Source organism: Pygocentrus nattereri, chromosome 4 (genome assembly GCF_015220715.1).
Source record: "Pygocentrus nattereri isolate fPygNat1 chromosome 4, fPygNat1.pri, whole genome shotgun sequence".
Classification (NCBI taxonomy): Eukaryota; Metazoa; Chordata; class Actinopteri; order Characiformes; family Serrasalmidae; genus Pygocentrus; species Pygocentrus nattereri.
Genome location: NC_051214.1, coordinates 38114434 through 38400097, shown reverse-complemented (window position 1 = coordinate 38400097; position 285664 = coordinate 38114434). Strand labels below are relative to the sequence as shown.

Genomic DNA, 285664 nt, shown 5'->3' with positions numbered 1-285664 from the left:
ATTAAAGGGTTGTTTGTATCATGAAAGGGTTCTTCAGATTGATGGAAAATGTGTATGAATGTGCTATAGACAGTTCTATATGGAACCATTTTGAAAAGTGTTCTATATAGCACCCAAAAGGGTTCTTCTATTGTTACAATATTAAGATTGTAACAATATAAGAACCCCTTTGGGTGCTATATGGAACCATTTTCAAAAAGATTCTGTATAAAATCTTATACAGCACATCTGTTTACTGAGTAAATTGGCCAATCACAGCCAGATATGTTAATTATTAAATGCAGTATCATCAGATTCTTATAACTGATTAGTAACAACCTGATGGCAGATTTGTAACATAAACCATAATCGTTGCTTTATGATGCCATTTATAATGGCTGACTGATGACATTTGTCACTTTCCACACTTTCCGTGTGGCCAGAAGGGTGACCATTCTTCACTTCAGGGTGACACTGACCACCAAGTGTCACCCTGTGGCTATGCCTCTGGCTAAGAGTTGTAGAGAAATCAGCACTACAATATGTTAAAATGTATAATATTTTAAAACTATAGCACTCAATTTGCTATGCTCAAATAATTTATCTAGCATGATAATCTGTTACACATGACAGCTTCATCATTTTCTATTCCAGCTAAAAAGGTTGCACAGTTGGCAAAGAAAAGCAATTCACAATTTTATCCAAAGCCTATACCCAGACAAAGTATTTAGTCATAAAATGTGTGTATTTTATGTTAAGACATCTCAAAATCTTTACATTACAAAGCTTGGCTTGCTACTTAGCTCTCTGAAGGTAACCTAGTTGAAGGCATGTGCTATCTGATTGAAAAATTCACTGCTTGTCACCCCCTCCTCATCTTATGTTGTGAGTGCAACATACAGTAGGTGTGATGCACTTCTGGGTCAAAGTTGGCAAGGTCACTTTAAAAATGATTGGATCATTAAAATGATCAAGGAATATACACTATTACTGATATATATGGTGCTCTCCGTACAATTCTCTGAATAACACATTAAACATTAAACAAATATGTAAATATGTCTTTGTGGTAAGGAGTTGTCAGTATGTTTAAGTGACAGATTTTTGGGGGTTGTATGGGTTGTCATATAGATTTTTTCCCAGTTGCGAAAACTTGGAATTTCAGCTTTTTGTTTGAAAGAACAATCCCAGTACAACTTGCATGAGGCACAGCACTTCCTCTGCCCTTCTTTCTCCTGCCCTTTAAAGCCCTTGCAGCTGTTGCTTGGACCAAGGCAGGTCCTGCAAAAGGTCACTCAAACTTAGAAGGCTATAGTATTCCTTGGGAATAGCTATAAATACCTAATGCTCAGCACCTGCTAGGATAAAGTGTTACTCTCACTGCTATGCCTGCAGAGGGCAGAAGAGAGTTTTTAATATCTGTAGAAATTACTGTGATGGTGGCAAGAATAATTTAAATATTTATTAGTGAATTATATATGTAATAATAGGGCATAAGCAATCTCATAATGCCATTCTGTAACTTTCTTGTGGAATAAATATATATCTTATAATGATGTTAGTATGTTCCTACATAAGGCTCAGTTTGTGAGCAGTAATGTGGAATATCCCTTGAATGAAATTAAAAATCATATATAAAGAAATTAAATAAATGCTTATTAATCAATTAATACTTAATTCAAATGATAATAATAATAAATAATAAGTTCCCAATTTTTTTGCTTTACAGAAATATTACTAATTTGGCTTCCCTGGCCCTCTGATAGCTTAAACCTGAATCATAATGACTATAAAGACTTACTTTATTATTTTTTTTGCTAACACTTTATGATAATAAGGTAATAAGGTAATAAGTAACTAATCAGGAACTAAGCAGGAATGAATGTGTAGTGCTGAATTCAATGTAGTGCAACACTTCAGTAACTACTCTTAACTACCAAAGACTACTAGTTAACTATTCAGTAGGTAATACTGAACTAATTATTAGGGTAGTTCACTATTAACTAAGCAACAACCACTGAGTCTAATAGAGAATTGCTTAGTAACTAAGGTTTCTTAGAATAACTACTCATAAATTACACATCAATTTAACATTAATTGCTCAATAGCTGAGTCTTGCAAGATTCCTGTTGAACTATTAACTGGTGTAGTGTATTCCAAGACTTCTAAAAGTAGTGAAATTCACTACAGAGTGTGCAGTCTCTATATTATAATGGATTATATTCTCCATTTCTATTCACAGAAACAGGTATCCTGAAGGTGATTACACGAGTGAATACTCCGTAGACAGCCACAGTGTGGCAGTACTGATCCACAAATGAGAAAAATGGTCTTACCATGAAACAACATAGTCTGAATTATCAGAACAGCTTTTCACAGAAATATAAAACAAAACAATTTATAGAGAATGCTGCAGATAAAAGCGTTTTCCTCTCAAACCTGAGGCATTTGCTACAATATTTAGTGAATAGCCTGTAGGACTGTGCTGCAGAGGATCTATATTGTGGCTCTGAACTGCATTTCGTTTCCCCTCACTCTCCAAAAATCTACTTTTCCTCTCAATGCATCATAGGCCTGAGTCTACCCCCTGTCAGTAGAGTTTGTGGGATGGGCCATGCCACAAAAATCTATTCTCCCTCTCTCTCCCTCATCTCTTATCCAGTCTAGCTCAGGCAGTAGTGTGGATAAATGGCTTTCGAGAGGCCGACAAAGAACATCCATTATACAGCAGCCTGTGGCTAGAAAGGGGAGGGTTTCATCACCATTTGTTTAGCACAGAGTCTTGAGTGGACAAATAAAAAGTGCTGGCCAAAAGCAGCAGGAGCACTGCAGGGCTTTCGATCACAGTCCTGCGCAGGATGACACTATAAAGCTGTTTTCGGGCGGCTTGGCTGGCAGTGTGAGCTTTGGCCTTGTGAGTGTGTGACTCTGCTCTTTCACTCAAAGCCTCTGTGCTGTCATTTAAGGACAAACTCCAGTACTGTATTTTCCACTAGCAACGTGCACAGAGCATACACTGCAAAAACTGATATCTGGGTCAGTGAAACTAGCTTAAATTTCATCTGCCTAACATACAGCACTGTCAGAAATGACCCTTCATTTCTTTAATTTTAAATCAAAACAACCTCTAAGTACACATTATTCATTTTTCAGCATGAGAAAAAAAGGGCTGGTCAGTTCGTTTTTCTGAGAACACCAGCAGCATATTTGTCTCATATTCTTTTTTTCTATTTCCTTTGTCTATTTCAGACCCATAGCATTGCATCGTCTTCTCACAGTGGAAGGATGGACAGAAACACCTGTGGATTTTTTCAATTCTGAAGCAAGAGTTCACTTAAAACTTTCATCTCTCAAAGATGAAAGCTTTAAGGGCCGTTTATCTAATGGGGACAGTTTTGGTGGTCCACTAGGTCTTGCACAGTTGTTAGGAGTCCCATTTTCTCAGTATTTTTAATAAGTGTTTGATCTCCACTTTTTAAACTCCTGTTTCTTCACTTACTTACCTTTGACATTTCCTTTCCTTATACAAGTGGATTATCTTATATCTAAGCTCTTCATAAATATCTCCAGAAAAATGAATAACTCACATTTAATTACTGTTTTGAGTGAAGTTTAAATCATTTAAAGGTGGTCTCTGACTTTTGGACAGTAATATATGTCATTGAACATTTCTAAATTTCTATTATGCGCTACTGTGTAACTAACTAAAGTCAACTTCCTCGAATGTGCAAACATTTTTAGCCGTGTATGGCTTGCAGATAACCATCATTCAAACTTTGAGTGCACTTGAGGTTTCTTGCAGCACGACTTGCTGCGCTTTACTTGTGACGGTGTGATGGTGCACTGCTGCAGTGTGCATAAAGCATGATGTTCATGTGTGTCAATCACATTCGACCCCTCTGATCTCAGAGGGAAGCTCAAAGTCATAAGCTCTGATGGACACCAGAAAGGGGGTACAGTGTCTTGACTGAACAATATACAAAGGATAAAATCAACCTAATTAAACCAAAACAAGAAGCTGCAGAGGCCATGGTGTGCACACAGGGCTTTTTTTCCTGGTTGGAAATGTCAAATGCATGCATGCATAAGTAAGCAAAGAAACTTCTAAAAGGTTGAAACGGAATCAGTAGCTGTACTGAAAAATATCATTGATTCATTATGGGAAGAAAAACATAAGGCAAAAGATGAACTTGTAAAAAGTGCATGAAAGGGCAATTTTAGTACATCTTACTACTGTACTCTCAAGATTTATGATACTTATGATAGTACCACAAATGAGTAGCTCTTAATTCTGCAGAGTTTTTAAGCAAATGAGGATGAAGTAGAAAGGGGAAGAGAACAGTAAGGTCACCATGTGTAGAGGTGCAACATTCAGGACAAGAACTGAGTCACATCACAATGTTCACGCTTTAATTTAATTTGCAGTAATTGAACCTGCATCTAAGACATCACTTAGATCAGTTAGTGCTCTTCTTTCACACGTCGATATCCACCACTCACTGGAAGGTCACTTTGACATAAGCTTTTTTTGCAGGCCTATTTTTTTTTCTAGTTTGTTCTTTTCTTGTTGTAGTTTGTTCTTAAGACACGCAGTATAAATCTTCTAAAGACATTAGTGCAGTTTGATCAACCAAATTAACTGGAAATATACCAACTGTGCAATCAACTGTATCAGAAATGCTCATTTGCCACTTTATTGGAAATACTTACCTTGTACCTCAACTCACTGGATACTTTATTGGAACACCTACATTGTACCTCAACTCACTGACCACTTTATTCGAAATACCTACCTTGTAGTTCAACTCGCTGGCCACTTTACTGAAAACACCCACCTTGTAGTTCAACTCACTGGTCACTTTATTGGAAACACCTACATTGTACCTCAACTCACTGGACACTTTATTGGAAACACCTACCTTGTACCTCAACTCACTGGTCACTTTATCGTAAACACCTACCTTGCAATTCAACTCACTGGCCACTTTATTGGAACAACTACCTTGTACCTCAACTCACTGGCCACTTGAAAACACCTACCTTGTACTTCCATGCATCAGACATATCAAATTATGCTATTCATCATTGGTCAATTCATGATCACAGGACCACTGTCTGGGTGCTGATTGAGAGACCATTCTCAGCACATCAGTAACACTGACATGATAATGGCATAGTAGTATGTGTGGCACTGATATGAATGTATTAGGCACAGTGGTCTTGCTAGGGTTTCAGCAAATATCAGTGTCACTGCTATACATGTTGAGAATGCCCAAAAATATCCATTCAAGAACAGGTCTATGGTTGGAAGCTAACCATTGGTGAAGGTAGACACCCAAACACAATAACTGCACATTAACAGATAGTCTGCAGTTGTTGACTGTTCACTAGCAAGATGAAGCCACGAAGTAGAGGTTTCTAATAAAATTGCCTATGAATGTACACTATGTACCCAGAAGTTTGTTGACACCTGCTCGACAGTCCAATATTGGTGGGCTTTATGCTTCTCAAGCTGATGCTTGGCATTGGACATGCTGAACTTAGGCTCATGTGCAGGCCCTTAAAATAGCTGAATTAATCAATAAGAAGGAATAGCTAGATACTTTTGGAAATGTGGAGTATATTGTGCTGCAAAATGTGGTCATGTCTATTCACTTCTCCAGCATCTGTTCCTATCCACAAAAACATCAGTTTCGATAAGTAGGTACAACCATTTCTGTCTCTTTTTCATGTCCATCACGCAATCAGCAATTTCCCAGAGTCCAGGAGCTCTCCCCAAGCAGTGGCCAACCAGCCCTCAGGAACCCTGAGGCATCTCATGTTGTTGTTCAGTCAGACCTACAAAACATTTCAGGCTTGATGATGACTGACACACCGAATCAGCAAAGTTTGAATGAGCATGACTTTTGAAACCACTCCAGGCTTGGGAAGTGCTTCACTGCAGTCATAAAAAGGCTACTGTAGGTTTGGCTTGCAAAGACACACATAGTGCTATCTCTGTAGGTGGCAAAAGCCAGATGCCAGCTTTACTTCAGAGCCCTGACTCTGCACATTAGCCTAAGGCTTATGTAATCACCATCTTTCTCAAAGTCTTTTGCCTTTCTCTGCAGAATACAGAGACAAAGAGGCACCTGAGAGCAGCATGCTGGAAATCTACCCACGTTTCATTTACATTGAATAGCTTCTATATTCTACATTCCTACATTTCTATTTTCATTACATTAATTGGTACTATTTATCCTTATACCATATCTAATGTTCAGAATTAACAGTGCATGGCAGGCAGATAATATTGCCTTTTATTTTTATTTTATTTATTTTGTTTATTTGTTTATTCATGTTTATGTCAGTGGTGGCTATACTGACGTTTGTGCCTGACCATTTTGATTACTGGGTCTAGGTTAAATAGTCCTGGGCAAGACTTTATCTGCAGGCAAAATCTCCATTTACCATATGCCCATTTCAAAACTGTAAAGCTCATGTTTTCTACATGACTTGATAAGGACACATAAGTAAAATACTTGATTAAATGTTCAGGAGCAGACAAATCATCTGAAGGCACAGTTAAGGGTATAATGAGTTCAATACACAATTGTAAAATCAGAAGAATTAACTTTCAGAGTGATACACTGAAATTTAAAGGGTCAATATTTATTGAATATTAACATTATTCCTGTATTTTTTTACCCTGTGATCGGTTCGTAAGGTTTGTATGGGTGTATTTACCAAAAAAGGCCATAATTCATTTTTACAGGATGAATTTCCTACCTATTTTTATCTCTATGTATGTAAATGACCCATGTTCTGATTGGCTGACCAGTTTCAAAAAGCATTCAAAAGGAGTCTTGGTTGAAACCCTCCTTATAACTTCAGTGTGAATGGGTAGGGCTAAACTGCTAGGCTGAATAGGCAGATACGTTGAAATGTGATGGTTTTGGTGACATCATAAAAAACTGAACCTGAAAGAATCAAATCAAATCAAATCAAATATTTTTACCAAATATGCATTGTATGGACAGGGGAGAAATGGGGTTTTCCATTATATGGAAGCAACTTTGCTAACTATTGCTGCATTGTATGGACAGGGGAGAAATGGGGTTTTCCATTATATGGAAGCAACTTTGCTAACTATTGCTGATACATCCATTGACCTTCTGTGAGGGTCTGTTATCTTTCATCAAAACCACTGTAAATGATCAAAACTAGGCCTCAGGGTGCATCCTATCAGAGTAAAAGTGGGTGGGGAGGGAGCAGTGATTATGCTGTGTCTGCACCCTGGCTCAAATTGTTAGACTTTTATTCGAATTCTAGGGTCTGAGGTTTATTTTATTAGTAGGCTGGTGCTGCACGCATTAGGAAAGCTCTGTTTGAGAACTTTTATATATCTGAATGAAGCCAATTTGCAGAGGATCAAGAGATTTTGTAACACAAAAAAATATTGAAAATCTAACTGAAACTGGACCTCTTATAAAAACTGAACTTGTATAAACTTTGAAAATATATGTTTTTATATCCCTAGAAGAAGGAAAATCACTTATAAAATTCTTCAAAACACCCATAATGAGCATCTGCATCACACAGAAAGCAGTTTAGTCCAGCAACTACCAAGCACTCCTTTAGCAGCTAACTATTTTATTATTTGGGACAAAGATCCAGCCTAAATAACTTTTCAAAGTCAAGTTGTTACTTTCATTTGGAATAATATTTCATAACTGTTAATAACTGTTTTGGCCCCACTTTCAGATTAGGTCTATAACATGGCATTAAAACAAAGCTGAAGATGGGAAAAGGAACAAGGAACAGATAGGGCTATGAACACTATGAACACTAGCCATGTTTGGTGCACCCAGACATACACACATAAAATATGTACAACTATTTACATGTACATTTACAAATATTTACACAAAAATCATGCTAGAAATTTCTACTACTGCTCTGGGAGAGACAAATGAAGGCTAGAGTAGAGTCCTACATAGTGCATAGTTTCTTAGTGCATGAGTGTTCTGGTGGCTGGTTTTAACAAAATACCTGAAAAGCTCTTGTGTGTCTTGTGTTCCTTTAGACCAGCTAACTGTTTTATAGTGCCACATGCAACAGACCCAATAATGCCTTAGTCTAAAGATGAGGGCATAACATATGGGGACCAAATTTATTTTACATTTGTTTTTTAGCTTTAATCATGAGCATTTTATGAAATTGTTAGGAGGCCATTATAAAATGTAATTACATAATTGCATTGTTATGTACATAGATTTACACAATCTATTACATTGATATATGTTTTACATTCTCTATCAACAGTACAAAATAAGACTGCTTTCAAGTTTAGAATCTGCACTTTCAAGAGAATTTCTTGGCTTGTAATGAGCTAAATGTGATCAGTAATGAATACTGGATTGCACTGTTTTGTTATCACCAGTGATAACTGCAGCTTCTGAGGGTTAAGAATAAATATTGGTAACATCTTAAGCTGTCATATGTAGCAGGAGTTTTCAGGTGTGTTCACACCACCAGGAGGACCATGCAAATCACCACCAACTGTACTGCCGGATGATGCTAATCAGTAGCACAATCCATCCTGCCAGACGCACCTGGCATCGGAACTGCACACAGGCCTGCTGCTTTTTATCTTCCCCTAAACAAAACAACCCTTCTCACAGCCGTCGTGTCACCACAGTGTGTGCTCTTCACATTTAGAAGTCAAGCAAAATGAGAATACCTTACTGACAGGTTCTCATCTGTGATTCTGGCGACCCCCCACTCTTTATATTTTAGTGTTTTCCTTCTCCCAACACACTTGTTTCAACTACTTACCAGGCTATCCCTTTGTTAAAGTGGGTGTGCTGATGCAGAAAAAACACAAAACATATGTGGTGAAAAGTACAAAAGACATCTTAAACAGGTGAAGCAATCATAATTGGGTATAAAGGAAGCATCCACTCGGTAGATGTTTGTTGGACTTTACCCTCATTGGTGGTATTGTGTGGTTGAGGAAGTCATAGCTAGTGGATGGAATTGGCTATAACTATTTTGGGAGAAAATTGGAAAAAGTAAAAAAAAAACAAAAAAAAAACAAACAACACTATTTGTGGGCTCTACAACTATCTCAGTATTGGTGATTATTAGGCTAAAACAGTTTGTCGCTTTATTTACAAATGAAAGTAAAGACTGTGCAATGCACGATGCATGCAAAACCTATGAATACTCTGAGCTTGAGATCATCTGAAATGGACTGATGTGCTGTGGAAACGTGCTGTGGTCTGACTTGTCAACCTTTTAGATTGTTTATTGAAAAATGTTGTTCACCACAGAAGAAAATGGTCGTCCAAATTGTTACTAGTGTAAAGTTCATGCCCACAGAATGAATAACTTGTACATCTGTGAAGGCACCATCAATACTGAAAGGTATACACACATTTGGCAGAAACATATCGTTGCTGTCAGAAGAAAACCTTGTATCTCCGTTTTTGGCATTTTTCAGTTTTTGACATAATTTGAAAATATCTGTTACGTTTTACATTGTTTGTGAATTTTGTGATGAAAGGCCTAAAAGAAATTACCCAAAATGATATGGGAAAAATTCTGGTTCCACTGAAGTATGTTTTTCCTTCTCCTGTAAAGTTACTATTTTGGAGATACAAGGTTTTCTTCCGACAGCAGCGATATGCTGCCTTCTACACAATGTCATTTTCAGGGATGTTTGGTTATTTCAATATAACAACATCAAGCCACGTTCTGCATGTGTTCTTTCGGCAGGGCTGCGTAGTAACGTAAACAGAAAGTGTGAGCGCTGGACTGGACTGGCTGGAATTCAGAACAGCAATTCAGAACTACAACAATGACATCAGCATATGGTTGTACAGCTAAAGACTTGTATAACATAAGAATGGCAAAAAATCCACATATCAAACAGGATCAATTGATTGTTGATTGTTTTCCAATTATTCAACTATTGTTGAACACACACTTTCTGGGCCGGGGGGGTGGGGGTGTTGTAGCCTATCCTAGTGGTCAATGGGTGGAAGGATTGGAAAGAATGTATACTTATAAAAATAAAACCAAAAAATATGACTAAATAAATAGATAAATAACTAAGTAAGTAAGTAAATAAATAAATAAATAAATAAACCAATCAAGTACTTAAGCTAACCCATCAAATGTCATATTTTTGCACTGATTTCAGTTAAATGCAGCTTAAATAGAATTTCCTATTTTTATTTGCATTTCGCATACTGTCCTAGCCTTTTTGAAACTGAGATCTGTGAACAGTAAGCCAAAAACCTCTTGTTTGCATACACACGTTGTTGTTGTTTGGATCTTCAATAAGGTCACTGATGGTATAGAATGAGTGTGGCTTGTGACCTCTGTTGGTCCAAGCACGTGGCCCATGCTGGATCAGAAGGAATACCCTGTCAGCTTTGATGCAGCACTGAGATGTTGCCTGTCAGATCCATACTAAAGGGCTGGTGGACTGACTCACTAACCTCAGTTGATAGCTCTCAACATCCTTCTTGCCTCTCACAGGAAATATAAACAAGGGCAAGAACTCCTGTCCTATGAATACATTCAGAGTTGTAATGTGTCATAGCGTCCTGTAATGTTGTGTAATGTAGTCATCATGCAGTCATCATGTAATCTTGGCTATGTTCTTCCAAATGAGGTTCTGATATTAGTACACTCTCTGGGGAAAATAAAGCTGATTGTGCTACGTTTATTTTTATGAGGTTTATAGTAAAAAACCTGGCAATGGCATTTATATGAAAGTGACAAGTCACGAGAAATGGAAGGGAAAGCTAAGGTCGTAGTTGTCACAACCTCAGATGCTCTATCCAGACATACAGTAAACTTACATTTATTGCAATGTTAAGCTGGCTGCACCTACATTTTGTTACTTATGTTGTGATTGGCTGTACACAGGTACATATGCAGGCACGTCCATGCACCAGGTTTGTATACAGTCTGTATGTTGGAGTGAGATATAGTCAATACATTGAAATGGTCTGTGAATTTCACCAAATCAGATGTTTAAAATTAGTAGGAGTTTTCCTTAAAGAATTAAGTAGCTGGTAAATGAGATATCCTTGCTTATTTTCCAATGCACTTCCAACCACTTTGATCCATGCAGATATGTTGTTGCAGACCCATTTTTGGTTGGTCCAACCCATACACATCACACAAAAAAACAATCATGACCAAACAAACAGAAAAGACTGGATCCTAATATTTAGGTGTTAATTTGATCTTTTGATTGGTTGTTTTTACATGTAAGTCAAACAGCCTTTTCCTGTCAAAGTGATTCCTGGCCATGTTATGCGATAAAACCCATCAAATAAACTCAGAAAAGCACTGTGGAAAAACTATGGGTTCACACCCAACCTTCATTTTTATGCAACTTTGGGGCCTTCACTTCCACAGTCATCTGTTTTTAAGCAGCATAACCTATTCATCATATTCAGGTGATTGCTCTCTTTAATCACGCAGGTCCAGCCTGGTATCAAGAATGGCTGGGCTTATGATGCAACCGTCTCTTCAAAGGGAGTTTAACCTTACAGACAACCTCACTCAAACAAGCTGCAGATTCAAATATGTTGTTGAAAGCTTAAAAAAAGAACTTATTAGTGTAGACAAAAGAACAAAGGCCCAAGCGCTAATGATATCACAGGAGCTAAATAATATATCAAACCCTGATCAAACTAACAAAAAGACGGGATCCTAATGTTGAGATGTTAATTCGATCTTTTGATGTCTGATGATCAGTTCTGAAGGGAAAGGGCAAAAGGGGAAATGGGTTTTGCTTTTCTGGTGAAATTGCACTGAGAAACAGTTGAGACTCAGCATGATGAAAAAGAATCACCTGATTACACATAACACGAGTCACCAAATGACTAATCTACCACAAAGTGGGACTAAACAGGCCTCAAGGTTAAATAAAAGTTTAGGTTAAGATTTTTCAAATTTCTTTCTTTATTTGCCAGATATATGTGCTCAGGTGCAAAGGTGAGATAAAAAACAAGGCAGTAGATTTTCATTAGTGCTACACAATGGCCTTGTTCAGACTTCTAGCCCAAATCCAATTTTTGTATATCTAGTTTGAGTCCAGATTGATTTTTGATAGTCTGGACAGCAAGAAACCACATTGCAAATCAGATCCAAACACATTTGGAGGTGGCTTGAAATGTGATTCCAATCAGATTTGTACAGATGCGTCTCAGACGGGACACTCTGGATGCTCAAATCAGATTTCATTACATCCTTTGCATCACTTGCAATATGACAAATAATAACAGTGTCAAATCCAGAGTTAAATGCTGGGATTCAAGAAGAGCACCAAAGATTCATGCTCATGCTGGAGAATTTTGAAGAGTTTAGAGGGCAAGATGATGCATCTCCATCTCTCCTGTGTCCATGTTGGAAATCTGCATCACCAGTGTAGCTACATAGTCACTCATGCTTTCGTTATTACCACAGCTATCCATGGAAATAGGTTGGTAATGTCTGGACACACAAATCTGATCAGGTCATTTGCACAAAAGCACAAACAACAGTTGGCTCAAGAGCAGGGCCAGATTAACACTTCCTGAGGCCCGGGGCTAATTACCAGGATGAGGCCCTTCATATGATGTTCTGACGCATGACCTCACACAAACCCACTGACACATCAGCGTACACAGTACCAATCTATGACAGACTACCGTTTAAAGTGAACTGGTATTATGATTTCAATTCAATTCACTTCAATTCAATTCATTTCAATTCAAGGGTAGCTTTAATATCATTACTGAATCGTTACTGAATAGTTTGCAAAAAAAACAAAACACATTTCCAGTAGATGGGGAGTAAGACAACCATTCTCTTGCCACCTTCTCTCCATTTCTGAGCGAGCGACTGAACAATGTTTTGCTCAGACATCGCTTCTGATTTTTATAGCTCCTTTCAGAAGCCGAAAAATCGGCATCTTTATGTTGACATTGTGTGGGTGCTTCAATTCCCTTTCCGACCCAATAGCTTCGCATCTCCTCATTAACTTCTCCCCAGCATGCAATATCTGTTGATATATCTATTTTCGCCCCTGCCTCAGAATCAACAGGCTCATCTGCTACATTACCCACTGGTTCTTCTCCATCACTTGTTTCCTCAGAGATTGTAGCACTATTGCTAGCAGACTGGCTAGTTGGGCTGGTTAGTTGGCTAGCGGTGGTTGGCTGCTGTCCATCACTGACAGTTGCCTCTTTGCTGGTGGTAGCTGCTACAGCAGGCTGACTACTCCACATGTTGGTTAATTTGGGTGTTTTCTGTAATAATTCTGTCGCTCTTTCCTTTTTTATTGATTGTAATTTTCGTTTTTTTGCTCCGCTCTCGTGTTTCCTTTGGCCCGACATTTTCGCTTGTTTCGTTTTTTTTTTTTCTATTAATTTTTGTCATTTGACATTCAGCGACCGGAGGCCCCCCTAGTGGCGAGGCCCGGGACTGCAGCCCTTTCAGCCCATTCTTTTAATCCGGCCCTGCTCAAGAGATCTGATTTGAGAAACAAATCGGATTTGCCTGCAGTCTGAACGTAGCCAAAGATGTAGTCAGAAGAAAATAAATACAAGAACTTTAGTCACACTTGGACACAATCACAGAGGTGTGGCCTAACCATCAACAAATGACAAATGAGAGACAATGAGAAAAAAGAGTAAGTGGGTGGCTGGGCAAAGCAGGAGAATACGGTATTTGAGATACAGGTGAGAAGAGAACAGGAATAGAAAAGGAAGAGAAAGAGAAAAACATATTGGCTACATTCACATTACAAGCCTCAGCACTCAGTTCCAATGCTGTGCTTAGATCTGATTTTTCTGACCTAATGGTTTATAGTCATATGGGTCAAGTGACACATATCTTTCATGTGAATGAATCTCAATCAAAAACAGGACGTGAATGAACAATGTGTATCATCATCAAACCATCAAACTAACTAGCAGAGTAAGCCGTAACAGCTCATTATTAGAATAAGACAAAGCTCTAACTGGTAATGTTCAGTGTTGCTGCAATGTTACATAGCCATTGTTCTATGTATGGAACCACTGGCAGTATGGTCTCAGTTCAGTCCTTTAGGCATCCATACTGGAAAATATATGACCGGGATCTACAGCATGATAAAGACCCAAAGCACACTGCTGAGAAGATCAAGACATGCTTATTAAACAAAAAAGCTGCTGGTGTTCTCAGAGCAATGGACTGGCCACCCCAGAGTCCAGACTTCAAGAACACTAATATGTTTGGGAATAGTTGGACAGTGAGAAGCAGAAAATGCAACTTCTAAGACTGAACTTTGGAGGTGTTTAGAAATATATATCTGCAAAGTAGAAAAACTGAAAGCAAGTCTTCTGAAAAGAATGCAAGCTATAATAAAGGTAATGGGTGAAATTGTTGTTGAGGCTTCTGTGATTTTCTGCCAAATATATGTTTTCTGTTTTTTTTAACTAAAAAATGAATAACTTGTACTTATTGGATGGATGTTCAATAAAAGAAAAGGTGGTCTCGGACTTTTGCACAGTACTGGACATGAACCTTAAAAACATTTCGTAAAACATTTTCTTTTGGTATCTAACCCTAACTTAGTGCCTACTGTGTTGCCTATGATGAAGTATATAAATTATAGTAATTAGAGGTATATTTGCTCTACAATGCATATTTGGTCTGTTTTATGTCCATGAATGTATGTTATATGGCAATACCTAATGCCATGAACATGTCATTATAGCTACGGATTCATATTCTTAACAGATATGCAAAATAACAGAAATTTGGATTATGTTTATCTGCAGCTATTGGTTATTAACAAAGACCCAACACATTCCAAAATGTGCAGTCTCACACAGTATAGGACATGACTTTTGAAAGTTAACTCATTAAACTCTGGCGAATTTCCTTACCAAGAGAGTACCTGGACCCACAAGTTTATGGCCTACCACATATAAACACTGACTTGAGGTCATAGCTTTTGTTTAGCTACAGAGATCCCCTTAATATCAGCCATTTAGTAAACTATCCAATTCTGGCCATGGGTGTTACTATAATGTGAGAAAAATAGCATTTAATGGGAATGGCAGGTCAACATTCTTGAGAAGCAAGAGCACTTTCATGCCATTAGAGGTCTATGGTTTATTTCAGCCTGTGCAACAGAAAGAGCCAACTTGTTGACACAAAAATGAGGCTGACTGTTGTTTGATGCTTAGGCTTACTACAAGTAGAGGACACTGGCGTATGGCCATGGAGAAGGCTAAAGATAGGCCTGCAACACAAACCTGTTGTAAAAGGCCTGCTGAGTGTGTTCCTTCTTTATTATAATGCTAAAAGCACTAGAAGTTCACTTATGTCCTGTTATCTGTGGAGTGGTGTCAACTATCTCTCCCTGGAGCCAATGAAAGATGTTTTTTTTCATGGCACTTGAAGCTATTCTCAGCTTAGATGTCTTTTAAAAGTGACCTTGAGGCTAAGAAAAGAGCTACAGTTGTGCGTAGGACAGCATCATTAAAGTGTTGCGAAGAAAAGGTCCACAGAGCCACTAATTACAGTTCTAGCACAGTGCGCTAATGCAGGCTATAGATAATTGAGCTTTTGTTAAGGGGGGGCTTAAACATGGTTAAATTATATGGTTAAAGAGTGAATGAAACACCAAATTAGTATATACTGCCTTCAACAGAGTAAAAACACCAGTGTTCACTGAATTCCAGAGTTAAATCAACTGCTACAGGGTCTGAATTACTAGGGGTGGGAATAACTCAAGGTTCTGAGATATGATAGTTTCATGATACTTGTGCCAAAATATGATTCTATCGTATTTTTTTTTATTTGAAATGTGTGCTATGCTAAGTATTCCAATATGATTTATGTTTATTACCTGTGGTTGCAAATTAATCTTTCTCTGTTGTATCTAATGATGCTTACAGTTTGTTTATCATGTAAACCTTTAAATAGAAACAAAATAGAAGTGTAAAAGACAAAGCAATATTTTAAAAATGTGGATTCTCTTATTCTGAGTTTATAGTGTTGTGAATGCAGAGTTAGGAGTCTAACCCAATGAACTTTACTGGTGCCACCTTGTGGACTAACAATAATTTTGACATCTTGTCTACCATTGGTCTTAGTTTGGGTTATAATGATCACATTAATAAACAAATTACACAATAAAATATCAATACTTGGACCTCTGTGTCTTATTATTTTTTCACCTAAAACATTGCAGTGCTACATTGTATAAAACGTTTCTCCCAGCATCATGATTTACCTTACACGACTTTAGAAGACAATTTCACAAAACCAGGAGTAGGAAATGTATCTAGATGGGATCACATTTTGATTTGTACTTCATCTAAACTGGTATTTTTTTATGTCTTGTACCAGAAGCTTCAGCCCTGTGCTTTTGAAATCAAAAGTAAGTTTTAATGTCAGGATTTATTTATGAACCCCCTTTTAAGCCCAGCAGACTTCATTCATATAATCTAATAATAACCCAGTGATGTGTCTCACTTCAAGTGTTTTTACTGAGTAAAACGTTTCAGGATGTGGACAGCCATAAGGATTGAGGGGTCAAGGCAGGGATGTCAAACTCAACCACGAGGTCCATATAAAAAAAATTGCCAGAAAATGCCCTTCTTTATCTCTGCCACTTTCCTTTACTTGCCTGTGCTGTCAATCCAGCAAACCTCTCATGTCTGATGCACATATTTTTTTATTTTTTCATTACACACACACCCTCTCCTAATAGGAAGTGAATAGGTATTTGAGCCTGCTTTGAAAACCCCAGTCCACTGTTCACCTTTCATTTGGTATTTTTCTTAGCTAACAAGGTGTTTTTCAGCTAGATAAGTGTTTATGTTGGCAGTACAACTGCTGAACTGGAACTAGTGTATTGGGTGACATGACTGGTGTTCTTGAATTGTGTAACTGCTGTTCCATAGATTGATGTTGGGGGGGAAGGATGTTGCAGTGCATTCTGGGGATTGTGGTGCACCATTATACAGACTAACATTAATACAGAATTAAAATAATTTTTCAGGGGGCATGGCATTGGAGTTTAAGGTGACTCCACATTCACTACGATGGATAAAAAGACAGATCACTATTGTAAGTGTTTGGGTCTGGCACAAAGAACAGTTCATTGGCCAAGCCTCTGTGTACTATGGTGAGGATCCAAGTCCAACAAACTGTTAATTACAAAATAATTAATGATAAACTTAAGTTACTTTGAGGAGCAGAAAATGATCATTGTATCAAATTATTATGTTACACAATGCAATGTTTCTCCTCATAAACATAATAAGACCATTTTGGCCAAGGTAGCGCTCTCTCTGCAGAAACTGTGGGACACCTTGCTGGATTAGTGTTGCAGCAGCTGGCCACTGAGGAACCTTCCATCCAGGATCGATTTCCTGATGAGGCAAAGGCCTTAAATCACTGTTCTATGGCTCTGCTGACTCCACTTTACTCCTCAACCTGGAGGGAAAAAGGCCAGCGAGAAACGAATGGCTGTCACAACACCATCTATCAACCACCATCCAGCTCAGGACACTGTCTCCCCGTGCTGCCCTCGGACAACACCGGCCCCGGTGCTTCAAGCTGAGTTATATCCAATGGCTCGCCACATAGTGTGACACACCATTACATCACTGAGTAATGGAAAGACCATGTCAGCTTACAGAGATGTTTGGCAGTGTCTTATTAGAGCTGACACGCAGTTATGCTACTGTGTATAATTCACCTACGTCTCAGACACAGTAAGAGCAAATGGAAATGACAGACCCAGAACACATACTGCTTGTTTTGTCTTTAACGCCACGCTTGTGATATATTCCCTTCAAATGCCAGAAAACATTTACATAGAGCTCATAATTCTGGGATCTCCTTACATCCCATGAATCTGGTCCACAGCGACAAAGATGAATATACAAAAAGTAACGTTTTCAAATTAACAGCTCCTTTCTTTCTTGTCTCTTTTTCCCCTTCACTGAAGTGTGAAGAATCATTCTTCTAACCAAAAGAGTTGCCTGCATTGCAATTTTTTTATCACCAACTGTGTTCTGGCATGCTATGAAATTGCCTAATTTTTCACTGCAAACAGACAAGAGAGATGGCTTTGTAGCAGTCTTCCACGGCTGACCAATTCAAATCAGAGATGCAAATGATTGCAAATGTAATTATTTGCCATTCGTGTAGCACTGCAAAGGAGTCTCCATTTCCCCTGCTCATCAGGAAATGAATGAGGCAACATCTTTTCTTCAAATTGAACTGAAAATGAATAGTTTTTATCTCCTGTGACACAAAAGGCTTCAAGCCTTTCTGTTGTATCAACTCAGCGAAATGAAAATGGCCACCGAAACTGGTGACTTCAACACAATATAATCTTACCCTGCCAATCACTGGCAGATCATCAAGAAAGTAACAGGGCTTTAAAAGCAAGGAAGAAGTTCAGTTGTTTTACTGACAAATGTAAGACAAGAAACAGATTGAGGCTATCTTTTACATTGAAATGCAGAGATAAAGCCTGTTAATTGTCCTGAGGGTACATTTTAAGACCGTACTGCACTAGACATTATGTCACATTACACCATGGAGTCAGCAGTAAGACAGGGCTGATTGGGATCAGCTGTGGTGCCTCATGCTTTAAAGCAGCAGAGCACTGTGAAGTGCACAGTGTTCCTCCCTTGACGCTTCCAAGACACTAAAGATCTTGAAGGATAATGCCTATTAAAGTCATCGCGCATAACTCACAGAGCTCTCTTGTGTTTCTTTTGGAACAACATCAGTGACGTCATGTCCACTGAGGAGACACTAAGTCTACATTTATGTTTAACTACTGCAAAACTGGAGCTAACTTCGTCAGAAGCAGACTTGCACAACAATGGGGTTCAAAGTTCCTCATAACACTGCAAATAATATAAGTGGTACAGTTCATCACTTCAGGGTAGCAAGAAAATGCTTACAACAATCCAAGAGGAACAGATAAGGAGTTTCAAGAGAGATAAGAAAGAGCCTGAAAAGGCCAAGAGAAATAAAGGCACTCAGCAAGAGTTGATCTTGATTGAACAGCAGCCTAATGGGCCAGGTTCTATCAGACGAATGATCAGACAGATCTACCTTAATGTACACAGAGTCATCCATCGCTCTCCTAAACTAGATTACAGCGCTCTTTAAGGTCCGTCAGCAGGCTGGGAGAACATCGGTGCAGACCATGCAGGACTTCCTGGCATCAAGCAGCTGGATCAGCTCTTGTCAGAATATAACCCCCACCAACAGCAGCACTCTGGCCTTTTCTAATCTACTCTGCAATGCTCCAAGTCTCAGCTAATGAAATGGCATCGACCTGGCCTCCTGCCTATTTGCTAAAGGCAGCTCCTTTCTTTGATTCCCATTGGCTGTGATTTACGAGCTGCTTTGAAAAGTGTAAAGTCACTCGTTCTGAAAAAAAAAAAGAACATTTTGAGTAGCAGAAATTAATTTAGATTTCCATAACTTGGCACATGGCATGCTAGTCTTATTATTTATGAACTGTTTCTTTTTCACTAGCTAGTTCCTGTTGCGTAGTTGTATGTGTTGATTTAGCCTATTTCAGACAATTATGATAGGGTGTATTAATAGTTTTAGTTTAGTTTTTATTTAGTTTAGTTCAGTATTATGATATATTATATCATATATTATATGATATATTATGGTATTTGATAAGGATAGAATAAAATTAATACAACAGTAGAGTGGGCTTGGCTCAGCTCCAGCTTTTCTTAAAGATGGCCAAAGACAGAAGAGATCCACTTCTAACTTTTCATTCACACAGTTAAAAACATGAAAACTATTTCTCATTAAGTATATTTTGTTTAAGTTAGTTTTCTGGTTGACATTATTGTTTTGATTTAGATTTGATGTTTTCAAAAATAGTATTTTTTATTTTTATTACAGTTAATAGGAACCTTTTTTACTGCTAGTTTTCATTTTAGTAATAGTTTTAGCTAACTATAATAAGCCTGTCTAAAACTAGATGGTTTGATCTTCTTTAAGTAACTAGCTAGCATGCAATCACTCATGTTGTGTGAATCTATAGCTATAACAGTGAATTTTGAATAAAATTCTCTGAGAACAATTGAAGGAGTGTGGTTTATAACCCAGGCCATTGATCTCAGGGCATACATGTTTTTTTACTAAGAAATGTAAACTTTCATCATTTTTTAAATAAAACCCTCTTTTTTTTTAATTTTATGACTTTTTGTTGCAGTTCTCTAAGCTATTATAGGTATAATAACAATTACATCTTTAAAACAAATATCAAAAAGCACCAGTGCAGGCCAGCCTTAAAAATCACAGACTAGACTTTAATATTCGTTTCACCTTATAAGTAATTGGATGACATGTTTTGCTATTCTGCACATTGGATTTAAACTGAAACTATAACAATGAGATTACAGTGGAGAAAGTCAGTTTTATTCAACCTTATAGGAATAGCAGCCCTTTTTGATACCACAAGAAAGCATAAACAACTGGACACATTAATATAAACTGTAAAATTACTGTTTAGCACTTCTGTTTGAAACTTATACAAATAATGACTGTGTAACAATCCCATAGCCCATTATGAAATATGGGGTATTTTCCCTGGTCGTGCTCTGTCAGATCTGTTATGTAGCCATTTACAAAGTCTGATTGTTTGTACTTTTTGCCTATGGTCTTCATGATCTCTGGAGTTGTTTACAAGTGGTGAGCCTGCCAGTAACCCATTGTTTCTTGACTATATTACCAGCGTATTAACTTTGATTATTCCAGCTGATTTTGATGTAATGCTCTGGCTGTGTCTTCATGCAAATACAATCATACCTATAATCAGCTCTACACCTTCCATGAGCCGTCTTGTCCATGAACAAATGATGCAAAAAGCCCAGCCAACTAAAAAAACACTAAGCAGCCAATTGTCCAGTTATTAATGGTCTGTGGTTCCTTTAGAATTCATTTAATATAGATCTAACTTCCCTCAATCTGACATTTTGACTTCCTTAACTGCATACACATTGATTCATTTCAAATCTAATCTAGAGACAAAACCATAAACAAGTCCACATCATACATTTCATGCTATACCAAACATAGTGAAATCACAGATATAGCAAAGAAAACCTAATGGTAACTTGGTTCTCTATAGGTTAATTATTTCAGAAGTTAATGAATTGACAATGATTAATGCTTCCAAAGAACCAATTTAGGCTTGAGGCTCAAGTCAATAATTGTAGTGTTTACTGTCTGAGTAAATTAATTTCTCCACCAGAAGGTTGTAAAGTCAGGCTCTGGGTGACCACTGCAATTGAGAAGAGGCACCAAATCCCAGAGACACAGCCAGGTGTTGGCAGCTACAGTCTCAGTACGTAAAACGAGGGCTATAAATTAAGATTCAATTTATTTGTGAGGGGATTTATGGCTGTGGTGATCTAATGGAGCAACCTCATCCAGGATTATCACATCAGAGAGCACTTCTGCCTAATTAAATTAAAATAAGGAGTGGATTTTCTGCAACGCAGTAAAACTTGAGCCATCACCATAAGCCACAGCCTGGCAAAGAACGAGACGGAAAGTCTGGAATCTGTGATAGATCTTTCTGGGCAGACCAGAGCCATTCATTTTACTACTGAGTAGAAGAAGCAACAACAGCAGCACTGACTTCCATCCAGAACTGTTACAATACCACTGATATAGATATGAACAATACAATATAATGATGTTAAATGGCTTAATCTACTTGTGAAATTTTCTTTAACGGTTTAGATGGAAATAAATGATATGACAGATACATTTGATGTGGGTGTATATCGCTGCTGTCAGAAGAAAACCTTGTATCTCCAAAATAGCAACTTTACAGAAGAAGGAAAAAACATACTTTACTTTCAATGTAAGTCAATGGAACCAGAATTTTTGTCATTTTGGGTCATTTCTTTTAGGCCATTCATCATAAACTTTTCAAACAATATAAAGAGTAACAGATAATCAAATTATGTCAAAAACTGAAAAATGCCAGAAATGGAGATACAAGGTTTTCTTCCGAAAGCAACGATATGCTCTTATATAGATGGACTAAAATGGCCAGACAGGCCCACTTTTCAAGATCAGTGCAACATCAAAATAAAAGCAATATAACAATTCATGGTCTAGCTTCACCTGAACATGTATACTCCACTTTCAAAATCCTCTTGCTGTTTTAAGGAATAAATCTGTCGCTCAGCGTTGAGCTTTGAGTTCAGGGTCGTTCACTTGATTGTAGAAGTGAAATGAGCTTCATTGCAATGTCTATGATTTGTAGTTTTTACTATATGTTGTGAGAAAAAATTCTATGTTTATTTAGAAAATTGCAGCTGGTAACACAGATAAGGACTTTAATTTGAATTATGAACATAATTTACAGATAAACAAACATAAATATAAAAATATAAATATAAGCACAGAAAGTGCAAAGACAAATGATATACTGCAGAAATAATATCCTGCAAATAAGTTAATCATTCTTAGAATGAAGGCAGAAAACTATTTAAAAACAGTTAAGTATTCACACCTTACATATGTACAAGGGTCATGTTATGATCAATGCCAAAATCCAAGGCATTAATATAGAGAGTACTAAGCTGAATAAACACTGCGTCCACTCACTGTCCACATCCTCTAGTCCTTCCTCAGTGGTCACAGGATGCTGCCTACAGGATGCTGCTGGCTGGATATTTTTGGTTGGTGGACTATTCTCATTCCAGCAGGAACACTGAGGTGTTTAAAAACACCAGCAGCCCTGCTGTGCCTGATCGACTCAGACCAGCACAACAAACACTAACACATCACCACCAGGTCAGTGTTACTGCAGTGCTGAGAATGATCCACCACCCAAATAGTACCTGCTTTGTTAGGGTCCATAGGGATCCTGACCCCTGAAGAACAGGGTAAAAGGGGGCTAATGAAATATGCAGGGAATGTAAATGTCTGTAATTGTAGAACTACGAAGTGCACCTATATAGTAAGTGGATCTGATAAAATGGACATTGCCTGATTGGTGTATACAAAATAATCATTCACAGGGTATTTTGTTTTGGGAGCTGGCTGTTCCAAACCCTAACCTCTAACTTTCTACTTGTGGAAATAATACTTACATTAAAAAAACGTCAATGTCATTTTGTAAACGGATGATTTGATTCACTTTAAAGTGAAACTGAAAGATGTAAATGTGTCATAAGTATTGATGAGGTTTTGTTTGTGTTATGATTGTTCTATTAGTGACAAAATGGAATGGCTCATAATTTATTCTAATGAATTAAACATAATTAAGATTTAGGGTCACTCAAACCAAAACGATTTGAGTCGAAAGTCCAAGTCAGTTTAAAGTTCGAAATGTGTTTTCATTCCTGACTTCGAACCGATTTGTTCTATATATGTATATAAGAGTCAGTGAGCATAGTAAACTGTGGAATATATGTGGAAAATATCCCTGCAGATTTCTTTATAATATCTGAAAAGAATGACAACGGTCATAAAGACAATAAATTACTGTAAGAAGACTATATATATATATATATATATATATATATATATATACACTGCTCAAAAAAATAAAGGAAACACTTAAACAATATACAATATAACTCCAAGTAAATGAAACTTCTGTGAAATCAAACTGTCCACTTAGGATGCAACACTGAGTGACAATCAATTTCACAGCTGTTGTGCAAATAGAAAAGACAACAGGTGGAAATTATTGGCAATTAGCAAGACACACTCAATAAAGGAGTGTTTCTGCAGGTGGGGACCACAAACCAGTTCTCAGTACCAATGCTTTCTGGCTGATGTTTTGGTCACTTTTGAATGTTGGTGGTGCTTTCACACTCGTGGTAGCATGAGACGGACTCTACAACCCACACAAGTGGCTCAGGTAGTGCAGCTCATTCAGGATGGCACATCAATGCGAGCTGTGGCAAGAAGGTTTGCTGTGTCTGTCAGCATAGTGTCCAGAGGCTGGAGGCACTACCAGGAGACAGGCCAGTACACCAGGAGACGTGGAGGAGGCCGTAGGAGGGCAACAACCCAGCAGCAGGACCGCTACTTCCGCCTTTGTGCAAGGAGGAACAGGAGAAGCACTACCAGAGCCCTGCAAAATGACCTCCAGCAGGCCACAAATGTGCATGTGTCTGCACAAACGGTTAGAAACCGACTCCATGAGGATGGTATGAGAGCCCGACGTCCACAGGTTGGCATTTGCCAGAGAACACCAGGATTGGCAAATTCGCCACTGGCGCCCTGTGCTCTTCACAGATGAAAGCAGGTTCACACTGTGCACATGTGACAGACCTGACAGAGTCTGCAGACGCCGTCGAGAGCGATCTGCTGCCTGCAACATCCTTCAGCATGACCGGTTTGGCAGTGGGTCAGTAATGGTGTGGGGTGGCATTTCTTTGGAGGGCTGCACAGCTCTCCATGTGCTCGCCAGAGGTAGCCTGACTGCCATTAGGTACCGAGATGAGATCCTCAGACCCCTTGTGAGAACATATGCTGGTGCGGTTGGCCCTGGGTTCCTCCTAATGAAGGACAATGCTAGACCTCATGTGGCTGGAGTGTGTCAGCAGTTCCTGCAAGATGAAAGCATTGAAGCTATGGACTGGCCCGCCCGTTCCCCAGACCCGAATCCGATTGAGCACATCTGGGACATCATGTCTCGCTCCATCCACCAACGCCACGTTGCACCACAGTCTGTCCAGGAGTTGGCGGATGCTTTAGTCCAGGTCTGGCAGGAGATCCCTCAGGAGACCATCCACCACCTCATCAGGAGCATGCCCAGGCGTTGTAGGGAGATCATACAGGCACGTGGAGGCCACACACAATACTGAGCCTCATTTTGACTTGTTTTAAGGACATTACATCAATGTTGGATCGGCCTGTAGTGTGTTTTTCCACTTTAATTTTGTGTGTGACTCCAAATCCAGGCCTCCATTGGTTAATTCAGATCTAGGATGTGTTATTTGAGTGTTCCCTTTATTTTTTTGAGCAGTGTATTATATATATATATATATATATATATATATATATATATACATATATATATATATACATATATATACATATATGTATATATATGTATATATATATATATATATATATATATATATATATATATACATATATATATATATATATATATATATATATATATATATATATATAGGTCCATAAGTATTTGCGCCACCATACTGGATTTTAAATAAAACAGTCAAGATGTGATTCATGGGGTTTTACAAAAATATTGCATTAACAGTTTATTAGCATTTACAGGCATTTCTTGCACAGTCCCTCAATTTCATGGGTTCAAAAGTATTTTGACAGCTGACTCGTAAGCAGTACCATGGCCAAATGTGGCCTGTTAAGTCTTGAATATGCACATGGAAACTCTCAATGCGTGGTCCAGAGAGGTGTCAATGCAAGTGAAGGAGTCCACCACTAGGCTAAAAAACAAAACAAAACAAACTTATCAGAGGAATGGCAGAAACTTTAGGAGTGGCCAAATCAACAATTTTGTACAGTTTTTGGTACAAAATAAGGATTGCACTGGTGAGTTCAGCAACACCAAAAGGTCTGGAAGATCAGGGAAGACAACTAAAGGGGATGATGATTGTCACGATTGGCCCCTCCCAGTCCTATCCATGTGCTCGTGTTGTTTACTTCCCAGTCCTGTGCATGTGCTTCTGTTTTGGTTTTCAGTCCTGCCCTCATGTTTCATGGCTCCACCCCTAATTGTTTCCACCTGTTTCCCACCTGTCCCTCATTGTCCTGGTTTGTATTTAAACCCTGTGTTTGCCCCTTGTGTTGGCTGGTCTTCGTTTGTGTGGTTTGTTGGCTGTACTGTTTGAAGTGTATGTATTGTTTGAAGAGTTTTGCTTATTTCTGGTCTGTTTGGAGTTCTGTGTTCATTTTGACATGTCCGTCCCTCCAGCTCTCCGTATTGGCCATTTGAACCTGGACTGTCTTAACCCTTAATTTGGTTTTGCCCATAATAAATGTCACTTGTCTCCGCATGTGTCTGTCTCCTGATCGCTCCACGTTACAATGATAAACACTTCATGACATCTAGTCAAGCCAAGGACACTCCAGAGGAGGTTGGTGTATCATTGTCAAAGTCTACGTTCAAGAGACACCTTCATGAATGTTATTACAGGGGATTTACCTCAAAGATGCAAAACACTGGAAACACTCAAGAACAGAAAGGTAAGATTGGACATTTAGAAATTAGACAATTAGAAAATGTCCAAAACGCCTAACAAGTTCAGGAACGAAATTCTTTGGACAGATGAAAACAAAATGAAATTGTAGCAGAATGATGGAAAGAGAAGATTATGGAGAAAGAAATGAAGAGTTCATGATCTGAAGCATACCACATCATCTGTCAAACGTGGTGGAGGTAGTGTCAGTGTGAGCATGTATGGCTGCCAGTGGAACTGGGTCACTGGTGTTTGTTAATAACGTAACTGCTGATAGATGTAGCCAGATGAATTCTCAAGTGTATTAAGCTACACTTTCTGCTCAGATTCAGTCAAATGCTATAAAATTGAACATCGTATCACAGTATACTGATGGATAGTGACCAAAAAATCCAGTGAAAGCAACCCAAGAGCTTCTTCAGACAAAAACATGGAATGTTCCTAAACAGCCAAGACAGTCTCTGACCTCAGCCCAAATCATTACACTGAAGACAAAACTGAAGGCAGAAAGCTCCAAAAACAAGCAGCAACTGAATGCGGCTGCAGTAAAGGCCTGGCAAAGCATCACAAGAGAGGAAACTCAGCATTTGGTGATGTCCATGAGCTCCAGACTTCAGGATTTGCATCCAAGTATTAAAAATAATCCTTGTATTTATGATCGTGTTAGTTTGTCTAAGAAAAATGGATGGACTCTGTAAAAAATTGCTGTAATTCCTAAATGGTTAAGGCAATATTTGTGTTAAACCCCATGAATTAAAGCTGAAAGTCTGCACTTCAACCGCATCTTGACTGCTTTATTTCAAATCCATTAAGGTTGTGTCCAAATACTTATGGATCTGACTGGATAGATATATAGATAAATAGATATATGTATAGACATAGATATAGATACAGTCTATCTTACTGCACTGGCAATGATCTCCTAATGCAAAAGATTAGATATGTTGCCTGCATTTCAGATGCTTCACTTGCCAAGATATATTTTCCATAGTGACTGCTGCTGTACTAACACTGGGAGGTGTGTATGCACAGTAATTAGACATGGTGCCCCCCTCCTTCTCTCCCACGTGCTCCAACTCTCTCCGTCTCCACTCTTCACGTTCAACTCTCTCTGCACGCTCGCGCGAAAAAACGCAATAAGGATTCCCAACCGGGCAGCTGTACAAGAGTCTTCACCGGACACCGCCGTGGTCCAGACGTTTTCCTCACCCCTCCCTGAGTAGGAACAGCCTCAGCTCTCTCCAGAAGAGGGGGGACAACACTGGGAGACAACATCGATCGCGCCAATGGCTGACCTCTCAGAACATCATCCCTGTTTCTGCACGTGTCCGTTCAGCTCAGGTGGTGCTCCAGAAGTAAGGAAGAGAGGAAAGCTCCAGTCTGCGGTTTAGGGTGAAGCCCTCGTGCGTCGCCCAGTCTTCTCTCGCGCGTAGCTCCAGCTCTGTATCAGCCTTTCAGAGCGTCGATAGATAACTTTTTTTTCCCGCGTCGCGCCGGTGAAACCGTCCAGTCCCATATGCTTCTCACAAGAGATGAAGCCTGATCGAGGGGCTACAACGCCTCGGTCTCGCGGACTGGAGAAGTTTGGGTCCAGCCTGCAGCGCAACACAGCGCGAGAGCATCATCTCCAACTTTAAGCCCCGGCACGCGGAGCTCCTCTTCGGATCCCACACTGTTCTGGGCTCTTCATGCCACCCACCAATGAGCTAACTGGGCAGGAATGTTCAGAGGACCACGCTGCGAGACGCTCGAGGGCAAAGTCGCCGTTCAGCGCGAGAGGCTGGATTATTAAACCGTTCCACAGCAGAGAGTTGTCCGCGCCTCGCGCTCGTGTGCTCGCCAGGTGGACTGTGAAGACACAGGAGGAATGTTTGTTCCAAATTTGCCGTCGACCACTTTGGGGGTTCTGCCTTTTTTGCTTAACCACTGCTTTCTGTCGCTGTTCCTGCCATTGTTACAGGTAGGTTGCTGGAACTGGGCACTGGGGGTCATTAGGGCTACTACACCAGGGATGTGCACGTCATTTGAACATGGGGTTTAAAAATGGTCTTAATGCCACTGTGAAAGAAGATACAGATGTGTTCCTTTAGATGTGCGTGGGATTGGTGAAGCATATTCTACATCAATTGCATTTGATGTAGAGTTTTTTAAATGATCAGCTTAGAATAATATAATCTACATTCTGGAAACTAGAGAGAATGACTAACTTGTTCTGGAAGTCCAAAGTAACTTCTGAGCACTCACTAGCAGTGGATCCTACATAGTTAACGTTCTTCGGGCTTCAAATATAAGGGTGCAAATATCATGGTTATTTGGAGTGATGCCAGAGAAAACCTAAAGAACCTCTCAGCTGAGTGGTTTCAATTGAGTGTTTTTAAGGACACATCTATTGAAAGCTTCTTTAGGGAACCAAAAGTGGTTCTTCTATGCCATGGCTAGGGCTCAATCTCACCAGGATGTGAACCTTTACATAGCTGGTTATGTACATTATATAGCATGGAATATCACTTTCCTGAAGGGCAGAGTCCAGAGGCTACATCACCTGTGTAAGCTTTTGCTGGCAACTGGCATAAACCTACATAAACATTTAGAAAGGCTTATTCCAATAAGTGCTGTTGTAAAAGCTGCTTCTGTCCATTATGATGTTATCTCACCTCAACAAGTGACAAAAAAACCGACACTTGTTTGAATAAGCCTAAATGTCTATAGAGCCTAATGTTAGTTGCTATGAAAGGCTTATGTAGCCTTATGAATGCTGGCCTTTAGTAAAGTGTTACTGGGCATACATCTCTCAGTTAAGGGTGTAATAATGCATTGTGATATTAAGAAATTTTGATTCAAAACTGTAAAGATGTGAAAATGCATCAGGGAAAGTGGATATATTCTGTCAATTATGTCATCTAATGCAAACGATCACCACCAATCAACAGCTCACTCCAGTGCTTGGCCTACATTCCAGCTCATGTCATTACTAAGTAGTGCAACAACATAATTATAATCACCATTTTCTCCACTTCTTACATTGAGAGACTCCTGAATCATGAACCCTGTAAAGTGAACTGAACCGTGGGCTGACTGTATTGTTAGACCCCTAGTAATAGCACCCTACTACTAGTAGTATTTGCTGATATGGGTCACTTGATGTGCAAAGACGAGACTCAGTGTCCTCACCCATTGTTGCATGCGGCAGCAAAGCTTACAGGGCATTAGCGAACGGGATTCCTGCTTGGTCTATCAGAAGGAAGGAGAGTCAGGCTTTGCTCCACACAACTCCCACTCCTCTGGGAAGCTGAGGGGCCGAGGTGTGTGTGGGAGCACTCTTGGAAAGACCTTAGCCTCCACACACCCTTCATTCTCCTCCTAGTGGGAGGGAGCTCCTATTAAACGAGTGTGTGAAGAGACCAGGCCTTTATGAAAATGAAGTGTGCTGTGTTGCTCTGTCATATTTACAGTGATGCTAGTAACTGGGGAACTCCTGGTTAAATATTGTACAGCTCACTTTCATTATGAGGTTTGATGTGTTCCAGTGATTAGGAAATAGGTTAGCAAGTTTAGTGTTCAAATTATTAATCTTAAAGGGGAATTCACTATTTTTTCACAATTTTTGCATACTAAACAGTGGTTTAGTGACTAATGTATGCATCATACTTGTAGCATCGCAGTTAAATGTATTCCATTTTATTTAAATATATTCAGGTTAATGCTGTTGTAACAAAATCTCCAAAATGGTACCTTGTGAGGTTGTAAATTAGGATATTTTGATATGACAGTAGATTGACTAAGTTTGCACAAAATTCCTTTAAAAATGTTAATCAATGAAAAAGGTTTTTTGTTCTGTGCATCAGTTCAATACATCGCTGCCATAAGAACAAAACCCTGTATCTCTGTTTTTGTCAGTGCCTGTTGCCTTTTCCGTTGGTGAATGGACCAACGGAAACAATCAAAATGAAAAGTTTAAAAAAAGGTACATTGACTTACATTTAACCTGTGCAGGGTGTATCCTGCCTTCCACCCAGTGACCGCTGGGATAGGCTCCAGCACCCCCTCGCGACCCTGAGGGAGAAGCGGCTTAGAAGATGTGTGTGTGTGTGTGTGTGTGTGTGTGTGTGTGTGTGTGTGTGTGTGTGTGTGTGTGTGTGTGTGTGTGTGTGTGTGTGTGTGAGACTTACATTTAAAGTAAAGTATGTTTTTTCCTTCTCCTGTAAAGTTTTCAATTTGGAGATACAAGATTTTGTTCTGACAGCAGCAATATGCTGTTCTAGGTCACCTATGTTGCAGAAGTAGTGGTTTACTTGCTCTATTTAGGAGGAACTGATAAAAACACAATGGAAAGGGAATACTGGCGACTGGAGACTTATCTTGATGAATCCTGACACTGTGCTCTCCTCTCGTCTCCAGCATGCCCAGGGAGAACTCCAGAAGTCGTGCTCTCGGAGCCCAGCAGCACCAATTGAAGACATCTGCCAGCTGCCGTGCCAGTGCAGACGCTACCCACCCTTACCACCCCCACCCCCTCCACCACCACCACCCAGACTGCTCACTCCCACTGGTAAGAATCTTGCCCTTAGTGCTGTGTTGCTGCTGTACATGCAAATTCATATCAGATCGTTACTAATGTAGTACAGGACTGAAGAGGAGAAGCTATTTTGTCGGTTGTAATTTGTTCCTGGAGCAGCGTAACCACAGGCCGTAGTTTGGAAATGAGCAGATGTATTGATGTCTCACCTTGATAGTGTTCCTTTCAAGAAAAACATTAAATCAGAGCTGCTCGAACAAGAGCTAAGACCAGAACACAAGTGGGTTACATGAGAACAATAGCTAGACTCTCAGTCATAATTACATGAAGTACCAGAGGGGATAATCATAAGGCCATGGGGATCTGGATGTAGCCAGTTTTATCTCTTGAATGTTTTTTTGGGGTTGTTCAAAACAGGAAATAATAACTGTAATTTTACTGTAGTGGTGAAAGCTTTTGGTGTGTAATAAAGATGCAAAATTCTTATTAATGCTTGCAGTGTTCATTTGTTTTCAACTGGTCTTAAGCACACACTGTAGGCATTAATTCAGCACTATGGCTGTTAACTCAGTGCTATGGGGTGGTAAACTGCAGGTGTTAATTTAATGCTGTAGGTGTTGATTCAACATTGTAGGTATTAATTCAATGCTGTACATGTTCATTTAGTATTGAATGTGGTGATCCAGTACTGGAGATATTAATTCAACATTGAACGTGTTAGTTAACACTGTAGGTGTTAGTTCAGTACTGAACATGGAAATCCAGTACTGGAGGTGTTAATTCAACACTATAGGTGTTCATTCAGTACTGAATGGGAAAGTCCAGCACTGGGGTGTTAATTCAGTACTAAATGTGGTAATCCAGTAGTGGAGGTGTTAAGTCAGCACTTTAGGTATGAATTCAACACTGTATGTGTTATTTCAGTACTAAATGGGGTAGTCCAGCACTGGGGTGTTAATTCAACACTGAATGTGGAAATCCAGAATTGGAGTTGTTAATTCATTGCTGTAGGTATTCAACATTGAATGTGTTAATTCAACACCGTAGGTATGAATTCAACACTGTAGGTGTTATTTCAGTACTAAATGGGGTAGTCCAGCACTGGGGTGTTAATTCAACACTGAATGTGGAAATCCAGAATTGGAGTTGTTAATTCATTGCTGTAGGTATTCAACATTGAATGTGTTAATTCAACACCGTAGGTATGAATTCAACACTGTAGGTGTTCATTCAGTACTGAATGTGGTAATCCAGCACTTGAGGTGTTAATTCAGCATTGTAGGTGTTAATCCAATTTTGAAGGTGTTATTTCAGTACTGAACATTGTAATGCTGCAGTGTCTGTGTTAATTCAACATTACAGGTGTTAATTCAACATTTCAGATGTTCAGTACATACTATAGGTGTTAATTCAGCACGGTAGATTTTAATTACGTAGTGTAGATGTTAAATCAGTGCAGTAAGTGTTAATATAAGCATGTAGTAGTTAATTAATACTATAGGTGTTAATCAAAACTGTTGGTGTTAAATCAACTCTGGAGATTTTGCTTATGTGTCTCACATGCAGTGCTGCCGAGTCAGAGGTTCAGGACTATTCGGTGCACACCGCAGTGCTGAAATTAAAAGTCAGCACCTGCTGGTAATACATCTGCTCTTCTGCTACATTCTGGCTTTGCGCTGAAACTGGAGAGCCCCAAAGTATTTCCTCCTGAAGCGTTTTCTTTTAGGACCCTAGCCAGCGTCACTCAGTTTAAGCTGTTCAGCTGTGTGCACCAAAATGATAACCATGACTATGTCCCAAAACAGTAAATAACAACTCAGTGAGACAATGTTCTGTTATGTTGTCATGGTTTTGTCTGTCTATGTGTGGGTGTTGGGGGGCAGATTTACATCTGTGCAAAAAATTAAGCGTGTTGAAGTTTTCCCAGTTTTCTGTCACCTTCAAAAGCTCAAAAAGTAATATTTTCCCAGAGGGCCTTCATTAGGGCTTTACAGACATATCTGTGAAATGTGTTTGTGCCATATCTCTCAGCTTGCCCTGCAGAAAGCCACTGTGTAAAACAAAGAGAGCATGAAACATGTTCATTAAACTGTAATCAAGTTTAGTGTTCATTTATTCAGGCTTCTATGCTGTTGTGCTGAAGGTTGAATCACAAGGTAGTCTGGTAGATTGGCCCTGCCAAATGTTTCCTCACACTTACTTCTTTCTGAGCAATGAAGGCCACAAAGCCCAATCAGTTCATTACAGGAGGTGGATATTTTAAGTCATCAGAGGGTGCCTGTAAGGCACTGGATCAATATGGCTTGGGCAAGAAAAAGGACTATAATCAATCTCCCTTCCGACAGTTTTACAGTTTTAGAGCTTCAGTAAACATGAGTGATTGCCCCATAGAAACAAAAACAAGCTTGAGTGAAGAGGCCTGAGATTTATAACAGCTAATAATATTAATGTGCATTTGAAAGCTTTTAACCCTTTCCTTCCCTCTCACGCTTTCTCTCTGACTGAATCATCTCTCTCTCACTGACAAACAGTCAGCAGATGGAAACGAATGTGAAATAAGCAAATTCTAGTACTGGGTCCGCTTATCTATATATGGATAATTATAGAAAACTGCCATAAAACTGGCGATTACAGATCTTTTTTTGTGCATGTGCACTTTGCTCTCCAGTCAATGATCTAGTCCTGGTTTTCATTCAATGTGCTGTCCTGTGAGGCATGACTAGCATGACTCAAAGTTGCACTGTGTAATGGTCCATTGTGCTAAAATGCAAAACACTACTTACATGCTACAAAGCACCCTAAAGCACCCAGCAAATTATGTAAGTTTTGTTGTCTACCAGTATAATCGCTAAAACTAAAAATCAATGTAATGTTGCACCAGTTCCAGAATATCAGTTTAGGACATAAATTGCCAAGTACCTTGACTAACTTGCATGAATATTTGTCTGATGTTGTTACACTTTTATGTATGATAGGAAGTGCTGCATAGGCATTATCTAGTGAAGACATTTCAGGGACTTCTTCACCTTTAAAGAAAGGCCTATTGATTTCTGTCATCACCATCCACTGTAGTAATTGTAATGCTAGTTGATGAGTTAGACATTTGCGAGGTTTATTTGAAAAAGGATGGATACAAAAAACAGGGTTAACACCAGGACAGATCAAAATCCAGTAGAGAAAAACAATACATGGGAGCAGGTGAAATCATAGTCATAAACAAGTGAGGGTCAAAACCAAGATATTAATTAACATGTAAACAAAGACAATAGAGGATAATCTGAAAAACGAAAAAAACAGGAACAAAGCTAGGTCATACGGGATAAGCAGTAAACAAGAAGACGGGCATTACTTCAGAAAGTAACAGTGAAAGGAAGAGAGTTCTACAGATGACTCAGATGACTTCAGGTGACTTGGATCTGCTAGTACCCTGGTGACTGGTGGACGGTGTCACATTACATACTGAGGGATCTTGGGAGTTGGGGTTCGTAGTGAGATGGGAGTCTGACTGAAAACCAGGAAGCGTGGCAGTAATGTTCTGATTTTATTGTTAAGCATGGTTGAAAATAAAAAGATCAATTTCCAACAGAAATCTATTCAGTGAGCTGAACTGGTGGCCTAATTTGTCACATTAACCACTAACATAATTAGGAACTAACCGTTTGTATTTTGATTTATAATGAGTGTGATTCCATGAGGACCCTACTGGAACTCCTAGATATGTCACTGAGTATGAATACGACTGTTAGCCTAACCAGATTTTCAGTCAAATGTTAGAAATGGAAAACAGCAGCAGCTCTATGCCAGAGCTCTTTACTAAACAGACACTGTCAAATGGCTACAAGAGAAAAAAAACATATATATATATATATATATATATATATGTTTATAATATATATAATATAATATAAAATGTCTTTTACAAGCCCCAAATAAACATATAATGTCTTTTTCAAGCTTCAAATGTGTGTGTAATCTAAAACAGCCAAAAAGATTTACTGTTAATTGGTGTTATCTTATTGCAAACATGCTGCTAGAATCCCAAAGGGGCTTTAGCACAAATTAGCGTTATCGTAGAGGTGTTTTTCTGAGTTTGTGATCGAGTTTTGACATCTGTGGCCCGAACTGAAGGCCTCGCTGTGATAGGCATTGTTCACCGCTGGCATTACCATTAACTTTTAAGCCCTTTGATAAGAAAGTAGGTGGTAAGCTTTGCCTTTAGGGCCGAATTGGCTTTAGAATTACCTCCACAAAAATATTCATGAAGAAGTTGTGCTTAATGAGGACTCCCACACCTGTTATTACTGGGGGAATGATAAAAGGTTTAAAATGAGGAATACACAGTGGAGAGGAACAGAAAAGACGTTTAACTGCAGAGAGCAGGACAATTAGCATTAGCACAGCTGTCCTAAAAGAGGGGGATTAAAACAGAAGTTTCATTTTGGCTGCCCTTAGTTTGAACGTCCAAAGTGAAGTGTGGCATAGCTGGGTGAGCAGAGAGAATGTGCTTCACTGTGTGTGACCTTGTTGTGGACTGAAACTCTCTCAGCAACGCCCCCATCACCATCCCTAATAGACAAACCTCGCAAAGCTGAAAGGCAGCGCTGTATCACAGCGTACAGAACCATGAAACAATGAAAAAGGCCGTATGTGCTGTATATGCATCATCGTTCATTTCCACCCATCATGGCCAGAGACCAAAATGAGAAGGCTTTTTGGAAGCTAGTACTAACATATCATAATTTTCTACTGGCAAATTTTCATTAATCACATCTAAACATTCACATAGTGCTGATTTAGCCCTGAATATTACCAAAGTGCTCTCATATTTTATCGCAAGATTAATCTGCCTATTTTTAGCGGAACGGCTGAGGATGTAGATGAGGGGAAGTAGATTAGGCGGAATTGCTCCCAGGCTCTTGGGGAAGAACACGTTCCTTTAAGCCCAAAAAAGGGCATGTGTGGCAGGCTGCACACATGGCTAACTCTGCTAACTCAATAGAGGTGCTCTCAGTATGTGTGGCTTAGGACAGCCAACCTTGCCCTGTGTTATGTTAAATCAAGAGAGCCCTGGATGGGCATAATCCCTGGCTTTCTTGTGAGACCCTGATGTATTATGATATTTGCTCATTTTCTTGTTAGCAGGGACAATAGACATCTCTTCAAATCCAGCATTCTTTTGAATTAGCTATGCCTAGTGGAGAGCTAGCCATAAATAGAGAAGAATATATTTAGATGTCTTCATTTGCTTAGATCAAAGATTTGTTTTGTCTGTCTGATCAGAAATTTTTCTAAAAACAACTCGTTTCATCATTACATCAAGATGAAAATAGTGACAACATATCATTGTTACTTTAATGTTATTGGGCTCCTTTAGCTGAGCAAATTTTTTATCCACTGCCACCTTCATTATTTGACTGAATGTTAAAATATGAAATTTGTACATATAAACAGCAGAATGACACACCAAGCTTTGATATGACTAGTGCTTCGCTTTTCCTGTCAACCTCTGTCCCCCAGAGGCCTGTCGGCTCGACTCCCCCTCCTGTCAGTCAAACTCGCCCCCCTCCTCCAAAATCCAGAGGGCTATTTTGTATTGCAAGTGTATGAGCCTGTTTATGCTAATTCGAAGCATGTCAACATTAATTATGGGTTTCTACATCGTGGCGAGTAATTACTCGTGGCCAATGCAAAAACACATCGTGATGCGTTAACAAAGTGAAACGTATTTGTGTCCAGCCTCACCATCTCATCTCGCAGGCTGTCAGGTGATGCTGCTGTTGGATCTGAAAATACATTTCTGGGATATGCGTGAGCCTTTCTGACGTGATCTCTCTGCAGAAGCCATGACTAATTGTAGATAATTCCTATCTGTATCTCACTTTCAGATTATTCCATTATTCATAGAAGTTAGATAGTGTTACCTGAGCGCTGAGAAAATTGCCATAACAGGAGTGAAAAATTGCCTCACAGTATGGGCAGATAATGGTACATGCAAACAAGCCTAGTTCTGAGGAGTATGTTAGTGCATTACATAATGCCATAAGTGACAGAACATTTGTAGTCAAGGATTTGGAAGTGAAAGAATGGCCTACATTACTCACCATAGCTAAACTGTCCAAATGTGCCTACAACACTGAGGTGTATGTTCTGTGTTGATATCGTTTGATTGTCTTTTTACATTATTATGATTTGTGATATTTTGCATTATATCCCTGAGCATGAACATGAAAACGGTTAAGGAGAAACTAGTTTAGCATTTCCAGATTTAAATGAATTGCTTATGTGATGCATACTGTTAGTAGTGAGTGGTATGGCGAAAAATGTATATTACGGCATAATTAAAATTTTTGGCCGTTTCAGAATGCTTGACTCAAAGGCAATGGCAGCTGATCTTCACAGCTAGCTTCTGTTCCCCTGCAAGTTCGTGGCATTGTCCGGTCTGGTCCCCGCTTCTTGTCATTACAACTTCATCTCACAAGACAAATGTCTTGAGAACTTCCACAAAGCAGAAGTTGACGTCTTATTCAAAATTCCTGTTTCACCTTAAATGGTGCAGCAGTTAAATGTAGTCACACATACAACTGCCAGAATGTAACCACTGCTCCATTTAAGCCTGTACTTAAAATTCAAGCAAAAAGCCGTCAATGAGAAGCCACCTTCAGTGCTCTAGAAATTCAGAAGTGAAACAACATGTTAAACAATTTATGTTAGAAAGTAATAATAACGTAAGTTTATCTACATGTTGTTCAGTTTTATTTTTATTATTTTGCACAATAAAAATGTGATATTTATTTTGGTTCTTAAGTATAGTTCTTATTAAAAAGTAAAGGGATGTCACAGGATAATAAGCTACTGTTAACCTATACATTTACATTTACAGCATTTAGCAGACGCTCTTATCCAGAGCGACTTACAAGAAGTGCTTTGTCAATCTAGAGAAAGTATCTTTGCTAGCTACCAATAGCTTAGAGAAAAGACAGTCCTGAGCTCAGATACTGCTAGAAACAAAATGTCACTGCGGACACCGAGAGAAAAAGGAACAGAGTTGAACGCAGAACTCTGTGCCATTCAATGCAATACAATTACAATAAAATACACTGCTCAAAAAAATAAAGGGAACACTCAAATAACACATCCTAGATCTGAATGAATGAAATATTCTCATTGAATACTTTGTTCTGTACAAAGTTGAATGTGCTGATAACAAAATCACACAAAAATCTTTATTAGAAATAAATCTTTATTACAAATTTATTAACCAATGGAGGCCTGGATTTGGAGTCTCACACAAAATTAAAGTGGAAAAACACACTACAGGCTGATCCAACTTTGATGTGATGTCCTTTAAACAAGTCTAAATGAGGCTCAGTATTGTGTGTGACCTCCACATGCCTGTATGACCTCCCTACAACGCCTGGGCATGCTCCTGATGAGGTGGTGGATGGTCTCCTGAGGGATCTCCTCCCAGACCTGGACTAAAGCATCTGCCAACTCCTGGACAGTCTGTAGTGCAACGTGGCGTTGGTGGATGGAGCAAGACATGATGTCCCAGATGTGCTTAATCGGATTCAGGTCTGGGGAATGGGCGGGCCAGTTCATAGCTTCAATGCCTTCATCTTGCAGGAACTGCTGACACACTCCAGCCACATGAGGTCTAGCATTGTCCTGAATTAGGAGGAACCCAGGGCCAACGGCACCAGCATATGTTCTCACAAGGCGTCTGAGGATCTCATCTCGGTACCTAATGGCAGTCAGGCTACCTCTGGCGAGCACATGGAGAAATGCCACCCCACACCTTTACTGACCCACGGCCAAACTGGTCATGCTGAAGGATGTTGCAGGCAGCAGATCGCTCTCCACGGCGTCTCCAGACTCTCTCACGTCTGTCACATGTGCTGAGTGTGAACCTGTTTTCATCTGTGAAGAGCACAGGGCGCCAGTGGTGAATTTGCCCATCCTGGTGTTCTCTGGCAAATGCTAAGCGTCCTGTACGGTGTTGGGCTGTGAGCACAACCCCCATCTGTGGACGTCGGACCCTCATACCATCCTCATGGAGTCGGTTTCTAACCGTTTGTGCAGACACATGCACATCCTGCTGGAGGTCATTTTGCAGGGCTCTGGTAGTGCTTCTCCTGTTCCTCCTTGCACAAAGGCGGAAGTAGCGGTCCTGCTGCTGGGTTGTTGCCCTCCTACGGCCTCCTCCACGTCTCCTGGTGTACTGGCCTGTCTCCTGGTAGTGCCTCCAGCCTCTGGACACTATGCTGACAGACACAGAAAACCTTCTTGCCACAGCTCGCAATGATGTGCCATCCTGGATGAGCTGCACTACCTGAGCCACTTGTGTGGGTTGTAGAGTCCGTCTCATGCTACCACGAGTGTGAAAGCACCACCAACATTCAAAAGTGACCAAAACATCAGCCAGAAAGCATAGGTACTGAGAAGTGGTCTGTGGTCCCCACCTGCAGAAACACTCCTTTATTGAGTGTGTCTTGGTAATCGCCAATAATTTCCGCCTGTTGTCTATTCCATTTGCACAACAGCATGAGAAATTGATTGTCAATCAATGTTGCTTCCTAAGTGGACAGTTTGATTTCACAGAAGTTTAATTTACTTGGAGTAAATGAATGACTACAATACACAGTGTAATACAATAAAATATAAGTGCAGCTTATAATTCAGTGCTCATTTAAGTGCTGTGTAAAGAGATGAGTCTCCAGTCTACGTTTGAAGACAGCAAGAGGTTTTGCTGTTCGGACAGCCAGTGGGAGTTCATTCAGCAACCTGGGTGCCAGTACAGAGAACTTTCTCGACACTTGTCTTCCATGCGCCTTGAAGGATGGCAGGTCAAGCCGAGCTGTACTCAAAGCTCGAAGGGCTCATGGTACGGTTCGAGATTTCACCATTGCCATCAAGTAGGTAGGGGCTGGTACATTTTTGGCTTTGTAGGCAAGCATTAGGGTTTTAAATCTGATGCATGCAGGTACAGGAAGCCAGTGAAGGGAGCGCAGCAATGGGGTGATGTGGCTGAACTTGGGCAGATTGAAGATGAGCCGTGCTGCCGCATTCTGGATGAGTTGCAGAGGCTTGATGGCCTGCATGGGAAGACCAGCCAAGAGTGAGTTGCAGTAGTCAAGCCTTGATATGACAAGAGACTGCACTAGCACCTGGGCGGCCTCTTGGGTGAGGAAGGGTCGGATCCTTCGGATGTTGTGCAGAAACCTGCATGACCGAGGTTCGAGATATGAGTTGAGAACGATAACTGGCCATCCAGACACACACCAAGACTTCTTGCCTCTACAGATGGAACAATCAGGGAATTCTCGAATGAGATGGCAAGATCATGATGAGGACCTGTAGTTGCAGGGATGAATATCAGCTCAGTCTTGCTGGGATTGAGCTTCAGGTGATGAGCTGCCATCCATGAAGATATGTCAGACAGGCATGCCGCGATGCGACTGGAAACCGACTGGAAAGAGGGTGAGAAAGAAAACATTAGCTGAGTGTCATCAGCATAACAGTGATAATAGAAGCCATGAGAAGATATTACATCACCAATAGAGCTAGTGTAAAGGACTGAGCCTTGTGGGACACCAGTGGAGAGCCTGCATGGAGAGGATGTGAACCCTCTCCATGTTACCTGATAAGAGCGATCCTCCAGATAGGACTTGAACCACTTCCACGCATAGCCAGTGATTCCAAGGTTGGTGAGGATGTCCAGAAGGATCGTATGGTTGACTGTGTCAAAACCATACCTATAAAAGCATTTAAAATGTTTTCTTTGAAATAAAATATATAATGTAGCATCAGACACAAGCACTGCAAGGCCATTAGAGCTTTGGGGTGTGGCTAAGCAAAGTGGCTCTTGGAATGTGCCTATAATCCTGGTTAAAAGTTTAGTTTGTCATGACTGCTGTTGTTGCTGGGTAGTTTAGTTTGCACTCACTGATGTCATGAACCCACGTTAGGCACTGTTATAAAGTCTTATAACTGGGGTTCAAAAACACAAAAAATTATAACAGCACTGTTATGACTTTTTATGCTGTTCTGTATTCAGGAAATAAATGCATTCTTCTTTTACCTTCTGGGGTCGATGAACACCCTGGCATGTCAAGTTAGATGTTTTTTTGGTGTTTCTATGAATACCTTTGCGATAATACAACAATATGGTTCAAACATTTCCTGAATCTGTAGAGTCGCCCTTTCCATTCCATCATATAATGAGATCGCACGTCACTCACATTCAGAGTTATCAGCCAATAAAAACAATTTGAGACACACTTCATCTGCCTCTTGCCTGTAATTGGTGGATCCATGTGTCCATCTACACTATATTGCCAAAAGTATACACTTACCCATCCAAATCATTGAATTCAGATGTTCCTATCACTTCCATGGCCACAGGTGTATAAAGCCAAGCACGTAGGCATGTAGACTGCTTCTGCAAACATTAGTGAAAGAATGTGTCGCTCTCAGGAGCTCAGTGAATTCCAGCATGGTACCGTGATAGGATGCCATGTGTACAGCAAGTCCAGTGGTGAAATTTCCTTGCTACTAATTATTCCACAATCAGTGGTATTATAACAAAGTGGAAGCAATTGGGAACGACAGCAACTCAGCCACAAAGTGGTAGGCCATGTAAAATGAGGGGCATAGTGCACAGAGGTCGGCAACTCTGCAGAGTCAATCGCTACAGACCTCAAAACTTCATGTGGCTTTCAGATTAGCTCAAGAACAGTGTAGAGAGCTTCATCGAATGGGTTTCCATGGCCAAGCAGCTGCATCCAAGCCTTATATCACCAAGTGCAACGCAAAGCGTCGAATTCAGTGGTGTAAAGTGCCGCCACTTGACTCTAGAGCCGTGGAGACTAGAGTGACAAATCACACTTCTCTGTCTGGCAATCTGATGGATGACTCTGAGTTTGGTGGTTGCCAAGAGAACGCTAATTGTCTGACTGCATTGTTCCATGTGTAAAGTTTGGTGGAAGGGGGGTTATGATGTGGGGTTGTTTTTCAGGAGTTGGGCTCGGCCCCTTAGTTCCAGTGAAAGAAACTCTTAATGATTCAGCATACCAAAAGATTTTGGACAATTTCATGCTCCCAACTTTGTCTGAACAGTTTGGAGAGGGCCCCTTCCTGTTCCAACATGACTGTGCACAAAGGCCCATAAAGACATGGATGAGTGAGTTTGGTGTGGAAGGCCTGCACAGAGTCCTGACCTCAACCCAATAAAACACCTTTGGTATGAATTAGCACCGAGACTGCAAGCCAGGCCTTCTCATCCAACATCAGTGTCTGACCTCATCAATGCACTTCTGGAAGAATGTTGAAAAATTCTCATAAACACACTCCTAAACCTTGTGGAAAGCCTTCCCAGAAGAGTTGAAGCTGTTATAGCTGCAAAGGGTGGGCCCATATCATATTAAACCCTATGGATTAAGAATGGGATGTCACTCAAGTTCATATGTGTGTGAAGGCAGACGAGCGAATACTTTTGGCAATATAGTTTATATTTTGCATGAAACTGACCAATGGACACTCAGGAAATCCCTATAGACTTACTCATAATGTCAAATGGTATGCAAAATGTTTACAGCCAGGTAATATAGGCAGAGTCATATAGAAAAACAGTAACCTGCAGCAGGCTATTGACATGTTTATAAGAGGTGTAGAGGACGATTCTTATAGTAGTGCAGCATGTGCAGTTCAGTTCACAAACATGATGTTTAAGATGTACATTGTACATATGTTAATATTTTCTAATTTTCCTGCTACTCCTCTTGCTAAACTGCAAGCATAAATAGTTTCTGATCTGAATTATTTACTGTAGCTGCTGTGGAGTTTTATCTGATTCAGAAGTAGGTCTAATCTTGTGATTTCTAGTGCATGGTGATCATATCATTTGTGAATTTGATATGGTTATTATGTGTTGCTGTGCAGTCATAAAAGAGAGAACAGTTTGAGCCTGAGGCAGCTGCCTTGAAGGCACCAATATTTAGGCTCAATGTAATTTAAACCGCATATTTACTGTTCAGATAACTGATAACGTCTAAATAATGACCAAAAAGGACTAGAAAATCTAGGACCCACCTGTTCGTGTATGTGATTTTTTACTTGTCTTCAAAGTGGATACCATCAGTGTTTGTGGTGGTTAAATGTTTCTACTGAAAAAGAATAAAAGTCAGATAACACATAAGTACATTTGTTTATTGGTATAAGAGACAGACTTTGGGATCTTACCTGTTTTATAATCTGAAAGGACATTTCAGTGGTAAAACTGGACAGGGGTCTGTCTAAATATCTAATAGTAAAAACATGTAGTTAGAAGATCTTACAAGTTAATATACATTTTGGACCATATTCAACTCATTAAACTCTTTATGATTCTGTGGTGTACTTAAAAAATGTTTTTTAATATGTTTGTCCAGAGTGACTGACCAAAGACTTTTGCTATCTAATGGCTAATGTAGTTCCTTTTAAATGAACTGTACTCAGTTCTGCTGAAGTAAACCTGGACGGGAAGCAACTGTAAATAGCTTCAGTGCTTTTGTGTTCACAATGTAAGCGAACATTGAGGGGACTCTGGTCCTGTTTAACAGTAATGATATCTCAGAGCACCTACTGTTCACATCACAACTCCTGTAGACCTCAGACCACACCTGGATAACTCCGAATTGTTGGTAACATGGTTTAAAATCTGACTTTCTGAAACCAGGGTAAAACACAAAAAAACAGGCTATAACATTGTGTGTGTTATCTCATAGAAACTTATGAGAAACATCATTTGAATATTTCTTGACTATAGACCTGTAGACTTGCCCATTGTATCTATAACACTCTCAAATGGCAGTCTAGCAGCAAACATAATCTTGTGGAAATTCACTTACCATTAGGCCACCAGCATTTCCGCAAACCAGTCAAATGGAGCAGTGCAGTGATACATTTACTACAACTGAATGTCCATACATTTTTCATTAATTTTCATAAAATAAGATAATTGCCAAATGTACTATAGGTCAACTGCATGCATGTGGTTTGACAAATCAGTTCATAACATGCCTAGTTTATTTAGAAAAATCTGCATAAAGTTATTGCTTTTAGAGAGAGATGGGGGCGGCCTGTTAGTTATCTCTGCTATGCACTGTACTGCAGGCTTTACGTGTCGCATGGGTCTTCCCCTTCTACTTATTCTACTTCACATTAGGTTTAGCTTGAGTGTGTAACCAACAATAAATGCAGACGTGCGTTGGAACTTCAACTAACTTCAGTGTGACGATCTAAAGCGACTAGTCTTTACCGTACAGCAGCTAGCTGTAACCTGGAACTTTAAAAAGTAGAGATAATTTCACTGATCTTGACAGCCGGGAAACAGGATCAGAAAAAAAAGGTAACAAGTAATATTATAATAATATGTACATATAATGTTTTATTCACTTTTCATATTAAAACATTGAGGTATAATAGTACCTTTAAAAGTTAATTAATTAGTTAAAATTAACTTAATTAAGTTAAAATAAGTTAAAATTAACTCAATTAGTCTATGGTTCAGGAGAAAATCCCCACTGTTAGTTCTGCTGCTTGGAACTAGATGCCTGTGTGGGACAAGATTCCATAGTTCTCCAGCTATCACAGAAAATCTGCACCTGATGTCCCACCTGCAACATAAATATTTAGTCCTGCCTCCATACATAGACCCAGATAGTGGGTTATCATCTGCAGTAGTCACAAATAAAATGACTGCCACATGTCAGACTTACCTTTATTGTCATGTATTCAACTTTATTAAGAGCACTTTCCACAGTTCTGGCCATATGACTATCTAAAGGCTCTGCTGTTTCTGTAGCCTACATGAATTCAGTTTACGTGTTCTTCACAATTGGTTGCTTCATTATTATTTAGAATGAGTTTATTAATTTTAGTTATTTTCCTGTTCCTGCCTGCAATAGGCAGGATAATCACCTGCTCTCATTGCTCACACATTACCAAATATAATATTGTTGTAAAATGTAAACAAGTTTTTGTGAACTTCTCATTCAGTCTCCAGTCCATACAGTCCAGATATGTAAACAAAGCTATAAAAAACCCTTCTGAATAAATTGCTTCTGCGATGTCATCATAAAACAAATCATTTACATATACCTATCTATTCAGACTACAGCAGATTAGTTCTGTCCATTCATACTGATGTTATAAGCTGCATTTCAGTCCAGACTGTTTTTTGAATGAGGGACAATACAGAGCAGCTAATTAGAGTAAAGCACATGTTAGTCTTAAAGGCACAGTAGCAATAGCAGCCTGTTTAGTTGTAGGGGAAAAAGAGAGGTTGGAATGGGTTGTGTAAAACTGATTGATACATAAACCTACATCAATGTGAAAAGTAGTCTTCAGAGGAAGAATGAATTAAATGCAAGAAAAATGTATATATAAGCCCTTTAGCTTCACTGGAACAAGTCACCTATTCAAATTACTCAGTAGCATCTGTTACTGGAATGCAGTTAACCTTGAAGCCACTTTTCAGTCCTGGATTTTGAAATGACTGGTACTTAAGTGAATTGATGTAACTGATTGACCACCTGGTGTCAAACCTACTAGTGATTACAAAAAACGAGTAACAGTTTTAGTTCTTTGAATAACCTTTCAATTAAGTTTTTGATTTCCATTGAAAGGTTCTTTAGGGAACCAAAAGTGTTTTTTGGCCACCGTCTTGCTCCAAAGAACCTCTTTGGCAGCTCTATTTTTGAGAGTGCACTCCTCTGAAAGTTTCTAGATTGATGTAAAGTCAGGGGATTTCATGGTTCTGAGGTCTGTAACCCCTACATAAATACTCCAGACACACTCACCTTCCCTTTGCCAATTTATTGTCCAGCTGATATGCTGACGGGCCACAGATCGATCCCCTGTGCTCCAGCCTGGCTTATCTGAGAGGACATTAGTAATAGAGGAGCATTAGCAGATTGACAGTTATTGGCTGAGAGCCATGCAATTGCTCAGGGCAGTCCGAGGCAGGTTAAGGTGACAGGACAGTTGAGTCCGAAACCTTAAACAGACCAAACGCTCTTGAGTCTCTATAAAACTGCGAGTTATGTTCTGCTGATTATTTCTTTTTAGTTGTGGGTTAATTATAGATGGTGGACATTAATATTTTTTATGATGCAGTGCTTTGGATTTAGTTTGAACATTCTCTGAGAACAATGGCATTGACTTTGCATGTGTAAAAATATGCATAGTTGGCCACAAAATGTGTAACATTATCTGGAGCTTAACTTGTAAAGAAGCCATTTACTCTTTAAAAAACGTGTCGCAAAGAGTTTTTGAGCAGTTTCCCTTTCGCTGCCTGCTGATATAAGTCATACTCTACATCACTAGCTACTACTGGATGGCAGCAGTTACTCTAAAGGATTTGCTGACACACATTTCTGGTCGTACTCGCCCTATATATTGATGTTGTTGTGCATTTATTTATATCTCAGTGAATATCAAAGTTATAAGCAAAGTTACTCCAGCATTTTTTTAGCACATGGTATGAGCCTTTTTACCATGGTTCATTCCATCTGCTCATCAAGTGTAAATGGATTTTTTCTTATTGGACCTTTAATTAATGTGGGTTTTAGGAAGTGAGCCAGGGACTTCATCCATCACCCCCACCACAGCGACCAGCTTTAAACACCTCCGCCGTTTTTGCAGTAATCTTTGTTGTACCTTGCTCTCTGTGCTACGGTATGATGGAGTGATGTGATGGAGTGGTTTTCTGCCTCGGTATGACTAACAGTAGTAGGCTGGGGGAGGCTGCACTGCCTGCAGGCTCTGCGCTGCCCTTTGCTCCGCTGCACACTGTCGTGAGCGTGGATGAGCCACCCACAGGGATGGGAGCCCACAAGCATTCCCTTCATCTGCCAGCACAGCACCTCGTTCTGTAGCCAAGCAGAGGGAAGACCCTCTCTTACCTGTGTTTGTGATCCAGCACTGGCAGTCTGGAACTCAGATAGTACCTTATATCCCTCCAAAGGAGTGGAGGGTAACGAGGTATTGAGTGAGTGATTGAGAGAGTGAATGAGTCCTTGGCTCACTGTGACTCAGAAAATGGAACAGAAAGCAGAACACTTGGGGATGAGCTTCCTGCCTAATTTTACAACACTTTTGTCTGTTAAATATACTGTAAGAAAAGTATTTTCACTGTCAAAAACTATAAAATGTAATGGTCTATACTTGTTTTTTAAAAAAAAGATTAAATGCATGTAAATAAACCATGCATACTATACATAGTATGTTCTTAATTGACAAATAGAATGTAAATTCACAAAGACAAATGATTAACTTTATTTCACACATTTGAGTTTATTTTAATACTTGTTATTTTTTATTATTATTTATTATGGTTACATGCTGCATGTCAGATTAACTAGACATAGAGAAACTGATGATATACAGTGAATTTGTAAGAATTTTACAGATTTTACCATTATTGATAAAACATACTTTTAGTGTTAGTTAACACTAAAACACTGGTTTTGTCTGTCAACCCTGCTGCCAGACGTTTTACCCTTTTTTAAATTTTTTAACAGTATAGTTAATTGCTGGACATGTTACACAAACTGGACATGTTAAAATGGAATGTAAATGAACCTACCATCTGATTGGGAGGCTAAGCACAGACTTCACTGGCTTCAGCTGTTTTAACCTTGCAGCTAGCTGAAGTAACATTGCAGCCTACTTGACTAGTTTCTGTACTGTTGCTGTTACTCTTAGAGTCACTCTTAGAGATTTGCTGACAACATTTTGTTGATCATAATTGCCATGTATATCAAATTTACAACAAAAACAGAAAATGCAGCAATATTCAGCCTCGAGCTATGTCCTTAAAGTTTAGCTACTCAGTGAAGGAGACAAAGAGACAAATGCTTAGATAGCTAACAACATTAAAAGATCTGTAGCTGGTGACCTTCTGCTTAGCCTATCAATCAGACGTTTATTTCTAATATTGTTAGATAGCCTAGATTACCCTAATATTGTTATTAACCTAATATTGGCTAAATTGACAAAAAATTAATTGTGCAGAATTAAGTTTAGCTGTTTTTTTTTTCTTTTTGCCCAAATCTCTTAAAGCTTCCTCAACCTCACAACAATATCTGTGAAAGATAGTATTTCTAGGTGGAGCATGGGTTGCTCAGATGAGCATACATCAACTTTTAGAGTTCATCTCCATACATCTAATACAATATTTTAACAGCACTGCAGTTCATTTTGGTTTTCATAGCTGCTCTGTTGCCTGCTCAGTTGATGTGTGCCGTTTGGTAATGGTTATGTGTCTTATAACATTTGCTGCTCCCTCTCTGAGCCAAGCAGTGACCAGCAGAAGATGCATTAAACAGCTGTTCAGTGAGTCCAGCTGCAGCAGCTTCCTTCACGAGCTGTGTTCTTATAGTTTTTTTCAGGTTAGATTTATTTATAGACCCTGCTTATTTAGAATCCGCTTAGAGTTAAACAGAGTTAAACTGCAAATAATGTACTCCCCATGTGTTGTCTGTCACTTAACTATGCACTACTGAGTAAACCTTGTAGATGATGTCAGTCAGAAAAAAGAAAACTGTTGGCAGATTTTAGAGCTCTGTATACATCCTCATGTGATATTGAGACACAAGTCATGTTCCTAGTAAATTATTTCAATGTAGTTTTAGCAAATTCAGTTTAGGTATGGACTGGTTACATATATTCATGAATTTTAACTTTTGTTGGTGAAAATAATATTTTACTTCCAGTGCTTCTGTTAAAAAACACATATTCCTTATGTAAATCATGATGGGATGAATCAGTTTTAAATGAAAATGAGTATATATCAAAATACTTTTAAAAAATGTATTTATATTCAAGAGATGTCCTGATTTCTTTATTGGTTAACTACATCATTTTAATTGTCCTTAAAGTCAACCTGAAATCAAAAGGGACTTTGTTACCTTTGTTTACCTATTCATGTTCCTATTCATATTAACCTCTATCGAGTGACCACAAATAAATCTTCCATCAAAATGTAATGACTTTCGCCAGCATCTAAAACGTTTTCTTATTCTTGGCCTCCCAGAACCAAAAATAATATTTACCAGTTTTGGGATGCTCAGTGTATGTTTGTTAGGTGGTGACTGAAAGGAGGACACTTAATAAACTCACTGCTATCTTGAACAACACATCACACCCCCTCCATTACCTACTGGTCAGACAGCAGAGCATCATCAGCAACAGACTCACTCAGCTCCACTGTAGTAAGGAACGGTACAGGAGATCTTTTGTACAAACAGTTTCGCACTCTACAACACCTTGTTACTGTGATGGGACATTACTATATACTGAGCCACTGACAGGACAGGCCCGTTGGGCATCAGCTGGACACTACATTACATCTCTCCACTCATATTACTATGCACTGCGACTTTGATTATACATTTAGTCATATTTCATATTGCACTTTGTGTACTTGTCCACAACTGTTAACAAAGGTTACAGTACATAGTCCCTTGTTCATTCATTGAAGGGAACATGCACCACTGCATTGTCAATTGCATAGTATTTATGCAATTCTTATTTTTGTACTGCAAAAATGTTTTTATTGTTTTTAGTATATTTTTGGTTTATTTTATTCTATTATTTATCTTTACTTTCTATTTATGCATCTGTAAATACTATAAAACAATGCCTTGCTCCTGTTCATTTTGCTCTTGTTTTACTGTGCTTTGTACTGCTGCAATAGTAGAATTTCTCTCTGGGACTAATAAAGTGATCGATCTCTCTATCTGTCTATCTGCGATCCTCTCCATGGTCTAAAATCAATGCTTTTTTTGCTAAATGCTAGAGAAGTGCTTAGAATTGGACTTCAATTAAAATATTTTTTAAAAAGCTGAGACTTGGAGCTGCTTGCCTAGTGTTCCAGCCTCTTAGAGATTTTATTTATTGGATGAAGTTGTCTCAAAGCAGGTCCGTTGTTTGTTTTGATACCTGGCAGGCTGTCAGTCCTCTCATTTTGAAATCAGTTTTGGCTAGGCAATCCAGAGCTATATAACTCCATTAAACTGGAAAGCAGGTATAAAAATAGCCTAATCTAATAGGCCTGGCTCTCCAGCTGCCATCATGGTATCTCTGATATGCCTGCTGCTTCTTAATCACAGAAAGAAGACTTCAAATCTACCTTCCATTATTTTAGTTTACACATTATAGATAACTCCCATTAAGCTCACATAAGCAATGTTTTGAAAGGTAGGGTCAATAATCTTTATTCAAAATCACTGTGTTTATCTGTTGGATGTTGTCTTTTCCACCAGTTGATATACACAATAACACAAAGTCTTCAACTTGGAATTACAAAAAGGAATTATCTGGCCTCCTAGCCTCTCCAAGCTGAGCTACTAAAATATCTCTAAAACCATGTATCTGCATCTTTTTTATTGAATATCTATTTTACTGATAAATACATTACATATCAGAACCTCTTTTGGCTGCCTACAGATGTATGTTTGAAAAAGAAATATGTGAGTGTGAAAAACATTTAAATTGAAGGTAGAAGTAAACAAAGAATTAGTGTAAAGGTTCTAAAACTAATTTAAGGTTTCTTCCTAGAACCTCTATGTTGTGCAACAGATCTGTAGATTCTTCACATTCTCTACAGACATGCTTCTTCAAAGAGGTTTTTAGGCAACCAAAAGAAGTTCTTCAGTGCCATTGCACAAAGAACCCTTTTTGAAATCTTTATTTTTTAAATAATACCTTTTTTCTATTTTGGTACTCTTTTGAAGTGCTTGAACAGTGCAGCAGGAGTCAAACATTCAACCATTCTGAATGGTCTTGCATTATGAAAGAATAATCTTGTCATATTCTCAATTATTTCATCACAATCCATTATGCATATTTTCAGTTAAACTTTGAATGTTAGTTAATGAAAAAAGATTTTAGATCTTTTGTCATATAATGTAAGGTGCAGCTGACATTTTTAATTGTGTAAAATAAAATTGTATAAATGGCAAAATTGGAAAGGTTCTGTCTTGATAGTGACAGCATCTTTTAGTTAGTAATCATCTTTTTTATCAGTTCATCTCCTCTCTTTGTGCGTCTTAATCAGCTGCCCCATCACTGTACTGCACCACCAGTATCAGAGGGTGAAGGCTTGCCCCCTGCTAATTAACATAAATCAAGTAATAAATAAATAATTCAAATACAATGCGTCTTTGAGATCCAAGACGTAATGATTGTGATCTGTTTATTCAGACCACTTTCAGAGGTGATCAGGGACACATAGGACCACATAACATTTACAGTGTGAATCTTCAGCAGGACCAGAAGGACCACCTAAATCAACTGCATCAGCCCAGCACAGACGAAAGCAGCTGCATAGCTTAATTTTTCACCTCCTCTACCATTTGTTTACGCTTTGCATTAGCTGTTTATGTGGTGTAAACCTTTAGCCCTTTGCCTTAAATAAACACAGATTCATGATACATTTTGTCTGATAAGAAACGCAGCAAGAGACTGATGTGATAAAAGTGAGTGGTACCCTGCCTCCAGTCCTGAGATCTGATCATTGGAGATACATGGAATTGTCGGTGTGAACAGGGTCTAAGATACTCAGCTTCCTATCAGCTAATATCAGCTAGCAAAATAAAAAATCAAGCCGTCCCAAAACTGCAACTGCTTTACAACTCAATCCCAAAGCATTTGTAGTTTTTGTCACTGTAGGATGGAAGAAAGCATGTTTGCAGCAGACATAATTTTGGCCAGAGTGTCTTTTCAACTGTTGGAGTCTGTTTAAGTTCAGGCTGTTAAAATGATACCAGTCAGTATTATTTATTATCAGAATTTTTAGCTCCTTAAAAGTGGTATTGGTCACAAAATTTTTAATATAGGTCACGCCCAAATACTTACAAAACATTTGTCCTCATAATAATGAAAAATGTTTAAAAATATATAGAAATGGTCCCTCATGGTTGACTTTCACAAACCCAGGCCTTTTCAGAAATAAAAGATGCATTTTTTACCATTCCCACTCCTCAGTGGTTGTGAAGGATGCGATGTTGAAGCATGCATGGTTATGATTCCCTCTGAAACATCTTTCCTGTTTCCTCACTCACACATTTTTCCTTCTCTAGAGATACACGAGGGCCCAATTACTGAGTTCACTCGAGCCAGACGCTTCTCAGTCCCAGAGGGCGTCTTCTGAGGCAGCCATGTTGTGTGTATGTGTTGTGTTTTTTTTTTTTTTTGGTGACAGTAGAGTGTGTGCTGGCCCAGCTGAGGCTGAGGAGTCTTGTGAGGACAACCCTCGTCTCCCAGGCTGCCGCCATACTCATTAATGAACATCATCCACTTCACTCCTCTCTCTGGGTCATCGGCCAGAGATAACATACGCTCGAGTCAGCCCTCATAAACCTACCGCCAGCAAGAGCCGTATGCAGGCAGTCAGACACTGTTCATGGCGATGGGCTCTTCTCCGCAGTCTTTTCATGCTAAAGAGAGGCTAGGCATGACATAGGTCCAAAATGAAGTCAAATTAGTCCAAAGTTATGATTTGATAATGGAATAATGCTGGCATCATCAATTTTACCCATAGATGAGCACATTTATTTCTGCTTTAGCTGTATTTTAGTAAGATTTTTCACTTTGATTCTGAAACCAAGTGTATTGCAGATTTGAATACCAAAGCAGAACTACAGCAAAGCAATAAAACACCTGTCATCAAACCTGGTGATCTGAACACAGCGTTTATTCGTCTGATCAAAGAAAATAGTTCAGATTCTTACAATTACCCTCTGATTAGTATATGAAAGGTTCAGTGCTTTTTTAAGTGCTGCAACATGGCAGACAGTTCAACAATTTAATCAACTTAAGAGCTTTTGTTGGTGGTTTTTAGGAGCATAAAGTACTGTGCAGAAGTCAAAGACCGCACTTCATTTGTCTTTCCAGTAATAACAGCCTTTAAGTACAAGTTTTCAGGAGATATATTCAGAGAACATTAGATATATAATAACTAATTAAATAAAACAAAAACAATAAAACATAAAAAGTAATAAAAAATAATAAACCAATGCTATTACAATTATTTCAGCTCCCCCCCGCGACCCAGAAGGATAAGCGGTTTAGAAGATGAGTGTGTGTGTGTGTGTGTGTGTGTGTGTGTGTGTGTGTGCGTGTGTGTGTGTGTGTGTGTGTGTGTGTGTGTGTGTTATTACAATTATTATTATTAGAAGTATTATTACAAATGAATACTAAAAAACATAAAAAATACATAAGAAAAAATAAAATAATATTTAAAAACAGGAATTTTGTGACGGGGAGCAAGGAGGCGGATGCACATGCTGAGATAAGCGAGATTTATTAAGGGCAAATCCAAAATCAGGGTCGAGATAGTCCAGGGTCAATGAGCCAACACGGATAGATCGGGGACCAGACATGACATAAACCAGAATCAAACAAACAACACCAGTACAACCAACACAGCATACAAGACCAACAACACAGACAGAGATTCAAACAAAGACCAGTAACCAGACCGTGGAAAACACAGGGCTTAAATACATAAGGGTAACAAGGCACAGGTGCGAACACAGGTGGAGACAAAACAAGTAGAATACCAAAGCAAATGCACATGGACAGGACTGGGAGGGGCTAATCGTGACAAATTTCTGAAACTGGAATTCCAAAAATGACCTTCTTGATGGTGCTGCTGCTGCAGCATAAACTTAAACTATGTAATGAACCATTGCTCCACCTGTTTTTCCCACTTTGTATTCTAATAATTTATTCTAATGCTGTTTGTCGACCAGAGGAGGACGGATTCCCCTTTTGAGTCTTGGTTCCTCTCAAGGTTTCTTCTTGCTCTTAGGGAGTTTTTCCATTTTGTTGCACCCATTAAAAACGGCAGTCCGACTCTGTTACTGACCTACATTGCACCTTTTTGGTGTTTTTCCTCCTCTAATACACCCAATTCAAAGGGGGGCCGTTCTTGTTAATTAGCTGAATATTTGGATTAGATGTGTTAGAGTGGGGAAAACATCAAAATATGCGGGACAGTAGCGCCCCAAGAGCAGGACTGATACCCACTGCCAATGTGACTATACCATCTATTAAACCTGAACATTTCCTGTTTGTTTTCCTCTTATTAATTACAATGCTAATACAAAAGTCTTTGATCAATAAGAGAGTCGGCTAATTTCCTCATGCATGTGTTTAGGTTTAATCAGCTGTAACAGCAAAATTTGTAAATATCGATCAGGATGATAAATGGCAATGCTGAGTATATGAATTTGCTGATGTGCAAAAGAGGACTAATTCAGTGATTAATATTCCTGCGCTGTGGGATAATGTCTTGGGAATACTCATGGAATGTGGGTTAATCACTGTCAAACTAAAAACAGCCTGCATGGGTTGCACTTGTTTTCACACTACAGTTTCAGTGTCATTTGGGACATGCTGACCTGCTTCTGGGTAAAGCACTGCCGGAATTCCCCAAACTTAAAAAGCAAAGGTTTGTTTACATTTAAATCAGCTAATCTCCTAATGGGACTAATGGCTTGTTTAAAAAAATTGATTTTGATTTTAAAAATGTCAGATTATGAGACAGTTATGAGTTGTTCATTACTGAAAAGAGGTGTAAGCAGACTGGGAATCAGGATGCACTTGTGAGTTTCTTTTATTGATATTCAGTTCAACAGCAGTGGCCTGTCTCACAAAGCAGGATTTCTAGTCTAGCCATCTAATTTTAAATACATTTCAATTTAATCCTGGATTCGCAGTCACAATGGTGGATCACTTTTTACTGGAAAACATTAGCATGGCAAATTATGCTGTACACCTAACCTAATCACTTGGATCATAAACAGCAGGGCCAGGCTTCTGACCAATCAGGGGCAGCCATCTGAGGAAGGTGGACCGCTCCAGTTCTTTTTTGGGTCACTTGGGATGTTTCAGTCATGTGAAAAGTATAGCTTTTCAGTGGTGGAAACTAGTACAAACATTAATATAAGAGTTTTTTTAACCATTGTAAATGCTTTAGTCAGGTGCCTAAGCACATTGCTTAAAACCATTTATCTTGGCAATGTGTTTTTGCTTGTAAAATCACCATGTACTGTTGCAATAGATGCAAACAAACATAAAATACAGTAAAAAGTGACAAGAAATTCCTATTTAAAAAAAGCTGCTATCTAGTTAGTCGCTAGAATGAAATCTCCTAATTTCTCCAGATTTCATTCCATCACCAGAACAACTGATTTAAGATAAGAAATCATTGATTAGTCAAACCACACACTGGATGAAAACTACAAATAATCAAGGTTGGGATGTAATGGAATGCAATATAGGAAATATATTCGAGAATACAGAAAATAAGTATCTGTACTCAGTCCAAGTTTGTAAAGGCAGTATTCAGAATTCAGAGGTTATCTTTTACCTTTTTGGAAGAATAATTTGACTTTACTTACCCACTAAATTTTAAATTTACACCATATAAACACCACTTATGTTTATTAACTGTGTTATAGTCAGCACACAGCATGTAAAGACAAAAAAACTTCTATATAAACACTGACGTTCCTGCTAAAGCTTGAGTAGACTGATAAATAAATCTGACAAACCTGGTTTTAGTCTCTGTTCTGAGCACTTTTGAGGGATGTTGGAATTGAACAGTGGCATCATCTGGCCTGGGCTTCCAGGGCTATAGCCCCAAATATTTTTTAACCAATCCCAAATCATCATGTTTTGTCCCAGCTCATCCATTTTATTCAGGAGTGCATTTACACACTTCTTAATCTCTGGTGCTATTGTAACACATATACTATAACATAACTATACTATAACAAAAGAACAGGACTCAGTTTCCCTTGCCCAGATCAGGGTTACTGTGGCCTGGGGGAGGGGCTTCTTGGCAAGCACCTGGTGGCCAGGCCTTTACCCATGGGTCCTGGCCAGGCTCACCCCGAAAGAGTTACATGGGACCACTCTCCCATGGACCCACCACCCGTGGGAGAGGCGCTTATGGGGGTCCGGTGCAATGTGGATTGGGTGGCAGCCGAAGACAGGGGCCTTGGCATTCCGATCCTCGGCTATTGAAACTGGCTCTTGGAATGTAGAATGTGACCTCTCTGGCAGGGAAAGAGCCCGAGCTAGTGTATGAGGCTGAGAGATACCAACTAGATACAGTTGGGCTCACCTCAACACATGACAGGGGCTCTGGAACAGACTCTCTTGAGAGGGGTTGGACTTTATTCCCTTCTGGAGTTGTCCTTGGTGAGAGGCATCGGGCAGGAGTGGGCTTACTCATAGCTCCCTGGCTCAGCGCCTGTACGTTGGGGTTTTCTCAGGTAGACGAGTGGGTTATTTCCCTGCGCCTTCAGGTCAGGGAACAGGCTTTGACTGTTGTCTGTGCTTATGCACCAAACAGCAGTTCGGAGTACCTGGCCTTCTTGGAAACCCTAGAGGGAGTACTGGAAAGTGCCCCCTGTGGGGACTCCATAGTCTTACTGGGTGACTTCAACGCTCACGTGGGCAATGACAGTGAGACCTGGAAGGGTGTGATTAGGAGGAACGGCCTCCCCGATCTGAAACCAAGGGGTGTTTTGTTATTGGAGTTCTGTGCTTGCCACAGTCTGTCCATAACAAACACCATGTTCGAACACAAAGGTGTGCATAAGTGTACATGGCATCAGGACACCTTAGGCCACAGTTTGTTGATCGACTTCGTAGTTGTGTCATCGGATTTGCGACCATGTGTTTTGGACACCTGAGTGAAGAGAGGAGCGGAGATGTCAACCACCTAGTCCAACTGGTGAGTTGGATCAGATGGCGGGTGAAAATACCGGACAGACCTGGCAGACCCAAACGAGTTGTGAGGGTTTGTTGGGAACATCTGGCAGAGGAACCTACCAGAAAGATCTTCAGCTCCCACATCCGACAAATCTTTGACCGCATACCGAGGGAGGCTGGTGACATTGAGTCTGAGTGGGCCCTGTTCTGTGCCTCCATTGTTGCTGCAGTGGATCGGAGCTGTGGCCGCAAGGTCATTGGTGCCTGTCGTGGCAGCAATCTCTGAACCTGCTGGTGGACACCTCGGGTAAAGGAAGCCATCAAGCTGAAGAAAGAGTCGTATCGGGCCTGGTTGGCTTGTGGGACTCTGGAGGCAATAGATGGGTACCAAAGGGCCAAGCGGGCCGCAGCTTCGGTGATTGCTGAGGCAAAAACTCAGGTGTGGGAGGAGTTTGGTGAGGCCATGGAGAAAGACTATTGACAGGCAAATCGTCAGACGCCTCAGGAGAGGAAAGCGGTTCCCGACCAACACTGTATACAGTGGGGCTGGGGGGCTGCTGACTTCGACTGGGGACGTCATTGGACTGTGGAAGGAATACTTCAAGGATCTTCTCAATCCCACCAACGATCCTTCCCCAGAGGATGCAGAGCTTGGAGATCCGAGCAAGGGTCTGTCCATCACTCGGGCGAGGTAGCCAAGGTGGTTGGAAAACTCCTTGGTGGCTGAGCACCGGGGCTGGATGAGATCCGCCCAGAATTCCTGAGGGCTCTGGATGTTGTACGGCTGTCTTGGCTGACACGCCTCTGCAGCATCACGTGGACATCTGGGACGGTCCCCCTGGCAGACCGGGGTGGTGGTCCGGCTTTTTAAGAAAGGGAACCGGAGAGCGTGTTCCAACTACCAGGGGATCACACTTCTCAGCCTACCTGGTAAGGTCTATGCAGGGGTACTGGAGAAGAGAGTCCAACCGATAGTTGAATCTCAGCTACAAGAGGAACAATGCGGGTGTCGCCCAGGTCATGGAATGCTGGACCAGCTTTTTATCTTCACCAGGATTCTGGAGACTGCGTGGGAGTTCACCCAACCAGTCTACATGTGTTTTGTGGATTTGGAGAAGGCATTCGACCATGTCCCTCGGGGGATCCTGTGGGGAGTGCTCTAGGAGTATGGTGTGAGTGGCTTGTTGTTAGGGGCCATTCAGTCCCTGTACAAAAGGAGTAGGAGCTTGGTTCGTATAGCTGGCAGTAAGTCGGATTATCATCCAGTCAGGGTTGGACTCCACCAGAGCTGTCCGTTGTCACCGATTCTGTTCATAACTTTTATGGACACAATTTCTCGGAACAGCCAAGCGGCGGAGGGTGTCCAGTATGGTGGCCTCAGGATTTCACGTCTGCTTTTTGCGGATGATGTGGTCCTGTTGGCACCATCAGGCCGGGACTTCCAGCTCTCTCTGGACCAGTTTGCAGCCGAGTGTGAAGCGGCTGGGATGAAAATCAGCACCTCGAAATCTGAGACCATGGTCCTCAGTCGGAAAAAGGTGGAATGCTCTGTCCAGGTCGGGAGTGAATTTTTGCCCCAAACGGAGGAGTTTAAATATCTTGGGCCGAAATGAGCTTTCTCCGCAGAGTCGCCGGGCTCTCCCTTAGAGATAGGGTGAGAAGATCTGCGATTCGGGAGCGACCCCGGGGAAGACCCAGGACATGTTGGATGGATTATCTCTCTTGACTGTCTTGGGAACGCCTCGGTATCCCTCCGGAAGAGCTGGAGGAGGTGGCAGAGGAGAGGGAGGCCTGGGCCTCTTTGCTTAGACTGCTGCCCCCGCGACCTGGACCCGGATAAGCGGTTGAGGATGGATGGATGGATGGATGGATACTATAACATTCCTGGAGAGAGAGAGAGAGAGAGAGAGAGAGAGAGAGAGAGAGAGAGAGAGAGAGAGAAATTGTATTATTGTATTAATATTGTTAATAATATTTTTTTCTAATAATATAAGTGCTTAATACCCAGATAAATAGATTTTAAATTAAATTTTAAAATGATGTATACAACTTTTGTTCAGTGTGATTACATGGAAGTGTAATACCTGAAAGAGGCCTCTCTGCATTTTCTGTATTTTATGGAAGGTATTTGCAGAAGGCCAGTATTTAAAATCACATGCAGGAACATAGACAAACAGGTAGCCAGTGCAGTTATTTCTGAACAGTTGTGATATGAGCTCTCTTTTTTGTTTACGTTAGGATTTGTGCTGTTGTGTTTTGTACAAGTTGTAGAGGGTGGTTTGTTTTCTTAAGAAGCTCAGCAAAAAGAGTATTACAGTATTCAACACTACATGTAATGAAGGCATGAATTTTCACCTGTAATTCACAGACATCTGCATACATTTAAATGGTTGATAGTGTTACTGTTATGGCATTATTATGGTAATATACTGTATGTCAGGATAGCTAGTTGAAGGAGTGACACTATTGAATTAGTAAATTGAAAAATTAGTAAATAGAATGAGTAAATTGAAATGACCATTTTTACAGTGTACAATAGTGCAAACCATTGTACACCAACATTCTCTATAGGATTGTAAAATTAGTCACCATCCTTCCTACAGGAGATCCACTATACTGCAGAGTTTAGTTCCAACCTAGCAGGCTGAACCTTCTTTATCAAACACTAATACATCTGATCCAGCCAGTCAAGGACTGCAGCAGGTGTGGTAGATTGTGGTTTGAACAACACTTACTGGAAGGGTTGGTAACTACTGTTCTAGAAAATGCATTGTTAATTATAGTAAATTGTATTGATGCACCACTAGTAAAATACAGAAGCAGCCGGTCAGCGGTGTTGACCCTTGATTAAGCCCAGGCCGTTTTGAAATGAAATTGTTCTGTATAAAAATAAGGTTGGCTCTCTTACTTGCACAGCCAGTAAGGAGATAACAAATCCTGTCAGTCTACAGTAGTAGTAGCTTTGCTCTGGCTTTAATGGACTATTGCATATCTGTGTGCTGTATGCTGATGAGGCTCAGAAAATGCTGAATCCAGAGCTCGACACACAGAAAGAGACCGTAGATGCGGTACTTGTGCATGATTGTGAGGGTGAGGGGGGCCGTTAATTTGCCTTCTCCCGTGAATTTTTATAAGTGCCATTAAAATCCATACTCAATAAAGCACAGCAGTGCCAACACCCCCCCAACCACAGAAAAACTCATCCAAACTTTAAAGTGGCGCAGGAGGTATGGTGGAGGGCCCTGAAGTGCTAATACGTTTCTGGGTGAGGTGGCTGCGTAATGGGCCGAATGAAGCACCTCTCAGATAGGAGCTGATTAATGGAGTGGTGCAATGCACTGCGGCCCCGTCACTGGGCCCTGGAGCTTTACAGGTGAGAGAGAGGATATAGCCACAGTGTGAGCAGAGCTTCTTTCCCTACAGTGCCCTTTTCATTTCTCTCTCTCTCTCTCTCTCTCTCTCTCTTTCTCTATCATAGTGGCTCCGTCTACTGTTCCACCTATGAAGCCCTGGGGAAGGGAGGTCGAGATTTTGGTGCTGGGGACAGTGAGCTGTGCTTCAGTAGTCTTCCTTCTCTTGACCGTCATCATCTGCTACAAGGCTATTAAGAGGTAAGGTTGACTTCGGCAGTGTGGGTTTTCAATGTCTGACAGTGGCCATAAATGTCCACGTGGCATTTCTTTACTGATTCCACCCAGTGGCAACTGCTATGCATTTTTCAGGAACACTCCTCAAACATAAACATTTATAACAGAGATGAAACTATTACTCTTTATCAATATTGACCAAACCAAGCAGTAAAGCCTATTAACGTATGCAAAATATGGTCATATTTCAGCGACATACATGAACATGAACCAGCGCAGCGTTTCGGCTTCTGGTTAGAAAGCCAATAATTTCATATATTTTCAGAAAAAATGTAATAATATAATAAAAATAAAAAAATGCAATATAATGCAATAAAAAAAGTTGTGACACAAAATGTAAATAATGGTAAATAAAAACAAAATGCAATGAGTGCAATGCAAATCTCGACACATTTTTTATTTACAATAGAACATAGAACACAAGATGTTGAAAGTGAGACATTTTACCAGTTTATGAAGTTGGGACAGGGCCATGTCTACCATTGTGTAGCTTCCCCTCTTCTTTTAAGAACAGTCTGTAAACGTCTGGAGAGTGAGGAAACCAATTGCTAGAGTTTTGGGAGAGTAATGTTGTCCCATTCTTTTCTGATGTAGGATTCTAGCTGTTTGTGACAGGGAGCGAGGAGGCGGACGCACGTGCTGAGATAAGCGAGATTTACTAAGGGCAAATCCAAAATCAGGGTCGAAACAGTCCAGGGTCATAGAGCCAATACAGATAGATTGGGGGGCAGACATGACAAATCAGAATCAAACAAAAAGTAAAAACAGAACATCCAACATAGCATACAACACAAACAAATATTCAAACAAAGACCAGCGAAAACAAAGGGCAAACACAGGGCTTAAATACAACACCGGGAAGATGAGGGACAGGTGAAAACAATCAGGGGTGGAGTCACAAAACAAGGGGCAGGACTATGGATACCAAAACAAATGCACATGGAAGATCAAAACACAACACGAACACATGGACAGGACTGGGAAGGGCCAATCGTGACACTGTTCAACATTCCTTGGTCTTTTTTGCTGGATTTTTCACTTCATGATGCGCCAAATGTTTCCTATTGGTAAAAGGTCTGGACTGCAGGCAGGTCAGTTCAGCACCCAGACTCTTCTTCTGCAAAGCCATGCTGTTGTGATGGATGCAGTATTTGGTTTAGCTTTGTCTTGCTGAAATATGCGAGGTGTCTGTTCACAGACAGTGATTTCTGGAAGTGGTCCTGAGCCCATGCAGTGATTTCCATTACAGAATCATGCCTGTTTTCAGTCCAGTGCTGCTTGAGGGCCCGAAGATCACGAGTATCCAATATTGACAGTCGGCCTTGTCTCTTGTGTACAGGGATGTCTCCAAATCTTTTGATGATATTGTGTTCTGTAGATGGTGGGATGTCCAAAATCTTCACAGTTTTACGTTGAGGAACATTTTGCTGAAATTTTTCCACAATTTGTAGGTTCTTGTAGATTTGCTTCTGAGAGACTCAGCAATGTGATGTGAGTTAGTCGCAAATCCTGCTCCAGCTGTTTTTTCTTAATAACACTTACTTTTCCAGCCTTTTGTTGTCCCTGTCCCAACTTTTTTTGAGATGTGTTGCTTCCAAGTTCTTAATGAGTTCAAGATTTTCATGAAATGGTAAAATAATCTTACTTTCAACATCTGATATGTGTTCTATGTTCTATCACAAATAAAATGTGGGTCTATGGTATTTACTGGTCCTTTGCAACTTGAAAACCCCTAGCCTAGATCATTCCTTTTTTCCTGTATTTGTCATTAAAGGGCCCATATACTATATTTTTCTATTCTTTTTTTTCTCTTGAGTTTTACACAGTGTTTTCCAGTCTCTCTTCATCCCTTAGAATTAAACAAGCTGTTTTTGTTACTGTCACTTAAAGACTGAGATAAGTAAAGAACCTGTATTGTATAGTACTGTGTAGTTCAGGCTGAAACGCTCACTATAACACAAATAAGAACAGGCAGAGCTAAACTATATATAGAATAGACAGATATATGTAAATAAGTTGGATTTCTTTATATGGACTGCATAAACTGGAGCATGAACAATACATTTTGTAACATTAGCAACATTCACATACTTACATATCAAATTATTTTGTGCTAATAAGGAAAGGATTTTTTATTTATGGGCCCTTAAAGTAGTGTTTAAACTAAAATCTAAAAAAAGGAATCTTCATGTTTATTTGACATTTTTGTTCTTTGTGTCATACATTGTATACAATATAGGTCTTTGTGTTTATTTTTATCAGTAATGTTTTTCACCAGAAATATTTTTCTACTCCTAATGTTAAGTAATACTGATACTAGTTTTAGCTTTAGCTAAGTTTAAACGAGCTATTTTAATTGAATCTATAAAACGTTACAGTGCTGAAATTACTCTGACAGAGAGAAGCACATAGCATGTCTTTTACAAAACCACAGCTTTTTATTATTCATGTAAAAATGTATGCAAAATAGACATAGACAAATGCAAATCTAGAGTAGACGCTCTGTGTAGCTCTGTGTACACATTTCTCCTGTTACTTAAAGTGTTAGAAACAAACCATACAAGCCAAAAACACAGCTTTGATAAATCTGCTACAGATTTGATAAACACCCAAAACAATTAGAGGTTCAGGCAATTAGCAGCCAATTAAATTAGCCATTAGAAATCCCTCAGAAAATGAAACAATTTTACTGTTTGGGTTAGTGTGAAACATTTGTTCCACAAAACAAATGCAGTTGCACATTAAAAATTGTTGACAGTGTTTATGTGCTTCATCTTGTTTTCTGGAATATGATCCATTTGTCATGTTGACATCATCATCAGTCATATATCTGAAGTCCCTGAACATTCTGTGTGAGCAAGTGTGAAGAAAGACACAAGACAACATGTTTAAGGAGAATCAACAGCTTTGGCAAGTCTAGTTTTGCTGGACCACCATTATAGGATGCAAAAACCATTTGGATAGAAATTCATGGGTATGTTTTAAGTCATCTACATTCTTCAAAATGAGAGTGTGGAGGAAAATTAAGGTTCCACAAAGAGTTATTTGAAGTGATATCATATGAGAATCAGTGTAAAGAATCTAGAAAGAAGTGTAATGAACCATTAATTTTGACAAAAGTGAAGGTTCTGTGCCAATGAAGGTTTTTCCTTGAACCATATATCCAGATCAGGAACCCTTTATGAACCTTTAGTTTTAAAAGTGCAAATGATGAATGCTATAAACCAGTCTTATAAGACTGAATCAGACACATCATCAAATAAATATCATCTTTCACCTGTAAATGGAAAATCTCACTGTAGACTGGATGTGTATGGATGGCTCCATTTCTTCACTTTTGCCTGCATGTACGATTCGCAGGTCAGATGCATGTCACTGTTGTGGTAGGCGTGTTATAAATTCTTTCCATCATAGGCAGTTAAAACTTGGGCTGCTGTCATTAATTATTAACTAATACTGTATTTATACTGTACAGTCATTCACTCTCCATCTTTTATGCATGAAAATGAAGTCCTTATGTATGCTAAATAGGCTCTCCATGTGAAAACTGGAGGTAAGGCAATGCTTCTGTGATCTGAATGTATGTGGGTTGTAATATTTAATAAAACTCCCTGTGCAGAATGGCTGTATAAAGTTCAGGGCCTCTTAGCATTTCAGAATGTTTATACAACAGTGCTAATAGAAACTTTTGTGCTTTATGCTAATGAAATCTAATGCTAATAAATGTATTTAACCGACATGTAACTGAAATGTGAAAATTCACATTTCAAAAGATGTCTGCAAATTTCTGACAGGCTGATGCTAATGCTGTGGTTTTGCTCAGCTCATTGGGCTTGAAGTTGCTCTTTGTAGTGTGCTTTGTATTGCTGCTGGAGCTCTTTGAGGTGAAATGGAAGGCAGCAGCAGCGCTGCATGGCGTGTCAGCCCTGTGCCGCTCTTGAGCTTTGGTAGCAGTGATGCGCTGTCAGGGGAACAGCTGAGACGCCTGTCAAATCAGCAGCAGACAGAGAAATGGCCTCAGACATCCTGCATCGCTCACACAAGCAGCTAAAAAGCAAAGAGGCTCCTGGGTCTTCTTCCATGCACCCCAGACGCCATTACCACAACACGTGAATTAAGTTGAAGGACTTATGAGTTTATTGTGAAATGTTGCATTTTTCTCAAGACTTGTATACTGTCTGGGGGACAGCCAGCTGAAACACTACAGGACAAAATGCAAGCAAAGGCCTTTAATCATTAGAAGACTGAGATCTGAGACACTTCTCAATGTAGAGAGTGTGGTGGGTTTTGTCACTCAACGTGACAAAGAACAGCCTACCGGTACAGGAAGGAGCCATTTGACATGCAAAATGACCAACTGCAGACCATTAGTTTGCCATGATTGTGTTGTGTAGGGGCAGTTATAACAGTGCTAAAACTGACCTGAGTGAAACAAATAGTATGCAATGGCAAACGTGAGGAGATCTCGATTACTAGCTACTAAATTCGTTAAGGATTTTTAAAGACATGATGTGAACTACACAAGTTTTAAAAGAAAACACTAAAACTTGCTTTGAAAGGCTCGTTGTTGACATGGATTGCAGAGCAGGCAGCTAGCTAGCATTTAGCTTGTTAAACAGAAGTTTGTTTTTTAGACTGATAAAAGCCACTGCATGGAAATGCATTCACATGGAAGTTAGGATCCAATGAGAACTGAGAGTTTACAATAATTGTGGCCATCTCAGTGTACATCAGACAGTCCATGTAGCTCTGTGTGGACAAGGCATCTGAGTCTGAGATATGCTTAGTAATGCTCAGTAAAAAGTAATTAACATGAGTCAAGTCAGTGCACTCATGCTACTCTTACCTGTGCCAATATGTGCTACCATAATTATACATCTTGTTGTGCTAAACTACTATGGCCTGCTGAGTCACATCAAACAAACAAAAGCTAAGAACACATCAGCATTGAAGGAGAACGCAAATGCTAATACAAAAGAAAGACTACAAATACAAAAGAAACAATGTATATACATTGCCAGAAATAAGGCATTGAAAACCATAGGAAAGATCTCACAGCACTGAAACATTAACACGACAGCATTAACTGAAACAAAAAAACATTTTTAAAAAATCTGCATTCAAGGGTCACTCAGACCTAGGATTCATCAGGTTTCATATATGAGATGTATGCATAGTCAAATCTCAGTCAGCTGTGGAAAAGAGCCAGTTTAAGAGGAGCCTGGCCACTTCCTATTTCCTCTGTTATATAAAAACATGCAAAACAGAGGATGCCAGTGAGCGAGTCCGAAATGAATGGGAGAGAATAGCTAAATGGCTAATAACAAAAAGTTAAAATAGTCTCTTACTGCTCATCCAGGACTTCCTTTAATTTTGCAAAGTAGAAATATGAATTTCACTATAAAAGCAAAGAAAACATACCTGTATATTTCTTTATTTCTATAGCAAACAGGTTTTGAGCAGCAGGATGCTAGCATTACTGCTACTGAGTGTTGATTGATTGGCAAGCAGAGCAACTCATTGGTCATTCTTGCTCACTGACGTCATGAATGTACATGAGGCGCAATTTTTAACTTCTATCACTCAAGGTAAAAAGCTTTTAAAAATACAAGAACAGTGTGAAAATGTTTTATGCTCTACTGTGTTCAGGAAATGATTGTATTCTTTTTATATTAAAATGATTAAATATTTATAAACTATGATTTTGCTCAAACCCGCGACCCTGAGGGAGAAGCGGCTTAGAAAATGGATGGATGGATGGATTTTGCTCAAATGCTCCACATTGACCCATTCATTTGGAATGCCCTCAAACATTTAAGAAACCCAGAGGATATTACAGAGTGGTGAGGACTAAATGCAAGTAAAAGCAGTTGCATCTTATTTTTGATGCAGCCCTTTTTATTCATGCTATTTCATTTTTTTTAGTATTTAAAAAGAGCATTTGACCCATTATAGAGCAAATAATGTTATTTGTAGTGCAACTTTGGCCAATAGAACATATTGGAAATATGACAGTGTGTACCACATGTTCAGTGTGATTGTGAGCTTTGGGATAAAAAAGAAAGACTAATAAAAATCAGGCTAAAAATTGAGTGTAAAGAATCAGAGTTATGAAAAAATCTGAAAAATTATGATGGTGCATTCTTACCTTATAGTCTGTATCCCTCTGTCCTGAACAAACAAATAACCTTTGCTCATCTTAACAACTCACTGACGAAATATCAGCTGTGGTGTACATCTGTCATCAAGTCATGTTTAGTTGATGTAGGTGGCAGAAGGTGCAGCACTCACATCATTTGTTTTTGCAAAGTGTGAAGTGTTTAGATAGAACAGCAAAGTGCCAGAATGTGGGATCTAAAATGTGATTAGAAATGTGCTCTTTCTTGTGGAAATGAAAAATGAAGAGTGCTTGATTTTGTGTTTCATGTCTTTCAGTCTCTTGGCCAGCTCTCAAACACATTAAAGTGAAACTGTACAGATGTTACAGGAAAACTAGATGGGATCCAAGCTAATGTTTACACATGCATGTCTTTCTGAAATTAATTATTTATTTTCGCAAGCTGTCGAGTCCCCTCCTGGCTTTTAAATAGGCAAGTGTTATTACCTCTGCATGTTGCAGTCATTTGAAATAGACCGGGCGAGTTCATTCGTCATGTGTTGCTGCTCTGCCCGAGAACTTGGTGAAAGGAAATCGACTCCCGATGGGAAACCCAGCTGGCAGCTATTTCCTCACTAATGAGCTTGCCCAGTCTGCCAAAATGAAGAGAGAAACATATTTAATGTTTGCTTTCATATGCATGCAAACTCATCATTTAGCCATGGCCATTGACCGAAGCACTGCAAATGGTGCTTCTTCAAACAATTGTGGAAACGTCCCAGAGAAGGCCCAGATTATTACCCCAATCAGTGCTTTATGGCTTCTTTGCTTTGAAGCCTGGTGTGGATCACTTATTGTAATGAGTTTAATGGAATTAAAGGCACTGGAGGGGAAAGCCAAAGCTTTTTTTCTGTTGAGCGGTTCAGTAGAAAGGCCGAGGACAATTCAGTTTCCCTTGCTCCTATGAGCTGTGATGTAAATAATCAAACTTAGAGTTTCTGAGGTTTTGAATGTTTAGGGCTGTTTTTTTTCTGTCATGGAATCTCCTGTGTCTTTCGCATTTTGCATGTTGTTGGTGAGGTAAGCTGGATATTATGCTCTTATTCCCTCCTCCTCACTGCATGCTGAATATGCAGCACTATTAGATGCTACAGTCAGCTCTGTGGCTTAAAATAACTTTTTTGGGTGAACTACATTACATTTGAAATGCAAATGAGGCTAAGCATATTTTTGGTATTGATGTAGTAACTTCACAGGATATTATTGCTAAAGTGATTGTGTCTCTTTCTGTAAAACATCACAGCATAACTGCCTACCATACCCTGCGCTGTGTTCCTCCTAAAGACGTGCATCCTCACTTTGCAGCAGTATGACTGATGCTTGGTGTAAACATGCAGATGTTGAAAGTATAAAGCCCTACCCCCAGGGACGACACAGGCATTTGTCTCTATGTGAATCTTTTCTCCTTGTGAATAAATATGGCAAATGGGTGGATCCTGGAGACAGTTTCATTTTCTGTCTCCGCTATAATTGGATGCCTGGATGCGCTCAGGCAATAACAAAGCGCAAAAGGTTGTGGAGTGGAAAGGCTGCGGTTATATATAGCACTGCAGCAACTCAGATATGGGCTTCCCCAATGAAAATATGACAGGCTATTGCCAGGCAGTCTAGGGTGGGGTGGGGGCACATAGAGGTGGGGGGAATTTCTGATGGAATTGGGCTTTTTGCTGCTCTTTCTATGCAGCTGCAGGTCTGTCACTATTAATTATATGAAGAACAGAATAAACTACAGATTATTTTAACAATTAAGGAATCAGGTTTTTTTTAAAAAGGTCATACAATAAAAATAGAATTATAATGTACAGTAATAAATCATGCATAGCATTCAAAGGTTGCATGCTTTATTATATTAAGTATTGTACAGAATTGTATATAATACTAACGTACACAGTACTCCAAAAATTGGAAAAACATATTGACTACTCTATAGAATTGGTTCAAACTAAACACATTTCAGACTTTAAACTGACTTGGATTTTAGACTAAAATCCTTTTGCTTTGAGCTACTCTATACCTTAATTTATGTTTATTTTCTTCAACCAAGTGACTGAACATTCCATTGACCATTTGTGTAGTGATCATTTTAGCTCATTTTAACTCAGAAAAGCTAACCAGTACATGACTAGCAAACAACCTTTGAATAGTTTTACACTCATAAAATCGTTCAGTTTGAAACATTTACTTAATTGCAGAAAATATAATTTCAGTAGTGACAATTCCAAATGTTACACACTAATTTTCAGATTTTAGGACTTTAAAACAGTGGGATCTGACTTGATCTCACCATGTGGTCAAATAAAAAAATCTGAAAAAAAATATGAATTTGTATATATTTAGCTTATTACTATCTCAAATAATGCCTTGGTTTAAATAGATAAAAATAGATAAAATAAAGTAATAATGTAGATATCTGAATACATTTTTTTTCTGGTAGAATGGTCTACATAATAGGAAGCCTTTAAAAAGACTTGCATGTTACAGTATATGGCAAAAATACATATAGTTCAGTGTAACCATTAGGCTCACTATCCTACAGTAAGACAAACAAGTAGAGTCTTTGTATCTGTAAACATAGAGATGGTGTGCATTGGGCACATTTGCATTATTTGTTTTATTAAGTCAGTAGTGGATTAGTCCAACAAGCCAGACATCTGTTCATCCCTTAACTTTAAAAAAAAACAACACCACCTTTGACAGGAAAGGGCTGTTTAATTGACACGCAAAATAACCAAACACAGGCTGCTGTTTGAGAGTGACATGTAGGTGCAGGCAATTCATAAAGTGCAGTTATAACCAAAACAAACCCGACAAATTGTTGTGTTCATTGGCAAACACAATTGCACTTCTCCCCTTGCACAGAAGCATGTATACACAGATGTACGAGTAGCCAATCAGAATGCAACCAACAAATTCCTGATAGTTGTGGCCAGCTTAATGTTGAAAGATATCAGGCACTATGCTTACATTACTTTTTAAAAACTTTTTTAAACATTTTATCTGCTTATTTAGTGTGGCTTCATCTAGACTGCTCAATGACAAGTTGAATTAACAAGTGTATTTTAACTCCTGAATGTCTGAAAATTCTCTAACATGTTGGTCAGACATCTGTAAACACACTAATTTACTGAGATTCATCCTTTGCTGTTTCTCAAATAATTCTGGGTCATTGTCCACTTTGATGTGGTCACACACTAAGGGAGCTAAAGAACACCACATTGAACACCCAAATGTGAAAAGGGGCATCCTATGGCCTTGCAGTCCATGCGGGTATGGACAAATGAGATGCACAGATGTTTTGGGGAACAGGGGCTTGATGAGGGGCAACATGAGTTCAGCAAAATTTTATTTACTATATGGTGTGATTTCTCCTGATAAGAGAGACAATGCAAATATGTTTCAGATAAAAAACAGAGTGCTAAGTGGTTTGAGTGCTTCAAAAGCACTCAAAGGCACTAAAGTTAATATCTATGCTGGGATTTGAAATCTAGTTGTCAGTATGCACAGTCCTGGCTTTGCTCTCTTCACTATTTAGCCACTGTGTAACGAGGGGGAGCGATGAGGAGGCAGATGCATATGCAGAGAAAAGCAAGATTTATTGAGGGCAAATCCATAATCAGGGTCGAGACAGTCCAGGTTCAGGGAGCCAACACGGATAGAGCAGGGAACAGATATGGCAAAAAATGAACACAGGAAAAAGCAGACTATGGAGACCAGAAGAAACACCAAACAAAACAATTCAAACAGTACATATCAAACATACATCCAAAGACCAGCAAACACAAGGGCAAACACAGGGCTTAAATACAAACAGGGTTAACGAGGGTGGAAAACAGGTGGCAACGATCAGGGGCAGAGTCAGAAAACAGGGGGCTGGACTGGGACGGAATCAAAACAAAGAAAGCATGTGGACTAGACCAAAACGGAAAAGTACATGGAAGATGGAAACAAGCACAAGTTGTGTTTAGTTATAACTCTGTTAATAGCTCCATAGATTCTTGTATAAATTCCTGTTTTTACAATATTGAAAACTTAGAGTTTATTATTAACACCACTTTTTATGTTGCACATTATGGAGCATAAGCTGATCCATGAGCTCTATTGCTGAGCCTTATCTTGCTGAAATTGATCTTGAAGAACAGGTATTATGAAATACTCTTATTATTCACGCCAACCAGGAAGGTACTTGTACCCTCTGAGGGCAAGTAGACAGGAATTGAAGCCCCTCCTCATTATCACCTCAAGTCTATCTGTGCATATGCCTGTGCATAACAGCAACTGTACCACTTCAGACAGGGATAGGTGGGATGCCTGAGGAAACATGACATTATTAGTCTTATAAGAAAACTTCTTCTTACTTGGAATCAGTGTTAAAAGAATAAATTCTCTTCTTCTTTGGAACAAACCTCAGTGTTAGTATTTCCCCCCTGATGTCAGCTATTGAGCATCATGTTTATTTCCACAGAACATGTTAGCACACATCTGACTTTACCTTTGTTGATGTTTCCTAATGGTAGATTAAATCAGGACACATTAGGGCATCTTCTTGTCGTGTGAGTATGAAATCCTTGCTTGTCACATTTGGTGACTCATAAATTGACCGCTTTATTAGAAGCTCATAGAGATGGCCCACAACCTGGTGCTTCCAACTTTGAACGCAGAAACAGCAATCTCAGCTGAGCCCCATCTGGTTTCAGGGGAGGGTGAATACACTCTGGTGTACATTCCAAAGAGCCTGTGTATGAAATATTAATATCAGCCTATGATGTTTTGTGTAGCCACCTGCCATGTGTGTACTACACAGCGTGTATTATTGATGGCTCAGATCCTCATTTGGAGGTGAGGCTGTGCCTGTTTTAGGCTCTGCTCTGATATTCTGAGCTTCTTCTCAATGAGAAAGGCCCTTGTGCATTGCAGAGCTATGTTTCAGTCTTATATAGCTGTGGTCAATACATGTTTACTGCAGGAGTTTTGCCAATTTGATGTAGCTTAGACTTTGTTTAAATTTTTAAACACTTGATTGATGTGTTTTATGGACATCAGATTCTTCCTACAGTGCTATTAAAACACTTGTATTTTGTTGTTTGCAAATGCCTAGTACAGAATAATGCAGTATGGCTGGTTGATGGAATTCCATACCATAGCAGAGGAAATAGTTCAGATGGATAACCAAGTAAAGAAGGATTCAGTGTGCTTTAGAATGAGTCCCACCTTCAAATTATTTAGCAGATCACGTGGGACCTGCGGGTGAACTCGCCTTGTGCAGACCTAATTTTCATCACCGACATCCAGTGGTGGCACGTTCCAACTGCTCTGCCATTTTAGTCTCTTGCTGTCATGCCAGTGTGTTAAGTCTTGTTTAGAGGGGAACTAGAGCTTTCCTCTTTGCTCTTGCTTTTGTTATTTTGCTGCAGGTTGATTTATACATAGTTCTCCTACAGGCACTGTCTAGCAAAGTTTGTTAAAGGCATACGCCAGTGCCAACAGTATTGATATTACTGGCATTGTTGACTTTAAGACTGTGATTTTCTTGTAAATGATACCTCAGACTCAGTGTACTTTAGTGCTAAACAAATTCACAGCAAGATAAATAAATGGAACCTGTTTTTAAAGCTGTGTTTAAAAGTAAAGGTCTACAGTCACACAGTCAGTCATGGCAACATACAGAGCATGAGCAGCTGTACTTCTGGGTGGTTCAATGGGTCACATTAGGAAAATGTGCTAACATAATTTTAAAAATTGTGCTGTTAATAGTTTACTGAATCACCTATGAATAACATATTAAATTTAACAGCACTAAAATTGCACATTGGTGTTATCATAGGATCTAAACACAAATTACTCAAGCAGGTTTTGCTTCTTCAAACAAGTGTGACTGATGTATGAAAGCATCTGACCATTTATTTTGCTAAACCCCACTAGAATTTCACAGGATAATCCATTAGTAAGCCCATTCATTTGGTTTTAGTCTACATAGCACTTCTCTACTGGGGAAATGCCTGTACAGGGTAGAGATTTGGAAACAGTTTCAGGGACTGATTATATTATGTTTGCAATTTCTGACTTGAATTTCTGATTTCTGACTTCCAACTTTCTAAAATCTGCCACCAGATTAGTTATGACATGTATGTGCACATTGGGCAGTAATACTGATCAGCATGTGGAACTGAAGCTTTCTGTGTGCTACAGTGTTTTCTATTACTGCCTTTATTTTTGGATGTGCAGCTATAGTTTCATAGTAAACATGTATGAATATTCAGTGTACAGAATGCTTAGATCTATGGGAAACATGAGAGAAATTCAATGGCCATGGCATTCAGTGGTCATGATATTCAGGCTTTTGTGCAATCTGTGAGGAAAAATGGTAGAGCAACTGAGAATGTAAGTACAGGATGTGATCAGACTGTCAACAAGAAGAGTTCAAGCCCTCATTACAAAGACAAATGAACATTTGAGAGTTTAGTAATGTAAAAACCATCAGCAGTGGTCAACAGAGTTTTGGAAAACAGTGATATGGTCAGATGAGTCATATTTCACCATTTTTTCCACAAGCCGGAGAGTGCATGTGCAGTGTATAGGCCTGAATGTTTGACCCTTTCAGTGAGGGGATCTGGAGGCCTTGTTATGCCATGGGGGGCATTTGGTTGGCATTGTTTTGGTCTACTTACCCCCTTAGAGGGAAGGGTCATTGCAAATCCATACCATTTTCACAGTTCAGTGTCGTATCCTCTATAACTTATGATGGTTTTGATCCTGATGGCAGTTATCCTTTTCTTTACATAGCAATATAAATGCAACATCACCCTGAGACATCACATGATTAATGGAGAGAAGCAGATAAAAAAAAACAGGACTAGACCTCTGAAACTGACCGGTATTCCAGTATCTCAAAGGATGTTTTTGTGTGACATTAGACAGAACAGACTGAATCACTCATTTCATGTGTGTTTGTGTCACTGTGGCTTGCTTTATCGCTGTTTACAGGAAGAGGCCTGCACTTTTGGAGTGAGAGCTAGTCTTACAAACATTGCCTTCTCTTCAGCTTTTTTATCAGCACACTCAAATCAGCATTTTTTTATGTCTGAGAGACATCCCGGCCCATATTTCCCTGATGAATTGACGCACTGACCTCAGAGATAAGGTTATGTGGTTGGAACTGGCAGCAACTGTAGAGGAGCCTGTGGACCAGAGAACTCTCAGGTGCTGCTAAGAGTCAGTGAGAAAAGCTGACAGTGAGATGGGCTGCGAGTGAACATAGCGTGAGTGTGGCGCTGATTCAGGGAGTTGTGTATTCAGGGGCAGGGAACTGGCTCCCTGTCCGGCTGCGTTACGTAAGCCGAGAGCTCCACAGAGAGAGAGACAGGCTGACTGGCTAGGTGTCTGTGCATGGTGCAGCGCAGCCACCACGATACGAAACAGGAGATCAGAGGGAGCCGCTGGTGTGCATGTGCTTCTGGCTGGCAAATGACAAAAACAAGCACTGTGGAAAGTTAATGACTCTGGATGTTACTTGTGAGAGGCATAGCTTTTCTGTGTTAAGCACACAATGCCATATATTACTTATGTGTATTTGTCAATAACAGTAATTCCAATACTGGCATAGTTCAATGAGTGATAATTAGTTAATGTAAGCAGTGAGCAGTGACATCATTGGACACACCTGGTACTTCAACATGTGTAGCGCAGTCCAGCTCTGCAGAACTATCTGTGGGCAGCACAAGTGATTCAACATTCTCTTTGGCATGGTTGGCATCTTGTAGTGACCTGGAAAATCATTTACACTTTGTGGGCCAATAGGACACTAGACACATGAACACTAATGACATGAAAATAAACAACAAAGTCAAACAAAAAAATCTTTTTTCCAAGCTTTGATGTAGCTTTAAGAGCTCAAAAGGTCTGACTGGATTATTCAGACAAAGAAATTGTATAGTCATATTCAAACGTTTTAACATCTCATCAATTGACTGATTCATGAAAATACTATACCATTTAAAAATAGTATAATAATACATCATTTGTAATGCACAATTTGTTTTTATTTGAGTATTAAATATTAAATTCATCAATCAAACAGTAATTGTGCAGTAAAATGTGCAGAAGTGTAGAGGATGTGTTAATTCATTTTCACTTAGAAAATCAACAGAAATTTTGCACATGACTATTGCTAAAAATGTACAGTATTCATGTTTATTTCAAAATTATTTTTGTCTGTGTCAAAGTAAATTTTCTCAGACCAAACCAAACCTCTATATAGGCCATATATCAGCCACAGTTCTGTTTTCACGATTGATCATCTTTCTTTTAGTCGTTGATTTATTTGCTGCATCACTTCATGTTTTATTGTACACTGAGAGATTTTGCATGCCTTAAACATTTCAGGTTATTTTGAAAAAAAAAATGAAACAACATAGTTATCTCTCCTTCTGTTTTTCACCCATCATCTGCCTCCTCCCCATTTCTCCCCGGTGTAAATCAGACGAGGTGGGGAAAGTCTTTATAGGAAAACTCTGCAGCCCCAGGGCTGCTCCCACTCTTTCTCATGACAGATGTCCCCTGCAGAGCAACTGGATTGTCTCATCAGTCCTGCCCAAGGGACACAGATTGTGTTTGTCACGACAGCCTAGCACAAGCTACTCTTAAACATTTAATCAATCTTTTTAAAGTTTAGCTCCACAGAATGTTTAGTTGCCCTGCACATAGAAACCGAGGTGCTAGAGAAGCTGAAAAAGACCACATGTTCTTGTCAAAGTCACACGTTCAGCTATTTTCTAATAGCGGAAAGTGATGTGTCATTCCAGAACCTTTACTATCAAAGCCAAAAAAACGCCAGCAAAAAAACTAAAGAAACCAATTGCATCATTGGCTCTGTATTGAGCAGAGGGGGGACTCGGGCCCCCAAGAATCAACACGCCAGCATGATAAGCACAGCCTGTTTCCTTTAAACTTACAAACAATAGAAACTGCTAGCTGAGAATACAGAACTAGCCATAGTAGTTTCTGGATTACTCTATACATTTAGCAACACATTTACATTTTGAGGTGTGGAGGTGTTAAATTCTGAAGCAACCAAACCAAGAAGACAAAGGGTCCAGCTGCAGTACGAGAAAGAAACACACAATGCTGTCTATGACGGCAGTTTAGGAATGCAAAAATAAATTTGCTTCAGTGTGTTCCAGGCTGTAATTTTGTAATTTTATCAAGTCAGCACTCTTTCAGGTGGAGCACCCTTTCATATTAGTATATTAAGCATTCACTAATTAGCAGTGCTACCTACAGACAGCCTACATCAGGTCAGGTTTACTTCTATGGCAGTAATCATTCTGTCCGTGCTAGTTTACTAGCAATGGTCCACAGAAAGATCAAGTCTAATCTGAATTTGGTGCCCGTTCATAAACTTAAAAGTGTTTTTAAGATCTTGTAAATGTTTTAAACATAACAACAATATCTTGTTGGAAGTTTGAAACTTATTGATAGCTGCCAGACACTTCCTATATCTTTCAGATTAGTTCAATGAGTGTGTTTACATGCACTTAATAATCTGATAACTGCAGAAAATCAGATTTTGTCAGTAATGTGTCTTTTTTTAAATTACTTTTACCTGAAAATATGAACACATATCATCTGCAAATTCAATCCAGGTTAGAGCAAATTCCTAGGCAAAGGAACATCATAATGTTTAACTTGTGTTATGACTCAGTGCCATATACTGTATACTGAAGTGGCCTAATAATTTTAATCAGCATCTTATGCTGTCAAGAACTGAATGTCAAATCAAATACAATTCAGTAGTATTTCAACATCATTTGTTGTCATTGTTTTCTCTTTTTAAAGCACACCATGTGAAATAACTTCCCTCTGACTCACTTTCTTCTCCGACTGCTGTTTCTTGCCTCATTCCTCCCCTGTGTGGAGTCTCACTGGAGTCTCAGTGCTCGTCGTAATGCACAGATCTGATTGGCTGATTGAGTCGCATCATGTGTGATACATACAACACATGCGATTGGTCTGTGAGTCTCCCGGGCTGCGAAAGTGGTACCATAAAGGCTAGAAAAGTTATGCCAATTAAACTCTCAAAGATAAAAGAATGAAACCTTGAAACATTTGGAATAATCTCTAAAACTCCACCACAGAGTATGCTTTTGGTCATGTATTGCAGCATCGGCGCAGAAGGTGAACTGGAGAAGGCAATTTTTCTGCTCATGGAAAAGTGCTTTCATAGAGAAAAGCAGAAAAGGCCACTGACTCATGGGGAAAATAGCAGAGGAAGGTTACCAACAGCTACTGACGTGAAAACTATAACCACGCTAATTAACTCACAACAGAACACAATAAAACACAACCAACATGTAAGCACGGTTCAGTTAATTAAACAACAACAGCACCACCAACCACAACAAATGTCCTTTTAACAGAAACTGGTGGCATGTGCAAGGGCTAAATTGCGTGCCACACCCCTTAAGCTGCCCTGAAGAGCGGAACTTGTGGCAGACACCACAGTGTGTTTATAAGAGGACGAGACAGCTGATTGTCCACTTTGATAATGATCTTTGTGGTGAAGTTCTTAAACCAAACAGAATTTGAGGTGTGAGAATCTCTCAGGCTTCTCTTAGACTGAGATTGAGAAAGAACTGGCATAATACAGAGAGCCCCCATTCTCATTCTCTTGTCTAGAAAATTACTGCATGAAACGGTGGTCCCTCACTCTTATGTACTTGCTCATTGTCTCATCACCACAAAAGGTACTCTGTGCCTGCTGGAAGTGCCTACTGGAGCTTAGATGTTCTTGAACTAAGCATGGACTTAGACACTCCTTTAGCATACATACTGAACTAAGATGGGTCACCTAAAAGTAATGCTCTTTATCTTACTTAGTGAGTCAGACAGTAAGGAACATCCTTCATCCAACAAGTCGCTGGCTTTTTGTATGCATAACTGGAATAAGCAGGTTATTTTTAATGAGCCGTAGTTCTGTTTATGAAATTAGCCCTGGCCTCCAGACAGATCTCAGAGGACCATCATGCTGTAGAAGAAGCCTTTGGAAAGGTCAGGTTGTTTTCTTTTTCATGTCCATTTTCATCCCTGTCGTCTCACTGCCAAAATGAGGAGTGGCATCTCATTCAGACTGGAAGGAGCATTTACTTGTTATTGGAGGTGGATTCACAAATGTGTGCATCTCGCTCAAAGAAAATGCACTGCATGTTACAGGTTCCTCTCTGTCTAAGGGAACCGGAGCAAAGCACAATCAGACAAGTCAGAGTTCAGTCACTTTTAGGTGATGATTAATTGCTATTTGATGTAAAGTAAATCTTTAAAAGTAAAATGGTCTTCCTCTGTGTCTTTTTCACAGTGGATTTCTTTTTCATTCTTCGTATATACGTTTAACAGTAATTTGTGCTTACCAGGGATTTCTCCAGGGATATTCCTTAAATGACAGTCCTTACATTCCACTGCAAATGATTATGTCCATCATACATATTTAGTTTAGGAGCTCCCCCATGTTTTTCAAGCACTGAGTGACACTGATGAGATGATTCAACAAAATCTTGTTGATGGATAACGTCTGTCTGTTTGGGCGTATGATTAGACAGTCTTTTACAGGGTGCTACACTAATTGGCTGGAGGCGAGCGGCAAATCATTTCAAATATATAGCTGGGCCAAGCTGGGATAAATGCCACATCTTTAAGCCTATCAGCTATAAAAGCTTGTGCGAAGTCATTTAAACCAGAGAATTATTCATGGTGGCATCCTACTCGGCTGTTCATCACCCACACTCTGTTAAGGCTGTCTCTAGAAACCGCACAGAAAAAAAATCTGAAGCATGCACATAAATATGTATCTTAGGTCTGAGCGTGTATTTTAGAGATGTCATATCTCTAATATACATGGGTATCAGGCCGATATCAGCAGAAAATGCTAGATAAGATGTCAGAGAGAAAAAAGATTGAATCTGATCCAATCTTCTTACAGACAGTAGTTTAAAGTAGCACTTTTAAATTGTGTGATGTTGTTAGCTGTCTGCTTGTCTGGAAGTAGTGTGTTCAAGTAGTTTAAGCATCATAACTTACTTTCAGATTAAATACAACAGTTACAAATAGCTCATTTGAAGCTTAGTAGCTTTTCAAGAAGAAATTGGCATTGGTCTCTGTGGGGTCTGTTGCCTTGAAGCAACGTTGTGCAACAATGCAAATTAATTATGCCGTGCATTACATGAAAAACAAGACTTCTGTAAACATTCAAAACAAAACTGAGTAATTATCAATTTGTTAATGTTGAAATACTGAATGTTAAAATAAACAGAATAACTGGATTTTATTTTTAAAGGCTGTATGTTTCAACTCACTGCTCACTTAACAATCAATAAAAATAATCAGTATAGGCACTTCTGAACAGACCTAATTATGCTAGTAAATATACTATATCGCTGTTGTCGGAACAAAACCTCGTATCTCCATAATGGTGACTTTACAGGAGAAGGAAAAAAACTACTTCACTTTTTATGTAAGCCAATGGAACCAGAATTTTTTCCAGGTAATTTTGGGCCTTTAATTTTGGTCCATTCATCATGACACTTCCATACAATTTAAAGAACAACAGCTGTTTTCACACTATGCCCAAAACTGAAAAACGAGAAAAATGGAGATACGAGGTTTTGTCCCGACAGCAGCGATATGCTCAATTGTGCAATTGTGCAGAATGAGATTCTATAAATAGTGCATACATCCTAAATAACTACTTCATGTGTTATATATTTAGTAATGTTAGATATCTAAACAAGTTGGTTCCCAAATAAACTGTAAGAACTGTAGAATATCTGTAATGTTCTCTCGGCTTATAGCTTTACTTTGACACTCTGTTCCACTGTTGCATAATGTTGTTCTGGGCAACGTGCATATTTAAGCACTTTCCCAATATATGCAAATCATATATTTGATATAGAATGTATTGAAAGGAAATTTCTGATATGGGAAAATTTGGTGTCTGAAAAACTGTCTGAAGGAGCAATGTGTCTCATCCACAAACAACACCCGGAGATGTGAACAAATGTATGCTTTTTTGTTTGTTTATTAATTTAAAGTCTTTATTTTCATTCTCAGTCTTTTAATTGTCATTAAACAGATGTAATTGCATTTATATGGGTTAACATGGGTTTATTACCCTGAAGCAACATTGTGTAACAGGGGCAGATGCCCTTTGCATTATATGAACATATCCTAACAAACTGACCCATGGAAATGGAAACTCTTTTGGTATGAAATATGAGATTTTCTTATCAACATTGATTGTTGTTATTATTCTGCAAACGTGTCATATACAAAATAAAGTGGTCCTTTAAATAACAGTATATTGTTATGCCATCACTCACGGAATGCAAGTTCTCCATTTAAGCAGTGAAACCGGTGTAATGCAGAGCCCCTTCTGTAGACTTACATAATTTAATATGAAAATGTCCATTCAGTTTAAATTCATTTTTCAGATTACCCTAGGCTTTACAACAACACCGGAGAGAGCTGTACAGACCCTGAGATGTCTAAGATATCCCATAAGACATAAACTAGCAGTCTAATCAGCTTCCTGGATCTTAATGTTTGTGCTCTCTCTACAGGAAACCACTGCGGAAAGAAGAGAACGGCACAAGCCGAGGAGAGTACGCCATGAGCTCTCGCTGCAAGCAACAGGTGGTGGAGACCAACAACACTGGCGTATAGTAGTTCCAGAGCAAAGCAGTGGAACACTGTAAACACTCCTGACCCCACAAAACCATCTCTTTCTCCCAGCTTTGAAAGGGTTTGGAGATGGATGAAAGGTAGAGAATGAACTTTTGAAGGAACTTTAAACAGTGACTCTGCCTGAGTGGGAGATACGAATACTTAAAAAAACAAATAAGTGCTGGTTTATGATTGACGTATGACAGTATAAAAAAGGATCAGAGAAAGCATGGAGCCCAGAGACTCATTGTTATGTTGGACCAGATGACAGCTGTCAGTATCCTGAGGCTGAAGCTGTCAGGCCCTGAGACACCTCGAGGCCTCCTTGGAGGACAGTATACTAGTAAACACCAACAACAAATCAAACGCATGCACTTTCTGTTGAATGCAATGACGTCTTATAGTTCCTATCCTTGCTCTCCTTTCTGTCTCTGTTTCTCTGCAGTTTCCTCCCTCCCAATATCATCATGTAAATAAAGAAGGCCATGTTGCTTTGTAAGTTCTGACTGGAGCGTATCCTGAGATGTAGTTTGTGTACCAAGTGTAAGCTAAAGGAGAAGCAGGAAGTTGATTGCTTTTTTTGGAAGACTATGCAACTGGAAAGGATTGAAACGTAGTGGTGCATGTTCGTGATATAAAAAACACAATGTTAGCATCATTTGCTGCTAATCAGCATTGCTAATTTCTAATGTCGATCAAGCAGTCTGATACTAAGTGGCCAATTACTTGCTCTAATGGTATTACTGTACATGTGTAATTGACTAATTATGCTGTCATTTCTTATCATCAGTAAATAGGCTAGAATACATGCCACATATACATAAATTAAAGACTGTTGTTTAACTAGTTACATCATGAAGTAAATCGCTGCTGTCAGAACAAACCTTGTATCTCCATTTTTGCTGTTTTTCAGTTTTTTATGTCATTTAAAAATGTCTGCTGTCCTTTACATTGTGCATAAATTTCATGATGAATGGATCAAAAGAAACAAAATTCCATAGAAAAATGTCTGTTTACATTGACTTACATTAAATTTAAAGGATGTTTTTTCCTTCTCCTGTAAAGTTACCATTTTGAGGATACAAGGTTTTGTTCCGACAGCAGTGAAATTATTATTTTTATTCTTTTTTTTGTTTTGTAATTGGATTTTTTTTGCGCAAACTAAAAGATCTTTGCACCTTATTACATGTTGTATTTTCCTAAATTATCAGAATTTAAATTAAGTGTTAAAATGTAATATTCACCATCCATGAGCTAATAATCAGTTTTCAGGCATTGGCCTGTGCAGATTGTCCCATGTGATGAAGAAATTAATTCCATAAGATTTGTAATTGCACAGGGATGCAGGAAGGTGTTTTACAGTTTCCTCACTTTTTTGAAATAGAAGAGGTTGATGTAGTAATATTTAAACACTGTTTCAAAGTCTGTAAAGTTCATATATGAAAACTAAGTTGCAAAAACAGCCCATTATGAATTTATTGTGATGTTGCAGAAAACAACCCATATACATACTCCTCCCACAGCAGTTTAGCCCATCCACTGATGCTGAAGTGAAGGAATGTTTCATCCCAGTCTACTTTTTGAATGAGCCGATCAGAATGGAGCTCATTTACATATATCAGTCTTAAAGGCAGTAACAAAAACAGCCTGTTTATTTCTAAAACATAAGGTTAGACCTTATGGTCCTGGAAAAATGATGACTGTGTTTTGGTACCTAAAGGCCCACAGACATTATGAGTGTACTTAAAGGAGTAAGTTAAATTCCAAAAATGATCTAGGATATGGGCCCTTTAAGTTAGGGGTGCTGTCATTTTAGGCAGCACGTACTTGATGTACTGCAAAAATGATCTGTCATCATAATGTGCTATAATGTAGCAAGAGACGCCAATATACACAGTCGATTCATTTTAAGCTCAGTTTTTCATTTATTTATTTTTTTATTTTATTTTTAATTATTATTTTAAGCAGTTGTAGTTAAACAATCCTGAAATGTGGGGGTAGCACAGCACCCTCACTTCCCAGGTCCCTGCAATTTGCAAAAAACATAATGAAGTGCTCACTTGCTATGGATAAATTGTGTTGTAAACTGCACTTTTAAGCTACTCCAAACTGCTGGAGCACAGGAAAGCCTGCAGATGATCTGATTCATAAAACAGATTTATTTATCTGTTCATAACTACTCTTTTTCAGTTACCATCAGTGCTGATTCATTTCAGCTAAGTTTAAATATTTTATATGCAAATTACAGAGCGGGAAGTCTACTAAATGACTTCCTTTGCAAAGAAATTAAGTACGATTACAAATATAGCTCTTTATAGGCATTTTACTGGCATTCCATAACTGGCAAAAACAAGCTGCTTTTTTCTGGTTGGTTATATTTTATGGATATATTTTCTTAAGCTGCTTTCTGTGGCATTCGTTAAAAAAACAGTCACTGTTTATCATTTCTATTCATTTCATTGATTTCTCCTCAAGATGCTGATGTTGTTCCTTTTAGCATTGGTTCATTCTTTGCCTGACTGGGACATCAATGATGTTAATTAAAAACAAGTGCAAAATTCAAACAGAAACTTCAAAAATTCAGCAAGAGGATTGATATTATTCATCATGCTGGATCTGTGGCATTCGTTAAAAAAACAGTCACTGTTTATCATTTCTGTTCATTTCATTGATTTCTCCTCAAGATGCTGATGTTGTTCCTTTTAGCACTGGTTCATTCTTTGCCTGACTGGGACATCAATGATGTTAAAAAAAACAAGTGCAAAATTCAAACAGCAACTTCAAAAATTCAGCAGGAGGATTGATATTATTCATCATGCTGGATCTGACTAGATTAAAAAACCCAAAGATCTGATGTAATGGTAGTGATGTAATGTTCTTACATAGTGTAACTGAGCAGTGAATCACTTGGGTTTTTAAATGTTTATCTAACTCACCAAGTTTGTCATGTAAACGATCATTCCTACTGTTTCAGTCTGTATAATACACTCTCCCAGTTACAGAACACTGTCCTCGTACGCTCTCATCCATTTAAACATACTGAAGATAAATGTGTATTATAGTGTACAAAATTACTCTGAAATATATTGCATGAATGTAAATATCAGTATTTGCCTTCTTGACTGTATTGTGTACAGCGTAAAAGAACATATGTTTATAGGGATAAATATCAGTTGATGTGGTATCAGAACTGAATATGTGTTGTTTGTTTGTCTGGAACAAGCCATTAATGTATATTGGAGTAATTAAAGGTTGTTGCACAATGTATGCATCACATACCAAAATGTTCAACATATATATTGCAACATGCTGACTTTTTTAGTTTTAAATAAAACTGTACTTCTGAATCTAGTGTCATTCATTTCTCTAAGTCAGTTTATATACACTTATATGCATTAGTGGAAAATCTAATGTAATTATGCATTTATAAACATAAATAATTAAGTGGTTCATATTCTGGCATCATTTTACACAAACATACAGAACCTAATTGCTCAGGTGTTGGTGCCATACATGGTTCTGCTGTGAAATTAGTGGGCATACAGTAAACACAGTAAACAGTTGTCCTTGTTGTCCACTTGCCTGTCAATCATTTCTGGAAGTGTAATTTAGATGAATGAAAGGATGGGATGTCATTTCCATATAAAGCACTGCAAGCTATTTCCTCTCATTTTCAGTGGGGGATGGGGGGGTTATTACTTTAATGTGGATGAAGATGATGGATTGCCCAGAAATGTTTGGCATCACTGAGGGGGAGCCCATCATCCAGCTGCATTTGGAAGGAACGATTGCAGGCTGGTTATTTTATGCTGACGGTGCCAATTATGTTGACAGGAACAAGGCTGCATGTCAATCAAAGTTAAGTAATGGTTGGTGCACATTTGTGTGTAGCATGTTTCACTACATGAAGATGTATTCATGTGTGTGTGTGTGTGTGTGTGTGTGTGTGTGTGTGTGTGTGTGTGTGTGTGTGTGTTTGCTTTCATACATTTCCAGGCCAAATAACACAGAAAAGCAGAGGTTATCTACAACTTCAAAACCAATGTCAAATTCTCCACCAAAAAGCATGAGCAATAGAATAGAGCAACCATACATGATCCTGACGTTACCATGTTCAATGCTAAGCATCAGCTAGAGGACATTGGACTGTGGGACAGTGGAACTGCATTCTCTGGAGTGATCTTCCATCCAGTAACTTAGAGATGTGTTGGAATGACATTTGCAATCCATAACTATTCACTAATGCTCCAGGGCTGAAAGCAATCAAAAACCTCACAGTGCTGTTCTACCAAGTATATAAAATCAAACACATGCAGTAGAATGCATCAAACTGAAGAGTACAGTGGCATTAAAAGTGGCACTAGCGTAGGATACTCTTACCCTATCTTAATCCTATGCTACATTTGTATGTCATAAGTTCTCTACCCTGCTAGATCTGCTCCAATCAACTGTGAGTGCTATTATTTTGAAATGGAAGCACCAACAGCTGAGCCAGGCAGTGGTAGATCACACAAACTCACAGAACAGTTTTTCTTTGGCTTTCTGGTTTCCTTGGCATGGCAGCTGCAGCAAATTATGCACAATGCCAAGTGTCGGCTGGAATGGTGTAAAACACACCACCACTGGGCTCTGGAAGCAGAAATCTGATCTCTGGAGTGATCACCCTTCACTGTCTGACAGTCTGACTGACAAATCTGTGTTTGGCACATGCCAGAACATTACCTACTGAAATTGTAGTGCCAACAGCAAAGGTTTTGTGGAAGAAGAATAATGGACTAGGGCTGTTTGGGCTATCCCTCTTAGTTCGAGTGAAGGGTAAAGCTACATACAAATGCATTTTTGACAATTACATGTTTTCAAATTTGTGGCTACACTCTGGGGAGGGCCCTTTCCTGTTCCTTTTCCTGTGCCCCTGTGCATATTGCAAAGTCCATGAAGACATATTTTGATATGTTTAGTGTGGAAGAACTCCAGTGACCTGCATAGAGCCCTGACCTCCACCTCACTGAACACATTTGAAATGAATTAGAATGTCAATTGTGAGCCAGGCCTTCTCGTCCAACATCAGTGCCTGACCTCACTAATACTCTTTTGACTGAATGGGCTTACGGTCCAAAATCTTAAGAGAAGAATGCAGGATGTTTTAGTCACAAAGGAGGGCTAACTCTATATTAATCCCCATAGTCATAGGTGTTATGATGAGGAGTGCACATACCTTTGGCCATAAAAGTACAATAAAAGTATATTTAATAATTATTGCATGTATTGAAGTATGAGTATATTTGTGTAAATGTATATGGAGCTGGACAAAGCAGCCTGGTCTTGCCTACAGGCACAATGAAGACCTTGCTCCTTCATCTTCTGCTTCACTTGGGCTCCAATTTCAAAGCTTGAGCTCACTCGTAATTGGCCCTCATATTAAGTCACCCAGTATTAATGCAATGTTGATATTTCTTTAGCTACCACAGGATAGTCAGGTCTATATCAAGCCATAGAAACATCACTGAAGACTGGACTGCCTACCAGAAGTGTATTTACAGTCCATTCACATACCAAAACCACCATGTAAAAAAGTTGATCAGATTAAAAACATTGTCATTTTAAATACACACTGTAGGCCTCGAGGAGACCTATATGGTAATACTGCATAGATGCTGTAGAACACAATGAACAGCTATGCAAAGGATTTGAATGTGAAAGGCTAGTAGAGTGCTCTCCAACCTCTCCATCAGACGTGCCATTTGAAGATAATGCAATTAGACGGCCGGGGCCATTTGGAGCAGTGATGCGTCGCTCCTCCGCCGAGACTCGGCTCTGCTCGGGAACAAAGCCATCCCGACAGCCTGTAAATCGCTTTGCTCAGCGAGGATGTGCAGACAGAGAGAGGGAACTTGGTCCCCCTTGGGTCCTGACAAGCCTCTGTGTACAAAACACACCATGAATGCCCTGTAATCAATGATAGAAGTTACTAAAGACTAAGATGCTGGACTTCAGGGTTCATCTCTGACTTTAAAATCCTAGCTACAACATGCAAAAAGTAAATAAAAATAAAAGTGACGAAAAGACATTTATAAAGCTGATGTGAAAGACTTTTGACATCAAACTGAGTTGCATTTTGCTCATGTGTTCAAGAAAAATGTTTTGTATATATGCCTCTGTATGCGTGCTTCTTTTCAGGATTTGTTGCGCTGCGTTCAGCCTGAGCTGGGACAATAACAAGCTCAGCTGTGGCTTCCCATGCTTGAGCAGCAGCACAGCTGAAGCCGGGGCCTTGTGGGCCATATGGATCCATTGAAACGGACTAGAGGAGATAATCCTTCCCCCAACCCCTGAAAACAAAACCAATGCACCACCACTAATGTGGCTCTGCACATTTGCATCTCATTGGTCTGACGCAGAGCGAGTGAACAACAACATCTGCGGGGAAGAAAGGCAGCCTTTGGTACACTATAAAAGGCAATTTAGACCATTAAACACTGCAAGTACTGCAAATACAGATTCATATCTGAAGCCAAAACAATGCATTATTGGATATTCCAAACACAACCTGATCCAGAAAAAAAAATGCAAGTGCACTAAACTGAAGACCACCACCATTTGTTTAAACTTGACAATTGAGCTCAAAATGCATTGAATACATTTCAAAATGACTTTAAAATGAATGTTGTTTGGAGTTCTTGTCTAAAAATTCATCCAAGTGCTATTTCAGTGCAATGAGTGATGCAGCCATCAATGTACAGACATCTTTTGCACAAATGTTCCACCTGCTGGACGTGCAGAGAATTGCAACCGAAACAGTTTTGACTTTCTTGAGTTCTAACTTCTTACTTTTAATAAGTAATTGTGAGAAATATGTCTCATATAACGTTTCAAAATAACGTACACATGTTTTATATTACTTTGTCACAGTTATAATCTTCTGAAAACAATATGCCCCACAAAACCCTCTGTTAGCAATGACAGTGTGAGTAAAAGCACCAGAGCTTTAAACGTAATTTTCATCGCTGGTTTACGCATCTATATCTATATCTGTGAAAATCAGGAGGATAGCAGTTGTCACTGAATCTATTAGTTAATTATTAAGAAGGAAAGGCTATGACTGTTGCTCTCAGTGCTTTTCTTTTTTTACTCATGAAATAGCAGACATGGGCCTGGAAAATTAGCCAAGCTTAGCAACAAAAGAGAAACGTAAATAAGTGGATATGGCCCAAAATACCCCAGACTTCACTCAAATGTATTTCCAGCGGTTATGTCTAAGATTGTCTATATTTGTTAAACTTTTAGAAGGCTATTTTTAGGATGTGTTTCAAGAGCACCGGCCCACAATGTAGCCGGCCTGATGTTTTATTCAGAAGCCTAAATTTAGAGAAGCAGAAATAGCAGGAAGTCATGAGGCCTAGGCTGTGTTGTTATGGTAGTGGTCTGAAAAGACTCTAGCTCATCCTGCTTATTCAATTCTCTGTGTTCTTTTAAAAACTGACCCGGAGACAAGCAGGAGAGGGAGAACGCCCATACACGTGTGTACCCAGAAAAGAAAACGAATATGCATCTTTCATCTTTCTGAATGGATTAAAAAGGATCCAGTATACTGTATATCTGTAAATAACAGCAGAATAGCATTGTTATAAATAATCAAGTGAAAAGAGATATCAGAAGAGACATTTTATTTGGATATCAGCAGCCAGAAACCCAAACTCTGCAGAGTGTGTGCTGTGTATAGTCAGTCACCACAAGAGGCCACCAAACTCTCCTTGTCCTCTGAACAGACTACAAGCAACATTATTTTGAAAAAGTTGGGACAGCATGTTAAATCCCCAAAATAAAAGAAAAAAAGAGATACAGAAAGCAGTGATTTGTAAATTTGTTTGACCTGTATTACTTTGAAAATGGTATAAAAACAACATTTGATGGTTTAAATGAATAACTTCATAGTTTTTTATAAATATTCTCTCATTCTAACATGTTCCAAAAAAGTTGAGACAGGAGCATGTTGTGTTACATCACCTTTTCTTTTTGCAGCACTTAATTGTTTGGGGATGGAAGATAAAAACTGATCCAGTTTTGAAAGCGGAATATTTTTTATATTCTTCTGTTATACAAGTTCTCAGCTGTGGAACCCTGTAGGGCCTTTGTTGTTGTATTTTAAGTTTAATAAGAGATATGTTTTCAAATGAGAACCTGAACTGCAGGTATGCCAGTCTAGCATACAGCCATGTTGTTGTAACACGCAGAATGTGACTTGGTGTTGTCGATTGGAAATAAGCATGGACATCCCTGAACAAGATAGCAGCGTCTGCAAGCCAGCCAGTCTTGCTCCAAAATGTGTTGTGTTAATGGTGCTTTCACAGATGTGCAGGTATATGTGCACTTACCTAGACAAACGTCTGAGAACATGACATACATTATTTCCATAAGCAATCTGAAACAACAATATTCATTTCCACTGTTCATCAGTCTATTTCAGATGAGCTTGAACCCAGAGAATGTCCAGTGTTTCTGGACAATTTTGATAAATGATTTTCACTGTGCATAGTACAGTCTCAATGTGCACTTATGCCTATGTGGTGACATCAATCATACAAGCATACAAACATGCATGATGATATTATGTACTGTAAAGGGTGAAACACCTAAAATCCTCACATCCTAAATACGTGGCTCAAGAATGTAATTTTTTAACAGTTGGATTTTTACTGATGCGTTTTTTTTGCAAAGTTTGCAAAGTTGCCAAGTCATAAATAGACTAGGCCTTTCATTTTGTACACAACCATGATTGCATTACCTGTTTAATATGCCCAGAAGTTACTGGGAATTTTTCAATTCATTTCATGATACTTCCTACATTCATACCACTTCAACTGCCAAAAGAAAAATGGACACACAGGAAATTAGTGTTTATTTGGCTGCAGAATGCATAGCAAAGGCTCTGTGAAAGCTTTGTACACCTGCATTAAAAAGTGGTTTGGATAGTTCTTCATTTTCATTTTAAACATGGATACAGAGACTATGGAAATTAACCATTACTCTTGGTCCAAAAATTACGATAGCAGACAATTTGATCAAAATCTTCCAAAGAATCACATAAATTTAGAATATAATGTGCAAACAGAATATTTTTTAAATGCTCATAGCACACTATGGACCTCTGAAGTCATGTGTCACTCTGTAGACAATGCAAAAACTTCACCTCCATTGCAACCCATGATAGTCGAACTGGCTCCAAAGCCAATAAGTTTCATCCTGTATACGTTTCCCCCCAAGTGTCACTGAATCCTCTAAATTATGGGGTGGTTTTTCAGTTGAAATATGAATATTCTTGAGCACTGAAGTAATGTCGTATAAGTGTAAGTCTGCTTATAAACTTTAACACTGTTATGCCAACACCAGCTAATGAAACTGCAGCCTAAAACTGCTACAGTAATTTAACTCACATTTGACAAAGTTTCAGTGGAGTGGTGGGTTGAGGTTGCTCGCCTTATGATGTCAGTTCAGAGGATGTGGTTCAAAAGAAAAATTTGATATGGCAAAACACATAGATTTTGAGGCAATTTTCCTGTTTATCATAGCGCATGACAGAGACTCTTAAAAGCACCACTCATTTTTCTCATTAAGAAAATCTCTGATCTGTGAGAAAATTGTGTATTCTGTGAGTGCTGCCATGTTGAAGTGATGTTATAGATCTGAAGCTCAAAGAAGACAGGCATCTTAAGATAATTCTGATTTCTGAGTGGGAATTATGAGTTAAAATGGATTTTTCGCACTTAAAAAATGCAAACTTTCCAGCTGCAATGTGGTTATGAATGCAGCAGGAGTCCAGTTTGGTGATTTCCCTTACCAGACACACCTGATTTAGTTAAATTGTCAGGTTTGCCCCAAAGTTATTATTATTACTATTATTATTATTATTATTATACATCATTATAATTATGTGTTCATTTTCACATTTTGTCACATTGATTTCAAACTTAAATCAGTGATTACAAACTTTTGAGTTATGATGACGAAAACCTATATAGTTACACTACATTCACCTCATGCAACCCTGGAAAAAAAGCAATAGGAGAAAGTGGGGAGTCTGTGAAAATAAACGAAGAAACTGAAAAGCAACAATCAATCCAACATGAGTATAAACTTGTGTGGCAATACAAACATTTACATCCTTAAAATCTGTATAAATAAATGTATTGGAAGCCACTGTGTGGGAAAGACAGCCTTCCAATACACCAACTGCATGGAGGACCTCATCATTACCCTTCTGAGGTGAAAGCCCTTCAAGAGTTTAAAGTAATAGTTTGGTGAAAAATCTAATTTGCACAATTTTATCCTTAACTCAAATGTTGTCAATCAACCAAGTTAAGTTTGGAGTTTGAGGTTTGCATCTTCAGAACAATGAAGCTAATATAGCTAACAAGCATTTAGCAAACTATATACCCAAACCCACTTGCCTCAAACCATTTGAGTTGTTAAGTAAACTCAAAAATATGTGCTTATGTTGTTTCTCTCACTGCAGGAAATACAGTTCTAAACAAAAGTCTGAAAACTATTGTTTTCAGCTCTCTGACTTTTTTGTGCATAGATCACAGTGTCTACAGATGATAGTTTGTATAGATAACAGATTGTCAAGATTGCCAGAAACCACATAAGTAAGTCTAGATTAATTCATTAAAGCTACACTATGTACATTTTTAAATTTGGAGATGTCTCTGATGGAAATGTGTCATTGTTTAGAAAAACATTTTGTAACATGGACTGTGCTTTGGACTCCTTCCCTGTGTGGATGAATGTGGCTGATTGTGAGTGCTCTGAATGAGCGTTCGAAGAGAACTCAGTCGAAACTTGTTGACAGATGTGTTATCTAAAGATGTGAACAAATTATTTACTTTTGCTGTTGTATATTCATTAATATAATGTTGATTTTTCATTTGAAACTAAACATTGAGCCAGACATTCTTTGTATGTGACTTTATTATGTAAAGATGTATGATGTGGTCTGAAAAACCCACTTGAAATCTGACCCAAGGGTGCTGATTTTTAAACTATTACATCAGACTTTATACTGAATACTTTTTATGATTATTTCATTATTTTTTTGGCCTGACTCAACAAAATTGGTTGCTCTTTTGTGCTCTTGAGTGAAAGTTAAGAACAAATCCCAAATAAGAAAACATTGGTAAATGTCTTAATCTTCATGAAAATTGTATAAGTGGGTTTTAAGAAGATTTTTTTTACCTAAGAATGATTAGTGAATGAGGCCACAGTTTGTAGGATGTTTATAGTTGGGATATAAGCTTCAGTTATGTGTTAGCTACATTAACTTTGTAGCTCTGGAACAAAACTAATGAAGCAAACATCAGACACCAAATAAGTCTTCACAGAGTATTTACATTTGGTGTAAGTGGAAACTGTGAATTTGCCTAACTCTCCCTTCAAACACTATACACATTCTGATAAGACAGTGGTCACATAGCTTTGTAGCTTTAATGTCAGCCCAGAGACAGCCGTGATGAAAGGGCTTCATGTTCCTATTTAAAACAGGCAATATTCTATGTATTCTGTTCTCAAATAAGTAATCCTAGGCCTTGCAGACTGACTCAGAATTAATGTTAGGACCTGAAAATGATGTAAGGACTTAATAATTTGATTAAATGTTTAAACTCTTCAGAGTCCAGATGAGGTACTTTAGATGGCGTGGACCGCGCTCAACAGGACCATCGTTTTATAACCACAATCAGGGAGAAAGGAATGTTCTGTCCTGAGTCGTGGGAATATCAGGAAGTGGTGTTTGCACTAGAGACAGCACTGTGGTCTATTTACATGTTAATCTGTGAGAGATCATTCACATCCTGCCAAAAGGAACAGGGAGCACAAGGCAACCTAATTCATAATCTTCCGATTAAAAAGAAGATGCATTCAAAGTTGCATGTCTTGTTCAGCTTTCCCAGAAATTAACTGTGAATCAGGCCATCATTGTCTACGCTTTTTAATCCCTGTATATCATCTGATAAGCACAAAGGGGCTCTTGAGGTAATGAGTAAACTGCATGAGATCATGATAATAAATCATTATCCCCTGCCTTTCTATAATCAAGTGAGCTTGGAAAAATAATCAAGCTCTTCCTCAGAACATACAGTTTTGTCTCAGGCTGCAGGCATCAGGTTGTTCCAGCCGAGGATGAGAACATCTCAACCTTAGAACACTGACATCAGCAGTGAGCCATTAAATTGGAAGCTGCAACCATCGCTCGAAATGTCAAAAGAATGTTGTAAATTGGAATGAATTATGACTTGCAGCTCATGGAAACAAGCAGAGAAGTTCTGTCTAAAGTGATGTGATTCTAAACTGTTCATCAATACAGTACAAAACAATATAAATGAAATCTGTTATGTCATTAATTATGAAATTAATTATGTAATTATAGTTAAATAGTATGTTATTTAAATTAAATGTTATTTAAATAAGAAGCAACTCTAGACCTCTAAGGCTGACTTTATATGGTGACACTTTCATGCAATTTTGGTTGTTTAAAACCTACATGAAACTAAATTGCATTTGAGTTACATAATGTAAACTGTCCTGCAACTCCTTTGAAGCCATCAGTTGAACTGCAACAGTTGCAGGTGGTCTAATTTTGAGAATATGAATGACCTCAGATGACTTTATATAGTGAGAATGATAGGATGTATAAAAATAGGAGCTGTAATTCAGTGGTAACTACTAGAGTAGTTGCATCCTTAAAACAATAAATAAAACAATAGCTTTACTTTTTTATTTTAAACATGTTCATTGACAGCACTAAACAAGGCTTTTTAATGGCAATGTTTAAGAACGCAACAGACCAACAAGGCTTTTTTCAAAATTATTATAATGCAAATGATGTGATAACTTAGCATATTAAATGAGTAAGCGGGTTTATTTACAGGAAAATAATTGCACGTGTGAATATTTGTGACAGCACTACTTTGGGTGATAATGCCAGCACTCTGATCCCAGTGTACTGAAGTCAGCACTCATCAGCAATCAAAACCTTTCAGGTGGCTAAAATATTTTTCAGGCCAGAAGATTTTTTTCAATATGCGCTTTTGCCAAAGGTTTGAAAAATTATATCTGGATGCAACATGCAGAAGAACATTTTGTAATGTTGGTTGTGCTTCGAAACCCTTCCCCAAACAGATGAATCTGATGATGGCAAGTGATGGAGTAACATCCATCCATCCATCCGTTTTCCAAGCTGCTTCTCCGTCAGGGTCGCGGGGGGCGGTGCTGGAGCCTATCCCAGTAGTCATCGGGGGGAAGGCTGATGGAATAACAAATCAAATCAAATATTACTCTGACACTAAAGCTGCCTCCAGACATCATAATACCAAATTACATGTCTTTGTTTTAAATACATTGTTCACAACTGACAAACTTCTTAGTGGCAATGGTTTCCAAATTCTGTGATCCAACTGAAATAACCCATAGAGAGTTAGTGACATGAGGCTTGTGAGCAGAAATCCCTCTGTTCCGGAAAAACAAACACTGGGGACTTCAGGATGTTTGAAGCAGAGGTCACTGTGACCTGGACAATACAATCTCCTAACAAACACAAAGACAAACTATGAATCAGCATCATTAACAAAACATCATTGCTGCTAAGCAGGATGCTAATTACAGGGAGACTGGGGGGGTCAGAAAATAAGTAAAGAAAGAAAGTTCTTTACTTTGGGATTCTAAAAAAATACATTAGATGATATTAATAGCAAACATAAAATGTTTTCCTAATCATGTCAGGAAGAAATACACTTTTTAAAGACCAAAAACAAAAGTTGGGAGATGAGCAAATTAATACTAGAATTGTTGAAAACGTGAAATGTCCAAAATCTAGAAGAGGTCTATAAACACTTGTTATCTTAAAGAGGATGTAGTGAACATTGTGCTCTCTAAACCACAGAAAAAAAGACCACCCAGATTGTTACCAGTGGAAAGTACAAAAACCAGGATCTGTCTTGGTGTAGGAGTGTATTAGAGCCCATAGCACAATGCTAAACATGCACCTGTCCCAAATTTATTGCAGACATCAAATAAAAGTTTCTAAAGTAAAACAAATTGTGTTTTGGTCCAATTTTATCATAAAAATGTAATGTTTTTGTACAGTTTTGAATTCAATACTGGACAAACAGATTTCGCTAATCACTGCTGTCTGTTTTTATTATCATTTCACATGTTGTGCCAATTGTTTTGTAATATAAGTTTGTAGGAAAAACTTTGGGAATTATAATATAAATAGAAGCATGTTAACTATTGACCAAAGTACTTCAGAATATATTAGCTTCCTTGAAATATACAATGCTTGCTAACTACTACCTAGAGCTAGTGAACTAGTTATATCATAGTAGATTAACTCTCACACCTCACTGAAACTCTGCTTGCAGTGAGTTAAATCGCTAGGTTCTCTGTACAATCATTATACAGAACAATAAATAGCTGTACCCCTAAATAGTATTGCATAATTTGCTTTAGTCTGAAAGCCTGACCTCGTCTGATTGGGCTTTTTCGCCTCTCCCATAATGTGATTGACCCTGATGGAGTTTCCTGTGAGGATTTAAACATGCAGTCTCCTGTCAGCCACTGAGCGCTGAATGTTAGTGTTATCACGTTATCAAGCATATCAGTACACTGTGAAATTGCCACACACGCTGCCCAAAAGGGCTTTAGGTCAGTCTGGACTGCTTTTGTAACATTTATCCAGTTTTCCAGACCCAGATTGTACCTAAGCCTATCCTAAAACAATGTCCAGTGTTGATGTTTAGAGCAAATGGTACAAATGAATGATGCATAGTAAACAAGAGTATTCAGTAAATATTTATTTCAGGACATAAAATGGGCAGAGGTTTTACACAGAGTAAGTGCCATTGCAAACATCTGCTGCAACAACAATAGGGGCCACAGTTCTAAGGCGTTAAACACCATTGAATATTCACTTGCTATCAAACAAAGAAACTGGGGGTTCCTCTCATGTTCACAGTTTCATGGTAAAGCTTTCTCTCTCACTATATGTGATGTCGTGTTAATCTTGTGTTTCATTATTTGATGCCGTCTTTTAAAGAGGTGAATAATGCTTTAGAGGCAGCCAGTGGGGTCTATAGTGTGTAGCAGCTGGCTGGTGGCTGATGTTCTTCAGGACGGTGGGGGTTCAGACCTCTGCCGGTACTCTGGGAGGTGGTGCAGAATCCATCCAGCCGGAGCCAGGAGAGCAAAGGCAAACACAGACATGATGAAGAAACTTTGCTGTGTGGAAAAAGAAAACTGTATGAGATATAAGCCATTGAAATGCATGATTAACACTATAATAATGAAAAATCTTTTTCCTTACTTATAATGTTTGCAGCATTATATACCATCCAAACTCTTTTAGCCCTTAGATGTATGTTATATCATCTGTCCTGATTGGCTGCCTGGTATTGTGCCTCATTCAGAAAGCAGTCTGGGTTGAAAACTCCATATTGCTTTAGAATGAATAAGCTGGGCCGAACTGTTCTACTGTTGCTTTTAATTTACTTAATTCAACTGTGTACACTGATTCCAAATAAAGAAATATATTGCATGATCACAGTTATTGTTTCAGTTTACTGACATCTGGCAAGAATAGTGTTGATGTAATGTATTTTGTTAATTTGGAAATGATGTACACATTTGAATGAAGTACATTCAAAGTAACACTTTACAAAAACAATAAATTCAAAATGGGCTGTTTTTGCACAAAAAATCTCCAAGATATTTTCCTGGCCCATACTTTGACTCCTCACTCTCAAGACCACAGGTGCCAAATAATTTCTTAGGAGCCATGCCCTAAAATGAACCACTTTGTTTCACTAAAGAACTTTTCAAAGAACCTTTTGTTGGACCTTTGAATAGTTTATATAGGGGATTATCAAATAATCACCACATAAGTATACAATTTAAAAATCCCACAAAGATGAACAACACAACTAGAAAGAAACCCTTTTTATTTTTACATTATCCTTTTAACAATGAGATTTAAGACTGAAGTACTTAGATGCTAATTACTGTGCTCAGTCTATTGGCCACCAGTCACATTTTCCTGCCTATTTGTTATAAGTGCATCTGAATCACTTAATCAAGGGCTTGATGATTAGCTGGAGAGTGAATTCAGGTATATTTTTGGTAATACTGAAGTATTATGCAAAAGATTAGGTGGGCTGAAGGACTAGGTATGCAAACTGTGTTATTATCAGTAATGTACAAAGCACTTGCCACTGCTCAGTTCCTCAATTCCATACTTTTTCTATATATTATTTAAAACAAGACCTTCTAGTATATTTAGTACAGACATCTAGTATAGTCTTTGAAATATAACCAGAATTTGTGTGATTGGTGTCTGTACCTGTATGCTATTGAATTCAGCAGCCCTTTATGTTAAACTTGTCCAACACGCACATTTAATAATGTTATAATTGTAATCGTTAGTTCTTTAATGAATGAGTTTAGATAAAAAGCAAATTAGCAAATAATGTGCTAAGAACAAAAAAACTCTTCTATTAAAACAAATAGTACAATAATCAATACATACAATCATTCGGCCAGGCTGGTCATTCTCTGTCAACCCTTCTAAATGGCCATTGTGTAATCTCTATTGAGCCAATTGAAATGTCTACAAAGCTGTTCCACTCACCCCAGGTCCAATCTTGTTCTTGGGGGGCTTGCTGTAGATGCTGGACCTGCGATTCTGCAGGATGACCCTGGCCCCGGTCATGCTCCGAAGCTGCATGGCGCCGCTCAGACCCACCAGCATCTTCACAGCAGATCAGAGGGTCTGGGTCAGCCCAAGGGATTGTGGGAGAGATGTAGATGAGTGAGAGAGAATGAGAGAGAATGAGAGGGAGAGAGAGAGAGAGAGAGGGGTGCTCACCACCGTGTGCAACCCCTGGAGCTCTCCTCTTAAGTGCTAGAGAATATGTGAGCGTGTCCTGTTAAATGTGGACATTATCCCCCAAATACCAGCCCACTCTGAGGGAGGGGTCTGAGAAGGCTTGCCTGGACAGTAACTTTCCCACAAAGGCCACTTGACACACCCTCTGATTTAAACAACTCAGAGGCTGCTAAGGTCATGATTTGCCTCGATGCAATGATGAACTGTCTCTGACTTAATGCAAGTCAGAAATTACACTCAGTTGTCAAAATTGGCCCCAATATCTATAAATTTGCAGTGTGCATGAACTCCTTTTGGCCTTACAGGAGTAAAATGTACAATGCTTCAAAGTCAACGACAAACTTTGTCATTATTCCTTCTCATCACAGAGAGTGAGATATAGTATATAAATATAGTATAGTATATAGTATAGTATAGTTCCTTCAGAATTGTATAACTGTATTTAAATGGTTTTTTATCATGCTAGTTCTACAAGATTTTTGTTATTGTCACGATTGGCCCCTCTCAGTCCAGTCCATGTGCGTTTGTTTTGGTTTTTAGTCCAGCCCCCTTGTTTCATGGCTCCACCCCTGATTGTCTCCACCTGTGTTTCCACCTGTCCCTCGTTTACCCTTATGTATTTAAAGCCTGTGTTTTCCCCTGTCTGGTTACTGGTCTTTGTTGTTTGTTCTGCTTGTGCTGTTTGTATGTTTGATTCTGGTTTCTGTCATGTCTGCCCCCCGATCAATCCACGTTGGCTCTATGACCCTGGATTTGCCTATAATAAATGTTGCTTATCTTCGCATATGCGTCCACCTCCTCACTCCCCGGCATTACAGTTATCAGAAAGGTTGTTATAGTTGTTATTCATAAAAATACCTGAGCTGCTGTCAAAATAGCAACAAGGTGGTCTGCAGAAAGAGGCTACTAGACTGATCTATTGATTTTGCCAAATGGTTCAATATCAGTGTAATGTGCCCTTAGGGTCCCCAGCATAGTCATTTAAATTTCATAAAAACATTGTGAAATAATTATTTTCTCTGACTTGATATATTACTATAAACATATAGGAATGCTATCCTTCACTTTAAAATGCACTTTTTAGACCATTTTCTTTAATGAGAAGATGAGAGTTTTGACACGTATGAGGTCATTCATGGTTGGGATGAATTACCTTTTCAAGTAATTAAATAACAACATTTTTTAAAAAATGTATAGATTTTTTAAAGTATTTCATTAATAGTTCAGGAATTTTGATGAATTTTCAGATTACTCAGATTACTAATTTAAAAAGTCTAATTATTTAAACATGCCCAAGAACTATAGTTATCTTGAGATAACTACTCTTTTAAGAAAGTGACCTCACAACCTTCATATTGTTTTACTTTCAATGGACTGAAGACACGTGCTACATATTCAGCAACTATATACAATATATAGTTTATTTGACTTAATATTTCTCATATTGTCACTGTACTGTCACTGACCCTGTTCTTACTGTGGTGCATATCGAGTTTATTAAAAGCAATTTGGAATATTAAAGTATATGTCTTTAAAGCAAAATAATGTCACATTGAACCTCTAGTTCTATTAACTGTTAAACTGTTGAAGTTAAAAAAGGCAAACTGTTTTTGCGAAGTTTTGAAACAGGTTAATTTTACCTCCTGCTATCACTCCTCTCAGTGCAACACTCGCAATGGGTATGACCAAAGCACAGACACACGCAGAAGAGTTGGCTCAGTCTGAAAAACATGTCATTAATTTAACAGCCTCAGAGAGAATCTGTGGACTGAATGGCATAAGATGGTTTGTCAGTTTAAACAAGCTGGCACTTGATAGAAGCTCACAGGAAGTCTGCTCATTGAAATGTGGCTGCCACTAAACAGAGAAACACCTGGCTGTCTGCTCTATGTACATTCAGTACCATGTGGAGTACAATGCTGTCCAAATTGTGATCTGATTAAGAGATTAGATTAAAGGAAGAGAAAAGTGGGAGAGACAGCCCAGCTGTGCTTTCTCTCAGTAGCCTGTAACACTGAGGTCCATTTGTATTAGTGACATTAGACAAGCAGATCTTTGTTGTCAGGTTTTGCCAGACAACATCGTAGTCTTGCCTGTTGAAGGATGATCTGAGAGTAAGTGTATACCACGATTTACATAGCTGCAAAACACTGTCATTACAATAACCCCATCAGCTTCACCATCGAAAGACAAGTGTTTAATACTGAGAACATTAAAAACCTAGTAAGGATGTTTTGACTTTGTTTCAAAGAAAATACTTAGAGTTTTTCTCTGTATGACAGCATAGTCTTATTGCCTCAAAGGCCCTGTGTTTCTCTCAGAACATTTAAAAGCTTTCTGTGCCACAGTGTCCTATCACTGGTACATTATATCCAAAAGAATCCAGATACGTTCTAATCCAGGAATTAATTTTTTGTATAATCTCATTGGAAAAGCGCTGGCAAAAAAATGAGAAGCTATGGAGCAGCCGCACATGAGCCTAAGATCACCATGACCAATGCCACACGTCAGCTAGAGGGGTGTAAATACCTTCTACCTTTGAGCTACGTTTTCTGGAGTGATGGAGCGCCATCCAGTGCAGAACTAATAATCCAATATCAGTAGTTGTCCTCACTAACATTTTTACATCTGAATGCAATCAAATATTCCAACATCTCTTGTGAGGTCTTCCCAAAAGAGTACTGTTACTGCAGGAAGGGAAATAGCTTTGGTGGTACTGCTTTCTGTGATCAGTATTTTCTGCTTACAGCTGCAAAAAAGGTTAAAATAATAGAATATGTAAAACAACATCTGTAATAAACTCAACTTCCTCCTCAAACAAATAAAAATAATAGACTACACTTCACACTACACATAGATCAGGTGTGATGTAGGAATTAGTCACTAGTAATTTATTAGTTATTACTCAATTATATACATTAGTTTCAACAAATAAACATGGGTGAAACAAGCAGCCCCATTATAAGCCCAGAACTCAAAATGAGTAATGAAACATCTGAAAAGCTGTTCTTCTCAGAGCCAGACTGCAACACTTTTCCTATTTTATTTTGTAAAATATTTCCACACTGTTCTTAATGTTGTGCTGTCGGGCAAATACCTCGGGTCTCCATTTTTGTCCTTTTTTCATTTGAAAACTCCAGAATGGTAAAACAGTGACCTTCTTGACCTTGCTTGCGTAAAAATGATCTTAAAACTTAATTCATGATGACACTGCACTGTCAAAAATGGCCAGTTAGAGATATGCTAAGTCATATAAACAGGCCAGTTTTCTTTGTGACTGTGCTTTTGTGACCCGCTTTATTAAGGATTGAAAATAATTAATAAAGCATGATTAAAATCAGCATCTTTTCGACCTGCAAGCAACCCTAACACAGCAATAAAGACACAGGGAATTTTTATCATTTAACATAAACCCAATATTTTTATTTAAACTCAATACTGCGATAAAGCAGAGTGAACGTGCCCTGAATATATACATATATATATATATATATATATATATATATATATATATATATATATATATATACACACACACACACACATATATATATATATATATATATATATATATATATAAAAGTGTGTGTGTGTGTGTGTGTGTGTATAACCTCGTATCTCCAAAACGGTAACTTTACAGGAGAAGGAAAAAACCTACTTTACTTTTAATTTAAGTCAATGGAACCAGAATTTTTTCCAAGTCATTTAAGGTCGTTTCTTTTGGTCCATTCATCATGAAATTCACACACAATATAAAGGGCAACAGGCGTTTCCGAATTACGTCAAAAACTGAAAAACGTCAAACATGGAGATACGAGGTTTTCTTCTGACAGCAACTCTCTCCTGCTCCCACCTGTGGCTGTCCCTGCTAACCTGCACTGCCGGTTACTCGCTTTTGCGAGGAATCTCCTGCATTATTCTCATCCACCACACGTAGGAGTCCGTGCACTATAGATCGACCAAAACCGTCTTCTAACAAATCTCCCATTACGCAGTTTCTCTGTTTAGATATGCATAAAAACAGATATTTTCTCAACTAACTTAAATAATCGTACATATTCTGCCTTTTACACTAAAGAATAAACATATTTAATTAATTTTCGCGTCAGGCAAAAAATGATAGAAGTAGCTAAAAAAAACAGAAAAAAGCCACAAAATCCAACTAAAATTACTTCTGCGTTTTAATCAGGCGGTATTATTCATAAGTGCACTGATGGATCAGTCCCTGTTGAGTATGGAGGAAAAGTGAATTGGGCCTTTTAAACTCAGCAACAGTGCCCACTTGGCTCAGTCAGGCGGAGGAGAGTGGAAGTGGAGCGGGGGGCGCTAGCTGAGCTAAGCCCGGGGATGTAGCTCGCAGTTGGGATGGCAAATCGACCGTTTTCCGCACAGTTAGAATGCGTGTAGGGGGTCGAGGCATAACCCGAAAGCGATGACGTTCGTTTGGTTGCTGGAGCTGACCGCATTTGTGGACTAGAAAGCGACCCGTTTCGATAAAAGTTTTACTCGCTAACGTTAGTAAAACCCGAATCCGTGAATTCGGCTAGCCGTGATCATGACGCGTCCGGCGGTGAGCGTTAGCTACTGTTAAAAAGTAGCTAGCTCGCTAGCATTAGCTAGCAACATGGACGTGTCCGTACTCATAAGATGATGAGTTTGAGGCTGAACTAGTTAGCTGTAACGCTAGCAAGCGGAGTAGGTTGGTAGAACTTGGTCAGAACTACGTTTAGAAATTTAAAGAGCAGTCAGAAATCTGAGCGGATATTTTTACTATCTTCTAAACGGCGAGGGACCGTCAAACTTGACAGAGGTGAGTAACTTAAGACCGTGTTTTTTGCTTTCGAACCTACGTATTTGCTAATCGTCTCGCCAGAAATCTAACTAGCAGCTAGGTGGTTACATATAATCGACTTTGGTGTTGGAAAGCCAACAGACAACAACAAGGGTATTGTACGGTCGGCATTTCTCGTCTTCTCGTCTGACAACTCCATAACGCGTCTCCGGATAACGTTAGCAAACTTAATGAGTTGAAACAAGGTATTTTACCCAGTAGCTACGCTAACTTTGCTAGTTAGCATCTTTTTAGCTGCTTGTGTATGAATAATAATGATACTGGTAGTAATAATAAAAAGGAGCAACGTGCTAAAAGCTGCATTGCTGAGTTTCGAAACAAAACCGAATAAAAAAATATAACTCTAGGTTTGCCAAGCAGAACATTCAGAGGGCATTAACCGCAGATTTGTGGTTTCCTCGTAACTTTTCTTCCAAAATGCAGTCAGTACATTCACTAACGTTAGCTGAAAGCTAAAACTGCACAGCTAGGTTTAGTTGAGGGTTAGTTAGCTATGCCAGCATAAGCGTTTCAAATAGGTAAAGTTAAAATGCTGGATCAACAATTACTATAGTTGATAATGAACGTTGTGTCGTAACCGACAGAGCAGAAACTTCCACCTTCTTGTTAAACATGTAATGTAATCTGGTGTATTCTTTCTATTTTTAAGCACCGAACCGTGCTTCTTTAAACATAAACACAGCGGAGGACAGCGAATGGTGGCTTTACTGTAAAATGAACATTGGCGTCTGAGTAACTTCTGGAAAGTTGTCTAATTTAATTGTAAATTCTAATGGTATTCAAGCTGGATGACTTCAGCTCTCTGAGCCCATCCTGTTCTGCCCACTCTCAAGCGCAGAAGGTTCATTTACTCCACAGGAGCCCTGTTTCGACTCTTTCGTGTTTTGTCAGTATTTAAATTTTTTGTAGGGTTTTTTTTTCATGTTAAAGTGAATATTCTGGGAAACGATATCCTTATGACATCATTGTGTTGCTTTACATTTCTGGACACTTTATTCTTATTGTGGATCAAAAAATGTTCTCGAAATTGCAGCAATTCCTAGGTAAGGCTGGAAAAGAATCCCAGATGGGCTAGACACACTATTTTTTTGTTGCATGTTCCAAGTTGTAGAAAATTGGCTGAGAATATGGCAAAGCAAACCAAAAGTGAACTTTTTTTCGGAGGTCCCTTTATGATTGTGTGGATTTACCAAAAATGTCATCATTCATTTTTACATGACCATTTTCCAACCTCTCTTTCGATTTTTATTTATTTTTTGACTGTTTTTGTCTTTAAGACCAATATATAAAATATGTCTCTTCTAATTGGCTGCCTTGTGTGGCAGTTCCTTCCAAAATCAGCCTAGGCATTTATTTTAACCTTGATGCGAATTAGCGGGGCAAAACTGCTGTAGCTGAATAAGGTAGATTAATGTAAATGTGTTGGTTTTTGTGGTATCACAAATAATGTTGAATTCAGAAAGAGCTGTTTCTGCAACTTTGTTTACATGTATGGACTGTATGTTTTGAAACAAAAGTTTGCATGCATCATCACAATCTTTTATTGTGGAAAGGTGAGGAAATTTTGGTTTTCCTTTGTGTTTGCCCTTTCCATTGTCAGAAAGCCAGGGCCACTGTCAAATCACCTCGGTGCAGACAGATTCAGCAGAGTTCTGTGTTCTGTTTATACACAAAACATTCAACACAGCTGATCTGATCTTCACAAAGGCAGCCTCTAGAAGATCATTGGGAACCTGCATGATGCCTTGCACCATTTTTACCTATGGTCTGTGTATTTGAGTCCAGACCCAGGATGGATTCTGTGCTTGTCTGGGAGAGGGATTCATTTTCATATATTTCTTCCTGAATTGCTTTTGTGCGTACTGTTTTTGCAAAAAGAGTTGAATCATATTCATGTTGTCTGATAATTGTTTTTAAAATGATCCACATTGGAGAGGTGTTTAGCTTTGTCTGAGATTTCAAACCTGTATTTGATGATGCATTTATTGAATTCCAGAAAAACAGAATGCTCATGCTGTATTGGGTTACTGGACTAAAATGTCTGCATTTTATTCATTTTACTGGATTATTTTTTACCATCAACTGTTTATGTATTGTTTATGTATACTGGTATTGGTAGATATTTACATGGAAAACATCAGATATCAGCCCATACTTTTGATATCAGTACATCTCTCCTTTTACATTTCATAATTCATGTTTATGTATCAGGATTGGCAAGTATGTATGTGAAACATATTTGCATTGGCCCACAATTGTCATATTGGTGTGTTTTCTAATTGCTTTAGTCAAATACTCAGACCATGATGAACAGCAGTTATTTCTAGTGTGTGACGTGTCCCCATGTACAGCAGCTAGTTAAGCACAAAACAGACAGCAAAGGCAGAAGAAAAAGTAAATTTACCTCATTCAATTTTTATCTGTAGACGTTTATTCGGACTAGCTGTAGATTTTAGAACATACTGTTTGTGACCTTTCTTGTAATCAGCAGGAAAAAAATCATCAGTGAATGGGATTTTACATGATGCTTTTACCAAACAGCACTCTTGCTAGTTTGTTGTTCATTGTCAAAAGCCACAATCTTTAGGTTTGTGGCTTGGGGAATTGGTGGTAAAATTACTGGACTGCACCTTGATTTCTTTATTCTGTTTATGCAAAATAGGTTACACCTAATTTTTGTAGCTTTATTGTTATTCTAGATGCAATTCTAGCTGAAGTGCTTAAAAAGACCTATCCATGCTGTTTGTTTGTTTGTTTGTTTGTTTGTTTTCCTACTTGTTTATGTAGCTATTCAGTTGATTTTTGTAGCAGATACATTTAGATTAAAATAAGATTTTGGCATATATTTACCAGATGATGTTGATGATAGTCTAATTCCAGTGTTCCAGCTATTTCTTTAAGGAATATGGCTATTAGGTTATATTTTGCATATACTGAAGAAAAACGTAAAAGCAGTACATGTGTGTTGCATTCTGCATCTACATGGGGAAAAGAAAAAAAGAATTATTTAGACCACCCTTGCTCCAGGCTCAAAAAGCACCTTTGCATTTGACCACACATACTAAAACCTCTGTGCAAATGGTATATCTGCATTGCATGTGTGAAAATGCAGCATGTTTTCTTGGCAATTATGAGAATGCAAATTTAGAAATGAACTTCAAGTAGAACCTATGAAAAATGCCTTCAGGTAGTTGTAGCTAAACTGTGTCTTTCATGTATTCTTCATACTTCATGATTTCATATAAAAATGTTGATTGTGTACATCATAGCTGTGTGTCGAGTGATTCCAAGTACAGACACTCAGTAGTCCTCTTCTTTTTTATTATCTAAGTCAACTGCCTCATTTATTGTAGCTCCAAATTTTGCATTCATCTTGCATGAGCAACATCTGCACCTTGTCTAGTGGCTACTAAAATGAGCTCAGCCTAAAGGGCACAGATGCCGTGTCTGAAACTTTGTTTATATTTTTATATATTTAATTACAATAAAGTTAAAACATCACTTTCAGACTCATTACTTGATCTGACCTTTGTGCTGATTAGAGCCACCAATATTTACCTGAATAGAGATGCAAAGGTTTGACTTGTTAAAATAAACGTGAAACACGGTCAAGAGCAGGTTTTATTTGGGTGGTGGATCATTCTCAGCCCTGCAGTAACACTGACAAGGTGGTGGCATGTTCATGTAATGTGCTGTTACGAGAGGATGAAACACGGAATTCCCATATCGTGCATTCCTTCTTAAAAGTAGTTTGTGCCGTAAAAAGAGGCTTTTATTTCGCTTTATACACGGAGTTGCCAGTTTGTCACACCATTCAATCTTGTATTTACACTCGCTGGCTATTTTATCAGCTTCGTCTCCTATGTAGATGCACTTTGTAGGTTTACCATTACTGACTGCGGTCCATCTGTTGGCAGTGTTGCCAACTCCTCAGTAAGGAAAGTAGCTATTGGCTGTCCCAGAAGTCGCTAAATCACGTTCTCGCCTAATTTGCATAATTGACCATTTGTGTGTATTTGAAGCTGTAGAATAAAGCAATAATGGTATGGGAGAGAGAACACCCTAAATATGTTAGAACTACAAATGAACTCTGAATAAATGAACATCTATCTATCTATCTATCTATCTATCTATCTATCTATCTATCTATCTATCTATCTATCTATCTATCTATCTATCTATCTATCTATCTATCTATTTTGGCCTTTGAAATAGGCAGTCACTTCTTAAAATAACTTCATGACTTAAATGCAGACCCACGTTACTTAAATCATTACGTAAACTAACGCTACATAAATCAATTTTGTCCTGTGTTCTTAAATGTTAGCATAGTAAATTTAATCAAAAGACTGTTATGTGGGGTGGAACTGCTACTCTACGTTCAACCCTCCTCCTTCATCCGGGCTTGGGTCTGGCAAAGTGACCTTAAAAGAGACTTTGGCAGAGGTATTTTATTTTTTTAGGGTTTTTTTTTTTTTTTTTTCCTTTCGATTTTTTTAAATAATTTTTTTATTTATATTTACATCCCACTCTGTAAATAGGGGGCGGGATCAGTGGCGGCTTTGGGCATGTGCAGTTCATTTGCAGTGTGGTCGTGGAGCGGCGTGGGTCTGCTCTGACTGAGACTGAGCACTGTGAGTGTTGTGGGATGGGGCTCATGGCAGCACCCGCTGCTTGCTGAGGACAGTAACTGAAGAACATGTGTGTTCACCTCAGAGTCTCAAAGTCTCCAATAACACCAGAAAAAAGTTGCTAGATTTGTCGCTAGTTGCTTTTTTTTAAAAAAAAAAACAGTCGTTAAACATATCGACAAAGTCGCTAAGTTGGCAACACTGTCTGTTGGTATAGGTATGAATTATTGAACATTTAAAGGACACAAAATATCTCTCTTTGGCTGTTATGTACTCTTCTTGCATTTGGAGAAAGTTATACGTACTAGACTCTGTGGTCAAGACAAAATATTAAACCATTTTCAACATTTACTTTGTGTGAAGACTGTTGTAAATGGCTAATGGATTTTTATTTACATTACTTTAGTCCACCACGTAAGTGTCTTGGACATCAAGCTAGCCAAATTGTGCATTACAGGCCCACATGACGGTGGTCTAGTAATACTGTATTCTGTAATGTGCAAAAAAGTGAATATTCCTAAGAAATGCACTTCATAAACATCGTAAACTGTGCTGTACCTCTAAAAACTCTGGTTCATGGTTTAACTTGATGTAGCTAAAGTGGTCTCTGTGTCGAGAGGCTTCAGAAAGTGCCTGGAAACACAGATGCAGGCATGACTATCTTGACTAGAAATGGGTTTTAAAATAGTGGTTCTAAGTGAACTTTGTTCGCAGGAGTGTGGGAAGGTGTTTAAAGGTGGTGTACTGTAGTACAAAATAATTTCTTTTTTCATTTGAAGTTTTTTGATAATTTACATCAAACTGTGTAATGATATGCCATAATGTGGCAAGAGAGAACAATATACATACACATAACTGACGCATCAAACCATTGATGCATACCGTGATTTCCCCTGCACACCCTTGCTCTCTATCTTGTCACACTTTATGCAGATGAGTTGTGGATGTTGATGTGTCATGCGGTAACCAGTTATCACTCCTGCAGTCACACACTCAAACACGCTCTGATGAAACAGTTGATTTAAAGAAAAAATATATGTATTCAACAAAATGTAAAGATACTTTGATGTTTGGGGGGAAAAAGGCAGCATTTGGGCTCAGAAATGGCCTACAGCTTTGCACACACTTTGGTATCTTAACATGCGTGTGTTTTTGTGATGCCTCCCCAAAATGGCCAGTAGGATGAACTCTGCTTATTATAATAAAAAATACATTAAGATAAACAATGCGTGACTGCTGCAGGTTTTTAAAATATATGAATAAAATAAAAAAAACCTCCAACCTGACACAGGTAAATATCACTGTATCATGCTCACATTAGTTTCCCATTTAGATCTCTCTTCCTCCCCCCCAGCTTTTGTAATTAAACAAACCCTGAAGTCTTGGGATGCTGCTGTACCCTCGGCACTCCCACTTCCCACATGCCCGTTTGTTTGTTAATTTAAAATGATTAGCCAGTCAACATAAACTGCATTGCTGATTGTCCTAATCCCTACATAAACTACAAGAGATCACTTTTCTCCTGATTACACTTGGCAGTGAAATGCATCATGTATCTTTTCCATATAAGCACTTTAAAGAGACAGCTGCCACTAAGTTTCTGGTAAATTGTTTTTGAATATAATTGTCCCAATCCTGAGGTAGTCAAGTGCACATTTTTTTTGTGTGTAATCTAAACTCAATGGTGGCAGCATTTCTGCTGCTTGTCACAGTCTGATGTAACTGGAGCTCCACCCACATCTTTAAATATTGCTCTACTTCTCTTGTTTAACAAGCTGTTTATATAATGAGCAACAGTTTTGTCAGGTATGCCAGCCACCAAAACAAAATTAACTGAAAGCAGCATTTTTCAGTTGTGACCGCAATGTAAACAAGCTTAACTCGCCATGTTTCCTTTCTTTGTAACTTTAGATGCCCAGTACAATCTACTCTGTGATTGCAAAACGTTTTAAAAAGTAAACACAGTATTACCTGTATATGCTTACTTGGCACCAGTGCAAAACTAACCTGATTTTAAAAATGTAAATATTGCAAAGGGAAAAGAGATCCGATCCAGATGCAGTAGCTACTTTGGAAGGGGGAAGTGACGACGTGTTGTGTCATGATGATGGTTTTATAATTTGGTTTAATGGTGGGTGTTATTTTCATCTGATATTGCGGCCACCCGTTAACAGACAGGAAAATAGCAGGATCTAAACCACAACAGCACCACTGCTGGATGAATTTATAGCCCAGTTCGTTTACCCATCATGATCAAATCGCGATGATTGGAAATGTAAACAAAATTTTTGGATTTTCTTTATGTAAATGGATTGCAGTCTTACAGGCTTGTGTGCCCCCCCTCCCCAATTCACTGCGATGTAACCTACTTAATGTGGCGATAGACATTTAGGGCTGCATATTTTTTCCCCAAGTCCTCGCTCTTTGAAGGTCCTTTGGTTTCCAAAAATACTCTCGCCTGACCTATGCCTGCCGTCACCAGAGGAAGAGAAATTTGATGGGGAAATGAAAATAGGGCATATTTTCATTTTCCCTTTCTCTACCTCTGTGTTGTCCTTGGCTACAGCATTTTGTGACCATCAAAGTTGGTGTTTAACCTCAATCATGCTGTTTTACTTTTACTTTACATACTTTTACTTGCTCTGGCAAGTAACCGGTATGCTCAGTTTTCTGATCAAATCATTGTTTCTCTATCAGATGAAAAGTGGAGTGGGACCTAAAAAAAAAAAAACTATTGTGCTTATAGCGTTTGTGCTGGCCATAGTTCTTCATTGTCCATTTCTTGAAAGAGCACCAGCCGAGATTTAAAACCCATCAAGCTCTGATTGTCTATGCTTCCTCGATGCTTATGTTGACAAGATCTAGCCAATTCTTTATTCTGATCATTTGTCTTTTTCTTTGTTGAATTTATCGGCTAAACATATTTGTATTTTAATAACACACTATGTTAGTAAAGGTTTGTAGACACCTACTCATTCAGCATTTGGAATGGATCACATATGCCATTCCAACTCAACCCAGAGTTACTGGATAGTGCTCAATCACTCCAGAGAATGTACTGTAGTTCCATTACTCCACAGTTTGGAGCTAGGAATTTCTCAATTTCCTTTGGGATCAATAAAGTATCTATCCATCTATCTATCTAGGAAACCTTGTACCCTTCTATCCAACGTTTTGCATTGGACATGGTGACCCAAGTCTAGATACTTTCTGGACATACAGTGCATTTTAGGGTGCTGTTCAGAATTGTTGCCAGTATCCAGATCCAAAATGTCATGCATTACTTGGATAATGCTATTTGTTTGTACAGTTTTGATTCAGTGCTTTGTGTAATGTGCAGCAGATTTTTTTTTTTAGAGTGTTACGTTGGCAGATTTGTGTAGTTACAGCAAACCTGCAGGCTTAGAAATATCTGTAATTATTTTTGAGGGCAAAGGGAAGTGGCAGTAGGTTATAATATACTGGCAAACTGTTATTACAAGATTAAGCTATTATGGGGGAGGATGATTTTTCCGTTCCAGCCAGAGTTGTTGTGTAGTTAAGGTGCTGTTTAGCCTTGTAGTCAACGGATTTATTTTAGAGACATCTGTCCTTAAAGTTTCAAATCAAATGAAGACTGTTTTACTGTTTCCAAATCGCTATATTCATATTAGGTCAGTGTCTGCAGGGTTTTGAAAATCGCTTTCGGAAAATGTTTATTTTGACTGACTGGTCTGCTCACTGTGTTGACATGAAGTGCTCGGCAACCCATTTAAGGTTTTTGATAATGCATTAGGTGTTTGTCCCACATGAGGCTTCTATGAGACTGCAAGTGTCTCCTAGATGCTTGTGGAGTGCTAGCACTGTCAAGACACTTTAGATTCAAGGATCAAAATGTTGCTCATTCTGTGGATTTCACGGTGCAAACTTTGCTCAGCTAGTATATTTCACATGAAATATTACTTTTGTTGTTTCCACCCCTATCCTCCCATCACTATTCAAGGCAGTCTCCTTGGAAAGTTCATGGAAACCATGATTTGGTGCACATTGTGGTTAAAGCTTCTTAATTCCCATCAATTTCAGAAAAGAGCAGCTATTATCATTTCCGTGTCCTTGGAGCAGATTATTTTTTTTAAACTTCAGGCTGGTGAATACAAATGTGAAATGTCTGTCTTGTGTTGAAGGAGGGCACACCGTATTTGGCTGACGTCAGCTAAAACTAACTTTTAGAACTAAACAGCCAAACAAAGACAGCCCTTCCTTTAAGAGTTGTCTCCAAATCCTCTCCCTAAAATGTGTAGGCTATGGTTGATCATATACCGTATTAGGAATTCTGAGTCTAGGCTTTTTGTGTCTAATCATCATTGCTAGTGCACACTATGGTAAACAAAATTATTTCTCATAGATTTTGTTCTGTACTCATCCCACAACCCTCTCCCCTTGATCTTACTGTATCTTCTAAATTATGATGTTGTTAAGCAGCTGAAATATGAATATTGCTACATGCTGCTGTGTGTTGACCTGACCTCATAAGACTGACTCCCTCCCTAAAATACCCCACACAGATCAGTATGCTTTGTCAAATGTGGTAGTCACAATATAGTCCACGTCTTTGAACAGATTAAATTAATATAAATTTACTTCAATATATGGGTCCATAACATTGATTAATGAGAAGTAATAACTACATATTAATCCGTGATACATTGGTCAGCCAATAACATAAACTGAAATTGTGGTACTCTTGGAGTATGTTTTATCTTTAACCTATAAAGTACATTGGTCAGTGTTATCTTTTTTTTTTTTTTTTTTTTTTTCCCCCCCAAATTTGAAGCGCCTTAAAATCTGTAGCCTTTTCATTTTTCATATTAATTCCACTCTGAATTTCAGGTTTCTTATATTAAAGGGGTCACAGTAAATTGAGGTGGTGGGGGGGCTTTTGCTAATGCAAATGCTTTTATGCATTTCCAGCATAGTAAATAGTGATAAGTGTGATTTGGTGACACAATTGACCAATTTGTATTTCTCTTTCATAATGATGTGGGGTACATGTCAATAAAGATGCAGTAAAAGATGAAAAATTGTGGACAGGATTCAAACCAAATTGGCAGCTAAAGCTCTTTGAGTCAGGGGATTCCTGCCAAGTGTCCTTGAGCTCTGACAAGTATACTGAGCATACAGTGTCAGCATTTTGTCCTGTGCATGTCTTATAAGAGTTAAGCCTGGATTGCTTGCCTCTGATGAGAAAAGACAATGGAGATTTTATTTGCAGTTTTAAACAACACTGTCACAAGTGTCCACACACAAATAATGATTGGAGAAATAATCGTTTCATGTAATGCTTCTGAGACTTCAAAGTCTCTCAGGAATTCAAGCCTTTCCATTATATTGCTTTGATTTCTTCTTTTTCAGTCAGTTCCACTTGACTTTTCTCAAGACTGACAAAATCCTATCCGTTGTCTTGTAGGTCAGTGTGAAAAAGACATTTTGCAAAGAGGGAAGACACTCATGCTTCTCCAAATTGTTCTTGCATTATGCCCTCTGAGCTGTTGACACCATGCATTAAAATACAGTGCAAAATATGTATTTCTGTGACATTTCACCAGAGTAGACACACATTAACTCTTGTGTGTAGACTAGTCAAGCAAAATATGAATGTATATGTACATACTTTAATGACATTATTAAGTTGGAGTTATAAATTAGGCTGGGTATTGGCAACAGCTTTACTAATATGGTATGTCACATGTGCCATGATGCATAATTAAAAAAAACATCAGTTAGGCAGACATTGGGGCATTGCTTGTTGTTCTGGCTGTAGCCATTGTTCCTGCTGCTTTCAGGTGGTCCTGCAACTGTTTTAGTGCTAGCTTCTCTCTTACCTTCCTTATTAGTCTCAGAGAAATGTTGCATGGTCTTTGCAATAGGTCTGTAGCCTTTTCCATTCATGTGTTATTTCAATAATGTTGCCCCAGATAACTTTTGGAATCTCCTTTGCCTTCACTGTAAATGCTTTCCAAACAATGGCATGGAATTTTTATGATGACACCATAAAAATAACTTTATTTGCTGCATTAATATGCAGAACTTGATTTATTTTTAATATTTTACATGCATGTATCTTTTAATGTGGTGTTGTATGATGTATCTTGTAATATAGTATCTCGGTGCATAAAATTGTCTTAATATTTTTTTTTTGTGCTTTATTTTTTTCATTCAGTACAAAAAAAAGACATTGTGAATTTAAAGTTGATATATCAGCTGGAAGTTTATACTAACAAACAATCATCTGATTTGTGTTTCACCTCAGTGTATATCTTGGGTGAAAGTCAGAGTTCAGACTGGCAGAGGAGTGAACGTTTATTTTTCGTCATTATTATTTATTTATTAATTTATTGTATAGACCACAGGGCACGTAAGCATGTGTTAAAGAATTTGTGACTTTTAAACTTGTGAACAACAGAATTTTTTCTGGCATCACAGATCATGTACAGCACATTAACATCATACTTAACAGTGCTACAACTCGCTTAGTTTCTCCAGAATGTGCAATGCACAGGAAGAGCTGGAGTTTCCTTTCTTTTCTTATGTAGGTTTATACAAGGTTTGTACATTCACTCTCAAGTTTGAATGCCGTATCCATTTCACTTGATTATAAACACATCTTAAAAAATAAATTCATAAATATTTATATAGCCATCATTGTATTGATATGCATGTTGCCTGAAAAATAATCACAGTATATTGATCATTTGAACACAACCTTAGTTTTGAACATGTTCAGTCTCTAAGAACATTTTAAAACATTTGCTCCAAACCTAGAGTTCACATGTTAGGTTAGCCCAAAATCATGTCAGTGCTATGGTAAGACTATTAAAGAGGAGACCATTAAAGTCTTGTTTTGTGGTGGTGGTGGTGACTGTTCTAGTGCAGAGACTTGGATCTTGCATGAGAATGTGTACAGGATCCCTGGATTGTGATGGTATCAGTGAATCCTGTGGGAGAACCACCCTCCATCCCTTTGCCTCAAGGATGACCCCTTATCTCTTACACGCCGATGATACCATTTAGAAGATCCAGTCGCATATCCTTTAATACCTGTAGGGAATACCATCGATTCCTTCCTAGTAACTTGTTTATTTATATTGTCGTCTTTTTTTGCCTTTGAACTAAACGCTCCCATCACTGACTACTGTGTTATAGATATCTCTCTGCTAACTGTAAAGTATTACATTATGAGGCTCATTTATTGACAAACGAATGTAAGAGAGGATGAATGAAAAAAGCTTAGCACGGTATGTTTGTCTCTGATGTCCCTGACCCTGTGCTTTATCACTCGTCAGGATAAATCCATATTAATTTCCAACATTATCATTACAGAAACCGCTGGTGGATAACCTGTCCTTCTGTTTATTAACCTAGCAATGACATAGATTTATGCTTTCCGTGTGCTGGTTTAGGCGATGCCTTTCATTAAACTGAAAAACATCCCAGGGGAGTGCTCTGAAACAACATAGTAACCCGATACTCCCTGTTTTGCTTCTGCTCTGCAACAAACTATGATTGCCATGTCTGTTGTCTACAAAAACTCTTTGGAATGAGGCCAGGCTTTGCAGAAAACATCCCATTGTCTTGTTCTGGGCTGACCTTTAAAATGTAATTAGACGCTTTATGGAATTGTATTTGCTGAATCTCACATTTTCAGGAGAGGTTGTGTAAAGGGCGCGCCTGTCGGCGTAGGCTACGTGTCTGCTGACGAAAATGTCAGGCCTCATCATCAGCAAAAGGAACAGGACAGCAGGGAGGCACAACACACTTCAACATGACTTCCCCTTTCATCCACAGAGTCACAGACTTGGAGGCAGGTTTTTTTGGGTCCTGTTACTACTGGAATCGATAGTAAATCTGTGTGAATGAGGTCTGCTTCTAGTTCAGACATTTTATTTTGGGGATTTCCTTTTGATATAGTTAGGAAGCATGAAAGTTTTGCGAATGACATTGTAATGTGATGGTGCTTGTTCTTTTGGATTGCTCTGTTAGTGATTTTTGTCCTGGCTGGACATCAACTGAAGGCTCATGCTGAAAATGTCCTATGACACAGACATATTCATATGAAGGATTCAAGGTTCTGGTTCAATTTTGTCTGGCTCTGATGTTCTGTGCTCCAGGGGAGAGCATGGCCGGGTGGATCAGACGACCTGCAGCTGGACTGGTGTGGCTTGGCGCTGTCCACGCTCATTAGTCTCACATAAGCCAGCCTGCCACCGCTGACAGGAAGCTGCCACAGGGTGCCGACACCCCTCCACCCTCCGCTCTCCGTCCTCCCCGTCCCCCTACCCCCTCCCTCTCCTAACACAAAGTGAACTGAAGAGGGACTGTAACAGTGGGTCCTTTATGCCAGCCATTTTTTGTTCAATGGACATTACTTGTGCTCACTGGTCTGGTAAAGTGTTGTCCCCCAAACACATTTAACTTTCGATCTCACTTTCATTGCACTCATGGTACTGTGCATCCTCTCATTGTTCTGGATGCATTTTTCTTAATGGCAGCAAGATGACCTGCACATGTGATCCAGTATGCTAGTGAATGCACCAGACAGGTAAAAAGATTTGTCTTTTGTTTCCATAGTGATGACCGTGTTCAGTTTCCATTGTTAGTTTTTGTTCATCTTTGGGTTCTTGCTCTTCATTGTCTTTTTCTTGCAGTGCTTTCAGTTTCCATTGCTGACGTTTCATCTTCATCCTTTCTATACTACACTAAAGATAGCATTTGTTGTTTTTGGTATTTATGATAAACATGTTTGCACCAATTCCTGTATGGTTTATACTGTTCCTAGCCAAAGCATGAGCAAGGCCAAATAAAATCTCTGTGCACACACCCACCATATGTGGTGCACCCAGGCAGTTTGAAGATGGCAGTCTATTTGTGGGATGAATCTATGGAAGGCCCCTGTGATGAGCTGTTGACATCTGTTTGTGAATCTCACGGATGTGTGAGGGTCCTATTTCTATGCTACATTAAAGATGGCAACACGAATTTGAGAATTCAGTGAAACTGCTGTTTTGCTGTCCGATTTGCCAGTCTGAAAACCATTCAGTGTTGTCTTATTATTAACCTTTCAGAAACGGGTGTCTTCTGTCAGAGGCAGAGGCTGCCTTTCTGACCAGTGGATTTTGAGCTCAAGATAGTGACTTGCGTAGAGAAAAGATCAGTGAAAATGTTTGTATTTTGATGTCCAATTTAAGGGGTTTTGGATTTGGGACAATATTGACTGTTTATGCTTAATGGAAATGTTTACATAGCTGGGATTATATGAGGCAGTTTTGAAGGGTAAGTTTAATATTTGAAATTCACTTGTACATTAGAACAGGATTCAGTTCCTAATAGTCCTCTGATGCAAAGACCAGTTGTAGAAATGGTACTAAACCTTCCACTCATCAATTACTGAGTGGTGCACATGGCTAAGTAATTTGCAGTAGGGAAATGTTGTGTGTTGATGTCTTAAAGACCCATCGATTAATTCGATTAATTGTGAAATAAAGTACTTCTGTTTAAGATTGTGTATGTCTCCTGGGAAGAGAAGTGGAGGGGGCAATCTTTGTTGCGCCATTGACGGAGGCACCCTATTGATGCAGAGAATATGTCAAAAATTGCCCCTGTCCGTTACTTACATAACTCCTGTGTCTGCTTTAGCGCATGCTCTGGATCCCTGGAGCACTCAGACAGCTATTCATTTATTCCTTCTCCACTCCTGTCACTCATCTTGAGAAACAGTTGTTTTATCAGACATTGTAATTAGCATTTCTTTCCACTGCCGTGTGTTGTCTATATAATGAGCTTTGTGTGTTGTGTTTTTTTTTTTTTTTTTTTTTTTTTTTTTTTTTTTTTTTTTGTTCTTTTCCCCAGCAGCCATTGACTCAATTCATCATTGATGTTAGAGGCTTACTATTATTTTGCTAATCCCATGGTAAAGTTGGCCTGTCTGGACCTGTCTATCCTTATATTTGTGATATGACCATTTATCATATTCTACACTGGGGAACTGCTCAGACATGCTTACTGAACCTGGTTCCTAGACCTTAAATGTGAGTCTAAGAGCCATTCTGCTGGGTCGTATTGTCAACTTCAAGAAGAAAGGTTAACGTTTTCATCCTGACCAACTGATTCTGAGCTCATGATGTCGAATCAAAGTCAGACACTGAAATTTGATGAGGTGCACCACTTCGTAGTGATTATTTTGTAACGACGAGGCTCGCCCCTGAAGCTAGGTGTGTATGCTAAGTGCCATTATCATCTTGCTGTATGGATTTCTTTATTATTTAGTTCTCTTGCTCTCCTGAGTTTATTCTCCCTCAGTGCTGACATTCAGCAGTTTTCTTTTGCTTTTATTCAACATGCAAGATCAAAGTAAAGTCTATTAAAACGACAGCTTTGATGTTGAAAACATTCCAGACACAGCATGAAAGGGAAGCCTTAATCAGTCAAAACATGGGCTTACACATGTGCATGGCCCTCCTTTGTTTTGACTGAGTATGAAATTGGACCCCACATATCTTTGTGTGTTTTGTTTTCAGTGTGTATCTCAGCAGGGGGGGCTGTGATGACAAAAGAATTGGAGTAACCTGAGATTTCGGGTTCTTCTGCGGATTTCACAAACAATGTGGTTCAGTGTTTGGCGAGTCGGCGGGGAGAAGTCTGTGGCATAGCCTAAATATGAGGACACACTGGATATGTGTTTGGGTTTTGAAAGTGTACTTCAAGGAAGTTCTGTTTCTTTCTCAATGAGTTGAAGTAAACACTACATTTGTTCAAAATAGATATCTTTAATTTTTCTAGAATGTACTGTCCAAACTAGAAAAGTGGGGTTTTTTTTTTTTTCTTTTTTTTTCTCTCCTTTGAAAAGCACACAGCGGGAAAGTTAAGTCTTGCTGTGTCCCAGGCCTGCTGTGGGCTTCCCCTGTGAGCAGTTTTTGGCAGTACAAGATTGGACAGTAAAAAGAAACATAGCCCAAATAGCTGGATAGAGCAATAGCTCTTAACTTTGTGGGTGTCTTGATCTAGCAAACCCAATCCCCAATGCAACATCTCTTCTGGCAAGGAAATGACAGCATACCATTTATTGCCAGTTGAGTTCAAAGAAATAATTCAGGTGTTTCTGGAAGCCAGTATAATGTGTTGTGCCATTGGGCTTCATTTTCAGTGCAGACCTTTCTGGGTCAAGCTGAAGCGAATGAGACTAGTATTTGAAGGAAAAAAAATTGGCCTTCTAGTAATATAAAATTTCAACACTAAAGTGTGTAAAAATGAAAATGAAATCGGAAGCCCCTATATCTTTTTGCGCTTTTTTTTTTATATATAGGCCTAGAGCCTACATCATGGCAAACTTGATTTGTTCAGTCTCCAGTCAGTAAAGTATACATATGGCAATTAAGCTATAAAAACAGTTTCGAATTCAGTTTTTGTGATGTCACACAAACCATTACATTTTCGAGTGTGCATGCTTGTTACAGTAGTTCTCGTTCGTGTTTTTTTTTTTTTTTTTTTTTTTTTGCGCCATGAAAGTGCTTCTTTCACTCTCATGGTCCACCGCTGCGCAGCAACATGGCTGCTTTGTTTACACACGTGATCAGCTGATCGCGCTGAAGCTGGTTGGCATGGCGACTAGGACAACGAACATCCCCGAAGAGCTTTGGAGATGGACACACAGGGGAGGCAGAGAAGCAGCAAGACGGCGCACGGGGAAAGTAAGGGTGAGACGAGGGAGTCTTATGGAGAAGAGTGGACAATAAAACATGTCTCCCCTCTTTCATCATGGGCAACGTGAGGTTGCTGGCTAATAAGATGGACGAGCTAACAGCACTAGCCAGGAGTCAGAGGGAGTACTGGGAGCGTAGTCTAATGTGGATATCCTGGATGACAATGTTTCCGTCTATGGCTTCAAGACGATTTGGGCCGACCAGGGCTGCACCGAGAGCGGTAAGCGCAAAGGAGGAGGGCTCGCTATGATAGTTAATAACCGCTGGTGTAACTCTGGTCACATTTACCATCGAGGAACGTGTCTGTTGCCCGGACATTGAGCTGTTGGCTGTTGGACTCGGGCCATATTATTTACCACGCGAGTACTCGCATGCTATTAGTGTGACTGTTTACGTCCACCCCTCTGCCAACCCGATGTCAGCGTGTGACGTCATTTATTCAACTATAGCGCATTTCCAAACTCAACACCCGAGTGCGTTTATCGCCATATCGGGTGACTTTAACCACGTCAATATGGCAAGGCACTATCAAACTTCACTCAGTATGTGGACTGTCCCACCAGAGAGGAAAGAACACTGGACCTGCTGTATGCTAATATTAAGGACGCATGCAGCTGCTCCCCCCTCCCCCCCTCTGGGTAGGTCAGACCACAACTTGGTGAACCTCAGTGCCTGTTATGTACCGTTGGTGAAGTCAGTCTGTGACCACGCGGACATTGAGTAGATGGACTGAGGAGACTTATGAGGCACTGCAGGATTGCTTTGAGGCTACTGATTGGCCGGCACGGTGCATCACGGACTACATTAATTTCTGTGTGGCCTACACTGTCCCAACCAGGACTGTTAAATGTTACCCAAGCAACAAGCTGTGGGTAACGAAGGACATTAAAGCTCTTCTCAACAAGAAGAATTTCATTGTGCGAGTGTACAAGTACAGTTTGCAATGACAAAGTTCTTTCAAGAGGGCCTTCAGAGCTGGAGACAGAGTGGAGGTGGGAACTGAAGACAGCCATCAAGGAGGCGAATAACAATAATAGGAGGAAGCTGGCGTGGAAACTCCAGCATAACAACATGAGGGCGGTTTGGAATGGAATGAGGACCATCACCAGCTTCAGGTCCAGCAACAACAGAGGAGTTAGAGGGCAGTGTGGATGGCTAAATCCAACAAGCTAAATCTGTTCTTTACCAGGTTAGGCTCTGTCCTCCCCGTCTTGACTCCTCTGCCGCCGGTCCTCAGCAGCCCATTCTACTCACCACCCACCCCCCCCCCCCCACCCCCCTCCTGATAGCCTGCCCCCCTCCTGTGACAGCCCATCTCACACCTCCACCCATCCCCCACCCATCCCCTCTACAGTGAGTCTCACTGCTAGCCAGGTGAGAAGACAACTGAAGAGACTCCACACAAACATGGCTGCAGGCCCTGAGGGGGTCCACCCCAGGGTGCTTAAAGCCCGTGCCTCCCAGCTTTGTGGAGTACTGCAACATGTCTTCAACATGAGCCTGAGTCTCCAGAGGGTCCATATGATGTGGAAGACGTCATGCATTGTTCCTGTTCCAAAGACCCCGTGACCCAGTGACACCAAGGACTACAGGCCAGTGGCGCTGACATTCCATGTCATGAAGACCATGGAGAGGCTCATCTTGGATCAGCTCCGACCCATAGTCCTGCCTTTTCTGGACCCCCTCCAGTTTGCCTATCAGCCCGCCTGGGAGTTGGAGACACCATCATCTACCTACTCAACCGAGTATATGTTCACCTGGATAAGCCAGCCAGCACTGTGAAGGTCTTGTTTTTCAACTTCTCCAGTGCATTTAACACCGTCTGGCCTGCTCTTCTGGGTGATGAGCTCACAGTGATGCAAGTAGATGCCCCCCTCATGTCCTGGATTGTTGACTGGCAGACCACAATATGTACTCCTGCAGCACTGTTTGTCGGACAGAGTGGTCAGCAACATTGGAATTCCACAAGGAACTGTCATCTCTCTCTTCCCTCTACACCACGGACTTCAGCTACCGCACAGACTTGCCACTTTCAGAAGTTTTCTGATAACTCTGCAATAGTTGGATGTATCAACAAGGGTGACGAGGAAGAGTACAGGAAGGACATTGTCGCATGGTGCGAGCAGAACCACCTGCAGCTTAGTGTGGCAAAGACAAAGAAACTGGTGGTAGACCTGAGGAGGGACAAGGCACTGGTGAGCACTGTGTCCATCAGGGAGGTCAGTGTGGACACTGGAGGATTAAAAATGTCTGGTTGTGTATATTGACAATAAACTGGACTGGGTTAAGAACACTGACACCCTCTACAGGAAGGGTGAAAGTTGTGTCTATTTTCTGAGGTGCCTGAGGTCCTTCAACATCTGCCAGACTATGCTTAGGATCTTCTGTGAGTCTGTGGTGGCGCGTGCCATCCTATATGCTGTTGCATGCTTGGGAAGCAGGCTGAGGATGACAGACACCAAACTTCCGCAATGCCGGTGATGTTGTGGGTGCGGAGCTGGATTCGCTCACGGCAGTGTCGGAGAGGAGGATGCTCTCTAAGCTGCAGGCCATTATGGACAATGGCTCCCACCCACTCTATGACACAGTGATGAGACACAGGAGCTCATTCAGAGCAAGACTCATTCTACCAAAATGCACCACAGGAAGTCATTCTTACCTGTGCCCATTAAACTCCTCCCTCAGCGTGTGATTCACAAAGTGTGGTTCATCTGTGCAAAACTCAATAACAAACTGTACTGTTCATATGTGTAATAATAATAATTGTGTGCAAAAACTCAGAGGTACAATCATTTAAACTGCCTTATACTAGATTATACTTATACTAGTTTAATATTTATTATCACAGTCACCGCCACTTTACTATATTCATAAGAACTTGAATCTTGTGTACATATTGCAAATTTCTCTTTACCTTTGTTTTAAATTATTAAAGTGTTTGTTTATTCTTTTACATAAATGGCTGCAACTGTAACAACTGCAATTTCCCTCTGGGATCAATAAAGGATTTTTATTCTGATTTGCATATATACTGCAATTCAGCCTAAAGCATTTTAGTTCCATCCATTCACACTAAAGTTATAAAGTTTCATTCCAGACTGTTTTTTGAATGAGGCACAATACACAGCACCCAGTTAGAATGGAACTCATTTACTAAAGGCCAAGTAACAAAAACTGTGGTTTAAGGGATAAAAATGGTTGCAAAATGGCCATGTAAAAAAATCTGATTTTGGTACATAAAGTCACACAAATGTTAGAAGTGGAGTTATGGGGGTTGGGATAGCAAAAATAAGCGTGGCTGATGTATAGGCTTGTTCAGTTAAAGTTCTTCTTCAGTAGCTTTTAGCATCATTCTGCACTGTGTTCAGTCCAATGTATGGGCGTTATACCAAAGCATATTTCACGTAATTTCTGGGCAATTTAATGACCCGTTTAAAGCTTGCAAAGGAATCCAATGCTGTAGAATGTTGTTACACTGAAACCGATGGGTGGCTACATGATGCTATGTGACACATGCCTGAAAATGCATCTCTATTCTTAATAGTTACTCCCTAATGAAATGGACTGGACAGTAAGTAAGAATGTTTCAGCTGGAATTTCATTCTCTCCCTCTCTCTCTATCTCTCTCAGGAATGGCTAATGGCGCTCCAGATTCAGCTCATCTACACAGACCTGAATGAGTGAAGTGGTGAACGAGTCTTGCATTCTCACTGGAGCGGAATGATTTAGCAGGGTGGCACCAGCCGTGCATGCCAATAAGAGGAGGAGGAGGAGGAAGAAGGTGAAGAGGATGGGTGTTAATGCCTCCAGCTATCCTCACTCGTGCTCTCCTCGCTTTGGGGGGCATTCACAGACCCAGCAGACCTTCATAGGTAAACATATCACTTCTCTCTGTACAAGATCTTTTCACACTTTTGTCTACTTCGGACATTTTTTTTTTTGTTTTACCAGTGTGTCATAAGATTTCTGCTACCTTTTTGGTAGTGATGTGTACTTGAGTACTTGGTACATTGATCTAGTTGTAAGTTTTTGATTAGTGAAATCACTTGTTTTCTCAGTGTGTTTGGTCCATTTTGCCTTACATCACCCAGCATGTACCTCTCTAACAATTTTAAGCTTTTAAATGTTTAATCCTGCTAAGCCAAATAAAAGCAGAATCCCAGAATGATTAATTAGTCTTGTCCTCAAGGACAGGCTTCAGACTTCGTCGTTTGTTTTCATTTGTGGCCAAAGCTCAGTTGATCACATTCTAACTGAGAGAGAACGAGAGCCAAATTCTTCTTTCACTTGTTGCTGTTCAGCATTGAATCTAGTCAGGTCACCTGAACTTTTCCTCCAAAAATCTTTTGAGGTGCTGGACAAAAAGTGATCAAAAGCATTGCACAATTCATTTTGATTATTGTAGGCCCACTTTTTTATTGCGCACATTATTTTAAAACTAACTTTTAAATATTTTTTAGTTGAAATTGCAGGAAATTTAAAAAACCTCAGTATGTTGCCTGGTGAACCAAGGTTACATGTCAGATACCTACTTGAATTTCTGAAAGGCTGATTGAAGCCCACAATTTTCCTAGAGCTTACAAAGACCCTGGGCATTTGAAATTTTGAAAAGGCATTTTAAAAAACCAACAGACATACAAGTCCTTAACTGAAAATGGTGTTAATCACTCATGACCATAATTATTTGAGCATTTGAAAAGCTACAGGTGTTTGTCTGAATGAAAGGTAATTTAATTCAGATACTACTGGGCTCATTTTGTTTGAGTTGGTTAAAGAAGCACTCTGTTTCTTTAGTACTCAAGCCAAATAAGTTGTGTGCTTCTGTAAGTCCTTCAGTACAAAATCTCTCAGGATTTTTACCTTGAGTGTTCTTCTGCATCGATAGCTGTTGTACACATCTTGAAAAACTGACACAGATCCATTTTCCATAGTTGTCTGAGGTTGGCTTTTATTGCATATTCTCAAGTGCATGTTTTCATATCCTTAATGTCTGCAGACCAGTAAAGTAATAGTGCTTTCAAAATTGTAAGCCGTGCATGACAGCTGGCCTTAGAGAAGAAATGGAACATTGGGCAGAGGCATTAAGTAAGTGTCGTTTGGGAGACATCATCAGTTTGTGTATGAAATGGCTTTGCTTGGAAGAACATTAGATGATCTCATAGTTTCCTTTATGAAGCAGGTGAAGACTTTGAAGCTGAAAGTGCTCATATTTTATTTGTGGTTTTGGATGTGTTCTTTTGTTTTCTGAATTGGACTTCTCCACATCTAAGGCTGCTTCAAGGGAGTTCTTTCTACATGATCAGCATTCCCTGCTAAACATGGAAACCATGTGCATTTCATGAAATCTCTTTAGATTATACACTGATGTTTTAGGAGCGTGTCTTTGCTTCACTATTGCAAATAAATGATTTCAAAGGAATAAAAAGTCTTGAAGGATTATCATATCAACCATAAAAGGAGCAAGTGTGTTTCCAAATAATTTTCTTGAGTATATCAAATATAATTTAGCTTTACAGGGGATTAATTAAACTCAAAGAACATGTTGAATGAACTAAATAGCAAATTATTATTTTAAGTTATTGTTACTTGACTTTTTGGGTAAAGGTATTTATCAATAAGAGATATTTGATTGTTTGTTTCTATCTCCAGAATCACTATTATTGAACACTGTTCAATGGTGGAATTTTTAGATTTTTCTAGAATTTTGAGGTGGATACTTGATTTATGGAAAGTTGAGCCAATTTGACAGCTGTTATTGCAGACTTGTTTTACATCTGTCCTCTGATATAATTCACAGTTTTGTAGTTGCTAGGGTTTAAATGGCAGTTTCATGAAAGACAACTGTGAATTGCTCACACCAGATGGTTGCACCTTATCCTCTCACAGCACTTGTTTAAAAATTATTCATGCTTTTAGGGCCTGTGTCATGCAGTTGAATCAAATACAAATGTTATGCAATAACAGTGAACGCGCACATTCATTAACTCTTTGTAAGGTAACCTGCAGTTAGTCGGTGTTGTTGAAGTATTGATGATAACCAGAATATACTCAGAAAAAATTGTAATGTCATTTATCATGATGATAGAATGTTTTCATATTATGAAATAAATAGTTTTGGTCCTAAAATCTGATTGGCTGAGCCACATTCAAAGCCACAAAATCCATGATATCACTCCTACGACATGCTGCTCACGTGGAGTGTACTGATTAAGTAAAAACCTGTTTTTTGTTTAAACTGAGGGGCTGGTGGCTTATGTTCTTAGCTAGAACTAGACTAGACAGCAGGCTAAAAGATGGCTGACAGCCTGAACAACTCCATCAGCAGTCATTATAACAGACTTAAAGTAATTGTGGTATGATTAGCTGTAAAACGGCAGTATAAAAGTCTAAAAAGAGCCTTTTTATACATGTTGTCCTACTCCAAGCTGTATAGGCTTGAAAGCCAACTACCATTTAAGTAAATCAGGTGATGAGCATCTCTGTAATGAGAAGGGGTGTGGTCTAATGACATCAACACCCAAATAAGGTGTGCTTAATTATTAGGCAACTTCCTTTCCTTTGGCAAAATGGGTCAGAAGAGAGATTTGACGGACTCTGAAAAGTCAAAAATTGTGAGATGTCTTGCAGAGGGATGCAGCAGTCTTGAAATTGGCAAAATTTTGATGCGTGATCACCGAACAATCAAGCGTTTCATGGAAATTGCCAACAGGGTCGCAAGAAGCGTGTTGAAAAAAAAAAAAGGCGCAGAATAACTGCCCATGAATTGAGGAAAATCAAGCGTGAAGCTGCCAAGATGCCATTTGCCACCAGTTTTGCCATATTTCAGAGCTGCAACATTACTGGAGTATCAAAAAGCACAAGGTGCGCAATACTCAGGACATGGCCAAGGTAAGGAAGGCTGAAAAACGACCACCTTTGAACAAGAAACATAAGATAAAACATCAAGACTGGGTCAAGAAATATCTTAAGACTGATTTTTTTTTCTAAGGTTTTATGGACTGATGAAATGAGTGACTCTTGATGGGCCCGAGGCTGGATCAGTAAAGGGCAGAGAGCTCCACTCCGACTCAGATGCCAGCAAGGTGAAGGTGGGGTACTGGTATGGGCTGGTATCATCAAAGATGAACTTGTGGGACCTTTTCGGGTTGACGATGGAGTGAAGCTCAACTCCCAGACCTACTGCCAGCTTCTGGAAGACACCTTCTTCAAGCAGTGGTACAGGAAGAAGTTGGTATCGTTCAAGAAAAACATGATTTTCATGCAGGACAATGCTCCATCACATGGATCCAAATACTCCACAGCGTGCCTGGCCAGTAAAGGTCTAAAAGAAGAAAAAAATAATGACATGGCCCCCTTGTTCACCTGATCTGAAGCCCATAGAGAACCTGTGGTCCCTCATAAAATGTGAGATCTACAGGGAGGGAAAACGGTACACCTCTCTGAACAGTGTCTGGGAGGCTGTGGTGGCTGCTGCACGCAATGTTGATCGTAAACAGGTCAAGCACCTGACAGAATCTATGGATGGAAGGCTTTTGAGTGTCATCGTAAGGAAAGCTGGCTATATTGGTCACTGATTTGTTTTTGGTTTTGTTTTTGAATGTCAGAAATGTTTATTTCTAAATTTAGTGTAGTTATATTGGTTTACCTGGTGAAAATAAACAAGTGATATGGGTATATATTTGGTTTTTATTAAGTTGCCTAATAATTCTGCACAGTAATAGTTACCTGCGCAAACAAATATCCTCCTAAGATAGTCAAATCTAAAAAAAAAAACCCACTCCAAATTCCAATTATATTAAGCTTTGATATTTATGAGTCTTTTGGGTTGATTGAGAACATAGTTGTTGTTCAATAATAAACCGAATCCTCTCAAATACAACTTGCCTAATAATTCTGCACACACTGTAGTCCCAAATGACAATTTCTTAGCTATATTAAGCACTGTTGGGGTGCAGGACCCAGTATTTAAAATCCTACATAGTGCACTATGTAGGGAGCAGGGAGCCATTTGAGATCCAGTCCCAATGTGAGAAGAGGGGTGTTGTTGGATTGGTTCTAAATAAGACTCATGGTGGTAATCTGGTGACCAAAAAGTATTAATAAAGCAGATGGTTTTGCATTAAACAGTGTTTTGTTATCATATGTTCATTGTTATAAGCCAAAAATGTCAAAGCCCAGTAACCCACGGCCTCTCTTGGCTTATTGCTGTGTCTAACTCTGTCATTTAGTCACTTTATAGTTGCACTTCAGACTTTTTTGTTTAATCTTTCAGCTACTCATTTTAAAGGCAGTGCTGCAGTTCAAGACCAGGTCTGCAGTTTAGTTAGGGATTTTTTTTTTGTGCAATACAAAGGTACTGTTAAAGGGGAATTTAACTGTTGAAATGTAAACAAGTCATTCAAAATAGTTTCATGTGAAATGATGCAGTGTAGAGAAACTTACATATTTTTATAATGTTGATAAATGTAAAACGGTGGTAAAAAAAATGGCCTACAACAGCCTAAAAGTACCTTGCTAGAAGCGTTTGATTCTATACTTATTTTTGATACAGTGCATATAATAATTATTTTTTTTGTATTTTTATCACATTTATATAGGGACATCCTATGCACCCACGCAGGGTTATGGTGGCGAGTCGAAGCTCTACAGCCTGGAGCATGGTGTTGAGAAACCTCAGGACAAAAAGAAGAAGAGCTCCAGCCTGGCAACCCTCAAGAGAAGGTTCATCAAGCGCCGCAAGTCCAGCCGCTCGGCAGACCATACACGGCAGATGCGCGAGTTGCTCTCCGGCTGGGACGTGCGAGATGTTAACGCCTTAGTGGAGGAATACGAAGGCACGGCTGCACTGAAGGAGCTCAGCGTGCAAGCCACCCTGGCCCGGCCCGAGGCCAGGACCTTGCAGCAGGACCTGGCTGCCCTGTACCAGCACAAATACTGCACAGATGTGGACCTGATCTTCCAGGATGCGTGCTTCCCAGCACATCGTGCCATCCTGGCAGCTCGCTGTCCGTTCTTCAAGACACTCCTGTCCTCATCTCCAGGCTATGGTGCTGAGGTGCTGCTGGATGTTGGTACGGCAGGGATGGATGCAGCCATGTTCTCCTCACTGCTACATTACCTCTATACCGGTGAGCTGGGTGCAGAAGACACTCGGCTCCAGAACATAGATGTCCTCGTACGGCTGAGTGAGGAATTCGGGACACCCAACTCTTTGGAAGCAGACATGCGCTACTTGTGCGAGCACATGTGTTACTATGACTCTCTGCTCAGCTTTTCCTCGGAGTCTGAGCTTTTGGAACCTTTTGGAGCCAACGGGCCTCCTCCCAGCACCAATAGCTCAAGCCACAGCGCTCCAGAAGAGGAGCTGAGGGCCCACAAGGCTATACTTTCAGCCCGCTCACCCTTCTTCCGCAACCTGCTGCAGCGCCGCATCCGTACCGGAGAGGAGATCACAGAGAGAACGCTGCAAACACCCACTCGCATCATCCTAGATGAGTCCATCATCCCAAAGAAGTATGCCTGCGTCATCCTGCACTGCATGTACACCGACGCAGTAGACCTGTCCTTGGTGATGCGCGGGAGTCCGTCAGCAGGGAGTCTGGGGGAGGTGCAGGCTTTGGTGGCAGGAAGAGGCAGTATGAGTCGAGCTGAAGAGGCCATGGAGCTGTACCACATCGCTCTGTTTCTGGAGTTCAGTATGCTGGCTCAGGGTGCGTCTTTCCCCTTTTTTTTTTTTTTTTTGATTTATGCTTGTTATCAGTATTTTGTTTTTCCTCCCATTTCTCACTCTGTTACTCCTCCTTCTTTCCCCAAGTGCTTTCTCTGTCTCAATACCATATGCCCACAGTCTTATACTAGAAAAGATACAAAAAATCTTTACCTTATCCCATTAATAATACACAGTCAAGGGACTAGGGATACCCACACTAGGGATATATTTTTCACTTGTATTTGTGACATCACACATAGCTATTCCGAAATTTGATTGCCTTTACATGAACATGTTGACAAGGATGTGTTGTTAAGTACATGATTAAGTCAGAAGTAGTGTGGCTGTACCTGGGATAACTACTCTGAAGCCCCTTTCACACATGCATTTTTGTTGACAAATTTGATGGTAATTAAATGGGAAAGGGTCAAGCCAGAACATAACATGGAGTCAAACTCATGTTAAAGTTGAAATGGCAATTTACCTGTACGAAGCTTTGTACAATACTGGAGAAATTACCAAGAGGGTTCTTGTGTGAACAGAAGCAAATAGATTACTGGGTGATACAGAGATGTCTAGATTGTAGCAAGCAAAGCTGAACATTTTCTGTGATTACAGGTTTTTGACAGTTAATTTTTTTTCTTTAGTTTTGAGGGGAGTGTATTTTGTACATAATTCTAGAGGGAATCGGCAAAAACCTACCCTGCAGGCATGCTGGGCTTCTTCTGTGCAACCGCTTGGCCAGCAAAGCAAAATGTCTGTGTTTTTAAACTTGAGTTTTCATTTTTTACAAGAGGAAAAATGAGAGAAATGTATTTTCATATATTTTTCATATATGATTTGGAAATGAAGGAGCTGTTGCTGAGAACATCACCTTCTGGGATGTCCAAGGCATGTATGAATGTATGCATCCTGGTAAAATACTATGTAAGGGCTGCTGTTAGCTGTAGTGTTTATTAGCTCATCTGAAGGGGCAGCACCAGTTACTCTTCCAACAAGTAAACTTATTGATTTCCCTTAGCTATTTTTACATAACAACTCATAGAACTGGCTTGTAACTCACATACCCAAACCCTCTCTCACTTACACGTATTCCTTTGCACAGTATTGTTTTGCGCTATACTGGCACTGTAATCTAAAAGACAATATTAGATTTGCATGCTTAGTCAAAAATGTTATGAAATTTCAAGTTTTCTTCATAAAAGGACAACCTGCAGTATATTACATAGGAGGGAAAATAGTATAGCATTTAATCTACAATCTCCCTCCTTATTTTTCTCAAGTTCTCTCTCCCCTTCCCACCTTCATTCTGTCTAACTTTCTCTCTGTGGTCTCACGCCTACACTTCAGGCTTTGTTTACTGCCTAATTAATTCACAAGCTGTCGGATGGGAAGGTTTGAGGAGGGTGGAGTGTTTGCAGTGTATTTGCTCCGTATTGTGATTAATGCTGGTGAGGTATTCCCATATGTGCTCCAAAACACTCTAAACACTCCTCTCTTTTCTATTCCTATTGCTTATTCATACATTCTGGATTTGAATTTTTCTATTTTAGAAGATGAAAGTAGTGTTACACCAGCCTCCTACTGACAGATAAAAGATTATAACAGTTATGTAATTCATGGGTTTTTGGAGTGGGTTCTAGAGAAGCAAGTTGGTTGACTGTTTCCAGTAGAGCTTCATGTTGAAAACGCTGAAAGACCTCTCATTGAAATGTCACGGGTGTTGTGGAAGTCTACCTTGGGGAATTGATCAGCCGTCTCAAATTGCTGTTCAATCTCCTGCTTCATTTTTTGCCTTCCACTGCTATTGATTTTGTTCCATGGTAAAGGAATTGATTCTGTGTCCCAGATCAGTGATTTCACAAAATGGACTATCGACAGAGAAATAATTCCTTTCAGTGGTAACTAGAGAAGTTAGATGCAATGTGGACATCTGTATGAAGTCATAGTGATGCTTATAGCACCGACCATTACCACAGTTAATTTGTTTTAAAAACTATGTGAATGAAAAGGCTCATTGCAAATATATGGTGCAGTTTAATGCAGTTTATTAGAGGATAAATAAAAAACTTACAGATTTTAAACAGCTAAAAATTCTTGGAAACACTTGGAATGTGGGAATTATGTCAATATCCAATATTATTCATGCATACACTATTTATTTATATAGTTGTTTATAATATGTAACAATTGGGATTAGATCCTCCTGGATTGGCATTACGGAGAGGGGTCGCAGTCATTTCTTTAGTGTTGCAAATGTGGTAAAATAAATGATTTATTTTACTACAGACATTTTTAGCACTGTAGTTTAGCATAATGTAAATATTCTGTTCTTCTTGAGTACAATAAATAGTCAACTATTAGTCTGAAATATTAGTCAAATGAAAACATCTGTCTGATGCCCATATTCTTCTTCTTCTTTTATTATTTTTTAAAATAATTATTTGCCAATACAATATGATTTACAATATCAATACTATAGTCAGAAATCACACAGCCCCCAGGTGTTAAGCATGGGCAGATCTTATGGACCAAGTGTAGATTTATAGTAATTTGACACAGATAGAATACAAATTGTTTCACACACTTTTTCCCTTCAAAGAAACTTATGTGATTGACATCTTATAGTCCTGAGCTTCGTATGCATAAGCACTGTTTGTGGAGGGTGTTTATTGCTGTTTCCTGCACAATACAGTCAATTTCCTTTTTACAGTGATGAAACTGGAGTACGTATGCTTGGTGTTCTGATCTTTAATGCAGCAGGATTCAGTGTGTCCATGTGAGCTGATCCACATGACCTGTTGGTAAGCTTTGATTTGTTATGGATAGCGATCAAATTCGGCGCTCTCAGCATAGCCCAGTGATGAGCTCAGGGGGTTTTCACCGGAACCTTACACACCAGCCTTCCTGTTGAGAGCCCCATCACCCATGTATATATAATATATGCCCGTACTCATCCTACCATTAAGTTCTAGTTAATAACTTTAATAGCTTTTCTCAGTTACTTTCTCAGTTTTCTCAGAGACTTTATCACACAGGCAAGTCACTCTGCTGGGAGTTCTCATAGATTTAGGAGAGTTGCCAGTCTAACATCAGTTAAGATCACTGTGAAAGACTTTAATTGTGCAGTAAATTATTGATGCAGATTTGTAAGACATGAATTGTTAAGCTATCTCAGTCCACTATTAGTCCCAAAAAAGCCCAGGTGAAATGCATCTTCTGCTCAAAACTCTTGTCACCCATACAGCAAAAGGCAATTTTAGTGCTTGTGCGTTGTTGGCGTCCTATGGGAAATAAGAGTTTTTGACCTCTATGAAATGAAGCAATGACAGTCATTTAACACTAAGTCAGCAGTCATACCATGGAAGGAGGCAAGACATAACTAATGTGTTGGCCAGACAGAGACGTTTTTATTATAAAAGAAACCTCACCAGTATTCTCTTGTGTCTGAATTTGAGTGTTTTTGACAAACTTCTTGTCCTCTTCGTCTTTGAATTCCAAAAATCTAAGGTCTTTTATTTAAAAAAAAAAAAAAACATTTTCTACAGCATTTTGGTCAATTATTAACAGTTTGTGCTGTTTCGTGGTCAATTATCCATCATACAGGGTGCTGCTATTATTATTATTTATTATTATTATTGTTTTTATACAGTTTAAGTATTGTTTTTATTTTGGCACTATAGGTTCTTTGTTGTCTGTTCAGACTTATTAAATCTGACAAATCAAATTTATTAACCAATGGAGGCCTGGATTTGGAGTCACACACAAAATTAAAGTGGAAAAACACACTACAGGCTGATCCAACTTTGATGTGATGTCCTTAAAACAAGTCAAAATGAGGCTCAGTATTGTGTGTAGCCTCCACGTGCATGTATGACCTCCCTACAGTGCCTGGGCATGCTGCTGATGAGGTGGCGGATGGTCTCCTGAGGGATCTCCTCCCAGATCTGGACTAAAGCATCTGCCAACTCCTGGACAGTCTGTGCTGCAACGTGGCGTTGGTGGATGGAGCGAGACATGATGTCCCAGATGTGCTCAATCGGATTCAGGTCTGGGGAACGGGCGGGCCAGTCCATAGCTTCAATGCCTTCATCTTGCAGGAACTGCTGACACACTTCAGCCACATGAGGTGTAGCATTGTCCTGCATTAGGAGGAACCCAGGGCCAACCGCACCAGCATATGGTCTCACAAGGGGTCTGAGGATCTTATTTCGGTACCTAATGGCAGTCAGGCTACCTCTGGCGAGCACATGGAGGGCTGTGCGGCCCTCCAAAGAAATGCCACCCCACACCATTACTGACCCACTGCCAAACCGGTCATGCTGAAGGATGTTGCAGGCAGCAGATCGCTCTCCACTGTGTCTCCAGACTCTGTCACGTCTGTCACATGTGCTCAGTGTGAACCTGCTTTCATCTGTGAAGAGCACAGGGCGCCTGTGGCGAATTTGCCAATCCTGGTGTTCTCTGGCAAATGCCAAGTGTCCTGCACAGTGTTGGGCTGTGTGCACAACCCCCATCTGTGGACATCGGGCCCCCATACCAACCTCATGGAGTCTGTTTCTAACCGTTTGTGCAGACACATGCACATTTGTGGCCTGCTGGACGTCATTTTGCAGGGCTCTGGTAGTGCTCCTCCTGTTCCTCCTTGCACAAAGGTGGAGGTAGCGGTCCTGCTGCTGGGTTGTTGCCCTCCTACGGCCTCCTCCACGTCTCCTGGTGTACTGGCCTGTCTCCTGGTAGCGCCTCCAGCCTCTGGACACTACGCTGACAGACACAGCAAACCTTCTTGCCACAGCTCGCGTTGATGTGCCATCCTGGATGAGCTGCACTACCTGAGCCACTTGTGTGGGTTGTAGAGTCCGTCTCATGCTACCACGAGTGTGAAAGCACCACCAACATTCAAAAGTGACCAAAACATCAGCCAGAAAGCATAGGTACTGAGAAGTTGTCTGTGGTCCCCACCTGCAGAAACACTCCTTTATTAAATGTGTCTTGCTAATTGCCAATAATTTCCACCTGTTGTCTATTCCATTTGCACAACAGCATGTGAAATTGATTGTCACTCAGTGTTGCTTCCTAAGTGGACAGTTTGATTTCACAGAAGTTTGATTTACTTGGAGTTATATTGTGTTGTTTAAGTGTTCCCTTTATTTTTTTTTAAGCAGTGTATTACCTGTCATAGTAAATATTAAATATTACTATGTATTGTAATGGAAGCTCTCTGGGGGTTTTATGGTGATTTATTTATTTTATGTGCACCACTCCTGTTAAACACAAGCAATAGCAGCAACAGTGGAGGAGCTTTAAGTTTTGACTCACCTAGATGGTCCCCCCCCCCCCATAATGTCTGACGTGAGTGATAGCGTTTGGTCAGTCAGTGATCTGCCCTAGGGATGGGCATTTGAATTTATAAAGCATTATATGAAGCACATTTAAGTAATAGCCAGCCAACCAACCAACCCACCCCATCAACTCAAAAGCATCTTAGAGGCGAACATTAGCCCTTTGGATTGTTCATCTGACACTTTGAGGCAGTGGAAAAGTATTGTTGTTTATTGTTGCAGAATTTTTTTTTTTGTTTTGTTTTTTTTTGACGTGATAAAATTGCAAAACAAATATACAAAATATAGGAGATATGCAATGGACAGGTGAAGTGATGGGTCCTAGAGCAGGAGATGCAACTTATTTGTTGTGGTCTTTGTTGCTACAGTAAAAATTCTACTTGCTGTATGTTTAAGGTAATGCAAGATGGGGCATTTTCTTTTTTGTCGTTCTTAAAATTGTAGCAGCACATATAAGAATTCAGTACCTCCTATTTAAGCCATCTGTACTTATGATAAAAGGATAATTTACACACAGCCTGCTTTTCCCAGACTATAGAAATTTCTTCTGACCTTCTGTCCAGTGGATAATGATGTTCTTTTTGCTATTGGACTAGGCACAGTAGATACTGCTGACTTATATTTCATAATTCCTGCAAAGTTGCGCAATCTGAACATGTTCAATAATCCAGAAAATATCCATTCCAAATTCTCTTTGCTTGGAGAGAATAGTAAGGTGATGGTGTTATCATCTCATTAAATTAAGAATGTCCTCTTTGACTGCGCTTTTAAATCTTTGTGCTGAAGGTTGTTGAATTATTTAAGACTTGCTCACAGTACCTTAGCTTGTTATGGACCATTTCATGCAAGTGAATAAAAGATGAAAGGAACATTGGCCTTGCTACCAGGCTGAGAATGTGACCCAGTACTGTCATACAAAGTGGAGTTCTGATGTATGTAAAGTGAACTTTTGTAGCCCACTGTGTACATATGTACTACCTGCAACAGCTGACTACGTAACTTTAGTTGCGAGTGTGACTAAAACCTAAAGAGGCTTGAACTGAGAAATCTCATTAGAGGTTTTGCATTTTTTCTGTGAAGATTTTATTTTGAGGCACAGAAACTTGTCTCTACAAGCTAGTTTCTGGGCTTTCTAACAGCATTTGTTCATGATTTTTATCAGCATAACTGGTTGCCTTGTTCATAGACGGATTTGTCTGGGATACTGTCTGGCCTTTAAATTATGTTTACTGTGATTGGCTGTTTCGTTCCCAGTAAAATACTAAAGGAGTACAGACTACAGTTTTCCCTTTTATTTAAGAGTTTATACAGATTGGGTTTAGAGAGTAACACAAAAGTAAAGTGAAGAATAGTGAGATTTGTTTTTCCCACAAGTAATTAGTAAAATAATCCAAGAGCCGTTTGAGAGTAATATTTAGTAATTAATTACTTTTTGAGTAACTACCTTAACACTAGCTTTACTCCTTCTAAATGTCCGTAGAGACTGTGGGAGAATTTGTTCCTGATTCTAGTATTTGATCATTTATATCTGGATCTCATCACCAAAATAAAGTCTGCATGAAACTGTGGAAGAAATGAGTTTTTCCTCTTCATCATTTTTCTTTATCCTGTCAGTCATTGTCTTTCTCACGCTTACACCCAAAAAACCCAGTATAGGCATCTTATTGCACTCTGCTCATCGTTCTTTGTGTCTTTTTTTTTTTTTTAATCTTTGTGCCACTAAACATCCCTCCAGCACATATGCATTTATATCTCTCACATGCTCTCTCTTTCATGTTTCTTATATTTCTTCTTCTTTCTTGTTCACCATACAACAGAGAGCCTTAATTCTGCTTCAACTGTAAAATGAGCTCTGCACTTCCATTTGCTGCTTTACATGACCTTGAGTAGTGACTTTATTTCGCTTGGTAGACAAAGTTATTGACACAAAACAAAAGCCTGTATCAGATCTTTTTCTTTTTTTTTTCAGATTTGCAAATGTTGCTTTGGATGCTTAATTCTGGGAACCTTCAGCACTTCCTCCTTCATGCATTTTAATGTGATTTTATTGTCTGTATCCCTTGTTTTTCCCAAGGCGTGTAGTACAATGCAGTTATTTTTGTCCTGTTCTCAGTTCAGCTGTGCCGTACATATGTAGCTGAGCTGAGGCTCATCTGCTGGCCGCTCACGTGTTCGTTCATCAGGCCTCTGTAGCTAGCTGCAACTTGGTGACAAAATCTAAAGTGAAGTCTCTCAGGCATCGACTCAGCCCACTAATGAGAACTGTGTCTCCTGACCACAGAGGAAAATCTGCTGTGTGACATCAGACTAATGATCACAAAGTAGGAGGGAACACTTCCCGTGTTGTTTTCTGGCTTTTTCTTCAATCATGATCACCCCTCAGAGGAATTGTACACACTGAGCCTATGCTCTGTTGGGTAAAACATAGCTTTGTAGTTTTACTTGGTATCCATAATAATGTCCTAGATTTCAGGCAATTTTTCTTCTGTTTATTTTAGGGGTGGGTGATTTATAGCAATGTAAACGATTATGGCACCATATACTTTTTTGAATTCATCATATCTATTAGGGCTGTCAGACTCCTTAATTTTAGTTCCTCGTGTTTTGTTAGTTGAATATATTTAAACTCTCAGTACATACTTTGAGTCTGTAAATGACAACCAGCATCAGCAACAACTGCAGTAAACTGCCTTTTTTTTTCTTTCTTTTTTTTAAAGGCATTTTCCTGGATCCAGAAATAGATTCTCATACATATCAAGAATCCCTAAAATCCTGCAGTGTTATAAGCCTGTTGTTCTTAGCCTGGACAAAAGGTTGTTGAAAAAGGGGGCACAAGACTATATTTCAACAAGGTTTTGGTAATGACTTCCATTAAAATTCCCCCAGACTAGTGATATCCTGTCATTACAAGCTTAAACAGTGAGTGAATGCCTGAGTGAAATCATGTATCTACAGGATTATTAGCTTGCTGCGCAACAAAGCATTCATGTTTGGAGCTTTGGCTTGGAGTGATGCAGACCATTCAGTGACATGCTTTTCTGTGCACGTTACTAATTCCTGGCCTGCAATCTACCAGGGGTCACAGCCATAGCAGAGGCTTTAATAATTCTAATGGACTTTTTTTTTTCTTCTTCATTGAGTTTGACAGATACATAAATTTTACATTTTATTTTGGCAACCCTAGTGAGTAATTTCTTGTGACACTGATCAGCTGCGTATATCATAGACAGGTTTAGTTGATCTATAGAGAACCTGAAAACAATAACAAATGTATACTACATAACTAGATACAGTGCATATAACAAGTAGCTGACTGGGTGTCAGGCCCTTGCACAAAGTATGCACCAACATTTTTGCTATCAATGGTGATGCCATAGCCGTCTGTTGCTGGAAGTCCAGGAGAGGCCTCACTCTGTCTCCACCTATGGCTTGGCCCAGTGCTAGCCAACATGGGCATCTCTTAGCTAATGCAACAACTAATAGTTGGTGCTCTCCACCAAGTATGTTGAGCTGTCTGGTGTCATTGCATTAGAAGGAGTTTGAAAAGATGTAGTAGCTGGTTACCACAAATAAATATATGTATAAAAATGCCCTTGAGATTTTTTGGCTGAAAGACTTGAAAAGGCCAAAAATTTTGACTAAAAAAGAGATTAAATAGGCCTGCAATACATTATCAAAGACTTCAACAAATAATTTTAAATGTAATGAATGTTTCCTTTATTTCCCTGCACTGGGCAGCAAAGATGTGTTCATAAAGAGCAGCAGCAGGTCAACAGGGAAAATGTCAACTGTGTTCTTGAGACCTTTCATGAGACCTTACATAAGTGATTACTAATTACTGTTCATGCCAAGTATCAAGAGGAGGATCATCACCCAAGAGCTTCTCCACTGCAGGTGTCATTCATTCACTATTTGAAAACATAACTTGACAAGCAAAAATCGAAGTCATAGCTAGCATGCCACCTTTAGCCTTAGTTTTTCCATTTGATTCTTTGGTAAATAGTTTATTGCTGACACTGATTGTACTCAATGTAAATATGTCTTGGTGGGACATTTTGTTAAATTCTCAAAATGAAACTTTGTCATACATACCATCTATACAAAAAGCAATCAGGATTTTACATTGTTTGCCATATTAGCCACCTTTTTAGTTTCTGTCAGATTTTTGATATTCATTGCATCTGTTCTTCACTGAAGGTCTCTTTTAAGATTTCACAGCACTAGTGACTTTGTTTATGAGTGATAGACAGATAAGAAAAGGAAATGAGTGTTCGGAGAATCCACTAAGTGCCACTGACATGCTGATGATATCAGCTCCGACTTCGCCCTGCAGAGATCAAGTCTTGAGCTGAGCTGGGCGTCCGAATGCCCTTGGCTAAGGATTTGTTTACACTTACTCTGCCTGTCTTGTGTGTGCTTATTTAAGTATGAAAACATGACCTGAGTCTGTTTACAATTTCAAAAGGTTCTAATATTTTGCTAGGAGTTCCTGCTGGTAGGGTATCTATGCTGGCACATGGTAAAAGCAGCAGCAGTCATACTCTTCACCTTCCTCTCCCCATAAGAAAGAAGCCAGCCGTCCTCAGGTGCTCTTGCACCCCATCACTGAAGTGACATTTTCATTAGTTCTCAGCCGTCAGAGCTCTGCTTTAGCTCTTTTTTTGGCAGCAGCCATCTCCTACTTAGAGTTCCTCCTTGAGACAGGGAGCCAGAAAGTCTTTTGAGTGATTTATTTATGCTGTTACTGTTTGATATTTCAGCCTTTTAAATGAGGTCTTGTGCTTAAGAGTTGCACACCATGAATGTGTGCAAGACTGGAGTGTGTGTTTGTGTATGTGAAGGAGAGAGAGAGAGACTTTATTCCCAGTCCAATAGGACCTGTTTTTCTATGAAAAGCTGACACATTGCCTCCATTGGCTGTAGCAGGAAAGCTCCTCAGAGCTTTGGCAGCTAGAGATCGCAAACGGTCTAAACTGACTAAACTCTGAAGGCCGTCTTGGAGGACAGTCGTTAGTACTGTCTCTTGTCTAGTCTAGTTTTACGCCATCAGCTGCGGGGCACTTTGTCATTCAAGTATTTGCTGTATTATTTATTTATTTATTTTGACTGAAATAAGTCTCATACTACTAGTGCCAGTAAGAATAAAGAATAATATTTCAGATCATCTCGACTCAAGTTAATCAAGTTACCTTACATTTTAACATATATCACAATAGTCAGTGTAATTATCTCTATTCCAGCAAAAGCGGGGAATTTTTTTAGTGTTATGTTCTGAAATTGTCATCCTGTGTTGGCATCGAGCGATTACATCTATGTTCTAGGTTGACTTGTTTGATGTTTGATTCTGACATGCTGTATCTATTGCAATCAAGAATTAATCTATAAAGAATTTGTTTAGTTATGTAGCTGAGTCTACATTAGCAGACATTTAGTGATTTACTATGAACTGGCAGAGAAAGAACGATCTTGGTAATCACTTTTTCAGCCATTTTCTTCCTTTCATGAATTTGGCACAAATGATGTCAGATCTGCCAAAGCATCAGAGTTAGCAATACGTATATGCCAGCTTCATGTGTTCCTCTCCAAGAAGCCCAAACTCCTACCTGGTAGGTTGTTTAAGCTTTTCTAAATCAGCGGTGCCTGTTATGAAGGTTTATTACACTGATGTTTGTTTGTTGTGTAGCTTGATGCTGGTTTCTACTTGTGTTAACCACTTGATACAGGACCCTATTATAAGTGACAGTTGGAGAGCATGATGACTAGTGGGTACATTTTAACTGTAGGATTAGGTTAGCTATCCCCCAAAAGCAGGACTTGCAGCATTTACTTGCAATTATATTCAATAGACGTAGTGCACAAGAACTTTCTCCACGATGTTCACAGATATGCCCGTGCTCGTAATGGAAATCTGTGTGACCTGAGTTTCAGAAGCACAGTCCGGCAATTGGCTAGGCAACTATAGGTTACTGATAGTGATTAGTGCTGAGCGCACAAATATTGAGCATAATATGTCCGTAAGGTAGCAGTCAAAAGCGTTCTTGAACATTAGCTGCAAAATGCAATTAGATCACTCAAATGACCATTAGACAGCTTTGTTCTCCATTTTTCACTTTTTTCAGAGAGCTGTCAAACAGTGAAATGATCTGGTTTCCTGTGGGGCAAGCTCTCGTTTCACTGCCACTGGTGTGAGATTATTTGTTTATGTTGCCAAGGAGATGCTTCTATCGATCATTATGCGTTCTACATTTTAAACATTTGAAACCACGTTGACAGAGATATTTTGCATTTGCTGTGTGATTATAAAAATGCTGATCAGCCCAAATATTATTCAAATTTACATTCTAGTGCAATTAGTGGATTTATACTAGTGTTTTATCCTCACCTGAATGAATGGAAAAAATGATAAATTGTGCTGCTTATATTGCAAAGTAAGGATGTTCAAGTGACCAACAGCCTGAGTTTACCCTATACTACATCCTGTTAGAGATTTTGTTGCTTTTGTAGTACCCAGTATTGTAGTGTTTCTGCTCTAGTGGTATTTTTGTGTTAGCTGTAGATTCAAAGAGGATGAGTAATGGGATGACATTGCTTCATTTAGTTAAGTGTGTAGCACCACCTACTGTTCATCTCTGTGTCAGTTATGCATACGTAATTCAACAAGTCAGGGACAGACCAGTGACTCAGTAAGATACAGTGACTTTCATAGGTCAACAAGAATCAACACACCATTAGATCTCAAAGTCTGTTGTACATTGTACAAAAACATTGTGTTGTATAAATCTGTTCTTTTGTGTGGTTTGCTTTGGTGTAGTTTCAGAATTTCATACTCTTCATTTATGAAATGTTTTCTCTTCTGTTTTTTTCCCCACTTGCTGTCAATAGCTTAATGTGTATCTTTCTTTCTTTTTTTTTTTTTTTTTTTTTTTTTTTTTTTTTTACTTTTACTTAAATCCAAGTTTTCCTCTTGTTGTTGTCTGTTACTCCTGTTTATTTTCTGCTTTTTGTGTAGCTTTTAATTTACTTAAAGTTTTTCTTGTTCTTTTCTTCTGTTATTATTATTTGTAATCGTAGTATTAAAACTTGGTTTGCAACACAGCTGCACAACAGCATTTAGCACTGTAGAGTGAAACAACTTGTAACATACTTATGTGATATCCCTGCAGGCTGTGAGGATATTGTGGTGGAGAGCATCTCACTGGACTCGGTGGTGGCCATCCTTAAGTGGAGTTCACAGCCCTATGGCTCGAAATGGGTCCATCGGCAGGCAATGCACTTCTTGTGCGAGGAGTTCAGTCAGGTCATGACGTCGGACGTCCTCTACGACCTGAGCAAAGAGCACCTGCTCAGTGCCATCCAGTCTGATTATCTACAGGTGAGTACTGTTTTACACAAGAGGTTATGCACACCAGTAATGTATTGTGCATTAACAAATTGGTCATGAAACGCAGAACATAACTCGGATGCTGTGTCTTGTTGTAGTTTAAAAATGATTATGACTCCCTTTAGTGAAGATTCATTGCAACATCTCTTTCTTTCAGGTCTAAGAAAATACCATTATAGATTTTTCTCGCATGCTAAATTGAATTTCGCAGCGTATTGACACACATTTCTGACTGCGTCTCTTTGAATTTCATTTTTGCCTTCAAAAATAAATTCCAGCCTTTCTGTCAGAAGCATGAGAGCGTGATTCAGCATAATATGCACTAGTCTCTCTTGCTGGTTTAACCTTGACCTCATTCCATCTACAGACCTTTCCTCTGCCTCTGCAGCTCCTTCTATTCGGGGCAGCAGTGTGTCAGTGTCAGGTTGTTTTCCTGCCTCTGCTGAATAGGGACTCTTGCCCTCTGCAGTTGTTTTTTTTTTTTTTCTTTTTTTTCTTTGCAGGCACATATGAGTCAACTGTATCAGATGGCCTCTTAACTCGTCTCAGTCAGCTTTACTGGGCAGTATGTTCTCCAGCAGAAGGAGTAGAGCCCTTAACTCTGACACTGATGTAGTCATCTAGTTTGTCTGGTGTCTGAGAGAAAACATAAACATGAGTAGACAGTTTTATGGCTCTGCTTGTTTGACGTTGTTTGCCACGATGTCTTGATGCTGTAAAGGAGGAAATCATTTCAACACTTGTAACTGAATAGAGAGAAAATAGGCAAAAAAAAACTCCTTAATGAAGTTATCAACTTTCTCAAAAGCCACGTTAATTTTGAATGAAGACAGATCACCTTTGTCCAACAGCAATATGTTGAAAAGGCTTTTAGCAGTTGCAGTAGCTTGAATGACCCATTTTGAGTTGTGAAGTACAAAGCAGATGCAATGCTGCAGAAAGGTGACCCATTTCTTTGTGTTTGGTCTTGAATATTCCATGTGCTGGACAAGCTGTAACTGGCACTGGCTGGCCTCAGCAGTAAAGACATAGCCAGTGTGTGAACTAAATCTGTCTGTTCTTCTCTGCCTCCCACAGGCCAGCGAGCAGGACATCCTCAAGTATGTGGTGAAGTGGGGAGAAAACCAACTCATCAAGAGGATGGCTGATCGAGGTAGGAGCAGAGTTTTTATTGTGACCAGTTGGTTTTATGGATACGCCTGTGTTTTTCTTAGTTTCCTTATATGAATCTACCAGATTGAGGAGTGAATGTAATTATTTGAAACTTTTTATATTCTAGATCAAAAGTGGTTAATCAGATTAAAAGCAGGGAAAATGTTTTAATGCTAAAGGCTCTTTAATCCACATATGAAGTGTAGTGAGTTATAAAGCAGGTTGAATCCCTAATTCATTTTATATACAGGGTGGGCCATTTATATGGGATGGTTGGTGATATTAACTTCCTGTTTGTGGCACATTATTGAAAATAAATGGGATCTGTTACGTAGGTGTAATGTAAACGCAGCGTAAAGTCACCATGCTCAATACCAAGCGTCAGCCAGAAGGGTATAAAGCCCCCTAGTACTGGGCTGTAGAGCAATGTAGTCATGTTCTCTGCAATGATGAAGCATCATCCAGTATGTTTAGGATGAGTTGGAGTGGCATTTGTGATGTAGAATTACTAATTTAACATTAGTACCTGAACTCATGTTTGCTCTCATGGCTGAATGCAATTAAATAGTTACTGCAGTGTTTCAACAACTTGTTTAAGTCTTCCCAGAAGAGTAGTTGCTACTGTTACTGCAGCAAAGAGGGAAAAACTCCTTACTAATACTCTTTGATTTCAGAAAAAGTTGAGATGATTTAGCCATCAAATCTACAGGGTGGGCCATTTATATGGATACACCCAAATAAAATGGGAACGGTTGGTGATATTAACTTCCTGTTTGTGGCACATTAGTATATGGGAGGGGGAAAACTTTTCAAGATGGGTCCCATTCTGTTTGTAATCCCTTTCTATCGAAATTTTACACAGACTAAGCTGTGTGTGTGTGTGTGTGTGTGTGTGTGTGTGTGTGTGTGTGTGTGTGTGTTGAATGCTTGGTTCAGCAACACGTGCACATCAAAGTATTACGTTTACTAATTAGAACCAGTATCTGGATATTTTTGGACAGATAGCATATCAGTGAAAAGAAATCTTATGGTACTCTGAGAGCTGTTTTGGTTTGTTTTTTGTGCTTACACTTACACGTAAAGTCGTTGTTTGATGTGTAAGTCATACATGAGTCCTGAATAAATACTTAAAAGCTTAGATGAATAAACCAGAAAAGAGAACAAAGAACTCCTTTTCATCTGTATCGGGTTGCTTTACGAAATACTTATATAAAATGCATAGATGACCTCTACTGCAGAAAGACCTGCAGGCATATAGATTGATGGGGTTTCAGAGTGCAGGGTCAGCCAGAGAACAGCTCTCCTGAAGCAGTTGGAACTGAAGTGCCTTGCTCAAGGGCACAAAAGCGGCAGATAGAGCAGGATATTGATACCAGTAATCCTCTGGAACCCTTCACTCTCCACCCTCATTCTCCAGTCTGTGCTGTTAGTTTAGAAAGTTGAGAGCTGGAAAGCACTTTTGTTTCTGTGAACTGTTCACATTCATTCTAATCTGAGTGTGTGCCTGTATATGCACATGTATTTCAGAGCCCAACTTGCTGAGTGGCACAGCACACAGCGTGAATAAGCGTGGAGTGAAGAGGAGAGATCTGGACCTGGAGGAGCTGAGGGAGATTCTGTCTCCTCTTCTGCCTTGCGTCCGCACTGAGCACATTCTGCCCATCAACAGCGAGGTTCTTTCAGACACTGTGAGCTACTTATGGAACCTTTCAAGTGTTTGGAGACACCTAGCTTTTTACAGTGCTTTTTATACTAATGAGCATGTTTTATTTGATGGTTTCCAATAGCATCCTAAGTAAAAAACAGTCATTTTCAGCTATAAAACTGAAGAAACAACTGACATAAGAGCTACGTTTTGAATAGTGTTTAGCTTGTTATTCCATTGTTGTGACGTCAGCACTGTCAGTGTGTAAATCCCTGCTGGGCCAAAGACCAGAGGGCGTATAACAGAAACATTGTAGCTGTCAAGTCTTATCTGTTTATTCTCCATGACGGTTCATTTAGGACATCTTATCCTTCCTCCAGATAAGAAACGTTATATTACAGAATTAAGCAAATTTCCTAAATGATGTCTTATCTTTAGGACAACCCCAGTGGTGTTCTAGCTTGTGTTTAAACCTTGTGTTTCTACTGTTAACTATTCTACTGAAATGCAATGTTATTGTTTTTAGGCGACTGTGGCAGGCAGTGTAACTCACTGTAAATAGCATGAAGGTTTCATTTGTTTTTACACACGTTCTCCCCGTCTTATTACCTGCATATTAATGTCAATGAAAATCACAATGTTGCAACAATGTTGGTGAAGAATGAGGAGACAGTTGAACACATGGTGGCTTGTTTGGAGCATTAGCATGGCTTCTGTGCCGGCTTAAAGTCATTGGATATGGAAATTGGGGCCTTCAGAAATGAAACACAAGTCACAGAATTCGAAACCTTTTCCACCTTCAAGTTCATTGCACTTTAGTTTTGTTTTGACTATTTTACAAATGTAGCTGTCTAGTTAGCTAACTTGTGTACTCAAAATAATAAAAAATACAGCTGTGTATAGGTTTCCTATCTTTAGAAAAGATACTATAATATAGGATATAATATCTAAATTGATATTTAATTTGCTTCTGTAATATAAATTAGCAAAAAATGTTACCTTGAGTTTGTCTGATCTTAATTTGGGACTAAGGATGGAAAGTTTCTGTGATACGGCCCCTGCTCTGCATACCAAAGAACACACTTTTCAGGAACATGAGGTTGAAAATATTGTGCAAAATATATTGTTGGCAAATAGCAGTTAGTGAAAAGGCCTCATGCACATTGTATATAGTGATAGAACATAGTAGCACACCAGTTTTACACACTGAAATTGATAAAATGGTTTTAGGTAGATAAAGGTGGCATAAGTAATAGTTTTAAAAAAAAAAAAAAAAAACTTGGCAACACTTCTTTGAGAGAAACCTGGATGAAAGATTCCTCTCTTTAATCTAGTGAAGGACTAACCTTGTCCTCTCCTGCTCTGTCTCCTGAAAGCTGAAGCGTGGTCTGATCAGCACGCCTCCTTCAGACATGCTGCCCACAGCTGAGGGTGGCAAGGCCAATGCCTGGCTCAGGCAGAAGAGTGCTGGAATCTACGTTCGCCCTCGTCTCTTTTCTCCCTACGTGGAGGAGGCCAAGGTAGCCTTTCCTGCCTATCCACCCCCATGTACACTCAATTACATATTATAGCAAACATATCACCCACAGAAAGAAACCACACAGTGTAGTTAGAAACTGCTTAAGCTAAGCAAACTGTGGATTTGTTTGTAAACCCACCTACCAACTTTTCCACTTGGAAGAGGAATTCGAAGCCATTTGTAAATGGCTCTGGTCTCAAAGTTTTTTGTGTCTGTGTGTTTGTGTATATTAGGCGGTTTTAGATGAGATGATGGTGGAGCAGACTGATCTGGTGAGGCTGCGCATGGTGCGCATGTCCAATGTGCCTGACACGCTCTACATGGTCAATAATGCAGTACCCCAGTGCTGTCACATGATCAACCATCAGCAGCTGGCTGGCAGCCAAACAGCCCCACCCTCAGTGGTGGCCAATGAAATACCAGGTGGGTGGAGCCTGCTTTTAATTGTTCCGGTGATGAGTGATCCCCTTTACCCCCTCAGGAAGGGTGTATGTGACAACTCACGCACTGTAACAGTGATTTTATGTAAATATCCTTGTTTGTTTTTCTTTATTATTATAATTGACTCTAACAAATAATTAAATGTCACAAATTTGTTCGCTACTTAGATGTTTGTTTCTCTTTCTAGTGTTCAGAAGCTTTGTCTTGTTTAAGCCACATAAATTGTAACTGATAATATATGAAAAATGTTAGAAATAAATTATAGCTGGTTAGTTGACCACGTTAGTGCTGGTTATTCACATCACATTGCCACAGAATGTGACAAACTGCACTGCTTCCAACATGACCACTGGAGCTAAAATTGCAGATGTGAGGAAGTCAAATATGGGCACTTTAAATAATAATAAAAAAATGCTCAGTGCATTATTTGTGATAAAAAGCTGGTATGCTACGTAGACATGACAAATCTCCAATATGTAAGTATAGTGATATGAGTGTTTAAGTACTGCTTGTTAGGCTGCATGCCTTACACCAGGGGTTCCCAGTCCCAGTCCTGCTTTAACAACCCAACTCTATGCGCATTCTTGTTCTTGATTTTTATCAAGTACATGAGTCAACTCATTAAGACTTATTAATAAGTGCCTTGTTGGCTGGGCCAGGTGTGTAGTATAGAGGAACCACAAAAATGTAAAGAGCAAAGAGTTACCAGGACTGTGATTGGGAACCCTTACTTTATACCACTGCTGGTTTCAGTTAATTTGTGTCATTATCAGTAGACAGTGTTATGTCATTGCTGCTAGATATATTTTAAATTGCGAAAATAAACAAACAAAATTGTTTACATTTCTGCATTTGGCAGGTGCTCTTGTACAGAGACCGTGTGTGTGTGTGTGTGTGTGTGTGTGTGTGTGTGTGTGTGTGTTACATTGTGCTACAGATGTAGGTGAATGTAGAGTTAGGATTCTTGCCCAAGGACTCTTACTATTGTAGCCTGATAAAAATGTAAGCAAATCATGGACCTATCAGAAAATAGCTGCTTTTTTGATGGAGCTGTCCAGCTGTGGTTTCAGGACATTGAGTTAATAAAGTGTACCACAAGGTATGTTTTATCCTTAATTTAACCTCAGTAGCATTGTACCACTCTGGTGTTGGTCAGGTCTCCTAACCTGTATTTGGTAAGTTTACTAAAGTATTCCTAATCAGTCAGTGACACAAAATAAAAGTATTCACCTCTAACTTCTGGCACTCTGGCAATTCCTCTCCAAATTGTTTACCTGAAGGTTATAGAAGCCTTTCTCCACTTCATGGGGAAGTTTCTCCTCTTTCATTTTGAAGATCATGTTCTGCTGCTCGCAATTTGTGTAGACAACTTCGCTGATTATAATGGTAACATTTTGGATTTGTTATTGTCACTCGTTCATGTTGCCTGTTTTTAGGACATTGTTTAATGGACATTATAGATTTAAGATTCAAGAGTTTTGTCATATGCACAGCAGAACAGGCAGTTACACTGTACAATGGAATTCTTACTTTACTGTTCCTCCATTCACCAAATGTAATCTTAATATCATCTTAGAAGAAAATAGAAAAAAATAGAAAATATAAGAATAACACTAAAAACAACAGTAAAAAAGTTTTATATGCAAAGTTGAAAGAAAAATTAAAGTTACATGTGCGTATGTGCAAGTATGTAGAGCAGCTGTATATAAAGAGTACATGTTGCAAGTAACAGATGTAAACAGTAGTGTTCTGACAGCAGCGGTACAGTGTATGTAAGGTGCAGTTATTGAATGCAAGGTTGGCCAAAGTTAAACTGGTCAGAATGGGAGGGCAGAAGAAGTAGTGAGTGAGGTATTCACAAGCCTGATGGCCCGTGAATAGAAACTGTTTGTCAGTCTTGTAGTCCTGGACTTCACACTCCTGTAGCATCTGCCTGAAGGTAGGAGTGTGAAGAATCTGTGCTGGGGGTGTGTACTGTCCCTGATGATGTTTTGGGCCCTCCTGATGACCCTAGTGTGATAAATGTCCTGTAGTGAGGGGAAGGCTGCTCTTGAGACGGACTGTGCCGTTTTGATCACATGCTGGAGAGCCTTTGAGCAGTGCAGCTTCCATACCAGACTGTGATGGAGCTGGTAAGAACACTCTCGATTATACTCCTGTAGAAGGTGCTGAGAATTTTGGCTGGCATGCCCAATTACCTCAGCCTTCTTAGAGAGTACAGTCGCTGCTGGGACTTCATGATAACACCATAATGTTTATTTTTAGGGTCGCCTAGTAAAAGTTTAATTTTAAGGCTTTCACATATCCACTTTCAGAGGTCCAGAGAGTTAATTAGGGATTTCCAGATGGCTGGAACCTCCTGCTGTTTCCACTTGGTCAAGGGACTGGTGAGAGCGCTTCAGAATCGGACGCATGAAAGAAATGAGGTGTACATGTTTGACAGCAAAGTAAGGCTTGCTAAGTTTTATGGATGAGTTAGACAGATAGCTGTGGCTTTACCTTTGAGGCTGTCCAATGCCTCGGTGCTTCAGGTGATATTTTCATATTAAACAGTTAATTTGCTGTGAAAGGCTTTGGAAGATATTGTTCAAGGCTTTTTATAGATGTTTTGTGGGCTTGGCATGTGGGTGAAAACGATGGCCTCGGTAGCTGGCAAGCTTTGTGGTGGTTGTAGGTGGTGAATCTTCATTTTAGCACCAAACTAAAACACTTTCAGCAAGAATCTAAAATACTTCTTTGACTGTTCTTTTGGTAGTCATTAATGCACCCTCGGTTTTTCATTTACCCAACAGTGCATTTTTGTAAATACGTTAACAACATTTGGTTGTTTTCTAAAGCAACTTGCAAATCCCTGAAAGTCTGTAGAAGTCAGTTCTGTCCCATCTCCTCCTTTCTCCAATGTCCCCCCCAAACACACATTCTACTGCATTGTGTCTAGAACTTTGATTTTATTTTCAGACATTATTGTGAAGCTTAAAAAGAAGGGGCAGTTTAAATAGAACGCATGAAAGTTAATAGGCCAATTAAAGTTCTCCTCTCTCTCTCTCTCTCTCTCTCTCTCTCTCTCTCTCTCTCTCTCTCTCTCTCTCTCTCTCTCTCTCTCTCTCTCTCTCTCTCTCTCTCATATTTCTTTTCTGTCTGTACATCAGTTCCGAGGCTGGCAGTGGTGAAGGAAATGATTCGTCGGTTGCAGGAGTTAAGGCACACAGACCAGGTGCAGCGAGCATATGCACTAAACTGCGGTGAGGGCGCTACAGTCAGCTATGAGCTTCAGATCCGTGTGCTCAGGGAGTTTGGCCTGCCTGATGGAGCTGCAGAACTACTCCAGGTAACGAATCTAACAACCTTTTTTCTCGGTAAATGGTCTGTGCTTTGTACTGCATCCCAGGTAAAAAATCAGTAGGTTATTTGGATGCTGGGAATGAAATTCACTATGATGTATTTAAATGTATGCTATGTTAATATTGCTATTAAAGAAAATTAGTAAAAGGCACAAATACGACTGACACAGTTGTGGTTTTCTTGTCAATTGCTACATCATGTGGAGTGTCGCTGAAAAATGCTTTAAATTGTGTCTTCGTGACATTACTCAACATTGAGTGTGCAATGTAGAGCAATTGTGTAATGTCCATATTGTTTGCATCTGTGCATGCAGTAATTTGCTAAGCAAAAACATTTCAGAACATTTTATTCCATCCATGCTTTAATTAATGGGGCCCAGTTTTTCACTTGGCCTCTTGAATTGTTTACTGCAGGTTCTGCATTATATGTTCCTTGTATCATTCTTCTCTTTAGCATTTCATTCACTAGCTCAATCGCCATGGTATTGTTACTCTGCTATGAGTGTTTTCAGGTGCAAAGCTGTAGTTCGAGTTCCCATCATTTTTCATGTGCTTAGTGTTGAGTGGCGAGCAAGACCAGACCTGAATCAAATCAAATGAAATTTGGAAAAGACATTACCTCGTCATGAAGTGTTCGAATACATACAGCCTAAAGAGTGTTTGTTTTAATATAGCTTCAGCACAAATGAATCCAATGAGTAATAGTTGTTTTCTGTAAACTCTTTTTCAGAACCCGCACAAATTCTTCCCTGAGGAGCGTTTTGGAGACGAGAGCCCTGTCCTGGCTGTGCGCCAGTCAGGTCGCTGTCGGGTCAACAGCACACCGGCGGTGGAGAGCATGTTCACAGACCTGCAAGCTTTGGTGGGTTTCCACCCACCCCTACCACCACCTCCACCTCCATACCACCCGCCCTCCACACCAGGCCATAGCCAGCAGCAGCTCAGGACCGGCTGGAGGCCTCGTGTGCCCAGCCAGCCTCCCTCTCGCTCCTTTTCCTACCCTTGCAACCACTCACTGCTCCACAGACAGCCATCCTCTAAAATGGGCAGCCCCATTTACCCACCTGGAGCCAAGGCCCTACCCCCAGATTGCACCAACACACAGGGGAGGAGCCTGAACCCAGAAAAACAGGGGGTAAGTATTGGGAGTGTGGTGGCAGATGTGCTGACGAGATGTTTCACTTGATGTTTCATTCAGACTTAAGAGATGTGGGCTTGAATCATATTTTCATACGTTAGCAGAATAGTTTGATAAAAGTATATACAATTTATTCTCAAATATTTTATGTTTTAATTTTTGGGACAGTTTCCATCTTTAGCTTGGAGTGCTGGAGATAAAAGGCTAATATAATAACATTTAATGGAAGCTTATACCACACAGTTAGTGTCATTAATACTGCTTGTCTAAATCATACAAAAAGACTACTGTAATAACACACATCTGCCAAACACCCCTATGCAACATGTAGCATGAATCTTGCAAGTAACACAAGTAAGGAACTATGTGACATATATTTAAACATGTAAACAAAGTTACACATTATACTTTGTTACAAGAAAAAAGCATTACATTACATTATTGAAAATCCTTATTTTGTACCATATTACCCCAACACTGTGTGTGTGTGTGTGTGTATGTATGTGTGTGTGTGTGTGTGTGTGTGTGTGTGTGTGTGTGTGTATGTATGTATATGTATATATATATATATATATATATATATATATATATATATATATATATATATATATATATATATATATATACACGCGCACACACACACGTATGTACGTATGTATGTATATATGTATATATATATATATAAGTGTGTGTGTGTGTGTGTGTGTGTGTGTGTGTGTGTGTGTGTAAAAAATGAGACGCATGCTGCATAGGTGAAAGCTAAATTTTGTCCATACCATATAATGTGTACTTGAGAAATGTTTCATGTGAAGTTTTATGCAACCAACCAGGCAAATCGTTTTTCTTACTTCTGCTGATTCCTTCAGAACATGGAGCCAGTCATCAGTGAGTTCATGCCAGACATTGCCATTGGAGTGTCAGCCATGAGCCTGAAGGATCGGCGCCTCCCTGAGGTCACTATGGAGGTTGAGGCTCACAACTCGCACCCTCACGTCTCCACAGCTCCTCCAATCTCTCATTGCTACTCTGGCCGACACCCTCACTCCTCACGCAAGCGGCACGCGGCTGAGCCCAAGGCCGATGGTCCGCAGCCTGACTTATATGAGTTTTCAGGACGCCATGTGCCGCCCTACACCGGTCCAGATCTTTATATCCACAGCCGGCCCACGGGCAGTGGGCATCTTCCACCTGTGTACGCTGGTGAACCCCCTGAGGGCCTTCGCCTGGACGTGTTGGAGCAGCCACCACAGAGGCTGGACCTGGCCCTGGTTGCTCAGGGGGCCAGTGCGCAGGCCAGTCAGAGGCCACAGCCAAAAGGAGAAACGGACCTTACTAGTGGCTTAGGGCCTTCCTCTGAGCCATACAATGAGTGGCCACAGGGCCGTCGAGCTGGCACAGATGGGCCGGGACTGGGTCTGTGCACCGGCGGCACAGGGGAAGAGGGAGGAATGGGGGGCCGGGACCGTAGGTCACCTAATAAACAAGAATACCTTTACAGGAAGTCTGCACTCTGACCCATGAGAAAGACTGAGGAACGCCCACCACCCTCCACCCCCCGGCCTGTTCCGCTTCATACTCAGTGGTGGGACAGCAGCTATGTGTGTTAATGAGGGCACTTAAAGCATGGAGTGACTTTTTATCTCAAAAGGCTCAAGACGCAAACTACATATGGATTGAAAGCCTTATGTAAGAGCTTGGTTTGGTTGGGTGCTAAGAAAGAGAGGGGGATACACAGCAAGTATCTAAATGTTGCAGTTCTTTTCCTCACGCCTGAAACTAAGGTTCACTTGTTCCCCCTGTAGCCCTGCCTGTACAGGAGGTGCAACTGACAATCAGAACAGAAATGAAACCCCATCTTACGTAGTCTCCCAAACTGCATAATGATGCAGAACCATCACTGTGCATTTCCATTACTCTCATCTCCATGCCTTTGAGTGAGAGCTGTGGCAGAATGAGGGGAGACTTATTTATTTATATAGACAAATGCGTTTTACCATTCCTTAGGAATAAATTGAAAAATGCCCAGGCAACAAACAACACACTCAGAGGCCTTCGCCTCGTCCATGACAAATAGTTCCCTCGTTGTTTGAAGGGAGAACGGCAGTAATAGCTTTTGTAATCCACTGCAACAGGCTTGTACATTAGCCTGAGTGATTTAAAAACTGGGCTGGAACATAAAGAGGAAAACAAATTAAATCCCCCTGCCTCTTATAAGGCTGTGCAACAGGCATAACAATTGCAAAGAAGCTCCATTACCTGTGCAGTAGACATTTGTTTGTTGTGTCTGTCAGTGTTTTCTTTTTCCTCCTGTCCTTCTTTCACTTGTCTTCGTTCTCTGCTTGGACATTCTTCATCTTTCATTGTTTCAGGTAGTCATTCTTTCCCCCTTCTATTACTGAAGGGCATTTCCACTCAGAAAGTAGGTGAATGGGTGGTAGTCGTTAACATGTGAGTTCACCCCTCTGGTCTTTCATTTACCCTCTAGACAGATCTCAACCAAACCAACCTTAGAATCTCGACATCTTTGCAGTGGACGTGCATTTGTGCTATTAGTCTCTGAGTGATGCCTGCACATCCTTCTACTCAACCAATGATCAACAATTATGATGTCAAGAACAGATTCTGCAAAAAAAGAAAAAAACTAAATTATGAACTTAAGGATGCAGAGGGAATATTGCCTTTCTGGAGGACTAGACATGGCGTAAGAAGCATTACCTCACATTATACCTGCATTCCACCCTCAAATGATTAATTTTCTATGTTTGGCAAGTTCACACCAAAAAAAGAGCGCATCTCTGAGTGCTGCTTCTGTTAACGCTATCAAACGCCCCCTGCTGTTTGAACCTCACCTCAGTTTACTCTCTTCCTGTTATCCTCATGAGAAAAGGATCTTTCTCAGATTCACTTACTGATGCATTAAATATGCAGCTTTGATATTCATGTGAACAGACTATCACGTGTTTGATGGTACTGTAATATTATGGTCTTTTATGATACACAAGTGCAACACCTGTGGAATGTCTTAGTATCAGGGATATGTTGCAGTGATCACATTTCATTTAAGAGCTCATCCTGAAGAGCTCTCATCACTGTTTTCTTTTATCCATTTGTTTGGCACAGTGGATGGAGTGTTGAGTTCAGTAGTTGCTATAATACCATGAATATTTTTTCATTTTCATTCTTTTCTGGCTTATTTGTAAGCATTCATCGCTTCCTGATTTGTTATGGATTGTTTGGTCACTATGGCGCTTTTGGATTGGCCTCAATATGTGAGACTTGCATGTTTTACAGTTTCTTTTGCCGTTGAGTTGATCAAGGGGTGAAACTGCTCTGTACATGGAGCCAGTGGGGTGTAATCATCTGTTATCTTGGCTGGCTTTTTAAGTCACATGAACTTTGGCTTACTGCAATGTAAGCTTAGAGTCTTGCTTGCTACACTCTACCTCTCTTTAGCTGTCCTGCCATTCACGCTGTTGTGGTTTCGTTTGTTCTCTTCCACCAGCATCACTCCTATCAGATCTTCTTTGCATTATTTTCCAAACACAATCTCTGAGTAATCAGAAATCACATCTTTCAAGTGTTGCAGTAACCAATTTCTCTTCATTCTACTATTTTATTCATTTTTTGCATAGCATTTTGTTATACTTTTGAGAACAGTCACAGCTTCTATGATATGGTGGAAAGGTCAGAGTGCTAAGTGATGAACAGAAGGTTAAATAAATGTTTTATTTCAGTGATGCTGCCTGTAAATAGTTTAGAAGGATCAGAGTTATGCTTCACATCAATTTTCACAAGGTGGCTAGTTGTTTTGTCTTGATTTGGAACAGTTCTTCCTGCAAATGAAGGCCTAGCATAATGTTGTTGAAGTTTTTCTCTCTTGATCTTTTAGGTTTTTTTCTAAAAGCGGAATGCTCATCACAGGCCTTCCATCCAGGCTGCTCTCACAAACCCTCAGCAGCTAGTGCCTCCGGCCCTGACAGTGCTGCTTTCTAGACTCCAGGGGATCAAATGGCCTCAGTCATCATCCCTGTGTTTTAAGGCTCTGGTGTGGAGACACTGTTCCAGTATACTGGCGCAGGAACTGACAGATCTCTGTTAGCAAGATGTAACTGATCCACATTTGATAGTTTGTGAATCAAGAACGTTTAAAGTGATCCAGTATAGACAGCTGTTTTATGCACTTCACTTATCTTACTTATTTGTTCTTTTTGTTTTATACACTACCAGTCAAACATGAACACACCTACTCATATTGAACATATTCCTTTTTTCCAACTATTTTCCACAATTGACATTAATAATGAAGACTTTAGAGCTGTAAAATAACTCCCATAGAATTACTCCAGAAGGAAATATTGTCTTTCTATGAAATAGAGCTACTCAAAGCCCAGTCCACCCTTCTGACACCAATCATTCTGATTGGCAGAAATGCATGAACGTGTGCAGATATTCCTAATTAAGACACACCATTTTTAGGATTATATAATAATTTTGGTGCCAACTCTAAATTTTACTGACGTTCCTCATGAAAACTGAATATTTCAGAAAGCATTGTTTAAAATAAAGTATTTTTTGACTTAAACATTCATTGTAATATTTGTCTTTGAAACAACTCAAACTTCTAAGCATAAGCCTTTAAATTCAAATGTCTTTAAAGAGCCAGTATTTTGCATTTACATGGGTTTATGCATCATAAACTGATGTAATTGGCATTTACATTATTTTCCAACCTCTGCCTCTTTGAACAGGCTGGTTTTTGTTACTGTGCATTTAAGACTGATGTATGTAAACGAGCTCGGTTTTGATTGGCTGCCACGTATTGTGCCTCATTGAGAAAGCAATCAGGGTTGGAACTCCTTAACTTCAGCATGAATAGGTGGAGCAAAAGTTCTTTAGCCTTAATAGACAGATATATGTAAACATATTAGGGTTTCTCAAAAAAAATTCTGAGTGGGCTGTTTTTGAAATGAAATCTTTTTAAATAGACTGGGAGTGTGTTTTTTGAAGCTTGAAGTTTACCAACTACAGCTCAGTCTTCTGTGCCAAAAAAACAATGAAGATCAATTTGGGCTCTTTAAGAAAACAAACACTCAGGTGTGTCCAGTTTTTTGAACGGTAGTGTAGTTACAGCCTTGTGTCACCTTAGATATAGAACGATGATCCAAAGCCATTACATACAGAGAGATATCAAAAAAAAATTTGTTGGATCTGTACTGTTGATCAATATCCTGAGTTCAGGTATCGGAATCAATGTCCGAGAGGAGAGGAAGAAGTGAGTTCGACAATCCCTAAGCTGCAGCACAGATCCTCAGAGAGCCGACGATTTAAGCAGACTGAGGCAGAGTGCAGCATGCTAATAGCACGAGAGAGACACTATTCTTTGTCTGTGTTTGTACATCCTGACACTCAGTGTTTATTCCATCACACGTTGATGAATAAATTGAAGAGGAAACCCAGCATTTTGTTTATTTTGCTAGTGCAAGTTGAGCAGCCACTGTCACATCAAAACTGTTTCAGCATTTGTCCATTTCTTTTGCCACATAAAAATGCCAAGCGACTGACATTTCCACACATAACGGTTCAATTACCTTCTGAGGTGCATTAGCGTAAAAGCAGCCAGAGCTTTTGCAGTAGCCATCGAAATGTTTTTGGCCCCGTCATTACAAAGGCCAATTAGCAGTGTGTAAATAACAAAGCTGCTGCAACTGCTGCTTACTTGCAGGCTTACATAGCAACTGTTTCACAAATTTGCTGCTATGAATTCTCAAGGGCTTATTGGAACCTCTTTGCAAAGACATTTAAATCATCAATTTGTTTATATTTTATGGTTCTTTATGTGTCTGCTCTTGTGAGTTACCTCTGCGTGTCTGTCCCCTACTTCATAAACCATAAAATGTTTCAACATGGATATTTTTGGAGGGTATTTTAGTTTGATAATTTTTTTATCTCACATGGTTTAGTTACGCACAGAGCTGTTCAGGCCTTAGACTGAAGAGTATGCAGTGGACATTGGTAATCTTCTGTGATAAATCACTAAGGCCATTTTAAATACCACGGTGCAGGGATGATATTACTGATATTACTATGCTGTATGTCCAAAAGTTTGTAGACACCTGCTCATCCAATGTATCTTCGGAAATCAGAGGTATTAATAGGTAATTGGGATGGCTTTACACTAGATGTTGGAACACTGCAATCATATTCTCACAGCATTCAACTACCAAAGCGTCAGTGAGGTCAGGTACTGATGTTGCCTGCTTAGGTCTGGAGCACTCATGCATAAGAGAAGAGCTCCATCACTAGCGAACGCAGATCCACTGCTCTACAGATCAGTGCTGAGCGTTAGCATTGGACAAGGTGACCTTAGGGTTGTGTGGCTGATCCAGAGCCTCCCAGTGCTTTTTTGTGGAGATTATTCTAACAGTGGGTAAAACTTAAAGTAGCTAAATTCCCTAGTTAGAAGGGGTGTCTGGATACTTTTGGACATATATCTCTTACAAGCATAAAGAGTAACCAGCCTATTAGAGTTTCTCCAGAGCTCATTAACTTTGTTGTGTTTTAGATGAATGGGTGTATTTAAGCAGGTAATGAGAGCTAATTTTTTTCTTTTAGCCTTAAAAGCTAATAGCAAAGACTGGGCAATCCAGCAAAAGCAATGGTGTGGGTGTCTTTGAGAAGACAGCACTACATTTTGGGTTCTGCTATGAATTTGGGGGAGAAAAGATTTATATATTGAGGTCTTGATTAGTTTAGCAAAATGTATCAAACCAGCACATCCTCAGCTGCAAGTCATTGAAAGTGCTTAGGGATAGGTTGATATTTTCATACAGTAAATACCCAGGCTGGACAGAATGAAAGAATGTACAGGGAAAGGTACCAGTTGCACTACATTTTAAAGTAGTTCACTCTTTAATAACGGTGTGTCTTGTGTTTGCTGTGGATTTAGTGGCCCTCTTGGCTTTGCGTCTGTCCTGCTAGTTTATCCCCAGTGTCACTCTTTGCACGCAAGTTGTCTTTCCTGAAGACGCAATGCACAATACACTCATTCCTAACCCTTGAAGTATTATTATTTTTATTTTTTTTGCATGGCATCGAGTTATTTAGCTTCTGACTGCTGCATGGCTGGGTTCAATGAAAGGTTTGCCTATGGATGTGTGAGGGGGTAAAGGAAGTTGACCGTTTTAGTTGTGATCTCAATATTCCTGCTTTTGCTTTCTCTCTGATGGAGAAAATTGAGTGCCTTACCTGCCGGAGGCTGGGCTTTCTCCTGACCCCTTATGTCTTATGCAAGCCATTTTTACAAGCCTATGTCAACCAGTCTCTTTGTAAAACTGTAGCCAGTGCTTAATGTACAGTGTTCTGTTTTTGTTTTGTTTATTCAAAAGAATATTTTTCAAGATTTTTTTGGTACCTTTGATCAGAAGCCTCGGAAATGTTGTGTTTTGATGTATGTAAAGTGTAAAGATTTTTTTATATATATATATATATATATATAGATATATCTATGTATATCTATATATATATATCTATATAACAAATATGCGACACATCTATTTGGTGTATATATACCAGGATAAAAAAATAAGCTTTCTTTTAGATTCTTGTATGGAGTTGTGAGAAGTGTCTATTTTTCTACTCTTCTCCGTGGGGGGCATAATGGTGATCTTAAATCTGCAATTAGATGACTAACGTCTTTAAAATAAACAGCTTTGATAGTAACCATGCAAGGGTCAGTTCATTTCTTGGACCTTACCAACTCTTTCTTTACAGTGGTGCTGGTGCTGATAGGAACCAGGCGTCTACAACAAAAAAGTATCCTTTTTTCCTTTCCAAAACAACTTGTGAAACTGGTAAAATGTGTAATGTTGATAATGGTAAAAGTGGTACATCTGAACAATTAATATCTCTTTGGGTGCCATTTTGCCTTACAGTGCCCTTAAACAGAGCATTTCACATTAAACCAACCTGAATCATGTTATCCTGAGAAGAAATTTTTGATTAGAAAAATTTGTGGAATTCTACTGTAAATCAGTAGGGTCAGACTTTGGAATGCAGCCGTGGGAATAAACCACTTACATTTTAAAATCACAAACCTACATCAAAAAAGTTTGATGTATTTGCTTGTTGCAGCGAGGGCTGTTAAGGATTTATTCAGTGTGTATTAGATTATTTCATAGAGTGAGGCAAACTAAAAATGGACAAATTAGTATTTCAAAGATTTATGGAGAAGGCCAGTTTTATCACATTGAGTAATTCTGTTTAATCCCCTTATGAATACAGCGGTTCCCACAGCAAGCACTGATGCTTGTCAATGTAATGTGCAGTTTATTATGTAGCAGTGACCAAAAATATCATGAAACTATATTGTTTAAAATATGATTTAAGCATGTATTTTGTAAATTACATTTTGTTGGTTTCAGTAAGCTGCTACATTCTCTAAAGGGATCAAACTATTTTTTAAAAGCAAATGGCTGAGTGATAAAACAACTTTTGCACAGGCCACATTTTAATTTTTAATGTTAAATTTAAACAGTATTTGGGCTTTAAAATCTGCAGAGGATTTTAACTTTTTTCTCAGAAAGTCAACAAAACAATTTGACCAGCACAACTTTTTTTTGCAGTTTTGTGTACGTGTCTATATACATAGAAAGCACTGACTTCACACAGCTTGGTATTATGTCTCTACTTTCAGCTGTAGTCTAATCCCTGAAGACAGCCTGCCAGAGCCAGCTCAAATGGTGCGTGACCCTGACAAGTCTGGTCACTGATCTATCGCATTAAGATTATGATGATTACAGAAGCTTTTGAAATCTTCCTTACAGCTTTTTGTCCAAGAAGAGTTGCTACTTTGTATTGAGTGTTGGAAAAGGTTCCTTAACTATATCACACTAAATTTTACTGAAACAGAGGAGTGAAACAAAGGGAAAGTATTATGTTTATTTCTCAAAGAGACATGTACAAAGTAACAGAAGATCTACAAAGTAAACAGATAAAACAATTATAATAAAACTACTACTTGGTCACAACCATCAAATGGCCTGACACACTTGGAGCCCCAGTCTGAACGCCTTGAATAAAACACGCACTGATCTGTCCAGTCAATGTCCTGGCTGAAGTAATGACTGTGCTGAAATCTGTTCAGGACAAGTCAAACTTCCAACACCAGAGAGAAACATGCAAAAAACATCCTAACTGGGGCTTTTGCCTTTAGCATTTACCCATGCAAGTATTACATAATATCTGGGTAAGGTATTCGATATGCATCATTAAGTGGTTGTGTGAGAGGGTTTTCCACGTGCTAATAAGCAAAATGCTTTACTAATATTGGCCCCAAACACATCACATTCACAAACCTTCATTATTTACCACCGCACAAGGATTTACAGATTAAGGAATGTGACTTTTTAAACAGTTAGTAACTGTATAAAATGGCTGTATTATTAACTGCTACAAGAGAGAAGAACTCCTGAGGAATAAATGGGCATATATAATATAAATATTCACAAGGCATAGAGAACTGTCGTTCCTGTATCAGTCTTAATTTCTACTGTAGTATCAAAGGTCACTATAGAAGTGGGAAACCTGATGCTGGATCATCAGAAATAAGCCCTGAAATGCACAACCACTAAAATGTGTAGCTGATCTGTGCAGCTCCATTTCCTACCCTGCTGAAAATTATCATTCAAAGAAAAAAAATGAATCTTTGGGAGTTACCAATCAGACACATAAACCAGTCTTTACAAGCTCAAAATCAAATGATTGTAATGGCCTCTGGATTCACACCTGCATATTTTATGTATTTAAAAAAAAAAAAAAAAAAAAAAAAAAAAAAAAAAACACCGGTTCGGGGAGGTGCTGTTGAGCATGGGCAGACTGAGGGGTCAGGAAGATTTGGGTCAACATGTAGCTGGCAGGCTATAGTACGAATTTGCTCAAGGACGGTTCAACTACAATAGTATTGTCCAGCATTAGCCCGTCGTCTTTTACGAGTCTGCTGCTGCTCAAAAAAGTGGCGGATGTCTTCGGGGGTTACCACCTGCGCAAGGAAGGAAACATATGGTAAGGTGCAATACAACAGCAACAGCTCAGTCATTTTCAGAAGACATCACAAATAACAACACACCTTGCCCTCTGCTGCAAATGTTTGCAAGTAATCTTTCAACTCTGTCTTCATGTCATTGTATTCTAGGGGGGAGGAGACATGGAATAGAAAATACAATAATCATGACCTTGCTTATTAGCAGCAATTCAGTCTTATGAACAATCCAATATGCTTACTGTGTTCACTACATAGATTAGCACAGAGCTAAAAATGTTTAGAATAAACAGTATTCAGTCTCACCGTGAATTATCTCCAGCTGCTGAACACGATTCAGGTTGTTCAGAGCAGACATCAAAGGGTCACGACCCTCTACCCCACCTGCCTGCTCTGTGGTTTTGCCCTTGTTCTCATAGGCGAGAACAGTATCAGTCTCATCCAGGAGGAAGGCCACTCCAGCATCCACAAACAGATTCTGTGGTCAAGAGCCTTGTTTAGGTTGAATTCAATATGAAGTCAGCAGCAAATAATTTGCTAAAACCCCAACAGAGCATCTCCTAATAAATCAAAAAGGTGGAGAATGTCCAAAACTAAAATGACAGATAGCCAAAAACACATTCACAATTTATTCTAGTAAATAGGACTGCAAATGCATCCGAAACAAAACATCCATTCAAATGAAATCTGATTCAATTCAGAACTTCTTCTTTAAACCACTCTTTCCACTGCTAAGGTGATGCTTCCATTTAGAAAAAGTTTTTACCTTTTTTACCCTTTTACCTTCTTTAATATTTTTCAAATGTTTAGTGTTAAAATTATTGCAAAAACCTAAAACGTTGCAACGAAAACAAATGAGATTGCTCCTTCAATATGATTCGAGTAGTACATTTATCAAATGCATAAAATGTCTATTCTCAGGGATGGTGTCATTGAAGCTCCAAGCCCAGTCAGCAGGACGCTGTAATCTACACTGGTTTATTTATTCCAAAGCCTGATGTGTCATACCTTGCAGTGGGTGCAGGAGCAGAGTTTGGTGCGCCAGGCGGACGGCCAGAACACAGCCCCCTGCTGAGCTCTGCTCTGCCCAGAGGCCTTCATCTCCCCGAGCCTGCAGCCTGAACATGAGCCCTCAGCCGAAGTGTCCTCGAGCTCCTGAAGCTTCCTCTTACAGCCCGCTGTCCCATTCACCTCCACCTGCTGCTGTATGTGAAGAAGCACAGTGTGGGTTGACAGTGGGCATGTTTCACAAAACAAAGACAACTACAGGCAATACTTGCACCGAGTTGCTAGTTTATTAGGTACGCCTACATAATACTCTTGAGTATCCAAACACTTTGTTCATTTTATCTATTTTGTCCAATGAAAGGCCAAATGACATTTTTCTTAATATTCCAGGTGAAAACTTACTCTACAGGGAACAAACCTAATTACATTTTTTGCACATTTTAGTGCACAATTTAACTTTAACATACTGGGAGGAGAGGGGAAAAAACCCACACCATATGCTACATGCCATTTTATTATTTTACCCCCCAATGTTTAAGTCAGTTCATAAACAGTGATTGTGTATTAAATTGTGCAGATGTTTGTTCTCTGTAGATGACTTAGCTTAACTTATTTTTAATTATAAAATAAAACATGCAGTTTAACAAGTAGCATGCAAACAATTGCATATGACTGTAGATGTATTTTGGTTCTACATTTACAGCCACTACCTGTCAGTGACACTGCTGTGCTGAAAATGCTTTACCACCAAAATAATACTTACTCAGTGGTGGTCCTGTGGGCAGGGTCCAACATTAACAACTGCCTAGTATCCCAGGACAAACAAATTTGGGATAGCAGCTCGGAAAATCACTTGCCCAGTCAGCTGACTGCCAGCTGGACAGGCTTATAGTCATCAATAGGGTACTAAGTGTAGGTGCACTTTGTAGGTGAACAGTTACAGATTGTAGCACAACTGTTGCTGTACAAATTATCAGCCCTCTTCCTTGTCAATCAATGGAAAGAGACCACCACAAGACCTCCGCAGACCAGATTTTATTTGGGTGGTGGACCATTCTCAACATGAACGTGATACTGACAAACCCAAAGCACCTACCAGTAAACCCCCCAAGATGTCAGACTAAATAATAAACTAAGTAAACAAAATAACATGTTTCAGGGTCGAGTCACGTAAGAGCTGAAAAGAACCTCATACGACAAGGACACATCATCCTTAGGATTCAAAGCTCAGCCATCTACAATTACAAACTAAGTTTGGAGAAGAGTACTGCCATCTTGTGGTGAGCAATGATATTATGTGGACAATGTGCACATCTTAGTGTTTTCATTTAGCAAAAAGTCATGATCAATTTACACTAAACAACCCTCTAATTTCAGTAAAATCATTCAAATATATTTCACTTCAATCTCAAGAGACATGATACCTTGTTGTCCTCTGTGCTCTCTGAAACCTCTTTTTCTGGCTTAGTTTCGTCTTCATCGTGCTCCACCTCTACTTTCCCTTCTTCCTCTGCTTTACATACTTTGAGTACAGGAGGCACTGATGGAAACATTGTCAAATTCCATAAAGCCAATTGCCAACAAGACATACAGAACACGCAGTTGTATTTAGTCTACTGCTGCATTTACCAACTTCAGTTTCTTATTTCATTATGTACAAGAACTTATTTGTCAACAGAACACCTACAAACATTCTATACTCATGAATTTACATTCTTCTAGAATACGCAATACATTTGTGCTTACAACTTTTATTTAAAGTTGTGATTTATAATTTATATCTAGATTATATACTCTAGCCACAAGGATACAATTTCTAATTTAAGGCACATGTTTTTATTGAAGAAAAAAATATATACATATATTACCTGCAACATGGGCAGCATAGGTCCAGAGGAATGGAGATTTATTCATGCAGGACTCGCAGATCATTTCCTGGAGCTCCACACTTTCTGGCACCACACAACCCAAGTGCTGCGAGTGAGAGCAGGAGCGAGATAAAAGCACAACATTAAATAAAAGTTGGGATTAATAGATTAAATACACCGCAGATGATATGCTCTAGCCGCAAGCTAAAGGGATTCATTTATACACTAGACACAAACCAACACGCTAACTAACATGCTAACCTGCAAACCTAACCACAATCTGGTGTGGAACTCACCCGACCATGGAACCAGTCCTCACAGATGATGCACTGGATCATCTCATCAGGAAGCTAAAAAAGGCAAGAGAGACAGTGCTTTCATTAATTAATCCAAAGTGAAGCAGTTTTTAAAAAACAAAAAAACACTCAAACTTGTACCTCATCCTCAGGGTCTGGATAAGGTCTGTCACAGGTGCAATACAAGCCAAAAAAATTATGACTGTATTTGTTTCCAGAATTGGCTTTTTCTTTCTCCTGTGATAAGAGTGAGACAAGGTCACAAATACGATCACAAGAACAACAGATGTCATTTTATAAGGACTAAAATAAAGCACTCACTGGAAATAACTTGCATTCCATCTCACCAAACTTGTCATTTCCACAGTCACAGCGGAAATTTCTACAAAGCAAAACATCCTAAATCACATGTGTGTATGTATGCACTAAATACTACATTCTTATACAAAATATAATTTCTACAGCTTTTAGAAAAGTAATGCTGGACATCACATCATCTATTTAAAAGTACTGTCATAGTGAATTTTATCAGTACCACCAGTGCTATATACAAACATAAAAAGCAGTGAGCACATCTCTCCAGATAGACAGTGGTGTACCTCTTAGTATAGAGCTCAAATAGTTCATGGCCCTCATGGCACTTGTAGGAACAGGCCAGGCAAATCCCCGCAGGTTCCCCTCCCTTTGGTGTACAGGTGTTGCATGCATATAGAGCTTGTCGCTTCACGTATCCCTAAAGAAACAGGAACAAAATAAACTTAAGCTCATTTCTTTGAAAATTACATGAACACTAGCTTGAAATAAAACAGATTTTGTAGTCTTTCCCTAATTACTTGTTCTATGCTGCATATCCACTGAATGATACAGGCCTAGTATTAATGCGACTCGTGTGCTTCAAGGTTAGGCAACAGACGCAGTCACGGTCATCCATAGTTATATCATTTTATCTGCCACGTCTGTGGGATTCAATGAGTGTTGAATCATTCAAAACTTGTCTAGCTGAATGGTCAAAATGTAGCTTGATTAAAAATCACAATTGGTGTTTAGTGCTTCTTAAAGCAACCCTTTAAACAGGAGTAATTATGCTGTTTTAATGAAACATGCAGTTGGTTAATATCCTTTAAGTACTAATAATATCCGCAACATGCTCAGAGAAGCATAATGTTCATCACAATAACCGTCAGTCATATTACCCTCCTCTAAATCAGCCTGATGCTAGTGATGTTGTTTTACACGGTATGTTGAGGTAAGGGCAAAATAGTACCCCCAGATTTAACACCGTCTCATAGTAATTAACATAATAAATGTTAGTTTTGGGAAGCAAGTAAAAAAGTTAAATCCTCTTTGTAGACATCAAGACGCCTGGTTCCCGTCACCACCACTGTAAAGAAACCGGAGTCGGCAGCTTTTTTTCTATAATGAACCATTTTCACATCAATCCACTCTGAGTCTTTTACATCTCAGTAGCTGAATTGTGTGAAAATTTACAAAAATCGGCGGAATTTCCCTTTAAAAGGAAACAAAATGGCCGACTTGTGCTTTTTCTTTTCGTGCAAATGTTCATCCAAATGCATCCACGTCTGCAACAGAAGTTAAGCCGGAGTTTTTACAGCGCATTCATGTGCTCAAAGAAAAGCGTCTGGTCTGCTTTGGGGAGGAGACGAAGTCTAGCCCCAGTCTGTTAGCTTAGCCACATCACTGTCCTCAGTGTAATGGGCGCACTGTGGGTCTGATATTAACCGAACTGTTCACTTTCTGTACGACTTTCGAAGGAGCACCATTTAAGGTGGAACGAGAAATTCAAATAAGAAGCCAACTTCAGTCTCGTCGACTCAGGCGACTTTGAGCTTGCTATCCCCACGCATCTTCATTAAACTAATGTCCCAAATTATCCAGACAGCACTGCTACTCAAACGAATTCAACTTCTTTAAGGTGCCATTGCGAGCACACATGTTACACAAACAACATGCGCATGTTCATCTCCACAGAAAAGCATGGCTTGCGTTGGGAGGCTCTGGAACAGCCGCACATGAGCCTAAGGTCACCACGTCCGACAGCGAGAGTCGACTAAACAGATACAAAGCCCCCCCAGCTTTGGGCTGCGGAACAGAGGAACCGTGTTCTTTAGAGTGATGGAGCTCCGGAAAACACCTTGGGGAAGAGGTGGAGTGGAGTTTGTGATCCAGAACTAACCGCCCAACATCAGTACATCAACTCCCTAATGCTCTCATGGCTGAATGCAATCAAATCTTAACAACAATATTCCAAACACCTAGCTTAAAGTCTTCTCAGAAGGGTGCAGGGTGTTAGTGCAGCAATGTGGGGGACGAAGCTCTTATTAGCTGACATCCTCGACTTCAGAAGAAACGCTGGGTGAGCGAGCAGGTGTCTACAAACTTTTGGACACGTTTAGAAACGCCCACATTCCCGAACGAAGACATGAAAAACCTCCTCACTTCTGGATAAGAGCACTTTTCGGAGTCGCTGCCTCCGAGCACGGCGGAGGCTTCCTGCTCCAGCTCTTCGTCCTCCTCCAGCACGTCCACCAGAGAGACGGTCGCCTCCTCGTCAGCCTCATTTGCCGCCATCCTTGAAGATACGAGCGCAAAAATAAAAAATAAATGGTTTCCACTTCCTGTTTCCACTCCAGCAGAGTTCACGACGGGGCGGGACAGAAACAGGAGGAACGCCGAGCGTGTACTCTGCTTTACTGAAATAATGCCTCCTACTTAAATGCAGAGCAGCGAGCTTTCCTTCCTTACTGAGCGAAAACAGACATAAAAACAAACAAACAAACGAACGAAAAACAACACAGAGAAGATGATCATATCCGGGTTATGCAAATAAGGGCTTATTGGCGGGAAAGGGTGAATCAGTAAAATTATCATTTTCTTACAGTCCTAAATGGACGCGGACTCTTAAATGCTTCTTGTTATTTGGTACGCAAAGTAAGATTAAGAGCACAGTAATAAGTCACAGTTAATTAAGCAGAGAAGCTTTCCGAAATTAGCGCACTGTGAGAGGTTACAGTTCAGAGGTTACCAAAACAAAGCACCATGGCAGCCTGCGAGCTGAAAGGAGAGCTGAGGTTCCGAGACGGAGAGACGAAGACGATCGCCGTAAAAGCAGAGAACAACTTAAAGTCAATCATCAGTGGCGTCAAGAAATTAAACTCGGAGGTTTCCGACGTGCTGACGAGCCTCGTGGAGAAAGAGAAGTGTTTAAGCGGGGACGGGAATAAAGGAAGCTCTCCGGTGGACGGTGAGAGAGGCCGACGCTGAAGGGAATTTGTAGCATTTCGATATGAAATGTTTTATCGTAGAGAAAATTAGAGACTCAAAAGTCTTTACAGAGGCGGTGATGATAGCCAGGGGTTGCAATGTGTACAACAATAATAAAACCATTTTATTTACTTTTCAAAAACACCAGTGAACCAACACGTGTCTTCTTAGTGTGTGTTTCGCTGGTCTCAGTGGATCAGACATAGCAGTACTGCCGGAGTTTTCCGCTCACTGTCCACTCTATTAGACTCACCTACAGTGTTGGTCCACCTTGTAGAGGTAAAGTCAGAGACGACAGCTCAGCTGCTGCTGCACAGTTTGTGTTGGGCATCCTCTAGTCTTTCATCAGTGGTCACAGGACGCTGTTGGCTATGCAGAGAAACAGATGGACTACAGTCTGTAATTATACAACTACAAAGTGCACCTATATAGTAAGTGGAGCTGATAAAATGGACAATGAGTGTAGAAACAAGGAGGTGGTCAGAATGTTATGCCTGATCGGTGTATATAACATTGATGATGGTAAAATAGTCAGAAATCTGAAAAAAAAAGGTTTTCTTTGAGGGCTGTTTTGCCTTACAATGCCCTTTATGTACCTCTCTGCCAATATGAAGTCCTGGCTTCCCAGGTTGAGGTTGTGCCCAAGACTTCACTCAAAAACATTCCAGTGCCAAATGGCCATTACCACTACACTTGTACTTAATTTATGTCTCAATGACCCAGAAGTTATTTTTAAATAAACTTTTTATTTTTAATTTCTTCACCCTTTAGAGGAGGAGGACGAAGATGACAGTGATGAACAAGAAGAGGCCAAAGACACCACTGTAGTGAAATCAAACTCAGACGGACCTCCAGCAAAGCGTCTGAAGTCTTTAAAGCCTTGACATTGCATTCTCCATGTGAAATGGATATACTGGGGCAAAACACTGCAGTGCTGGTATAGCAGCATGCTGAATGATATGCAGAGGTGTAAACTTATCACTACTGCAGCTTCAGATGTAAGGATGGACCTTCAGACAGAGCATCTAGAAGAAGAGCTGTTTTGGATAGCTGCAGTCTTTTGGAAGATTTGAAAGCCTTTTCATTGTGGGAATAACTTTAACATCTTTTTTGTTGGACATTTTGAAAGTTCTAATTATGTGTTACTGTATATTGCTAAAGTAGTAACACTTCCTTGTGTAAAAGTAAATAAATATCTAAATATGAAAAACTGACAGTGTTTAGTCTTGTAGTTTATAAAAATCATAAGCCAGATGATGTAAGATTAGGCTACAACACACAGTACTATGAGGGATGTTCTGTTAGTAGTATAGCAGTTTTAAATTATTTGAAACTGTCCTTATTTATATCTTTTTTTTGTATCTTAGCACCATTATTAGAATGTATGTGGTTTTATATACAAAAACAGACATAACTCATATTATATGACCATTTTCAAACCTCTCTTACAAGTAAACCATTTATGTTACTACTGCACCTTTAAGACTGATATACACAAATTACTGTGCCTCATTCTAAAAGAAGCAAAGAACTGAAACATGCATTTTAACTTCAGTGTGAATGGGTCAGGCTAAACTGCCAGAAGTTGAATAGATAGATTGTGTGTAAAAATGTTGCTTTTTGTGACTTAAAAATGATTCAAGACTGTTTCTGCAGCTCAGTTTAGCTTAGCTTGACTTGAATAATGACGTTTCCAAAATCAGATGCAAAGCATTTCTCCAAAAACATTTATTATGTTTCCTACTTATTTTAAATCACAGTGCATTGAGATTAAAAAGGCAGGTAAATCACCAATACCCCAACATAAATACCCATTTGTTATAAAAACACATACAAGCCCTTTTAGACAAAAACAGTAAGAATGCCACTGCCTTGTTTTGTGTGGCTTACAAATGAATAAACCATCCATATATTATAAACAATGAAATGACAATGAAAGGCAGTGTCTATACTAATAAGCAGTGCATTAAAAACTTTAACCCTGGGTCTTTGGCAAAAGCCTAAGCAAGAATACACCAAATGGGCCAAAATAATGCAAAATAAAGAGCAACAGAAATTAGTCAACTCTATTTCTAGATTGTGGTCTCCAATCCACTAATGACTTATTCAAATCTACATCAACTAGAACAATGTGTGCTGGCTATAGAACACTAACGGACAAGTCATTTTCATTCCTTAATGCTGTCGTTAAATAACAAGAAAGGTGGACTGAATGAATACAGTATGCACCATTTTCAGAGTAGTTAGAAAGCCAATACAGATCACTGCCTTATTATATGAGAGAGAGAATTTTGCATGTGAAGATAAGGAGAGTGACAAGAAGTAAACAGAGATCTATAAGCTGAGAATATATAGAAATATTGAACTGAGGACAAAGTAAGCAAATGAAACTCTGCAAAACTGGCAGGAGAACTGAAAAAGCTACTCATTCCTCCTTAAAATTTTAGGCTTTTTTCAGACAGAAGTTTTGGCATGAAAGACACAACAGAACTGAGCAAGAGTCTCATGTTTTGATAGCATAAGATGCATAATCATCATAGGAAAACAAAACAAATCTATTGAAGCGCAGATCCAGGGTCAATGATCACATTGGACGTAAAATACTGAAAAGAAAATGTTCTTAAATGGATCATTACAAATACTTTAAATCATTTCCTGAAAGGTTTAGTTACCCCTTCAAGATTTTTTATGTATTGTATTCAAAACAGAATCAAGGGAAGATTTTTTCATTTAGAAGAACAATGATATCCCCCTGGCAATGACTTTATTACAAAAATTGTACTACTGCTAATAATACATAGCTTTACCAGTTACTAGCAGCACTATGTGTACAAATATGTAAGCCAATCCACCAATCAAAAGTGCAGATTTGCACCAATTGTTTGTATTAGGAAGCATTCAGCCCTTTTGTTGCACATTTACTTTAAGCCAAATTAGTTTATCCTGAATCTGGAGTTTAATTCTTATAAAACACATGGTGAATGAGGATTATGTGCTTTTTACATTGTGGAAATGCTTTGCTTGGTTAATGTTTAATTTCTGTTCTTACATTACTTACAGTACTGTGCAAAAGGCAGAGATCACCCTTTTATATATTTAAATAAAATGGGCATTACATACGAGTTACTCATTTTTCAGTGTCAAGAAAAGCAGAACGCTTATATTAAATAGAAAATGACACAGGCTCCTCAACAACTAAATACATAAATGTTTCTCCTTTTCTCAGTAATGTCTTCTTGTCAGCTACAAATCCTTTCAGACCCATAACGCTAATTTGTCTTCTCACAGTAGAAGGATGAATAGAAACACCTGTGAATACTTTCAGATCTGAAGCAAGAGAGAAGCATGATTTTCTCCTCTCTTGAAAAGATTAAATGACACTGAAAAATGTATAAATTTGACTAAATGGCCATTCTGAGCAGAAATTAATGAAAGGTGGTCTCTGACCTGCACAGTCTTGTATGTTTAGTTTCTGGTTACTAAACTTGTGTTTCTGTAAAAATGGTGAATAGGGTTCTTTAAAATTCACGTGTGGACAGTGATGTATTTTGTTGTACGTACATTAGAAATGCATTCAAAATACACACTGTCTGCTTTAAACTGTATACCACCAGCACATGGTCCAGCAGTAAGCTTTCCCAAGAACACTGTAGCCTTAAAATTTCTTAACTGTTATAGAAGAGGTCCAACTAATACACTTGCTAGCGTCTAATGATTGGCTTTAAACTATAATGATTTAGAAACTCTTTTTTGTTTGTTTGAAATCTCTTATCAAGAACTATATAACTCTTATCAGCCACTGATATGGAACTACAGTGAAAAGTTATTGAAAACAAAACAGACTGATGGTGCAAGGGCCAAATAAAGGTTGTGTCAAATCAGGTGCTTAAGTGAGTTACCGATTGCCTTTTGTTACTGTAGCGCCACTGTTCCTGCAGCAAGGTTTAAAAACTACAACCCCACCTGCTCAGGTCTTGTCAAAAATGCTACAAACATGTTTTAGTAATAAATTTGTTGGAAACAGAATGTAATTGAAATAATGCCTTTACAACATTAGGCGTACATTTTAAAAAGCTTAAGTACAAACCATGGCCCCCTGTTCCATCTTATTAAATGGTCTTGTGACAGGATTGCCTGCAATATATAGCAAGTGCACAAAAGTTGTATACACATGTATACACGTCTGGCTCCTCCACCCTTAAGGGTATGGTGACTGAGCTCCTGACAAACAAGTGGCCCCATTAGGTGTCAATCAGCTGCAGTCTGCTGATCTGATTGGACGCCTTGGCAAAGGTCTGGTGTCGGTTGCAGAGAACAGCCAGGCAGATGGGGAGAATGCAGTAGCCCACAGTTTTGGGGTCCGCCCTGGTGCATGAGTAGAGGAAAAGGAACACTTGGAGATAAGGAATAAGGAAGATGGTGGCCCAAACCCAGAAGGGCAGCAGCAGTAGCCTTGTCTTCACACTCTGTGTCCAAGAGGTTGAGGAGGAAGGGGATGAAGCAGCATCTCCAGTCGTGTGTGTCCCAGTCACCTTCTCCACGTGTGCTAGTGTTAGTCGGTTGTAGGTCTGATTAATCTCGAACATATAGTAGACTGCAGCAATGCTAGCCAGCAAGTACAGTCCCACACCAATCCATCCCATCCGCTGGCGGAAATTCATCATTCTCCATGCTCCTTTCTGAAAGATAAAATTAAACAAAAGAAACCTTTAAAGCTGTGATGACATAGCTTTAAAAGGTAACAAACCCTGCTCCTGGAGATCTGAATTCCTGCAGACTTCAACTCCAACCCTAATCAACACCACCTGATCAATCTAGTTTTAGCCTTAAGAATTCCTTGATTAGCTGAATGGGTGTGTTAGATTTGGGTCGAAGGTGAAACCTGCAGAACAGCAGATCTCTAGGAGGAGGGTTGGTGACCGCTGCTTTAAAGTGATACTGGGTGATTCTGGTGAAAACCAGTATCTTAGAAGGCTCTGATTTTCCTACTGTGTCATCAATATACAGCATTAAGAAATTTAAAGAAGACTAAAACTAGAGTTTAATATATTATTTGTTGTGTTATGCAGTATTCGCTATCACAGCACTGCACCCCACATCTTTATCCGTTTCACAGAATTCATGCTTTTATATTGTTTTCAGGTTTTCCTTCATCAGCGTTTTCTCTTCTACACCCAGCATGCATTATACCCAACAAACACACCACTCAACCACTGGGCCTGTGGAGCTTAACCAATCCTACCAGCTAGCCTAGTCACTGAGCTTTAGGCTAAAAAATACAACCAAGCTAGCATGAGTGTAACTCTGACCTCGGCTCAGACAAACTGTTTTTTATTCAGCACAAAATCGATCTCAGAGACATTTCAGACAAAGAAAAGAAGCCAAACAGAAGTACCTAAATAGTCAGGTAACTACCTTGTTAACTTTAGCTTTTAGTACCATGATCCTCATCTGAGGGGGCATTTCAGCTGTTTGACTAATCCATGCTCTCCACTGTCAAGATGATCTGAAGTCACTACAGTTATATGGCATCAAAAAGATATATTTTTGATATATTTGACGTATTAGCTGTAATGTCCTTCCGAATTTGCCGGCTAACAAGAAAAGCAAAACAATTAAAATAAGTCTCCAAAAATCCACCTGAAGTGCTTACATTTTTTTCCCCAAACATTCCTTCAGAAGAGGGTTTTTCTTGTCTTTAATTTGAAAAATCTTACTCAAGATTATTGTAGCACCACTTCTGGAGGTGAGTAAACAAGTTTACAACAGATGTAGCAATGGTTCAACTATTAACTTTGGCCAGTCTTTTTAAAGAATCCAAGCCTCTTGCATAGTTACTCTGCACAAAAGGAACGTCTTACAAAGCTGACCTAGCTTGTTTTGATTGGACCGTGTTCTTTATTTCATCAAAGAGAACCTTGCACTGTATTGTAAATGTTAACCTGACAAAAACCACATTTCCACAAAAAACAATTTACTTTTCTTTCTATTCATTTTCTTTTATTTCTTTTAACAGTGGCACTGCTATTTTATGGGCATTGTATATTGGATGCAATGTTCAATGTTTATTTAAAAATTGCTAGAAATATTGCAAAAAAATAAATATCAGTAGCATCACAGTCTGTCCATGATACTGTATCAGTACTGTATCAGTACTGTCCCTATCAAAGCAACATTAAAGTCCCTGTCAAATTAAAATCTCTAGTAAATTAACATTTTATTTTACTCATTTTAATAAGAATGGAATTAATTTTACCCAATCATATGCAGTCTAAATACCTTTCTCTAATCAAGATGTGCACTAAAACAGAATTTACTGGGTTTTTTTAATTCTCCATAATTCAGTGGTTAAGATTTAAAACAAAGTCATTTAAAATGGTTTGATGTGAAATAATTCATTTACGGAGAAACTTACCAACTCAGATTTCTTCACAGTGGTGGTGACGGCAACCAGGGGTCCTGATGTCTATAACGCAAATATAGCCATTTTATTTATGATCTAAAACCACCAATGAACACGTGCCTTCTGAGTTTATATATGTATGTAATACTGATGATGGTTAAAAAAAAAAGGTAAATCTGAAAAAAATAGTTTTCTTTGTGGACTATTTTGCCTTAGAACATCTTTCATGTATCCCTCCTCCTTAAATGTAGCAAAATACGTTTTAGACCAAAAAAAATTATCACACAAATACAGTTAAACAAAGTCTCAGACGTCAGGCTATTAATATATTCTATATTCAAAACCACTACATGAGATGGCTTTTTAAAGGTGGACATCTGGTTCCTATCACTGTTACAGTGAACAATTCTGAGTTTCTCTACAGCGAAGCATTTCACACCACATCGCTCTGAATGACCCTGGTTTACTAACGTTATTCAGATATTTAGGAAAATCGGTGGATTTATGGGTCGTTTTTTGAGAGACAACAGGAAAGAAAGAAGCATCGTGTTTCAGTCCCATTCTTTGAGATTTTCGGAGCAAAAATACAACGTTTTGGCAAACAGAAACACTTTTAGACAAAACTAGTCCTACAACGCAGGATAACAGCAACCTGTCCTCGTTTTTTAAGGGAGACATGACCGAGAAACTTCAACAGTAGCCGTTTAACCAGAGAAGACACCTTCAAGATCTTCGTCAGAGATCACTGCGAACACACACCGAGCCAGGCAGGACAAAACAGCAGGGATAATCCACATCTACAGAAAGTACTCACTATGAGTTCATGGTTGGTCCATTTTGAAGGTCTTAAGTTTTGAAGCGATCAACAACTGATTACGGTTTGTTGTCATATGACTGACTTGACTGGAAATATCCGGGATCCAGTCAAGAGCTTGTTGGTGACTTTAATAACAGCGCAGTGTGCAGTACTGCCCTCTAGTGGTTCATCCGAGAAGTCTGTTTTGATGTGGCCTCAGCTTTCAAGAAAAAAGGGTCAGCTTCCCACTCATGGTTTCAGACTAGTCTTGGACTAAATTGCAGTGGAATGCATTCACTAACTGGTATTAAAATCTCAGGTGCAGTCTCCCAGACCTAGATTAAGTTTGACCAAAGCTAAAAAGTATGTATTTTAATGGTGAATCACTATTGATAATTGTGTGTGTCTCTCTGTCTGCCCTGCGATGGACTGGCGACCTGTCCAGGGTGTATCCTGCCTTCCGCCTATTGATATTACAGTTTTGTCCAGGATAGTTTCAGATGCCACACATGTACATGGAGTAGACTGTCAGGGAAATGGATGTGATGGCCCACTACTAGTTAAAGGAGTAGCTAAATGCTAACACAGCTAAGAGTGGATAAGAGTGCCAAATGAATAAATGTAAATATTACATTTCTAGGCCCAAGTTAAGATGATTAAATCTACCAGCTAAGACCAGCTGATAGCAGGTTTATAAGGTGGTTCTTTCAGTTAGACTACAACATAATAACATACCCTATGGTGCTCAACATGCTAAACTGGTGTACCACCATAACCAGCTTGATCCACCTGGCTGTTTCCTTCAGCAGGTTAGATTCATACTAACAGTGGTTTATCACTTAGTTTAAAGCGTGACATGATATGATACCATTTGCAATTTGCAAATTACTCTGTCTGTCTCTAAAACCACATACTACCATACTAAATACACACAAGAGTACTGCTCAAAATAGTACACCAGCCTAGATGTCAAACACTAAAGAAAGCTTGTGGTATAGCTTGCTGTTCTGCAGGGTGATGTGTTGTCTATAGATGTATGATACTGACACAGCATGATATTTCATGTCAGATTAAGAGATATATTAAGTGATACAGTTGATTAATAGTGTAAAATACATATCAAGTTTTATTTTTAGAAATCTGTGGTTAGCATTTACAGTACTCTGAAAGTTTCCTTTTGGTGCAAACGTATAAAAAAGCTAGCTCCATCAGGTTTGTAAGACATTCTTTTATCACAGATTAGCAGAACTTTTAAATGTAGCCTGATATCATAATACTGAGATGTACACAGACTGCATGTGCATTGCTGTGCATGTTTTACTCCGCGTACTTTATCATTTTACATATGCTGCTATCACAGTACATACTACCTACACTGCATATGTATTTTATATTTATATTTAGAATATTTATATACTTTTTCTACCACTCCACTGTCCTTAATTGTACATATTGTAACCACAGAACCGCTTACCATGGTCACTTTCCTGCACTTTATATGTAAATAATACTGTATTTTGCACTTATGGTTAGATGCCAATTTCATTTCCATTTCACTGGCTCTGTGCATATACACTGCACAATGACAATATTTTATCAGTATCACCCAGCATTTTTATTTTTATGAACTGTCATCTTTGTGCTCACTTTAAGTCTGTAGGCTTAAATATGTGGTTTTAAAAGCCCCGCCCAGGGGGAGGAGCCTTCGGTCCTCATGACCAATCAGAGCTCATCACCGCGCACCAAACGCTGGCAGCTGACAGACCGTGCGCCTGAAGCAGCGCTGAGCAGGGATGGTTTCGCTGAGAGGAGCAGTGACTTCCTTCGTTTAGGATTATTACACCAGCCTCACCCGGTTTACGATGACTTTCGGCCCTTTTTGTGAGTCTGTTCTGGCGCAGGAGGCAGCTAAAACAACGTGACAGTCCTTCAAAGAAAAACTTCTGAAAACAGTTAGCCTAGGGGAGTCCAGAGGCTGCTTTACTGCTTACAAATCTGCTGTTGGCGGTTCTTTAGTCTGTGACCAGACTGACCAGAAATACAGGAGATACTTACCAGCACCGGCATTCTGGCTCGGCTTTTGTAAGGTAGGCTGGAGCTACTGCGTGACCTGCACTCAGCCTTTCTTTCACAGCACGTGGATGTTTTCATCATTAGCTACTAGTTTTAACATTACATTAGTGCGGTCAGAAATTCAGAGGTGAATAGAGAAGCTTAAACCTGTACTCAAACTGTGATAGAACTGCAGTACAGCTTCTTAGTGCACCCAGCATCTTTCACCACAGGAACTGAAACTTGATTCTTCTGTTTTTGGTCTAAAATAAAATGATAAACCTCAAACGTTGGTGGACCAGTGTCAAAGCAGTCCAGATGTTGTCACACCATACCATATAACATACCATAATAAAATTCTACACAAAATTGAATTACTTCTAAATACTAATTTAATTAGTATCCAAATTTGTCTAAAGTTGATTTTAAACTAGATTTCTCACAAAAATACAGTACTGTTGAAAGTTCCCTTGTCATTTTAATACCTATTTTATTCAGTAATAATACAAACAGTGTAGATTGTATTACCAGAAACTAAATGCTAGAAGATATTTTAATGTTTAAATCAAATAATTTTTTTAAAACACTGAAAAGTTATTAAATGATAAATGATATACTGTTTTTAATAAATGTATTTATAGTCATTTCTCGAGTCATCTGTCTGAGATGTAAGAGATGTGAGGCATCACTTATGTTAAATTTATCGTAAATGTATTCTCATTATTACAGCTTGTTCAGTCTTTATGAAATATCTACACTTCTGTTCATCTTCCAGGACACATCTAGCATTTTCTTTTTTACAGTTTTTTTTTCAAGATTGTCAAAATCTGTTAGAGAATACTAACATCATAATATAATTTCATACATTCATCTGCCACTTTTTTTAGATTTTTTACTGAAAACAGTATTCCCAAATGTTTTAACTATGGTTCCAAACTTTTGAACTTGCACTTCAGAGCGAGTTAAAATGATATTGATTTGAAAAAACTCAGAAATATACAAAACCAACAAACTCTTGCAATGTTGTGCTCAGTTTTCCAGCCCCATTTGCAGAGATGCAGACGTTTGGGAGAGGAAAAAGAGTGGGATACTGGCTCAGCGAGAAGAAAATCAAAAAGCTGAATTTCCTCACCTTCGTGGACATGTGCAGGTGCGTCCAGCAGCAGAACCTTTCATCTCGGCAGCAAGCCTTTGTATCTTATCTCAGAGATCGTAATTAAATATTTACTCCAGGCTCTCAGACAGTATGTAATTGGCAGCACAGTCCTACACCTTGGTTTAATTTCAGTAGTTTACACCATAAAACATTTGGAACAGGTCAGAGAGACACCTGGAAAGGTGAGAACACGGTGCTTCATCAGAGACAAGCATGTGTTGCTGGCCCATCCTAACAATAGCTTACACCACTGATTTCATCAGTATGAAGATGACATAATGAGAATGTTTAAAACTGAAATAAATAACCAGGTAAGATTTTAAAAGCAGGAGTACTTAATTGATAGTGTCACTACTGTATTGTAGAAACTTAAAAAAATTAAATACATTTTATTCTAAGAAGTTGCACCGTCTCTGTGTTCATAATTTGAAAACATTACTGTCTTGAGACTGTAAGCCTGTAGTTTTTCCATCTTTCTTTCAGGATAGGACATATATTTATAAATATATGCTAATACAATATATGTAAATGTAGTTATTATAACACTCATTTTATTCTGTGCAGAAACAATACTGAACAATATGAAACTATGCACAGCAAAATTTGAGTTAGGGCAAAAACATGTGTACATCAATTCAAATCTCATTATTTTATTATATATACACATATAGTGTGTGTATATGTCTATATTTGGGTGCTTGTTGACTTTTGACCCACCCTGTAGGTATATATGCTCTTAAATGTGTCAATATCTGTACTGAAGTCAACGGATGCAAATGTGTGCATTATTTCTGCATGAATAAAACATTATGTCAACACAATTTCAGTTCTTTTGGCAGTAATTATGTTACTATAATATATTTTATTTTCATGGAAATGTGAATCAATGCATTTCTGTTTTTTACTGTACTGTTGTGCTACTGGGTGGTTCTTTGTGTTTGCCAGGAGATCATTATCTGGGCAGTCCCTATCTAGGGGACTCCCTTTACAGACATTGTGTTCTCCAATAGCAGAGATTGCATCAGTGCTTCAGTCTTTTTGAATTACAAAGTTGCTTCTCTGGGACTCTTAATGAGGTAGTAATATAGCCGTCAGTGGTGTTTTGGCCATAAAAAGGCAGAGCGTGGACAAAGTGCGCTGGTTACCTCGGTGAGCACCAAGCTGGCAGCCCTGTTTTTGAGAGGCTTAGAAGTAGCATTGCTCACATATCTCTAAAGACACCACACATTCTTAAGTGTCTGATGTAGGACCATTCTTGTGACTTGTTACTGTATTGATTCAAACAGAATGTCCTGGCCAGACAGGCCAGCTTTGTAGTAAAGTGCAGGAAAATCTGTTCGTGGTCTGTTTTACTTGTTCAACAAGTGCAAATGTCATGAACAGAGTGTGCGTTTTTGTGTATAAATGACACTTGAGCATTCATGAAGACAAAGGGGTGTTTTGGAGTGGACTTAAAGTGAATCCACTCAACACACATACAGTGGTAACTGCTTTGTAAAGAGAATTTGTGTAAACCTGATTGGCAGGCATTCTTTTGTTTAGAAAACCTTTCTTACTTGGCACACTGCATTTGTGTCATCATTGTTTAGTTTACAGAATTTAGTGGCTTTTAAGCATGGTGCTTATTTTTTAAATGTATGTTCCAACTTATCAAAGCACAGAAAAGCAAAATCTAGTGATGCATATAGAGAACATTTGCACATGTATAGTGTTCATGAGTGTGGGCTTGTGTTTGTGAGTGTGTATAAAACAGTGACAGAGAGAATGTGGAGAATTTCAGCCCTTTTTGCATGAGAGAGCGGTCCTGAGGTAGAGAGGGATCCTCATTCATAAAAGCTCTTTTTAGTTTGCCAAGTAAGAGGATTTCCCCACTTTTCTTTCCATTACTGTTTAAAACAGACACTCTTAAACACTACATACTCCTCACTCTCTTAACTCAAAGCTTAAATCGAAAGCTATACGTTTTATAGTAATGACTGTAGAAGAAGTCTTAATAAGATTATAAAAGCCCAGATTTTAAGAGGTTAGGAAGCATTATACCCATTATGTTGTCTTAATGAGTCAGTTAAAGGCATACATTAAACTGAATTTCACCCACTTACACTAATGTGTTGCTTTCCTATTTCATACTTAATCAGATATGTTTTTAAACACTTCACACTTTATTTACTTTTCACGTGATGCACATTTTCATTCACGATTTTCTCACATCATAATTTATTATTTATTCATTTAAACTTTTCACATGTGTAATTTCTTAATGTAAGATGATCACATTATTAACATGATGCTGCATGATCACACTTCATTTACATTGTCACGTTGTCGCATATGATTAAAAAAATTCAAATTACTTCAAAGACTATTTTTTCTCTTTTTCTGTGTTGCAGGAAGAGGGGCATTGAGATGGTGCAGGTAAGCAAGTTTTATGTACTGTGTTGACACTGAACACGTCTGCCTGTGCTGACAGTAGATCAAAATCATTGTTCATTTAGTTGTGGCATACACTACAGTACAAAAAATCTAGAAAAAAGGTACATAATTCACATTTTAGTGCCCTTTCTTTCTGATTTTTAAAAAAATAGTTTATGTAGGTCAACCCCAAAGTAGCAAATGATTCAGGTGTTCATTTACTATTGAATTAATGGCCAAAGGGATACTCATAAGCTTTCTGTTGGAAGTAGGGGTGAGTAAATTTGCTGTCAGATTGTGTCTTACAGCTCAGAGTGGAAATAGAAAAATATAATGACCTTTAGCTTGAAAGAAAGCACAGAAAGGCCACATCCATGCAAAAATAGAACTTTCCATTCTCCATAGTGACCACAAAGTGGGGTGAATACTTAAGAATCAGAACATTGGTCGACTCCAGTGTCTAACATACCAGGCTCAGAAATTACAGTCATTTATTGCTGAAAATTACAATAATTTATTTCTGTGTTTGTAATACCTCAATGTGCTCTATTACCTCTATGATTTGTGTATGACCTAAACTGTGACATTCATAATGATTAGTTTTATTGTATAAGTTCTATGTTTATTAATCCTTGAACTGTAAATTTAGTTAGAAAGAATATCTGTAACACTTTCTATGAATGTTACATTTGTAAGCATCTATAAAAACATTTATAATATGTTATAATGCTTTCACAACATAAATTGTTAATATAATGCATTATAAGTAGTGTTAATAACATGTTATACTGTCAGTGCCAAATAAGTCAGTCCTAGCTTGGAGAGTGTAAAGACAGATGTCCAATATTTTATTTGTCACCACTGCTGCTGTTTGGGCTGCATCTTTGGGGCTTTAGTCCTGAATATTCATATGCTCCAAACAGTATAATATTGGATATGCAGTGTTAAGTTAGTGTCAAGCTAATAGTGGTGTACATTAGCAGAGTTGTACATTGACTTTCCCATGTTGGGTAAAACATGACTGCACTAGTTTAAAATCTGACATTTAAGTGACCCTTATTAGTCCCACAACGGGGAAGTTTCACCTCCGTATTTAACCCATCCAGTGAAACACTACATACACACGAGTGAGCACACTTGCCTAAAGCGGTGGGCAGCCCTATCCGCAGTACCCGGGGAGCAGTTGGGGGTTAAGTGCCTTGCTCAAGGACATTTCAGTCATGTACTCTGGGGATCGAACCAGCAACCTTCCTGTCACAAGGTTGGTTCCCTAACCTCCAGCCCACAACTGCCCCTATAAAGCCCCTATTAGTGTTTCAGGAAATTCTACAGTAAATACTTCATGTTGAAGTCTCACTCTTAACGCTGGAGGAGGCTTTAGTACAGTATGCCTCACTTTACTTTACTTAGAGCAGACAAATACAACTTATGAGCTCTTATGACATGTTGTGAACACTTATTATGCATTATATTTACAATTCATAATGCATAATAAGCATGGCTTTAACATGTAATGCATTTTTATAAATATTTATAGCCTTGTTTTATTATGTCCTATGTCTTATTAATGCATTATAACATGTTATGAATGCATGTATAGATGTGATGTTCATAGAAAGTGTTATCGGAATATCTTGAGTTAGATTGATCATCTTTTGCTTATGGTGATTTTCTATTGATGTTTTTAATATATCAATGTGTGTGGGTTTTTAGGGCGCTTCCTATCAATTAAATTGCTAGTCAAATAATATAAAGATCATGTTCAAGGTTAATTGACTAATCTGTAAAACATTACAATTGACTAATCAATAATAAATCATGCAAAGCCTTTTACAAAAATGCTTACAAATGCTTTTTTTGGAAATCCAAAAGCCTTTAAAAATACATATAAATTAGACCATCTGTCCAACTACTAGGATAATGTAAAATCTGCATTATTGTGATGCCAATTCATCAAGGTGGTAGAATTTAATCAGTGTTTTGTTTAGTCAAATTAAATCGCTGAATGATAACAGCCCTAGTGACATTGTAAATAGAGTTGTCAAGCCCTGGCTCATCACCATGACAGACTCCACCATCCCTGGACATGTCTTGTTTCAGTGAAGTAGATGGATTAGGTTGTAGGTGTAGGTTAAAATAAGCATGTTGTGATTGAACGTATTCCTTCCAAATAATTAAAAACTACTAAGCTATTCAGGTCCAGGTTTTCCAAAGGCTGGGACGTCATCAGCCTGCTGTGTTTGTTGAAGGCAGGCTACTTGGTGTTGAATGAGATGCTGATTAGGATAGAAATGCATTCTGAGCCTTTCAGAGCAGATCACTTGAGCTATTTGTTTAGTTATGTTTCACAGCAGCTTATGGTAGTTTAAATACTTCTAAAATCAGAGGGTGGATTTCCATCCTCTATTTAAGTGAGCTATGGTCATGAGCTTTGGGTAATGACCGAAAGAATAAGATCGCGAATACAAGCGGCTGAAATGAGTTTCCTCCTCAGGGTGTCTGGACTCTCCCTTAGAAATAGGGTGAGAAGTTCAGTCATCCGGGAGGGACTCAGTACAGCAGTACAGCCGCTGCTTCTTCACATTGAGAGGAGTCAGCTGAGGTGGTTCGGGCATCTGGTTAGGATGCCTCCTGGACGCCTCCCTCGGAAGGTGTCACAGGCAAGTCCACCTGGGAGGAGACCCCGGGGAAGACCCAGGACACGCTGGCGTGACTATATCGCCCAGCTGGCCTATGAGCGCCTCGGAATCCCCCTTGGAGAGTTAGTGGAAGTGGCTGGGGAAAGGGAGGTCTGGGCCTCATTGCTTAGAATGCTGCCCCCGCGACCTGAACCCCGGAGAAGCGGAAGATAATGGATGGATGGATGGATGGATGGAACTTCCACCATGCATCAGATAGGCGAACTGTGAATATTATTGTCTTTATTATGATGCTAAATGTTGCTAGAAACAGCAACACCTGCTTTCTAATTTACTTCTGCTACTACTGTATTATTCTGTAGTATCATCATCGTATCAACTTATCCAGTAAAGAGTATATTCTTAATAATAATAGGAAAAAGAGTTTGTTGGAGTGATTCTATAGAATAACCACTTTTGGTTCTCGAAGAGCCTGTCGGTGGATATGTCTCTACAGAACAAAATGTCCTGTTTTTAGTAAACATTTCATATATTTATATATGCATTGCTTGGAGCTGAAAGTCACATCATTGTCAGACAGTGAGCTTAAGGACATGGCAGAGCATTTGACTGGTGTCGCGTTGTATCATTTTAAATTAAAATTAGATATAGAGGAAGCACCAAAGCAACTATTGCTGTATGTTCTGAAAATGCTTGTTTAGTTTAGTAGCATTTAACAGGCAAATAAAACAGTGCTTGCAAAATGAATTATTGTTCATAGTTGAATTGCCGAATTTGTTTGTGGCTTACTTCAAAGTGGCTTTAATTTTTCACCTTGGAATGTGAATTTAAGTTGAGTGAGGTGAGACATGTCCATACCTGTACCTGTCAATTGTAAAATGAAGAACAGACACTTTTGCTGTGCAGTTACAGGTTTTAAAGGGTAAAAACAAATTTGTCTAAGATGCATTCCAGTCAAATGGGAATACCACTAGTTTTTCAATAGTCATTTAAACAAGTTCATTCAAAGTGGTTTGACTAAATTTACTAACTCAGATTTCTGATTCTCAGATTCGATGTAGATGAACGGTGAATCTAAATGTGTCTGAGTTTCCATATGTGGACTAATGTTGATGATGGTAAAATACCAGTAAATCTGAAAAAATCTGTTTTCTTTACAGCACCCAGTGAATACCACAGTGCCATGAATAGCTTTTAAAAAGTCACTTTTAGGCCAAATTCCTACATAAAAACTATCATAAAAATGTCTCAGGCATCAATGTTTTCGTAACCATTCCATATAATAATTTCTGTGAGGAAGCTTACAGGCATTAATCTCTTCAGACTTCTGGTTCCTATTACTACCATGGTGAAAGATTCTGTCTCAGTAAGATTCTCGAGAATGGACCATTTCACATCAAACCACTCTGAATGAATTTGTTTGCATCTTAATGATTTACTTTTGTAATTTAAACAAAATACTGCTACTTGGCCAGATAAGTGTTCCTGAACTTTAATCTTTGCTATTGAAATACACTATATGTCCACATTTATTCAATCACCCCTACAAATAGTAAATTCATCTACTTTAATGTGAACCTATTGCTGACACTGGCATTCAGTAGTGCATAGTAATGGAACTGTCTTCTTCATAAAATGCTTTTGTACCTTTACACAGTGGAACTATGGAGATGAAAAGGGGATTCGCCACAGAAATTTGTACATGTTCATGATAAGACAGAAAATAAGCAAGGACAGTGTTATAAGATGCCAAAAAGTGCGTTCAGTTTTCTTTATTTATTAGTTTCAAATTAGTTTGCAAAGATTTGTCTCATCCCTTATTAAAATATGTCCTCTTTTTAATATTAACTGTACTCCATTGACCCTTGTAGGTCTGCGCTGTTAATTTTGGGATAGAAAACAAAATAGACTTTGGCAACATGAAACCAGTAACAATTAAGGAGTCACTCAGTCACTTTATGTGCTTATTTTTTCACTCTGATATCTCTAATTCCTTTCAAAATCCCTCGGATTACTCTGTGCAAATATGCAAATATTAGGTTGTAACGGAACAGATTTAGTCTGACTCGTATCTATGGCTTGCCCTCGCTCAGGCAACATCAGTCATTAAATCATTCATCTTCCACTCTGTGATGTTTTGTTTGCGTGATTCCTTTCACACCCTCATTCAGATTATTTTAAAGTGCTCCAGTCCTCACAGGCTACCTCAGTGAGGCCTAAGGAATTAGGTGGTCTGAACCTGGCTAATTTTTAAGTACATTACTCAGCCTTCCAGACGTGAGTTACTATATACAAGTCTGGATGAATGATGAATCTTTGGCCCTCTAGAGAAAGCTTGGAGAATGCATTAGTCAAAGCACAATGACTTCCACTTTCTTTCCAGTCAAACTTAAGCCCTCCTTTATCAACATCTCTTACAATGTTACGCAACATCCTCCAAAAATACACCAAGCTCTCTGAACTCACGTCATCATGTTCCATATAACGCAGTGCTGCTTTTCAGCTATAGTTACAGGTGTGAATTGGATGCATTCAAGATTCAAGATTCAAGAGTTTTATTGTCATGTGCACAGCAGAACAGGCAGTTACACTGTACAATGAAATTCTTACTTTGCTGTTCCTCCATTCACCGAATATAATCTTAAGAGAATAAAAAAAAGAAAATAAGAATAACTCTAAAAACAGTAGTAAAAAAGTAAAAGTACAAGTAAAAATGTACAGTATGTGCAAAGTTGAAATAAAATTAAAGTTACACGTGCATATGTGCAAATATGTAGAGCAGCTGTTCATAAAGTGCATCAAGTAACAGTAAATGTAAACAGATTTAAACAGTAAACAATATTGTTCTGCCCACATGTTAAGCTCAAAACTGGAGTACAAGCCTAAATGTGCAGTTTGTGGACTGTGTGCATGGTAAAACACAAAACTCAAATTTAGATTAATCAAAATGTGGGTGCAAATAAATGTGGCTGATTATATATTCCTCTCAATTAGCTAAAGATTAAGCAATTGGCGGGGGCTGGTTTTGCTTCCACTTCTTTTAACACATGCTGAAAGAATGTTTGTCATTATAAAAACACAGTTTAAACTCTCAAAATCAGATGTATGGTGCGTTAGAAGATGTGACACAAAGTATGCTGGGATACAGCCGCTATATGTGCACGTAGTCCTTGTTTTCTTAACCGGAGGACAATAACACCCCTGTAAAATGCTTTGGTGGGAAAGAGCTTCATTCATTAACACTGCTGTGTCTTCATCGCTGACCTTTTATTTTCTGTTTTGTCTCAAGCTTTTTGATGGCTCCACTGTGTCTTTTCAACCCTGGGTTAGAGGGCAGGGCTGTGTGCAGTTTAAGTGATAAGCTGCAGGCTTAATAAGTAGAATACTTTGGTCTTGCTGTGGGTGTTCATACGTACATCTGACCCTGAGTTTTCAGTAGCATGTTGAAAAAGCATTTGATGAAGCTCTTTGTAGATTTTTTTGTCAAATTTCTAAGGAGGCATTCGACCTATTTTCGTTTTGACCAATCTGTAATGCAAATTTATAAATGCTACCTCTTACTTTAAATGTTTTATTTGATTCATAATATGTAAATATGGAACTTATTTGTGTTAAGAATTTAAAATGTAATATTGGCCCATTTAAGAGCAAAGAATGTTATTTATGTTGAATCTTTGGATAATATAAACTACTAGAAATGTGCTAGTTTGTACTATGTGTTCAATTAGCCCACACAGTTTGCGCTTTGGGTTTGAAAAAGGCCCCAAATAAATCCACCAGTTTGGATGTTAAGAAATAAAAATCAGATGTTAAACTCTACACATATCGTACAGAACATACATCACAAACAGACTTGTTCACAGAAAGATCTGATTTGCTGTATGGTTAATGTGTTTCTCTTTGATCTGCATCTATCAGGGTTGTATTTTATGCTACAGAATATTTGCTCTGGGTTTGTTTGTCGTTTGAGAGTCATCCTCATGTGAGTCAATACTTTCATGTATTATTAAGAGTGGCTTTTATTTTGAGTTGCTTCAAAGCTGAGTAGAGAACTATGTGGTGCATTTCACATTTGCAAAAAACAAAAAAGAGTTTTATCTCCTCAAACAAACATAGTTTGCCTGTAACCCATTATCGGATGCTGACCCAGATCGGGTACCGATACTGATCCAGTGTATCGGATTGGTGCATTACTAAAAGAACGTAATTTGGGTGGCCTTGCATGGATGCCTATCTTGAGACTGGCTATCATTAGCGAAAATAAACTGAATGGAAATTAATGATGGTCTATGCCGAGTTCTCTATTTCAGGGACTCTGGGAACAAACCCAAAGTCAGCTGTCCTTTGTTTGGTGAAGTGAATGTGAAGGTTGCTCAGACACTTTTCTGTGTTTCTTCAGTGTCATGGTTTGGAGGCAAGTAGGCAGGGCTGAGAGGCTAGGTCAAGGTCCTGTGGCCTTCAGTCTAGCTCTTTACTCTCTGACAGATAAGGGACTGACTCAGCTAAAAGACACACATACATGGCTTTGCTCTGTTCACTGGTGAGTGATACTGACTTGACAGAGGTATAATGAATAGGCAGTGAAGGGTGTGGAAAGCAAAGAAAAGAGAGGGTGGACTTTGACCTGATTTTACGTCACACATTACTTGCCTGTGTTACACCCAGTCATAGGTTGTGTGCTGTCTTGTAAATACTGTAATCAATAGGCTAATCGGCTGTGATATGCTCTGTTTCCTTTGCTAGGCTGTTACTATGAGTCCTAGGCAGTCTGCATTTAGAACTTTAGTACTCAGCAAGGCAGATTTTTAGTCCAGTTCAGAAGCCATCAGATGTCACTAGTGAGCTCACATCATTAACAAACCTCATTCATGGAAATGAATAAATAGAATGGAATTAAAGTGTAGAAGTAATGTTGAAAATGGATAAGTCAAGGAAATACTGTTAATAAATATCAATATTTTCATTATTTGAAACCACAGAGTTTTAAAAACATCAAACAATGAAATAAAAATTTTACAAATGTATATAGCATTACTACCAGTGCCTTTCAGGCCAGAGGTCATTTTTGGTACTGTGGCTTGTTTACTTCTTTTTGCATCTCCAGCTCCTATAAGCTAGTCAGGAACTTACTTAATTTAGATATGCCATAACCTTTGCACAGGCCACATAACAGCATTACTACTGGGCCGGTCTGCCTTGTGTTTATATGCAGGTTTACATGTTCTCCTTTGGATGTCATAAAGCCAAATGTTTGAGGTTTTATATGTTTGAAATTAATGTTCCCTTCTAACTACATGGCTCCAATTTAGATTATATAAAATTGTATTGCATTGTGTCATCCAGACAGCACCCTGTTGAACTGGATGTGTGGCCTGCTTTCATTTGTATTCTGTATTTTAGCTGCTATAATGCTACTCTTGCATTCCTGACTTTCCTCCTCTCTCTCTTTTCACTAAGTGGATATCAGTAATGTTGTTGCCTTGCTGCTTATTTCCCTTGAGGTTTCAGAGCATGACTGGATTTTCAAAATTGATATATGATTTAATTCTGTTTGCATTTCTTTTTTTAAACTAGCGCTTCTTTGCACTCACTGATTTAATGTTCTACTAAACTCTACTTTATTGGGCGTTTATATATACTGCTTTCAAAATGCTAATGAATCTGGTTGTGCTGGTTTTGTATGCGCATGTGTGTAGGACTCACAGAGCAAGCAGAGTGGCTACAGTATGCACCAGCTTCAGGGAAACAAGGCCAATATGTTAAAGTCAAAATTAAACACTAACTATGCATTAAAATGTGTTCTCTCTTGAGGACATGTTAACAATAAAACATAATTTGACCCGGGGTGCTCAAACTTTTGTGCTATGCTCAAAAAATGAAAATATCTCAACATATATTGCAATTATGTTTTATCTCAAGCCGGCTACATGCTGGCTCTGCCCTGGTTGAATAAAATGAAATGTGAAGCTTGATTAACAACAGTTCATACTGCAATTTCTTTTTTGAGGCTAGGTAGCTAAAAGTGAGTGGGCTCTTGCTGTGTGAGAGGTTAACAAGATCAGTGCATGTATAGATGCAGACATTGGCTGTGTCAGTGGAGCTAAGCAGCCATTTTTAGAGACACAGTAATGAATTTTTGTACAGGGCAGTTAGTTACCTACAGTCCTTCTCTCTTCAGTCTTATCATTTCTACTAACCTCTACCCTGTTCTTATAGAACTGGCAGCGTCAGCATCTGGAGGATAAGATAATCTTGCGTTCTCAACTTAGTTATACCTTTTTGTGTTTGCTGAAGATTCATTAAGTAGAAATATTTAATTTGTCTTATTTTTATTTTTTGCATTTTACTTAATTCGTTTATAATATCTGATAATTAGGCCTAATGCGTGATCGACTGTGGACTGTATCGGGCTGTAAAGCCAATGTTCAATCCCAGACATTACATAAGATGCAGCACATTTTTTACATAGAAATGTTCTACTCCATTGTTTACATTTAAAAAACAAAAAACATGTGAATGATGTGCAGCTATAAATTGCATATATGAGAAATTGTTAGAAATTACATGATACCACTTCCTGAGACCTTAAGTATAGGACTATCATTCTGACCACGGTCATTTAAATTGTTTAATTGAAGCACAGTTCATCCCAAAGATGTTTAATGTGGTGGAGTTCCACTACACCAAATTTGTCAAACCATGTCTTTGTTAACCTCACTTTCTGCACAGGGGCACAGTCATGTTGGAACAGGAAAGGGCACAAAGTTGTTAACAAAAAGGAAGCATATGATTGTCTAAACATCTTTGTATGATGTAGCATTAACATTACTCTTAAACAGAGCTAAGGGGCCAAGCCGAAAACCCTGAAGCCCCAAACCATTATTTATTTACTGTTAGCACTACCGGTGGGTAGCGTTCTCCTGGCATATCCCAAACTCAGATTTGTCCATCAGACAGGTAGATGGTGAGGCATGATTCATCACTCCAAAGTGATGAGCATTTCCACTGCTCCACAGTTCAGAGGCAGAGTGCTTTTCACCACTTCAGCTGATCCTTGGCATTGCACATAGGGATCTTTGGCTTGTGTGCAGCTGCTCAGCTATGGAAACCCATTTAATTCAGCTCCCAATGAACAGTTCTTGGGCTGATGTTGCTATCCTATGTCACTAGTGAATGATATGACGTAGGATAGGCCATTTTAAGCCCCGTTCTGTGAGTTTGCTTTGTCTGTGGCTTCACGGCTGAGCTGCTGTTGTTCCATTTCACAACAATAATGCTTATTTTCTGTAAAGCTACGTTGTCATAACACCTGTTGTAAAAAGCACTATATAATAAACTTTGACTTGACTTGAAAGGACTTATATTTGACAGAGGCAGATCTGGCAGCACAGAAAATTCACAAACTGGTAAAGAACAGTGTCACATTTAAAGTCACTGAGCTCTTCAATGCAAACCACTCTACTGCCAGTATCTGTCTGTGGAAATTGCCTAGTTATGTACTTGATGTTACACACCTTTTAACAATGGTATGGCTGAAACACCTGAACTCAGTGATACTTTTGGCCATATTGTGTAGGTGTTGGGTGTTTCAGAATAGTTTGTTCCAGAATCTGATTGGATTTATTCTATTTACCCTCTGATGCCTGATCTAGCATGTTCTGCTGATATCAGCCTGGTGCAAATACATTGTATTTCTAGAAATAATGAAAATAAAAACCTAAAGATATTACCAAAGCCTTTACTCTAACTTTTGCCAATCATTTAAATGTGAACATTTGCATAAAATTGTTTGTTGGCATCCTAATAGTAGTGAAAATGAAATCGTGAGGTCATGAGGTCAAAAGACCGTATTACTACCTTACTACTAGTTATTAGTTATTTCACACAAATGGCAAAGAATTAAATGGGTCATCAGTAATGAATTACTCCTCAACCGTGCCTGACTTGTTTCCCACATCTAATATCAGTGAAGCCATTTACCATCTATCTGTATTGCACAAGCCAAGTAAATGATGTCCTCCTCAAGGGACTTTTTTGAAAATACAGGGCAATGTTTGCTGTAAACCTCTGTGTTTACACTTTGGATGTAAAGATAACCTGTTCCTGATCATTCAGCAAGAGAATCACATGCTGGTTCTGATTTTCAGGAAGAACTGGCTGGTTAAGTTGGGGAGAGGAATGGGGGATTTGCAAACTGCAACAACAAATAGGCCCTGTTGACATGTTAGAAGCAGTGAACATCATTAAAAATGTTGTGGAGCAGTTCTTAAATATTACACCAACCCCCGCAGATCCACCAGGCTTCCTAAGAACACAGCTGGCATGTGTATCAGCTGAAGCACTTAAACAGAAGCTGGACAGTCCTGACGTGTCCCAGTGTATGCTCTCGGGTAGAGGCACGTGTGTGTCTAAAACAAACAGAAGGGTGATCTGAATGTGCTTTCCATTTACCTACTTTCTTTTGTAGCTCATGACACATTCGTGTTATTAGAATATTTACAGCCTCTCAGACTGCAGCCTCCTGAGAATTGTATACAAATACCCCCTCTGGCCCACAGCGTGGTGGGTCCCTCGATCTAAATTCTGCTTGTATTTGTTTTTGCTCTTCAAAGGATGACCTGTGAATGGGTCAGTCTATACTAAATGACGTACAAAGCCTTCCCCCTCTCCCTTGCCATGTCCATAAGCTCCTGCCTTCTGCCAAGAACCAACCTCTGGATTGTTCCAAAGAAAATAGTTGCATGTCCCATGGGGCCAGTCCCAGAGGAACTATGACTACAATTTATGCTCAGCTCTCACCCTCCATTTTTTTAAAAGATATAAAGATATAACACACCTGCTTAAAATACACAGCTCCAGGCAGAAGCCAAGTTTATTCCTCTAGGCTAGTGATCGTCAACTCTGGCACAGTTTAATGATTTTCCTGCCCTAACACATCTGATTCATCAGTTAATCACCAGGTGTAGTAGGTGTGTTTGAACAGGACAGTCACCAAACTAGGCTGAGTTCCAGACCTCTAGAAGAGGAATAAGTGACCTCTGCTGCAGGGGATTCTTTATTTGTGTTTTATATGACCTGCTCTGGAGAAAAAAAATTAGCTTTAGTTGTTTCTAAACATAATTTTGTATAATTGTAGACATTTTTAAATGCAGAAAAATGTACGATATAATTTTCCTTGTCACACTAACCTCCCATCTGAATAGCACCAAGAATATACCATGAGTCAGTTATAACCAAAAACAGAAAATGGAGCTGAAAACAGAGAAAATTTCCAAATTTACTTCATTTATCATGTCATATCCAAGGCTTGTTTGTTCATCTAATTTTTCCATCTGCAATTAATTGTCCCAAGTATTTGAACCACCTTAAGTCTTGCGGTCTGACAGTCACAGAACTCATCATGTACTTTGTTAGATGAAAGCTCTCCTGACAGACAGATGACCCTGGGCACTGGCCCCAATGGCCTGATCAGTAATTTATCCCTGACTGTATGTGATAAAGCTAATGCATCAATGTTTCCGACTTACGTTAGAGAAAAAATGAAGCTATATTACGAGTCAGCGGTTTTTAAAGTGTGCACACAGATCAATGCAGTATGTTGTTTCATATCATGAAAGTGATGCTAACTAGCAAGCAATATAGCTAATTAGCAAAATTAGACTCTTTAGAGTGTCCAAAATGTCAAAAAAATGTAATTAAATAGTTAAATGCAGTTATTATAATGGTTCCAGCTGTCTGTTTAGCAGGTGAAAAATAGATAGCTACATTAAGTTCTACAGTAAGTTCTGTTTGTTCTCATACGGGTGAGTTTTTGTTTTTGAATATAGGTAGAAAAATGTCTTTGGACGTTCTGTAAAGGACCATCAAAGAATGAATGGTTCTAGCACAATCCATTATTACACGTGGCTAATGTTTCATTTAGTAGTTCACTAGAGGGTGCTGTGAGTATTAGAACTTGCAAGTAACTCATTTAGTTTTAGCTGCTTTAGCTGTTTTAGTAACGGATTTAGGTAGGTTAGCTGTATCTGCTACGCTACAGTATAGTTTGGGAATGGCTGCTGATTTCACAAAGCAGTGATGCTACTTGTTACATTAAGCAACACGTAGCTTATAGGTAGTAGCTAGTAGGTAAATGAGATGGCATTTTAGATGTGACCTGTGTAATGCCACACATTTTTAAAATGGCATGCTTGTTCTTTCTGTTCAGGGACACAACACACATTAGATGAGTTCTGTGACTGTCTAGTAGATTAGTTTAGCACCATGAAACAAATAGTTCATTTAAGAACACTGTTCTCTTAAAACTGGAATTCCATTGATTTTTCAGAATTTCAGCATAATTAAATGATTTAGATGTAATTCAAAGTGGTTTGATGGGAAATACTCGGTTCAAAGTATTTAATGGTACTACAAGCTACATTTACAGAAATTTATTTTACCATCACTGACACATATAGGTTCACTGGTCATTTTAGCTAGTAAATATAACATTGTAGACACTGCGACCCCTGGTTCCTATCACCACCAATGGAATGAAAGAGTATGTTTCTCTGCAATTAACCATTTCAAGTAAAACCACTCAGAATGACTTTCATTCCATTGAACAATGCAGAACATTTGAATAATTTTAATTGACAATGAATAAAAAGTGAATGTCAACCTACCCTCCCACTGGTGTATCTGTTTAATTCTTTGTAAGTCTATGAATGTAGGCGTAAGCAAGCTTTAGACTATCAGAATCAGAATACTTTATTGATCCTTGAGGGAAATTGATTTTTTTTCTTTTTCAGAATCAGAATACTATCTATAATATGCATCAGGCATCTAGTGAAGTATTGTAGTTCCATAGAACATAAGCTATTTTCTGTGAAAAGAGTTTAATATAAACTGTTTGCTATACGCATGCTACAGTCCACTACAGGTCAAGATAAAAAAATGATCTAGGGGGTGTTTTAACAGAAAATCTATTTTCGCAATTCATCGTCGAAGTTTGTCATGGGAGTTTTCCTAAAGGATTACCACTGAAATATGACCTCTTGACCCCGTTGTCCTCAACCAGCTGGACCTCAGCCAACCGCTGGAACAGCAGGGCCCCCTGGACGCTATCATCCACAAGCTGACTGACCACATTGTGGAAGCAGACCAGAATGTCACAGAGGCCTTAAGGCTTGTGCAGAGTGTGCAGGTAACTACATCCATGAACTGTTGAGATTAAGTACACAGTATGTCCAAAAGTTTGTAGACACATGCTCACCTAACATTTCTTCTGAAGTCAAAGGTATTAATACAGAGTCCTTCTTTGCTGCAGAAACAACCTGTCCACAAATTGAATTGTTTAGGCCTCTCTGAGGTAATCTGTAAGGACTGTAGCACTTTAGAATAATCTGAATGATCTACTGAATCACGGACTAATATTTGCATATTTGTAAGAGTAATCAAAGGGATTTTGAAAGGAATTAGAGATATCAGAAAAATAAACGAACAGAGTGACTGAGTGACTTCTTAATTGTTACTGGTTTCATGTAGCCAAACTCTATTTTCCTCTGTATCCCAAAGTTAACAATGCAGACCTAAAAATGTCAATGCAGTAGTATTAACATGAGGATATAATTTTCATGAGAAATGAGACAAATCCTTTCAACACCAGCCAAGAAAAACTGTAACAAAGAAGACTGAGTGCACTTTTGGCATCTTATAAAAACACTGTCCCTGCAAATCCCAAATTATTAATTTCTAGAACTCCTAGGACTCTAGGACTTATTTCCCATGATTGTTTTTCGCATTTTACATCAATGAAGAACTAAAAGTTTGTCCAAAAGTTTGTAGACACCTGCTCAGTGTATGTTTCTTCAGAAATCAAGAGTATTAATAATTATGATGATGTTGGATTAGTTTTGGATCACAAACTCCACTCCAGCTCATCCCAAAGTCATTAAATGGAGCTTGGGGCAGTCATGGGCTGGAGGTTAGGGAACCAGCCTCGTGACCGGAAGGTCGCCGGTTTGATTCCCAGAGCCGACAGCACATGACTGAGTTTTCATTGAGCAAGGCACCTAACTCCCGGGCGCTGCGCATTGGACTGCCCACTGCTCTGGGCAAGTGTGCTCACTGCTCCCTAGTGTGTGTGTGCTCATGTATGTGGTGTTTCACTTCACGGATGGGATAAATGCAGAGGTGAAATTTCCCCGTTGTTGGACTAATAAGGGTCACCTAATCTTAATCTTCCTCTGCTCCACAGCCCAATGCTTGGGGGTTATACACCTCTAGTTGACACTTGGTATTGGACATGGTGACCAAAGAGTCCCATTCTACTGGCAATGCTTTTATCCAAGCAGTAGGTGCATAATTGAATGTGTGTATCAGCAGTGGCTGCACCTAAAATTGTTGACAGCATAATTAGATAAAGTGTCTGTTAAGGACAAAAATGTCCTCTGCCTATTACTTTATTATTATTATCATTTTCATTTGTAAGTACATTTTTGTTTCTTTAATTGATTACTTACTATGCACCTGTGTTTTCCACATTTGTTCAGGAATACATTGATGCCCATCCAGAGACTGTGATTTTAGACCCACTTCCTGCCATTCGTACACTGCTTGACCGTTTCAAGTCTTACAAGCTAATCCACAAATTAGAGGAGAGCATGAAGGGTATGTATTTGTGTTACTGACTCATAATGTTTGACTGCTTTTCGTGACATGCATTTATTAGCATTCTGGTAAACCTAGCACATTGGAATCATGCTGGCAGGCTGCATGTAATTACATTAGCAAATGAGTCAATGTTGCAGTTAAACGTTTTATAATTATTTAAGTTTTTAAAACCCATTTAATCATTGCCATAGTAAGCTTGGAACATTACTGGAATGTATTAGCATGTGCTTCTTCAGTAGTCCTTTGAGCCCCTGATATGATCCAGTCTGGGGGATTGTGTATTTGGTCTTTCCGTTGGGTGAGGATAAGGCTTACGGGGGGCTTATAGCCCAAAGTTGCTGAGTTGTTCATTCTTTGTGCCACTCGCGATGTGCATTCATGGACAACAGAGAGGTCAGGAGGCCTGTGTGTTAGCCACATCCCCACCATATCACCAGCTGGAACAGTGGCGTAGTGCCTAAGGAATTCCACCGTGTGTTCACCTGTTTATAATGTAATGTTGGTCTTGTAGTAAATATTCTAGAATAAAGTACATTAACCGATTAGAGTACTGTTGAGTTTTACACGTGGAGGTGGGTCAATGTCAGTTGTGTGATTATTTGGTTTTGTGTACATTTTGAACATTTTATTGTCTTCTCACACCTTTTTGATAGGAGGGCTTTTATGTCTTCTCAGAGCAGGCTAAGCCTGTCCATGTGAGATTTTTGACAGCGTGTTGTTAAGATTGTCCAGTGTAGCAATGGTTGCTAGAAAAGAATGCATTTGTTGGCATTGATAGGTAAATTCCATAAATGCTGTTTGAAAAGAGACATGGCAGAGTTGTCTGTCTCTGGCATAGAGGTATGTGCCAAATGTCACTCATGGGGTAGAGTGAGGTTAACAGCTTTGGCTGCGGCCTCTAATAGAGGAAAGAACTGTGTTTAGAATTCCAAGGCACTGACTCTTTTTTGGGCTCCCTCACCAGGCAACCACTTCCATGGCTATTAGTTTATGAAACAACACAGTAAGGGATCCTGGGAAAAAGAAGATAACACCACTAATGTACCCACTGTATCCCACAGTCTGCATTTACATTGTTATTTAAGGCCCACTCACTTGCCTGCTCTGTGTGCTTTTTTGAGATTATGTCATTATCTGCATGGGCAATCACTGACTGGTTTTGGGTTCTTAAAAACAGGCTCTTTTTCCACAAGTTGATCTGTAAAGCTCCTCCGTGATTAGAGGTATGATAGGCAGTGCTGCAAACGTCATGTATTTAGACGCAATGCAAACAATACTGCTAGTATATGATAACAGTGTTTGGTTTGACTGAACTACTGAAGACGAAGACTAATCCCTTTAAGGCTACACACATCCTTCAATCTTAAGGAAATAAAAGGCTCATCTCTTCCTTCCCCATACATCACCATAAATAAATTATTCATCAATAAAGCATCTGATGCTTCTAGATATTAAACATAAGCTAGTTCAGTCATTAAGGACACATCAGAATCAGATAATCATTTGCCTACTTTTTTTCAAAGAAGAGGTGAAAACTGTTTAATTAGCAAAACAGGAAAGACATTTGCATCCAAGAGGCCATTACTGACCTCAAGCTTGTTTTCTTTTATGATTTAATTGTTTATATAAACTGCTACAGATCAGAATGAAGATGAAAGCCTACACATGCAGTTTAGCTCGAAAGGTTACCATGGATCCAGCAGTAATATTGTCCTTTAGAGGCCACTATAACATGCCAAATATTAGGTGATAATACATAATGGTGTATAGTGTGGCATTTTATCCACACATTGAGATATCCAAATAATCATTTTCAGATGTGTCTATATCTCTGTCTATATGAGAAAGAAAGAAAGAAAGAAAGAAAGAAAGAAAGAAAGAAAGAAGGAAAGAAGGAAAGAAAGAAGGAACAGGGAAGGGCTGTAAAATGTGACCCGTGTTTGTGTGTATGTGTGTTACACTTTGCTACTTCAAAACGCGAGTGTCCTAGAGGACATGACTGAAAAGACAGAGATAGTGTGACTCTATTGCTAACTAGGCAAACTGCTCTAGCTAATGTTTTATAGATCCTGAAACTGTGAACATTTATTCTTTGACAAACTAATGTTAGCACATTGTCCACTGAGGAGAAAATGCCTTGTGTAAGATGACGAGTCCTCATCGGCATCCAGGGTTATACCAGTTATAAACCTTAGGGTTTAATTATATTCAGTCAAATTATTATAAAGTGATAACTGTGCCGTCTGTCTGTCTTTCTGTGGTGGACAGATGACCGGATTTGCTCTCCTTCATTCATGGGGCTCAGCAGTGAGTGTGGCCTGGACATGCTGGAGCAGCTTCATAAGAATGGCATAACATTCCCCTTCAGTAAGCACATCTGTTTCACATCTGTGAAAATTGCTATTGGTTATTTTTATTTTTTGTCCTGTTAGAGTGGACAACAGTTGTTACATTTTGAGAGAAGATTACAGGAAAACAAGAATATTGTCTTTAACATAATATACAATACAACAAATCATGAACTATCAATATTAAGGAACATGAACTAAAAAGGTAAAAAATGCTCAATTTTAATTTCAGGCTGTTAGCCAGTTGCAATGCCCTCAGTAGCCTAACATTATACCACTGTTGTCGGAGCAAAACCTTGTATCTCCAAAATGGTAACTTCACAGGCAAAGGAAAAAACTTACTTTTAATGTAAGTCAGTGGAACCAGACATTTTGGGCCATTTCTTTTGGCCCATTCATCATGAAATTCACACATAAGGTAAAGGGCAACAGACATTTTCCAATAATGATAAAAACTTAAAAATGGAGATAGAAGGTTTTGTTCCGACAGCAGCAATATGTTAGTATAGGTTAAAGGAGAATAAAACACAAAAAGCATATGTGAGGGGGAAGTACTTCAGAGAAAGAAGCAAGCTTTCAGTTCAGTAAGATTGCTGACATTACATCAGCCTAATGCTTAACATCAGGTATAAATTGTATAGGCTAAAATGGCCTTAGTTAAGCTTTAAATTGCTGTTTTAATAGTTAGTAGTTTTAATGTTTTAATAGATTAAGATGGTCTCAGTTTGGTTTTAAATTGGTTTTAATAGGTATTAGTTTTTATAGGTTTTAAAAGGTTAAATGTCGTTAGTGTGACAAGTAATATTGTTAAAGAAATCATTTTTTTAAACAGCGGCCTGAACAAAACAAAGTTGTGTTCCTAGATCTGACATAAAGTTCCCCTCCTTGTATTCTCTGTGCTGATAAATTTTTGTGCTGCTTTCTGTTTTTTTGCAGTCTGTAAAACTCAGGTAGCACATGGCACTAACTCTCATGAGGTAAGAGTGCATTTGGAGAGCACAGCATTGTTGTGTGGCTCATTTCCTTTCCTTGTTAATCATCAAACTTGCATTATGTAATTAAGTGCATTTTCTTTTTGTCGTATGACTCTTGCTGTTAACTCTGAACCAGTCCCTCAGAACACACCGTGACTCACATCAGCTGATTGTGATCTCCAGTGTATAGTGATCTGTCATGTTTATCACAGTGAGGAATGTACACTGTACATCAATAGTTTGGGGACACCAAGCTTTCCAATGGTGTTAATGCAAATGCACATTTTTTAAATCATCAGTTGATTTTAATGTTAAGGTGTGCACTAGCGAAACAGAGTAAATGTGAACAGGTTTATCCAGATTATCAGAAAACAGTGCCACATGATTAACAGTATTTGTGATAGTCTTGGGACTTATGCCAAAACCACACTTTTTTGTCCATGATGTATCACCACTCATCAGCTCACAAACCTTTAGAGTAAGTAAACCACTTTGGTGCCAAAAGAGACATTGTAAAGGAAGAGGAAACTGGTTGGTTCACTGGTTGAAAAATGAATGGCAAAGCTCGTGACGCTACACATGACATCTGTTAACTAGGGAAAAAAATCAATGGGCTTTGCTGGGTGAGCTGCAAGCAGGAAAAGTTTGCTGTCGTAGTCAAGAAATGCCTATTTATGTGTGTTTTTGTGACAAACACTACAAACTATGCAATTTTTGTCAAATTTTACCAACTGTTTCAAATATGCTTTGAAATGTTAGTATGGCTTTCAGTTTGATGTTTATAGGTCTCACTTCATTCAAAGAGTCAGATCTTGTATGACTGGAAATAACTGGAATGTGTCACCAAGATAGTTGCACAGAGGACAGATTTTTGTTTAAGGACTACATGGAGTAAGACTAAAAAAATCTAGCGAAAAGATGTCAACTCAAGTCGTGATTTACTTTGCAGGACTTACTGCACAGGAGAAATACACATATACAGAGCCCTACACACAGGCACAGTTGTTTGCAGTAGTTGTGAAATGAAATTCAGTGGCTATAAACAATCTTAACAATATGACTGACCATTGTGTGATAACAAGCAGGATAATGTACCATCTAACACTCCCATACAACCACATCAGAAGAGCTAAAGTTTTGCAAACTTACACAGGAGAGCTTAAAATCATTTGCGCCTTAATTTTATGTTCAATCACACATCTTTACTTTCCGCTCAACCAGAAACATTTGTGTCTTGTTGTAGAACGTTCATTTTTAGTGTTCACAACCTCCTAAACGTCTGATATTATTGTTTTCAATGGAGCTCAAGTCTGTTTTGGGTGAGCTAAACTCTTCCTAGCTCCCTCTAATTTGAACACTGGTGTAATGGAAGGTTTTGGTAGCCTTTGTGAACAACATAACTTGAATATGAGACCAGAGTTAAACTCACATTCATTATTTAATTCAGTCCAACTGCTAGTTCACCATATGTTTGTGACTGGCTGCATTTAAAACATTATGCAAAAAGTAGTTTCATTATTATTATATGCCAGAGGCGTGGACATGACACTAATGCACCGATCAGGATAAAGGATGAAGAATCTGTAAAAGAACAAAACACACAGAATGTGCATTGAATTAAAATGTAGGAAGAGGAATGTAGACGAATGTTAAAGTAATTTTTTTTCTCACAAATATATTGGAAAATGATTTTTAGTAAGAGTATAAAGTATCCTCTATTAAAATGACTTAACAAGTACAGTTTATTTAAAAAAGTAACTTAAATCTGCATCATGTGAGTTTTTGTTCAAATTGAAAGAAGTAGCCTTACAGAATCAGAGGAGCACACATTAAAATATGGTGTGCAAGCACTGCTGTGAGTTGTCCTGTAAAACCAGAAATGAGACTTTAAAGCTCATTGGGTTTTTCCTTCGGATGTAATTCGTCTTTACATATTAACATCACTTGCACAGGCTCAGACAGAATGTCCATCTTGATGATTAGATCTCAAATGCAAAATCAGCATTATTCTAATGTAGATACAATGACAATAGTAGATAATTCACTTACATCCTTGGTCAACATGTCCTTCGCTAAATTTCTCTTTGAATACTCTTTCATCGTGCTCGCAATTATCAGATTGATCTGCTCAGTTAAGGGATCTGAAGTAGAACCCACATTACAAAATGTCTCCAACAGAGAGATCTCCAAATCCCCAAAACTTAAATGACTATTTGTTAAACATATCATGCACAGTTTGGATGCAGTATTTGAATTCGTACACCATGCGTTATAGAGGGAGCAGAGAGCCATTTGAGATTCAGCCCTAGCATATAAAATGGGACATAGCTTGAGGCTAAAGTGGAATATGAAAAGAAAAAAATGTACAGTTGCACAGTATCTGTTCAGCTTGTCCAGCAGTGAAAGATCACATTTGTGGGAGGAGCACAAATAGGTTAGTTGACCATTAACAGTGTGAAAATATACATTTCAAAAAGAGGGAGGTGTACTCAAACTTTTGACAGTGTACATAGATGATAAATATCATAGAACTTTACTAACAGTCAAGACAGCTTTTCGCTGTCCTGTGCCATAATGAATCGTCCTTCTTAAAAGCGTTGTCTCCCAGTGTAGACACTGTTAGATGTATAAGATTAATGTGTTACTCTTCTCTGATGGAATGATTGTGTAGGTGAGGTTTTATGACTGTGTACACAGAAATTTTACTGGGCTCATAAAGCAGGACTGAATTCTTATTGGTCTCTCCTGAAAAGCTTTAGCTTAAAGATCTATAGACGGGCCAGTTATCTCAGTGATGTGGAAAGAGGCTTCACCACACCTTAGAAAACATACAACTCAATGCCATGTCTGTAGGACATTCTTTTCATATGAGTACACCTAATGCTCACCTCCATGTTGAATTCTTAATCTGTAGCTGTAATCTTTTGCTTAGTTAATGTGCAACCTGAGGATGTGTCTTAGCTCATGTAGCTGGATGTGTTTCTGTGGGTCTTTGCCCTGTAGATGGCCATCATCTTCAGTGAGGAGGACCTGAAGGACATCAGGCCTCCGTGTGTCCTCCAGAGTTTTATCAACCACAATGCTGTGCTTTACAAGGTCTTTGTAGTGGGAGAGGCCTACAGTGTGGTAGAGCGGCCCTCCATTAGGAACTTCCCCTCTGGACCCACAGGTTAGTCCGCCCACTGGTCACAAACAAGAATGCATTACTCTTACAAATCATAGCAGCATTCCACAGCTAACTGGGCCCTGATAAAAAAAAAAAACGTCTTAATCGCTTAGCCACTATCAAAGATATGTTAAAGTAGTTGTGGTCTGATTGTCTCAACCACATTTGAATTCGATGTGAAACATGATTTATAGAATAGATATACCTGGATTTAAAGTTGAGTTGTTTGAGCTACAGTCAGAGCCTTTGTAAAATACTTCTCAGCCATGTTCAGAGCAAAATGCTTGTTAAAACTAATAGATTGGTTTGAATATGATTGGCTGAGCCACATTCCGAGCCTATATACTTGATGTAAATTGGATAGTTCCAATTCTAAAATCTCTTTGGCTCAGCTGCATTCAAATGTATGCATAGCATTACAAATGTACATCTATGACTGACTTGGCAATGAAATTTTGATTACAGTACCAAGTCACTTAAAGTCATTGTGCTAATGGAATAATCTTTAACTATAATCCTGTTCACGTGGACCTCCAAGTGTACTGATAAAGTGATAAAGTTTGAATGTCATCCATCCTTTGATGGTTGAGTCTTTACTGTAATCATATAGGTCACCATTCTGTGCTATAGAGGCTGAAGGAAATAACATAGGGGGTCTCCCTCAATTGTGACATGCATTTCAAAGCATGTGCGTGCAGTACGAATGGATCACTGGGCACTAACAACCCCAGTAAAAGCATTTCATTGGGTGGCATGTATGCATTTAGACAAGATTTAAGAGGATTTAGTCTCATTTGGCTAGTTTTAGCATCTAAAGTCATGTACATCTCCTTATAAAGATACTTTATCTGAAGTTGTTTATGAAGTACTCCTTTGTTTAAAGGAAACTGAAATCATGGGCAAAGTGAGATTGGCACTAATGGCTCTTTTGAACTACTCCACTCGATGCTAATAGCCTCTTACTTATCTGTAAACCTGTTCATTTCTCTTCCCCACTGTCAGCTCATGTTAGTGCTAATATTTAGACCTGGAGTCTTGGCTTAGGGTAGAGGGGAGCGGTTTGTTTTGTGTTATACACAGCATGTAGTAAGGCATGCAACTGGTCTGTTTACATGCCAGCATAGTTTGGTTAGTTGTGCCCCCCACTGGCCAGTTAAATGTTCTGCTGCCTAATGGTAGACATCATGGTAATACAATGACAATACAAGTTACAATATTTTGATGTAAAACAATGGATTCATAACAAATTGTGACATACAGTATTAGCAGTACAGGAATGATCGTATACAGCATATTCATTATATTATTATGGTATGTCTTTTATGATAAATTGGTGACATGCATTAGTGGCAGTATATTAATAACACTATAATGGAATGAGTAATGCTTTTGGAATTAAGTGTCGTACTGATGGTCTGTAAATGAATGAAGCAGAAAATGAATGCACGGATAAAACACAGTAATTTGAATATATGGTATTATAATTGTTATTTAGACTGCTATACAATTCCTATTAATAACTTTAACTTAATTTTTTTTTCCCCTCATTCAGACCAAAGAGCCATATCCTTCAATAGCCATCATGTGTCCAAGCCTGAGTCTTCATCAGACTTGACCTCTGTAAGTCACCTATTATTGTTTTTTATAATCTGCTTTTTCTATTATTTCTCTTAATGACCATTCTGATAGACGTGTTCTTATTGCTAATGCAAAGTGCATTATGAGGTACACAAATGTTCCCCACAGTCTCAGATCCATTTGACCTGTCATTATTGGTTTGCATTCATTAGCGAGACAACTTGGAGGGACAGTGCAGGACACCAAATGATGACGTCATTCAGATGATTTCCAGGTGTTTGAGACAGACGCTTGGTGTATCTCTGTTTGGGATCGATGTCATCATCAACAACCAAACAGGCCAGCATGCTGTAATTGACATAAATGCTTTTCCAGGTAGGTTGTATTTCTTTAGGATAAAAAAATTTATATATTCAAATGATTAAAATTAGTAAAAATATTATTAATAGTTTTAGTAATTTATGGAAAATATTGGATTTTATCATATTTATGTTGTCACCATTTTAGAAAAGCAATAAGTCACTTGAGGTTGTGCGTTGCACTGAGTTTATCATGGGTTAGGGAGTTTTACTCCTGCTTCGTGTTGTACCTAGTAACACACTTACCCCGGATAAAACCACTGTAATGTACAGCCTGAGTGCATTGCAACAAAGTGATAAAACTATTAAAAACACTCACAAATATTTACACATCATATTGTTTTAATTAAGAATACACTTGGTTCATATTTAACATGTTAAGCTATTGCAAACACACAAAGAAAGCATGCTTATTAGTATTAAAAACATTTCGAAAAGTTTGGTGTCCAACATAAACATTTGATAGGCTCCTGTAATTCTCCTGTAGAGGAGTGTATTACTCTTAGCAGTCCAGTTGCAATTCTGCCTCTAAACCACATGTTGTCAGTATAGAGTAAGAGGAGTAGTTTTGTATATCAGAATCAGAATCAGAATCCTTTATTGATCCCAGAGGGAAATTGCAGTTATTACAGCTGCAACCATTTATGCAAAAGAATAAACACTACAAGAAGAGAAATTTGAGATGTACACATTTAAATTCTTATAAATACAGTAAAGTCGCAGTGACTGTGATAATAAATATGAAACATACTGTATAAAGCAGTTCAAATTATTGCACCTCTTAGTTATTGCACACATAATTATTATTATTACACATATGAACAATACAGTTCATAATATATCAATATCATAATAGTATCAGAAAAAAAACGTATGCTATATATTCAGAGAGTTATTTTGGTATTATATTTAGAAAATGTTTGCTTACATATTTTTTTATCTTGAAGTGATAGACGTTCTGTCTTAAACACCAGGGCTTCCTATATTAGGAGTGAACAGGTCTGCAGTTCCCTCTGCGAGAACATTCAGTTCATTTCAGAGGGAAGCATAACATTATCTTTAGGGAAAATATTCAGATTCAGCTCCTGTAGCTACACACATAGCACAGCTGTGTTTGTCACCTTGTGTTACATACTCAAAAGCCATCAGACCGCCTTCTCCCTTGTTGCTATGGAGATGATGTGTATGCAGTAAGGCATGAGAGTCTCTCAGTGGAGTAACCACCAGGTCCCATGATAGCACAGGAGACATATCATATTTGCTCTCACTCATCTTTATTCTGTCTATTGTTTTATTAAAGGTCCATTTCTTGATGATGACAATACGACACTCCCTTTATCTCAGTTTATTCCCTTAAAGTGTAGAGTTATGGTTCAGTAATTCAGCAGTTAATCCATATTTTATATTTGTCTTGTATGTTTTTACCCTGGAGTCTGATAATAATGTTTTTTGTGGATTTAAGTACCAAAAAATGTTACAATTGATTTTTACATCACCATTTTACCAGCTTTACCAGCCTCAAAATAGGTTGTTTTTGCAGCTTAGTTTCCATATGTGGTTTGTGGAGTGTCTGGTAAATTTTGGAACTTATTATATAATATACATCAACAAAATCTGGAAGGAATAGTGAAGGTGAATAGAGAACTGTCATCAGCTATTAGCTGTGATGTTGGTGTACCTCAGGGATCAGTTTTGGGGCTGCTTTTTTCCATCTTTACATAAATGGTTTGCCCAATTTTAGGGAACATCAATAGTATGGAGTCCAATAGCTACCACCTTTACAGCTGTATAAAAATAGTAACTTATTAAGCTGGGTTAACTTAAATTTCTAGACATTTGTCTTCTGTTTAAGAAGCTGCAATGTTTGCTTTCATTAAGCAGAAAACAACTGAAAATGGGTCAGTGAGGAGATGTTCTGAAATGTATGAGGAAAACGTCCTTCAGATGTCCTTCAGATACAAATAAAGGGATTGCACCACATTTGCTTCTTTTTCAGCTGATTTAAAATAATGGCTAAAGAACAATCAAGAATGTCATCATGTATATCATTTCAGCAGCTGGCATTGCACTTTATTTTATTTTACCTTTATTTTTCTTATATTGCTGTACATATCATTCATATTTTATGTAATTCTTTTTACACATTTGCACAAAATAAGCCAAATTGGCTAAACTGGCACATTTACAAATTATTGTTAATATGTTAATATTACTCTAAATTGAATAATCTAAGCAATGCTAAAAACTTTTATTTCAAAGAATCACCTCAGTTTTTCACGTTATAGGTCTTTAAGGCTTATTATTGAATTATTCAGTAACTACTATGAAACTAATACTCATATTAATATTAGTTATATGGTTATGAGAGTGAGCGACTGAAGTGTATATATGGCCTTGTCTACTAGGTTACGAGGGAGTTCCAGAATTCTTCGATAACCTGCTGACTCACCTCACCAGTGTCCTGCAAGGCCCTGTACCTGCCGGACCCCTGAGAGCGAATGGAGTATCCCAGAGCTTGTCTCCGGTCTGTGGAGTGCCCCGCAGCATACTGGCAAATGAGGGAGGCGGCTGGGTGATAGACAGCGAAGGAATAAAGAAAGGCTCCCTCCAGGGCTTGAGCTGCTGCAATGCTGACCTAACCAAGAACTACCAGCAACACTGCAGGGCCACGCTAGCAACTGAGGCTTCTTCACAGTGACCCTATGCTCCGCTCCAGTGAATTAGCCTATTCAATCGCTCCTAACAAATCAATCACACCCTTCTCCAAGCTGAGCAGGTCTTGTGGCAATATATGATCAGTAATGCATAGATTATGACCAAAGATGTACTGATTTTTTCATTGTTGTTGTTCTAAGTTTGAAAAGTTGCAATCAGCATCTTATGTATCAATGTGATTTGGTTTGGTCTGTTTTAATGCATTTTGCACTGGACGATCTATATGATAGTGCCTTATGGATGAGTGGTAAAACATTTCTACACTGGTGATTATAAGGAAAATAAGGGGATGTGTAATGTACTGCTAAGTACAAAACTACATGATCCTGCTGGTGGCAAGTGAAGTATGATGGCACAAGGAGTACTCAGACTTCTGCTCTTTTTTCTTTCCTGGCAAAATGAAAAGAAAATTTTGAGGCTGTTTATTGCCTACAACTCCCAGCATTCCTGCACCTGCACAGCAATAAATAGCCATGCAAAGTGAGACACAGCACAGAATGTGTAGGCAATGGAGTATATTCTGATGTAGAACATATGCTCTATACTGTGCATAAGGACTTACACATTGGGAAATAGCAATAGGCGGGTGCTTGATATGAGGTAAAAATCTCAAGACTACCTTAGCAGTGGTTCTCAAACTGGACTTCAGGCACTGTCAGTTTGAGAACCACTGCATAAATTAATACTTCAATGTTTTTCCACCTCATCTCTGTCTGCTATGTTTATTGGATAGTCAGTTAGCATAGACTTCTGAAGTTGTGTATCATTTTGTAGACACCATTATGCCCATATTAGAAACTCTGGGTCTAAGTGAACTTCGCTAAGGGAGGAATGAATAATGTTTTTGAAAATTGACACAAAAAAGTTCCGAACCAGTTAACGCGTTTAATACGTTTTGTCCTAGATGCATTTTTCCCGAGAATGTACCTGGATCACATCGGTCCCTGGTCAGTCGTATGCAAAAGCATCCTTGAACAAATTACATGTTTTTGTTTTATTTTATGCACATTTACGGTTTATTGCTGAATTGAACATAAACAATACAATGTGGCCTGTGCAAATGTTATGGCACATTTTATGCTTTATCTTTCATTTATTCCACCATATGTGAAACTCAGCAAATAAATAAAATTGTACATGCCTGTACATGCTAAAGGCGAGCTACCACTCCTGCACACTGGCATGGTGTTGCATGGACGTAAGTTGAATAGTAAACATAAACACTAATAAACAACAGCATACTATAGATTACTATAGTTAAAGGAACTTAAATACCACATTTAATGAAGCTTCCTAGTTGTGTCTGGGGCATTTTTGTGATGTTGCCTATTTTATAATATTAGTTTAATGTGTAGCAGTGTTAGCATCGATGTAGCATTAGTCATATTTTGGCTTCTTAATTACCTCATACTTCAGAAGATCCAGTGACATTAAGTGGAAAAAACTACATACAGAAAATATATGAGGGTTCGAACATTTTTGATTACCATAAAGCACGATAGCAGCGATTTTCATAAATGCTTCCCCCGCTTAGTGAAATCAGCTGAGGCCTGGAGTTCCTAATATGTGCATAACTTGACTACACAATGACAACACACCTTTACAAGTCTATGGACATTACAGTCCTTGTACGTAGGGAAACTGTTGTCTCAGAGAAGCCAGTGGGCAGCTATTATGATTGTGTCAACAGTTCACTTGTCATTACATACAGGGAAACATTCTGAAATGATTGTCTGTGGTAATGCAGACAGAACAACAGAGGTGCAGCAGATAGAGATAGTTGGAAAAAGTAGAGTATTCTTTTAAGGGTCTTCCACATACTGTAGGAACGTGTGATTAAGTGGAATATTCTATGTGGCAAAGGAGGAAAACATAACTCGCTGGCCACATCAGTCTTTTGGGTTTTTTAATGTGTAAATGAGACCACAATGATACATTTCCATTGACAGTTTTACAGTGTTGTATAATTGAATTTGTATGTTGGACTTCTCTGTGCCTTTCAACTCTGTTGCTTGTACATACTGTACACACTGTATGTATTTGTGTATATGTTGTTTTTGGCACATTTTAAAAGACAGGAAAACAAGTTATGCACTGTCAGCATTTTATGTCCCTTGTAAATGATGAAACAGGGAATCCAGAGAATAAATACTAAAATTGAATGACCTCAGTCTTATGGCTATATTTTGCAATGTTGGGCTGTGACTCCATTCTGTCTTTCATTTTGAGGTCACATGGATAACCTCTGGTTTGCATAGATTCAAACACGCAGCCCATCACACAGCACAGAAGTGATAGCTTGCACAATTCCATACTACAGATAACTCTCATATTTATTGATTTTCTTAAATAAATCCCACATTGTATTTAATTACAATCAAATCACCATATTCGATAAAAACGTTATTGCATGAGGATCAATCAGGTGCAGTACCTTTAAAAAGAATATGTACTTTTCTGTATATAAATTCAATCCTTTCATGTTAGCACTTATTTTTCTAGCATTTTCTTTGCGTTAGTTTTACGTGATACCCACGTTTCTTCAATAAGCAAGCAAGATACTGGTGTAAAGCTGAAGCAGGGGCCTGTGCTAGGTAGAAAGCCAATGGGAGTTGGCTCACGTCCTTTTGTTGTAACAGTTGCACTATGCAGCATTGTGTTTCTGAAGCATAAGGGAAAAGGGGTGAAAGCCAAAGTGGAAAGTGTCTGCACTGCTGTGGCTAAACTAAAGGGAAGAAAGCTTCATCTGGACGGAGCATGCTCCCTCCTGAAGGGGAGCCGGAGGGAGAACGGTGAGGTGAGTAAGGAAAATGCTTGCTCTAGTTCAACCGCGGCGCAACTCGTGCAGTTTCTGAGCCACGTTCTCCAGCTCAGACTCTATTGCAGCCAAACTCTCGATCTCAGCATCCTACAAAAGGTAAGAAAGAAAGAGGAGAGGACAATAAGAGCTCTTTCAGAATGCTATTTTCTTCATCATGCTTAGGTGTTGTATCTTATAAACAGGAGAAAGATGAAAAAAATGGAAAGGTCCACAATTGATATTTTTTATTCCTTTAAGTGCACTTATGTTTGTATAGTTTAGCGTACCGAAATCAATCATAATTCACTGTTACATGAACATTTTCCATTTGTTTTTTGTTACTGTGCCTTTAAGACTGATATATATGTAAATTTTCTCTGCTCTGAGTGGCTGATCTGTATATTGCCTCATTCAAAAAGCAGTCAAAAATGTTCCGAACAAAATGTTGAATTCACACTAAAGTGATTATATGTAAATGTGTTCATGGTTGTGACATCACAAAAAATGTAATATCAAAACAGAAAAAGTTTATTAAACTTAGTTTCGAAAAATAAACTTGGTGTGAACCTTTTGAAACTTTAAAAATGTTACCATTTATACTGTATACAAGTATATTTATACTTTCTTTTTTAAAAAAACAATAAAAATCTAGAATTGATTTTCCATGATAGGGGCCTTTTAATATCTACTAGTGTAAGTTGGCTTTAGCTCTTTAATATCAGCTGAATAGGAATTGCACAGATTTTCCAAAAACTCTGCATAGGTCAGTCATTGAGATGTGAATGAAGTATTTCTGAGAGGTTTGATGAATGATGGTTCATTGTAGATGAAATTACTGACGTATTACTTTACAGTGGTGGTGATAGGAACCAGAGGTCATTAAATCTACAACACACACAGCCAATTGATTTACTATCCACAGCTTTCAGTGAACTTACACAAGTTTTTATATGTAATTTTCATGTAATGAACATTACATCTTCTAAAACTATCTCTCAGGCATCAGGCAGGATATTTGTAACCAGCTTTTAGAGGCATTAAATTCTTTACATCCTCTCACCACTGCTGTGAACAATTCTGACATGGCAAGCTTCTCTAGAATACTGCATTTCACATCGAATAGAGCACATTACAGAAGTCTGAATGACTTACATCATTCAGCAATCGACTTTGATTACATCATAACCAAAATCTTGGAAAATCAGTGGAATTCCCCTTTAATATAACTTACAAAATTTCTTTTTGCTTTTCAAAGTTTCTATTGGTCCATTTTTCATGAAATGTTCACAAAGGTATTGAATTCTGAATACAGAAAAAAAAATAGGTTTTTCGTATCACACTGATGCTGGTCATTACTCAGACTGAGGTTGCTGAATAAATACAACTAATTAGGAACAGGTGATGAATTTGAGACTGCTGACATCAGCGCCTGTTCAGCGGTGCCAGCGTTAGCAACCCTCCCAGGAGAAGCTGTATAAAGCATTACCTCTGTCTTCTTGCTGGCACTCCCCTCCTCCTCCCTCCTGTCCTCTGGGTCTCTCCTTGCCATCATTTGAAGCTCCTGCTCCTCAGGACTCTTCCACACTTCCCCTTCACCCTGCCCCGGCACCTCTTTTGAGTGGTGTGGAGCCTCCTGCTGGTCATAAGCACCCATCTCTGCTCGTCTGTGGGCCAGTTGCCTGGTGCGGCTCCAGCGCTTCACTTCAGCTTTGGCTTTCTCTTCCCCCTCTAGCTGCCATGGACCTTCTCTCCTTTTCTCCACCGTCTCCTGCTCCTCTTGGCTCTCCTCCTCTGCAGATTTCTTCACCTCAGAATGCTCTCCTTCTCCCGCTGTCTCATCTGCTGAGTGGACAAAGGCATTCATATCTCACTTTTATTCTTGATTCATCCATCTCTCTTCCTCTCTCTCCCTCCTCCCTTTTTATTCTTTACACACACACCTCCCTCAAAGAGGACCTGATATTATTAAACAGCATCAGCAAAGACAGCACTCCATTTAATGAGATCACGTCCTGCCAGCTGGCTGATAGTGCTTGACCCTCTAGTCTAAAGCATGCTGACCTGCTCTCGGCTGAATTAGACAACTCCTTACAGAATAACCCATTTCAGTGGACACAGCAGTGCAAAAGAACCTGTCCAGGCCTTTAGATTCAACTCAGCTGTATATTTAACATTTTAATGCTGAGGTAAAAAAGTAGCTGTCAGGATTGAAATCTAGTCTTCGCCTTTGAAGTCAACCTGAAACTAAAGTGGACATTTTTTTACCTTTTTAGTTCATGTCCTTGGTCATTCTAAGTGCAGTCCATTATGTCATATCATTCAAAAGACAAAATTTTTCTTAGGACCTTTCTCCAAATTTAAGAAAAAAAAGATTGGTGAATGAGGCCCAATTATGCCAATGTATGGTGCAAGCTCACTCAGAAACTTTCGATGCATCCAAAAATAAAGGCAACATGGAGCTTCTTTTATGTAGTGATAGGAAACAAAGTAGCACACACTCTCCACTTGCTCTACTATAATATTAAAGTATAAAAGTACTTAAGTATCAAAAGTAAAAGTACTGTGAGATATTTTAACAATCCAGCAATTCTCCATTTAATTCCCCATGCAAACTCCTGGGAGACCATGGATGTGACTGAAAAATACCCTACACCACATTGGGTCACATTTACTTTAATTCTGAAAACTTGTCAGAAATGTGATGGAGGTAAAGTAAAGGTCTCCAAAAAGAAAATATTTTATTAAACAGATATATGTAGTACATGTAGATGTACTTCATCATTTTCCACCACTGTCTTTCACTATGTCTTGCTGGATTCACTTCATAACTATATACAGCTGGAATCCTCATTCTTCATCCTTGCTGACTGAGGTACATAATGCTTTGCAAATGCACCAGAGAATTGCGCTGTCCAACAAACATAATCTTCTCACTCTCTCTCTCTCTCTCTCTCTCAGACATGCACTCATAGACCTTTAGAGCATGGGGATTATGTCATTATTGATTGTACATTCATCTAATGGTGGAGAGAGATAAATCATTAGAACACACAGAATGTTATTCACGTAGTCCCCTGGGTCAGAAGGGGTAAAGACACTTGAACTGTTGTCAGCTCTCTTGAAACTATGAGCTTAATCAAGGCTTCTCCCTAAGGGCAGCTGAGGAGTCCTGCCAATGCCATCAGTGGTAATGTACTTTTACTCTATCTACCTTGTAACTACACTCACTGGTCATTTTATTATAAACACCTAGCATATACCGCAATGTCCAAAAGTCAGAGATCATTTATTTAATTTCCTGTCAAAGCAGCCATTAAGCACAAGTTATTCTTTTTTTTCAGGAAATATTTCTGAGGAGATTACACAGAAGATAATTCATTTGGTTAAGGAAGAGAAAGCTGGTAACACTTTACGTCAACCCTGTTACATAACTAATCCTAAACACATACAGTGAAGTTGGTCAGGGCTCTGAGGTGGTCAGCCCACTGCTTCCCAAGATTGACATAAAAACATGGCAAATGTCATATACTGTCATGAGTTCCTGTCATGAGAGATTTTCTTCATTGATATTACAAGGTCATTACCATTATTAGGACATCTGTTATGAAAATTACCAGTTTTATTATCTTTTTGAATAATAAAGTTATCTTCTTGGATATAATCTGCGATGACAAGTTATGACAGCATATGACATCTGCCTTGACATTTTCATGTTTTTTATGTCAGTGTTATGGACTGACCACCTTAAAGCCCTGACCTCAACATCACTGTATGTGTTTGGAAGTATTTCAAGATCATGAGGAGCAGAAAATGCAACCAACTTCTAAGACCTAAGGAGCTTCTAAAGAGCATTGGAGGTGTGGAAAAATATTCCTGCACATTTCTCTAAAAGAATCTGTGAGCCAGTCTCCTGAAAAGAATGGCAGCTGTATAAATATTTGCCTGTATAAAGGCAAAGGGTGGAGACAGCAAATACTATAATACTATAAAAAATATTATATTTAGATGTTCAGACTTCTGTGTAGTTTTCTGATAAATGTGTTTTTTCCTAATTCTGACAATAATTTGTACTTAATGGCTGTTTTGACTGGAAATTAAATAAATGGAGGGTATCAGACTTTTGCTCAATACTTTTGGTTCACTTTATAGGTTTATGTTATACTACAGGTTACAAAATTCTAACTGCAAATCAGTCCCCCTCTATCCAATCAATCAGTGGAAAGGGACCACCACAGGACCATAAGACCACCACTGACAAGATATTTGGGTGGTTGACTATTATCAGCACAGCACTGGCATTGTCATTGCAGAGTCATTGTGGTATATATAGCACCTATAGGACTGTACATTTTAGTCTGAATTAGAAATCATAACACCTGACTGACAACATTTTTCATTTGTAACATGGAATATTTCAAAGTGGAATGTGATATTAGGGTGGGTTGGTTAATATTACTTTTCCTACCTGCTGGTGCCTGGTGACCACATCAAAACTCAGAAGGTGTTTAAGTGGCGAGTAATAGTCATTACATTTTTTCATGAAAGACTACAGGAGAAGAATTTTCTCCATTTAATGACTCATTGCTGGGACATGAAAACACAGAGTCCTACATTTGCTGAATCACATTTACCTTCCTCCTCTTCTAAGCTGGAACGCTTCTCCTCTTCATCCTTCTTTGTTCCTTTCTTCATCAGGGCTCGTTTGTGTTCCTGGTCCTCATTCATGGCATCTGAATCCTCCTCACCCTCGTTCCTCCTCTCCTGGCTGGAGATTTCATTGTGCTCCTGAGCCTTCTGCTCTCTCTCTTCGCTATCTCTGTCATGCTCCTCCTCTTCACTTCTCTTCTCCTCCCTTTCCTCTCCTGGTCTCTCCATGGCAACAAGCATTGACCGATCTGGATAGAGCAAAGGTAAGGAAAGGGTCAGGGGGTGCATATGATTTCATCTGTAAACCAAAAGAAAAGCATCTTGGCTTAGAAAGGAGTCTAATTTTAGAGTAACTTTCCAGCACCTGCAATATTGAAACCTACAGTATTTCTATCTGACAATACCAGCTTTTGTTTACATTTTGGGAACACTTCAAATAACATAAATGCTAATCTTAAATTACATTACATTTTTCTATAAAATTTCAGGGATATGAGCTTGCAATGATATTTAAACACACTATCCATGTTAAAAGAGCACTTTATAGCACTACAATTACAGACTCTCATCTATCTGTTTCTCTACATAATTTCTTAGCCCCCTTCACCCTTTTCATCAATAGTCAGGACCCCCTCAGTACTGAGGGCTGAGAATGATCCACCACCCAAATAATACTGCCTTAGTGGTGGTCCTGTAGCAATCTCTACTACTGATAAATAAAAGGTAAAGGGGGCTAAGAAACTAGGCAAAGGAAAAGTAAGCAGACCTGATTAAATGGATAATGAGTGAACAAAATGAAATGGTACTTGTAGAAGAGGGCAAAATTGTTCTTTACTTTCTATAGAACAAAAATTAGCTTGGAAGGTATTGTAGAATATGTACACACAATAAAATAAATAAATAAATGACAGATCCCAAGAAACCAGAGAACAGAATGTAGTGACTTAATTAAACCAAACAAATAGAGAAACTATGAGATTCTGAAATTGTGAATTCAAAGTCCTATCTGTCCTACATTGTTCCTTCAGCCTAAAGCACATCCACACAAGCTTTTGATAAATCTCAACCCAAGCACATTTCCTTCCTGACCACAGCCTAGTTTATTTTTAGCCTGTGAGGAGACTGCAAAGTCACACACAAAAAAGGTTCGTGGGAAATTGTAAAGATGAGCATCATCTCTGTCTGTGTTAGTTTCAGCCTCGAGGACAAGAGAAGTCTGCTGAGAGAGATGCGGCTGTGTGGATGTCTGTGTGAGCGTGACTTTCGGCAGACTGCTGCGTTTGTGTGTTTCTGTATGTACAGTGATGTACAGTGAATATAAACAAAACTAAAAACAAAACACTTATCAAGGTTACCAAGGTTACAGGCTGAGCTGTTTCTGCGTGTCTTTAAAATAACTAGAGTCTGGGTCGCTCATTCATGATTCAGAATCTATTAGATAACCAGAATTTTGTCTTTAAGTTTATTTGCTTTTGTCAGTTGTCCGAGAAACATTTTGTTTTTTTGATGTTGATGTACTAAAAAGCAACAGTATAGTACATCAACACCACAACAAACAAAAAGATGTAGTTTAACTGGCAGTTTGAGACAGTAAATAAAAAGGCTATGTTCATGATTTCTGGTCCCTATCATACGAAAAACAACCTGGCTTATAAACAAGGAAGCAGTACAGCAGTATTTTTTGAAAACTTTACCTTGTACATGCAACAATAAAATGTACAGTATATCACTGCTGTTAAAAGAAAAAACATGGATACTGATGAATCATGACTTTGTTTACATCTCCACCATTAAAAATGGTGGAATTCCTCTTTAACTTTTAATGGAACTTAATGTAAAGGGATTTCATTTGGAGCATTTCTACTGGTCTATTCATCATAAAATGTTCACAATGCAATATTAAGAGCAGCTGCTTTGTTCAAATGATGTAGAAAGATAAAACAGAAGAAAACACAGATACATGGTTTTTGTTTTTTGTTTTTTTTGGACAGCAACAAAAGATTACTTAGAGGAGAGGAGAAACCAGTACAAGCTGAGATTCCTCACCTGTAGTGGACTTCGAGTCTTCAGAGTGGTTACTTATATAATCAACACCATCCTTTATTCTCTTCTCATTGGCTCCTGGGAGAGAGAGGCGGGGTTAGATGAATGCTTTAACAAGACAAATACCACATATGGCATCAATTCAATTCAGTTTCATTTAAAAAGTCATTACCACAAAGCAGATCCCTAATGAACAGTGTTGAGGGCCTCAGTGGCAGGAGAAACTCCCTGATTATGATTATGATTAAATGATGACTTAAGCGCTCAGATTAAATAGAGATGTTTATATCAGACAAAAGAGAGATCATTGAGGAAAACAGTGAATCATGTTAGAAGAATACCAAAGATTGTTGGAAATTGATAATGAGAACCAATTTACAAAAAAATATTATGCCAGCAAATAAAAACATCTTTTATTGAATCAATATACACAATACTGCTCATTATGTGATTCTTATAAGAACATTAGAATTTTGTTTGTTATTTCTAGATGTTTGAACAAATAATGCTTAAAACAAGCTCAACATATCTGGCAATAGAATAACACATTGTTTAGATTAAGTTACACAATACAACTTTTAAACATGCTGTTAATAAGAATTATAATATTCTTGCAGAATCTCATCATGAGACATACATACAGTATATTGAGGAGATATAAGATGATTTCACATGCCAAGATATCTTTTTTTCACAGGAAAGCAATTGTTATACATATAGAGAGTAGAAGAGATATCATATTTTATATATTAGATATAACATATGTGTCAAAGCATACTGAAACATTACTGAATCTCATATCTCTGAAATACTAGTCTGTCACCTTCCACAGCAATGTCCTGCAACTCCTGGAGGAAGTTGCGGTGGCGCAGCACAGTTACAAGCCTGTCATCTGCAAACAAACACACACACACACACACACACATGTTGTATGAGCAGAGTAAGTGTTTTTATTGTTTTCTTGCTGCTCAGAGACACCAGTTCACATCGTCCTCCCCATTCTGTCCTTTGCAGAGTTCAGCACTTTGCTGTTATTTCTTAAAGGTAATTGCCCTGAAATTTACTGCCTGCACTGGAACTGTACAATTAATCACTGAATCCCAGAGAGAAATGAGAGAGAGAGATGGAGAGAGGGAGAGAGGGAGAGAGAGAGAGAGGGAGAGATGGAGAGAGGGAGAGATGGAGACAGAGAGAGAGAGAGAGAGAGAGAGAGAGACAGACAGACAGAGAGAGAGAGAGATATGAGGCAGTAGATAGAGCTGGAAGGAGAAACAGTGAGAATGAGATGGACAGACAGACACACAGCAAACAGAATTTTTTTCAAATTGCTTTTCCATTTTTTGCTGACCTACAGTGTGCCAACTCGGCTGCTCACACTCCAGAAAATTCCTCTTTCTCTCTGAAAAAAGACCTCTTTTCCATCACCACTCCTCTGTTTCTCTCAGTCCTGTCCCTGTCCTTCTTAGCTCTCCATGGTGTTTCATTTCTCCACAGTAAGCTCTATGTGTGTAACAATAGACATTTTGCTAATGCACTGATTGATTTTCTAACTCAGTGTCAAGGTAAGACAGGCCAATTCTGTAATTGAATAGTGCAGCGCTGGCCGTATCTTTTCAGCATTATGCTCTCGTGACCGTTCTAGTGGTAAGGCCATTAATTTCTCAAAGCCATTAACTTTACACTCTGAGGAGTGTGCAGCCATGAGGGAAATATAAGCAATCATCGATTACATTAGGAAGGTCACAGAGATTGCATGAATAACAGCGTACACCCTCAACAACACAAGCAATGTGTGTAGATATATTGCCTATATTAAATATGCTAATATATTTGATTTGCACTCTTAAAAGTATAGGTACCAAAAAGGGAGTCATGCCATGAAAGAACCATTAAAGGATTTCTCCATTGATGTATCCCATTTTTAAATAGCTCAAATGAAACTGCTCAGTTGAAATGATCTTTGTGGAACCAAAATGGTACATTTTTTTTCAGTGCCATATCTACACTATATGTATCCAAAAGTATCCAGACCAGCCTTTCCAGTTACTGAATTCAGCTACTTTAAGGGGCACTTATTGTTGACAATGACATTCACATGTAACACAGAGCTTGCATAATCTCTACTGACAATATAAGAGGACTTCAGTGGAGTAGCCACACATGACCCCAAGGTCACCATGACCAATACCAAGGCAGCAGTACAGTACATTGACTAGAGGGGTGTAATGCCCCCCAACACTGGGCTGTGGAGAAGTGTTATCTGGAGTGATTAAGCTCCATCAAACACCTTTGGGATGAGTTGGAGTAGCATTTGTGACCCAGAACTATCCATCTAACATACGTACCTACCCGCACTAATGCTTTTGCAGCTGAATGCAATCAAATCCTCATAGCAATGTTCCAACATCTAGTGTAAAGCTTTCTCAGAAGATTAGCAAATATAACTGCAGCAAAGGAGGACACACTTCCCATTAATACCCTTGACTTTAGAAGAAACACCATCTAAAAACCTTTATGTATACAGCAAATCTATTTAAGCTCACCAGTTCTGAGGGTTTGCAGGCATTGTTGAGATACTGGGATGGAGTGTGGTTTGGACAGGGCATCAGTGAGAACCTCCACTATGCATTTCATCACCTAGCAAATGACAGAAAGCACAATTAATACACAAAAACAATATATAAGCATATGAGGTTCAAGTGCAGTTTCTGCACTCAAACCTCAACCACAGTTTATCCCGCAAAAAAACATCTTGAAAGTGGTCTATAATTCAATCTGCAACAAACTCCTTCAGATATAGGTCCATCATTATCTCACAAGAAACAAAGGACAGAACTGTTTTCTAACTGAACTAAATAAATGGAAAGAAAATGGCTATAAAATATGAGAGACAAATGAAATAAACACCACAGTTTATACACAGTTCATACTACTGTGTTAGATATTCCCACTTTTTTGAGTCATTTAATTCTAACTCAGTTGAACAACATGTGCAGCGGCTTCAAAATGTTTTTAGGCACTTTAATCATTGCTAGACTTTAATTGAGCTTTTAAGGTTACTTTATATAATTATATTATAAAATTCTACTTGATTCGGAGAAAAACACTTCAAGCACAACATCAAACTGATGGCAGACTCTGTGTGGAGCCTGCAGAAGAACTTCAACCAGACTGCACTAAGAGTACTGTAAAGCTCAGAGGTAGAACTGTCCAAATCTGGACTGGCAACTAAATTCAGGGCTGGATTTAATTGCCAGTCTGGCCCTGGAAGAAGAGGTGATCAGAGAGAGAGAGAGAGAATGAGAGAGAGAATGAATGAGAGAGAGAGAGAGAGAGAGAGAGAGAGAGAGAGAGAGAGAGAGAGATGAGGCAATAGATGGAGAAAGAATGAGAGAAAGAGAAAGACAGACAGACAGACACATAGCCACTGTATGTAATAGCAGATAGTTTTGAAGTGTGGAGTACACAAAATACTTGTTTTTGGCTTTTCTTTAAATGCATTTTAAACACTTGTGAGTGTACATGAAATTGAGCTGATTATTAAAAAATAAACTGACAAATTAATGACTCACTGCAAACCAATAATCCATATATCCATATATCCATGTCACACTTCAATACACTTCAATACCTCTCATGTTATTTCCTGAAGACTGAACTCCTTTTGCATTGCAGTAAAAGAAACTCTTCTACATAAAGTCAGGTTCAGATTGTGTGCAAGATCATTTACACAGTATTACACTAGCCATGCTGTTTTTCACATGCCTTTCACTCAACATCATTGCCTGGTCACATCCTTGTTTCCTCCTCCTCCACTATGTGCATCTTCATGTTCTCACAATGGCAAACACATCTCTCTCATTACAGCAAGCCAGCCGCTCAAGCTAATGCCACGGCCACACTGCTGAAAAGGCACAATCGATCTACTGAGCACAAGCCAGGCTGTCCAGCTTGCAATTTAATATAAGTGCTAAAGTGCAGAGTAAAACATTCTTATTTCTGGTAAATTATGAGGAGGGGACTAATGTCATGAAGGTCTTTTGTTTTGCTGAAGGTGCTATTATCATATATATTAGGTCGATCTCGCTCTCTTGCTCTCTCTCTCATGCAAAAATTCACTTGCTGCAGATGTAACTTGCAAATGTATCATATCTACATTAATACAAATTATTAAACAACACCGTTATCATCAAATGTAAGTAAACTGAAAGACAAAATAAGACCAAATCAAACATAATGTAACCTAACACTTGACTGTAAGGCAGTGTTAATAAGACTATACTATGCTTATGTAAACCCTTCATTGACCTGCATGTACATTTCTAAACACTTATTCCAGTGCATGTCTTTTCTTATGAAGGTTACATTTGCCAAATGGGATGTAAAGATGAATTAAGATCTATGTCAGGTGGAATTAATTTTTTCCCTGACATTAGTTGCTCTAACAACAAGTCATGTTATTTCACTCAAAAAAATTAAGCTGACATAGATGTTGACATCCTATTGGAAAAGAGCACTTAAGTGTTTATGTCTTTGTCAGTGGTCACAATGAGACTATGTAGGTATTGTGTAGCCTTATGACCATCTATCAAGCTACTGTAAAATGCTCCCTAATGTAAATGATCTAATACATTACATACATAAACACACATATATAGTATTGGCCTAATATATTTTATTCATTTGGAAATTATGATCTACACACTTGAATCAAGTACATTCAAATTGTCAGTGCACAATTAATTTTTCTCATGTAATTTATAACATTAAATTCAGACTTTTGATCTCATGCACTCGTAGCAGAAAAGGGTTCCATATAGCACCAAAATAGGTTCTATGTACCCTAATAATATGAAGTAACAAAAATTTCCATCATAGAAAACATCCATTTATATAAAAAATGTTTTTTGAGTTGTCTTGGTTCTACAATGATATGCAAAAGTTTTGGCACCCCTGATAAAGTGATATTTTGTTGATTCTCTAAGTTAAGTTACACGTCCTCTACAGAGAATACACTTCTACACAATTTAATGCACAATTACTGTTTATTTACTGAATAAATTAAAGTTGAAAAAATTAAAGATGAAATATGGCCAGTGAAAAGTCTTGGCACATTTTAGATTTTATGTTGTATGTCCAATATGCTTACCTCAGCAATAAATAGCACTAAAGCACTAAAGTACTGTATTCAAGTTTGTATCCTGTAGAGGATGTGTTAACTTATTTTCACTTAGAAAATCAACAGAATATGTAATTTTACAAGGGCACCCAATCTTGTACATACATCCATGAAGGAACCATTGATTCCCCCTTTTAAGGGTGTGAAAACACTGATTTTTAACAAAACAATAAAAAAAACAAATTAACTGTGAATAAAAGTATGATATTTCTGATCAGCTCTGTTAGATCTAGTATATGACTATACAAAATGTCATCACTGTAGACCAATCAGAATAAGCTCTCTGGTATTTCTACCTCAAGATACTAAATGTGGTGGTTGGATATGAGTAAGTTAACTACATCACAGTATAATGAAAGCCAATCTGGCAGTTCAATGTAGAGGATTTTTCCACTGTGTTCATTGCCTTTTTTCAGCAACTCCTGAGGAAAGATAGAACATGAAGCGCTCCTGAGACCAGCTGTCACTTTACTGAAGCCATGCCGTTGACTCACAGTCAGAAACAGAGTGTGAGCCCACACAGATCCAGAATAAGACACACTGAATGTAAGTCTTGCGCCAGACTCACTCTCTCCAAATCACATCTCCTACTGAGAGTGAGCTACTTTTAAATGTGGAAAATAAGATCATCATTTTACATTCAGTACTACAGAAATGAAACTATGTTACAGTCAAAAGCATAAATCACAGTTATTGTTATCAGTATTAAGTCAAATCAGTTCTGTCTTCTGGCGACCACATAAATGTTTTTCTCCAGAACATTCAGTCTTCTCTTTAGGTCCTGAAAACTGGTGTAGGAGCTTGATTTAATTATATTACATATTTCAATTCAATATAATGGGGCAATGTCAGAATATAGAGATATACTGATCCAATTTTTCTCTCTCAGTGTTTCATAGCAAAGTGCTCTACCATTCAAAAGTTAAGAACTAGCTGTTACATGAATAATTTATCACTTTATACACAATAACTTATGTTTTACATACAATGATAACAATAATTGTAAACTTAAAAACTAGACAACAAACTGTAGTTTTAGACAACTCAATATTTAAAAGATTGGGTTATATACTGTATATGCTGCACAGCAATGATCTACTTATAGTATTTTACAATTATAGAATTGTTAAGTGGTCTACCCTAAGATTTTATGTTTTGTGAAATTTGATGAAGGATGAAAAGACCAAAAGAAATCATCCAAAATAACTTGGAATAAATCTGTTTACGATGACTTACATTGAAAGTTAAGATGTTTGCAATTTCCTGCAAAGTTGCTGTTTTAAAGATACTTTGTTTCTTTTCTTTTTTTTAGACAATGAAGATATGTTGACATTGCTGCCACAGCATTAAATGCAATTGCATTTGAAGGGGTATTCCACCAATATTCCAAAACTTCTGCATAGGTAAATTAATGGTTAAGGTGTGAATAAAGTCATTGCAAGTGGTTTGATGTGAAATACTGATGTGAAAATCTTGGTGAGTCAGAATTTCAGAATCGTTAACAATGTTGGTGATGAGAACTAAATATCAATTTAATGCCTCTAAGAGCTCCATCACTGAAAGCTATTAGATGAAAATAACAAATTTACAAACATGCTGCCTGATGTTTGACACATGATTTCAATAGTTTTGAGATAAGTATTTGGCCTAAAACACATTTTAATCCATTCATGGCAGAGAGGTACATGCAAGCCTTCTCTAAAAGGCAAAAAAGTCCCCAGTTATAACTTTTAGATTTAAATTGATTATACTTTACCAATCAACATTACAAACAAAAACTCAGAAGACACATTTTGGCTCATTGGTGATTTTGGACTGTAAGTAAAATGGCTATATTTATATTGTAGACATCATGACTCCTGGTTCCTATCACCACTACTATAATGAGATCCAAGTCTGTACGGTTCTCTACACTGTAAAGCTGCACATCAAACCACTCTGAATGACTTTGTTCACATTGAGGCCACTGAATTATATGGAAATTTAGAAAAACATGTAAAATTACTCTTTAACATTTTTAAGTGTAGTTAGAGGTGGGTAGGAATGGGAACGATGTATGACCTTACCTGGACATCCTCATTATCCATGTGAGTGGTGGACACAGGTACTGAGAAAACTAGAAATGTAGAAAATGGGATTTGGTTATTCAGTCCATTCAGACTCATGGCTCTACAACATAATCTGGTTTTGATCAGGACGGTAATCCAGCCTTTTACTACAAAACTACAGATAAAACAGCAATAATGGGGGCTGCAATGCTGTATAAACCGGTTTCATTTGATTTGAAACTCTACAGTCTGACTCCACATTAGACCGCTCTCTTGCTGCTGTCCTTGGTGCTGATTCCAAAAGGACACTGAACCTTTCGCACATTTCGTTGCAAAATCGCGTCAAAAAACTAACAGAACGTAAAACAACTTGGTGTCAGAGTGTTTCACTACTCACCGCACTTGACCAGCACAACGAAAATGACCCATCCCTGCGATATCATTGCTGCGCTGAGAGGAGTAAAGCGCGGATCTGCTGCTGAAGCGATAAACCTCCGTGTCAGAGGGCTGGACCAGCCTGTGGCTCTTCTGGGCGAGTGAAAAGTAAAATCGAGGCTGATTTATGGCTGCATTCTGTGCTCTTGGTAATTCATTAAACGCAGAGTGCGGTGAAGGTGCTCTGCGCTGCTGCTGCTGCTGCTGCTGCTCTGATGCCGCTACTAACTCACTGCAACTGCACCTGCTTTATATAAAGCCGCGGAGGGGAAGTGACATCATTACCAAGACAAAACACACCGTTTACTTCAGCTAAACAAAGCACGACCAGCTCAGCGAGTGAGCAGAAGATCAAAAGATTGCAGATTAAAGAACAGAAGTGTTCTTTAAAGGGCTCATATCCCTAATTTTTCTATTGCATTTTTCTCCCTGAAGCCCCTCATGACGGTTTGCGCGATATTATACACGATAAACAGTCACACCTCGTTTTCTAACCTCTCTTTTGAACACCCTGTTTTTGTTACTGCGTCTTTAAGACTAATGTATGTAAATGAGCTCTGTTCAGATTGGTTTCGCCGTACTTTGCACTAAAATGCTCATGATCATTTCAACATGAAATGCTGTGCGCTGAATTTATGTAAATGTGTTGCTTTTTTTGTGACATCACAAAAACATTAAATTGAAAAAAAAGGCTGTTCTTGCAGTGCAGTCCAGATATGGACTGGGGAGTGAATGAAACATGTCAAAGCTTTAATAATGTTTAAATATTGCATTAAACTCAAAAAGAGTTTGGACTGTTGGGCAGTCATGGGCTGGAGGTTAGGGAACCAGCCACCTGACCGGAAGGTTGCCGGTTCGATCCCCAGAACCGACAGCACGTGACTGATATGTCCTTGAGCATGACACCTGACCCCCAACTGCTCCCTGGGCAAGTGTGCTCACTGCCCCCTAGTTTGTGTGTGCCCTCTAGAGTGTATGTGGTGTTTCACTTCACGGATGGGTTAAACGCAGAGGTGAAATTTCCCCATGGTGGGACTAATAAGGGTCAATTAATCTAATCTTAAAATTCAGTTTTCTATGCTATGGGCCCTTTAAGCACCGAAGAAATGTGAAAATGTATCAAAAATTACTTTAAAGGTTTGAAAGTGGTGACTTTCTCAAGAATTGGGCTGGACGGTTCTGCATTCAGACACCACAACTCCAATAACATTTCCACTTGCACATCTACACCATGAACAAAAATACATATACTATAAAAATCCAACTTCAATATTGTCTTTTCTATTTCTACATCACTTGAGCAGCTGTCCTTTACATTGTGTGACATTTTAATGATTAATGGACTTTTAAGGATTCATTTCTTTACATTAACCTTCAATTAACCTATATTAAAATTTGGTGGGTTTTTGCCTTCTTGTGTCAAGATAGACCACTATAATTTGTTGGCAAAAGCAACATTTATTTATTCATTTATTATTTGTTTGTTTGTTACATTAAAAAAGAATTTGGAAAATATCCTGTTTTAAAATGTGATTTTGCAAAATGTACTAGGAACACAAAACGTACAAAACCTTAATTATCCAAGCTTTACATTCTAATTCAAATTTACTTTAAATCATTTGTGGCTTACCTGAAATTTGAAGTGAACTGAACATTAAATTGTATGTTAACAAAATAACCATTTGCATCTCACATGGTCATCTAAACATATTATTTGACATTCAATAAACTTTTTTAAAACCAGAAACTCAACTTTAGGTGGGATTATCCAGTGGAAACATTCCCAGCTAGTGAAGAAACTGTGTAAAAATAAATTCTACACTTAGTTTCCCTAACTGAGATGCAGACCCAAAAATACCAGCCAGAAGAGCCTCTGACTAAACTAAAACTTTAAGTTGGATGAACTGTAGTGTCAAGCTGAGTTAACTCAAGAAAAACTGTATTGTGAATTACTTTAACATTTTAAGATGAGCTGATTTTTCCAGGGTTACAGACAAACAGAAGATTCATTCTCTGGAACAGAGCTGTAGTGATTAGCTTATTAATGAGATGACTATTGAAAGCTATTGTTGACTGAGCAATCGAGAAAGGAGATCAGAAACCTGTAGCTTGTCCAGAACGCTGTAGTCAGGGTATCATTAACAGCCACACACAGGAGAGAACATAGTATTCTAATTCTGGCATCATTACACCAGCTTATACTCTCTTTTAGAATAGATTTTAAAACACAGCTATCAGGTTGTGAAGTGTTGAATTGGCTTCACCATACATTATAGGCTGCCTATCTCTATTTGCCCTAATTGAGTCATTCTCTTAGATCCAGCACTGCAGATCTGCTTAATGTACTCAAAGACAACAAGAAAAGATGTGGTGAGGCAGCGTTTGACTTTTAATGCATCCAAAATATGGAACAATCATCCATCATCAGCTTTAAGAAAGCATCTAAGGAGATACTCATACAAAATGTTTTTAACGATTTCAGTGTTTTATTTATTAATAAATACTACTACTGCTTTTCTACTTGTTTATTTCTATCATTATTGTTTCTGTTGCTGTTTATTTTACTTATTATAACTATTACTGACACTACCCTTTTACTCCTTGTTTATATTGTTATTGCATTTATATTGCATTTGTAAAGCGACCTTGGGTTTTGTGTAAAGGCGCTATATAAGTTCAACTTATTATTATTATTATTCATATTATTATTAGAATTAATCCATTTTCCTGTTTCTTAGCACTTTATGTGAACCCAGTGACATAACCATGCAAGAAAAATGTCCTGTATGTCATATGATGCCATGGGTTATATGTATGAAAAGCTTAAACATATGAAAGGTGCCATGTCAATAATCCTAATTTTTATTGCTTCAAATTTTAGTCAGTGTTTCTTTTGTTTTCTTTCTTTGCTATTCCTTTACAGTACAGTGTAATTCCATTAGAAGCTCACTCCATTACATCTTGGCTGAAGTAGTGATTGATTAGGCTCCAGAGAGCTTTATGTCACAGCACCACTTCAGCTGATTTAGTGAACACAGTAAAGATGCATTTAAATAAAAGCAGTGTTTCCAAAAAGCATGCAAACTAGAGAGCCAAGAGAGGGAAGGAAGCAGAGGACTTTGGTCAAACAGTTCATCTTCAAATAACTGTACAGAACAGTGAACTACTAAGCTGTTATCATCTGAGTGTTATTACACTTTTATTAGAGTTCTTCCATTTTCGAGGCCTGAAATTCTCAGTCATAGATAACTATGGTTCTGAAGAAACTAGTAACATTCAAATGGAGGACACTATTACAATTAAGACTATAACACACATCTTAATAAAGTCACTGCAATAGCAAAGGCTTGTGGTTGGAAAAATCATGTTTTGTTCCCTCTCTAAGGTAAACAGTACTGAACAGGTCTTTTATGTTCTAGTTGTGCGTCATCAGATCATTGTCACTTTCTCAGAAGCTAAGACTGCACTTATCACATTGTCTATAAATGAGTCTGATAAATGCTGCATGTGTACAGTGTACAATGCCTACCCGTATCAATATCTCCACTGCATGTCTGAACGCATCACGGACATTTAATCACACGTACACAGTTTGTTTAATCTCAGTAGAAACGCACTGCTAATAGCAACCATCTGAGCCTCACAATGCGCAATGCCATGTGTCAGCTAGAAGGGTATAAAGCCCCCCCAGCATTAGGCTGTGGAGCAGTGGAACTCTGTGCTCTGGAGTGATGGAGCTCCATCCAATACCTTTGCAAGGAGTTGGAGAGATCCAGAACTGATCATCCAACATCAGTGCATAATGTCAATAATACTCCTGTGGCTGAATGCAATGAAATCCTCACAGCAATGTTCCAACATGTAGTATGAAGCCTTGCCAGAAGAGTACAAGCTGTTACTGCAGCAAAGGGTGACAAACTCCTTATTAATACCTCTGATTTCAGAAGAAATACTGATGAGCAGGCATCTACAAAATCAAAGCATGAGATAATTAAAACTAGAAATAGATTAATCTATCAACAGATGTTATATGAATAAAGGCTACTTTAAACAAGCCTATTTAAGAAATATGACATATACTAAATGTTATCAACATCGAACCAAGGGGGCTGCCTTGCTCTTCTGAGAGAAATGTGTTTGTCTCTGTGAAAACATTATTAATCTTCAAATGCAATGAACCAGCATGGCAATAAAGTGAGTTCACCACACTGTAGGAGACGGATTGCATATTCAATTTCCTGTGCCTATGTGCTCCGAGATGATAACTATTCGTCTATTATATAATCAAAGGTTAACTACCTTAGACGCAGTCATTTAAATACAATGAACTCGAGCAGGCAGTTAGGCCTCAAACAGTCTTCACAAACCACTGCAGGTGCTCTTTTCCAAGATTCATGCACATTAAAACTGCCTACAGGGTGGCTGAAATTGTTGATTGATGACCAGCCATTATCGCTATTTAACAATCAGTTTAACCTTAAAAAAAAAAAAAAAAACAAAAACAAAAAAAAAAAAAAAAAAAAACACACTATTTTGTTTATTTTGTCAGGGACAAAAAAAAAATCTCAAATGAGAAAAGATGCTCTCCACCAGAGTTAGCCAAGTAATGTTCATTTGGTAGCATATGATCAAGAAACAATGTTGTGTCCAATTAAAATACTCATTACTGATTCCTTAAAATCCATTCATTTTTAACTTCACAAGAAGAATCAGAAATGTTTTCAAATCAGCATGCAGCATATTCCCTGATTAATGGCTTTTATTTCTGTCTTATATATGCATATATTTGTTTGTGCAACTATATGTCTTACTTCTGTAACACTGCTGCTTGCCTTCAGGATCAAGTTCTTTCTGTCTTTCTATCTTGACTTCAAAAATAACCTTTGTTACCTTGTTAGTGTAAATGCAAGGTTATGTACTAGTCATCATGTATCATTTAAAAGACAACGCTTGTTAATGGGAACAGAGGTTTTGACTGGCAGGTCTATTGCAGCAGCTGCCCCTGAAGCCCGTTTCACTCAGAAATCTATCACAATACAGATGTAGGACGTGTTTGGTCTTCTGATTCCCACAGACTAAGATTAACAACCAAACTATAAAAAGATCCTAAAAATAGTTATTAGGTTTCATGTACAGGTTGTATTTTTATTGAACCTTAACATGATAGAGGCTTCAACTTTTTTTTTCTTACAAAAAGCATTCCAAGAGGCTAAACATGCAATAGGCAGTCTATCAAGTTTTGCTCATCATTCACATATAACGTATCATATTATAACAACTCAGTTATTCTGCATTGCACTCAGCCTAAAGTCAACTTAGAAAATTCAGGAGTTTTTACTTTTCCTCACAATATCACCAAAAACCGAAATCTATTTATAATACATGCTGCAATCTGTCGAGTGATGGAGGAGCTTGTGCTTAACCTGTTGTCCTTTGGGTGCCCTCTATAGTTTAGTCCCTCTACATGCTGGATTTCCCATGATGGGTCATTAGGTCGCTTACGTTGCACATGTTCTCTGGATTCTCTCAAAAGGAGCTCTCAGAGAAGAAGTACATCAGACAAAGTCATTTAGTAGAAAAACCTGGCAGGAAACCGTGAGCAGCTCATCAACAATATTTGACAGAATTAACATTAATTGGAATAACAATTTGGTGACTCAGTACTTGCTAAGCACCTACTGTAGGCTTGTGTACAGCTTTTTATGTCCTTTCGTATGCATCTAGATTCAATTTTAAACAGGTGTAATAAGATAGTAGCCATACATTTGTTCATAACCTTGTTCGGTGTCAAATTTCCTATTTCACAACCTGCACAGATCCTAATCAAGGAGACAATAAAGTGGGTTAGCGTAAGCAGTGCCACAGTGTTTGCCCTGTATCAAATGGCCATGCAACTGTTTGCTTTAGCAAAGGCTAGGAAAGTAATGAATGAACCCATTTCTTATTATGGAACACACCTGTATGGACATGTTTGTAATGGGAAACAGTCCTCTCTGATATAAAGGGTTTTGCCATAAATCAATCTCTGCACCTGTGAGATTACAGTGATATTAGCTGATATGATCAGTCCTGATTTCAGTCAAAGGCTCTTGTTTACTTTTAAATACAACCTTAGGTTTAATATGTCAACACTAAACATTGTGCTTTCCCCATCCCAGAATGCTATGGCTCTTAATGGCAGCATAAAAGCACACACGCATGTATACTTCTTCCAGAAGCTTTATTTGAAGAGACTAAAAGCAAGTCTCAGGTTTCGGCATCCAAAAAGCGATTATCTCATTAGTCTGAGCATTGGGTATCTCTCAAACGGTCTGCATTTAACCACCATCTGAAAGGCCACAATACTCTTCCTTCCAAATAGCTAACTCCTTTGACCTCGCAACTATAATGCATTTTCGGGCTAACCTCCGGCCATTTTTGTTCAGATGTGCCTGAACTTGCTCACACAATTACCTTTCCTAGCTAAATCAATTAGAGCAGCATTAGCCAGGGCTAAATGTGGCCTGCACCTGCCGCTGCTCTACTTGGGCTTTGAAATGGTGGATATCCGGTTAGAAGGATGATAGATGGATCAGAAAGGGTCATCAGGTTAGCGTACATGATGTGCTCTTGCTGCTGGCGCTGTTTTACCATTGAAATTTGCTAAGTTTCGCAAGATTTAAAGAAGCGGTGCACGCACTTTAACTTGCATGTAATTCTGCCAATTTGACTCATTTCTGTCTCTCTCGACACAATTTTGCTCGTTCTTCCTTTTGTAGGCTGTATATATATATTGGAATTGTTGCTGGACTCTTTAGAGTCTGGTCAAAAAGTGGTGGAAAAAACAGGCATTGTTGGAGGTTCATGATATAGCAGAGAAGTTCCCTGGAGCTTCATCAACAGTTTCTATATTAAGGCCATGTTTGTAGCCCACCAAAAAAGAAGAGAAGCCAAAGCAGTGATCGGGGAAATTAAAGTGGTCAAATGAGAGCCTCCTGATGAAGGCGGCCCTGGCTGAGGGGACTGGCCAGTCTTGACAGCGTTGGGTTTGGTATAGATGTAGGGATGGTCCTGATTTTGAAAAGAGAAAAAAAATGAACACAGGACTCAATAAAGTGCATCAAATCTATGAAACAGTGAAAAAGAATAAATAAATGGTATTTAAAAAAAAAAAACAAACTAAAAAACAATGGTCATCTTACCACAGGAGGACACATGAGCTGGATGGGGTTTGAAAAACTCTCGACCATAAATTTCTCCCCTTCAGGCTGGAACTGCACATGTAATGAACAAAGAACATTCATCACATCACTATAGATTTTAGAGTGTTTTAAGGAGCATGACTTTCGTCACAGCATATAAACTGTAATTTGTGTAACTGGCACAACTATTGAGGGGGCAGGAATCACACTAGAAACCATGGACCATGATCACTATTAGCCCTCTGAAGTTTGTACTAGGCCCCTCATATAGATACATATATGTTACAACTATGATGTACAACTAGACATTGCTTATAGCAATCTTTCCACTTTGTTACTAGAAGTAACTGCTGCAAAAAGCCAACTTTCTGCAGAGGGAAACTGGAAGTATCAGTATCTGATCCATGCATCTTCACCATTTTGTCTTCTGTTCTAAACCCTCCCACCCCTTCACCACCCACTTCTCTCACCCTAGAGGATTTTGTCACCTTTGTTGAGGAAAAGGTTAACAGAATCTGCCAGTTCTTTTCCTCTGTCTCCACTCCTCCCACTCTTCAATCAGTCCTCCCACTGCTTTTCACTTTTTTTTAAAAAACTTGTTTTCCTCCTCTTTCCACAGACAATATCCTGCAGCTACTGACATTTAGCAATCCAACTACCTGCCTACTGGACCACATCCCATCCACATTGCTCCGGACGATCTCTCTGGACTTGCTTTCCAAGGCTTCTTGCAGTTAGGTCATGTACCATTCTACAAAGAATCACCAGGCAGCAAGATCAGCCAAACTGACAATGGTCTTTGACATGGCCAATGACAAGAACTTGAAAATCACTTGCTCCACATGGAAGTGGTTCTATCCTGTCTGGACAGGTGCTCCTATCAAGTAACATGGAGAGGTTCCGCAGCCATTCCAAGTAGTTTCTCCTCTGGTGTCCCACAAGGGTCAGCACTGGGTCCTGTTTTTTTCTTTATGCTCTCTCTTTCTTGGTGATATAATATCCTCTCATGACTTCTCCTACCACTGCTAAGCTGATGACACTCAACTGATCTATTCGATCCCATCTCTGAGACTCAAGTTTGCAGCAACATCTTGGCATGTCTGACTTCTCTTCATGAATGGCATCCCCTACATCTGAGGCTGAATCCCCTGAAGACCCTGCTGCTATACATCCATTTGAACTCCAGGTCCTCACAATGATCTTGCCATCTTATCTGAGACACACTTTGTTCATTCAACCTGAGGATGCAAAAAGCCTTAGTGCTCTAGACGACAAGTTTTTGTTCTCCGCTCATATTGCAAACCTAACCCTGTCATGCAGGTTTCTCCTCTAGACCACTGGAGGATTCGACCCTCTTTTTCTTGGAGGCCACCAAGGCGCTACTTCAGTCTTTTGTCATCCCAAGGCTTGACAACTACAACTCTTTTCTGGCCAGTCTTCCCATCAAACACATGGAAGACGAGTGTCAAAACTCTTCTGTCCTAGCACCCAGATGGTGGACAGAATGTGTACTGGCTGTCCATACAGCAGAATCTCTCACCATCTTCAAACACCTACTAAAGACTCTCTCTTAGTGAAGCTTTTAAATAAGCAAACATTGTTCTATTACTTACTGAAATGTCTTGTATTGCACTTATGCCATGTCTTACTATGCACCTTTCTTTCTAGGAATCAGCACTGGCTCTTGTTTCTGGCAGTGTCTTAGCTCAAGGGTACTTTGGACTGCAACCTCTCTGTACTATCTAGGATACATTCTTTGAATGGACAACAAAGCATCTGCTAAATGATGTAAATGTAATTGTTTTCAAACAGAGCCTTCACAACCTGCATGGTATATTTATTATTTAAAATGTCTAAAATCTTTGAAATTACATTTCATTTTCTCACTTGGCCAATGATGCATCATACAGCTAAACATGACAAGTAGTCTAACATTAACACTTAGGTTTACAGTTTGAGTGCATCAAGACAAAGACATAAAGACATAAAATAGTGACTAAACAAGAAAATGACTTATTTATTCATTTAGAATTTTCATATTGTGGTAGGGGTCTTTTTTTGCAGTGGGACCCATAAGATCCTAGATAAGCCACTGATCTGTGTGCTAGTATCTCTCTGTTATATCTGTAGTTTTATATCTTTCACAGGGACTTGAAATTACATTATAAAAAGTACTTCTGGCAAAATAGCCCTTGAAAAAAGTTGGTGGAGTGCATGAATCAACATTACTCTCACCATATTGTTCCAAAGACCCTTAGCCAGCTCTTCATGTCCTTTCATGGTGAAGTGGAAACAGTCTGGGGTGAAGAAGCTCATGTCAATCTTTCCATTCTAACAAAGGGAAAAAAGAGGTGTGAGACAATATTATGCTGATGAATAAGAAGCATTTTTATTCTTTTCATAATGAAAAATATAAGGCAGTGTTTAGAGCTGTCAGCAGTAACCAAGCACAGGATGTTTCTTACAGGGTGCCGTGGAGGGTCAGCATACTTCAGAAATGGCTGAAGGACTACAGCAAAGTCGCTCTTAAAGAAACGGGCACTGTAGAGGAGCTGCTCCAGGGCAGTCTGGGAAAACAAAAATTCATTTAGCATATTTAGCCAAAAATCTCATGTACACAGTGTTTTCTCCTTACAATAACTGTAGAAAACCAATCAAGACATGGCTGGTTTCTGAAGTTTGTTTCTTTATTTATGTACTGGAGCTAGAAGGCTAGTGTAGCTAAGAAGCAATTTTTGAACCTTTTTTGTTTTCAGACAATGAGTTATCTATATTGGACAAGAACTTTGCTACAGTTTTTATCTGTAAGATTTTATAGACAACAGTGTGTTATACAGTGTTAGAAATCATATAAGCAAGTCCTTCAGACATTATTAAACATCTCAGAACAGTTACAAAAAAGTTATGCTTTAGGCCTGCAGTTTGGATGGTTCTGAACTCGTTCTATACTAGCTACATTAGCCTTGTAGCTCCAGTGCAAAACTAAACAAGCAAACTTTATTCACTAAAGTTGTCTTGAATAATGGACTGCATCTGGGGTAAGAGGAAAGTTTTTACTGAACTCTCATACTTTGTAACCAAATCAGATGCTTAACATAGTTATGTAAGGCAAACAATAAAACCCATCAACCAATTCTGCTAAATTAAGCTTGTTTTTTGGGGAAGAACATATACCTGCACAGTCACCACCAAGTACCCAATTCTCTGATTAGGACTTACACACCTGGAACTGGAGGTTGACCTCAATTAGCTCTTTAAGATCTGCAGAGCCTGTGGCTGGCTTCACCAGGCAGGAGCAGAAAGACCTGGGGAGCATAGAAGATGTGTGTAAGGGACAGAGACAGACCACAAAATCAGAGACTCAATGATCACCACTGGATTAAGTTTCAATCATCAACATGGAAAAACTTCAAAATGCAGTATAATGTTAGTTGTTGTAGTATTAGTGATATTATATAGTACAACTACTTTATTGACATTATATGAATTAATTTAAATGTTAGTAGTCACAATTTATATGAATGTCATAATATTAATCATAATATAGTAAAAAAGTACTTATTTAATTTATATTACACACACACACACACACACACACACACACACACACACACGAAAAGTTATTGAATAAGGAGATGAATTGAAGTAATAGTTCAAAATGCAAATCACCAATAAGCCAATTAGTAATTGATCAATAAACCAATCTAAAAAAAGCTGCTCAGGTGAAAAGCCCAGAGATGTGAGGTACCTCTGGAGCAAACAGCCTGGGGTCGGCTTCTGCACTTCACGCAGCGTCTCCATGGGCAAAATCTGAACTACATTCACTATCATTCGAGGGACCTGCACAGAAATAAAGACGACTAGGTAAATGCTGTACAGAAGAAAGGAGGGGGGAAAAAAAAAAAAAAAAAAAAAAAAAAAAAAAAAAAAAACACACCACAGTCTAAAATTTATGTGAAATGCTTCATCAGGCCTTTCTGCTCATGCTGAGGACACCCAAGATTCCTTATAGTTTGGAACACTACACAAAGATATACATGCCATTTCAAGGCTGACTTATAAAATACTATCAGGAAAAAATAGTGTCACTCTTAGATGAGTCTTAGATGATTTAACATAATCTGAGTAAGAGGACCAGAGTTTTTGGCTTATTTCTCAAGAGAGCCTTAAAATCTTGCGTTACCTCATTCATCAACATCTCCAAGGACACGCTCATGTAGTGAACAAAGTTCTCCACTGAAAAGAGAGACTGTGAATGTAAACAGAGGAAAATTCATTAAGATTGCCCTACAGCTCTCCTATGTGATAAGAGCATGTCCTTCACTGAGACTTGAGAACACACCTCCTCAGGGAGGCCACTCACTCGTGCCTCCGCTTGTTAGGGTGCAATTTGTTAAGGTTGGGACATGAATTTAAGCATTTCTTGCATTTCATCTGAATATTAGTCATAAAGATAATGAAATTATACCATAGGCTCTGTCACAAAGAATATCATTTAGCAAATCAGCATTATTTGAAGACTTCACCAGTATACTTTGTTTGAAAAGAAGAAACTATGTTTTTATATTAACCATTGATCTAATAATCAACCTCTTAAAAACCTAGTATTATTACACACTACATGGACGTCAGGGCAAACTAGTTGAGCTATTCTTGGATTATTGTAATGTGTAATAAAACTTTGAGCCCAATGATTGGCCCTGGCCATGTATGGGGTTAATTAAATATTAATCATAAATGTGTTCATCAGGCTCTGTCTCTTAATGTACGAGAGATCAGCATTTACAGTACTGTGCAAAAGTAAAAGGCCACCCTTGATTTATTACAATTCAAGTCAAAACAGCCATACTATTTATACATTTTCATGAAATTAGATAAGATAATCCTCTTGCATAAAGAACAAGATCGTTGTGTTTGAGATTACATGGATTGTGAGAAGCAAAAATGTAACAAACTTAAGAATAAACTTTTCTTTGTAAAGCTGAAAGCCAAATGTCCTCCCAAAAAAAAAAAAAAATATATATATATATATATATATATATATATATATATATATATATATATATATATATATATATATATATATATATATATATAGTTGCTGAGGCCTCTATGTAATATTCTGGGGGGAAAAAAAAATAAATTAGAATAGTCATTTTGACTAGAATTAATCTCTGACTTGGTTATGGTAATCACAGTACTGGGTCATCATGTCAATAACCAATAAATCATTACTGATTCAAAATAATCAACATAATTGGAAGCAAAAGAAGTGTTGTGTAGTTATCATGCTATACTTAAATTCATCCATGTTCTCTCTGCAGAAACATGAAGACACTACCTTGTCTTTGCAGTAATCGCAGATGTCGTTCATGCCAATGAGAATGGTCAGCAGTTTCCAATCCTCGTCGAAGTTAACGCCCTGTAGTTAGAGATAGTGAAAAAAAAGATCACAGCTTTTTACATCCTTTATTCTCTCAATACGTTACAGAAAATGAGATAACAGGCAATCTTCTGGTTTCATCTGCAGTACTGTACACAGATAGGAAGTGTAGCAACAGAGGTGGCGATTATAGTTATCAGTAAAGAAAGTTCATGGTCATTTATATGGGTTTGAGTGAACTCCGACAGAATACTGAATTATAAGAGAGTCCGTCTGTTACCTCATATGTTTTCAGGGTGTCAATCAAATGTCTCGTTTGTCCAGGAAGATTACTTGAAGAGAAGAGAAAAAAAAAATGCAGAAAATCAAATCATACATTTATTATAATAAATTCTATTACACAATTATGAATCAGACACTGAGAGAATTCAGAATATGCTTCCTTGAACATCTGCATTAGACTCTCTACTTCAAAGCGTTAAAAGGCCCCATATCATGGACAACTGAATTTGCCTCACTGTTTTTAATTAAAAGTATTTCATGTAGTATGTAAACACTATTAAAAGTTTCAAAATATATCATTTACTGCTCAGGACATACAGCCTACAAATACAAATCTGCAAAAACAGCTTATTGAATTCAAATTTCACCGTTTTTGTGATGTTCCAAAAGCCAACATAATTGCTACACTACAACTACACAGACATACTGCTAGCAGCTAAATAACTCACCACAGTATTTCATTCCTCTTATAAACTTAGAAACCCTCATCCCTTGATAACACAGATAAATATGTCCAAAAGTATCCAGACATTCCATCTAATCAGTGAATTCAGTTACTTTGAGGTATGCACATTGCTAATAGAAGTGATCAACTGTGCACACACAGCTTGTAAAACTTCCATCTGGAGGTGTATAAAGTATAAAACACCCCAGCACTGAAACTGTGCTCTCTGGAGTGATGGAGCTCCATCCAATACTTCTGGGATGAGGTGAAATGATCCAGAACTAATTATCATCACTACTTGACCTTATTAAATGTTCTTGAATGCAATTAAATCCTCACAGCAATGTTCCAACATCTAGCCTTCACAGAAGAGCAGAGGCTATTGCTGCAGCAAACAGAAGGACAAATTCCCTGTTCAGATTTGATTTCAGAAGAAAACACTGGATAAGCAGGTACTCACAAACGTTTGGACGTTGTATAAATCTGAATTATAGCTCTAAAAGTCCACTGAGAATAAGAGTTTCCATACTGATACGTACAAAGTGTTGTGTCCCGTCACAGCTAGATTAAAGCCAGTCTCACTGAGAGGAGCTGGAGTTCCATGCACTGTTTTGGTTGGAGCAGGACCCACTACACTGGGGTTGAAAAGTCTGATGATGTCTGCAACAAAATGTAAAGCTGAGTCAATCTCATGAAACAGCTTCAAAACAAGTCCATAAAAAATTAGTGTCATAAGCATCATACATAAACAACAGCCTATTATTTCGATCAGTTGGAGCTCTATATAGTACAGCAAAAAATGTTTTTTTTTCTTTCTTAATTGCAATGTGTCCACATACATGTTCCTGATTACCAATGTTTAGCATATTTTCACCTTTTTAATCAGAAAAATGAGTTAGCATTACTTTTCATTACTTTTCTTTGTGAATGGAAAGCATGTGAACCAAAACAACAAGATGTTCTGTGGTACAAGTAAAAAGATAAACTGTAAAACTATAAAGGGGCTGTAAATGTTGAAGTGGTATGATAAAATGGCAAAAATACAGTGAGACAACAAAATACACATTGCGAAAAAGAAAAGTTGTGGGGGGGGGGATTATTTGCAGATTCATCTTCAAGCCTTACTGTGTTACTATAGTCTGATTAAATTTTAATTTTATTTGATTGTATTTGTCATGTTTGTGAGAATAACTCCGTTATGTACCTGGAAGACACCTGTATATTTATAGACCCTTTGATATACAATATGGGCCTGTCATAAAATTCTAGAGGTAATCGCTGTAATATTTATTATGTTACATGGAGAGTAGAATAGGAGTGTGATCATAATCAAGACTTGCTATTGTATTTGGCTCAGTATTACGACTGCATTGACTGCGTTGTGTATTCAGTTTATGCTCAAGGGTCCTGGAACTGCAGATTAAAAAAGGGGCAAGTTAGCTAACTCTGACGCAGAGCATCTTTTCAGAATAAACAGGGCACATCGATGTGAAAATATTAGGCCAATACTGATATCATTTTATGGACATACTTTCCAATGCCGAATCCATGTCCATACCGATACATGAACATTTATAAAATAAAAAAAATCTAAATGGATTAGTGTTATGGAGAAACATTACATTTATTTCTTGAGGGTTAAAATGCAGTAAGATTAATAAAATGCAGCCTAGCATCACCTGAACTGATGATGAATTTGTACAACAAATACATCAAGTTGGTTTGAAATATCAGAAAGATGCTTTAAATAATAATCTGCTAATATCAAAATTATCCTGATATCTCTGTGCATGCCTATAAAACTTTAACTATATATATAATAAATAAGCCTCAAAAGTACTTACTTGCAAGTGTTATAACATCTTGGAAAGTTCCATAACCACCAATGCTACGAGAAATATTCCACAGTCAAATAGGCGTCAAGATAAATCATGTAATTTTCAAGGAATAAGCAAGATTATTATTCATACTGAGATACAGGACAATGGAATACTTACCTCCATGACACATGACGAAATTCAATAGGTATACCAAGGACTGTGGTTGCATTTGCCCCAATGGCAGTCTGTAACACAGAAGAAAAGTAAATTGACCTTTCTGGGGGAAAGAAGAAGAAAAAAAAAAAAAAAAAAAAAAAAAAAAAAAAAAAAAAAAAACCACACACACACACACACACACACACACACACACACACACACACACACACACACACACACACACACACACACACACACACACACGACTACTTTTGCTTATAGAACTGCAGACGGACTTTAGCACATCCAGGACTTTTGAACAGTATTCAAAAGATGTCTTGAGACATTCTCTGAACACAATTTAGGTCTCATTTATTAATTATTAGGGCAGGAAAGTTTAGTTATATTGCACCTTTTATACACTGCTTTACTAATGAGAAATACAAAGATAATTCAAATTAAGTTCTAAAAATGTGCAGAACAGAAATCAAACAATTAAAAGCAACACATTTAAAAACAAGCAATGAAAAGCTAAAGTCAAATTAAAAGTTACATTAGGATAGTAAAGTGCTGATACAGGAGAGAAAAGCAGTAGGGTTAAACAGTACTTTACACTGAGAAGAAAGCTGCTCAAAAAGAATCGTTTTCATCCCAAATTTATAAGTGTCTAGTATCAGGACTCTTCTATTGCTCTCTGTCAGCTGGTTCCACTTAAGAGGAGCATAGTAAAACACTGCTTCTCCAAGTTTAGTCTTTACCTTCAGCAGGACTGACTAGTTCCTAATAATAAAAAGAGTTTTGCTCAGCTCATACCACTGCAGCATAAAACTTTTAGATCAGTAATATAGTAATGCTTTTGCTTGCTGTAATAAATACACTTAAAAAAAACACTATATGATTATAATATATACATAATTGTACTTACTAAACGCACTTAAAACAAGTATATAAAAAAGTGACTTTATTGATATTTGAAACATAAGTGATACACTGACTGGTCATTTCACTTGCCAAGATGGCATTACTTGCCATGCACTGGTAGCCAATGTAAGGATTTCAGAATGTTTCCTTCTTTTACTCCAAGTGAGAACTCTGCATTTTGAATAAAGTGAAGCTGTTCTACTGTCTTTTCTGGAAGTCCAATAAGGAGAACATTACAGAAATCAATCCTGATTAAAGAATTGGATGGTGTGGATGAGTTTCTCCAGGTCTGCTTTAGTCAGAAAATCTAATCTTGTAGATGTTCTGAAAAGTGCTAAAATGCTGATTTAGTAATTGTTTAACAAGACTGCTAAAACTGAGATAAGAGTCCATTAGTACACCAAGATTATATGCTAGTCCTTTAGATTACATGACTCTTACTAATTTCCGAGCTAAATGTTTGCATTTAAAATTTACAGACAAACTAAAAACTTCCCATCACTTTATTCTTATGCTTGATTTTGGAAGTTATACATTTACATTTACGGCATTTTGCTGACGCTCTTATCCAGAGCGACTTACAATTAGATCATTTTACACAGGAAAGCAAAGTTGGTGTTAGGAGTCTTGCCCAAGGACTCTTATTGGTATAGTGTAGGGTACTTGCCCTGCTGGGGGATTGAACCCCAGTCTACAGCGCAGAAGGCAAAGGTGTTAACCACTACACTAACCAACCACCAAGTTATAGTGTGTCTAATCTTTCATCAAGAGGCAATGTAGACAAATTCAAATATTTGACAATTCAGCTTTCTTTATACATCTTTCAGAAATATTAATGAAGTCAAGTGTGTTAGATGTTGGTGAGCATTGGAGATCAGCGGTCTCTATTTTTCTGTTTTTATGCACTTTGTCCAAATTAAAATGATAAACCTCAAAAGCCAGATATGTTAGGCATTACAATGCACCACAGATCCATGTGATCAATGAACACTGTTCTCTGCTGTTGTCATATAAATGCAGGGTTTGACTGCTGGTTAACTGTGAAGAAACACAAATGTGAGACGATCAGAGCAAAGGAGGGCAGAGGACCACACTCACTGTCAGTGAATCCCCAAGAGCTGCGATGACTTTGATGTCTGCTGCCTTAACCAGCTCAACTACAACACAGAGGAACCAAATTGGAGAGGTTATGTACCAGAACATTCTTTATAACAGCATAAAATAAATTTAGGTCAATTATGGTACAAAGTACATGCAAACATTAAGGTTTTAATCACTTTATTGAAGCACTTTTTAAACACATCACAGATTTTTAAAATTTACTTTTAAATTTTTAAACACCACAGTCTGCTGCTAGACTGACCCTGATCAGGCTGTCCCGCTCACCTGCCATCCAGACCAGTTTGACCACTATGTGACCACCTGTATGTGCTGTTGACTCTTTACTACTGTGTACAAAAAAAAAGCCTGAAATCATGCCTCTTTACCCTCCTAACAGGACTGAAAATCTCAGCTGGAGGTCAAAGATACCAGTCAATAGCCTATCATCACTTCTTCATCTACAGACTGGGCTGATGCTGGCAGTTCCCTGCACAGAAATAACAGTCCTCACTCAGACATTTTACACCCATCGCACACTGTACTGACCTGCTTACCTGTTCATACCAACACATCCTCTTAGCAATCACAAATTAAACTCTCAGCCCATATAGACAACTTCTTGCAGGCTTTGATTTCTTCTCCTTTTCCATTTTTGTTATTGTATATTTAGTATTCAGTTACTTTTCACTGTTCTCATCTCTCGTTTTATTTGGATGGGTTCTCATTGGTTCCTCAGCTATTTCTTCTTTTAGGAAGTTTTTTCTTTCTTACTCACGTGGTGACTACTCAGATTTCTGTAAATTTGCTTTGTGAAAACAAAGCACAACACCACAAATAAATCTGAACAGAGAATAAAATGAGGAAAGCGTGACTGCAATATCTAACAAACACCAGTGTTTAAGGCCTAAACTGCACATTACGCTTTCTGAAAATAGGTGCTCTCTTTTTTAACATTGGTTAAAAAGCTCTACATAACACTACAGGTGAGATTCCCAGTCATTTAAAGTGGTTTCATGTGAAATGCTCTGTTGTAGAGAAGCTTACCAAGTCAGAATTGCTCACAGTGGTGAGGATAAGAACCGGACATCTTAAGTGTTCAACGCCTTACATTACAATTGGGCTACCTGATACTAGAGCTATTGTTGTTTTGATCATTTTAAGATGATGTTTTGGTCTACCTTTGCGCCCAAGGGTAGGCTAAAAAAAAATAAATTCTAGGACTCCCATAACAGAATAAGGTTGTGGCAGGAGGTCCGCAACCCAATACTCTCTTAGATCAGCAAGCTCAAATGCAGTGTTTGCCCTTGTGGATTATGGATATTGTTCCAGAGCAGCATACCTGAGGTAGGTATGGAAGCAGAGGGAGTCATGTCAGGACACCGGAAAGGTGGGTGTTTAAAACTTGCTGGCCTGGTTTTCTCAGGATACTCCTGTGAAAGGTAATACAGAAAGAGAACACCACAGCAGTATGTAGGTGGAAACGCCATTCCAACCATTTACCTGAAAAGAACATAACACATCAGCACTACATTATTCAAATAAATAATTTTTAAGCAATACCATAGAAAATCCACCTTTGGTTCTCTAAAGAACTGTTTTAAATGTATTATTTAAAAACTCAATGGAAACCACTTAACTGATTAAGGTTTAGGGGCCCAAAAGTGTGTTTTTTGTTGGAATTACTTTAAAGAAAACTTTTTGGCATTTGTAATTTTAGGATGTGTGACCATCAGGTACTAAGAAAGCATTAACAAAGATCCACTTACTTTAATTCAACAACATTAAAACAGCGTTGAAAAGTCAAAGTTTAGTTGGTTAGGCCATACCAGAAATAAGAGACGGCCAAAAACATCCAAAGACATATATGACCATACCTTTTTGAGGGCTTCCTCGCTGTAATGCCGAAGTCCTTCTTCATATTCCCATCTCCAATCATCCCCTTGAGATAAACAGCAAGATACCTTGATGCCTCAGAAAATTCCTACCATTAACCCACTCATACAAGGCCCTGACCACAAAATGCCATGGCACTGACCATCAGCTGACATAGAACCAAGCAACAGCAACAGAACCAAATCATAAACAAAAGCCTCACATATTACACATGTGTCCATCTTCAACCTCCGTTCAGCTCTCACATCGCAGGCCACTAACTCACTCTTTTAGGCTACATAGCTGTGTGGTGGGAGCTATGCTCTGTGTGGCCTGCGTCCGTCCAGCTCTGGCCGCTTCCAGCACTTACCTTTGACAGGGCAGGAGGCTAACAGGCAGGTTGCCACGGCGATCAAAAGCCACTCCATGGTGGAGCGTTTCCAAGCTGGGCTCGTACAATGGTTGTGCATGCAGGGGAGAGCGGGGCCATTATATCAGGGCCCCCTTATCTCGCCCACCCAAAACAGCTGAGTGACAAAGTTCAGGCCCACTGACATAAAGCACGTTGCAGCAACACACGCAGTCGCCACTGCGCTACGGGCCATTCACAACTTCGGACAGCTTTAACGTACACCGGGTGACAAACACAAGCTCAGTCCAGTCATATGACCTGGAATGCCATTTAAATATTTTCCAAAAACAAAACCCCAGAAAAAGAAGTCTCCAAAATTATAAGACTATGGAAACAGTGCACTGATGCCTGGCCCATTGATATTTTTATTAGTTTCTTATGAATTATAAGAATAAATTATAATTATAAATACCACAGTAAAAACGTGATGTGAATTTTTTGGCTGTACTGTGTGCCGCTGTCTGTTAGGTCTGATAAATGAGTATTCTTAGTGGGAGAGCTTCAAATCTTTGATGTGTAACAAAAAACACCAGATTGTTTACAAGAACAGGAAGTATTCTGGCAAGTTTCAGCATAAATTGCATGATTCAGATTTCTTTACATCCTATACAGTTAACGTTTTTACACAGTTATACATCATACGTTACTGTATTGCTATATGTTCAGATGTGTTTCTTCGCCAGAATCCACCCTCAAACAATTGAAAAAAGAAAAAAAAAAAAAAGAAAAAAATTCCCCACATGCTCAAAATAATTAAAAAAAAAAAAAAAGCTCAATTTGTCTCTCATTCTAATTTCTCCTTTCTCTGTGCTACAAACCACAAAAATAACTACTGAACAAAATACAGCAATCAATAGCCCTAAAAACAGATGACTTCATACTAAAAAGGGATATGCTGCAGTGAGAAAAGTCCTCCATCTTTGTTAAGAATGAAGACAAACGCTCAGGACACTTGCAGTACAAAGACTGAAAACCAGATTAAATCTAATTAGGTTTGGAACTTTTTCAATAAGCACGTACTGAACAATCCAGCACTTTTCTATTAGATCAGAAACAGTGTTAAGTGATAATTTAAAAGATGAGCATCTGTGAGAAAAATCTTCAAAAAAGCCACCATCTGTGCTGCTAAGCGACCACTTACTGGTCAATGAGGCAAGATTTGTTTTTTCTTTTTTTATGCACCAGTTTCAGACCTTAATTCAACTAGTGCAGTGGCAAACAAGGTCACTACAATTTACTATTATAAATTAATTTGCAGACAGAGTGTTTGAACAATATGATAACAATCCATGCCGGTCAGCAAAACATGTGATAGCAAAGCATGCTAGTCTTTTTTTTGTAGTTGATCATTTGAGTTCCAGTGTATTTTTCACTTTTTATTCAGCAAAGGCGTGGGACAAGGGTAAATCAGCGTGAACCAACCTGCTCTTAAAAGAACCACCTGAAGTGGTGCAGGGGAACATAACAGAAGCAGGTCCTTGGCTTCAAGCACAGTGGCTAATGAAAGTAATAGTCGTGTACTTCACTTACAACCCCAAAGAGTGAGCACTAATGACCACAAATAAATGAAGCTTCAGCTGGTGATACCCTGAGCCACAGCAAGTTAGTCCTTTGTTTTTCGCCCTCCATTTTGTTTCTGCCATTTTCCAGCCACAACGCTCAAGTCAACTGGAGAGCAACATGATAGTCTAGACAGTTCTTGTTTCATTGGAACACCAGGGAGAGGTTAAATCTGGTAGCCGATGGAGGCAGCTGCTGTAGCTGTCCTATAGAGCAAACTCTTGAACCATCACCCCAGGTCCCAAATGTCTGTTGGTTCACCACAACCCAACTTTAGACCCCTATTTTACTCCTGATCAGCCTCGGGAGCAGCCTGCTCTGGTTGGGCTGGAGGTCTTGGGGGTCCTGGGGGCACCCTTGGCACAGCTTGGTGCTGCCTCTGACGATATGCAATGACAGTGCCCAAAAGTAGAGCGATAACAGTCATGAGGTAGAGGTCCCACTCCGGACCCAGCAACTGATCCAGATCCACCTGAGAAACAAGCTCCTTCAGCTGTGAAGGGGAAAGAAGAAAAAAAAAAAAAAAAAAAAAAAAAAAAAAGAGAGAGAAATCTTTTACAATGTTTCTTTTTTTTTATCAAAACAGACAGGGCTCAGTTTAAAGGGGAATTCCACTGATTTTTCAAAAAATGTTCCATAATTCCATCAATTCAGTGTTAACAAAAGACATTCAGGATAGTATGCCGCAAAATGGTTAACTGTAGAGAATGTTACAGACTTGGATATCTTTAAAGAGGTGGTGACAGGAAACGAGGGTTGTTAGGTCTACAACACAAATATAGTGAGTTTATTAATTTTCCAAAACCACCAGTGAACCTACACTTGTTTTCCCAAGTTGTACTCATCTGCCATGAACTGACTAAAATAAAAAGATTAACAAGATGCTTTAGGACAAAACTATTGAAAAAACAATGCCTCAGCATATTCATAAGTATTTTGTGCAATAACTTTTTGTATGGGAGCTTTTAGTAGTATTAAACTCTGACATTTGGTTTCTATCCCCACTGCTGTGAACAATTCTGACTGAGTTTTTCTACAAGGGAACATTTCTCACCAGTACACTCAATTATTTCTCGAATTATGCAGAAATTCTGATAAATTGGTGGCGCTCCTCTTTAAGGTTAGGCTTGGAAGTGTTCATACAGGTACATCCATTGACCATATAGACAAAAGTATTGGGACATCCCTCCTAACTATCGAGTTCAGATTACCAGGACAACATTTCCTGCCTGACTGCATTGTGCCAAGTGTAAAGTTTGGTAGCGGAGGGATAACGCAATGGGGTTGTTTTCTGCAGGGGGTTAGCCTAGGCCCCTTAGTTCCAGCAAAGAGATCATCAAGAAATTCTGGACAGTTCTACATTTCCAACTTTAAGTTTAGGGAAGGCCCTTTTCTGTTTCAACATGAGTATGTCCCATTCCTCAAAGCAAGGTTCATAAAGGCATGCATGGAGGTTTATGTGTGGAAGAACTTGACTGGCCTGCACAGAACCCTGACCTCAACCCAGTCAAGCACCTCTGGCATGAACCAGCACAGAAATTGTGAGCCAGCACCGACCAACTCCTTCATCTAGTGTAGTCTTTAGCTAGTGAATGGCACCGTGCAACTAACTGTCTTGTCTCTTATTTTTGCGATGGCTGTGATCCCTGACATGGTACATAAGTTTTCTTCGATGGGATGTCATAAAAGCTCTGGTGGGTGTGTAGGTGTTCCAATATTTTTGTCCATACGGTGTGCGTTTGTGTACATATTATATATGACTATTGCAAATAACACATGCAGGACAAATAATCCCCTTGGAATTATAAGGTTCTATCTGACATTTTTGTTATTCACATAATCTTATACTTTTTAACATCATGTGAGGTGTGTTTTTTGTATGCATTTTTGGGCTATATCTAGCAAACAAAAAGGTTTTATCTCCAAGCCAAATTAATTTGTTTCTGCTTCTTCGTCATGTCGCCACACGGCTCAGTGACTGGAGGAGAGAAGAAAAAAAAAAAAAAAAAAAAAAAAAAAAAAAACACAAAACAAAATCAAGCACTACGAATTTTAAGAGAAACGATAAGATGGAGGATTTCAATGATGAACTCACAAAAGACAACAGTATAAATTACAGGCAAGTTAAATCTTTTTAAATTGTTTTAAATCTTGCTGAGAAGTTTCATTTTCATTGTTAGCACAGCAGCAAAAATAACACTAGCTTGCTAACTTTAGTCTGCCAGCTCATGCTAACATTATAAGGCTAGCATTAAAGGATAAGTTTGGGTTCTTGAAAAAAAAGACCATTTTAACAGTTACCTCTGTATTAAAGTATTAATGAGAGCAGAATAATTGTAACATTAGATCTCAGTGTAGCCTTTAGCTTTTTCAACGTCTTGTCTATTTTTGTGATGACCCTGATCCCTGACATGGTACATAAGTTCTTTTTTTCCAGGCTAGTGACAAGGTAGAGGTAGCAGAACGAGGGGCAGTGGAGCCATGGGGTCTATACCAGACATAAGGGCCACACCTGTGGAGCCAGTGACTTGCAGATGGACAGAATTATAGTGCTTTGTTGAAAAAAATGAGCGAAAGCTATAGGGCTCAGAATCTGCCAACTGGATGATTTAGAGTTTTTGCATTGTTTGAAATGTTTGGCAGTAAGTTAACAATTGTTGAATTAATAATTAATTACAGTTAAAAATAAAAGCTCTAGTCGGTTAGGGTTAGTCTAGTCGGTTGAAATTCATTATTTATTGTTGAATTACTAATTAATTAATTACAATTAAAATTTATATCCAAGTTTGTATATTTGTATGCCAAAATTTACAAAACTGTGAAGCATGAAAACATGTTGGTGGAATTCTGCTTGTCTCCTTGCAGTTCTCTTAAAAACTCTTATTGTATTAACTTTTACAAATATGAAGCCTTAAAGGTTTTTAAACAGTGTACATTTGTATGGGGTCCTAATTACAACATAAATATTAATTTTCATTCAGTCAGTCAGCCTTTTTCTTTCTTTCTCCCAAAATTAAACATTTTGGTCTAGTAGAGTCACATTTCTACTATAAAACAAAACTTCATACTGTTTTTAGACTGACTGGCTACACTTACTTGCTGAGACAGTTCATTACAGTAGCTGGGTGCTGAGAAACCTAAAGGACACTTAAAACTAATGGTTCCTCCCCAAAATTCAACCTTGCACTGAACAAAATACTTAGCGCTGATGTTAACATTTAAACAGCAATGCATTTTTGAATAAGAAAAAGATTATTTGTCCTCAAATAAGAAATAAAATGTTATAAAAAAAATAAATAAATAAATGTCAGAAAATAAATTTCACATTCTGATAATGTAGACACAAATTTTATCTTTTAAAACAAACTGTGTAACCCATTTGTGTTCCGGGAAAATCATTCCTGCTTTTCATGTTTTTCCAAGCCAAGAGTGAGTTCTTAGGATTAGAAGGTTCTATCTGCATTTGACCTGTTCCAAAAAAAAAAATTCATTTACATATTTGATATTTGGTTTTTGATATTGTACTTTCAGAATACAGTTAGGGTGTCTGTCGTTTTCATGTATGAAATAGAAATATTCCACATATCAGTTTTGCTATTTAGAATGAAACATCTTTAAACCTCAGTATCTCAAAACTGCTCAGAATGCAGATAGAACCTAGTTTCAAGGGGACAAAAATGACACTGCATAGAACGTGTGTGTGTGTGTGTGTGTGTGTGTGTGTGTGTGTGTGTGTGTGTGTGTGTGTGTGTGTGTGTGTGTGTGTCTTACAATCTTACATTAAGCTCTTGCAGGTACTGCAATGTGTAGATGAGGCCCAGTTTGCACAGAGCCAGGAACACAGGTACCTGTGCATCAGGACTGGCCTCTGCAGCCATGTCATAGAAACGCTTAGCCAGGTGGATGTCCTGCCAGAGGAAAAAGTCAGCAGTAAGCATGTGTTTGTATGCATGTTTAAGCACCCTGAAATTAGATTACAATGTGATTATTACCCTTTCCTCTACAATGAGCTGGTCCTATTTGTATTACAGTGCTTTCTTAATTAAAGAACCAATAATTTCAAAATGTCTGCATTTTTAAATGGTTAAATTGCAAAAACGTTAGTCAGAATGGTTTAATGTGAAATCCTCTGTTCTAGAGAGACACATGCAGTATTGTACGGCGACCTAATCCCCCAAAAAATATATTTTTTCTGACTTACCACTATTTTACCATTACCAACTTTACAAGAAGAACTAACACGCACACACACACACACACACACACACACACACACACACACACACACACACACACACACACACACACACACACACACACACACGGTATGGTATACAACATGCCCTTAGTTCCTACCAGCACCACTGTAAAGAAATTTCAATTGGTAAGTTTCTCTACAGTGAAACACTTCACATCAAGCCACTCAGAATGACTTCGTTTACATCCCTGAATTATGTGGAAATTTACAATAATTGTCAGAATGATCAATGTGGATAAATTTGACTAGGGGAATCTGCATGTACCTGTTTAATGCCAAGGCCTTTCTCGTGCATGTAGCCCAAATTGAACATGGCCTGGGCGCTGTGCTGCTGCTCTGAGGCCAGCCTGTAGTGGATGACTGCTGTCTCGTAGTCCACATCAGTGCCATAGCCATAGAAATGATAATCACCAAGCTTAATTCTCGCTACTGTGTAACCTGTGCACAGCCAAGAAATCACACAAATACCACACTGTTAAACAGTGACACACAAAGCAGAAATAAAGAGCTTTTATGAGGCAGGGATTTGATCAACCCTATATGAAACATTCTGTGCTTGAAGCTGTTGCAAAAGCATAAAGGTAAGAAAAGGATAAAAGTTTAACTGAGGAGACATATACAACCTTGGGCCGCTGCCCTAGTCCAGTGAAGGAGAGCCCGAGGGTAGGTTTCATTTTCACTGAAGATCCGGGCCTGTTCTGCAACACGCATACAAGTACATCAGGGCTTTATGTACACACAGTGTGCTACTTTAGCTAATAAGAGATGAGCACTCATAACACAGGCCAAATAACTCCAAAATTGTTGCTTTAGCATGAGCAGTTTCTTGAGAATATGCTGTGAATCCATATTTAAAACCATCAAAAAGATCAGCTTTGATGTGAAAACTGAACAGAAGGAAACGGGATGCAATGACTGGTAGCTGCATCAGGTTTCACTTCATTATTGCACCCTGGCCTGAAAAAATAAACAACTTCCAATAACAAAGTCAACACATTTGGGACTCTGCTGTCCCCTTGTGGTGCCATATCAACTCACTCTGGTCAAGGATGAAGGCAACGTTGCTCTGTGCGACCTCATAGCCCTGTTCCGCCAACACCAGATACTGCACCAGTGCAGAGTCCATGTCACCCTCCTTAAAGCTGCCATAGGCCCCCATGAGCCTCTCTGACCAACGACCTCGCTCACACACATTTTTAAAGAGCTAAATAAAAACAATCAACATGGTGTTACTTTCAATTCAGGAAAACATTGAGAAAAAGACAAGAGAAAAAGCCATAATTATTTGAGACAGTGGATAAGTCCTTACCTCTACTGCAGTGTGGCAGGAGCGCATCACTCCTGTTCCAGTGGCATGCATCTGGGCCAGGTTATAAAAGGCCAGAATATGACCAGCCTGGGAGGCCAGGTTAAAAAACTTCAGAGCTTGCTTATAGTCACGCTTCACTCCAATTCCATCTGAGAGACAGACAGATATACACACAGAGAATAGATATGAAACAAAGGATTCGTTCGTTTTTCATTCCAACTCCCACTGCTAAGAAACGACTCAGCAGACAAGCTCAGCGGTCACCAAGTTTGCATCAGAATGTGGATTCACGTTCCTCATAGTAACAATCACCTAGACAACGAATATGATAATTATAAAGGGTAACGTTGATGCAAGGGTAAAAAGCACAAAATATCTAATGAAGCACAAGAAATGCAGGGAATTTCTGAAAAACAAATAAACATAGGATTCAAAGTGAAAGTAAAGCAGATGAGATACAAATCTCACACTTTCACAGACATGTACACATACTCACTGTAGTACATGGTTCCCAGCTGTAGTTGTCCATCTACCCAGCCTTGTTCCGCAGCTTTCTGAAAGTACTTGAGTGCCAGATCGTAGTTCTGCAATAACAAAACAAAAAAAATACTCCTTAATTTCACTGTATTCACAACAGATAAATACGATTATGTATTAGGGTACAGGAGTCAGACTATTCTGATCACTTTACCAGCACATGAAAAACAGCCTATAATTGCAAGGAATTTTGGTAATGAAAAATCAATTCAAGTATGAAACAACAACAAAAACAACTCACCACAGGTACACCTCTGCCATACAGGTAGGCCATACCAAGTCCACTCTGACCAACTGGGTTTCCCTAAGATTTAACCGTGTATGATAGTTTGAGCACAGTCATAAAGATAGACAAGAAAAACATAGATGCTAATAACTCTTGGTACTCACTTGTTCTGAAGCTTTCTTGAAATAATGCAGAGCTGTCTCATTGTTCTGGGGCAAAAACTCACTGCCTTCTGAGTACATCTGAAATACAGATTGAAAATACTAACAGCAGTGACAGATGACAAAACATTACATAACTACTGCAAGACAGGTTATATTACCTTTCCAAGGAAGGCCATAGCATGTGTGTTGCCTGCATTGGCAGCTTGATTGAAGTATTCATAGGCACGCTAAACAAAAAATGGTTACAGAGTTATATTATTGCAATATTACAAGGCAAACTATTGAGAGCTTATAAAATAATTCCAAGTATTACCTGATGATTCTGCTCTACCCCTCTGCCTCCATGTAAGTGCAATTGTCCTAAACCCACCTTAATGAAGGAAAAACAAAAACAAAAAAAAAAAAAAAAAGCACAAAAGATGACTAATCTGAATACTATAAATAGACAGCACTGACAAACAGGTTGAGAGACAGAACAACAAGAAGTATATGCATGATAATGAAAACTAGCCACTTTATCTGAAAAGGGCAGGGCTAATAACACCTTCAAACTACCAGATCAAACTACCCCCGCCCCTACATTTCATTGCAATACTACTACAATAAAATGTATGCAATTTATTAATTTTACTGCATTTTACTGTAATCCAACAGAAAAGTTACATTTATCTGCAGTGCTAAGCCATGTGGACTTAATGTCAATTTCTATGCTTTTAAGTGTTTATGTATCGGCATTAACAGAATGTAAATCATTTGTGTATCAGATAGCGGCATTGGCTTAGTATTCCTATACCTGTGCACCCTTAGTAATTACATTATCACATTTAGACAGCATTGCAAACATATAGCAACTCTATACTTTAAGATAAACTACAGAGTTGACAGCTGGGACAGAGACAGTACCTGGGCTTGCACGTCTCCTTTCTCAGCCAGAAACTGGTAGTACTGGATCAAGTCTTCCTCCAGCATGGCACTGGGGGAACCAGGGTTTTCCACCTCATCCAACAATCGAATCCTCTGCACTGCACTACCCCCAGTCAGGGACACGTCACTGGCCACTGCCACACAAATTCCATTTTTTAACTGCCAAACAGTGTGATTTATATTGTAACATAATCCATCAGCGAATTCAAGCAAGTCCCCAAGTCTGAGCCAGAGCCAAAAGGTTCTTACCATGATTAGCCACCAGTCTGTAGTGAGTGAGGGCAGACTCACAGCTCTGAGGGACCCCAACACCTCCCCAGTATCTGTAACCCTGCACACAAACATCACACCATGCATTTAACAACCTTGATTTGTTTTAGGCTATTCTGTGGCAGTCATTAAACTACAGAACCAACACTAGCACTATCATAAAGGTACATCTGTCACATTTTTGTTCCAAGGATTGGACAGCATTTTACAAGCTTCAAATACTGACTGTTTCTTCCTAACAAGTACCCATACACTACAATCACCTTCAACCATTTGAATTTATATTTTAGAATTACTTATAAAACTTTAAAGCTGCTTGTTATTTGCAGTTTACAATATATACAATAGACAACAATAATGTATTAAGAGATAAGTAGAAGCCCAGCAGCTCAGGCAACAAATGCTGCTGGGACACAATGTGCGACTGTTGGCCTCTTATTAAAATACAGCCTTTATGAGTCACTTGTACAGCATTTGTGTTATATATATCTAAACAATCATAGTGTAATGAGTGAGTGCATCATGCAGGCTGAGCTACAGAGATTGGAGGACTGATGAGCATTTGGAGCATCTAAACACAAGGAGGTCCACCATGGAAGCAGCTTGGCAGGTACCCCAGTGCAGTCTGTCTAATCTAATTCAGAGCTTATTTTTTTGTGTGTTTGCTTGTTAACACACTTTTTTCTTTGAATGTCCTGGCTTGTTTAAACAGATGAGGCAACAGAAAGAAAGGAATAATCATGTTGTCTAAATGAATAATTTTCCTTAGGTATAATTTAAAAATGGACAGCAAAGCACATGAGGAGCCATTCAAACAAAAACCCAGCAAATTAAAGATTCACAAACTCAGAATTAACTACACACACACACACACACACACACACACACACACAAATACCTAACAATAATGATGAGACAGTTACCATTCTGTTACAGTTCAGTTGACACTGCCTGGTATGTCTGAAAAGATAAGAAGGCAAGAAACTTTCTTACCAAAATCATGTGTGCAACCAGATTTCCTCCCAGAGCTCCAAAAGTGTAATACACTAATGCCTGCATACAAAAAGACAGTGTTTGTTATTGAATTAACTGCATGTTAACATCTAAAACATATTCAAGTAAGATGTAGGAAAATGAAAAAGCACCATAGAAGTACCTTTGCTTGACTGGAGTTCACACCTAATCCTGCTGCATATAAGAAACCAAGTGCCTAATAGAAGCAAAGATTAAAAACAATTTAGTTACCCATTAATCTTTAATTAGTCACATATTCTTGGTGATATAACTCTGCAGTGACAAAATCATGGTGTCAACATAACGTAATAGGAGCCATCAAATTTTGAGATCTTGAGATGACACTGCTTTCTATGAGATGTTTATTAGCATGCTTCAGACGTAAAGAGGAGTTAGTTACAGTCTGTGCTTTGGGCGATCCTTCGAGCGCCAGCTTCTCAAAAAGCTCCTTGGCGTGTGGCACATTCTGGGGTAAGTAGTCTCCAAACAGCATGGCATATGCCACCTTCTCCATGGCCTTGGTGTGACCCATGCCTGCCACCTTCAGCAGCTTCTCATACAACCTAAAAAGGCAGAACAAGTATTTATTAATGACAAGTCTGTATCATTATGGACTCTCCACCATGTTAACAAATTTTTGTGCTAAAGGTTATTTTGCTTTCCCAAACATAAATAGACACAAAAACATGAAACAGGGGGAAGAGACAACTCATTGGATTACTATAACTCCTTTTCAGATTACCCATAAAATGCCATTTCTGCTTGATTGGGAGGTGCCTCAACTTTTTCTTCAATAACATTGATGGTGCATATCTATATGATCAAAATGAGTATGATTTACAAAACCAGGAACAAAATAGATTTTTGTTTTTGTAAATGAGCAAGCCAATCAGAATTGATAAAAGTGTTTTTATTGTGCTTCAGTGCCGTTTTTATTGTGGCAGTTGTACATGATTTTTTTATATGAAAAAAGCTGAAATTGTGCCATCTGCAATGTTTTGCATGTCTTTGTGAAGAAGTGTGAATGGTTTTTACAGCAGGGAGTTTTCACCTCTTCCCTTTAGCCCTCATTGCTCGCTTGTAGTTCAGAATTTCCGATAATGCCATAGTTAATGTAATAACAGAGATACTGGGAAAAATATCTGAATTGCTTACATTAATGAAAAAATCTAAGTTAATTTCCTTTCCACCAGCTGAAAGGCAACTAGGGGCCTGCGGACAGAGGCTGCTGAAAAGTCCAGGTTTTCAGCTTCATACACAAACATCAACAGCCTTGAAAAAGTCTGAAGAGAAGATCTGCCACAAATTCCACCTTTTTGTGGAATTTGTGTTACCAATAACTTATTGTTATCTTGCCCACCCCTACTCTTGGCCTCTCTTGTTAGAGTCACATAGCCTTGAAAACTCACTTCAAATATATGGTGATAGCCAGACTGACAAACACATAAGCTTTCAGTTCCAGGACAAATTAAGCATATTAAATGTCCCAGTGACAAAAGCATTGAGAGGGAACAAAGAACACTCACTCTTTTTTCTGGCTCTTTCTGCTTGTACTGTTGATCAGCTTCAGGGTGGCCTGGTACTGCTCCTCTGCCTCTTCTGCTTGTCTTCTCTGCTCTGCCTGCTCTTCCGCTGTCAAGGAGAGGGGAAACAGTACTTGCAGATCCTCATCATTGTGTAATACTATGAGCAGCAAGCAACAAAGATATCCAATTTTGACATTCTAAGTTTAACATAAGCTACTGCTGATGCATGACCATGGCAAGGTACAGACTTTATTTGTTGTTTTAGGTACAAACATCAAAATCATGGCCTTGTGCACCAGAACACCAAGCTATTTTTATATAAAACACTTACACATTCATTTAAATGCTTTTATACAGACTCAAAGAGTCTGAATCAATGTTCCTCAGTGATCAGATTCAGGATCTACAACAAGCATTAGTACTAAACAAATTATGTTAACTCACTTTCACAGAAGCCCCATTTTTTGTCGTGCTCATAATCATAGGTGGTGGCGCACCACAGTCTCCCATCTTCTCTTCCCTCTGTGGTGCAGTCAGAGTACTCTTTCCCCAAGAAGAGGAAAGGAAAGAGGCAGGGTTCCCCAGAGGCTGTGCCCCCAATCACCACAGGAACTACACAGCATCATGCAGAAACCAATGGGGGACAGACACATTACTCCAAACGTTTACAGGAAACCAATCAAAAACAGACATGCATGATTGAGTTCCTTTTTGAAAGTGACAAAGAAATGTTATTTGAATTTTAAAAAACATTATTCCAAACTAACTCGGAGGAGGACAGAGAATACAAGCTATAAAACTGTAGAAAGGCAGAAACATTGGAATAATATAAAACATCCTCATTTCACAGAGAAACTAGGCTCTGTCTACACTACCAACAGGTAATGAGAATGTTCTATGTACATGCCTACAATTCTGAAGACTATGTAATCAGGGATGTAACAATGTATATATTTTCAGAATCAACATCAATTCTGAGGTCAAGACATATTTTGATTTTCATATTGAAATGTCTTGATTATACTGAGCACTAACTGAATACTACACAGATAATAGTGCTGAGCTACAAACAATACATAAAATGTCTTAGACACTCTAGCCACTTAAACATGATGTAATATGTATCATATCACGTTTAACTTGCCCAACAGAAAACAAACTTTTATGATCAGTTGTAATGTGTGTAATGTGTCTATATGCCAGACATATGTCAGAGCAAGATGTAGTTCAGGCTTACTGAAGAAGTATTAGTATAAATATAGAAAAATGTAAGTGTTTAAATTGTTCAAGAGTTTTCTTCAAAGAATTTAGTTGCTAATAAACTAAATATCCTGATGTTTTCCAATGCATACCACTTTTCAACCCCATGGATGTGATTTGGCTACACACCTCTACATATCATACCAAAGCAACAATTTGTGCATGTTGAAGATACAACCATTTACAATCCTTTACAACTGTTTCCCACAATTGTCTGAAACAAAACTGGAAGAACAGCCACCACTGATTCAATACAGTGCACCAAATACAACCTACCCTCTTTAATTTTAGCATCTGTTGGAGGGGGTTGGTTGGGAAGGTCCTCCTTTTCAATCCCCTCAGCCTCATTTTCCACTCCCCGATCCTTCATACCCTCCTCAATCTGATGCTTATCAGTCGTTGGAGGGGCTTCATGTGGGGAAACAGCCTGCCCTGCCACCACTCTGGTGCTGACAGGAACCTCATCCTCTTCTGTGTTCTGGTCATGAAAATACTAGAAAAAGGGAACACGCTTTGATAAACTGAACTGCTCAGTAATAAAGTCAATAACAACAGAGATAAATGGCTGAATGCTTAGATTATCAGTCATTTTCTCTTAAATTGAGGCAACTATGCATAATCTGCACCCCATTTAATGGCCAGACATTGTGGACATGGCTAAATTTAAAACCACAAAAATGAAGTCTGGTGACAAAGAAAAATGATGTCCAGCTCTACAGCACAGCCTCTTCATAAGCCTATTCATATAGACCGTTTGATTAACCTTACCTGAGAGGGACCAGCGTCTGGCACTTCATTGGTGTCTGGGTCCACGTCTGTAACGGCAATTTCATGTTTTATGTTTCATTTAATAATTTAGAGAAACAAAAAGCAGTAAAATACGCTGCAGTGTTTCCCATCTTGCTAACGTTAGCCAACTAAGCTGTTTAGCTAGACCTCCTCAAAGAAAAACAAGCAGGATTACTGCCAGCAAACATTACTATGAAAGGTTTAGTTGACGACTCATCTGTCGCCAACTCTAAGAAAGATAATCTGTTGTGACTGGCAAAAGCGATAAGTTATATTATAAACATAAACCAAGCCAGTTAGCTAACTTGTACTCTCATTTTCACTTACCAGCAGCTGCCACTTCCAGAGTGGCATGTACCACCACGACTAGGAGCACCCACGTCTTTCCCGAAAAATGCATCTTGCCTTTAAGCCTCATTAAACCAGCATGTATAACCTACGACAATGTGAACGATTAAGACGCTATACGTTTAGGTAAGCTAGCACATCACCCAGCTACGTCAACTTAAGTACCTGTCATTAGCCATACAAACAGACAACTGTAGCCACCACAGCGACTCTTTTTGCATAACCAAGCTAGCAAGGTTAGCTAGCAACACAGGTAAATGAACAATTTCTACGATAACGCAACGGTCTTGGGTATGGAAGGGTCCAAGCAGTCAACATTCAGAAGACTAAAACAGAGAGGAAAGCAGCAACTGAAACGCTAACTGGATAATACAGTATGAATATATCCGAGCTGGTTAGCAAGACACGATTAGCTATTAGCGAGCGTAGCTGAGAAAACATTACAGCTAACGCACAACGTTAGTTTGTTGGCTGAGACAGGCCAGCAGTAGAGCCGCTAAAGCTAGGTTGAGCCAAAGTGTCCAAGGTTAGTTTCAATGCAGTGCGACTAGGAAACTGCTGCTAGTCACGACCCCAGTTTTTGTCTCAAAACGGCATCTAACTAACTTCTTTAAACTCGGAACTGATAGTAGTAGACGCTCGTTTATATGGAGAAGCGACGTGAATGAGTCGTTCTTTCAGATCGGTTCTTTTTTTTTTTAATCTGACGAACCGATTCACGAGTTGAACTGAAACGAAAATCCAAAACATTTCAATGGGTCTTTCACAATTTATGATTTAAATAACAAAAATAAATATTTGTACTTATAACATCGCAAATATAAAAGAACAATCTCCTTGATTTATTTTTTGTCTGTAGCTGGCCACGTCTTTTTGATATGTAGTTTGTAAGTAAAAGTACAAACACAGCTGCACGTTAAGTACACCGAATGTGGTTTTAAATGGAGATAAGAATAAAGTAGACATCTTTGTTGACATCACCGACTGAATTGCATATGGAGGAGAATAAAGTTGGCGTGACTTGTGAATCACTGAACCGTTGAAACGTTCGATTCGTTGAAACTAACAGTGCGAAGGAATCGGCTCGGTAAAGTGAATCAACACTTTCAGGATCCAAGTCCGCTGATCCTGTACGTCACACGTCTAAACAGCCAATCAGTGAAATGCAACGACAGACAATAGCCAATAGGTAACCTCCACGGGACCCGCTGTCCAATCAAATGCGCACACACATCCGCTCTCTGGGTCCTGAACTGTGCGAGCGGAACAGCTGCGTCCACGACAGCCTTCAAAACAGCTGACACTTTGTCTGAGTCAAAAAACTTACCTTACTGAATTCTTAAATATGCTTTCATATCGGCTCAGTGACTGAAATTTTAGCTCCAAGTGTCACACAACTGCATAAAATATTGCATGTCGGTTCTTAAAGGAGAATTCCACCCATTTTTCAAAATCAAGTCTTAGAGATGTAAACAAAGTCATTCGGGGTGGTTTGATGTGAAATGATGTAGAGAAACTGTCCAATTCCTATTTCTTTAAAGTGGAGGTCTACAACGGAGCCAATTTATTTACTGTATAACTCAACCAGTGACCACACATGTCTTCTCTTCTTTAATATATAGTGAGGATACTAGTAAAAAAGTGGCAAGACTAGAAAAATGTAAACATGTATTAGCTTTTTGTGATGTAGCTTTTAGAGGCATTACAGTATTGTCTGGTTCCTATCACCACCACTGAGAACAATTCTGACTCAGCAAGTTTCTCTAGAACAAAGCCTTTCACACCAAACCACTCTGGATGACTGTTTATTTTAAAAAAGGAAATGAATAACTTAAGGAGCACATTCTTCAGTATCTCTGACACTGCAAAACAACTATTTGGTAAGCAGGAAAAACATCAAAATTTCTGTGTATTATTTATTTATGTACAAAATAAAAGTGACAATCAAAGGTTGTGTCAATATAAATACAGTTGAGTTATATATTTTCAGTAATCTATGTGTAGCAGTTTCACACATAGAAACAACGTACATGTGCTGTTGCAACATGTGAAGACTCTGTTTACATTCTGGAAGAAGGCACACATATTGGTCAACTTGCAAATGAGCAAGTATTTCATATGCACACAGGAGATCTGGCATACAGCTTTTCACTGTATTATTGCTAGGAGGTTGATATAGGGTAGAGGGACAATTTGCTTCAAAAGATTCGGGCCCCGTAACCAAATGTCTGTTTAATGGCATCAAAGTAGTATCTCTGCCAGCCCTCCTTCATTCTCTCTTCCTCACTGGTGGGAACACCTTTAGCTTCCAGAGTCAATTCTGTCTCACCTCCCCGGTCAATGAAGTTCAGTGTGACAACTGAGTAGTGTCCTAGAAAAGAACAGCATACATTTAAATAAAGACTGCCACTTTAGGGAAAGAAAGTCTAGAGGCCTCATTTAAAAACATTTATATTTTATCTTAAAATGACTGTATGTGAAAATTCACACTGGAGAAGTGAGTTATAAACAGTAAATCTGACATGAAAACATACACAGATAAACATAAGTTTCCAACTTGACTCACGAACAGTAGCCATGTGCTACAAGCATTAGGCTACAAAATTTGTGAACAATGTGTTTTTAAAAATCAATTGTACACAAAGAATTTCTTTTAAGACCAAATGTAAAATGAAATTCAAGTATGTTTTATAAATGAAAGCCCACTAACTAATATATGTATGTGCATGTCAAATCATGTATCACATCAAATGCAATCAGTTATTTCAAGTAATTTCACATTAATCAATTTCTACAAAAATGCCCAATAAACTGCACTAAAATGTGTTGATTCATTCATTGAGCTTAAGGGATATTTTAAAAAAGTACACATAATAATGAGAACCTACCAGCAGGCCATGTTGCAAATCTCCACCTCATCACAATCTTCTCGTCTGGGACCTTAAAGTGTAAAAAGTGCACAGACTGTCAGTGAGCCACCAACCATCATTACTGGTTGTCTTGTTAAAGCAGAAGGCCACAATGAACTTTTTCCTTACCAGTTCTGCAAACTCTCCATAAACATTTCCCTCCAGCAGCCGAAACTTGCCTCCTCTGTCTGCTTCTACAAGGGCAGTGATGTGTGTGAACGCCTGAACCATCTAAACAGTGAACAGAAAAACAGAGTTATATTCCCCATAAAATCTAGTCATTATCAGACTATCAATGGAGTATCAATTCAATATCAAATGAAGACAAATAAGCCATCCTTTGGTTTACATTACTAATGAAATCAAGAAAAGATTGCCATTTTCATACACCAGATACTCACACTTTCGTGACTTTATATAACCCTCTGCCTTTTGAGAAATGTAAACATAACCATTTACTATAGAATGACTTTAGACAGGGCTTTCCCCATTTGATACTATGAACGGTGAACCTTGTAAGAAGATTGATGTTCAAGTTAAGATTGCTACAAAATTCCTCCATTCAAAAAAATGCTGAACAAAAGCAGTTTACATCTAACCTCTTGGTTAAGGAAAACTCTGTAAAGCTCTTCTGGTGAGGTCAAGAAGGTCTCTTTCAAACTGAACTTGACTGTAGGGATTTTCACTCCAGAGCTTGAAGCTTTGGTTGAAGATTCAGAGCCAATCTATGCATTGCAAGATAAAAAATTAATTAAATAATACATATTATACACTTTCAGTGTCAAACAGGGCATGGAACTATCATCATTCTATGGTGGAATGCCTGAGACTTTCAGCATTTCCTGTAAAAAAAAAAAAAGTAGTCCTTTTGCTGCAAAGCTTTTGAGGGTACAGGACCCAAAACAGTAATGGTATATGTACCAATCCTGGGATGCACTTACCTGAGTTTTATCCATTTTGACTTTTTTCTGTGCATGCTGTTGCACTTTATCAAAACCGTTAGCAGTTGGTAGAATCATACCTTGGGCGAATTCTATAAAAACAAGCAAGGTGATTAAAGAGCTATATGTGTGTATATGTGAACTGTTTGTTAGTATTTTGTATTATTTCATTATTTTGTATCATCACCTTTCAGGTGAGAAACATAGCTTGCCAAAGCCAATTTAATTTCCTTCTCTCCCTCCTTTTTCATGAAGGTGGTCAAAGGTGTGGGTGGCTGGTCTTTACACGCTGTAATGCAGATCTTGGCAAACAACATAAACAAATATGATTTTTAAATGGATACAATATACTCTGTCTTTATGACTCAGTGCACTGCAGTCGGTAGTCACTTACATCCAGGTCATCCATGTCATTTTCATCTGAGAGGTTTACTACTTCTATATTTCCCTTGTACTTAATTCCATTTTTCGAGGTTCCTAAAGGGGAAAGAAAACATGACGGTACATACTGTAAATGAATAAAGCAGACAAGCAGTCATGCAGCAAAATAACATTTCACTCCAAGAAAAAAAAGGCAGATCAGGAAAAGATTACCAGTCCATGAGGCTTTAATGTTCCATTCATAGAAGAAGATGAGTTTCCCCTTGCGGTTGTTAATGGAAGCCTCTCCTTTGATTGTGCTGACATCTGTGATTTGGCAGACACCATCCTCACCCTCCACACGAACCCTCAGCAGAAGCTCATTCAATACTTCCTGTGACCAGTTTGTGGCATCACGCTCAGTCCTGTGTTGATATGCAAGAAAAAAAAATGTATCAAGAACATAGCATAAAGTAGGGCTAGGCAATACATCAGATTTCATTTTCAAATACTGGATTTGCCTTGTGTTTTAAATCCTCTTCTTTACAGCAGTGTGCTTAAGGAGAAGCTTCCATTAACAACTGCAAGGGGAAACTCATCTTCTTCTATGAATGGAACATTAAAGCCTCATGGACTGGTGCTTAATAATCCACTCACTACACAGACATACAAACTCTGCATGACATATCAGAACATAGATCTTGAAGAATTAAATGGATGAGCTTGTACAGAAGAAGGAGGCCAGTTTGTTGATTAGTCCAGTCGATTTGAAGGACCCTTTCCTCTAATACAGACCAGACCCAGTTTAGCATACTCAGCTGAATAATGCATCCTGAGACGGGCCTGCAAATATTTGCTAATAGCATCCTTACTAACCTGTTTTCTGACTATATGTAACATTGTTAACGTCCAGGGAAAATGCAAGCGAGCTGCAGAGTAAAGCTCTTGAACTTGTTACTTCAAAATTTAATTTTGTATCAGGATTACAATATTTCTCCCTTCTGCAGATTATAATTGTTTAAATTCATTGCCCACACTTAGCAGAGTTTGTTTGCTTCATTTACAAGGTGGTAGGATATCCAGCCATCTGCTACTTCTGTCTTCCTATGACAGTTTCTATAAATAGTCATTACCCCTCCAAGAACAGAGTATTCCAGAGACTTCTAGCCAACGTGGAAAAACAGTCATACAGGGAATGTAGCGAAACACCCTGGTCCCCTAAAAACTAAGTAGGTTTTTTTGCCTAGAATTTCCACCTTTACTACTGGGGTATTTAAATTGCAGGTACTCTCTGGATTTTTCTCTAGCGAGGAGGCGAACGCTTATCTTAGCTAGTTGGCGTTATGTAAGTTTAATTACCATGCTATTAAATAGAACTACTAATACTAGACAACGAACAGGTCTGTTTACTTCGTGTCAGTCAAATGTTATTACGCCAGCATTTGCCAGGTAGCTTAACAATTACTTTATAACTGTGTGGTTAACATTTTGTTAACTGGCAACCCCATGTGCTGGTCTTCCTGACACATAATCAAGCAAACCTATACAAGTTAAGTTAAACCTACCAGTGCCAGTTGTTAACATTTGTAGCATCTGCTCTTTCCTCCACGATCCAGCGTGGGTCTCCCTGTCCCCACTTTGCCATGACGGACCACCGGCTGAAGCTGACCAGCGACAGACACCAGGGTGGGTGTAAAGAAATAAAACCCTAAATAGCAAACGTTAGCTTGCTAGCTAGCCACCACTTAGCAACGGCCCCTTTGCAACACCCACTTAGCAACGAACTTTAGCTACGTTAGTTATTTAAGTTAGCCAGGCTAGCTAACCGAGCTACAACACAACGCAGATTTTAAGCTGGCAAGTACTACTTGTATCTACAATACTTCACTTGTGAACTCTCAGTCTGAAAAGGCTCGTCCTTTAATGTAGGGTATGTGTGTGGAGTCCTGTCCCCGGGCGGAAGGTCGTCCCTTCTGCCCCGTCGGGGTCGTTTTTATGCGGTTGAGTGCAGAAAGTGCTAGAAGCGGAACTGAGGAAACAGCATTCTCCACCAGAAAAGAGCAAAATGACTGGGGTAGAGATGTTTATTTACGTCCTTATACTCTTACTGAACCTCACACTGGCCAAACCTGAAGCTTTTTGGACTGATATTATTGACACGTATAACTAGTAACTAGCACAAATGTCCCCTTAACATCTCAGAAAAGAGGGCTTTTTATCCGCGTACTTCGATCTGATATCACGAAATATGCTCTCTGTATTTTTAATTAGTTTTACAATTAGTTTTACACGGCTTGTTAATTCTCCTGCAACTACCATTTGTACCATTTGCGCATTTGTATTTTAGCGTTGTTTATATGTGATTTTTTTGGGGCAAAACCTCAGTGTCTTTACTGCTCACAATACTGATGAAAAGTATTCTTTACTGTGGAAACATTATTTGGTCTTTTGGCAAGTTAAATGCACACAAGCATATATGATATATCTGATACGTTTAATTGCTAAGTTTTATATTATACGTGTAAATTCTCAGGCAAAAGGCCCATATTTGTTGCATTTGAAAAGGAGATTCATTAACAAAAGGAGAACATCATAGGGAATTAGTACAGCCCTCTTAAAAGAAAGCTATGAAAACTCAAAACATGGTGCAATGTACTTTTGTGTAGTTGTATATATAACCCTAGAAAACGTGTACATTGTTATAACGTTACGTATATTTTTAGATGCCTCTGTTGTTGTGTACTGTTTTGCTTTCAGTAAAAAAAGCCAGCAGGATGTATCAGAGATCACGCTACATCTCTGGAGGAAAAAATCCTCTTTTTGTGACAGAAAAATTAAATCGAATAAAATAAAAGAAAGAAAAAGCATATATTTGGAGTTGCACAGTAAGTCCAGCAGGTGGAGCTGCAGCTAAACTATTTGTTATGTAGAGCATATTCAAGTTTCAATGTAAATTCAGCTTATTAATTACTCATGTAATATCACATAATTTCCACCTGCTAGTAAAAATATAAGATTGTCTCAACACATATTGCTGTATCTTGTGCTTTTGTCAGCTGTGATGGATCTGTGATCAGATCAGAGATTAGGATACCTGTTTTGTTTGTCTTCTCACATACATTAGCTGTAAAGTTGCTGTTGTGTATATGGACGAGCAAATTAAATGCTGCTTTATACAGCCAGCAAATAATGCTTTGATTATATTAAACATCTCAAAAAGATTATAATACTCCTAAATCTGAATAGTTAAAGTATTAATTATATTTTTAAATCTCTAATGAAGGTTCACAAACTTTGAGTCTTGCGGGAAAAGATTGTTTGGAACATTGTAATACCTTAAACACCTGCAATGCAGTTTCAGATTCTTGTTTTGTTGTACATGTATAAGTCACACTGTGCTACAGCATCATGAAGCATGTGCTTCTAGTCATTGATGAGATAATAGCAGTGCTCTGTGTACTAAATGTACAAGACATTAGACAGCTTGGGTTTATTTCACTCTTCACACTACCCCCAGCTTCTCTCAATCCAGCAGTCATAAGAAACCAACAGAGGGCTTCAAATAAATTATTTAACAGACTGACAAGTAAGCACCAAATGTACTCAGCCAGCTCAGCTGCTAAGGAAAGCTTCATCTTGGAAACTAAACCACCTTCATGCCGGATTAGTGCTGGGCAACATCTCATCTATACCAGTATCAGACCATGGTACTGACATACCGTAATATTGCTTTTCAGCTTTACCTATATGTTTATCAATATGTTTGCTTGATAAGGAGCGCTGTATTCATGAAATTATCTAACATAAAGTATCAGCATTTCTGTTCCCAAGCAGTTTTGTTCATTTTGCTCATGGTATCCTTGACCTGACAGTTAACTGTGATGTTTGTAAATTCTTCAGATTGAAAAAGTAATTCATAAATACATAAAAACTAAATAAATAGTTAGTTTCCTTCCTGGAAATGTGCTTTCTATCTAGTAATTGTTTTACTGTGTAAAGTTGTAAATAAATAATATTTAGAGTATATCATTTACAGTATGGAATAAATCAAAATCTTTGAAAAACTGAACAAAACACCTCAAAATACCACAGTCTAATTATAAGATCAAAATCTACCAAGTATTATAATAAACATTATAAAAGTTATTACTGAATATAAAATAACACCACTTATGAATATAACAAATTATTCCAGACTTTTGAATGGCAATGTTCTGTGTAATGTACGATGTACTTTTTACATAGAGTACTAGAACTCAGTTCAAACTCAGTTCATTAACTTTTTAATGCTGACCTAAACATCATCTGATACTGTGATCTACTTGGAAAATGTAATGATAGTATCATCCAGCGTTATGTTGGCTTAACTACATGTCAACTAGGCCTGTACTCATATCTTAAAGGGGAATTCCTTCTTTTTAAAAGTTTTTTCAAGTTTTATATAATTTAATCAAGGTAAACAAAGTCATTTTGTTTTTTATGAGAAACAGTTCATTGTAGAGAAACTTACCGACTTACTGAATTCTTTACAACACAAATAGAGACATTTTATTTTACTATCCAAAACAACCAGTGAACCTACAAACCCACTTGCAAAAACGTTGGCGTGGTATGTGAAATGCTAATAAAAACAGAAAGCAGTGATTTGTAAACCTGTTTAACTTAAAAACAGTACAAAAATGCAGCATTTGATGTTCTTGGCAAACTTCATTGTTTTTTGTAAATATACACTTATTCCAAACTTGTTGCCTGTAGCACATCATGTAGCACATTATCACAGTGTTACAACCCCTTTCTATTTAACAGCGCTTAATAAATGTTTAGGGACTAAAAAAGCAGATTTTCTGTACAAGTCCTCAGCTATACAACCATTTAGGGCCTTTGTTGTCATATTTTAAGCTCAATAACACACAATTTTTAATGAAAAACAGTTCTAGCACCCTCACTCTCTGATTACTCAACCATGCTGTTGTAATGTGCGTAATGTGACTTAGTGTTGTCGTGTTGAAATAAGCTTGGATATCCCTGGAGCATTAACGCTGCTTTCACTGTTGTGCAGGTTACCTACTAATATCCCAAAGCATTTCACATCAAACTACTCTAAATGAGTTTATGTGTAAATGCTTTAATCATGCAGAAATTGTGAAAAATCAGTGATATTCCCCTTTAAAATGTAGGTGTGGTGTGACAATAATTAATAACCATGTTTTCTGTAACAGAAGAATCAATTTTAGATGTTTATTCTAGAGATAGCATCAATACCTTTAGTGTATTGATGGGTGTATTGATAATGTTGAGTATGTTGTACTGTTGGATGCATCTACGTTGTTTGGTGTATCTGTTTAATGTATTATCTATATCCAGTATGTTGTGTGTGGTGATACTCTATATAGAGTAAAATGAAGTGATGGAGCAAAATGCACTACATGTTTACACTATACATTTGCATGTGAAGCAGAATTCGATATACTAGAAGTAAATGTTGTATAAGCTGAGTTCTGAATCAGCTCTTACCAAAACAATGGAATGATGCTGTAGTATAGTCTGTGTAACAGCGGTGTGAGAGTCAGGGTGCTGTTGCTAAGGTACTGTCAGGAAGACTTTTTCTGCCGCATTGGTCTTATTCTCTTACAGAGCAGACTGAATTCCCTGCTATCATGCCTGACTTTGTTCTTTCTTGGCATCTGCCATCAAACATGGCCAACCACTGAGCCCAGCCCACTGGAGAACTGCAGGGTGTCCTACAATGTCCCAATAACCTGGCAAGAGGGCAGAGGTAGAGAATCAGGCATTTGGAATGTTCAGCAAGTTCTGATTAGATTGCTCACTGCTTTATGCATGTGAGTGTATGCCTATTTTTAAAGGATTACTCCAACAATTTTCAACTTAAAGGGGAATTCCACTGTTCTAGAGAAACTTACAGAGCACTTGGCATTTTTCACAGCAGTGGTGATAAAAAACAGACAAGTGTTTAATGCCTCTGACCTCTACAGGAGAGATGCCATACAAAATTTCATTGTACCTGAGTATAATGACAATAAAGACTATTATATTGTATTCTAAAACCTTTTTTTCCTTCACATTAACCACTATTTAACCATCATCAGTATTACATATAACAACTCATGTATAGGTTCACTGGTCATTTTTGATAGTAAATAAAAAGGCTATATTATAGTACTGTAAAGACATCTGAATCGCTTAGCTTCTCTACAGTGCACAACTTCACATCAAACCACTCTGAATGATTTTACTGCCATTTACTCAATGATTGAATTGCACAAAATTTTTAAAAGTTGGTTGAATTCCTTTTTGGCATCTATTGGCCATGTCCAGGGGTCAGCACTGCTATTGCCCAGTGCTCATTGCCAGAACACTATACATTTTGACCAATAAAAATACAGGACTGTCTCACGTTGTGCACAGAACTAATTACATCCAATCAGATATTTTCAGAATTCATTAACTGTAATAACTGCTGTAGCTAGTCTGGTTAACTATGCTGGTCCACCTAGGGTCCAGCCTGCAGCCACATGGGCCCTTTGCTGATAACAGTGGACACCCCTGTCCAGTGTTATCCACAAAGGGCCCATGTGGCTGCAGGTTTTTCTTTCCACAAAGCAGAAACACACATGATCAACTGTTGAATATTTAGGCTCACTGATTCAACAAAGGGAATTTCATAATAATTTCCTCAATGAAAAAAAAGTGAAATTTCCTCTGTAAAATAAAATATGTCAAATGAACTAGTGTTATACCAAGAGGCTATGACTACTGTAGCTAAATAACACCTAATGTCACCACAGTGACCACAACAGCAGTGTTCTTAGTTGATCTTTCTTACAAAAGAAGCCAAAAATTGATAAAGCGTTTGCTTCTATCATAAATGTGTTTTGGGTTTTCTGATCTTTTAGTAAGAATAAGTTGAAATTGTTAACTGTGGTAATCAACTGTAGGTTGCACTAAAATGGAAATCAGGTTAGAGAAACATTGCAGTATTCTTTTAAAGAACGGAGAAAAAAAAGAAAAACTGAGATGGAAAACCGTCTGCGGGGCTGACTGCAGTAGACACCTCCATACTATATGTTCCTGAATTATTAATAACCCAGGACAGAAAGTTTGTGGAAAGTGTGCAGTAAGCAGCCTCAGAACAAGACTAGGCTTGGCATAGTCACTGCCTGTCGCCTCTGTAGAATGCATATCTGATGACGTTGCTAGGAAGACGACAAGCTGGATAGTTTCACTCATACAGAATTAAATAATTTTTGCTCCAAACGACTTCTGCAATTTCAGTATTTTTGTTGAAACAGAGAAATATTACATCTAGCGTGCAGCTGCATATGATAAACATTTCTGCAAACGATAAACATATAAAATAATTTAACATGTTTTCTACAGGGAACTTGGTAAATCAACAACTGTATATCAGGTTCAATAACATGGGTCTTGTCCTGGTGGAGAGGGCCAAAGATTATGTCTGTCTGTCTGTCTGGCTGTCTGTCTATCTTCTATTTACATATACACCGATCAGGCATGACATTATGTTCATTTTATCAGCTCCACTTACTATATAGGTGCACTTTGTAGTTCTACAATTACAAACTGTAGTCCATCTGTTTCTCTGCATACTTTGTTAGCCCCCTTTTACCCTCTTTTTCAGTGGTCAGATACCTCGTGGACCCTCACAGAGTAGGTACTATTTGGGTGGTGGATCATTCTCAGCACTGCAGAGATGATAGCCCATCTGCTGCTGCACAGTTTGTGCTGGTCATCTTCTAGTTGTTGTCCACTGTTGGCTGGATTTTTTTGGTTGGTGGACTACTCTCAGTCCAGCAGTAATATACACTGCTCAAAAAAATAAAGGGAATACTCAAATAACACATCCTAGATCTGAATGAATGAAATATTCTCATTGAATACTTTGTTCTGTACAAAGTTGAATTTGCTGACAACAGAATCACACAAAAATCATCAATGGAAATCAAATTTATTAACCAATGGAGGCTTGAATTTGGAGTCTCACACAAAATTAAAGTGGAAAAACACACTACAGGCTGATCCAACTTTGATGTGATGTCCTTAAAACAAGTCAAAATGAGGCTCAGTATTGTGTGTGGCCTCCATGTGCCTCTATGACCTCCCTACAATGCCTGGGCATGCTCCTGATGAGGTGGTGGATGATCTCCTGAGGGATCTCCTCCCAGACCTGGACTAAAGCATCCGCCAACTCCTGGACAGTCTGTGGTGCAACGTGGCGTTGGTGGATGGAGCGAGACATGATGTCCCAGATGTGCTCAATCGGATTCAGGTCTGGGGAACGGGCGGGCCAGTCCATAGCTTCAATGCCTTCATCTTGCAGGAACTGCTGACACACTCCAGCCACATGAGGTCTAGCATTGTCCTGCATTAGGAGGAACCCAGGGCCAACCGCACCAGCATATGGTCTCACAAGGGGTCTGAGGATCTCATCTTGGTACCTAATGGCAGTCAGGCTACCTCTGGCGAGCATATGGAGGGCTGTGTGGCCCTCCAAAGAAATGCCACCCCACACCATTACTGACCCACTGCCAAACTGGTCATGCTGAAGGATGTTGCAGGCAGCAGATCGCTCTCCACGGTGTCTCCAGACTCTGTCACATGTTCTCAGTGTGAACCTGTTTTCATCTGTGAAGAGCACAGGGCGCCAATGGCGAATTTGCCAATCCTGGTCTTCTCTGGCAAATCTCAAGCGTCCTGCATGGTGTTAGGCTGTGAGCACAACCCCCGTCTGTGGACGTCAGGCCCTCATACCATCCTCATGGAGTCGGTTTCTAACCGTTTGTGCAGACACATGCACATTTGTGGCCTGCTGGAGGTCATTTTGCATGGCTCTGGCAGTGCTCCTCCTGTTCCTCCTTGCACAAAGGCGGAGGTAGCGGTCCTGCTGCTGGGTTGTTGCCTTCCTGCAGCCTCCTCCATGTCTCCTGGTGTACTGGCCTGTCTCCTGGTAGCGCCTCCAGCCTCTGGACACTACGCTGACAGACGCAGCAAACCTTCTTGCCACAGCTCGCATTGATGTGCCATCCTGGATGAGTTGCACTACCTGAACCACTTGTGTGGGTTGTAGAGTCCGTCTCATGCTACCACGAGTGTGAAAGCACCACCAACATTCAAAAGTGACCAAAACATCAGCCAGAAAGCATTGGTACTGAGAAGTGGTCTGTGGTCCCCACCTGCAGAACCACTCCTTTATTGAGTGTGTCTTGCTAATTGCCAATAATTTCCACCTGTTGTCTTTTCCATTTGCACAACAGCATGTGAAATTGATTGTCAATCAGTGTTGCTTCCTAAGTGGACAGTTTGATTTCACAGAAGTTTGATTTACTTGGAGTTATATTGTGTTGTTTAATATATATATATATATATATATATGTATATATAAATTGGAATGTAATGTGTGATTCATACATATAAAGTATACAATATACAGAATATAGTATATTTGGGTGAAATATTCTTACCAGGTATTTATTATTTATGTTTATTTTGAGTTTGTGAAGGATAGTTTATATTTATTAGTTTTTTTACTTTAGTATTATACATATTGTCTATAGGCCAATAAGTTTCAAACTGTTACCTTAGTAATTAATGAGGTTAATTCATTAATTCTCTTCTTGCTCTCCCTTTGCTTCTGTTGCACTGTGAATTTCCCTGTTGTGGGACTAATAAAGTTAACAGAACATATTACATTATGTGATCTGTTTGAGGTCTTTCAATCAGGATTTAGGAGGAATCACAGCACAGAAACTGCTCTTGTTAGGGTTGTCAATGATTTGCTGATGTCAGCTGACCAAGGACTGCTGAGTCTGCTTGTCCTATTGGACCTTACTGCAGCATTTGATACAGTGTGTCATAGCCTTTTACTAACTCGTCTCAAAAATATATTTGGCATAACATACTGCATTAGCTTGGTTCCAATCATATCTTTCTGGTAGGCAGCAGTTTGTTTCAATGGGAAGTTATTGATCTGACACATGCTCCTTGTAACATGGTGTCCCCCAGGGCTCTGTTCTTGGGCCCCTGCTTTTTATTTTGTACATCCTTCCTCTTGGTAACATCATTAGACATCATGGGCTGCAGTTTCACTGTTTTGCTGATGATGTCCAGATATATATTTGTACAAAGCCTTCTCACAGCTTGCCACCTAGTGCCTTGCTGAATTGCTTAACCGACGTGAGGGCTTGGCTGGTGGAGAACATCCTGAGCCTGAATAATAAAAATCCAAAGCCATAATAATTGCTTCTCCTGCAACAGTCAGGAGGCTTAGTGACACTATTGTCTGTATCCCTGGTTTTGTTGTCTCTACCTCTACACAAGTGAGAAATCTTGGAGTAATTATCGTTTGAATCACATATTAACAACGCATGTAGGACAGCCTTCTACCATCTTAAAAATATTTCTAGGATTCACCCTTTTCTCTCTTTCACTGCTGCTAAGACCATAGTCCATGCATTTATAACTTCCAGGCTTGACTACTGCAATGCTCTGCTGTCTGGCCTCCCTGCTTGGGCTTTGAGCAGGCTGCAATATGTGCAGAACTCTGCTGCTAGGGTGCTGACCCATACACGATCTTGGGCGCATATTACTCCAGTCCTTAGTCGTCTCCACTGGCTTCCAGTGAAGTACCGTATAGAGTACAAATTACTTGTGTTGGTGTTTAAATCCTTGCATGACCATGCCGCATCTTACCTAAGAAGTCTACTTCAATCTTATACTCCAGTGCGTACTCTTCAGTCCTCTAGCCTCCACTTGTTTGAGGTCCCACATTTTAAGATAAGCACCATTGGAAATAGAGCATTTTGTGTCACGGGTCCAAAGCTGTGGAATGGTCTTCCTGATGAACTGCGAGCTTGTTCATCTGTTGTTTTTAAATCCCGACTCAAAACTCATCTTTTTAAACTAGCATATGGTTGATACTATGTGTTTGTGTTTATGGTTATGTATGTGTCTATGTATGTATGTATATGATCTTATTTTTTATCTACCCTTTTTCTTCTTTTATTATCTATTGTAGTGTCATTGGGTCTCTTGAAAGGCACTTTTAAATAAAAATTTACTATTATTATTATTATAATAAAGGATCATCTTATATAGAAGTATGTTTCTTCTCTCATTTGGTCAGAGGGTGAGGGTAGAGTAAGTTCCTGGCAGGCCAACATTGGGCAGCCCTGTTCTCCAAGAAAGGACTAAGAGCCAAAAAAGACCAACATCACCCAAGGAGACAGGAGGGGAAAAACTTTTCAACAGCAGAAATATCTTTTTATTCTTCGAAAGGCAGCAATATAACATTTTAAAATGCTGTCATGACTACTGTACAGTGTCAGCACTTAAAAGAAATCAGCCTTCGCACCACTGTGCCAACAAACCTGTGCCTTTAATGCTTTTTTTTCATTGTGGATGACACATTTCTCAAGCAGAGTAAACACAATGACACAATATCTCTTATTTCAGTTTTTATTCTGACATACTGACCTGCTACAGTAGCATTGCATAGAATATGACTGATGCAAAAAAAGATGCTTCATTATTTACAGAACAGAAAGCTACAAACCAAGCTACAGACCAGACCGAGCACAAAATCTGAAAACAATGCAATTTAGAGTGCAAAGTCATCAGTCCATTTTAAGAAAAAACATCTTCATATAAAGTTAAACATACTGGTATCATTTGCAAATAGGTCAGACAGCGCTTTATACTTATATTGCACTTGGGATAAAAGTGACATTTGACAAAAGTGACAGGTTTTTTCATCTTACAATTTCATTAGGATAATTCTTTAAACTTCACTAAAATGGCCAAACTATCAACATGACAAAGGGTTAAAGCTCATCATTCTATGCTCTAGTTAAAGGTTACTCACTGAAACATAGACTCTTTCACTCAAACGGTGTATTTATGTACTCTTTTAAAGGAACATTTTGTGCAACTGGTGCTTTACTATGAATCATCAAAAGGCAGTTCAAGTTAAGCTCTGTACATTAAAATGTATGTGCTATGAGTCTACAATGACACTAACTGAGTACCATTCCATCTGTTTCAGTGTATTAATCAGGCAGCTGTTTGTTGGTAATGCCAAATTAAAACCTGAATGTGATCTTAACTCATTCATTACAGCAGAGAAGAGAATCTTGAGCAAAATGGGGAAATAACTGTGTAGAATCCTTAATAAGATTTCAGTGACTGTATACCAATAAGGCTAGCACGTTTTTTTTTTTTGTTTTTTACCTTCTTCAATGCAGTCAGTCATTTCAGTGTAAAAACAGTGTAAGGAGCTGCCAGAATAACTGCCTGGTCCAAAGGAAGTTTATCTGAATAAAATTCACTCTAAAAGGATCCCCACAGTCATTCAAATGAGCACAGTTTCAAACTTTACAAATACCTTCAATAATAATAATAATAATAATAATAATAATAATAATAATAAATCTCTTCAAAATCTGAATGAACTATTTACAAACATTATGTAATTATTACTCAGAAGAGGTGAAGCAGACGCCTTGCTACAAAACAAATAAATCATCCTGGAGACCTACAGAATTTTTTTCCACTCTTAAATAAATGCAATAAATTATCTCACAATCTTTGGTCATCAACAGACCAAATTCTTCAAATAAAATCCACACTTACATGGAAAGAAAAACAAACAGAAAAAAAAACAAACAAATTGTGTTTATATGTATGTTCACAAAAAAAAAAAACCTTAAGCTTACAAAGCTATACACTTTGATACACAGCTCTCACAATCAAAAATACACCACTTAGATAAACGCTGCTGGGTGCAATTACACAAGTCTCGGGTTTATTGTTTTCTTTAACACCATCTCAGAGCATGCTACTACAAACTCTGAGTGTAAACTTCATTAGGGGTCAGATTTCCTTGTGGCTCTGCCTGTCCTGTGAGGGGGTGGGGAAGATGTTTGTGAGCTTGAGTTAAAGGAAGAGAGAAGGGAGGAGGAAAAAAGTTGCTGTTTATGCTGAAAGACTAGTGTTAAAAGAACCATGTCTACTGCTGCCAATTCAATTTCTGCAAATCTAAAATGATAACACAAATGAGTTAGAAGTCCAAATTGAACCAAATACAGCTGCTTGAACACTAAGCTTATAACTCCATTATTAATCATACCACTACTATGAAACTACATAATTTGCTGGTTGATTATGACGGTGAAGAATTCAATTAGCCCACATACAGGCCCTTCAGGTGTACTGGGTTATGGAAAGAGCACTGTGTTTTTTTTTTTTTTTTTTTTTTGGGGGGGGGGGGGGGGGGGGGGGGGAGCCTTATAGAGTTAAAACAGATTTCTTGAGAGATATGTCTTGCTAGTGTTAGTAGGAGTCCTGAGCAGGGAAGCCGTTTTACTCCGAGTTGCTTGCAACTCCTCCCCTAACTAACTCTGATTGGGTGGGAGGAGAATAGAGCCCTTGGGGCCCCTTTTTTGGTGGGTGGGGTTTGGCAGTGACACACTCAAATGTGTGCACACACACACATACCAGCTGTTGTTGTGAAACTCTCAATGTGGCCTTTTCCACAAGCAAGAGCCTCCGCGTGACAGGAGCTTCGAGCTTTAACCCCCTCCTAATCTCTCTCTCTCTCTCTCTCTCTCAACACCCCCTTCCACTCCTTTCCCTCCCCCTCTACCATCTCTCCTCTCAATATAAACATCATGCTTATACCACAGGACTCTTCCTTGCTCCAAGATCAGTAAAGAACCAACCATGTCATACACTTTTATGCAGGGATGCACTGATCACACCAATTTAAAACCAGTCAGTGTATAATCTATACATTTCACTGTGTGGAATCATTCGGGAAAGTTCTATGTGCAAGAAAGCAAATCTGTAATAATAATTCAAACAAAAAAAAACCTCAAATAAAATGACAAAGTAGTAATTTTTTTTATTACATTATCAAAAACTGATTAATCAAAACAGGCCAGTCCATTTAATAAGGTCTGTGTTTAGTATCGATGGGATCGGTGCATCCTTTTATGCAGAGCAGATCTGCAGGGTCTGGCAACCATGCTACTAAATGCATTGTAATAGACAGACCAAACGAGACCATCACAACTAGTGTACATCAAACTGCCCCATACTTCAAGTGAAGCGATAAACACAATGTGAGTGAAGGATTTGGATACAGCCCCATGTCTGAGGATATTACGGCTGGACATTCTGGCTCGGTCAGCTTGACCACAAGATCCACAGATATCCACAATCGTTTTTTGCAGAGAATGTGCAAGGGGTGGGAGCAGATGTGTACATCCGAGGAAATGGCTTCTTTAGAACCCTACTGAAGCGTGAAAAAGACTAGCACAATCAGCATAGAAGAAGATAGAAATAGTGGGGTTAGAGAAAGAGGTTCAGGCAAGTCCACGTGTGGGTCCACAGTGTGCACTTCCACCAGCGCCAGTCTTCGTCCTCCATTGTAGGCACTAAGTTTGTGTGATGGGTTAAACAGTGTCTGCAACCTGACAATCATCTATGATGTAAAAATAACACAACATAAAATAAAAACCTTCATGGACCACATGAGGTTATTCCTTCCCATCTAGGATCCAGAAAATCCAGAAAAAAGAAAGCAAATGCAGGACAAATTCTGAATGTAACCATTCCTTTTTAGTTGCTTTGGGCTGAATATTTCTGAGGTCTTTCATGGGCTGACATCATCACAGACCATTACTAGTACTTTTAAAATTTACTGTAAAACAACCACTGAAAGACAAGTTCCATGACTATCGTTGTACAGGGAGAGAGCTTGCGCTTGGTTTTTGAGAGGTAGTATGAGTGTTAAGTGTGCATGTTATGATCCACCACAATTAATGACAGTAAATTTAATGCTTGAGAAATACTCATGGGATCAGTTCATAAAAATAAAAATAATAAAAGTATCATCATCAAAAAGCTAGAACCTATCCACCTAGTTTTCATAGTTGTCTGTTTTCTTTAAAATTCATAAACGTGAGTGACTATCTGTATAAATAAGTCTCAATGGTAACACTTTGTCTCAAAGTCCCTGCATATACATTTTAGTTTGCTTAAATACAAAAGATGGCTGCCTAAGCTTGACCACCTGAAAAGTCAGAATAATGTGCATTCATCCTACAGTAAGTATGTGTCATGCCAGTCTTTTTTCCTCTTATAAATATATCAGTTCTTTTTTATAAAAATAAATAAAAAATTGAATTTTTTTTTTTAATTATTCATATCCCCTTGAAAACACCGGGATGTCTATCTGAGAGAGGATTGTGTGTGTCGAGTGGTTCAGGAGCGCACAAGGATCTCCATGATGTGGTCCAGGTCACTGAGGTCAGAAAGGCAAAGCTGCAAGGTGTTGGAGGTGCAGCTAGAAAAGTTTTTGAGACCTTCATCTCCTATCCCAGAGGCCACACCGTTGCCTCGCGGGGCAGGGTACGCTAGGACAGAAATGTCGGATGAATCATACATAGATGTATCAATGTCCTCAAAGATGTCGTCCAGCGCTAGGTCCGTAAGATAGCTGGTGGAATTTGTGATCTCAAATGAACCAAACAGTGAATCAGATGGCCTCTCATCTACCTCATCTGAGAGGGAGGAATAAAGTGGTTTGCTTTCAGCACAGTCTAACTGGGCCTCGCCATCCTCACTAGTTGCTAGGGAATTAGATGGGGACAGTGATCCACTGAGATGGGGAGGGCAGTCTAAAGACACAGGTGGCAGTTCAGGGATGTGGCGTGGCGTGGAGGCATGAAGAAGCGTAGGGGCAGGTGGCGCTGGAGGTAAGCAGTTTCCCCCCTCCAGCCTCATCTCCTGCTGGATTTGTCTAAGGGTGTTGGCCAGCAGGACAGAGCGGTGAAGGCTGGGCTCAGCGCGACGTTGGCAGCTCTGAAGTTTGTCCAGGCACAGATCCAGCACCAGCTGCCTCTGCTGGGGGTATGGTAGGCCCAGCACAGGATCCTCGCAGTCACTTAGCTTGCGCTTCACCCCACGGCCCAGCATGTACCTTCAATGGAAGAGAGAGGATTGCTGTGAGGCATACTGGACACTGCAACAATGGTGTTACAAACCAAACAAAATACACATTTAATCCCCTGGTGGAAGTCAGTCTTAACCTGTGTCATACAGTTGATTTAGCAGTTTGTGTATTCAAACAATGTGCAAAAACATGGTCCTGTATCATTACTTCACCTATTTAGGCTTTTATATGATTGGTACAAAAAGGTTAGCTTCTCAAGCTAATGAGCAAGGTCTAAATCAATTATTTATTTGTGGGCAGAACTTGTAGTTCTCTATCTGACCATTACAAGTCATCTACTAAAGCATGGGCAATCTGTTCCATAGGCTTAAGAATACAAGATCAAGATCCATCTTTGAAATCTAACTTGCTCTATGCTGTTCCAATTCTACAAGAAAAATTTTACCAATATCTGCCACACCTAACACATGACTAAAAAGAAACATGAACAACTGATCCTATCTTCTTGGACACTTCTTGGATAGTGCAAGTGTGCTTTTATGGCAGTGCCTACAGTACGCTCAAAAAAAGAATGGTCTTCTCCAGGGCTCCCTTCTACATATATTTTGGGTTGTCATCATATCTCATTTTTTTAAAAAAAGAATTTTTTTTTTTACGCTCACCCTAGTTTGTTTTTTCAATACAGTATCCTGGATTCTTTGAAATGATGTGCATGTTCTTTTTAGTCCATATTTATTGTCCGGCCTTTTTATTAATTAAACCTCAATTAGTCGATTAATCATCAAAATGGTCAGCCGAACACTCAATTACTAATATGACGGGATCTTGCTTGTGGGGGAAAATCTGAATATATTTCCACAAACTGTTGAAGTAAACAAGGAAAACAGTTTTTATTTATTTATTGAGTTTTTTTAAAGTAGGTTTCGAAAAGTGCAGTTTTAATCAACATGACGCCATTGGCCAGTCGCTTTGCCTATGGAGATCTTGTATAGAGGGGGTGTAAATGGTAGAGGATGTCCATCCCTCTCTGCACTCGCTCTAGTGTGGGCGGCTCAGCCTCCTCCATCCATCCATCACGCTGTTGCACGCAGGAAGACATCCCCCGCAGCTCTGGCCGCAGACTGCTCCATTTTACTGCAGAGAGCCCAGGAAGCCTAGTGGAGACCTTTCCTTTGTGTTCAGCAGCAAGACTGATACATTTCACAATGTATGTACTCTGGGATTGTTATAAGAAATGACCAGATTCTGAGCTCATCAGGTATAAGTGAGATTTCTATAAAACCTGCACTCAGTTCTGTTTACTTGACAGGTACAAAGAACTAAGCTGTTTTCCCTGAATGACCATTTAAAATGCATCCATACACTCCAATCAAGATTTGATACCAATATTCTTTGACTGTCCTAAGAAAACCTGTTAACTTTATGGCAAATTTTATTGTCTGAACATAGTCTGTACGTTTAACTTTGCGGTTTTCAACTGTGTCATGGCAAGGCTAGTTGTTATATAATCACCCACACCAGCAGTATATGGCTAGATCATTGCCATACAGCTCTATGGGTGCTTCTCTCTCTAGCCCCCCCCCCACAAACATGTTACAAGGCTTAGAAAGGACACTTATATTTCTGTACATTTCACAGCTGAATTCCAGGATGAACACATAGCAAACTTGGAGAAGGGGCTGCATAGTCTGCAGCTTGTCTCTGTCAGCAACAGCAAGCTATAAATGGAACAGGAGCACGTTGAACACCAAGTCTACTGCAAAACAACACATTCCAACGGTTTTACAGTGGAAAGAAGAGCTCATGAAAACCTGAAAAAATACTTCTGTGGTGTTACATACAAAACTGTGATGCGATTTTCGAGCCATTCCTTAGATTTAAGATTAAGCCCCTGGTTTTTGCCTTGTTCCAAATAAACCTGTGACTCTAACGCAGGTGTGTATGTCGCTTGGTCCCTCAAGGTAGCAACTGTGAAACCGTGATTTAAATTGGCCCTCTGTCATTAGACTGGCCTCTTTGGTCCGCTTGCCATGGCAACGGTGACGGATGAGAGGCTGAGGCTTGAGTGGCACGCAGAGTGTGCCTCTCCCTCTCCCTCTCAAAAACCTATGACAGGACCATCAAAGTGGGGAGAACACAATGCAAGATGAACAGCCCACAGTGCAACTGAGTATCCTCACTAAAAAACCAATTCATATTTATATTGTCCTCCATAGCTCAGATATTTGGTGTTTTTTTTTTTGTTTTTTTTTTCAGGCAATAGCACTTAGATCGATATTTTGGAGAAATATCTGAAGAAAAAGAAAACAATCTAGACTTTCTAGAGCAGTGATTCTTTGCATTAGCTGGTTGTTTACAAACAAGGCACTTTCACAAACATTCCCTTAACCAATATTATTTAAATGTGCATAACCAATTAAAAATACTGTAAATGAGCAGCCCATTCCAAAGTCATTTTCTACAAGCTGTCATAACACTGACATACCTTTTTGGCAGTGTAACAGTAATACAGTATCCTGCCATATTTAAATGAAACAGGATTATGACGGACTGATCTTCAATTCTTATAAACCAATGAGAAATATTTAACAACCAATACATTCAATTCCAGCTATCTGATGCTCCCCTACAAGATAAAGACTCAAACCTGAGTATCAAATTTAAATCAAACCTGTTTTGTGGTCTGTGTGGTCCCTATTCTGCTAGCTATGCTAGCTAGCATGAGCCACACTGTACCGTTATAGTCAACACCGGTAAACACTATTAGTTACATTGATGGTTTAACAGAGTGACTGATTGAAGACTTTGCCCATTTATTTTCTGGCTAGTAAATGTTACTGTGGGAGCTAATGTCATGTTTTAGGGCTTGCCCTGTTCCATCATGAGGTTCTTTTTCTCTCATTAAAAACAAGATCCTTTCCTTAGTGAGCTGTGGTGCCCTCTCATGGGAGGGCTGGCTGACTGGCAGAAAAGAAAAAAAAAAAAACTACATCACTCTACATTGTCAAAAATATTGTCTCAAACCTTAAGTGGGGAAATTTAACCAAATAACAACACAGAGCTTATAAACGGACTAGATAAGTTAGACCAATCAGAGGCAACCACACCTGTGTTGTGACATCACAACCACATTTTACCGGCAGTCTGGCACACTACATTAAAGGCTCAAGCCAGAAAAGGTGTATATCTGGTCTTCTTTGCCAAACAAATAACAGACCAGAGTCTTAATTTATAAAAATAACCACAATTTAAATTGCAATACAAGTCCAGATAAATGAAATTAGATACCCCCCCAAATCGTCCAGCCTTATCACACCTGCACGCACACACACACACACACACACACACATAAAAGAATATGCTTAAAATAAATAAATAAAAATACAGCCCATCCCATATCATATCATATGCATCATCCAAACGGAGTAAAGTGAAAACAGGAACAGAGGATGCAAATAAGCTAAGGAATAGGACTAATTTGATTTAATAAATAAATAAATAAATAAATAAATAAATTCAACACTCCAGCACAAAGCATACCCACCCTATTACAACGCCAAGCAGAAAATTTCAGACTGGATCTTCAGGTAGGAGTGGGAGGTATATTAGTCTAAAAGTCAATACTGGTATGTTGTTGTTACGACTATGATATAATGAACCAAAAAAATGTAAATTACATACATTATAATTATTGCACTACTATATAATGATATCAATTTAAGCTTATGGCCTACCCCCATCTCAAGCTGTTCAATTTATTGTAGTTGTACAGATAAAAACCTAGTTTTGTGTTCAGCAGTATGTCAAAATGAACAGTTAGCATTACACAAAGATATACCAGCTTCAATCCAGACAAAAGTGTGGTGCAGCTTCTTTACAGATTTAAATAACATTTTTAACGGTAATCGAACAAGCAACTCAGACAACAAAAAGGGCCACAGTCCACAATCTTACTCTCAGATGCACCTTAACCCTTAAAGCTACATTAAGTAAAACTGCATTCATAAGGCTGGTCTCCTAGCTTTTCACGTCATAGGAAAAGGAAGCAGCCTTCTCTGTCACACCCAGGCGTTTTCCCAGCTGAAGCCAAGCCCAGTCAGACTATCACTAATCACTGTGAAACATGAAAAGAAAAAAAAATTGTGGGAAAAAAAAAAGGTTAAGACATACGGTGCAACTACACAGGAGTGAGAAAGAAACCCTGAGCCACAGAAAGACACATGAGGAAGAGATGCAAAGAGTGATAAAGAATGCTTGAAAAAAAAGTAAGCTGCAGACAGCCAGGAAAAGAAACGTGAGTACAATTGCAAAAAAAGCAAGGAAGGGCACCTGTCTCCTAAAACCAAGTAAACTCAAACTGAAGACAGTTTGTTACAATTTTATGCAAGATGACAGTGAAATCATCTAAATACTGACATAATTGTTTAAAAGCAATATTTATCACAACTGTACAGACACTTAGATTTGATAGATTATTCAAACCAATAGCTGAGTACATATTTACTCTAACTCTGGAATGATTAGGAGATAGGCAGCTACGTTAAAATTACTGCATTTTACTGCATTTGTAAACCTATACAAATAAACGAAACTTTTCTTCCAGGTGAATCAAGCCCCAGTTTTTACATTTCACAAAGGCATCAGCATCAACATCAACAGATACATAAAACACTGGATTATTAGACACTGGCTCAAAGTTCCCACATCGGTGCATCTCTATGCAGAATAAAACAGAATCAAAACAAGCTATGGCAGATTTGTAAGACATTATTTTAGAATACAGAAGCAGTGATGATGAAGGGATTCATTTAGCACTGCTAACTTAGATATCATGAAAGTTAGAAAACACTAACATTGGCAGAGGCAGAGGTAACAGCTAAGAGAAAGCAAGCACGAAACGGATCCAACAGTAAGGCTGGGTTAAGGAGGGAAAAGAAATGAGCGCTGGGGATAGACTGGATGGAAGTGAAGGAGTGGGCGGAGGAGAGTCTAGCAAAACCTGACTAATGAACCAATAGGCAGGCAGGGCAGCTGAGCGGAATATCTTAATTTGGGCAATGCCATTACACACTAAGATACTGAGTCACAGCACTGAGACAGGAGGTTAGTCAGCTAACCTAAAGACGGGTTCTGTCAGCCCCTAGTAAAGTGAATCTAGAAGATGCTGAAATTCCCGGCTTGGTCCACAAAGGTCTGTCAAATATCCGACTTACACATTATTTGGTAAACAAGTACTTTTATAGGTAAACTGTATTACTATATTCTTAAAAAGCAAATAGCAAAGAATATAACAAAGGTGGTTACAACCGCACTAACTTACAACGAGTGAAGTAAGTTATGCTCTGGGAAACTTGGTCAACTAGAACTGAAAAGGTTCATAAAAAACTAGCAAGCAGATCAAAAAGACATTTAATGCCTCCAATCTAAAGATATTGCAGAGTTCTCTGTGGTGCCTTATATATATATAGACAGGTTTGGGGGAAAGTAGTGGTCACGTTTTTAAAGCCCCTTTAGGCTGTAGGTGGTCAAATTGATCCTATTACGCAACAGATCCTCGCATTGGTGGACTACAACCACTAACGCTAGCGCTGGTCGCAAACACGAGAAACATCAGAGATTCGGGGTTAAAATTCTGCTCACATTATACTGACATAGACCCTCACCGTCTTGCTAACAACGTCCTGCATCGACCAAGTTTTCTGTCGACAACAGAGAAGCGTGACCGAGAGATAAGTCGACTGCTTAGCCAAGCTAACGTTATATTAGCAAGCGAGCTAACCCCAAGCTAGCTAGCTAACAGCTAGGCTTCATAAAGCGGGGTGCGAAAACCTCAGCTACATGTACTGTTTAAGCGGGTAGTTTCAAGTGAGCTAATTCTAGACTGACAGTGATACATTTGGTCCACCGTACACATAAACGCTGGCTTTGTTGAAGTATAAAGAACTGTTTTTACCTCGACGAGGAAAGGGCATCTTCTTCGCCGGGCTCAACTTCCTTCTTCAGTACAGTTACAGCGGGGTCCAAATCCAGCCGACACATCGAGGCAGTGTGAAGCCCTCTCTTTCTTTTCATGGACGTTTCCAATGGTAAAATGTCCCTTTGACCCATACCATTATGTTCCGCTAAACCCACGTTTGCCCAACAGCTTAGTTGTTGTGTTTTCGCGCGATAGTGAACCTAACTCCCAGCTAACAGACACTGAAGTAAGTTAGGCGCTGCTAGGCGCCGAACGAATTCAACTTACCTCAGCTCGCTAACCAGCTAGCTACAGGAGTGGGCGAAAGTAAAAATTAATCTGCCTGAGGTCTTCGAGTGGTCGCTACATTCTCTCGGATGATCGGAAAACGGTCCCGGTGGTGGTGGTTTAGCTCGTTCGCCAATTCGCATAGCCGACTTTTTAATCCGGAGTTTATTCGCAGCGGAAAAACGGTCACCGAGCTCGCCAGCATCGAACCGCGAGCAAACGAAACTCTCGCTGGAGTGAAGAAGCTACACGAACAGAGCTCAGCTGATTGACGGTCGTCAGGTGGGAAAGATTTCATTGGTCCAATCAGATCGCGGGTCCGCCTGGTAACTGGATATAATTGGCTGAGCGCCTTTCTTTCTCCCGCCTCTTCGCGGCTAGAGAGTGCACCGATTAGCCGAATCAGTTACTGTCCCGCGTAGTAACTGCACATGATTGGCTGAGCTCTTTCTCCGCCCGCCCCTACCTTTTCGCTCTCACTGCACCCACTGACTGAAAACGTGACTCTCTGAAATACTGTAAGATACGGCGAAAACAGCACGTGCAGACACATCGTGTGCTTTCATAAATTTACTCGCTTGTAAAACGTTAGTTTGAACTGTTAACGGTTTCAAAAATACATTTTGATATCCACTTGGAACATGGAATATATAGAGTACACGTATTTGCAGCAAGAATGGAATATAAATTACACATGCTAATGCTATTTGATCTAATGGTAATGGTAAAGGTGCAGGAGTTGACGTCTTATATGTTACATACTAACACTTGACACAACACTTATTTCAATGCTGTCGGTCTACAACCCCTTTACTTCGTGGCCCCTAACTGGGGATTTAAGCCGTGACGTATAGAGTCACGACTGAGAATGACGTCAGCGACATGCTAAGAGAAGAACAGTAAAAAAACTCAGCTTTTCACTACAGCCTACTGTAAGGAGCTGATTACTTTTACTTCTTGCTTCTGGATCCTTCCAAGAATTCCGTGCGCATGTATGTACGTTTTGAGCATATAGGCACATATTTGAATTTTTCACTCCGCCACATAATTTTTCGTTTTCGTTCATTAGTGTTCTCTCACTAAAACACCCAGCATGCATTACAAAATTACATCATACAACCATAGGCCATATACCTAACCAAGTCCTGCTTCATTCTATTTTCATCATGTCCCTATTAGGAATTCCAGGTCTAAATGATTTTTCTCTATGATAAAAATGAATAGCCTTTTCAAAAATGTTGCACAGGCTTCTATCGTGCCCTGAGGCTAACAAAAATGGTTCCAAAATCAATTCATTTTGTCCTATCTACATTTTTCTTTAAACGTGCCATAGAATGGAAGACTGTATTAGTATAGTTGAATAAGGAGAGTTCAGTTCATAGAACTGATATAGTGTAAACCTCAATCACTGTTCTCTCCTCCTATATTTGTAAAAGCGGGTGGTAAAATTGGCCAATTTCAAAATCCTAAGCTATTATTTAACAATTTTGAATCATTTGATATATTTACCCCCTTAATATTTACATACACCAGCCAATGCTCTAGTCCAGTGAAACAACAAAGGAGCAACAGCCATGAAAATGGCAATGTGCAGAAACTGTACCATTCCAAGCTGTTAAGGGGACGTCTAAGCTTTTCATACCTTTCCCAAGGAACCAAACTGTTAGTGGGCATGGTCGATGTTCATCTTTGAACAAGGCTGAAGTTGGCTTCCTATTCGCCAGCTTTGAATGTTCCATTCCACCTTAAATGCCACATTTTGTACATGAGGCAAAATATAACTGTGGTAACATTTAAGGCAGAATGGAAAAGTCGCAAAACAACAGGTCAATAGGAAGCTAATTTAGCTATCACATTGTTAGCCATCTTTAATAGGATCCTGGTCAATTTAAATTTTTTAAAGTCGTTAGTCTGCTTTGCACATTTCACTCTGGACAGTTTCTCAAAGCTCGCACAATATCGAGCAGGCATTGCTTGGCCTTTGTCACTGAATAGACTGAAGAGAGGGGCAGTTTCAACCTTATTAGCATCACAACCCCAACAGCAACCTGTGAATAGCTAGACATGCTGTGTGGTTTTATACGTTTTGACTGTTAAAGCCACATCATCAAATTGAAAGTTTTATAGTGAGCTAACAACTTGTTGTTGAGACCCAATAAAGCAGTTGCTAGTAACATTAAAAAGTAACATTAGCTACTGACAAGCTCCAGGTAACTAGTGTGTCTATTTTGACAAATTGCTTGTGTAAGAGCCGTTGTGGTGCCTCTCTGTAAATCAGCAAATCGGAGCAGAGCTCATCAAATGATCCATTATCCAAATCAGTTGTAAATGGTCAGCGGCGAGTAATGCTAATTTATTTGAGCTCAAGCTAGTTCTGTCATCAGTTGGGAGCGAATTAGGCCTGTGCAATGGGGTGATGTAATTGAATTTCATCGATGAACAAGTTGATGATGGTGATGTGTAAAAGGTGATAACTGCCCTTTTGGTAAAAGAAGAGAGAGAGAATTAGAGAGGACTAATTTACCATTAAACATCTTGAAAAATATGTTGGGCAACTGGGGCTCACATCAGTAGTCGGTTATACAGAGAGAGGGAGTGAGAGAGAGGTTTGTTAAAGAACTGCATGTGCTACAAACTGTAAAGTTAGCCATACTGCACAGATTCACCCTAATTTACTTTGTGAATGTAATCGGAAAGAGTTCAGACATGCTTTGGATCTTCAGCCCTCCTCA

General features: G+C 38.8%; 12 protein-coding genes across 16 annotated transcripts; 4 read left to right on the top strand and 8 right to left on the bottom strand.

Annotated features, from left to right (window-relative positions):
• Positions 1-27327: 27327 nt before the first annotated feature.
• On the top strand, positions 27328-80992 carry prima1 (proline rich membrane anchor 1). Its single transcript, XM_017692491.2, has 4 exons — positions 27328-28182; positions 30621-30771; positions 59987-60119; positions 79917-80992. Exons 1-4 carry the CDS (start codon positions 28090-28092, stop codon positions 80017-80019), a joined length of 480 nt encoding a protein of 159 aa, XP_017547980.1. The 5' UTR covers positions 27328-28089; the 3' UTR covers positions 80020-80992.
• Positions 80993-94847: 13855 nt separating this feature from the next.
• si:dkey-85n7.8 (COX8 domain-containing protein) lies at positions 94848-96981 on the bottom strand. The gene is made up of 2 exons (XM_017692492.2): positions 96692-96981; positions 94848-95286 (listed from the first exon to the last, which is right to left on the bottom strand). Exons 1-2 carry the CDS (start codon positions 96809-96811, stop codon positions 95176-95178), a joined length of 231 nt encoding a protein of 76 aa, XP_017547981.1. The 5' UTR covers positions 96812-96981; the 3' UTR covers positions 94848-95175.
• A 4190-nt stretch (positions 96982-101171) lies between these two features.
• btbd7 (BTB (POZ) domain containing 7) lies at positions 101172-157554 on the top strand. Its single transcript, XM_037537780.1, has 11 exons — positions 101172-101759; positions 121798-122039; positions 126765-127877; positions 140382-140590; positions 141677-141752; positions 143279-143439; positions 144773-144916; positions 145149-145338; positions 148506-148684; positions 149428-149832; positions 150702-157554. The coding sequence occupies exons 2-11, from the start codon at positions 121958-121960 to the stop codon at positions 151347-151349; spliced, it is 3207 nt and encodes a 1068-aa protein (XP_037393677.1). The 5' UTR covers positions 101172-101759; positions 121798-121957; the 3' UTR covers positions 151350-157554.
• Positions 157555-158749: 1195 nt separating this feature from the next.
• ubr7 (ubiquitin protein ligase E3 component n-recognin 7) lies at positions 158750-165915 on the bottom strand. 2 transcript variants are annotated; one of them, XM_017682829.2, is made up of 11 exons: positions 165501-165915; positions 163643-163776; positions 163365-163425; positions 163185-163280; positions 163044-163097; positions 162748-162853; positions 162304-162419; positions 160880-161071; positions 160178-160349; positions 159959-160020; positions 158750-159871 (listed from the first exon to the last, which is right to left on the bottom strand). In XM_017682829.2, exons 1-11 carry the CDS (start codon positions 165630-165632, stop codon positions 159779-159781), a joined length of 1218 nt encoding a protein of 405 aa, XP_017538318.1. In that variant the 5' UTR covers positions 165633-165915; the 3' UTR covers positions 158750-159778. The 2 variants fall into 2 exon arrangements, with proteins under 2 accessions (XP_017538318.1, XP_017538317.1); XM_017682828.2 differs by having other exon boundaries at positions 160880-161074; positions 165501-165912.
• Positions 165916-166019: 104 nt separating this feature from the next.
• On the top strand, positions 166020-167539 carry si:dkeyp-55f12.3 (uncharacterized protein LOC568418 homolog). The gene is made up of 2 exons (XM_037537401.1): positions 166020-166305; positions 167097-167539. Exons 1-2 carry the CDS (start codon positions 166101-166103, stop codon positions 167207-167209), a joined length of 318 nt encoding a protein of 105 aa, XP_037393298.1. The 5' UTR covers positions 166020-166100; the 3' UTR covers positions 167210-167539.
• Positions 167540-168033: 494 nt separating this feature from the next.
• On the bottom strand, positions 168034-173679 carry tmem251 (transmembrane protein 251). 2 transcript variants are annotated; one of them, XM_017682813.2, is made up of 3 exons: positions 173543-173679; positions 172741-172791; positions 168034-171004 (listed from the first exon to the last, which is right to left on the bottom strand). In XM_017682813.2, the coding sequence occupies exon 3, from the start codon at positions 170987-170989 to the stop codon at positions 170567-170569; it is 423 nt and encodes a 140-aa protein (XP_017538302.1). In that variant the 5' UTR covers positions 170990-171004; positions 172741-172791; positions 173543-173679; the 3' UTR covers positions 168034-170566. The 2 variants fall into 2 exon arrangements, with proteins under 2 accessions (XP_017538302.1, XP_017538303.1); XM_017682814.2 differs by lacking the exon at positions 172741-172791.
• A 1623-nt stretch (positions 173680-175302) lies between these two features.
• Positions 175303-207354, top strand: itpk1a (inositol-tetrakisphosphate 1-kinase a). The gene is made up of 11 exons (XM_017682830.2): positions 175303-175611; positions 176610-176726; positions 179123-179147; positions 192843-192968; positions 194317-194434; positions 196706-196804; positions 197722-197762; positions 200763-200928; positions 202478-202545; positions 202716-202878; positions 205268-207354. Exons 2-11 carry the CDS (start codon positions 176632-176634, stop codon positions 205558-205560), a joined length of 1194 nt encoding a protein of 397 aa, XP_017538319.1. The 5' UTR covers positions 175303-175611; positions 176610-176631; the 3' UTR covers positions 205561-207354.
• A 115-nt stretch (positions 207355-207469) lies between these two features.
• Positions 207470-222962, bottom strand: chga (chromogranin A). 2 transcript variants are annotated; one of them, XM_017682831.2, is made up of 8 exons: positions 222692-222962; positions 222313-222362; positions 217611-217704; positions 215891-215959; positions 215071-215145; positions 213009-213272; positions 209864-210219; positions 207470-208485 (listed from the first exon to the last, which is right to left on the bottom strand). In XM_017682831.2, exons 1-8 carry the CDS (start codon positions 222735-222737, stop codon positions 208402-208404), a joined length of 1038 nt encoding a protein of 345 aa, XP_017538320.1. In that variant the 5' UTR covers positions 222738-222962; the 3' UTR covers positions 207470-208401. The 2 variants fall into 2 exon arrangements, with proteins under 2 accessions (XP_017538320.1, XP_017538321.1); XM_017682832.2 differs by having other exon boundaries at positions 209864-210216.
• Positions 222963-228947: 5985 nt separating this feature from the next.
• On the bottom strand, positions 228948-242244 carry si:dkey-177p2.18 (phospholipase B1, membrane-associated). The gene is made up of 16 exons (XM_017682815.2): positions 242114-242244; positions 241893-241957; positions 241358-241448; positions 240016-240074; positions 238018-238085; positions 237865-237908; positions 236560-236680; positions 235574-235625; positions 235252-235332; positions 234094-234159; positions 233659-233750; positions 233134-233215; positions 232376-232477; positions 232146-232241; positions 229911-229982; positions 228948-229779 (listed from the first exon to the last, which is right to left on the bottom strand). The coding sequence occupies exons 1-16, from the start codon at positions 242130-242132 to the stop codon at positions 229615-229617; spliced, it is 1275 nt and encodes a 424-aa protein (XP_017538304.2). The 5' UTR covers positions 242133-242244; the 3' UTR covers positions 228948-229614.
• A 398-nt stretch (positions 242245-242642) lies between these two features.
• On the bottom strand, positions 242643-257158 carry sel1l (SEL1L adaptor subunit of ERAD E3 ubiquitin ligase). Of its 2 annotated transcripts, XM_017682824.2 has the most exons (22): positions 256653-257158; positions 256467-256575; positions 256119-256165; positions 255627-255843; positions 254535-254702; positions 254091-254196; positions 252965-253127; positions 252707-252760; positions 252544-252603; positions 251530-251611; positions 251260-251414; positions 250670-250726; positions 250515-250583; positions 250357-250434; positions 250208-250270; positions 249926-250013; positions 249430-249578; positions 249159-249324; positions 248744-248818; positions 248386-248558; positions 247642-247770; positions 242643-244355 (listed from the first exon to the last, which is right to left on the bottom strand). In XM_017682824.2, the coding sequence occupies exons 2-22, from the start codon at positions 256555-256557 to the stop codon at positions 244149-244151; spliced, it is 2397 nt and encodes a 798-aa protein (XP_017538313.1). In that variant the 5' UTR covers positions 256558-256575; positions 256653-257158; the 3' UTR covers positions 242643-244148. The 2 variants fall into 2 exon arrangements, with proteins under 2 accessions (XP_017538313.1, XP_017538312.1); XM_017682823.2 differs by having other exon boundaries at positions 256467-257158.
• Positions 257159-258389: 1231 nt separating this feature from the next.
• Positions 258390-262695, bottom strand: ahsa1a (AHA1, activator of heat shock protein ATPase homolog 1a). The gene is made up of 9 exons (XM_017682812.2): positions 262263-262695; positions 260932-261122; positions 260732-260814; positions 260525-260639; positions 260338-260429; positions 259996-260121; positions 259526-259627; positions 259376-259427; positions 258390-258858 (listed from the first exon to the last, which is right to left on the bottom strand). Exons 1-9 carry the CDS (start codon positions 262340-262342, stop codon positions 258686-258688), a joined length of 1014 nt encoding a protein of 337 aa, XP_017538301.1. The 5' UTR covers positions 262343-262695; the 3' UTR covers positions 258390-258685.
• An 11293-nt stretch (positions 262696-273988) lies between these two features.
• si:dkey-177p2.6 (uncharacterized protein LOC568712 homolog) lies at positions 273989-282796 on the bottom strand. The gene is made up of 2 exons (XM_017682822.2): positions 282642-282796; positions 273989-276715 (listed from the first exon to the last, which is right to left on the bottom strand). Exons 1-2 carry the CDS (start codon positions 282794-282796, stop codon positions 275998-276000), a joined length of 873 nt encoding a protein of 290 aa, XP_017538311.1. The 3' UTR covers positions 273989-275997.
• Between the last annotated feature and the right edge of the window lie 2868 nt (positions 282797-285664).

Bases quoted from the DNA above. Each gene is read 5' to 3' on its own strand.
- prima1 (XM_017692491.2), top strand. From the start codon at position 28,090: ATGTTTGTTCCAAATTTGCCGTCGACCACTTTGGGGGTTCTGCCTTTT. The intron at 28,183-30,620 runs GTAGGTTGCTGG...TCTCGTCTCCAG, and splicing joins TGTTCCTGCCATTGTTACAG to CATGCCCAGGGAGAACTCCA. The intron at 30,772-59,986 runs GTAAGAATCTTG...TCTCTATCATAG, and splicing joins CAGACTGCTCACTCCCACTG to TGGCTCCGTCTACTGTTCCA.
- si:dkey-85n7.8 (XM_017692492.2), bottom strand. From the start codon at position 96,811: ATGCTGGTGGGTCTGAGCGGCGCCATGCAGCTTCGGAGCATGACCGGG. The intron at 95,287-96,691 runs GTGAGTGGAACA...TTTTCCACACAG, and splicing joins AGAACAAGATTGGACCTGGG to CAAAGTTTCTTCATCATGTC.
- btbd7 (XM_037537780.1), top strand. From the start codon at position 121,958: ATGGGTGTTAATGCCTCCAGCTATCCTCACTCGTGCTCTCCTCGCTTT. The intron at 141,753-143,278 runs GTAGGAGCAGAG...CATGTATTTCAG, and splicing joins CAAGAGGATGGCTGATCGAG to AGCCCAACTTGCTGAGTGGC. The intron at 148,685-149,427 runs GTAACGAATCTA...ACTCTTTTTCAG, and splicing joins GAGCTGCAGAACTACTCCAG to AACCCGCACAAATTCTTCCC.
- ubr7 (XM_017682828.2), bottom strand. From the start codon at position 165,632: ATGGCGGCAAATGAGGCTGACGAGGAGGCGACCGTCTCTCTGGTGGAC. The intron at 160,021-160,177 runs GTGAGACTGAAT...CCTCCCCCCTAG, and splicing joins GCAGCTGGAGATAATTCACG to AATACAATGACATGAAGACA. The intron at 159,872-159,958 runs GTGTGTTGTTAT...TTCCTTGCGCAG, and splicing joins CATTTGCAGCAGAGGGCAAG to GTGGTAACCCCCGAAGACAT.
- si:dkeyp-55f12.3 (XM_037537401.1), top strand. From the start codon at position 166,101: ATGGCAGCCTGCGAGCTGAAAGGAGAGCTGAGGTTCCGAGACGGAGAG. The intron at 166,306-167,096 runs GTGAGAGAGGCC...TTCACCCTTTAG, and splicing joins AGGAAGCTCTCCGGTGGACG to AGGAGGAGGACGAAGATGAC.
- tmem251 (XM_017682813.2), bottom strand. From the start codon at position 170,989: ATGATGAATTTCCGCCAGCGGATGGGATGGATTGGTGTGGGACTGTAC.
- itpk1a (XM_017682830.2), top strand. From the start codon at position 176,632: ATGCAGACGTTTGGGAGAGGAAAAAGAGTGGGATACTGGCTCAGCGAG. The intron at 179,148-192,842 runs GTAAGCAAGTTT...GTCCTCAACCAG, and splicing joins GGGGCATTGAGATGGTGCAG to CTGGACCTCAGCCAACCGCT. The intron at 194,435-196,705 runs GTATGTATTTGT...TGTGGTGGACAG, and splicing joins ATTAGAGGAGAGCATGAAGG to ATGACCGGATTTGCTCTCCT.
- chga (XM_017682831.2), bottom strand. From the start codon at position 222,737: ATGATATCGCAGGGATGGGTCATTTTCGTTGTGCTGGTCAAGTGCG. The intron at 215,960-217,610 runs GTGAGCTTAAAT...GTTTGTTTGCAG, and splicing joins CCTGCAAACCCTCAGAACTG to ATGACAGGCTTGTAACTGTG. The intron at 213,273-215,070 runs GTGAGGAATCTC...TGCTCTATCCAG, and splicing joins AGACTCGAAGTCCACTACAG to ATCGGTCAATGCTTGTTGCC.
- si:dkey-177p2.18 (XM_017682815.2), bottom strand. The intron at 238,086-240,015 runs GTGAGTGTGGTC...TCTGTGTTACAG, and splicing joins CTCTTGGGGATTCACTGACA to ACTGCCATTGGGGCAAATGC. The intron at 229,780-229,910 runs GTAAGATGACCA...TTTCAAAATCAG, and splicing joins AGCTCATGTGTCCTCCTGTG to GACCATCCCTACATCTATAC.
- sel1l (XM_017682823.2), bottom strand. From the start codon at position 256,557: ATGAGGCTTAAAGGCAAGATGCATTTTTCGGGAAAGACGTGGGTGCTC. The intron at 250,584-250,669 runs GTAATACTTGGA...TTTTTTGTTTAG, and splicing joins GGGTAGAGCAGAATCATCAG to CGTGCCTATGAATACTTCAA. The intron at 248,559-248,743 runs GTTGTATATGTC...GGCTGTGCACAG, and splicing joins GACTAGGGCAGCGGCCCAAG to GTTACACAGTAGCGAGAATT.
- ahsa1a (XM_017682812.2), bottom strand. From the start codon at position 262,342: ATGGCAAAGTGGGGACAGGGAGACCCACGCTGGATCGTGGAGGAAAGA. The intron at 261,123-262,262 runs GTAGGTTTAACT...ATATCAACACAG, and splicing joins AATGTTAACAACTGGCACTG to GACTGAGCGTGATGCCACAA. The intron at 259,628-259,995 runs GTTAGATGTAAA...TTCACTGTTTAG, and splicing joins GAGTTTTCCTTAACCAAGAG to ATGGTTCAGGCGTTCACACA.
- si:dkey-177p2.6 (XM_017682822.2), bottom strand. From the start codon at position 282,796: ATGGGTCAAAGGGACATTTTACCATTGGAAACGTCCATGAAAAGAAAG. The intron at 276,716-282,641 runs GTAAAAACAGTT...CTTCCATTGAAG, and splicing joins GATGCCCTTTCCTCGTCGAG to GTACATGCTGGGCCGTGGGG.